This window comes from Rhinoderma darwinii, chromosome 2, assembly GCF_050947455.1.
Source record: "Rhinoderma darwinii isolate aRhiDar2 chromosome 2, aRhiDar2.hap1, whole genome shotgun sequence".
Lineage (NCBI taxonomy): Eukaryota > Metazoa > Chordata > Amphibia > Anura > Rhinodermatidae > Rhinoderma > Rhinoderma darwinii.
The window spans coordinates 430,412,640-430,700,997 of NC_134688.1; the positions used below are offsets into that span (position 1 = coordinate 430,412,640).

Genomic DNA, 288,358 nt, shown 5'->3' on the forward strand with positions numbered 1-288,358 from the left:
TTTCTTGAAAATATGAGAAATTGCTGCTAAAGTTCTAAGCCTTGTAACGTCCTAGAAAAATAAAAGTACGTGAAAAAAAATGATGCAAACATAAAGTAGACATATGGGGGATGTTAACTAGTAACTATTTTGTGTGGTATTACTATCTGTTTTACAAGCAAACACATTTAAATTTAGAAAAATGGTAATTTTTGCAAATTTTTGCTAAAATTTTAAGTTTTTCACAAATAAATATTGAATTTATCGACCAAATTTTTTCACTAACATAAAGTACAACATGTCACGAGAAAACAATCTCAGAATCGCTTGGATAGGTAAAAGCGTTCCGGAGTTATTACCACATAAAGTGACACATGTCAGATTTGAAAAAATCTTCTGTGTCCACAAGGCCAAAACAGGCTGCGTCCTAAAGGGGTTAATATTATATCATGAATGTTGGTGTTCAGCTTGTACCTTCACCTGGCGGCAGACCCAGGTAAGTGGACATTTGCCAAAAGTATTTGAATACCCTTGCTCTATGTTAATTTTAGACGGCAAACTAGACCAGATCAGACCCCTAAATTAATTTAAGACACCAGACCAGCCCCCCTAAATATAGTCCGACCCCCTACATTAAAATCAGACCCCAGACCAGACCTCTATCTTAATTTAGACCCCAGAAAGTGGGTGATTTTATTTTGTCCATTCTTGGATGTGGCAACTGGGTAAAAACCATGTATGACTGGGTGAGGAAGGCTAAAAATAGGGTCGACATGCCTGAATTTGTAGGTGCATGAAGCAGCATGTACATAGGCTATGTTATAAGACCCCCCCATAGGCTAGTATTATAGGTGATATCGCTGCATCCAAAATCACACTGGAGCTACAAATAGAGATACAAAGGCAAAAAGTGTTTTTTTGTTTTATTTTACTATTTTTACAGCATTAGAGCTAAAGGACTATTTTTATAAAAATAGCTGGAAAATACTGAACGGACAAAAAATAGAGACACAAAACATTTGGTTAGCCTATATATTAAAAAAAAGTATAAAACTAATGTATAGGTGGTAAACAGCACATGCCACACGTGAAGGCCCAAAAATCCTAAAAAAAAGTATTACAATTACATTTATGACTAAAAACCATGCTTCCCCAGAAACTACATATCCCAGCATCCCACATAAATATGGAACGCTATAGTACCGTGCCCTTAGTAAGTATGGCCGCCCGAGAGTCAGCAGGTTGGGGTGATTACCCAGCAGACGCCGCGCTCCCCGGAAGACTGTGCTGTTGACAATATGGCGGGGGCTGGAGTCGCGGCTGGAGGAAGGAGGAGGAAGTGTCATTCATGCTAGGGCTGCAGGGACGGGGGCTCCTCAGAACCACAGAGCTCAGTCAGCGGCGTCCCCGGCGTCCCGCGTGCTGGGTGAAGGGAGCCGGGGCGCCCCAGTATGTGCTGAGTGAGCCGGTCACGTCCAGGGAGCCGGCGGCGCCATGTCCTTCTTCCGCAGGAAAGGTAAGAGGTGCCGGTGACAGCCGGGTATACGGGAGAGGTCAGTGACGGGTGTGCAGTGCCCGAAGAACCCTGGTGACACATATGGGGGATGGGCTCGCCGGGGGCATGCTTCTAGTTGGGTGTGACAACCAGGATGTGCGATGTACCAGTGCGGCTCTTAAAGGGCTCATCCACTTGTAGTTTTCTCCTTTCACCAGTGATCCAGAACGGTTGTCACCAGTGGAGAATCCAGAATAGTACTAATAGGGGGTGAATTTACTTCTCACCAGTTCTCTGCAGAATCCCTGCGGCCCCAACCCATAGACTCCAAACCAAGTGCCCCATTCGGTTGATGACTTTAGATGGCCAGTTGTATGCCTATGATTTCATGGCGCCTGGCACGCGAGGTTGTATGGTGGTCGTCATGGTCTTTCATAGCAGCAGCCAAGGTGGCAATAGACCCCTAATAGTAGTTTATGACTGTAGTTTCCGTGATGTAATATAAAGTTGTGTGACCGCTGTGCTGTGGTAAAAATCAAAGGGAAAACTTCTGATATTTACATTGATTTCTGTTGATCATGTGACTAACACAGCACGACCACATGTCTCTATTGTGCCACGCAACCACACCGCACAGGCTGGCCCTCATCTGTGGGTAGCGTTACACAGCGCAGGCTGTCCCTCATCTGTGGGTAGCGTTACACAGCGCAGGCTGTCCCTCATCTGTGGGTAGCGTTGCACAGCGCAGGCTGGCCCTCATCTGCGGGTAGCGTTACACAGCGCAGGCTGGCCCTCATCTGCGGGTAGCGTTACACAGCGCAGGCTGGCCCTCATCTGCGGGTAGCGTTACACAGCGCAGGCTGTCCCTCATCTGTGGGTAGCGTTACACAGCGCAGGCTGTCCCTCATCTGCGGGTAGCGTTACACAGCGCAGGCTGTCCCTCATCTGCGGGTAGCGTTACACAGCGCAGGCTGGCCCTCATCTGCGGGTAGCGTTACACAGCGCAGGCTGTCCCTCATCTGCGGGTAGCGTTACACAGCGCAGGCTGGCCCTCATCTGCGGGTAGCGTTACACAGCGCAGGCTGTCCCTCATCTGCGGGTAGCGTTACACAGCGCAGGCTGGCCCTCATCTGCGGGTAGCGTTGCACAGCGCAGGCTGTCCCTCATCTGCGGGTAGCGTTACACAGCGCAGGCTGTCCCTCATCTGCGGGTAGCGTTACACAGCTGCTTATGTCAGGTGCCAAGATGTTCATGCTACGGCTTTCTCCCATAGAAATCAATGGAGATGGTTGATGGCAGTGTCTCCCCATTAGATCACCCTGGTGTCAGATCAGTCAAATTTTGGCACATGGTGTTGCCTTATAAGTCACGCCCTTTCTGCTAGACCACCCCCCGTTTCCTGATACGTCATGCTGCCTTGAGCGTGCCAACGGGATCCAAAGATGTAAATTGGGCACCGGTCTATTGACAGCCTCCCATTAAATAACTGGTGTTTTCTTGAGTCCTGCATAGATGTTATGTCCCCCTCATACCTTTAGATTTTACAGATGCTGAAAAATTGTACTAACCCGACATCTGAACTCTAAGCCGATTTATACCCAAAATCCAAGTTTGCCGCTTGTCCATTACCTGCTTTTAGAGCCTATAGAGAGAATAGGGGGTCCTGCTGTTGGGAACTGTGTCATGTAGCTGGCGTGAACTTGTCTGCTGTTGTGGTCCCTTACTTTGGAGGATCGCCGATATCTGTGTGTTCAGTAGAGTGAATTTTGAAGGCTACCATGTAATGTTTCATCCAACAGGGGAAATTCTCACGATGGCCTATACAGGGGGGTCCCATCAACAGGAACCCCACACTAAATCTATTTTCACACTCGGCGGATATGCTGTGTAAAAGCATGCAGTGTATGGGTATGTTCACACGGCAGCCTCCGTTACGGCTGAAATTACGGAGCTGTTTTCAGGAGAAAACAGCTCCGGCATTTCAGCCGTAATGGCATGTGCAGGCGTTTTTCGCAGCGTCCATTACGGACGTAATTGGAGCTGTTTTTCCATGGTGTCCATGGAAAACGGCTCCAATTACGTCTCAAGAAGTGACAGACACTTTTTTTACGCGCCGTCTTGACAGCGGCGCGTAAAAAAAATGACTGTCGGCACAGAACATCGTAAAGCCCATTCAAAGGAATGGGCAGATGTTTGCTGACGCTTTGGTGCCGTATTTTCGGATGTAATTCGAGGTTAAAACGCCCGAATTACGTCCGTAAATAGGGTGTGTGAACCCAGCCTATCAGTCCTAAAGCCCGCAGGGAATTCTGGACAAAAAAATGCTCCAAATTGTGGTGTCGATTTTCGAGTGGAATCTCCGCTGCGGAAAACACAGTTGGCACAAAAAAACAAGCCAATACTTACTCTCTCGGCATTGCCACAGTGGCGCAGTCCCGCCTCTTATGATGATTCCGCCCGTGTGACTAGCTGCAGCCTCTGACTAGCTGCAGCAGTTACATGGGATGAAATGTCATCCCATGAGGCCGGGCTGCACGGAGAACAGAGGGACGCGCCGCTGTGGCAATGCCCAAAGTGTAAGTATTGGCTGTTTGTTTTTTGTGCCAGCTGTGTACTCAATGGGGAAAAAGTGCAGCGAATATGCAGCATAAATTGACATGCTGTGGATTTAAAAAATGCACCGCAGGTCAATTTCTGAACGTTTTCTGAGCCGATTAATTTTTTCCTCTGCAGTGTGTGCATGAGATTTGTTCAAGTCTCATCCACTCCGCTGCTACTGTAATACGCTGTGGGTTTTCCGCAATAAAATGCGTTGCTAGTCCGCCCTGTGTGAACATGCCCTTGTAGTTATATTGCAGGGATGTAGTCATTACGAACAGCGTCACCACTCATGGATGTAGTCTGGGATCATGACGCAGTTTGGTTCATCCAGCCTGCTCGGTCTTTCCGCTGGTCTGTGAGTGCCTTTTCTTCACTCCTGTGTGGATAGAAGAGGGAAGTGGCAGAAAGTGGTGCCCACATTTTGCCGCCTTCCCTTTGCAGCCGTTCCCGAAACTGCAGTGTTACCTTGTGTGACATTCATACTGTGTGATCTGCTCCATGTTTCATAACGTAGATTACAAGCTTCCTGACCCAGATATGTAGCTTTTCAATCTAATTTCTACATGAACAGCATTTGTCTGAATTTAGCCCTTTCACTGCCAGGACAATTTTCACACTTTTAATATATAAAAACAAACGTTTTAACAAAAAAATAAAAGTTAAAGACGTGTCGTTTAGATATGTCTCTTTGTTGGTCTACGTGCACATATCTTCTCAGAATCCCTAGAACTGAAAATATCAATCTCTGTGATCCAGATGCTTTTATATCCTGTACCAGGCAAGCGTTTAAAGTCATGCCAGATCATACATGTCCTTGGCCGTGAAAGCGTTAATAACACCTGTTCTGTTATAACAAATACTCCTAATATACATGATGTTGGGTCATGGATTTGCTATTTTTGCCACTTCTTAGTTGTATGTTCTTAAGGTGGCCATATACACTGGATGAAAGTCTGACAATCCCACTGATTTAGACAGGACGGGTCCACAATCTGTGTATGGGTGTCTCCCGAATATCCCTCGATGGCAGACGTTGAGGAATAGAAATCCAGCATGCCCTATGCTTCAACATGCCTGATCCTTTGCTTTCGCGGGAGATGAGCTGTTGCCAGAGAGGGTCTAAAGGGGGGTTTACACTGGGCGATTATCGGGCAGACAAGTGTTCATAGAACGCTAGTTCCTGATAATTGATCTGTGTAAACAGATCAGCAGATGAACGAGCAAACGCTCGTTCTTCTGCTGATCATATAGTTTTAAAAAAGCAAAATATTATCTTTGTCGGCAGCGCGTCTCCCGATTTACACAGGGACATGCGCTGCCAACATGAATATGTATGGGGATGAGCGATCGGAGTAATGACCACTCGTCCCCATATATAGCTCCTTGTGACAGGAGCAGATCAGCGCCGATCTACTTGCTCTCTCGTTGATCGGCGTCGGCCTGTGTAATAGGGCCTTTGGTCCCCTTTCGACAATGAATTAAACATGCATGCTCGGCCGACCATTGATATTTATGGTGTAGTCGGGAGACATAACTGTAATAACCAGCTTTTTAATGTGTATGGCCTCCTATACTTTCCTAACCGTAAATGAATGTGATCTTTATGGGACAGTGAGGAGCGGGTGGATAATCCGGGAGTTGTTCATTTCCTCAGACTCTCCAGCTAAAGACCCTTTGTTGCCTGAGGGACAGCGCGAGGGATTCCTCTTATTTTCCCTCAATACTTTGGAAGAAGTGAATAGTAAACTCTTTATTTAAAGTGAAGCTGCAATTTTATTTCTCCTCTGCCTCGTGTTGTAATGATTTTGGGGAGTTATTTGTAGTTCAGTTCCCTAATATATGGTTAAGTGGATCTGAACTCTGAGTTTGTCCTTAAAGGGTCAGTGTTGCTTTCCTCAACCACTGACTGGAACTTGTGATTGGTGATCTGCTGCGTTCTATGCCCCATGAGCTTGTCTATGTTCCTTGGCTCTCCTTGGAGAGATGACTGCTGGTAAGGCTCAGTTCACACCTGCATTCAGAGCTTTTGATTCAGATTCCATCATACTTGTTAGCACTGCATACAGCACTATTTTCCCTAATTTTTTTTTTTCATCAAACTTATGAACACAACACCGGGATGGAGATGGAGCCTTTTTTTTTTTGTCTGGGATCCATATACTCTAAATCGGCAACAGGGCCATGGAATGGGGCAGGAGCTTCTGGCTTATGTCTACCAGGGAACTGTGCCCAGCGAGAAGTACCCTTATTTCTTATGCCCCAGGCATATGCTTTTGTGAATCTGCTCAGCTATTCAGTGCTGGCCCCAGTCTCCTCAGCGGAGCTCGTACAACAGGTGCCCCCACTCTCCCTGACTACGTCGCAGAATCGGTAGCCACCCTTTCTGGATACAGAAACCCCAAAGCAACATGCAGGCAGGGCAGAAGTAAAGTATAAAAAACCTATTGATGGGGAATTCTGATTGAGCCCCAAAGGGGACAGTAAGTAAGGACAACCTCTGTACAGCACTGCGGAATATGTTGGCGCTATATAAGTAACAGAAATAAATAGATAAAACACAAATGGATAAGGTAAAAGATCTATATTGCAAAAATTATATTTGTTCAATGATCTACCAAAATATATAAAGTTAATTCAGATTACAGCCACACTTTTTAATCCAACCAATACTCTGCTCACCAAAGGCCTTGTTCACACTGCGTTTTTTTGCATGGAAAAATCAGCTCCGGTTTTTTTAAGTGGTTTTGCACCACAGGCATTTTTTTGCCAAAAATGTGTAAAAAAAATAAATAAAAAATAGCGCCCAAAAAACACACTTTTTTTTCCGTCTACCATTGATTTCAATAGGGTTTTTAAGGTGGGGGGCATGTAACTTCTTTTTCCCATGAGCTTTTTTTTTTTTTGCTCACGGGGGGGAAAAAAAAAACCACCCTCCACCTCCCATTGAAATCAATAAGAGGCTATTTTTCAATCCAAGATAGTTCGTGACCGATAGAAACAGATGTTGAAGATGGGGAGAATTGGCCGTGTATGTGCTCTGCCTTCTCTAATTGTGTTTATGGGACCTCTAAGCCATGTAGCATAAAGCTGGGCTCTGATTAACTCGGTAAAATGGCAATTACAAGGAACAATTTTTAAAGCCACCAACGAGAAAATCTGCGACTGATTTATTTTTTTTATTTTAGATGGATATGCTCTATTATGATTGTCTTTTTGTTGTGAAGGAGGGAGACGCTGCACCCTGACCACATAGGAGTTCTGTTCTCGGATGATTCATGCCGGCTCTTCGGAGCATAGTCATTCCAGTTTGACAGGGTAAGAGTTCCACCTGCCCCTCGTTGTCGGTATAGGAGAGGTTGAACCGTCCTTGCTGCAGGACATCGCACCAGCTGATGTATCTATGCACATAGATGCATTCTTTAGCTTTACGATGTAATGTCTGGTCAATATTTAACAGGGTCTCCAGAAGGAAAATGGGACTGACTGCTCTGTTAAAAAGAAGTCATCGCTACTACTACATACACTTGCTGGGAGTCTGCCTTTGAAATAGTACCACACAGGTTGAGTGCTGTCTTGTACCACAATTGGCATGAAACACTATGGGGAATGTAAGAATGGCTACTTTTTTCTGGTGTTTTACGCCACCTCTGCCACTTTTTGAAAAATCGAGCTGGCTTAGCGCAATAGGGCAGGACTGTCCGTAGCCTGACAAAATCACGAATTTATACCATAAACTGGCATTAAGTATGAAACGCCCGTCTTAGTAAATCTGCCCTGTGGTCCCTTTTAGGGTCAGTCCACACAGTTTTTTGGAGCTGATTTTGATGCGGAAACCGCATCGGAATCCGTGCCAAGAATATTAAGGGGATATATATTTTATTCAATGAGCCTGATATAGTTACTGATGTTTTTTTTTCATCAGAGGAAGGGTGTGTTCACACCACGTTTCGTTTGCACGTTGAGCATATGCGCCAGTAGATACTCCCAGGACATGCGCCAAACTGGTCCATAGATTCTTGGAGAACTCACCGTTTAAAAAAAGTGTCCTTTTGGGTTTCATCCTTGCATGGAGACCTATGGGTGACGTATGCCACTGTATAGTATGCATTGTGCTGCAGTGGCATACATCTGGGCTTTATGTTCGGTGCCTATACCGGTAGGTTTTGAATACTACGTAATCCATGATTACACCCCCCCAATGCGCAAAAAAACTAAATTGCACTTTTTTTTAATATTTTTTATTTATTGACTGTACAGGAAAGCTCCTCAGGCAGCAAGCTTTCATTACCGGGGGTGTGCACTTAGTTATCGCCCTAACCACATCTCTGCGTAGGGTCTAATGTAGCAGTAATACTAGTAGTAGTAGCCTGTCCTGTAGTGCTAGTAGCATGTCCCAGAACTGATTTTTCTAGACCTGCTGGAGAATTCATGGTGTTGCGGTCTACCAACCACGTTGCGTATCTCACGATATGTAATGCTTTCTTGTAGCGGTCGGTGTGAGTGAGTAAGGACACCGAATACATAGCGGTGGGCCTCTAGTCATTTATTCTGCTGGTTTCTTTACAATGAGTCTTCCTTCTTTTTTTTTTTTTTTTTTTTACAAAAGTTTATAAATACATTGTTTGCTTACACTTTTCACCACCTGCACCTTTCTCTACTGGATTGTCTTCAGGTTTGTTTTAGATCAGGGGAATATCTACCTTATTCATCTGAAATATATGCACCTGGAACAGAATCGGTGTGCAAACAGATGTCTTTCAAATGAGGACATCAAGCTAGTTGCAGACTATCGCACCTAATGAACCCCCCCCCCGGCTTTCAATGGGTATTGTAAAGCCGGTCAAGTGATTCATCTCGGCGAATCGGACAAGGAGGATTTCCTATTACACATGTAGCATGCACTTTCTTGCAGGCCCCTGATTGCAATTTTAGGAGTTCAGCTGGACATGTATTAGGGGTTTTAGATGGCCGTTTTGTGAAGGTTGTCATCTTGGATGACAATTCCATAAGTAAATACAAAAAATTGCTGATTAATATCGGTCTTGTGACCTGGTCTACGCTTCTATTGATGGGATGCAAATCTGTGGTTCGGCATAAACTACTTTACAACTACTAAATCCGACATTGACTGACAAAATGCAACGCAGCAGATCAACTTTTCCACAGAGATGCGCCGACTGAAGACCGATGTCCTGCTTGTTGGTGTTATGAAAAGGCGCCGATGGTCTCCCGATCAAACATTGATGTAAACTGTGGCTGGCGCTGCTGGTAGTGTGCGGGTAGCTGGCATGTGATGCGTTTTTTTTTTTATGTAGAGACACTCCATAGTCCTGTTCTAGAGAATAAGCACAATCTGGCTTTAATTTGAGGTTGTTGTTTTCTTAAGACACATAATGGTCCGTCTAATAACAGATTGTTAATCTGGGTGCAGCCGTGTGTCCCAAGGTCTTTCGCTGGAAAGAAAAAAGCCCTGAAAGAGGAGTGTGTATGTATAAGAGGCAGAAACACTGTCCCCTTTGTTCTTGTTACTAGCAGATTAGTAGAGCCAGGCATCACGTGCGAGCGTCCAGCAGCCAGACACGTTATCGCACTCATTGTAAGGCTAAGTAAGCAAAATCACTGGAGACGGTAACTGACTCAGGAGGGGCCTTGATCGAACTGATGCCCATCCAGGGTGCCCTAGAAGACCGCTTCTACAGTAGGGATGGATGGCACGCTAAGTTGAGCCTCATCGATGCTTCACATGGGAGCCACAAAGCAGATTAAAAAAAAAAAGTCTTAGCCAGAATATATAATTATAGTAAGTTTTCCCTGTCACTACAAAGTAGAAATGGGAGATAGGGTTCCCCAGGAGTGGAACCATTTTCCATTGGTTCGCCATGATAATAAGATTGGCATCGCCTAATAACTAGAAGGCACAAATAAGCCCACAAAACAACCCGCTGAAGTGGCATCGGGGACTGGGAAGTGCCTTACCACTTATGCCCCTTGTCTCCGTGGATCCTTTCTTCAGAGCAAAGAGGGCTCCCATTGACACAGCTTCTAATGACAGAGGGAGGGGAATCTCTCCCCCCCCCCCCCCCATATTTTATCACTGCTTTACAGTGTCACATGCACATGGTCAGACTACCTCTATGTACAACCCTGAGTTTGCACAGAACCTTATAGGGTGTGCATAGACTTCTATGGTGCTGTACTGGAGATATAAGGATTTCTGTATAAAAAAAAAAGACTGCATTCTCCATTTGATGTCATTTTGCCCACGGCGCTCAATGGCCGCAGGCGAAAATTGGCATGCAGGCAGAGCAAAATCTGCCTCAAAATTGCAAACAGTTTTTAGCAGGAAGAAAATCTGCCTCAAAATTCCCTGTGTGAACCTACCCCTAGGGTTTTGGCATGATTTGTGGCGTTTTGTTTTTAAATAGTGCTTTTTAAAAATACAGCCATGTTTTTGCTATTTTTCCACAAAATATTTTTGCTGTGAATATTTACTGCGATGATGCCAGCAAAAAAAGCCACAAAACCTGCTTGTGTGACTACACTCTTAACACTAAGGCTACATCCACACGTAGCAGATTTGCTGCAGGAAAATGTTAGCAGCAAATTCTCTAAGGCCTCATACACACGACCGTAGCCATGTGCACGGCCGTGATTTCGAGTCGACCGGCAGGGGACTGTCAGCCACGAGCCGCCCGCAAATCTCAGGCTGTGCACATGGCCATTATTTTCAATGAGCCCGGAACGCAGAACACGGCCGTAATAATGCTTGCCCATTCTTTCTGCGACGTGGGCTCCTGGGCCATGCACGGACCGTGGAAACCAGGGTTGTATGAATGGGCCCCATAGGAATGAATGGGGCTGCAATTCTCCCGTGGATTTTCCGGGGGATTGCGGCTGCAAAAGCACGTTCATGTGCATGGGGCCTAACAGTCACAGGGAAATCTACAATAGGTCTTGTGGGTATTATTGTGGATTTCCCTGCAGCAAGTGCCTAAAAAAACCAAAACACTATATTCCCCTGGCGCTCCCGTGGCAACGCTTTCCTCAGATTCTCTGCACCCGGCCTCCCTCCAGCAATGATGTATTCTCACCGCTGCATCGGCCGTGTATTGACACGTCATCGCTGGAAGCTGGGTATACCGAGACTGCCACGAGACCAAGGAAGCGTTTCCAAGGCGAGCGCTAGGGGAGGTAAGTAGCTATTTTTTTAAACTACAGTGAAGGAAATAAGTATTTGATCCCTTGCTGATTTTGTAAGTTTGCCCACTGTCAAAGACATGAACAGTCTAGAATTTTTAGGCTAGGTTAATTTTACCAGTGAGAGATAGATTATATAAAAAAAAACAAAAAAACAGAAGATCACATTGTCAAAATTATATATATTTATTTGCATTGTGCACAGAGAAATAAGTATTTGATCCCCTACCAACCATTAAGAGATCAGCCTCCTCCAGACCAGTTACACGCTCCAAATCAACTTGGTGCCTGCATTAAAGACAGCTGTCTTACATGGGCACCTGTATAAAAGACTCCTGTCCACAGACTCAATTAATCAGTCTGACTCTAACCTCTACAACATGGGCAAGACCAAAGAGCTTTCTAAGGATGTCAGGGACAAGATCATAGACCTGCACAAGGCTGGAATGGGCTACAAAACCATAAGTAAGGCGCTGGGTGAGAAGGAGACAACTGTTGGTGCAATAGTAAGAAAATGGAAGACATACAAAATGACTGTCAATCGACATCGATCTGGGGCTCCATGCAAAATCTCACCTCGTGGGGTATCCTTGATCCTGAGGAAGGTGAGAGCTCAGCCGAAAACTACAAGGGGGGAACTTGTTAATGATCTCAAGGCAGCTGGGACCACAGTCACCAAGAAAACCATTGGTAACACATTACGCCGTAATTGATTAAAATCCTGCAGTGCCCGCAAAGTCCCCCTGCTCAAGAAGGCACATGTACAGGCCCGTCTGAAGTTTGCAAATGAACATCTGGATGATTCTGAGAGTGATTGGGAGAAGGTGCTGTGGTCAGATGAGACTAAAATTGAGCTCTTTGGCATTAACTCAACTCGCTGTGTTTGGAGGAAGAGAAATGCTGCCTATGACCCAAAGAACACCGTCCCCACTGTCAAGCATGGAGGTGGAAACATTATGTTTTGGGGGTGTTTCTCTGCTAAGGGCACAGGACTACTTCACCGCATCAATGGGAGAATGGATGGGGCCATGTACCATCAAATCCTGAGTGACAACCTCCTTCCCTCCACCAGGACATTAAAAATGGCTCGTGGCTGGGTCTTCCAGCATGACAATGACCCGAAACATACAGCCAAGGCAACAACGGAGTTGCTCAAAAAGAAGCACATTAAGGTCATGGAGTGGCCTAGCCAGTCTCCAGACCTTAATCCCATCGAAAACTTATGGAGGGAGCTGAAGTTTCGAGTTGCCAAACGACAGCCTCGAAATCTTAATGATTTACAGATGATCTGCAAAGAGGAGTGGGCCAAAATTCCATCGAACATGTGTGCAAACCTCATCGTCAACTACAAAAAACATCTGACTGCTGTGCTTGCCAACAAGGGTTTTGCCACCAAGTATTAAGTCTTGTTTGCCAAAGGGATCAAATACTTATTTCTCTGTGCACAATGCAAATAAATATATATATATATATATATATATATATATATATATATATATATATATAATGTGATTTTTCATTTTTTATATAATCTATCTCTCACTGGTAAAATTAACCTAGCCTAAAAATTCTAGACTGTTCATGTCTTTGACAGTGGGCAAACTTACAAAATCAGCAAGGGATCAAATACTTATTTCCTTCACTGTATGAACTTGGAATTTTTGCTGCGGATCCACAGTTTTATTTGTCATTAATTTTTATTTTTTTTAAATCTATTTATTTTATTTTATTTCTTTTTGGTGTCTGGCAGATGCTCATCTCTTCCTGCTTTATACCATGTAATGGTTAATCTTCGGAGCTCAACAAGCAGCATGGGACATCAAGGATACAACTGCCCACATAATGATCTCCTTTTCTGAAAAGCCCAGGAAACCTTTTATATACACATTGGCATCTCTTTATAAGCTTTGCCTTTATATATAAGGGTAAAACATTAGTTTCATGGTTCCTAGCAATTTAATACATCTTGTAGTTTCAATAAAGGGGTTGGCCCACAAAAAACCTTTTATCATCTACCCACAGGATAGATGAAAAATGTATATTGGCTGGTGGTCCCAACACTAGGACCCCCACCGTTCACAAGAACAAGGGTCCCGTGTCTTACATTTGCCTGGAGTATCCTGTGGTAATAATTTTTTTTAGTTGGCCAACCCTTTTAATGAATTTCTGCAAATTTTAAAGGCTATGGACATGTTTGAACTCATCTAAGCCCCATCCTGGTCAAATCAAAGTTCATCGACTTTAACAACTGGTTTTCTTTCTCGCAGTGAAAGGAAAAGAGCAAGACAAGCCGGATGTGAAAATATTTAGAGGTAACCATTTTTAATTCAATTATTCATAGAATAAGGCTGGGTTCACACACCGTTTTTTGCAGGCAGAAAATCAGTTTGGAATTTTGAGGCAGATTTTGCTCTGCCTGCACACCGTGGACAAAAAAATGCAGTGAAATACGCTTTCTCTGCCTTCCATTGATGTCAATGGGAGGTCAGAGGTGTAAACGCCCAAAGATAGGGCATGTCCCTTCTTTTTCCCGTGAGACGGTTTTTCCGCTCACGGGGAAACGCCTCCATCTCTCATTGAAATCAATGGGAGGCATTTTCGGCCATTTTTTGGTGCATTTTCCGATACTGTTTCTGCATCCTAAAAACTCTGTGTGAACGCCCCCTAAAGGGATTTCTGGGAATTGAAACAAAACCTGTATTCTAATTCTGCACCTGCCTGCTGCTGTCCAAATGCTGTGTAAACACGAACAGTGGCCTGACATTCTGTCCTTGTCACATCGATACTATCACGTAACCTCATCGTCTCTGCATTGGCAAATGTCTTGCTGACAGGTGGTGGCGTTAGTGTATTTATTAACTATTTGTTAGGAACTGCAAAGAAAATTCATTAAGGGCTATACACACACCTTTTGAAAACAATATTTTTTTTTAAATATGTGTCGGTGCTGAGACCTGATTCCGTCAGGTCAGCGGAACTGACTGGTTCAGTGTCCGTGGGTCCTGCGTGTCTCTGACCTTTGATCTATACCCGTCGGATTCTGCATGTCAGACACGCAGGACCCGCTCACACTAAGGCCTTATTCACACGAACGTGTTATACGTCCATGTGACGGGTGTTGAAACAGCGACCGTCTCACGGACCTATGTAATTCAATGGGGCTGTTCCCATGGCCGTTGTTTCAGCAGACCGTGTGAAGGGTCTGGGAGAAAATAGGACATGTCCTATTTTTTTTTTTTTTTCTTTTGCGCTTCACGCATCCCTTCATAGATCCTAGTCTATAAGGGATGCGTGACAACGCATCCCGCAGGGAGAAGCACGGATGCACCTCGGATGTGAAAAACTGCAGTTTTTCATATCCGAGATGCGCGACGCTCGTGTGAATCTAGCCCAAACCAGTACGTAACTTCGAATAACGTCTGCTATGAACTGTGATCAATAACCGCTCGATCCTGCCTGGACCCACTGACCCTTTACCCATCAGTCCTGCTGACCAGACGGATGCGGGTTTCAGTGCTAGATACGGCTGCTCTGTATACAGGATACAAAGCATCTATAAGTATCAAGTACAAGTATCTAAAAAAAAAAGTAAAAATATTTTTGAATAAAAATTATTTAGACCGTTGCACAAAACACACTGAGATAGATATCAATCAATGTATATGTCTTAAGTTTTCAAATCTGTACATGGCTTTCTAACACATATTAACCCTTTTCCATCGTTAATATGCCTATTTGTTGGGAAAGGGTTTTTAAAAATGGCACCTGCTCAGAAGCCGGGCGGGTGCCATAGCAGCCGGGTTTCTGCTCTGAGTCTTTGCTGTGTTGCACAGCAAATACTCAGCAGCAATTCTTGCAATCAGAAAAATTTCTGATCGCAAGCATTTAACTCCTTGGATGCTGGTGTCAGATGTTACCACCAGCATCTAAGGAGTTGTTACTGCCCTCTTCACTTCAGGGGCCGGTCACTGGCTCCCGCGCGGCGAGATTGCGGAAGCCGGTGTATTCCTATAGCAGCTGGGAGCCTTGTGAAGGCTCCCAGCCCTGCTATAGGAAGATTGCTATAGAGACCGGCCTGTAGCAGGTCTCAAAAGCAATGCATTAATTTTGCCATAGACTGCAATACTGTGATATTGCAGTCTATGGCGTAAGCAATCTAATGATCACAGGTTCAAGCCCCCTAGTGGAGCTGAATAAAAGTTAAAAATGTAAAGAAAAAAAAATATAAAGATCCAAATCACCCCCTTTCCCTAGATCACATATAAAAATAAACATTAACACTTTCGGTATCCCCTGAAAATGGCTGAACTATAAAAATATTTATTGAATACGGTGAATGTTGTAGCCGGGATAAAAGCTCCAAATGGCCGAATACGTGTTTTTGCCACTTCAACCCCCACAAGAAATTAAATAAAAAGTGATCAAAATGCCAGACATTCCCCCAAATGTTATTAATAAAAGCTACATCTTTCCACGTACAAAAAGACGCCTCACACCGCTGTGTACACAGAAATATAAAAAAGTTATGGGGGTCACAATATGGCGATGAATAAAAATGTGTTTCTTGCAAACTATTTTTATTTTATTTAAAGGTACTAAAACCTAACAAAAACGATAAAAATTCGGTATCGCCGTGATCGTACTGACCCGCAGAATAAATATTTTCTCCGTACATAAGAAAAAGTACGTAAAAAAGAAACCCATAAGAAAATGTCTAAACTGACAACTTTCCAATTCCACCCCATTCTGAATTTTTTTTTTCCAGCTTCCCCGTACATCGCACATAATAAATAGTACCATTAGAAAGTACAACTTGTCCCGTAAAAATTAAAGCCCTCATATGGCTGTGTCGATGAAAAAATAAAGATTTATGACTTTTTGAGGGCTGGGAGGAAAAAACAAAAGCATAAAAAAATTTAAAATGATTCTGGTCTATTAAAGTAGAGCTGACATACTATAGCAGTGTCAAGCATTTGTTTAGCATACTTTTTGTTTTGTTTTCTCTTATTTTGTTTTTTATTTTATTACTTTTACAAGAATAAAGTGTATTTATTGTTTTTGATTCGCTTGATTGACTTTTGATGAGACTAAATAAAATTCACTTTTTTTGCTTGTAGATATTACACCTGCACCAGTACATTCCCCATCAAGAAGTCCCAAAAATAATGCCTTGCTGGAGGCTGCTGGACCAAGCCATGTGGCTATCAATGCCATATCAGCCAATATGGACTCTTACTCAAGCAGTAGGACGGCTGCGCTCAAAAAGCAACCAACTCACATGGAAGCTACACATTTTGGAGACCTTGGTAAGAGACGGCTCCTAGTTTGGCTATATTGTGCTGAGAGTAGACCTAATAGATTATGTAAATGCCCCTAGGTGCACTTGCCTCTGTGTATCCTTGCAGTCTAGCTTCAATTACAGTTGGGTTGCATTATTAAAGAGTACCTAAACCTTTTTTTTTTTTTAAACTTTTTACCTGTCAGAAGCTTTAGTTGGTGGGGGTCCGAGCACAGACTCCCAGCTGTAATGTGCCGCTTTGTTTCTGCAAGCGGTGTACGAACTCATAGCCTGTACAGCGCTCCAAGAAAAGCAGATCAGAAGCAATGCGGCAGCACACTCACCCGAGCACTTCTGCCCCTTTGTTTTATCAGTCAGTGGGGGTCTCGGTGCTTTGATCCCCACCGATCAAAACTTCTGACATGCCGAAAGTTTTTTGTTTTTTTTTTTTTAAGTTTAGTTACACTTTAAATACTTGTCCAACGCTGAACATTTGTGTAAATGTGATTCCCAAATGTTCTTTTTAAACTGTGTGTGTGTTTTTTTGTTATGTTTAACGCCTTTTTTTCTTTTGTATTCTCTTGCAGGCCGATCATGTCTGAACTCTGAGTCCCAGGATGCAAAGTCAAGTCTTTCAAAAACTCTTGAACACGTTCTACAAGATAATGTGGCTCTCCCTTATTTTATTCAGTTTATGGTGCTCCGCAGGATGGAACATTTAGCGAAGTTCTGGCTGGAGGCTAAAAGTTTTAACTCCACTACCTGGTCCCGAATCCGAGCATACAGTTTGAATACAGTCAAGCACAGCACTTTGGCAGAACCTGTGTCACCGTCTCCTAGGCGGACAGATCAGTCAGTAACATCCCCTCCTGCATCAGTAAATCAGCACGCCCAAGATTGCTCTAAAGTCCCACAACATACGTCAAGGTTAAAAGCATTAGGTTCTGCAGCAAATCAACGCAGTGCTTCACATCTATCACAGACTAAACAGACCGTAGGAAGCACGCCGACTATTCTGCTAGAACGGTCTACGGATGAGACTTTACTCCCCTACGAGCAGTCTTCCATGCTTAACGCATCAAACAGGAACAGCCCGATACACGAAGGGCTGGCTGACGTGTCGCAGAAATTAATGAAGAGTAAGTTCACTACTTCCAGACATGCAAATTGTTCCAACACTTGATAGAATGTGACTTCATGTAATATACATCATGCAGTTAGCAGCCATCCTAATGGTAGTTTCGGTACTTTGATATGTTATTGGTAGCAAAAGAGGAATGTTGGCCGCTTGTACACAAATATAACAATACATTAGCTGTTCACAGAGTCTTATTGCTGTAATGGTGAATGACCTATTTGCATTTATGGTCACTAGATGCTTTGCATGCTTTCCAGTTGATTTCAGAGTATGAAAAAGGGGATATATTATGACATATAGAGACTACAGATGGATAATGAGGCTCATTTTTTTAAAAAAAACGTTCTACCAAAATGTCAGTTTTGCCCTGAGCATTCAATCACTTATTTAATTTCCAGCTCGGCCCTGAAGAGAACAAAGCATGAATCTGGTGGTTTACTAAGGGATACGCTGATCTATGTTCTAGGAGAGTTTATATTTACGAGGGCCTGGTCTCGCTCTACTTCCTTAAATCAACCTCCGTTACTTCCTGTTGTACTGCAATAGATAAGGGTGTAGTTATGTTTCACACACAGATCTGCAGCAGACAGCACATTATAGGCCATTTACACAGCACGTTTATCTGAATGAGAAGTTGTCACAATAATTGATAGCAGATGAACAAGTGGTTTATCCATAAAGACGTTGTCTGCTGGAACATAAGAACTCCCTTTCCTTTCCCCATTAGCCAAAATGAAGAGCCGTTTCTAAAAGCGGCTTTACTTCTGATGGAATGAATGTCCAAGTATTACACAGACAGCCCACTGCTATCCGTGGGCATCAAGTAAAGCTTTCGCCAGGGGCAACACCTAGTCGTGGGGGGTCCTGTCAGTGTGACCACTGCGATCAGCCCCTCATCGAGGAACGTTTCATGCCAAGAGTGGCTCCTGCTACAAGCAACTTTTACTATCTTACGATGTTTACTAGACAAGTCTTTGCAATGTAGTCCATTACAGGTCCATGCCTCCTTTTAGGTAATAGTCCGTGCTGGACACCCCGTTACAGGGCTGCAGTTTTAGGGTATGTGCACACACACTAATTACGTCCGTAATTGACGGACGTATTTCGGCCGCAAGTAGTGGACCGAACACACTGCAGGGAGCCGGGCTCCTAGCATCATACTTATGTACGATGCTAGGAGTCCCTGCCTCGCTGCAGGACAACTGTCCCGTACTGAAAACATGATTACAGTACGGGACAGTTGTCCTGCAGAGAGGCAGGGACTCCTAGCATCGTATATAAGTATGATGCTAGGAGCCCGGCTCCCTGCACTGTGTTCGGTCCACTACTTGCGGCCGAAATACGTCCGTCAATTACGGACGTAATTAGTGTGTGTGCACATACCCTTAGGAAGAACGAGGCTGGGTGGGTCTCTCCTAGGGACCCGTTCTTAGGAAACTGCTGCTCAGCTCCCAGTCTCCTACAAGCTGCAGCCATACAACGGGGATGTCCACTGCTGATTTATTACAGAAAGTAGGCATGGATCTATAATGGACTGTATAGCAAAGACGCTTGTCTTTGTGGTTGCCATGACAAAGTAAATGTTGTTTGTAGCTGGAGGTATGGAAACATGAGTAGGGCTATTCACTGTAACTCCATGCCTGTTTACTGACCAATAAGGAACTATACTTAGGTGGTTGAATAAATATACCTGGGTGCTCCTCTCTTCTTGGGTCTCCTGTAACCATAATTTGCACACATTTATACATTTTCCCTAGAAGTACCCATTGCAGCTATTGAACGCGGCATCTGGAGGGTTAACGGAGTAGTTGTGCTGTAGCCGTACTCCAGGTTCTTCCCTGTGACTGGTTCTGTATAGTAACAGTGCGGCCAAAGGGATCTGCAGCGCCAACGGATAGTTAGAGCAGCTGCCATTTATATATAGTGGCTCACGGTAACTGCCTTCTGTTGCAACATATATAGTCTTTCAGCAGTAGGGAAGTGGTTTTCCAGCCACTAAAAGTTTATTTGAATTGGAATTGAAAGCTGAAGGGTGGTGGTCCGATTTTCGGGACCCCTGCCGATCAGTTGTTTTGAAGAGGCTGCAGCACTCATAGGACTGCTGCTTCCCCTTCATTTCTTCTTGCTCACTGTGAGTGATCGACACGTTTAGTGGTGATTCACAGGTATTGCAGCCTTTTCTTCCACTCGCTTCAATGTAGAAGATTCACTGTGAGCAAGAGGAAATGAAGGGTAAGCAGCGCTCATACGAGCGCTGCGGCCACTTCAAAACAGCTGAACGGCGGGGGTCCTGAAAGTTGGACCCCCACTCAGCTATTGATGGCATATTCTGAGGACAGGTCATCAATATTTAGTGGCTGGAAAACCCCTCTAACCACTTCCAATAGTGAGTGGATTAATGTTGCTTTTAGTTGCACCCGTTTTGGGAGTTGAGGAGAAATTTCTATGTAAAGTTGTATGGAATTGTAGATGACTAAAAGAGGCAGCCGCTCATCTCAGGTTTTTCTGGTTCTGTTGCATCTGGAGTTTATTTATATTCATTGTCTGTTTTTACTCCCCAAATAATGTTCAGTGACTCACGAGTCTTAAAATGTCAGTGTTTTCTTCAGTCACTCTGGAGACTTCAAAAGGGTTGTCTCGTGAAGACCACTCCTCAGTAAATAGAAGCTGGCCTAGCGTCTCTAACCTCCGGTGATCAGCTTTTTTACGTTTCCCCTGTATATAGTATTGCACAACTACCATGCGAAGGAATGGCTGACAATGTCGAACATGGACAGGCTGGAGCGAAAGATGCTCTCTGGTCTAGCCCCATCCCCTTATGACCTCTATATGCTGTAAATTAGGCATAAGGAAAGGGTCTATCCTCATGAGACAACCCCTTTTAAAGTTTGTGTGCGTGGGAAGACTCCATCTATGTCATTGCAGAGTCCGACATACAAGCTCAGAGACGCAAAACATAGCCATAAAGACAAACCGTCATTCTTCTGGCCTAGCTCAAAAAGAGAAATAAACATAAATTATGCAGATGTGTACAAGGGTGACCTTTTTAAAAATACCACCTGCCAGACATGCGGAGAATGCTACAAATATCCTACCTTGCGCTTTTTTTCCGAGGGATACTTTGTTATGGGTCACTTGCAGCACATTCAAGACCCGGTCTATTCTATCTTGGTTGTTATATATCTTCTATTCCGGGTGCTTGCGTTCAGCATACTGCGGATTGGGTTACTGATTATTGGGAGGGGCTGGTGGAGACCCAGTGGTCATAGTCCACATTGGCACCAATGATGTAGGTTAAAGGTCCTCTGAAAAATTATTTCACGGACCAGGGTAGTAATCTCAGGGCAATAGGTATTTGTAAACCATCTGGATTCACTAATCCAATCAACAAATCTCAGCTGCAGTATTAATATTCTCACTGGAATGTGCAGAGTGCTAAAATATAGCCTTTTGGATGTATGCCGTATACTGTATTCCAGTGGTTCATGTGGATTTGTGTGTATATTAAAGGAACGGATCCCACTTTTGTTCTAAAAAGAGCGTCCCTATAAGGGAAAGTATCCCTAGTATACCCCTATTTGGCCCCTTCTTCCTGATGTGTTTCCACCTGGTTTAGCCCAGGATTTTACAGGGGAGAGGATTAGACATTAATTAGAACCTATAATACCTTTTGGGCACCGGTATAAAAGCAAGACATACTTCAAACATAAATAAACCAATATTTGTCCAATCGGAAACATTCTTTATTAGTCCATAGACATGGACAACCCTCCCACACAAATATATACAAAAGCTTAAAACTTAATTAAAACAGACTCCAATGAGATCATCAAATCTACCAGTCACGGTAGTTAAATGGTCTATTGCATAATGGCTCACAAATGTACAGGGAAAAGTGTCTAGATCACAGTCCCAACCAAACTGCAAGACCAGAAATATATATATATTTTCAGACGTTTGGATTGGTGGGGCTCCGAGCACGGAGACCCCCACCAATCGCTAGAACGAAACAGCTGAAGCACTCGTGTGAGCGCTCAGCTGCTTCGTGTCTGTACGGCCTTTTACGGAAATAAATATATCGGTGTACGGACTCAATAGAAAGTCTATGAGCCTGTGCTCCGATACATCGGCTTTCTGGAAAAAGCTGAACCGAAACTAAGCACTTGAGTGCTTCAGCTGCTTTCTTCTAGCTTCGTTCTAGCGATTGGTGGGGGTCTCCATGGTTGGACCCCCACCAATCCAAACTTCTTTTTTTTTTTTTTCTCTCTTTAACCTCTATTGTGGGTAAAATGTTTTGAAGGTTTTTTAAAATATCATTTCAGTATTTGCAGATGATGCGAAGCTCTGTAAAATAATAAACAGAGGAGGATAATGTGATATTAGGTGTGGTCTACTTACAATGTACAAATATATAATTGGACAGTACTGAGATCTTTCTAATCTTTTTCCACTTAGGCCTGTAACCAAGACAAGGAGGCATCCTCTACGTCTATAGGAAAAAAGGTTAAACCATCTTCACAGACGGGGATTCTTTAGGCCGACTTCAGACGAACGTGGGGAAACTCTGACGTGAAAAACGTCACTTTTACATGTCCGAGCTGCCCCTGTTTTCACGGATCTCCATAGACTTGTCTATCGAGGGATCCGTAGGACGTGTTCTATTCTTCAAAGGAACCCTTCACACGGTCCGTTGAAACCACAACTGCCGTCACACTGACCTATACAACGGTTATCTGAATTCGGCCTTCCTGTGAGAACTGTGGGACTCTGATACCCTCTGCCACAGGATGTTGATTCATTGAACTAGTTCAGTAGTGCCCTTGATGCCTTTCTTGAAAAATATAATACAGGTTATGAGTACTAGATTCTGGAGATGGAACGTTGAAAGCAAAAAACGCACGGCGCCACATAGTGCAGATCACCAAACAAAATGCAATAAAACCGGAAAGTCATTTGCGCTCACGTCTTGGCGTTGTGCTAGCACAGGCACAACGCTGTTGTAGACTTATAATCCAATAGGTATTACTAGACCGCTGCAGCCAGGTCCCATCCGGTAACTGGAGGTGGTTACCTCTGTAAAGTATTTGCAGGAAGAAAAAATTGGTGGACCATAAACAGCGCTGCTGATAAAAAAGGTAGAAGCAGTTCCAGTGTTTTGAAATACAAAAATAAATAATTTATTGCAAAAGGCTACGCGTTTCAACGCTGAACCAGCGTCTTCATCAGGCAAAGCGTTCTACCTTTATTACCAGCAGCACCGTTTATGATCCACCAATTTTTTTCTTCCTGCAAATATTTTTACTTAGAGATTAATTTTTTTCTCCTTTTTAACCCCTTAATGACCAAGCCATTTTTTTACGTTTTTCCATCGTCTCATTCCAAGAGCTATAACTTTTTTATTTTTGCGTCGACATAGCTGTATAAGGTCTTGTTTTTTTGCGGGACAAGATGTATTTTTTAATGGCACCATTTCGAGGTACATATTATTTATTGATTAACTTTTATTAACTTTTTTTTGGGGGGGAATAGAAAAAAACTGAGATTTCGCCACTCTTTTTCGCGTCCCAAATCTACGCCGTTTACCGTGTGGTATAGATAACACTAACTTTATTCAGCGGGTTGTTACGATTGCAACGCTACCAAATTTGTATAGATTTTGTATGTTTTACTACTTTGACACAGTAAAAACGCTCTTTTTTTTCAAAATTATTTGTTTTTGTGTCTCCATATTTGAAGAGCCATAACTTTTTTTTATTGTTACGCCGATGCAGTTGTATGAGGGCTTTTTTTTTTTTTGCGCAAAGACTTGTGGTTTTTTATTGGTACTATTTTGGAGTAGATGTGACTTTTTGATCACTTTTTATCAAAAATTTTTTAAGTCAGGATTCACAGAAAAAAGCAATTTTTCCATAGTTTTTTTATTTAATTTTTTACGGCGTTCACCGTGCGGGTTAAATAATGTAATAGATTTATAGTCTGGGTTGTTACGGACGCGGCGATACCAAATATGTATAACTTTTTTTAACTTTTATTTTGTTTTTTTAATAGTAAAGCAGTTTGTAAGGGGGAAAAAGTGGGGTTTTCATTTTTTTTTCACTTTTTTTTTTTATTTTTTAATTAACTTTATTAAACTTTTTTACTAGACCTACTAGGAGACTTTAATATGCGATCATCCGATCGCTATTATAATACATTGCAATACTTTTGTATTGCAGTGTATTACTGCCTGTCAGTTTTAAAACGGACAGGCATCTGCTAGGACATGCCTTTGGCATGACCTAGCAGGCATTCACTACAGGCAGACCTGGGGGCCTTTATTAGGCCCCCGGCTGCCGTCGGAGACACAGACACTCAGCGATCTTCCTTCCCTCTCTCCAAAACCACTCAGATGTGGCGCTCGCTATTGAGCACCACATCTGGAGGGTTAAACGGGTGAGATCGATACTGATATCGATCTCACACGTTCGAGCAGGGATGTCCCCAGCCCTCAGCCACATCTGGCAGCTGAGAGCAGGGAGATTTGACGGCTCCCTGCTCTGTTTATTTATCCTGATGCAGCGCCGTAAAAAGGCTTATACATCAGAATAAAGCCCATTAGTGACTGACGTGAAAAGGCGTATTGGCGGTCACTAACGGGTTAATGGGCAGTTGATATCCGCATCATGGGGGGTTTTTGCCTTCCTCTGGATCAGGTAGAATTATAGGTTGGACTTGATGAACCTGTGTCTTTTTTTCAAACTTCTTAACTATGTAACTATTGCAGGTATAGAACGGGATGCCGTAAACACTTTCACCAAATACATTTCTCCGGATGCTGCTAAACCTATACCCATCAGTGAGGAAATCAGGAGTGATATTGTAGGTAAGTGGTCCTTGATTATTATTTATTTTATTAAAATGCAATAAAGAAAAAAAAGAACTTGCCGTGGTCAGAAATGTTGCTGTTGCATCCAGCATGGAGCCGCTGTCCAGAGTGTATAACATTTACGTTATTTATGGAAACACTCAACAGTTCCGGGTCTGTTTTAATAACCTGCAGGGCTGTAGGGAATTTCCTAATCCCTGCAGCATCTTATAAAGGTGACAATCTTTCATAAAAAAAGCCTGTATTGCCGCTGGAGAAACTATAAGGTGACTGCCTTTGGGCCTCCAAGCTGGCCCTTGCGGTGGGAGAGCCGATTTTGCAGTGGCTCTGCTCCGGCTAAAGAGGGAAGGGGTTTCCCCAATCTGGAATTGCTGCCTATTACATCTTTATATCGTATTGGGGCATATGGGTAAGGACCATCGTTGGGCTAGACCATCAATATTTGATCTGAGGGTCTGACCTCCAGGACCCCTACCAATCGGCACAATGAAGAGGCTATACGGCTTCTGTGACCACCGCATTCCTTTCATAGTTTACACACTCCTAGCGGCTTGACTATACGGGTGGCTGCTCCTGCGACTGCGGTGTAGTCCACTCCAAGTGAAGGAGAGGCCATCGGTAGTCGAGTCCTGCAAAAGCCATTTAACATGTTTAGTTGAAACATGAAAAACTGATTACATCACTAACTGTATGTGTCCGTATTTGCAGCAAAGATCTGTGGAGAGGATGGCCAAGTGGACCCGAACTGCTTTGTTATTGCACAGTCCATAGTATTTAATGCTATGGAACAAGAGTAAGTTATTGAAGTGTTTTTCTTAATTTCTTTTTTTAACCATTAACCCCTTTCCTTGCTGCAGGAGATTGAGGGTGGACAGCAACAGGAAAAACTTTTCCAAAGTTGGTTAAAACAAGAAAACGCCACCAGTGGGGGAAAAAAAGTCTAAATACTGGGCCTCATCTAGGGCTTATTTAGATGACTGACTGGCGATTTTGAATCCGTTCTTTTTTTTTTTTTTTTTTTTTTTTTTTTTCCTGCTATTGCCTTCAGTTTGTCAGCTGTTTCCATCGGGATTGCATCAATGTGTCATATGTTTTTCACATCCGTGAAAAAAAAAAACCTCAATGTCCTCAATTGTCCCAACTTACTGATAAGCACCGCAGGATGGTCACATGACTGCAGAAACACCATTTTCTATTGCTTATAGCATAGAGAACATTGTAAAATATTTCTCATGCATATTTTTGGCTTGTCTTCTACGCAGGGCCACACCACCCCGGCTCTACGTTCTGGTTTTCACTTGTCAACCATCCGTGAAAAACTGAACAAAACGTATGGCATCCGCGTGGCCTCAGTTTTTCACACCCCTATTGACTTCTATGGGGCATTCCTGCCTACAAAATGGACGAAGATAGAGCATGCTACGATTCTTTTCTCAAAACATGGACAGCATCTAGATAGGAAAATCGTTTGACTAAATGAGTTTTTATAAAACTGGCCCTGATTCCATTTTTTTAAACTACTCTTAAAATTAAAGCTGCGTTGTGGTTGGTTGCTACGGAAAAGAAGGCTGAATAGTCTATTAACCAGTTCGATAAGTGAGACCTAGTATGTCACTGAGTTGTGAGCTATATTATTTTTTTTGCTCCATAAATCATCACGTGTTCATATTCTAGTTGTACTTCTTGGGCTGAGTTCACACTAGCGTTCGTATACGTTTCCCTCTCTTCCGTCCGAGGAAGAGAGGATCGCAAGATTAAACGTAAAGCAACGGTTCCATTAGAATTACCATTGATTTCAATGGTAATTCTTTTGTTTCAGTTGCTTTCCGTTTGTGTCGGTTCCCTAGACTCCGTGTTTTTTTCACGGAAACAAAAGTTCTGCAGACTGCAATTTTGCTTCTGTCAAAAAACGGAAACCTAGGGAACCGACACAAACGGAAAGCAACTGAAACAAAAGAATTACCATTGAAATCAATGGTAATTCTAATGGAACCGTTGCTTTACGTTTAATCTTGCGATCCTCTCTTCCTCGGACGAAAGAGAAGTAAACATATACTAACGCTAGTGTGAATGAAGCCTTAGCCCAGTGGTCTGTAGGACCCGGTCAGTGGTTCTCTGGCAGGAAGCTTTACTTTAAATGCAGGTCATTTTGGATCTTCAGCATCAAGTCTAAGCCATTGAATCCTTCTGTTTACACAGTCACGTTGACCGATCATGCCGAAATAACTTCAATGCACACTGTGCTAAATTTTGGCCACTGTTCTGTTATACAGCAGAAAAGGAGGGACTGCGAGAAGTGTGTGCGTAGTCCATGCAATGGGGTTCGGTGTGCGTGTTTCCAGTCTCATAAGTGGGATCCATGTTCGTATGGGTTCCTTAGTATAAATGTTTTCAATGCTTCCCTCGTTTTAAGAAGGTTGGGAATCACTCGCTGTGTTAACACCGCGTCATGGGTCCTGTTTTTTAATGGATCCACCATGGAAATGACCGATCCCAAACGTAGCAGAGCTGAATTTGTCATATGGAGTGAATTGTCCGCACACTGATGTAACTCCCTCTGTTAATAACATGTTCGTACTACCTGTAGTCCTATGTAACGCCACAGTTAACACATGTTAAGAACATGATGGGTTGTACGCGATGACCAGCTCAACTCTGCTTCATCTGTATAAACCATTATGTAAGTGTAAATTTATATTTTTTACCCATTTTTGCAGGCACTTTTCTGAATTTTTGCGAAGTCATTATTTCTGTAAATACCAGATTGAGGTGCTGACCAGTGGAACCGTTTACCTGTCAGATATTTTGTTCTGCGAATCGGCGCTCTTTTATTTCTCAGAGGTGAGTTCACAATGATGGTTTCATTTCATGCCTCCTATTCGGTTAGAAGGAAGTGTGCCATTTATGTGCTTTTACTGCACGCCCGCTCACGTCCGAGTATACATTGTTCTTTACTATTACACTATCATTTATTTTTCTGTTGTTGCACATAGTTGTCTAAAAGTTGGATAGCCCTTTAAAGCTAATAGAACGTGCAACCAATGAAAAATACGCTAAAGAATCTAATCATAACCGACACTCATTTAAAGGGATATTACAGTTTCAGCAAACGAAGGTTATTCTTTGTAGAAGTTCTACAATTTTGCTCTATCAATTCCTCATGGTTTTCACGATCTTGCTTCCAGTCATTCAATAAGAACTTTTATGGTTTACTTCCGGGATATAATCTGTTCTGGTTATGTGATGGATACAGGACCGTTATCAGAGCGGTGTCTTGTAACATGTCCTGCAACTGCACGTCCATCACATGACTAGGTCGGATTTTTAATAACTTGAATGTAAACATTGAAGGTTCCTATCGAATGGCTGTTAGCAGAGATCTTGAAAAGCGTGAGGGATTAATACAGAAAGTTGTTGAAATTCTCATTATACAAAAATTTTAATTTATTTGTTGAAACTGTAATACCCCTTTTTAATGTTCTCCTTTTTTGTTTTTATCATACCTGTTTGATTTGTTGAACATTTTAGGGGTCCGCTCTTAACTCAACATGGCTATACTTGTGGCAGTCTTGAGCTTAGTAAATAAGTTTTTTTTTCATTACATTAATTGTGCTTTCCATATTTTATTATGTTGACTAAGATTACGTATGAAATAATTACATTTTTTTTACCTTCCTATTCCTGTGAATAACAGTACATGGAGAAGGAAGATGCAGTGAATATATTACAATTCTGGTTGGCTGCTGACAACTTCCAGTCTCAGCTTGCAGCCAAGAATGGACAATACGATGGACAGGAGGCCCAGAACGATGCAATGATCCTGTATGACAAGTAAGCAGCGGACCACTCCCAGGATCTTTCAACTCATTTAGTTAAAGGATCACATTTATGAATGGTTCCACTGGGTATGCGATAAATGTCAGATAAGTGGGGGGTGGGGGGGTCACACGCATGTATGCAGCCCGGAGAGCAGTGCACATGTGCTGCCTCTCCATCTATTCTCTGCCGGAATGCAGAGGCCGCTTTACCTTGTGAAGATGGACTCTGTGGACCCCCCATTCTTGTGATAGGTGGCTGTCCCACCTCTAGGTACTCCACTTATCAGACATTAATGGCAATTTTTAAGGTGGTATACTCTTATTGATACAATAATACTGTTAAAAAAGAGTCAGAAGTGTCAGGATTCTGAGTACACATGACGTCCAGGCTGGATTTCATGTGTATTCATTATCAGGACACTAGTAATGTTAGGGTTTGTGTATGTAGCTGCACATAGTGAAATATCTATATCGCTAGTGCAGTGTAAATGAATGGAGAGGAGTGCATGATGCCGATTGGTCAGCGTCATGCACTCCTCTGTACAACGCCCACTTGGTCGAAAGTAAAAGTACGCCCACTTGGGCATTAAGAAAGCTCAACGTTGTGAAAAAGATCGTTTTTTTAAATAAAAAGCATTACTGTCACCTACATTATAGCGCCGATCTCCTTATGTAGGAGACAGGGCACTTATAATGTGGTGACAGAGTCTCTTTAAACCAAAAATCACAAATGTCATCGTCTAGTTATTCGTAACAGAAAAGATTGCGGTTTTTCTCTGATCACTTATTAGCTCGGCTTCCCTAATATAGCATTGCTGGCCGAAGACTGAACACCACTATGTAGGATTGTATGGTTCACAGCACTATGTATGTCTCGTGTTTTTAGGTATTTTTCCTTACAAGCAACACAACCATTAGGCTTTGATGACTTTGTGCGGCTGGAAATTGAGTCAAACATATGTCGGGAAGGAGGCCCACTCTCCAACTGCTTCACCACTCCGTTACGTCAGGCTTGGACTACCATGGAGAAGGTGAGGTCATGTCAGAGACAAGTGTTCTCTTTCTGCTGACTGGAGCATAACAGATCTTTACGCTTGGTTATTTCTGTAACACTTTCACCGAAAAATAAATGAAACCCGATGCTCTATGTTTTATCATTTATTTCCCTTGGTTATAGCCTGTGAACATCTGCGGTTACCTCAACATTTTATCTAAGGCTTCCCATACACTTAAAGGGGTTTTTAGGGCATTTGATATTGATGGCCTATCCCCATCGATCACCTGACTGAAGGGGACACGGCGTTTGATTCCGTGGCCTCTTCAGTGTTTAACAGGCACAACACCGTACACATAGTACAGTTGTGTGCAGTCCTGCGCCTGTAAACTGTGAAAAGGCGTCCGCCTCCTCAATCAGCTGATTGGTGGTTTGCCGGGAGTCTGATCACCACCGATCTGATATTGATGACCTTTGCTAAAGATAGGCCATCATTATAAAATGCCCAGAGAACCCCTATAAGACAACTGCCATTTTAAAATTGTACAGCTGCCAATTTTCAACTCCTTCCTCCTTTAACATTCACTTTTTAGCTGGAACTTTATCTCTTTGGAAGTGCGGTGAGTTTACTAGATACTGGACACCATCAGCACCACTTATTGCAAGAGGATTGGGCAAAGATCAAACGTGGCCTCTTTATCTGAGAAAGGACAGGGACCTGCCAGCACGTTAGATGTCATTTGACTAATTGCACTGGTGGGATTGTGAGGAAACCCAGCAGCAAGTGTTTAATTTCCTTGCAGCACCACCACAGGCGAAATGAAGCATTACACCGTGCTCATTGAAATGAATAAACGGTCTGTGTGTGGTGCATGGACATGCTGGCTAATCCTGCAGGAGAGACATTGTGGCTGATTGTTAAGTGTCTTGAGCAGGGGAAACCTCCATTAACTCAGAATTCTCTAATAGGGGAACGTCTTTTAAGGTACAAACTATTTTGGCAGAAATGTCATGTTCTGTCTTGCTTGTGTATTGTATGAAGTTACATAGATTCAATTCAACAGTCAGATTGAAGATATGGGAATGATACCGATCTTCATCCAGCTGGATTTATTAATCCTGAGTAAATTTTTCCACACTGTAAAATCCTGAATTCCTGCTCTTATGCGGCTCATATCTTAAAGGGATATTCCAGTCATTAGAAATGATTATGGCATATCACTAGGATACGCCATCACTTCAGGATGGGTGGGGGTCCAAACCTCTGGGACTCCTGCCAATTGCCTGAACTAAGGCACAGAAGACTTTCTGCTCTTTCCCTGATCAGGAAGGTATGGCGTATTCTGGTGATTTTTCCATCACTTTACATGGTGGGGAAAACTTATTTTTGTGCTCCCAGTACAGGACTGACCAATTACTAAACTGTTTATTTGTATTCCACTTTTTGAATGAGATGCATTGAATATTATTTCAGGTCTTCTTGCCTGGCTACCTCTCCAGCAATCTGTATTACAAGTACTTGAATGACCTGATTCACTCAGTGAAAGGTGATGACTATAGTTGGACCGGAGCTGGGAATCCCAGCCAAGGAAATCCAGGCACTCCTAAGCATGAGCCCTATGCTGGGGCATCGGACATCTCCACCTCTCAGGTAAAGCTCTAATAAAAGGTCTGCAAACCACACGGCTGTTACAGGTCCCGCAGTTGTTGTCATATCTTTTTGAGATTTTTGGACACAAATCTGCCTAGTATTGCAGTGATACAACTCCCACTCGCACATCCTTTATGTAGGGATGTCACGATACCAGGATTTGGACTTCGATACCAATACTTCGTTTAGTATTGCAATTTCGATACCAAAACGATACTTTGCCAACAGTAATAAAAAAAAAAAAAAAAAAGTTCTTACATTTTCTGATGTGAGGCGCGAGGTGTGATTACTATTAATGTGAGGCACATTCAAAATTCATTAACCCCATCATGTTTCTCCGTCATAATGGGTTAATGTGTAAGGTACATGATGGGGTTAATTACTATTAATGTGGGGCACATGGGGGTTAAATTCATCACACCTCGTGCCCCACAATAAGTGAAAGAAAGCAGTTTTTATTTTATTTTTTTACAGCGTACACATCATAAATGATGCAAAAAAATTGTTGTGACGGTTATTACGGCCGAGCCAATATCCAATATGTGAATATTTTATGTATTGAGACTTATTTTAATGTTTATTGAAGAAAAGGTGTATGTTTTAATTTAACATTACTTTGTTTTTACTTTATTTTTAAACTAACGACAGGAAATATGGTAGGAAAGCCCTGGGGTCTTTCAATGGACCCTGGGCTGTCTGCCCATATATGGTATGTCTCTCAATCACGTCACAGGAATTCCCTGTGATGCGATCCAAAGGGCATCCCCCCTTCTCACTTCCTCTTGAATGCTGCAGTCAGCTTTGATCGCAGCATTCAGGAGAATAGCGGTGGAGATGAGAGGTTTCCCTGATCTCCGTTGTTTTAGAGCGGGGCTGCGGTTGTGTAATACAGCCATTGCCGTGCTCCTGACAGGAAGTGCGCGCGGTCAGCATGAGATGATGCGGCCGGCGCTGCACTAATGAGCAGCGGCACAGGCACTGAAGACAGTACACGGGGGTGATTTGCAGCGCGCCCGCCATGTTCTGTCTTCAGTGCCGCCGCTCATTAGTGCAGCGCCGCCCACATCACATCATTCTGACCCCGCCCACTTGTCAGGAGCGGGGCAATGACTGTATTACACACCCGCAGCCACGCTCTCATATATTCATGTGTTACTATACTGAGCTGTGCAGCCACACAGTATCGAAATACATGAAATAACGGTATCGAACCGTTTGGGGATGAACAGTATTGAAGTTTCGATGCATCGTGCTTCCCTACCTTTATGGATACTTGGGCTGATTTTCTGCTCGGAATACTGGTAAAGCTGGGTGGCAACACTTGTTTAATATGGGAGCTGTAATAGCAGTCTTATTGGTCACACAGCTTTACCATAAAGATATAAATAAGTGTCATTATTAACAAATCTACAGAAGAGGACTGCTTACACACGTGTGCAGGTGCCTGAATTTTTTTTAAATTTTAGGGGGGGGGGGGGGTGAAATTGGTAAATTTAAAGGGGTTTACCGGTACTATGATATTGATGACCTATCCTTATGATAGGTCATCAGTATCAAATCAGTGGGGGCTGGACTCCCTGCACCCCTACCAATCAACTGATTGAAGGGGCCTCCATGTTCTGAGGAGTGCTGCGGCTTCTTCATTGAGGCACATCTTGGTGCATTTGTTCAGTACAGTTGGTACTGGCAGCTCCATTCCATTTACTTGAACTGGTCTGAGCTGCGGTACCAGGCATAGCCGCTAACAAATATACGAAACTGCCTGGTAAGTACTAAAAAAAAGCGCTATGTGAGCTTCGGCCCCTTTAATCAGCTGTTTTTTTTCTTTTTTTTTCTTAGGGTGACGAGAGTCTGACTGCCACTTATCTAATATTGATGACCTATCCTAAGCAATAGGTCCTGGAAAACACCTTTAACAGAGAAATCCAAAACATTTAGTGTAAACTTTGGAGTCTGCTGTTGGAATACATTATCATTTAATAGCACGTCTGCATATATTCCCTAGTAGGTCTTGGTGCTTTGTTGCTACTTTACAGGGCTGTATATTCCAAACCTATTGCTTATCGTCATCATTATCCTCCTCCTGTGATTTCCGGAGGAGGTTCATGACACAGGATATGAAATTTTAGCTTTGAAAAACTTCTATCTGTTATATCCCAATAAAAAGCTGAGTTAGTGGGCACTAAACGGTCTCCTATTGAAGAAAGTGGGGGATGAGCAACAACATTGTACTTCCTATATCCTCCATAGTGGGGAAGTGCTGCAGTGTGAGGGCACCATTTCTAGTTTAGTCAGGCATGGGTTAATACAGTAAAAACCGGGCTTGTTGTACTATAACGTAGCAGACTCTATCTAGCATGTAGGTCGTAGGTGGTTCCCCTTTATCTTTTTTTATCTTTTTTTTTTAACATTGATCTTTCAATCTGGTCCTAAGCATGTTACACAGCATCAGGCTTTTCCCTGCTCAGCCTAGGTAGCTGCCATCACTTCTTTTTTTATTTTGTAATCCTTTAATGGATTTTATTTTTTAACTTTATTATCGTTTATAAATGGCTAATCCGGTAAAAATCTTCTCATATGTCATGATTACATGTGAAAAGATCAAATTGATGAAGTTTCAATTTTTAGCATTTTTGAAGAGAAAAAAATAGCAAGTTGCAAACCGCACACCCAAAGAAGCAAAAATTCACCATGCGTCCAAAAATCCCAAATTCAAACTATAACTTACCAAAATTGAAGAGAATGTGACTTTTTTTTTTTATTCATGCAGGAAAAAAAAATGGCTTTTATTCACCCATCCAGCACATGAAAAAAATGCAATGTTTCAAAGCATATGAGCATCTTTGTCAAGCAATAAGTACACCGTGAGAATAACGCCTATTTATCTGACTCATAATGAAGTTATAACCAATCAACATCATTGAAATAAAGTGGCTCCACCTCCCACGTAATCCGCATTAGCAGTTTTATGTATCTAATAATTCTTTAAAGTTTAAGCATACGTGGCATATAGAGATCTACTCCATAATCACTGGTGAAATGTACAGAAAAGACTATAAAAAAAACAAATCTACTCTATTCCGGATCTGAGCCACGGATTACAAAGAACTGCACATGCACCCAATTACAACTATGTATACATGGTCTCCAGGGGAACCACGCTGTCAAAAAGGATCGGGTGATGCGTAGCTACTCATCAAGTAACGTGCTAGTGTGTAGCGGCAACAGAATAGTGAGGAACTAACAGTCTTATCGTGGTCACGCCAAACGGCTTCTCCACCGGATTCTCTCTGTATGGCACATGGGTGCAAAGGCATACGATCTATCTATGACAAACATAGAAACCGATACTTTGTGGAGAAATACCGGAGATTGTTAATAACTATCAAATATTCTTTATAAATCACAATGTGTCTGGATGTCGCCACAGGGAGGAATAAACGAACATAGTCCTTATCAAATATATATTGCTGATTTATATAGAGTCTGAGTACATGGCAAAAACATACATATAGGATTATTATATACCCCACACGACGTATACCTAAAAATGCAGTAGTTTAAATACTTTAATATGACTTAGGAGCCCCATATCTAACAAGTAGTCAACCTATATAAACATGCTAGTAGTGGTGGAGCTTCTTGGGGTGAGACGGGTGGTCAGTAATGACTTGATCCTTGAAATGTCTTTTGACTTAAGTACTAAGTTTCTGATAAGCGAATATCCAGAGACCCTGGTTAAACGGCATCGAGAGAAGATCACTTCGAGGGCCGTCCCTTTGCCCAGCGAACCATTTTGTTTCTTGTGATGGGCACACATAGTGGATAGTCCAAGTTCTGAAGAAAAATTGCAATCTGGTGCAGCAAATTCATTGACTATTCAAAATCGCAGTTTTCTTATAATGTTTAGAACATAAAGCTCTGAGCAGTGCCAGAAGGGTTTGAGTTCTCTACAGTGATTTTTCTTCAGTGATTGTCCAAGATCAAACCCTTCACCAATGTGATGGCCTCACGTGTGTATGATGTATATAAGAAGATCATACTCATTTGGTTTTCCTCTACAGAGTACCGGCTGTTTATAGTATATCAATCTAATGTTCATGATCTCCATCTTTCAGCCTAACATCAAAAAGAGCAATGTCAAAATTCTGAAAAACTTTGATGAAGCAATAATTGTTGATGCTGCAAGCCTAGATCCTGAGTCGCTCTATCAACGGACATATGCTGGGTAAGAAGTAGTCGTTCTTTTGTTTGCATCTTTTAAGTTCCTTTTATGGGAGTAAATTAAGTTTCCTTGTAGCTCTGGGTAGATCCTTTTTGAGCCGTGTTCACACCTTTTTTTGGGCTATATGATCAGTTGAGACAAAGTCGTGTGTGTGTGTGTGTGTGTGTGTATGTATGTATATGTATGTATATATGTGTGTATATGTATATATGTGTGTGTGTGTGTGTGTGTGTATATATATATATATATGAGATATATAATTCATTAGTGGTGACCTCCTTGGGCCCTCCAGCAAATGCTTTTTGCTCCCATACACTGTGAAGAGCAAAAGATTTTCATGGTTCAATCCTGGTCCTATGACTAGGAAATACTCTTGGAGGGGACAGTTTTGCATATGGAGGCAGATCTGGTCTGCATACTATTAGCCGCTTTCTACAATTGACATAGAACAGATATGGGCAGGAATTTTCTACCTTCAAAGGTAAACTCGAGTAATAATGGAGCTACTCTTTAAGGAGTTGTCCTCTTGATGACGCCTGTCCATATGTCCTATTGGGGGAGGGTCTCCCCGCTGTGAGAGCAGCGGCTATTGCCTTGGCAACTTTCTATTATACTTAGTTTTACTTTGATTAACATTTTTAGGATCTCTGCTTGCTGTGAGTGCAAACATTCTTATTTAGATCCAGAGGCTGAGAACTGGTCTTAAAAAATAGTCATGCATGGAAATACAAAGCTTATTAGAAAGTTACATAACGCTTCCTTAGACAGTGATTGTTTCCCTTTTTTATTTTTTACTAACATTTTTGTTTCTTTAATCTCCTGACAGGAAAATGACTTTCGGGACAGTAAGTGATTTAGGTCAGTTTATCAGAGAGTCTGAGCCTGAGCCAGATGTAAAGAAATCAAAAGGTGAAATTTCTGAATCCTTGTGTAGATGTGGCGAGATGTGGAAGCCGTTACAGATGAGCTCTGCTCTGATTCAATCATATGAATAACCAGTTTCTTGTCATTTACATTTAGGATCAATGTTCTCACAAGCCATGAAGAAATGGGTCCAGGGTAACACAGATGAGGTAAATCTCTCCATCTATAATGATCATCCACTTCTCCGAGGCCTTGGCTTATTCTACATTCAGTAAAATACATCCTGGTGGTTCTCTAGGCGATAATCTCCTCTCTGAACAAGTCTCTATTGAATCAAAACTGATTACACCCTGTATAATGTACCCCCATTATCCATAGGTTACAGATGTCTTTTAACCCCTACCCGCACCAGGACGTAACTGTACGTCGTTGCGGGAAGTTACTTCCCGCACGAGGACGTACAGTTACTGAGTTAATCCCAGTGCACACTGTCGGCGACAGTGTGCACCGGGAACCAGGAGGTCAGCTGTCGCCGACAGCTGACACTCCCCTCTTGCCGGCCAGCGGTCCTTTGCCGCTGATTTCGGCGCATTAACCCCTTAAATTCGGCGATCGGGTGCAATCGCCGAATTTTAGGGGTTTCTAACATATCGGCAGACCCCCGTCCGAAATCGCGGGGTCTGCCGATAGTTAGTATGGCAAACGGAAGCCAAACAATGGCTTCCGGGTCTGCCACGGACAGAAGCCCATCAGGACCAACCTTCGGCTGGTCCTGATAGGCTTCCTGTCAGAGTGACAGAAAGTCACTGTGCCGTTCCCGATGCACACTGTCGGCGACAGTGTGCATCGGGAACTTGGAGATCAGCTGTCCCCGACAGCTGACACTCACCAGTGTTGCCGATCAGCGGCTCATCGCCGCTGATTTCGGCAATTAACCCGTTACATGCGGGGCTCGATTGCGATCTCCGCATGTAGCGGGTTTGTAGCGCATCAGCAGCCCCCATGCAATCGTGGGGGCTTCTGATGCTTGTGATGGCACCCGGGGGCCAGACAACGGCCCCCAAGTCTGCCATGTATGTCAGCCTATGAGGATCAGCCTCTGCTGATCCTCGTAGACCAACTGTCAGAGTGACTGTGACGTCACACTGACAGTTGGAATACATTACACTACCTAGGTAGTGAAATGTATTCCAGCAGCGATCAGAGCTGCAGGTCAAAAAAAGAAAGTGTAAAAAGTAATAGAAAAGTTAATAAACAAAAATATAAAGTGTAAAAAGTAAAAAAAAGTTAATAAAAATGTTTTATAAAAGTGTAAAAATAAAAGGTTTTGTTTTCCTATAATAAGTCATTTATTATAGGGAAAAAATGAAAACGTTAAAAAAAAGTACACATATTTGGTATTGCCGCGTTCGTAACGACCCAATCTATGAAACTATAATGTTAATTTTTCCGCACGGTGAACGCCGCAAACAAAATAAACGGAAAACTGTCAGCATCGCTATTTTTTGGTCACCACCCCTCCCAAGATATAGAATAAAAAGTGATCAAAAAGTCGCATTTACCCCAAAATAGTACCAATAAAAACTACAACCCGTCCCGCAAAAAACAAGACCTCCCTCAGCTTTTTTGACGAAAAAATAAAAAAGTTACGGCTCAGAATAGCGTGTCCCAGAAAATAAATTATTTTATAGAAACTTAATTTTATTGTGCAAAACGTAAAAAAAACTATACACATATGGTATCGGCGTAATCGTACCGACCGGCAGAATAAATTAAAACGTAATTTATTGCGCACGGTGAACGCTGTAATAAATAAAGAATTTAAAGCGCCAAAATCGCTGTTTTTTGGTCACCCTAGCTCTAAAAAAGATCCTGAGGGGCCAAAATGATCACTATACCACTAGAAAAATTCCTTGAGGGGTGTAGATTCCAAAATGGGGTCACTTTTGGCGGGTTTCCACTGTTTTGGTCCCTCCGGGGCGTTGCAAACCCGACATGGCACTGAAAACCAATCCAGCAAAATCTGCGCTCCAAAATCCAAAAGGCTCTCCCTCCCTCCTGAGCCTTGCTGTGGGTCCAAACATCAGTTTACGACCACATATGGGGTATTGCCGTAATCGGGAGAAATTGCTTTACAAATTTTGGGGTGCTTTTTCTCCTTTATTCCTTGTAAAAATGAAAAAATTCTATGTTTCCACAGAAAAATAGGTGATTTTCATCTTCACAGACTAATTCCACTAAATTCTGCAAAAAAACTGTGGGGTCAAAATTCTAACTATACCCCTAGAAAAATGCCTTGAGGGGTGTAGTTTCCAAAATGGGGTCACTTTGGGGGGGTTTCGGCTGTTTAGGTACCACAAGACCTCCTCAAACCTGACATAGTGCCTAAAATACATTCCTAAAAAAAGGAGGCCCCGAAATCCACTAGCTGCTCCTTTGCTTCTGCGGCCTGTGTTTCAGTCCATTAGGACACTAGGGCCACATGTTGGATATTTCTAAAATCTGCAGAATCTGGGCAATAAATATTGAGCTGCGTTTCTCTGGTAAAACCTTCTGTGTTACAGATTTTTTTTTATTACAAATGAATTTCGGCAAAAAAAATGAAATTTGTAAATTTCACCTCTACTTTGCCTTAATTCCTGTGAAACGCCTAAAGGGTTAAAATATTTTCTGAATGTGGTTTTGAATACCTTGAGGGGTACAGTTTTCAAAATGGGGGGATTTATGGGGACTTTCTAATATATAAGGCCCTCAAAGCCACTTCAGAACTGAACTGGTCCCTGAAAAAATGGCCTATTGAAATTTTATTGAAAATATGAGAAATTGCTGCTAAAGTTCTAAGCCTCGTAACGTCCTAGAAAAATAAAAGTACGTGAAAAAAAATGATGCAAACATAAAGTAGACATATAGGGGATGTTAACTAGTAACTATTTTGTGTGGTATTACTATCTGTTTCACAAGCAAATACATTTACATTTAGAAAAATGCTAATTTTTGCAAATTTTTGCTAAAATTTGAAGTTTTTCACAAATAAATATTGAATTTATCGACCAAATGTTTTCACTAACATAAAGTACAATATGTCACGAGAAAACAATCTCAGAATCGCTTGGATAGGTAAAAACATTCCGGAGTTATTACCACATAAAGTGACACATGTCAGATTTGAAAAAATAGGCTGTGTTCACAAGGCCAAAACAGGCTGTGTCCTAAAGGGGTTAAAGAGGATTTATCAGCAGACAGACCTCCTTAAAGGGGTATACTCCTCTCAGACACTATTGACATCCTCAGGATATGCCACAAATGTCCGATTGATGAGTCACACCTCTGGGACCCGCATCTATCTGTAGAGCGGGGGCCCCCTAAACCCCATGCTACCTTTTTTCTGCTTTTGCTGGGCTCTGTGGATGGGTTTTCTGGGAATAGCTGATGACGTTTTGCTACGCTGTTTCCAGCACTTTCATAGAAGTGAATGGGCGTTACGGAAACAACGTCGCTCAGCGAGGCTGGCTGTTTCCATACTCCTGGACACTTTGTAACTCCGTGGCCACAGCCCAGCAACAGTGCGAAAAGGTGGGCCGGGGATCAGGGGGCCCCCATTCTAGAGATAGGAGTGGGGCCTGCATCTATCTGATGTTTATGGCGTATCCTCTGGATATGCCATAAATGTTCAAGATGGAAAAACCCCTTTAAATTGGGACATCTTATATAGGAGCAATGAATGAACCAGGGTGTATGATCACTCAGCTGAGCGGTGGGTGTACTAGGTGCTGTAATAGCACCGTCTACTTTAAATGTGTGTGTAATTTGTTAAATAGGTCTCACTAGATACAAACCGTTGAAGGAAGAGAATTTATAAAATGTTGTTCTTTAATTGCATCCGCAGATGCTGCTAGGAGCTCCGTTTTTAATTAGCCATTTGAGGCCCGTGTTCTAAGCAAGTTAATGTGCACATGGGCCAATTGGGCCACCACATGGTTGCAGCCATGGCACGTTAGTGCCTAAATAAGTCAGTCTATCATGTGGTGCCATCTGGCCAATCAAGCAGAAAGACGTTCATTTACATAAAGTGTGCTGATTGGCAGTAGTCCCGCGGACTCGGACCTCTAAAAAATAGCATCTTTCTTATGGTTTTCTGTCTGGTGACTGAATCCCTTTTATTTATGCGAGGTGATGATGAAGAGGGACCTAATAAAAGAGGGTTCTAATATGGCACCCAGTGTACCAACTGTGCAGTCTGCCAACCACCCACAGATCTGATAGATGCTCTTATAAGCATTAAGTTGACCTTACTCAGTCACTATTTCACGTCCTCTGTTTGGTGGCAGGGCATCTTTCCAATACATCGGTGACAGCCTTGTTCTTGTACTGGAACAGGGGGCTGAAATCACCTAAAACTGCCTATTCCTGCTGCCAGTCTTGATGTTACAGTGTATGACGGCGCTGGTGTCACAAGCTGCTGGTTTTTTTTTGTTTTTTTTTTTAGGCTCAGGAGGAAATGGCTTGGAAGATCGCAAAGATGATTGTTAATGATGTGATGCAACAGGCGCAGTGGAATCCTCCACCGGACCGATCTACGAAGGTCGGTGCGTCTGTATGGACTATGCTCTTATAATGTCCTGTGTCCGCTGCTGTGACATGAGCCATTATTGTATTCCATGATAATTTGCGGTTTTCTACTTAGTGAGGCGTGGCTCAATCATTTTCTATTATGTCACGTTTTCCATAGCGTAATTATCTATTGCTTTTTGTTGGCTTACGTTTTTCATCTGTAAACTGGCATGATTTTTCCTGGCAACATTCTGGTTTTCTTGCCGTAAAACGTGCTAGATGGCACTTTACTTGCAACAATAGAAATTACTTCATGCTATTTCTTGTCATATAATGTTACCAACTTTGCATTAAAGGGGTCTTCCATCTCCGTCATTTATGGCATATCCACAGAATATGCTATAAATGTCTAATACCTCTTGTATGCTCGACTATTGGTTGAATAGAGAAGTTGGAAGTTTTGCTTGCTTCTTTTTTTTACTCCCCAAGACCGCCCATGTGCGAGGCTCTCCGGTTTAGGTTACCTCTACATTCGGTCTGCAGGTGCCCCGTCTGGCAGAACAGCGGTCAAGGCACATGCAAGATTTAAAAACTCCTTAAATGACTGACTTTGTTCGGGTCTTATAAATGCGCTGATAAATTTCTACTTTTTTCCTAGATGCAAGAACAGTGATTCCCGGCTTCACACCGCTTTCTGTCTGACATGACATTGAATCGTCTGTTGCACTTCGGGATGATGTGTTCAAGCAATTGTGCGGAACAATACAAAGTTCTAGTGGCAGAACGAAAGAAGAAAAAGATTTTAAGTTTAATATATTCCTGTCCCTTTATAATATCTAGTACTTTAAAGATGTGCGCAGGGCACTTGTAAAGGTGACAATGAAGGTGAATCACATATGACGTGTGAATACAGATTGCCGGGTTCAGAGACGCTGCACATGCCGGATACAGTTTCAGTCTCGGAGTTCCAATGTTTAACAATTCAGGACGATTGTGGTCACTGTGTTCATCTACACTGGACATATCACTTGGATGACATCACTGTAGTGTTCCTGTAGAAGGCTGATGACTTGAGGCTGATCAAGGAACATTCATAATAACTTTTATAGAGCTTATTTTCTTTCCTTTTCTATCTGCCTAAATCAGTCAATTCTCTATCTGCTAAGATTACAGTGCGTCTCATGCCAAGACCCCCAGAACTTTATTAAAGCCGGCCCGGCCGTGGATTTTGTTTTCGCATGCATACTACATTTATCCATACACACCATGTCCTATTGCTGCAGTGCCAGTTTCTCTTCCTTCAGGATTTTTAGGTAAAGTTTAGCTTTTTTTTTTTTAACGTTTTCCAGGTGGTATAAAGGTTGTCCCTCTTACTAGAGAGATATTGTGCAACTACTTCATGTATGAAATACGACATTCCAAGTTTCAAACTTGGAGCCATATTGTTACGACTAAAACATACCCGTAACCTAACTTATGTTTCTATGCTTCATGTTCCATAGCAATAAACATTAATGCATGACACCGGGGGGCTCAAAGCTTCAGATCCCTGGCCATTATGTCCTCCACATTAACTTCATGAAGTTCCTATAAAACATACATTAGCCTGTTTTAAAGAATGAGAAGAATACCTTATTCCTCTGCCAAGTTATCACCAATGGAAGTTACAGGCTGTCTGTGAGAAGATCTTATGTCCCTATGACAACACTTCTTGCCTTGTAACGCAGAGGTTCGGAATTGACATTGGCTAGTGGGGCTCATTTATTATTCATCTTGCATTAGGAAATGTAGGACGTGTGTTCCATGTTCATGAATTGCAGCATTTTGCCCTATATTTTATGTAGAACTTGCAGTGCATTAATACGATACTTAAAGTGCCCATACACTATAAATTATCCTTTGGCCGACCGCTATCCTTTGCTATTCCACATTAATGTGCATACTCGGCTCAGATGAACATGCAGGTTTATTTAGTTGGGGAGAAAGGCCTGATCTCCCAGGGGAATTGTTAAAATCCATACACATTTTTTAGTAGGCTGGTGCTGCCGAAATCAGGCCAGATTTTATTTAATGTGTATGGGCACTTTAATTTTTCTTAAAGGAGAAGTACAGTAATTGATCAGCACATGAATGACAAACCCAATTGTACAAGGTACAACATGGTGGCAGAGCTTCCTATATAGATTATTATATCTATATCATGCAAGCTTCTATAGGAGGTGGGGAATGTCTTACCACTTAGACATCAATGTTCAGAGCATATGAGTAGTTATTCCTTGTTCTTCATACTATATTAATTCCTGAAGCCTTCAATATAAACTGAAACAAACAATTCACTGCAAACCTAAAAGGAGGTCAAATTTATTTTTTTAAAGGTAAAAGTTGCATGTATCAATGAATTTAAGTTCTCTTAAGGTGGAAACAACCTTGTAGCATTGTGGAAATGGTTTGACAGAATGACAATATAACTTGCTTATTCCTTTGTTGTTATGAGCCTTGTACTGTAGGGATGGGAATGTAAAACCAATATGGACGGTTGCTGGTGGATCCGCGTCCACACTGAGAAACTGGCACTTTTTATAGCTATGCTGAAATTTCATTTTGGGACACAAATGCAAGTCTGTTGTCTCGAAGCACCCGTTGATCTTTACATATGATTGCTGCAGAACAATGACCGTTTGGATCCAGCTTTTAAGAACCTGGGACATACAAGTATTGTAATGGATCAGTCACTAGTTCTGGGAGTACACAGCACATCGTTGGGCTTCATTACATTTCGGGGCATAACCATTGCTCTAAATGCAACACTCCGTTACACTGCTGTGGTTTTAGTAGTGAGAATATTCTCTGTTCGGCAGTTTGATCCTTGTTTGTATGTTTTTTTTATGTTTTCCTTTTCTTTCTTTTTTTTTTTTCCGTAAACCTAAAAAAATATATATATAAATCACAATATGTTGCGTTTCCAGTCTTGGGAACAGCGTTGATTCTCTTGGTAACCTATTTCAGTTGTTAAATTTACCCTGTGTATTGTCTGGTAATATACAAAAGGAGGCTGTGTGTAGCGTTTTTGGTACTATGTACCTCTTCCATGACCTTCTCATACCCAAGTATTCCTGTACTTAATCACTCATCTATTTAAATGTGTTAAATTGAGAATATATCAGAGAAATATTAAAAGTGTTGTCTATCCTTTTCATTGTGTGTGATCTTTGATTGATTCCCAAACTGGTAATGAAATGGAATGTACAGATGACTGGATAAAGGTGTCCGAATTGTAAATGGGGATTAATACTCAAATTTGAAGGCACTATCCAGGAAGTTACTTATTTTTTTTTTCCTTTGGGACTGCAAATGAAATATAAGGGTGGTGCCAGAGGCAGGAATAGAGGTCGTGGTAGGGCCTCTACTATCAGTGGCAGTAATTTTTTTTTATCCAACAATCCCCCGATCTCCCGCTACATGCGGAGGGGACAAAAGGATTTGTAAAGGGAAGAGGGAAGGATAAATTACAAATTATTAATATACCAGATCATAGTTTAAAGGCATCAGAGATCATGCTCTTGGAGAAGGGGCTTTAATTTGTCCCCACAGCGAGATTTGATTTGTTTACCTGGGTGAAGGATTTATACCTTTTTGCTCGAAAATTAAAATGGATAGTTTTTTTAAGCATCACAATCTAAGGAAAGGTCAAGAAATGGGTTTAGAGGAGTCTGATTTGGAAGGCTTAGATTTTTTGGAGGCGCTATGGGAGGAATCCAATAGGACTCAAGGACAAGACCCGTTTACTAGCCTGAAAACAAGAAGTAGGAAACTGCCGCCAGTTGGGGATTTCACCAATGTTGATCTATTTGTTTAGTTGGTGGGAGATGAGCTGAGGATGTTGGATCAGGATATGAGTAGTATGCAAAATAATCTGTCCCCCTCTGAAGGTGAGGCCCTTACTACTTTGGAAAATAAACAAAATATAGTTCTAAAAGCATCCGATAAGGGTGGGAACATTGTAGTTATGAATAGGGAGGATTAAAAAAATGTGAGGATATACTGCTTAATCCTGATTGTTATACAATCCTCAAGAAGTATCCCACCATAAGCTTCAAGAGGGAACTTTTAGATATCCTTCAGGATGCAAAAAGTAGAGCACTCAGTTCTAGTGAATTCAATTTTCTGCTCCCACAATTTCCAACTGGCATGTTTTTATAGTCTACCAAAAATCCATAAGGCTTACCCTCCCTTACGTGGTAGACCAATTGTATGAGGCATTAATAATCTAACTCAAAATGTGAGCACATATATAGATGTAGTTTTGCGTCCATTTGTTCTCAGCTTGACATCTTAAGTCCGTGACACCATGGACGTATTGAAACAAATTGATGGTATCACACTGAAACGGGGTGCAATGTTGGCAAGTCTTGATGTAGAGGCGTTGTATTCCTCTATACCACATGAGCTTGGCTGCCAAGCAGTGGGTTATTTCCTTAGGTCACAAGGTACCCAATATTTGGCTCACAATGAATTTCTGTTGCAACTGTTACATTTTGTACTTGAAAGGAATATGTTGGTCTTCGAGGACTGCATTTTCCATCAGCAGCAAGGTACGGCAAAGGGGAGTCCAACTGCCCCCACCTATGCCAATTTGTACCTTGGTTGGTGGGATGAGACTGGTCTTCGGAGACCAATTCTCTAAATGGACATAATCAGTGGGTCTTTGGATAAGATACATTGATGATGTGTTGTTACTCTGGAATTCCAGAGTAACGAGTTCAATGCCTTTGGCAGCTCTAAATCAGAACGATTTTGGACAGGTTCACTAGTGATATTAGTGACCACTCTATAATTTTTAGATCTTAAAATTACAAAAACGAGGGAAGGCACCATTTGAACTCAAGTGTACCGTAAGGAGACCGCTACAAATAGATTTTTGCACTGGGACAGTTGCCACCCTTATCCTCTTAAACGAGGCATCTCTAGGGGCCAGTTAATTGTAGTTCCCTAGAAGATTTTGAACTACAATCACAGCATCTTGGAAATAGATTGAGGGAGAGAGGATTCCCCAAAGAGGTAGTGAAAAAGGCTTATGAGCTGGCAAGAGACTCAGATAGAACTAGCCTTTTGGTCCCAAGAGAGAAAAGAGGAAAACATCACAAGACTTCTAGACACTTTCGACTCTAAACAACCAGAAGTAATGAAAATACTTAAGAGATACTGGCATATTCTCAGTGCAGATATGGATTTAGCGGATAGAATCACTAGCCAACCATCTGTCACATTCCGAAGGCGAAAGCATATAAGGGACAGAGTGATGCACAGCTGCTTCGATCCAATACGGCAAAAGGAGAGAAAGATTCCGGGTACATACAAATGTTGCAGAGTTTGCAACTTTATCCGGAATGGGAGGAAATTCAAAAGTGTCACCACCGAAATCGAATATGATATTGTAGATTTTGTGAACTGCAGAACAGCAGGGGTGGTTTACCTGATTACATGGCCATGCCCACTGAACTATGTGGGTAAGACTATCCGTCAATTTAGTCGCCGAATTGGAGAACATGTAGGGGATGTGACAAATATAAGGGATACTCCCATATCAAAATACATGAGAAACCTCTAGGAAGAGCGGAATGTTTACGTTTCCAGGCGATTGAACTGGTCCGTCCACCAAAATGAGGAAGGGACTGGGACAATTTGATCCTGAGAAAAGAGGCCCAGTGGAGCTATAGGTTGGCATGTATCCAACCAGATGGCTTGAATGAGCAGACACATTATACATGCTTTATTTAAACATCAATCTATTAAGGTCCAGTCATTAACTAAATTTAATTCTCCAAATTGGTACTAGTGTCCCACTTAAATATGTATTGTGGGTCACCTTGTACTACATTGTACATTAACGCTTCGATAATCTACTTCCTATAGTGTGGGACCAGAGGGCATGTTAGACTATTGGTTGCCAGGTTGCAGTGTTGAGCTGGACAGCGTTCTTGATTCCCATGACGACAGGTCACTCCCCCAGATGGAAAGTGCTAGAGGCTATAACGAGATGCGCTTCGCTGCCTCTCTATGCGCATGCGCGTTTGGTTAGGCGATGGCTGTGATCTCCGGGCTTCTCATCTGATACGCCGGGTGTCACATGACCACACGTCGCGAATGACGTTTGCGATACTGATTGGCCAGCATAAGGGCTTGGCCTCAGCCTAAGGCTGGATTCACACGAGCACATTACGTCCGTAATGGACGGATGTATTTCGGCCGGAAGTCCCGGACCGAACACACTGCAGGGAGCCAGGCTCCTAGCATCATACTTTTGTACAATGCTAGGAGTCCCTGCCTCTCCATGGAACTACTGTCCCGTATTGAAAACATGATTACAGTACGGGACAGTGTCCGGCAGCAAGGCAGGGACTCCTAGCGTCGTACATAAGTATGATGCTAGGAACCCGGCTCCCTGCAGTGTGTTCGGTCCGGGACTACCGGCCGAAATACGTCCGTCCATTACGGACGTAATGTGCTCGTGTGAATCCAGCCTAAGGGGTGGAGTATAAGTTATATATACTCCGAGTCCTGAGTGAAGCATGCCGCTGATATCAATGCGAGCATGCTTCCATGTGTGTAGCTGAAACAGAATATCTGTACACAATTCAATATTGCTGGTGTATTAGCCAGCTTTATAATGAACAGACCCCTGATGAAATAATTATACAGAAACGCGGAGGGTCAGATATGAGAGGGGGATATATAGCGTGGGCTTTTGTCACGGTGGTGATTGTACCCCTAAGATTGGCGAGTTATTTAATAAAAATTTACAAATTTTACTCCGTCACAATCAGTGAATGGGCTGCAAATGAAATAAACAAAAAAGCAATACTTCGCTATCCTTGTCCCTGGCGATCCAGCGCTGTGATTCCGTCGGCAGTCCCGGTGGTTGTTTACTATGTTGTATTTTTGACATTATGGTACAAATACGATCGTCACCAGATCCTCTGATTCGCTGTAGTGGTGACATACGTGCATGTAAACATCCACCAGAACTGCCGCTGAAGCGACCGTGCTGGATTGCCAGGGGCAAGGATAGCTAAGTATTGCTTTTTTGTTTAATTGAATTTACAGCCACGGTAGGGCTGGGCAGGATAAGGGAGGTCATCTTGCACTTTTTTTTTTTTTTTCTTCCTTACCCCGGTTTCAACTGTATTCTATAGTAGAATAGGGAGTTGTCAGTTCCCTGTTCTACTATTCCCTGTTACGCCGGCTGCTCACAGCTCAGCGCAGACAGGTGCAATGATGTCACCGCCTCGCGCCTGTCTGCGGTGGACTTCTGGCACATACCGATGCCTCAGGCATTCTATTGGTCCACAGAGTCCTCAATGACCGTGCGCCACGGTGCGTTGGCAGTGCTCACCCCAATGTTATATATTTACACGGATGATGGTGGTTATATACAGGGATTAAGGGGTCCCTGTATATTACCCCCTTCCCTTTATATAACAACCATCAATCCTGTATACAGGGATGAAGGGGGTTATATACAGAGATGATAGCTGTCTAGTGTATATACAGGGATGATGCGGATTACATACAGAAATGGTGGCTGACTGGTATATACAGGGATGATGGGGGTTATGTACAGGGGCTTCGATCATCCCCATATATACCAGCTCGCCATCATTCTGTATAACCCCCATTATCCTCGTATATACCAGCACCCAATCATCTGTGTGTGTGTGTGTATATATATATATATATATATATATATATATATATATATATATATATATAGCGCATTAGGGAAGGGCAGGGGCTGCTCGCTGTGGCATTGAGGCTAAACAAGATGTAAATGGGGTGGACGTTGAGAACACCGTGGACCAATAGGATGCGGGTATAAGGCAGAAGTGCAGTGGAATCTGAAAATCCGTGCCTCGCCGTACAGGCACTATTTGGGCTATATGGGGGTATTATACTGTGTGGGGGCATCTATAGGGACATTATACTGTGTGTGGGGGCAGTGTCTGTGGTATATTATATACAGTAGTATGTATATGACTACTATACGTTTGTCCCCTACTATCAGGAGAGCGAGACCATAATTAAGTTCACCTTGCAGAATGGTGGTCAGGGGACTCCTGTTCACCCAATAAAGTGGTGGGACCCCCACCCATTGGACATTTATGAAGACTTCAGTCATACGTATCCTCTGATGGCATCAAATCCTGCCTTTGGCACAAACCACAAGGTGCCCGAGGGGATAGTTTATATGGCCCGTGTCCGTATTCACATGTCCCTGTTGTCGTTCCACATGTTTTCTGCTAAAAATTTGAGCGAAAAAGCAAGAAAAACCTTTTCTTTGGGAATCCGATTCATTCCAATAACAGTTGTCACTTGGTCTATTTATACAGAGGATAAGAGATCAGACAAAAAGGACCACCGGCGCTGCTATAAATGTTGTCGAGGCAGAGAGAATAATTAATGAATGTTTATTTAAGAAGGAAGGGCTACGCGTTTCGACGCCGAACCGGCGTCTTCATCAGGCCAATCAACATTTATAGCAGCGCCGGTGGTCCTTTTTGTCTGATCTCTTATCCTCTACTTGACAGCAAAATCATTTTGCATGTGCACGGACCTGGCTGCAGCTTCTTGCTATTGTGATACCTATTGGTATCCATTACTCAAGGTGAGCAATTTCCCTGTCATATACTGTTCACAATACCCTCTCGCTTTATTGCACTATGTGGCGCCGTGTCTTTTTTTATCTTTATTATTAGTATTTATACAGAGGTCTGAATATTGAATATAGCTGGCTATAGACGTAATATACAGTCGTGTTCAAAAAAAATAGCAGTGCATTTAAAAAAGCAAATAAAGCGCAAAATCATAACTTATTTGCCTAAATGCAAATGCCCTGGAAAAACTACATATTCCGTTCCAAATCAAAACCATAACCACATTTATCCAGTTTGTGTTAATCCTTTACAGAAAGTAAAGAAAAAGGAATATTAGGCTGTTCCAAAAAATAGCAGTGCCAGCATTTTTCTTTAAAAACTCAAAAATTGTATGTTTAAACTGAAAAATGTTTCAGATTTTACTGAACTAATATTTAGGGACTTAACCATTGTTTCTGAGAAGTGCTTGACATCTGTGTTGCATGGAGTCGACCAACTTCTGGCACCTCTGAGCAGGTATTCCAGTCCAGGGAGATTCCACTACATTTTGCCTCATGCATTTTTGATGTCACCCCACAAGTTTTCTATGGAATTGAGGTCAGGGGATTGGGCTGGCCACTCCATTACCTCAATCCTGTTTGTAACCAAGATGTTCGCTTACTGGTGTGTTGGGTCATTCTTGTGTTGAAACATCCATTTCAAGGGCATTTCTTCTTCGGCACAGGGCAACATGATCTCAAGTATTTTGGTATATTCAAACTGATCCATGATCCCTTGTATGCGATAAGTAGGCCCAGCACCATGGTATGAGGAACATCCCCAGATCATGTAGGAATTCACCAATTTAACTCCTCACTGCTATTATTTTGAACAAGCTGCTTTCAAGAAATGATTCAATTCTTCAGAATGAGCGGCATTCATGTTCTAAGTGTTGGCTCTGGTTTTTTTCTACTACACTTACAAGTAAATTATTTGCTATGTTTTCTACCAAAAACATTGATTTATCAGGTTAATGATGTTGGACTGCTATTGTTTTTTTAACAATACTGTATCTTTTAATCTTCCCTAATGGTAGGGAGATAAATCGCTACCAGACAAGATCTGACATAATCTCATGCCTATATCAAGCTTAAAGGAGCACTCCTATTGGACCCTCCATTTGGACATTGGTGTTTCAGTGGGGTGCTGTGTGCAAAAATATTTACGGATCCTGGCATCTTGTATTTTTCGTGTCCAGCGCCGCTCACGTGATCTTCCCTCTGACTTGACTGGAGTCACTGTGCTTTTGAATAAACCGGAAGTCAGGCTCTCAATGCATTCCTATGGGAGCCAGAACAAGGCCACAACGAGGCTCCATAGGAATGCATTGAGAGCCTGACTTCCAGTTTTCTGAAAAGCAGTGATTCCAGACCAGGTCAGAATGAAGATCACGTGAGAGGCGCTGGACCCGAAAAACGACAAGATGCGGGAATCGGTAAGTATTTTTGCACACGGCACCCCGCAAACACCAAAAAAATAAAGTGGAGTGTTGATAAATGCTATATAGGTGGGAACCACCGTAGACTTTGAATGGAGCGGCACCACACATGCCTGGCAGATGCTTTATTCGGGCTCCTCCCAGCTACTGTCTTGCGGCTGAGAGGACCGGGGACCCCGTTCTGGTGTTCGGTTGGAGTCCCAGGAAACCGCCGATCTAGCGTTGATCACCTATCCAGTGAATAAGTTAAAAATCCTTTCGGCTAGAATACCTCTTTGAAGGGCTGGTCCCAACTTCCTTTTATTTTGTAGCTCCCTGGACAGAAGATGCTGCAGTCTGTGTTCTGAACATATTGACAGGGGTTTTCTTGATGGGACATCCCACTTTAAGGCCCCATGCACACGACCGTATTTTTTCCCTCCTGTAAATACTGGCCGTAAATACGAGTCCGTTGTCACAAGTTTTTAACCCGTATTTACAGACCTGTGCCCAAAAATACGGGTCCGTTGTCATCCGTATTCCACCCGTATTTACGGATCTGTAAAAAAAGGAGGCTGGAAATGATGTCACATGATCGCTCAGACGACATTTTCGCTGCTTCTCTTTATTCAAAAATTTAAATCCCCTGACGTCGCCTAGTAACGCTCCCGTAATTACGGGTGCACACGCGTAGCCACCTGTAATTACGGGAGCCCCATAGACTTCTATGGGCCTGCCCGTGCCGTAATTACGGCCTGAAATAGGACATCTATATTTTTAAATTGCCCGGGCACCTTCCCGTACGCAAACGGTAAGGTACCCGTGGCCAATAGAAGTCTATGGGCCCGTAATTACGGGCGTTTTTACGGTCGTTTGCATGGGGCCTAACCGTGACGTTTTGCTGCAGGCCTGTCAAAAATCCTAAAACTATTGAAAAAGCACAATTCCTACTTATTCTTTACTTCTACTTAGTTTTTACTTGGTTTATTAATTTTACAATTTTGATCAGACAGTTCAGAAGAAGCACAAACATTAGGCTACATTCATGTGTGGGTTATAAATTGCAGATTGTGCGTGCGATTGGACGTCAGCCCCTACAATGTATTAAATGATCTGTGAATGCCGTACAGCAGTCGTGTGACCTTGCCTTGTCTCATGGTTAGTAGATCTGATGCTGTATGTATATATACGGGCTCACCTGTAGGCGCAATGTCTACATTAGAACACAGGTATTCAGGAGTGAAGGCCCTGAGCGGTAACGGAACAGATTTTTAATACAGTGCGATTGATAGGTGGACAAATCTTTTTCACGGTAAGCATGATTCATAGAAGAGTATAAACAAAAAAAAGGAAAAACAGAGATTCCACAATTCTCAGGATCCTCCCAGTGCACCCGATCAACAGAACGTGTCAATATTGGAAAACCACGACGCATTGCTGGATACTTCGCACCCTGGAGACTAAGGGTATGTTCACACGGCCTATTTTCAGCCGTTTTTCAGGCCGTAAACACCCCGAAAAACTGCTGAAAATACGGGGGCTGAACGCCTCCAGGCATCTGCCCATTAATTTCAATGGGAAAAACGGCGTTCCGTTCCCACAATGTGTTTTATACGCGCCGTTTTTAAAAAAAATGCATGTCACTTCTTGACTCAATAGAAAAGCACCGCTAAAAACGCAAGTTGCTTAAAAAACAGCTGAAAATCAGAGGTTGTTTTCCCTTGAAAACCGCTCCGTATTTTCAGCCGGTTTTTGTTAAGCGTGTGAACATAGCCTAAGGCTCATGCACACGACCGTTATGTACTTCTCTATCCTATCCATTGTTTTGCGGATAGCATACTGAACCATTTATTTCTATGGAGTAATGCACACATCCTTTTTTTGCGGATTCGTGCATCCATTCCGCAAATTATAGAACATGTTCTTTTCCGTATTTGCGGTCCGCCTCACCCATTCTATTCTATTGGGTCAGCAAAAACAATGGACAGCACACGTAAACCGGTATGAGCCGTTTTGTGTTCTGTAAAACGGAAACGGTTGTGTGAATGATGTCTTATTGTGAGCTCCGTTGGGTTCTGTAGGGGTGTTCGTCATTTTGGCAGGAAGATTAGTGTTACATGCGCTATTTTTTCTGTCAAATCTGACGTATTTTGCGAATAGAGCATCCAATGCAGATGTGAACATAGCCTTAGGAGGTTCACGGATTAATCGGGATTGATGGGGGGGGGGGGGGCAGTCTCGAATATAACAAACTGGTCTCATGGAGGCATAAAGAAAAGGAAAACGGGTGTTCTGATGCCTGGGCAACCCCGAGCAGAGCAGATAATCCCATGCATTGAACTTTTCCAAGTTTACAGTGATAATCACCACAGCCAGATCACTCATCTCGTTCTCTATATAATATTTGCCACATATTGTACTAGTACTGAGCTTTATTATTTGTATTATAAATGCTAAACCTTCAACACTATAAAACATAACATTGCAGAAGACAAGTTACAGGTTGCACTCGTTTTTGTAAACTGTATTATGTTTCTATACCAATAAAGCACTTACAAAAAAAACAAGAAAAAAAAAAAAAAAATACACATGCTACAGTTGCTTGCTTGCGACGCTTGCCGAGGAATCGTTCGCCACCTAGCGGCTCAGTGTGATAATCACTTATCCTGTCAATCCAACGTGCTGTTCCTGAAGGTGTCTTGGGCCCCTTAGTCCGCAGTAAACAGGCATAGGACTGGTCAGATGACTCTCGCGGACCCCGCTATACAGGTGACAGGACGTCGTGTCTTCTGTGTGTACGACATTAGGAAGCAGCAGTGTGCCCAAACTTCTGATCCTCTGCTGGTCGGATCGTTTAAAGGGCAGTCTGTAATATAGCGACTAAGTGTAGATACGGCGACTAGAATATCATCAGCGGCCATACAGCAGGTTTATACGTGAATACAGGGTCAGGACATAAGTCTGCAATGAGAGGTCCTGTGTGGTGCTGGTAAAGGAAGGGTTAAGTTTTAGTGACAGGGGGCGTGGCTTACTAGTTAACTCCTCCTATGTGTGAGTAGGTTTTCTCCGCCATTATTTTCTGTAGCACTTCATAATATGGGATGGGTGCAATTGCAGCGGGTATCGCGTGCCATATTCATAACCAATTTTCTGATGGCACCAACGTTGTTCTCTTTTTGGCATTAGAAAGGAGCACAGTTATATAGACACAAAATGGGCATGACCTAGGGTCATAAAGAGCGCACCTGCTATACCCATAGTTCCTGCCCCTTACCCATCAATAAATAAAACACGTGACGCTGGTAATCCGACAAAATATGCTGCATTTGATAATCCAGAAATTCTGGTAATCCGGCACTTCTTTCCAGCACAGAACTGTTTGATAACTATAAATTAAAAAAACATCAGATCCAGAAGCAGGTACAGGCAGGTAAACTAGTAGACACTTCGGCCGTATTCAGACGACCGCAGTATACGTCCGTGTGACAGCTGTTAAAATAACGACCATCACACGGACACATGTATTTCAATGGGGTCATTCACTCGGCCGTTGTTTCAACATGTCCTATTTTCTTCCATTTTCACGGATCCCTCGATAGACTCAAGTCTATGGGGATCCGTGAAAACGGGGGCAACGCTGACGTGAAAAACAGTCATTTTTCACCTCCGAGTTTCCCCTGATTCATCTGAATTCGTCCTTAGTGCGCCGAGTAAAAAAATGCCCGCGAAAAATAAGTGCATGTCACTTCTTGAGCCGTTTTTGGAGCCGTTTTTCATTGACTATAGAAAAACAGCTCTGAAAAGGGCCGTGAAAAACGCGAGTCACTTAAAAAACGGCTGAAAATCAGGAAAACAGCTCCGTATTTTCAGATGTTTTTTTTAGTAAGCGTGTGAACATACCCTTATAATTAATCTATATAAGCATGCAGCATTACTCGTGTAGATTTGTTTTGTGGGTACTGATGATGTCATGGTAAAGGGGTTCTCAAGTTGTCTCAGGCTTCACAGACATATGATCGATCCGTGTGAGAGCGTATGCCTAATGCCAAGAAATGGGACCACCTTTCCTGAAAACAGGGCTTGTTCGCAGGGATTTATTTTCGATCCATCTGTGGACCATCGTTTTCCTTCCTTTAATATGGCTTCCCTACGAGCCTCACATTTTTGCAGTAAATATACAGAACTACAATAAGGAATTCTTAAAGGCGTTATCCCAAAATCATAAAGGATCACCTATCCACAGGATAGATGATACTTTTATGATCGCTGGGGTGCCCACCGATTGAGGGAATTGGGTCCCGCACCCCCAAATTTCTCCTCACTGCACTCCCCACAGTGAAGAGGAGCTTAAATGGAGCGGCAGTCGAGCATGCGCCCTTTGCTCCATTCAATGTCTATGAGAATAACGAAGGCAGCCGGGCGCCATACTCGGCTGTTTCTGTCCTTCCATAAACATTGAATGGAGCAGCAGCGCGCATGCTCGACCACAGCTTTATAAAGTGTCCTCTTCACCGCAGTCCAGCAGTGAGGAGGATCTGGGGGTTTGCGACCCCTGTTCTCATAATCGGTGGGGGTTCCAGTGGTGGGACTCCCATCGATCATAAGATGATCACCTATCCTGTGGATAATTTATGATTTTGGGAATAACCCTTTAATGTAGCTTTAGGCTATGTTCACACATCGTGATTTGTTGCATATTTTGATGTCAATTTTTGAGGCAAAGCCAGAAGTGGATTCAAAAGGAATGGGAAATTTAAAAAAAAAAACTTAAACTTCTCCTTGATCCACTTCTGGCTTTGGTTTAAAAATCTGCACAAAATCACAATATATGAACATGTCCTGAGGCTTATTGTGCACAGCAGTAAATTCCGTAAAGCATCTTGTCACACAGACCGGCCATACAACTGTGAGTGACGCCTAAGACCAGGACTACACTGAGACTTTTTGTAGCGCTACTCATTAATTTTAACTATTAAGCTACAGATAAATATATTGAGTTTCATGCAATCTTGTGGACTGCAGCTGTCACTCAATAGTTAAACTCAGTCAGAAGCTCTACAAAGTCCTGGCCTTAGGGCTTATTCAGATGAGCGTGTTCCGCGTCCGTGTGCTGTCCGTTGAAATAACTGACTGCACTCAGACCTATTCAAGTCAATATTCATGCGTGAAAGAAATGCGTGCTTACGAGCCTTCGCTGGAATGGTTTCTTTTGTAGACCCCTCCCCCATTGACACAGGACAAGTGCATTCACTTTTTGGGATTTAAACCAGCAGAATGATGAATTGTCACAAAGTGCACTGTTTGTTTATCTGTCATGACACACGTTGAAGATCCTTGAAAGATTTAGGCCGGGTTCACACAGAGTTTTTTGCAGGCGGAAAATCTGCCTCAAAATTCCGTTTGGAAGTTTGAGGCAGATTTTCCTCTGCCTGCACGTCGACTTTCGTGGCGAATTTCGCCCGCGGCCATTGAGCGCCGCGGGCATAAAACGCAGCGAAATACGTTTTCTCTGCCTCCCATTGATGTCAATGGGAGGTCAGAGGCGTAACCGCGCGAAGATAGGCCATGTCCCTTCTTTCTCCCACGAGTCGGTTTTACCGCTCGCGGGAGAAAACCGCCTCTGCCTCCCATTGAAATCAATAGGAGGCATTTTCGGCCGGTTTTTGGCGAGTTTTGCGGCGCAGTTTCCGCATCAAAAACTCTGTGTGAACCCAGCCTTAGGGTGCATAGAGCATCAGCCGCATGTGGCCAAAACCGTGCCCACATGTGGTGGTGAATGGCTGCACGATATTGCTGGTAATATTACAGTTTTACTGGCAAATCATTTGCCACTGCATGTGGGCATGATTTCGGCGGTTGCCATTCCGCGTGTTCTCACCCATCAGTTGTGAGCAATGCGCTTACACTCAACACATTCCCCAAGCTTTACATGGAGGGTTTGCTCTTAATTGATGATGTAGTGTGATGTAGAATCACTGCCCACCTCCCGGCCATTAGCCAAGCAGAAACACCAAGAGGGCACACTGCTACAGGTCAATGTGAGGCACGGTCATCCTCAAGCTCTGCCACCTTGACTGGTTCTTGAGTAAGTAAATGCCATGGGAAACCCTCTGAATTGGCAGGCCTGGGGCTGTGTTGAGGGTACACATAGTTTGGACATTGTTCAGATTTACGCTAATTGAAAATGAATTCATCACCATTTTTTATTTGTTTTATTGGAATTAATTTCAAAATCTTCTTTGCCTTTGTTGCTTTTCAGTGTGGAGATTAACTTTCTAATGATCTGGAAAAAAGCTGCGCAATATATTGCATGTGGAAAAAGGTAATATCACATTTTTAAGTTATAATGTGAGAAGGGCAACAGGGCAATTGTTTGCAGTTGTTTGTGTTCCGTTCCCACAGGACGGGTTTTTACGCGACCGTTAAAAGAAGTGCATGTCACTTCTTGAGCCGTTTTTGGAGCCGTTTTTCATTGGGTCAATAGAAAAACAGCTCTAAAAACGTCCGTAAAGAACGCTTGATGCTTCAAGAACGGCTGAAAACGAAAACAGCTCCATATTTTACAGCCGTTTTTGTTTGCCGTGTGAACATACCCTTACTCTTTCCCAGTCCTCAGCTCAATGTCGGTTGAGCCTTAGGCTGAAAACTTGCTTAAGCTGGGACAGACTAGTTGCTAGGGGCATGCTGCCTGACAACCCCATGTAAAAAGCTGCAGTTGTTAGGCAATTTATCCATAGCAACCAGACTGTCCCAAATGACTCCGCTGAAATCTGGATTGGCACAGTGCTGACATCCAGGGAAGTACGTACAGTATAGGAGGTGCAGAGGTTGAGGCCAAACCTAAGCCTCTTGAGCCCAAAAGGTCTCGTCATAGCTGTGCCCTATGTCAGCTTCAAGTTAACCCTCTGCTGACAGGGGAGAAGAGGAACAGCAGATTAGCAATTGTCATGTCATGCGTTCCCCTTTACTACTTACTTTATCACATAAGTAGATTTTTCATATATACATTTTTTTTTTAGAAAACCTGCACAGATTATTTTGGTGTTTTTGAGTTCAGACGGCAATAAAAAAAAATACCTAAAAAAACAGAATCAGATTTGACAATCTCATGTAAAAACCGTTTACCTCAATAATTTGACGTCTATGCACGCGCTATGCAAAACCATGAAATCCAAGGCTTATAAATAGCAGCGCATCCTGGAGAGGAAATAAAGGGCCACCGGAAAGGAGAGTGTTCAGTGCTGAACGTCAGGACCCGTTCATTCAGAGCACCTGTGGGTATTCGCGAGGACCAACAAAAATGAACCAGCACTTTAATGTTAGAAGCATATTTTAATTTCCATGTTCATCCACGTGGACCCAATCACTTGAAAATAATTTATCACTAATTTGTAGTCTTTGTACATTTCAGAAAACAATAAAAATAATATGACTTGTTATATTTCAGGAATCTCTTTCGGCGCCTGAGTACGGTACGTAGAGAACCAATGAAGTACATACTGGTGACCGGTGGTGTCATCTCTGGCATCGGAAAAGGCATCATCGCCAGCAGCATCGGTACCATCCTGAAGTCTTGTGGGCTTCGAGTGACTGCTATTAAAATTGACCCGTACATTAATATTGATGCCGGGACGTTTTCACCTTATGAGCATGGTACGTTATATGTTATGATCTTATGTGTACCTTCGTATTCAGTAATAATAATGTTAGGCCTCATTCACATCTACGTTGGAGGCTCGGCTTGGGGTCTCAGTCACAGATCCGGTCAAAACTGGTGCACAAAATAGCGCAGCATGCTGCGCTGTTTTGTCTGGTAAAACGACGGCCAGCATGGCGGAAACCTGAAAAGTCAATTGGCTCCGTCAAGTGCTGATGGTGCCTGTCGTGCAACGGATCCAGTGCTTCCGGTACATTGAACTCATGTAAACGAGGCCTGAGGCTCTGTTCACATGGGGTATTTTGCAGGCAGAAAAAATCGGGAATTTTGAGGTTCACTCTTTTAGTCACAGAGTCACCCAGTCCCGTTCTCTCCAGCCTCCCCTGCCTACCTTCTGTGCTTATGCCCACTCAGTTTTATAGAATTGACAGGAGATGTACTTTAATGAAATTACTTGGGGATGTTTCGGCAGACTAGATTTCTAGACGTGTAGATTAGAGTCATGTGCTGAGAGTACGATCTCTTTAGAAGTTGTGACAGCACATATGAGAAGGATATGAAGATAGCTATCACCAGGTCCCTCAGCTATTTATGATTATGGTGGATGATCATGTTGAGACATTATGCATGTGTGGATTTCCCAAGATGCACTGGGATTTATAGTCTCTTTAGAGCTCAGGTTGTTGCCATTATTGTGTGTTTGCACAGCAGAATTACATGTAAAACTTCAGCAGTGAAGCAATACAAATGTAATAAAAGTTAAGCCAAGTAAAAAATTTTTGTGTCATTTAAAAAAAAACAAAAAAGAAACACAACAGTGTTAAGGTGTTAGCTGGGAGGGAATAGGAACATGTAATTTTCCATTTACACTCATCTTTTCGTGTTTTGGACATGCTGCGTATTTTATCATACTCTTGTCACCTGAAATCACAGCATGCTACGGAGATGTTCGTTTTCTTATTTACTTTGATTTCAAAGGTGAAACAGCTCTAGGAACATTTCCAGCCAAAGAGATAAATGATAAAATTCTGGCAGCCTACAGCCACCACTAGGGGGAGCTGACTGAAGACTGATTTTTACAGCTCACATTGAACTCATTAATACATCTGTTGGCAATAAGTTCAGTGGTGGCTGCTCGTAGAAAAAGAAGCAGGGAATTGGGAGGTTAACCCCTTTAATTATATATTATGAAATTATTGGCACAGAATCATGAACCTATTTAGACTAAAAAAAAACAATAATTGGAAAGCATTATGAAAGATGCGGCATGGAGCCGACATTAATAGACAGAAATAGCTCTGATAATCAGAAAACATGACAAATCAACTAATATCTTCGATGTTGGTATGATAACTGATAATATATTTCTCGGATATTATCTTTTTGCAGGTGAAGTGTTTGTCCTGGATGACGGAGGGGAGGTAGACTTAGATTTGGGAAATTATGAGAGATTCCTGGATATCAGTCTGTATAAGGACAATAATATCACTACAGGGAAGATCTATCAGCACGTGATTAACAAGGAGCGACGAGGAGACTACCTGGGGAAAACCGTACAAGGTCAGTCACTGTATCTATCAAATTAGAGGTGATCGATATTAGGTGGATCCTGTGAGTCAGAGACACGCCGGACCCGCTCTCAGCTGATCCGTCCGTTCAGCTGAACTGACGGATTCGGCTGAGAGAGAACGATACAGCTTTTATGTATACAGAATACATAGAAGCAATATCGTGAAAAGTAAAATGATTTTTTTTTATGAAAGTCAATTCTAAAAAATATAAAAATTACAAAAAATATTGATTTAATAAAAAAGAACACAAAGGTTTCCATAGCCTTTAAGCCAATCACTTTTTTTTCCTTCTTATTATGCATTTATTTTATATAACTATCTTAAATAAAATTAAAAATGAAAAATATACATTTTTGAAATCTTTGACTCAAAATACAGAAAATTTAGACATTTCAGCCACCAAACTAGGTACTAAACTTAAAACAAGAATTTGCTTCTAATGGATTAACAGGCTTACCTGTATATACAGTGTGTGTCTGCAGAAGCGCTCGGGTATGGGCTGAGCCGCTTAGTTTTTTATTGAGAAAGTCTATGGGCCCGTACACCAACTGCACGGCTTTCCAAAAAAAGCAGATCAGACACGAAGCGGCTCAACACTCACCCGAGTGCTTCTTTCCCGCTTCATTTTAGTGGTCGGTGGGGTCTCAGTGCCTGGACACCCACCGATCAAAACTTCTGACATGTCACTATAACATGTCAGAAGATTTTTGGACGTTTAGTTACACTTTAATGGACCAAACGAGCGTCGATTAACATGCTTTTTTTCATCAATCGGCACTTGTTACCAGGCAGAATACCCGCCCATGTAAAATCACTAAAATTGGCTTTGTACTAGTAATGTTAATAAAACCTTGTGTTGGTAAAAAGTTTGCAGGGATTAATGTTTGGTGTCGTCTGTTTTTAGTGGTCCCGCATATTACTGATGCCATTCAGGAATGGGTAATGAATCAAGCAACAGTTCCAGTTGACAAGGATCATCAGGAGCCTCAGATATGTGTCATTGAGGCAAGTGCAGATAAATTATACCCGTAGCTCGTATCACCCTAACCTGCAGCAGCTGTATTCTGACACATCACCGAGTTTTCGTTAGACGCACTGATTATTTTATGTCGCTTATGACACACGGCCTTCCTTTCCCCATCGCAACTTTGTCACCCGTATGACTTTTATCTGTTAGTTATAAAGCAATCATCATGGTCTGCAGCTCTGTATGTCTCACATTGGTCCTTGTTGTCAGCGGTACTCACATTCTCCTATACCTATTTACCACTGCCCAAATACACGCGCCATTTTAGTAATGAATTGTGGTATTTCGTTTTGTATTGTGGTTTTGTGTATCTAAATATCGGCTGGTTTCAGTGTATGTCCGTCTTGTGAGTCCGCAACCCTCTATATTCCTCCTTGTGAAAATCAAAGCTATCCCCTTTAGGCTGGGTTCACACGAGCATGTTACGTCCGTAATGGACGGAATGTATTTCGGCCGCAAGTCCCGGACCGAACACACTGCAGGGAGCCGGGCTCCTAGCATCATAGTTATGTACGACGCTAGGAGTCCCTGCCTCGCTGCTGGACAACTGTCCCGTACTGAAAACATGATTACAGTACGGGACAGTAGTTCCACGGAGAGGCAGGGACTCCTAGCATCGTACATAACAATGATGCTAGGAGCCCAGCTCCCTGCACTGTGTTCGGTCAGGGACTTGCGGCCAAAATATGTTCCGTCCATTACGGACGTAACATGCTCGTGTGAACCCAGCCTTATCCTGGGTGGTGTTGGGCATATTACCCATAAGCTGCTGAATTCCAGCTAACCATTTTTACTGGCACTGCCTGCAACTTTGTCATTTTGTCTCCTCACACATCCCCTCCCATGCCGTTCCAGCTGTGACATGATTTGAGTCATTGTCTTATTGGGGTTCAGGGCAAAGGGGTAAAGTCTCTTCTATATACTCATAACTTTTTTATTTTCACGTGGACATGGCTGTATGAGGACTTGTTTTTGCGGGATGAGTTGTATTTTTCAATGGCATAGTTTTGGGGTATATATAATTTTTTTATTAACTTTTATTAACTTTTTTTTGAGGGGGGATATAAAAAAACAGCAATTTAGCCATTGTTCTATGAATTTTACATTTACGTCGTTTACCATGCAGCGTAAATAACATGCTACCTTTATTCTATGGTCGGTACCAAATATGCATAGTTTTTTATGTTTTACTACTTATGCACAATAAAAACACTATAATTTTATTTTGCATCGCCGCTTTCCAGGAGCTATAACTTTTTTTTTATTTTTCCGTCAATGTCGCCATATGAGGGCTTGTTTTTTGCGGGACTTCATTGATTCCATTTTGGGGTACATGGGACTTATTGATTAACCTTTTATTATTATTTTTGGGGGGAATGGAAAAAAAGAGTAATTTTGCTGTTGTTTTTTTCATGTTTTTTTTATAGCGTTCACCTTGTGGTTTAAATAATACGGTAACTTTTTTTTTTTTGGATCATTGTGATTGCGGGATACCATATATGTGTAGTTTTTATTTTATTTTTACACTTTTACTAAATAAAACCATTTTTTATGGGAAAAAAATGGTTTTATTATTTTTATGTGCACCTTTTATTCATTTTTATTTCACATTTAATTATATTTTCAGTCCCACTAGGGGACTTCACTATGCGATCTCTAGATCGCAGATATAATGCTTTGGTATACTTAGTATGGCATGGTCTAATAGCCCGGCTGCCATGGCACCCCATTGGATGCCTGCAATTGCGCTCCCTCCCTCTGTAAACTACTCAAATGCAGCGGTCGTTAATGACCACGTCATTTCAGGGGTTAAACGGTCGCGATTGAAGTAAACTTCGATTGCTACCGTCGGAGCAGGAGCCCGGCTGTCATCTGACAGCCAAGCCCCTGCTCTAGGCTGCTCTAGGCTGCACGGGACACCCGTGCAGGACGTTGATTAGACCACCGTGAAGGCGGCGGCCTAGAATAAAGCTCCTTAATGAACACCGTAAAAAGGCGTATCGGCGGTCATTAAGGGGTTAAATACCCATTCTCTCTTTATCTTGTGGTCATCTCTGCTCCATTACTTTTCTATTCCTTTGTTTTTATCCTACAACGATAATGGGATATATGATATTATTGGCGATCAGATGTGTTCACCCTTACCTTTGCTTGAATTTGGTTAAGGACTCCAATATCTCATGAAACCATTTCAATACAATATCGCGACATGCTAGCAAAACCTTTGGCAGGCCTCAAGTCACATCACAACTATTTGTTCGGTACTCATTTATTACTGGTCGCTAATGCAGATCAGCATTCTTTGGTTTTCTAACTCACATAATATAATCTAAGTCTGAATAACTCTTTCTTCCATGCATCTGCATTATGACACAGCTACAGGCAGTTGTTCTATTTTGTGTGGTGTTCCTACATTAACCACTAGATGGCACTGTTGTCGTATGTTTTATATTGTGTCACATATAATGGGTACAATATATTTTGTTTACGGCTCCCGCTATCTAACTACCTATATCTTAATAATTCTCTCAGGAGTGAAGAAACTAGCCATCATTGGTTCTGGGTCATTACTTACAGCCTTGTGTAGGAAACATTATCATACCGACTTTCCGAAGATTTTATTTCAATATATTAAGTTACAGGCTTGGCAGTAAATAACAATTTACGATGAAAGTACATATTCGCCGCTTTTATAGATTTTAAGATTACACCTGTTTATCTATTCCATAAATGTAGTATAACTTAGTCTTGGATTTACTGCCTTTCAAGGAAGTTTTACAATCAAAATTGCAATCTACTAAAGGCGTGATGCATTCGGGTAAAAAGAGAGAAGGAGAGAAAGGATAAAATGTCACCGGTGTCACTCCGTAATGTACAAATTTCAAACATCTTCAAGTCCTGCCATCTTCGGCCTTGGTTGGAGATCTTCACTCCTTTTCTCTTCTGTTGGGGGAAGGGAATGCTTGAACCATTTGAACACCAGTAAGGGAGCGCTCACACGCGGCGTTCTTGCATTGTAAACCTACGCTTCGGAAAATTTTACAGTGTATGCCTGTGGGAAAAATATTCTGCGACACAAGAACCAGGGAATTGTAGTTTTCCCGCAGGGTATTATAACGCTGTGGAAATGCAATGCAAGTGCGCCATGTGTGCCTGCACCCTAAGAGGTTCTTAGGGGAATTGGATATTTTTGGTGCCTTCAGTCACCTGTCCAGGTCCAGGAATAAGACAGGATGATAAAAGTGATCAAATTGCAGTAAAAACGAATGCACCTAAATACACCCAAAAAGGGTTATTCCCATCTAAGATGTTGATGGCGTATCCACAGGATATGCCATAAATGTTTGATAGATGCATGTTCCAGCTCGGAGACCCGCGCCTGCCTCCTGAATGAGGGTCACTCGACTCCCGTCCCGCCTGATGAGGCAGCTGCCGCATCCAGGTAAAGAATGAATGGAGGGGTGCTTGCGCACATTCTTGCTTGAATGTTTCCATAACACCCTCAGGAATCAATGGAGAGAGCCGCGTGCACCTCTGCATTCATTCCTCAGATGGATGCAGCGGCTGGCGGCTTTCTCATCAGGCGGGAACGGGGTTGAGTGACCCTCATTCTGGAAATAAATGTGTGAGTCCCATAGCATCTATCAGACATTTATGGCATATTCCATGAAGAGGCCATCAATGTCTTAGATGACAATACCCCTTTTAGTGATATTTGTTGCAGATTTTGCGGCAGATTTTTGAACCAAAGCCAGAAGTAGTTAAAAAGGAATGGGAATATAAAGGAAGAACTTATACTTCTCCTTCCTCCTGGATCCACTTCTGGCTCTGGCTTAAAAATCTGCAGCAAACACATGATATGGGAATCCAGCCTACGGGTACGTTCACACAGGTCAGATTTGTTGCAGGATTATGGTCATTATCATTACATGGTAGTGTCCCGCTATTATTTTCGGATGTTAGCAATCATGCTTTTGGCTTGTTACAGAAAATTTGTGCACTACTCCAGTTATGAGATTACACTTTCTGATTTCTGATCCCTACAAATACTAGGTCATATTCTTGATATAGAGATCATGTTTGTCCAGAGTGACAGCATCAGAACACTGGGTTTGCTGTGGATTTTCAGACTTTTCTTACGGCTTCATAATCAGATGATTATGGTTTTGCCAGGTCAGACGTATATACACTATAGTACATATGTGAGCTCATGAGTAACCGCATACAGTGATATGGAAAAGTATTTGCCCCCTTACAGATGGGACATATTATTGCATGTTTAACACACTGGAAGCTTTCTGAACTGCAAGTAAAATGTAATATTAGGGTATGTTCACACGGCTTATTTTCAGGCTGATTTTGGAGCAGTTTTACGCTCCAAAATACACTTGAAATAAGCCTGCAAACAGTTTCCCATTGAATTTGATGAGAATTGAATTCAGGAATTGAGTTCATATGAGGCATATTTTTACGCTGCTGAATTAAAAAAATGCCTTGTAAAAAGAAGTAGAAGTAGTAAAAAGAAATAGCATAGTCAATTCTTGAGGCGTTGAAAGATGCCTCAAAAATAGCCTCCATATAAGCTTCAAAAAATGGCTTAAAGAGAACCTTTCACCTCCCCATACAGGTGCAGCTGAGTGCAGCATGTAATGGGCAGTGCTGCACAAACCCTGGGGCACTTTAAAAAAAAAATTCTACCTCCCTCCGTTATTTAGATATTGGTTCCGTTTTATTTGATGCCCGATATTTAAATAACCCCCTGAACAGTCAACGGGGCGTGTACTGACAAGGGGGCGTGTTACTATGGCTGTGACACTGTCCAATCAGATATGGACAGTGTTACAGCAAGAGCGAGGAGAGAGTGTGTGCGTTTGCAGTCTTTTCACCCGAACTGGCAAGGGGTCATGTCACTGCTACGGACATTGTAAAAGCTGGGGAGCGCTTGCACTGTCCGTAGCAGAGACACGGCCCTTTGCCAGTTTGGCAGACAATACAAGACTGATCTCTCACAAGAGCTGGAAAGTGAGATCGTGTGCGTGCGCGTGCACACTCTCTCTTCTCGCTAAATACCGGAGGGAGGTAGAAAAAAAAATGTAAAGTGCCCCAGGGTTTGTGCAGCCCTCCCCATTACATGCTGCATTCAGCTGCACATGTATGGGGAGGTGAAAGGTTCTCTTTAAAGTCAGAGGCTGCTTTCCTTTGAAAAGAGCTCCGTCATTTAGATGAAAGTGAAGCTGAGTAATGATGTAAGTCTGGTCAGAGTTATTACTGAATTTATTTGAAGTGTAAAGTTATATATGTCAAGAAAGCATTTAGGACATAATGTTGAGTCATTTGTCAGTATCTTTAATCAGGGGCCGGTTGTCTGTCTCTTCGGTGCTGGTCCCTGTCCTCTACTGCCCCTTAAACTTTTACTTCAGAATGTTGGTCCCACTAAGGCCCCATGCACACGACCGTAGATTTATTCCGTAATTACGGACCCATTCATTTCTATGGCCAACGGACACCTTCCCTGTATATCTACTGGAAGGTGTCTGTGCCGTAGAAACCTTTCGTAAAAAATAGCACATGTACTATTTTTTTCTTTTACGGACCTTGCTCCCATACTTTATTATGGGAGCACGGCCTGCAAATGCGGACGGCTCTCCGGGGCCGGCCGTGCTCCCATAATCACGGACCATGATTACGGGCACGGTCATGTGCATGGGGCCTAAAGCAGCAGTTCACAAACTTTTCTGGCCCGAGAGCCATATTGTCAGATTGTACCACTCCCATGGGCCACAATAATATTTAAAGGGGTATACACATGTAAAACATTGATGGCATATTGACAGTATATACCATAAATGTCTGATAGGTTGGGCTCCACTGCTGCGACTCCACTTTTGTAATCGCTGTTCGGCCACACATGCCTGCAGCGATGTCCACTGTAGTTTATTTTTCACAACTCTTGATGATACATGTATGGGCATTGTGTCCTTCTCAGACATTTATGGTGTGTCCTTTTTAAAGGAGGAATCTGGGTAAAACGTGTCTTACTGAACCATCAGGACATAGACAAGCATGACTATGTCCTGATGGTTGAGGGCCGCACAGAACTGCATGATGGCCCCTGTGATGCAGGTTGTGCACCCCTGCACTAAAGCGTACCTCCAATTACATAAAACTTCTAAAATGTCACAGGCACAGTAGAAGTTTTCATTGATGGGATCTGGACTCTGAGACGCCCACCACGGACTGAAACAGCAGCTTCAGCGCTCATGAGACAGTGGCACTTTAAAAACAGCTATACAATGCCTATGAGCTGCCCCCTGCTGTAAAGTCACCAATAAGTGGAACTCGGAGTGCTGCTCGCCTCTTCCACAGCCCCAGTGAAAAGAAAATGCAGGTGAATCTTGAGGAGGAGAACCCGGTCAGTCATCTGCTCTCCTCCTGTCAGCGGTGATGATCATTTAGGCTGTGCCCCCAGTCCTGACCTCTCACATGTTATAGACATCTTGTCTCATCACAGTCGCAAGTTGTCAAGGATTAAAAAGAAAACAAGAAGAAAGCAGTGACTTTTTTTTCTAGAAACTACACTACGCTTGTCCATAGGTTGTGCGTGGTATTGCAGCTAACTATATTCACTTGAATAAGGCTGAGCTGCAGTACCAGACACAACCTAAGGAGAAGTATGGAGCAGTTACTGGAGAAGTTTTCCTATTCCAAACAACCCCTTTAATTAAAGGGATTGTCCACTACCGGACAACTGATGACCTATTCACTGGATAGGTCATCAGTATATGATTGGTGGGGGTCCGACACCCTGACCCCGCACCGATCAGCTTCTCCAGCTGCCTCCGGGCACCGGACGTCCATGCCGGAAGCAGATAGCTCCGGCCATGGAATAGCGGCTGAGCTGCAGTACTGCAGCTCGGCTCCTGTTCAAGTGGATAAGAGCAGAGCTGCAGTTCGGCAGCACGGCCGCTATGCAATGTACGGAGCCTAGTGCTTCCGGGCCTGTACATTGCATACTGTGCAATGAATTCCGGTGCCCACAGGCAGAAAAAGCAGCTGATCGGTACGGGTTCCGATGTCGGACCCACACCGATCATATACTGATGACCTATCCGGCAGATAGGTCATCAATTGTCCGGTAGTGGACAACCCCTTTAAGTTCTGTTTTTTGTTGCTTTTCTCTAAAACTGAATAATTATATACAATACAGAAAAAGCTGGGGATGTAGTCGTTCTAAATATATAAAAGAAAAGGCAACAAAGGAATATGGGATAAACTTTATGCCAAAAAATAGTTGTGCAAACAAAACTCAAGTGGATGCTGTGTATAACCTGGTGAGAAACCCTTTTTGTCTGTGAATCGACTTTTTAGGACAGGGGTAGGCAACCTTTTTTTGTATGGCGTGCCGATTTAAAAAAATATCAATGATGAAGTACTGTGAAGTCAGTGTGTCATGCAAACATGAAGTCATATAAGACAAACTGTTACCACGTATGTGACATAAAACAATCAGTTAATAAAACGTACATTTCAGTGTGACCCTTGTCCCTGAATTTCTTTACAAAGATGATCTATCTGTTGTGCATACGAGACTTCTTAACACCAGCTGCGGGGGTGCACATAGGTAAGACCACGGCTACCGAACACCAAATGGGGGCGCTAAACACAGGAGAGAGCGACTACTGAATACCAGCTGAGGGGGGGGGGTGCACATAGCAGAGAGAGCGTTTACCTTTACACCAGCTGGGGGGGGGTGGTGTGCACATAGGAGAGAGAGCGACTACTGAACACCAGCTTTGGGGGGGGGGGTGCACACAGGAGAGAGCTGCCAACCTCATTATGCACTTGGCGGCGCTGATCACCAGAAGAGAGAGCTGCCAACTTTTGCTAACATTTTCTTTTACAGAGCGGTTACTGAACTCTTTACTTGCAGTGCTGCATTGTGCGCTTGCCAAGTGTTCAGCAGTGACAAAGACAATGAAGCGCTGCTCTCTCCCCTGGTGATCAGCGGCACAAGGATGGAGTTCAGTAACCGCTCTGTAAAAGAAAATGTTAGCAAAAGTTGGCAGCTCTCTCTTCTGGTGATCAGCGCCGCCAAGTGCATAATGAAGTGCTGATCTCTCTCCTTGTGCCAATACCCCTGAGGATGCTATATATATATATATATATATATATATATATGAAAGGAAGATAACTGGAGTAGCGCTGTGTCAAGGAGCCTTGCGGCCGGTGCAGAGCTTCAAGAGGATTGACCTCTCCTCAGGATCAATATCAATAAATGGATGAAGAAAATGCCCTCAATGTCAGGGTGAAACGTAGTACCGAGATGTGGTGGTGAATAAACCTGTTTGATATTTTTGGAGTGCTGCTTCTTCCGCCACTTCTTTGTATATATATATATATATATATATATATATATATATATGGCGAAACATGGTGAGGGGGGCTTTCTAGCAATATTTAAATCAATGTATCAATCTTATGGCTCTGCGCTGACTATGTAGCGGACTGCGCACACTAGTAAAAATACCATTCAGCATGGTTATTTCATAGACACTGCAGCAGTTGTTAGTAAACTCAGACGCATCGACCACTGATCAGCATCAGATTGCATTGGACTTTTAAATGTGTGCGGTGGCTTATAATTCATACTCAATAAAAGTTCTGTTTTATTAATGTACTTAATAAATATACAATTAAGTTATCTGGGAAAAAGCGTTCATTTGCCTTTTAGCAATTAGGTGTTTTTGCCAAGCACACAACAGCACTGGACACCGGGAGAGGGAAGTGTGCCAGCAAACCATGCCCTGCGTGCCCACTGTGGCACCTGTGTGATAGGTTGCTGACCTCTGGTTAGGGAAATACTGCTTCTGCTCAACAATAAGAATGAATTAAGAGGAAACCACGTTTATATAATGCTTACAATACTAATACATGCCCCCCCCCCCACAACTACAATGTGCCATTTATTATACTGGTGATGTATTAGAGGGTCCTCGGAGCCTCCAATATCTACACCTATATCTGTACGTTTGCATTAATAGAGAATGACATATATATATATCATGTACATATCATGCACAGTGCTATCTAAAATATTCCTTAGGGACATGTAAAGCTTCTGTATTTTGTCTTTGTAGCTTGGTGGAACCATTGGAGACATTGAGGGAATGGCTTTCATAGAAGCTTTTAGGCAGTTCCAGTTTAAAGCTAAGAGGGAGAACTTCTGTAACATCCATGTCAGCCTCGTGCCTCAGGTAAGTACACTTTTACTCTAGATGTATATGGTCTTGTTTATAGTCACTAGAGAAACTGCTAAATGAACATTGGTGGACAGTCATTTGTTTATATATTGAATAATATTCTGTAATGTACGTTAAAGGGGTTGTCTGGTTTAGAAAACTGATTTTCATACACCCTATTAGGCAATTCTGAGTTAATAGGGGGGGGGGGGGGGTTCTCTGTTCAGGATCCTCATCTCTTAGCCAGAGTAGAGAGCGGTCACATAGAGCGTCTTTCGCTCGGAGAATCTGTCCTGTATTACACAGACAACATATAGGCACTGTGTAATGCTTTGTTTCCCCTGTGGTGGCACTGTAGGAAAATTCTGCCATGTTTACCCCACAGATTACTTCTGATTGCTGGGGCTTCCAGGAGTGGGGACACTTTGGGATAAATTTATTGTCGAGACCCTTTTAACAAGTAGTGATTGTCCAAAGTGGAAAACCCCTCTTAAAAATCCCCAGTCAGAATTGATAGCAGATGTACAGGTACTATATTTATGCATAGCCAAATCCTTTTACAAAAATTCCCAGTAAAGCGTAAATATAGACAAGCATTTCAAAAGCATGGCGTCCGGTGGAGTATAAGGGTATGTGCACACACAAAATAAACAACATCTGAAAATACAGAGCTCTTTTCAAGGGAAAACAGCTCCTGATTTTCAGACGTTTTTATTAGCAACTCGCGTTTTTCGCTGCGTTTTTTACAGCCGTTTTTGGAGCTGTTTTTCTATAGAGCCAATGGAAAATGGCTCAAGAAGTGACATGCACTTGTTTTTCGCGGCCGTTTTGAAAAACGGCAGCATAAAAAACACCCCGTCGGAACAGAACGCCGTATTTCCCATTGAAATCAATGGGCAGATGTTTGGAGGCGTTCTGCTTCCATTGCTTCAGCCATTTTCCGGGCCGTTCATGGCCAAAAAAATGGCTGAAAATAACCCGTGTGAACATACCCTAACCCTGTAACCCAGCACTGCGTGGAGCACTATTTGTTGTGTGCATGAAGCCTTATACTGTATGTAAAAGTCACAACAAACTGAAACACACATTTTTTGCTGGTTATAAATAAGCGCATACCAGGTATTATATCCGGATAGATGGCCTCTATATGTGTACTGTATATGTTGGATGCTGTCACTTTTTATAAAACATGCTTTTATAAAGCGTTGTGATCCTTCTTGTGGCATCTGTAATTTACTGCAATCTATAGCTTTTGTCTCTGTTAAAAATAATGTTAAAGCTACAGGGAAAAAGAGACCTCTTAAGTATAGTGTACGGCAAGAGAGTGTCGAGGGACGAGTCAACAGAGTGCAAGATTAAAGTAAAGACCGAGTCTGGAGATGTATCACACATAATGTGAAGTGTCTGATCTGCGCGCCTTGTCAATAATTTGCCATCTTCACTTATTTATTGGAAGGAAGAACAAGCTGTTTACTACTCCACTGCCACATTAACTGACGTCCAGACCGATGGAAAATTCTATTTCTCCGAGACTGGGTCTCTTATATAAAATCTCAAGCACAAAACCCGATTAACTTCAAATGTAAGCTTCACATATTAAAGACACGTAATCCTAAAACTTGAAAGGTAAAAGGCTCTTGAGTCTGAGGGTTTATTGATCTCATAGTCAAAAAGAGAAGAAGTCAAGTCTTTAGAGGATTAAAAAAATTCAGAAATAACAATCAGATGAATGCCAATTTATTCCCATTCAGCGACACCACTAATCATGCCCGTGTATCTGTGAATAGCTGACAACGAAACGCACGTGGGGGTACTGAGGTGGTGGTCTCTAGTGGTGCATTACAATTTTATGTCCTAACAGGGGTTAGTAGTTTACGGCCGTACCATGAATTGCTAATGTGGCTATACTAGTCTTCTTTGTATATCTTTTTTTGTGTATAACAGCTTATATTACTATTGTGTATATACTAACTTGTGTTATTTTTGTGCCTAGCTCAGGTTGAGGTCCAACCTATATATCGTACCATTGGGGGCATTAGTACTATATTGTTATTATTGTTTTTTTAGTATACATGTTAAAGGGAACCTGTCACCAGCATTTCACCTATTGAACTTTACTTATCCCTCACTGGCTGCTGCTATAAAAAGTTCATTGCCGTTATCCCCTCTCCTAAACTCCTCTTCCGACTGTAAATAATGGTCTGCAAACGTTTTGCGCCTTTTATCGGAATTATACGGTGTCCCTTTGTGTGCACACCCCAGAGGAGGACATCAATGCACAAGCGCGGGATGTTGTGTGCTGGGGGAAGGCGAGGAGCTGTCAATCAAACGTAAGGAGGCGGGGAAAACTTGGAAAGACTTGAGGAATGAAGATATGACTGTTTCCAAACGAAGATTTGACTCTTTTCAAATGAAGATCTGACTCTTTTCTTCTCATTAGCATACGGTGTGGGAACACTAAAAAGCTAAATACTAAAGCTACAGAGCCGACTAAGAGGATAATTCTAGGTTATATAGAAATGATTTTTCACCCACTACCACCAGGTATTGCTGGTTTAATAGGTGAAATGCTGGTGACAGGTTCCCTTTAAGGACTTGATGACTGCACCTTATAACCATCGATTTTGTATTGTATGTACTGTACTATTATTACTTGTGACCACCACCTCATATTTTGTTACTATGAATTAGTCTAATATATTGTATCAAATATGTGTTGGATTACTATAAGGTATTGTGGTGTACATCTATACGTATTGACTTTGTGTGGTATGCCACAGTCCACACTAAGGTAGAGGACGATAGTCTTTCTGAATTTGGTTGCACATTTTAGAAGAAATAATATTTTGATGCCATAATTGAAATGGCTACATACTTTTGTCATGGCATAAAAACATTTTTAACGTGCCTGTAGACCTGGAGGAGTTGCACTATGCAGGGGCGTAACTAGGAATTACTGGGACCCATAGCAAACTTTTGACTGGGCTGCCCTGGGTGCCACACACAGCCCCCTCTTGTAGATTGTGCCATATATCGCCCTGTAGATAGTGCCCTACATCCCCCCTGTAGATAGTGCCATACAGCCCCCTGTAGATAGCGCTATACAGCCCCCTGTAGATAGCGCCATACAGCCCCCTGTAGATAGCGCCATACAGCCCCCTGTAGATAGCGCCATACAGCCCCCTGTAAATTGAGCCATACAGCCCCCCGTAGATTATGCAATACAGCCCCCTGTAGACAGTGCCATAAATCCCCCTGTAGATAGTGTCACACTCCCCTTGTATAGTGCCATACAACCCCCCTGTAGATGGTGCCCCCACCTCCCCCTTGTAGATAGTGCCATGCAGCCCCCTGTAGCTGGTGCCCCCACCTCCCCTTGGAGATAGTGCTATACAGCCCCCCTGTTGATAGTGACCCCCACCCCGCTGTAGATAGTTACCCCACCTCCCTTGTAGTAGCACCCCCATGTCCACCTTGTAGATAGTGCCATACAGCCCCCCTTGTAGATAGCGTCCACAAAACAAATAATCAAAATAAATGATACTCCCCTACGCCCCGTTCCTGCGACAAACAGAGCTTCTCCACAGCATCCTCAACTCCGACGGGAACCTGGGGTAGGGCGGCGTGATCCAGTGATGTCATCACGCCGGCCTGCGCAGGGATCCTGTCCCTGCGCGTGATAGGCTGCAGGCCGAACCTGGCCTGAAGCCTAGTAAATGTCAAAGCAGGGAGATACCTCCCTGCTCTGCCATAGTGTTAAATAGTATCTGCGTCCTAAGGACGCAGATACTATTGAATGTGGTGTCGGCCCCGCTGTAGCAATCCTAGCAACTGCTAGCGGCGCCACCGTGTATGGGGGGCCCGGGCCGGTGGGTGGCACGGACCCCCTCAAGCAACGGGCCCTGTAATAGCCGCTATGGCTGCTACGGCGGTAGTTACGCCACTGGCACTATTCAGTTGGCTGATTTCCTTTTTGTGTCTTTTAGTTTTAAGTCCTGTTTTCTCACACCTGCTTGCTTGTGGAGCTGCAAGTTCAGAGCCCAGGAGCAAGCTGTGTGTCTCCCTCTCTCTTCTCTCACTCTTGCTCTAGCCTATGTCTCCACCCCTACTCTCCAACATTGACATGGCTGTCAAATTGGAATTTTGGTGAGAAAATGCCTCAACCACTAAAGTTCTCCAGAGTAGGTTCCCAAGAAGCGGGGGAATAATAAATGACTGCAGGATCAGACTATGCACATGGATTGTTTGTAGTATGTGATGGTGAAGCAGCAGCTACATCAACCTGGTGCAGATAGGTCTTTATTGAAGTTGTACACAAAAATGGTACGATAGATTTAATCAAGACTATTTGTAAAAGTTGCTTGTTTTTTTTATTTTAGATTCTATAAATCAACTGGTTGTAAATGTGTACATGCCCTTTAAAGAGAAGCTGTCAGAATTGGCCATAAAATAACTGATGCTGTAGCATCTTTTCTTAGATCTCTCCATGGCACCATTCCTCTGTTATTGCTCTTGGAAATATGTTAATAAATTAATAACTGGGTGCTAAAATTCCCCTTGTTATTGGGAAGTGTAGGGACACACCATGTTGAAATTGTGACATCCAGTGGTCAATTTATTCATACACTTCCAGGGGGAATAACAATAGAACATCACAATGTAGAGTTCTAAGAAAAATTGTATCAGAAAAGTTATTTTATAGGGAATACAATTATTTTCTAAAACAGACATGTCAGGAGAAGTGGCTCTTTAACCCCTTCCCTCCTCAGCCATTTTTCGGATTTTCACTTTTGTTTTTTCCTCCCCACCTTCCAAAAGCTATAATTGTTTTATTTTTCCGTCTAAATAGCCATATGAGGGCTTGTTTTTTGTGGGACAAGTTGTAGTTTTTCATGGCACCATTTATTCTACCGCATAATGTACTGGGAAGCTGTAAAAAAAATATTTGTGGGGTGAAATGGGCAAAAAAACACGATTACGCCTTTTTTTGGGGGTTTTGTTTTTACGGCGTCCATCAGGCGGTAAAAACGACATATTCACCTTATTCTACAGGTTGATACGATTACGGCGATACAAAATTTATATGTTATGTTTTAGCACTTTTAAATATTATTTTCCCATCAATTTAGCCATGTGAGGATTAAATTTTGCGGGGCGAGCTGCGGTTTTCACTGATACCATTTTGGGTTATTTGCGACTTTTTGATTACTTTTTATTTTATATTTTTTGAGCACTAAGGTGACTAAAAACCAGCAATTTGCGTGTTTTATATATATTTTTTTTTACAGCATTCACCGAGCGGGTTAAACAACGCTACATTGTGATAGTTCGGACTTTTACGGACGCGGTGATACCAGTTATGTTTTTTAAATTGATTTAGGGAAAAAAATTGAAATTTTTTTTTTTACTTTTGATACTTTCTTTATTTAACAGTTTTTTTTACTTTTTTTATTAGTCCCCCCTAGGAGACTTGAAGCAGTGATCGTTGGATCGCTTGCATGATATACTGTAATACTAATGTATTGCAGTATATCGTAATTCTGACAGTCTCCTTTGACGCCCTGCCGGAGGCAGAGCTTCAAAGTGTTACAAAGATGGCAGACCTGGGGGCCTTTGTTAGGCCCCTAGGCTGCCATAGCAACTGTTGTTACCGGTCAATCTCGCTGCGGAGGGGGCTGGATGGCGTGTTTGAGGAGGCGCCCCCCTAATTCTAACATTTTAAATGCCGCGGTCACGATTGCAGGGAGGTGTTGACTGCGTGTAACAGCCGTCACCCGCTGTGTATGGAGCGAGCTCAGCCCGTGAGCTCGCTCCATACTTTCCCTTAACCCTCATCACGTACAGTTACGTGATTTTGCGTTAAGGGGTTAACCCCTTAACGACCACCTTATAGTGTTTTTACAGTGGCTGCTCAGGATAGTTGTTCTGAAGTGCCGCCTTTTCATGGTGGGACTTCAGAAGTTGTTTACCCCGTATCCGGCGCTCTGCTCCTGATGCCCAGGCTGTTGCTACTAGCCTCAGGCTTGAGAGCAAAGATCAGAGACCAATAGCTGTGGTCTCCGGTCATGTGAGCCCGTTTAACCCCTGAGAAGCGGCGGTCAATAGCGACCTCGACATGTCAGTGGTTTTAGAGGGAGGGGGCTTGCCGATCATGATTGCGGAGTGCCGATGGTTTTTATGGCAGCCGGGGGGGCCTAACAAAGACTCCCAGGTCTGCCTTTAGTGAATGCCTGTTAGGCCATGCCAGAGGCATATCATTTATTGACATTAGTCAATAAATTATACGTACCTCAAAAATGTGCTATTAAAAAATACAACTTGTGCCACAAAAAAGTCCTTATACAGCTATGTCGATGGAAAAATAAAAATTTTATAGCTCTTTGAATGCTACGATGGAAAAACTTAAATAATTGCCTGGTCATTAAGGTTTAAAATACCTTTGGTATTAAGGGGTTAAATACACTATAATAACATGTTACTATTGGGTATCACTGCTCTTTTTGTAAACAATAGAATACCCACCACATTGTTGCAAGGAACGTAAAGTTAAACCCTATCACCCATTGTCATGAAAAGCTGAACATCTAGAAAATGTTGTTGTGATTTTAACAGTAAGGGTCAGTTCACACATAGCGTAAATACTGTGTAATTCACAGCAGAGTGGATGAGATTTTAACAAATCTCACCCACACACTGCGTAAATCATAAGCGGAAAAAAAAAAGTTTGTCAATTGTATTTGCGTAATCGCTGTTTTTTTGTTGCAGGTTTTCCCCATTAAATTCATTGTGTAGGTAAAACCCACAACAAAAAGCAGATGTTGCGGTTTTTTTGCGGCGGAAAAGCTTCAAATCCACCTAAAAAATGCAACTCAGGAAAAAAAAATATCTTATACTTACCCAGAATTCTGTGCTTCTTTAACCAGGCCGGCCTCCTGGGATGACGTTTCATCCCATGTAACCGCTGCAGCCAATCACAGGCTGAAGCGGTCACATGGGATAAAAGTAATCACAGGAGGCCGGTCTGCAGGACGTCAGAGGATAAGTATGGACTATTTATTTTTTTCTATACGTGCAGTTTTCCGCAGCAGATGTTCTGGCCGAAAAACCGCACCCCATCTTGGTGTGGTTTTTTGGTCGCTATTCCCTGCGGCTCCCAGGTGTGCTTTTATGGAGCGTATCCGCCCTCTGTGAACCTAGCCTAGAAAAGTAAAACATATATTTACTATTATTAACTTTCGATACCACTAGAGGGCACCCTTGCTTCTTGATGCTGCACACTATGGACAAGAAAATGGTTTTATAGTAATTGTATAAAGCAAAAAAATAAATAATTTGATATATATATTTATTATATCTTTCACTGAATTTGAATTCCCACTATCAGATGAAACACTAGTAGTTACAGCACAGACTGACAAATGATATTTTTTTTGTTTAGACATATTTATCTAAGAGCATGCATTGACACATAAGTGTTTGTGTATAGATCTGTGTAATTGTGGGTGATTATTATGTATTTCCTGACCCCAGCATGTAAAGATTCACATGAGGTGATGCAGTAGCCTCCAGGATAATATTCATTGCTGTATTCTTAGGGCTTGTCCACACGTAACGGAATTACAGTAGCCGCAATGTGGTTGTGAATGAACAAATGTCATCCGCACTCTTTCTGTCCAGAAATTCATCTGCGGTGCGTATTTTTAGTTCCGCAGCATGTCAATTACTGCTGCGGAAGGCGGACTGTATTCCTGCGTTTTTCAGAGGAGATATAACCATACACTGGCTTTCTACTTTCTGCAGCAAATTGGTTACGTGTGGACAAGCCCTTAGGCCCCATGCATACGACCGTAGATTTCGTCCGTAATTACAGATCCATTTATTTCTATGGCCGACGGACACTTTCCCGTATATTTATGGGAAGGTGTCCGTGCCGTAGAAACCTTCCGTAAAAAAATAGCACATGTCCTTTTTTTTATTTTACGGTCCGTGCTCCCATACTTTATAATGGGAGCACGGTTCACAAATGCGGATGACCGTCCGCAGCCCGCCGTGCCTGTAATCACGAACCGTGATATATTAATATATTAGGCAATTGCCTGAACAATGATATACGCTTAGAATTTGCGTCTTTTACTAAGAAGAATAATGTGATAAGAAGCTCCGGACTCATCGGGTAGTTCCCACCATTATCCTGCGAATCTGTCAGCAGAATGCAGGCTGCAGCTTACAGCATCTGTCCACGGAGCAGCAGGCACAAGCGTTCAAAATGCAGCCTGTGTCTGCTGATGGACTGACACGAAAGCAGCAGATGAACGTGACTCTCCTGCTCTGCAATGTAATGTTTCTACACAAAAGTGAAGCTAAATATTAAGGACTTATTAACGCAAGCGTGTCCAATTTGCATCGCTAAAAAAACGGATTGTTTCTCATTCATATGACTGTCCTTGTTCCGTCTGTGTGGTCTCTTTCATCCGTTTTTCTTGTCTTTTTCATTCTGCATTTCTTTAGCAACTGATCCGTGAAAAACGAACAGCACACGAGTTGGTCCGTCTGCTGTCCGTTTATTTCTCGCTTCTATAACCTTCAATGGGCGAGTCTGGTCCGTAAAAATGGACTAGAATAGGACATGCTGTGAATTTTTCACAACGGACACATGCTCTGTTGAAAAAACGGATGTGTGAATAGCCCCATTGACTTGTTGTAAAACTGTCAGCACATTGGCGAAAAAAAATCAGTCGTGCGAATAAGGCCTAATAGCAACAGTGTTCTTTTGCTTGAGGTGCAGTGTGGTCAAAGTGATTTTTTTTGCCTGAATATGTCATAAAAACTTCAACAATTAACGTCTATCTTTTATTTAGCCAACAGCTACAGGAGAACAAAAGACCAAACCAACGCAGAACAGCGTCCGTGCACTCAGGGGTCTGGGCTTATCTCCGGACTTGGTATGTTGTATAAATCTTATATAGGAGATTTCCTACACATTTCAGTTATTTGGATATTTAGGTTTTATTACAGTATAAGGGTCAGTTCACTCGGAGGTTTTTGACACGTTTTTTTGACGCCGAAACCTCGTCGGAAAAAGCGCCAAAAAATGGCCGAAAATGCCTCCTATTGATTTCAATGGGAGGCGGAGGCGATTTTTTCCCGCGAGCGGAAAAAACAGCTCGCGAGAAAAAACAGGGACATGCGCTATCTTCGGGAGTTTACGTCTCTGACCTCCCATTGACATCAATGGGAGGCAGAGAAAGCGTATTTCATGGCGTTTTTTTCCCGCGGCGCTCACTGGCCACAGGCGAAAATCGTCGTGCAGGCATAGCAAAATCTGCCTCAAAATTCCAAACTGAATTTTGAGGCATATTTTCTGCCTGCAAAAAACTCTGTGTGAACCCGGCCTAATGGTTCAGGGTATCGGCTTTCATGTTCTTTGATGGCTGCATTTGTGAGTTGTATCGTGAAGAAAACCTCAGACATTTGGCCGCCTACCGTCTACAGTCTCCCAACCTGAAGAGTGAAATAAAAAAAGCTGTATCTATTAACGGCTGTAGTGCTGCGGCAGGCGCCTATCATCAGCTGCAAAATATGGGGAAGCAAATGTGATATGTCGTTTTGATTGTCGATTGAAAATAATTGCAGAAAGACATTATAAAAATGATTATGATTGTAATGATTGGTAATTGAAATTAGTTCAATTGCGATTATTAATGTGTAGCACCTTGTGATGTCACTAGAAATAATATCACTGCAGTCCCAGATTATCCTTTGGAGATAAGCTTTGGATAGCACAACATGTGTATTTTTAATATAAGACTCTGTTCACATGTTAGTTATTTTCCATCAGGTTTCCGTCGCTTTTTAAAAGTCCGACTAGCGCTAAGTTGTCCAGTAAAAAAGAACGATATCTGAAGGAAACCTGACGGACCTATTATGAATCAATGGTAGTAAATAAAACACAGATTATGAAGGATCAAAACGGATCGGTTATATCTGTCCTGGAAAAATGGAAAACATGACACCAGTGTGAACAGAGCCTAAAGCTCAGGAGTCTCCATCCCACATACGGTGCAAAGTACTGGAATAAATAGCTCAGCATTCTGCAGTATTTTTTCCGGTAAAACGACGGGCACCATGGTGGAAGCAAGATAGAACCCTATAAAGTCTATATGCTCTGTCGATGAGACTTATACAGGTGTCAGGGAAGGGTTATTATATGGACAAATGAGGAGCTCACACTGTTAACAATCATCTCTTGACAGATTGTGTGTAGGAGTACCAAACCCATTGAGATGGCTGTGAAACAGAAAATTTCAATGTTCTGTCATGTGGAACCAGAACAGGTCAGTTATTTAATGATTATCTCCCATTATGTTTGTTTCCTACGGGTTCTCCAGATTCCTCACACACTTCAAAAATATACATGTCCCCTACTGAACTCCATTTTTTTGTGTACTCTAAATTGCCTCAAAAATCTGTGCTGATGAATTTCTCAATATATCTTTATAGTGATCGGAGGTCAGTTTTTCTGATACAGAGTTCCAAATCCCCTGCACTGACCTAGATTTAGACATGCTACATACCGGTATCCAGCACTAGAGGGCGCATGGCAGTTAAATAATGTTATACAATGACCTCAATAATAACACAGTATGCAGTAAACTCCTAAGCTCCCTCTAGTGGTGCCTGCTGGCAGCCTGTATGTTATCTTTTAATTGTATTCATACAAGAAATTTAGAGCTCTGTAACAGAAAACGTTAATTTCTATGAAGATATATTAAGAAATAAATTAATAAATCATTTTTAACCCAAAAGCAACCTTGTATTAAAAGGTGGAGACTTACTTTAAACCTGCAATATTCTTTACATTTTTCACATAATTCAACTTTATTAAATGTACAATATTTTGCTTGTTTAAAAGATTTGCAGGCTTTACAATATTTTTTTCTTTGTGCAGCTTCCAAGTGTTTTTATATGCTTTCTGTGGTTTGACATAATCTTTCCATAATCTGTATAGCAGTGGAGTGATGAGCAGTCCCCTAACCGTGAACACTGGATTTTCTTCTATTTTACTGTATAGCGCTTTGTCTTCTATTCCTTTCTCATTATTCAGATTCCTATTGATCCGCTGTCTATTCACAAGAACGCCTCTCTAAGTACATAGGCTAGTATACTGCCATCTGACCATATAAATGCCCCATTTGCTGTGCATTGCTAGTATGGTAGAGGCTCCATGGCTAATTTTAATTTATCTCGCTTTAAGACGTTTTTAGAAGAGAAAATATTGCATTAGACTTGATTAAAATGATCCTATCGTTAAGCGTATACAGCGCCTATGCAGACCTATGTGTCTCCATTTTTTACAGATTCTAAACAAACCTTGAAGAAAGAGCATCTACTGGATGTTCCTTAAAGGGGCCTGTCTAGTTTCAGACTCCTATTAAGTATAGTGGATATATTAATTAGCATTAACATATGAGAGGAAGCAGTAATACTATCTAGAGCTACACTTTCTAGTCTCGGATATCCGCTCTAGACCTTCCATCATTCCATACTACATGTTGCTATAGAGAATATACCCACATATATATTATCATATGTCTCATTAATGTATAATGTCTTTTTCAGGTCATATTCATTCATGATGTGTCTTCTACATACCGTGTACCCATTTTATTAGAGGAACAAGGAATTATTACATATTTTAAACATAGACTGGACCTTCCTGTGGATGATAAACCCACTGTGCAGCTTCTGAAATGGAAGAGAATGGCTGACAGGTATAGTAGGCCACACTGTCCTCTCCTGTATCATTCTCCTGTGTGCATACCAGCACATAGCTTCACTACTGTTGAGCACAGAACTTCATTTTCAGTGTAAGATGAATGGTGGACTGAATAGTAGTTATGAAAACAGCATAGCTCGCATGCTACGCTGCTTTCGTAAGTGTCATTCACTACTATGGGAGTTACAGAAACAGCGTAGCTCAGCGAGCTACGCTGTTTTCGTACCTCCATGACTCCTGACCATATAGTCATGAAGTGGCCGGGAGGCAAAGGGAGCTGAAAAAGGTAGAACGGGGTTTAGGGGGGCCCGTTCTAGACATAGGTGTGGGTCCCAGAGGTGTCTATCTGACATTTATTACAAATCCTGTGGATATGTCATAAATGTCTCTGATGGGAAAACCCCTTTAACCCCTTCCCGCTTTGGCCACTTTTGACCTTCCTGACAGAGCCTCATTTTTCAAATCTGACATGTTTCACTTTATGTGGTAATAACTTCGGAATGCTTTTACCTATCCAAGCGATTCTGAGATTGTTTTCTTGTGACACATTGGACTTTATATTACTGGCAAAATTTGCTAGATACATTCAGTATTTAATTATGAAAAAAACACCAAAATGTAGCGAAAAATTGCAAAAATTAGCATTTTTCTCAATTTAAATGTATTTGATTGTAAGACAGGCAGTTATACCACACAAAATTGTTGCTAACATCCCCCATATGTCTACTTTAGATTGGCATCGTTTTTGAACATCCTTTTATTTTTCTAAGACGTTACAAGGCTTTGAACTTTAGCAGCAATTTCTCACATTTTCAAGAAAATTTCAAAAGGCTATTTTTACAGGGGCCAGTTCAGTTGTGAAGTGGCTTTGAGGGCCTTATATATTAGAAACCCCCAAAAATTCACCCCATTTAAAAAACTTCACCCCTCAAAGTATTCAAAACAGCATTTAGAAAATGTCTTAACCCTTTAGACATTTCACAGGAATTAAAGAAAAGTAGAGGTGAAATTTACAAATTTCATATTTTTTTGCAGAAATTCATTTTTAATTCATTTTTTTTTTAACACAGAAAGTTTTACCAGAGAAACGCAACTCAATATTTTTTGCGATAAATAAGCTCTAAGCATATGTTGGTTACAGGCTAGGTAAAGTTTGGAGAACCAACTTCCCCCCATATTATATCAAATAGACTGCTCCATAATTATAGAACCATACCGAAGAAAAAGAGCTATAGCGTCTAAGTATGCAAGAATATATAAATTTTATTAATAGAAAATAACATACATTTAAAAACACATCATAAAAAGACTCTAGTACTAATACCGTGGTATACAATACAGCACAGGACAGAATTAAACAACAGAGTGGTGTATTAGGGCAGACCCATATTCACTACCCATACAATAAGGTATATAGAGTACCACATCCAAATGGGTCATATACTGATAGTTCTCAAAGTCCTAATGTTTATGTGGCAACAATGGATAAATACCTGGCCAAAATATAGTGACATAGGGAAAAACAGTAATTGTATGGTGAGCAATTATAGTGATGCTGTCTTACCCATTAAAAAGTGAGAGTCTCACGATATGTCCGTGCTGAGAGGTCCACAGTACAACCCCAACGCGCGTTTCGCTATCTTTGGTTGCTTCCTCAGGGGGTACAAAGATAGCGAAACGCGCGTTGGGGTTGTACTGTGGACCTCTCAGCACGGACATATCGTGAGACTCTCACTTTTTAATGGGTAAGACAGCATCACTATAATTGCTCACCATACAATTACTGTTTTTCCCTATGTCACTATATTTTGGCCAGGTATTTATCCATTGTTGCCACATAAACATTAGGACTTTGAGAACTATCAGTATATGACCCATTTGGATGTGGTACTCTATATACCTTATTGTATGGGTAGTGAATATGGGTCTGCCCTAATACACCACTCTGTTGTTTAATTCTGTCCTGTGCTGTATTGTATACCACGGTATTAGTACTAGAGTCTTTTTATGATGTGTTTTTAAATGTATGTTATTTTCTATTAATAAAATTTATATATTCTTGCATACTTAGACGCTATAGCTCTTTTTCTTCGGTATGGTTCAATATTTTTTGCCCAGGTTCTGCAGTTTTAGGAAATGTACCACATGTGGCCCTAGTGTGCTAATGGACTGAAGCACCGGCCTCAGAAGCAAAGGAGCACCTAGTTTATTTTGGGGCCTTATTTTTATTAGAATATATTTTAGGCACCATGTCAGGTGTGAAAGGCTCTTGCGGTGCCAAAACAGTGGAAATCCCCCAAAAGTGACCCCATTTGGGAAACTACACACCTCAAGGAAATTATCTAGGCGTATAGTGAGCATTTTGACAAGTTTTTTTACAGAAATTATTGTAATTAGGCCGTGAAAATGAAAATCAATATTTTTTCAAAGAAAATGTAGGTTTAGCGATTTTTTTTTTCTCATTTCCACAAGGACTAAAGGAGAAAAAGCACCGCAGAATTTGTAAAGCTATTTCTCCCGAGTAAAACAATACCCCACGTGTGGTCATAGACGGCCGTTTGGACACACGGCAGGGCTTAGAAGGGAATGAGTGCTATTTGGCTTTTGGAGCTCAAATTTAGCAGGAATGGTTTGCAGAGGCCATGTCGCATTTACAAAGCCCTTGAGGGGACAAAACAGTGGAAACCCCCCAAAAGTGACCCTATTTTGGAAACTACACCCATTGAGGAAATTATGTAGGGGTATAGTGAGCATTTTAACCCCACAGTTGTTTTGCAGAAATTTTTGGAATTAGGCCCTGAAAATGAAATTTTTTTTCAAAGAAAATGTAGGTTTACCTATTTTTTTATAATTTCCACAAGGACTGAAGGAGAAAATGCAGATCACATTTAGCAGGAATGGTTTGCGGAGGCCATGTCACATTTGCAAATCACCTGAGGGGACAAATCAATGAAAACGCCCAAAAAGTAACTCCATTTAGGAAACTACACCCCTTGAGGAATTCATCTAGGGGTGTAGTGAGCATTTTGACAGGTGTTTCATAGAATTTATTAGAATTGGGCAGTGAAAATAAAAACAATCCTTTTTTTTTTTTTTTTTGACCAAGAATTTTATTTGAGGATAAAACAGAGCATATAAAACATCTCACAAAATGTCAAAAGTTTGCACGCAGTGCAATAAATTCAAATTGTAGAAAATGTTACATAGACATACGAACAATGGTAGCCTCCCAAACATCCAAATCAAAAGGAAGTAAATAATAAAATCTAATGGTAAATAACAGTACCATAACCACAGCAAAAGTAGTGCAATATTTAGGGAAAAAAGTCCCAGAAACGAGAAGTAATGACCTGTTTAAGTGTGAATTCAACACAAAGTTACATAAAGACAAGACAACAAAGGGAAACACAAACGGACAAAAGCACACAAAATTGGCGAAATGAGCGTTCAAAAGAGGCCATCCAACCAGAGAGGCAAGTCAGCACCACCCCGGAATCCGGACCATACTGACCACGTTTGAACAAAGATCTCGGATTTACTCCGATGAGCAGACATCAACTCCTCCATTCTCATAATCATATTCATTTCCGTTACCCATTCCTGTAAAGAAGGCACCGTACTAGACTTCCAATGACGTGGGATTACAGTACTAGCTGAAGTCAGAAAATGCCTAAAGACACCCTTTTTGAGGTGTGGGAGTGATACAGGAATCATGGAAAGCAATCCAATAGAAGGCGAGGTAAGAACGACAGTGTCAAAAAGCTTATTCCCAAGATCAAAAAAAAATTCCCAAAAGGGACGGAGTTTAGGGCAATCCCACCAAATGTGCAACATAGTTCCAGGAGCCTCCCCACACCTCCAACAATCGGCAGACACATCAGGAAATATCCTATGTAAAAAGGAAGGACTGCGGTACCATCTGGTAATTATTTTATAGTTTTTCTCCTGAGCAAAACAAGAAGTCGGTAACTTATGAGCCAAGAAGAAAGAAGTCCCCCAATCCTCCTCAGAGTGTCGAACCCCCATGTCCTCATCCCAAGCTGTGGTGAATGTCAACTGAGAATAAGCGTATCCAGGGTGGAGGATCCCATGTAAATAGGACAGCACATGAGAAGGAGCAGAAGTCAAAGACAGATAATGTTCCAAAGGAGTCTTATCCTGAAACAGCACCAGACAATCACCCATGGAAGAGAGATAGGAACGCAACTGAAAATAGGACCACCATATTGATCGTCTCCCCGGGCAGGCCTCAGAGACAGCAGTAAGCTACAAAATTGCACCATCAGGTGTAAGGCTCTGAGCCAAATATTAGCCGTCCTGTCTCCCCCATCAGAGGAATGTGTCCACACCCACTGCCGGAGGGAAGGAAGGGTTATCAAAAAGAGGAGTCAAAGGACCCGGACGATGAGCAAGATCCAGAGTACCAATGATCCGTTCCCAAACTACAAGAAATTGACGTGTGAAGAAAGGCAGAGAAGATGTAGGTCACTGGGAGCCAGTCAACCAAGGCAAAGAGGACAATGCAAGGGAAGACATACCCTTCTCAATGCGCACCCATTGCTTACCCGCATCCGAGCGGAACCAGTCCACCAATCTCATGAGGATCTCAGCTTGATCGTAACGTTTAAAGTCCGGCAACCCCGCGCCCCCCTCCACTTTTGGACGGCTAAGGACAGGAAATCAAAAACGTATCTTTAGCTCAAAATTTTTCATTTTCTCAATGTAAAAAGGAAAAAAAGAACCCAACATTTGTAAAGCAATTTCTCCAGAGTACGGCAATACCCTATATGTGGTCATAAACTGCAGTTTGGGCACACAGTAGGGCTCAGAAGGGAAGGAGTGCCATTTGACTTTTGGAGTGCAGATTTTGCTGGATTGGTTTCTGGGCGCCTGTGGGACCAAAACAGTGGAAACCCCCCAGAAAGTGACCACCATTTGGAAACTATTGGAAACTATACCCCCCCAATGCATTCACCTAGGGGTGTAGCGAGCATGTTAACCCCGCAGGTGTTTTGTAAAAATTTGTGTGCACTCGATGTTGCAGAGTGAAAATGGGATCTTTTTTCCATAGATATGCCAATAAGTGGTGCCCAGCTTGTGCCACCATAACAAGACAGCTCTCTAATTATTATGCTGTTTCCCGGTTTTAGAAACACCCTGTTTCATGTGGCCCTAATTTTTTTCCTGGACATTCGACCAGGCTCAGGAGTGAAAGAGTACCATGTAAAATTGAGGCCTAATTTGGAGATTTACAAAGTAATGGTTGACAATTGCAGGGCTCTGATGTGAAATAATAAACAGAAAGTGACCCCATTTTGGAAACTACATCCCTCAAGGCATTTATTAAGGGGTGTAGTGAGCATTTTTACCCCACAGGTCTTTTCCATAAATGAATGTGCTGCGGATGGTGCAAATTCAAAATTAATATTTTTCCCTAGATATGCCATTTCAGTGGCAAATATGTTGTGCCCAGCTTGTGCAGCTGGAGACCCACACCCCAAAAATTGTTAAAAGGGTTCTCCCGGGTATGGCTATGCCATATATGTGGAAGTAAACTGGTGTTTGGGCACAGTGTAGGGTTCAGAGGGGAGGGAGCACCATTTGGCTTTTGGAGGGCGGATTTTGCTTGGTCGTAGCTTTGTTTGAGTATTGCTGGTGTTTCCGTTTATAATGTGGGAGCATATGTACGCTGGGCAAAGTATATCAGGGGCATAGTCAGGTGGTATAATAATGGGGAAAAAAAACAATTAAATAATCCATAATCGCACTGATAAATGTCCTTCCTTATTCCCCTTTTGGTCCACATTCCGCACCATTGCAGTTTGGGGAATTTTGCTGGGAAGTGTTGTCCTGGTATAATAAGGGCACAGTCGCTTCCAGCAGATATGTTTGAGTCCTCCCCTTCCTGGTTCCCTAATTTTAGGGGCCTTGATAAATCGCCTCTTGAAACAGAAGAAATGTTCCCCTCGGACCTGCACAACTGCATATTTTGTATTTCCTGACTTATTGGAGCCTTAACTAATTTTATTTTTTCATAGACGTAGTGGTATGAGGGCTGTTTTTTGTGAGACGAGCTGTAGTTATTATTGGTAGCATTTTGGGGTACATGCGACTTTTTGATCACTATTATCCTATTTTTTGGGAGGCCAGGTAACCAAAAAACCAAATTTCTGTAATAGTTTTTTTTTTTTTATACAGCGTTCACCACGCGTTATAAATTACATGTTAAATTTATTCTGCGGGTCAGTCCGATTCCGGCGATTCCTAATTTATAGCACTTTTTTTATGTTTTAAAACTTTTTGCATAATAAAATTACTTTTGTAAAAAGAATATTTTTTTCTGTCGCCATGTTGTGAGAACCATAACTTTTAAAACATTTTTGTCTACGGAGGTGTATGAGCACTTGTTTTTTGCGAGACGAGCTATAGTTTTTATAGGGACCATTTTTGGATATGTCTGACTTTTTGATCACTTTTTAGTCCAATATTTGTAGGGCAAAGTGACCAAAAAAATAAAAATTTTGGTAAAGGTTTTTACGTTTTTGTTTACGCTGTTCACCCCGTGCAATAAATAATATAATATTTTTATAACGGTCGCGGCGATACCAAATACGTATGGTTTATTTTATTTTTTTCACTAATAAAGGACTTGATAAGGGAACAGGGCAATTGTGTTTTATTTTATTACTTGAAACTTTTATTATGTTTTCAAACCTATTTTTTTTCACTTTTTTATATTGTTTTTGCACTTTTTTTCAAGTCTCACTAGGGGACTTGAAGGTCCAACTATCTGTTTTGTTTTTTTCTCTAATACATTGCACTACCTATGTAGTGCAATGTATTAGATCTGTCAGTTATTCACTGAGAGCAAGCCGATTTGGCTTCGCCTCCCAGCGGGGCCTAATCGTCCTCCGTAATGGCAGAGCAGGAGGCCATTGTATCTCCTGTTGCCATAGCAGCAGTCGGCAGCCCTTATTATGCTTATTATAATCCTGAATATTATTTTACTTATTATTGAATGGAATGAATTGATGCCTCCATAAGAATGTTTTTCGCACCAAAAATTTTCAGCAAATTACAGTACTGTTCAAGTAAATGGGGTGTACAAAACCAGATTCACAGACTATGGGAAAAATCTGCACAGATGTAAGTGCTTGCTGCCGATTCCAAATCCGCTGCGTTCTCTATTCTGCTGCAGAAAGGTGGAAAAGGTAACCAAGGATTTCATCCTTGCCATAACACACCGGGCAGCCTGCTGCCATATCCACATCAAAATTCTTTGAGACATCTATCAGATTCCCTGATAACGTTAAGCTGGTGGGTGAAGGTTGAGTTTAAATCTGCGTCATCAATTGCGTTTTCTGTTCCGTCATAGAAAATAAAGAAAATTGACGGATTGTCAGATTGGTCACGATCAGGTTTTGTTGTGGTGTTTGTCATTTGATAGGAACAATAGTGCGGCTTGCATCACTACTCTTCAGCTCAGATATGATGGAATCAGTGACGAAGCCTAAAGTTGTGAACACAGCTTAAAGCTGGCCATGCACTATAGATAGCTGTCAGCCAAACGATCGTTCGACTGACAGTTGTTCTCCCCAACTCCCCAATACACATTCATGCACGGCTTGACCATTCATGCATGTGTTTTTAATTGGGAGAAGGTAGAAAGCCAATGTCACATTATGGCAATGGCTTATTTTCTAACAAACAAAAGGATAGGGCAAGTATAATTTCAGCAGCCCGATTCTTCTCTCCCCAGACATCTGCCATCGGGGGGAGAGTCGGGATGCCGCCATACACATTAGATGGTCGGCCAGTCCCATTGAAATCTGCAGGTTCGGCCAACATATATCTAATGTGTATGCCCAGCTTAACACACTCAGAACCCCATCAAAATGTCAGAATTCCTGTAATGACGGGGGTAAGGAAACAGACAAGTGAGCCCTAATCTACCCGCCACTCAGTCCCTGCCTACTTGCAACGACCCGCCCTAGGCGACGGGGTACAACTGGGCGACAGTCCCTACGCTCAATAAGTGCACGACAGACAAACAGACAAGGGTACACAGAAGCAAGGGAAAAGGGGCAGTTGCCCACGGCAACACAGAGAGCAACAAGAGTGGTGAACTAGCCGAGTCAAACCAGGAGTGTACGAGGTACCAAACGCAGAGCAGGAGAGTAGTGAGCAAGTCGAGTCAAACCAGGAGTGTACGAGGTACCAAACGCAGAGCAGGAGAGTAGTCAGTAAGCCAGGGTCAATATGAAGCAGGGTAAAATAGATCAAGAAGCTGCAGCAGGGCCAGGAAACCAAATGAGAAGAATCACAAGCAAGGAGGAACAGGAAAGGCAGGTATAAATAGACAGAGGGCGGGAGCTAGCTCCGTCTGGCCAGGCTATGATAGGCTCTCCCGCTCCTAAGCCTGCCATCCTGAGTGGTGGAAGATGGAGTCAGTCTCCCAGACATAGAAGCAGCTGCAGACTGATTACCTATGGGCGTGGATACAGAAGCTGTGCCTGGCAGATCCTTAACAATTCCTTTAGAAGAAATGGTCTGTGACTGATTTCTGGTCTGGTGATCACTCTTGACCAATCAGTAGTGAGGGGGTGTTCTGGGGGCCATTCAGTGGGTGCTCTTAGATTACTCATTGCTGAAATTATTGGGAATTATTATGCTGAATACTATTATGTAATATTTCACACACTTCTCCCCACTCTGTATTTTACAGTTTTATTTTAATTGGTAATTCTCTGAGCGATCACTGGTAAAAAGTTTAATAACGCTTTCAAGTTTTCTACATTCACAAACGCAAAATTTGTTTTCTCTGCTTCATTATGGCGATATATTGGACAATCAAGTGATGCTCAGGCTAACTTTCTCTGTTAACAGATTTTAGTTTTATTTTATTTCTAGAACTTTTTTGCTTTTATAAGTTTACATAACAAGAACTAAATTGAATCTAAGTACAAATTAACTGAATTGTAGATGAAAATCGAAAAGTAGTTTTTAATTATAATATGGGTTATAAGAGTGATGTCCTGTCATTGACCGATAAATGAGGACTTTTATGACTTTGTTTAAAAAAAAAAAAAATTTTGCAGGTAAAATGGGTTTATTTATGTGTTTTTAGATGCAGATTTCAAATTTTTATGCAGAAACAGGCGTGGATTATCTGATGCAGATTTTCATACTTTTCTTTATAATCTTGTCAGATACAATTGTGAGAAGACTTAAAATCTATTTACTTTGCTGGTACTCTATTACTCTATTATGCCACAGGAAAATCCACACGGCTAATTGTAAATCACTATTGTAAAGGATTTGCCAGACACAGCTTCTGTGTCGACGCCCGTGGGCAATCAGTCTGCACCTGCTCCTATGTCTGTGAGACTGACTCCATCTTCCACCACTCAGGATGGCAGGCTTAGGAGTGGGAGAGCCTATCACAGCCTGGCCAGACGGAGCTATCTCCCACCCACTGTCTATTTATACCTGCCTTTCCTGTTCCTCCTTTGCCTGTGATTCTTCTATGCTTTTTTCCTGGCTTGCTGCTGCTGCTTGTACTACTCATCCTCTGCTTTTTATTGATCTTGGCTTTCTGACCACTCTCCTGCTCAGCGTTTTGTACCTCGCTCTCTCCTGGTTTGACTCTGCTCGTTCACTACTCTTGTTGCTCACGGTGTCTCCGTGGGCAGCTGCCCTTTTCCCTAGCTTCTGTGTACCCTTGTCTGTTTGTCTGTCTTGCACTTACTGAGCGTAGGGACCGTCGCCCAGTTGTACCCCGTCGCTTAGGACGGGTCGTTGCAAGTAGGCAGGGACTGAGTGGCGGGTAGATTAGGGCTCACCTGTCTGTCTCCCTACCCTGTCATTACAACTATTATTCCACATTGATCCATCGATGAGAGATATGTCTATAATAATCTAAGTGCATATCTATTGTACATGGACCATTTATAGGTAAACAAACATTCCTATAGTCATCTATGTACGTTCTGTATCCCTCATCCATAGATCAGATGTAGATAAACAGATATCTATGTCGTCCTGGAGAACCCATTGAATATATTATGTAAGGCTGAGACCCTTAACCTGTTTACTCTGTACAGTCGTGATTGCTCCAGCAAGTAATAGCTGTAAACATATGTGTATGTTGCGGACGGCTGATATTGATTTCTACAAGGCCAGACTGTCATTCTCTCAGTAGGAGACGGATATTATTTCCAGCTGTTCCTGATAATATTTTTAAATGAGACATATGGCTTTGAATGTTAAAGAATTCACGGAGAAAAATAAAACCGGAGTAACATCGTCTTCCAAAAATGCTGCTGCCTTCATGAGGACATCTTGTCCTTTTTTACGTTTCTTATGTCATAGTACCAGGCACAACCGCTCGTGTGGATATGCCGCGGTGCTCATGTAAACAAAAATAGGGAAGCGACACTTGCCGGAGGAGGCACTTCATTGTGTTGATTGCCGGGGGGTCTCGTTGTCGAACCCCTGCTGATCAAACATTGATGTGGCCATAGTCTTATAGGAAGAACTGCTAATATATAATCTATATGTGAGAGAAAGAAGTGATCATGGGGGGGCAGACATTTTTCTGTTTTTCCCATAGTCACCAATACCAAAATGTCGGCTCTCAAACAGCAATAAATCACATTCAACTGCACATTAAATAGATATAATATAGACTTAAGATTTAATAGGTAACACAATGTGCATATAGTAATTGATAACGTTAGTTTAGATTAGGATTGGGATTTACATATGTCTGAGAAGGATTTAAAGAGGCTCTGTCACCACATTATAAGTGGCCTATATTGTACATGATGTGATCGGCGCTGTAATGTAGATAACAGCAGTGTTTTTTATTTAGAAAAACAATAATTTTTGACGAAGTTATGACCTATATTAGCTTTATGCTAATGAGTTTCTTAATGACCAACTGGGCGTGTTTTACTTTTTGACCAAGTGGGCGTTGTACAGAGGAGTGTATTAGGCTGCCCAATCAGTGACCAATCAGCGTCATACACTTCTCCCCATTCATTTACACGGCACATAGTGATCTTATTAGATCACTATGTACAGCCACATACACACACACACTAATGTTACTCAAGTGTACTGAGACTTAATAGACATCACTGCCAACCAGGACGTGATGTCTATTCAGAATCCTGACACTTCGCTAATGTTTGTGTGAGATTTACAGCAAGGCAAGCATAATCTCGTTTTAAATTACAGTTTACAGCGTAATTACTTGAATGGGAGAAGGCTGTAATACTGTAAACCGCCGCTACAAGTCTGTCAGCGATTCACAGTACGAGCAGGTAAGGAATGAAGGGCGAAGCAGCACCCGCATAAGCACTGCGGTCCCTTCAAAGCAGCTGATTGGCAGAGGTTTCCTGAAATTGGACCCCGACCGATCGATGATCAGATTTTGATGATAGGCCATCAATTTCTTATGACTGGAAAACCCCTTTAAGCCCAGAGTTAACATGGACTTAAATCAATACATTACTCGTTATCCTGTATCTTTTCGCACATAACTATATATAAATCTACTGAGCTCCTTCTGTTCTATAGCATTCTGCCCACTGATCGGGATGCATGTTTGGCAGGACACGTTCCCTTTAAGGCCCATGGTTTTGGAAGGTGATGTCTGACAAGCTCATACAGGTGTGATGGTCAGGTGCCCACATACTTTTGACCATATAGTGTATGCAAAGCTTAATCATACTCTGAATTCATATTATAAATTTTAAAAAAAGGATTAAACTTTTCGTTGTTTCAGTCACACCGCAATAGAAATCAGGCAACAACGTCACATGTCTACTTTGGCTGCTATTCACTTCTATCGATGTGTGGCTGTTGAAAGTTGAAGCCAAATCCAAGTTCTGTGGATATATTGAGAGCATCCACATGTATTCCTATAGATGTGTCTGGTATGGCCTTCCTTCTAAAATAAAAATCCCAGCGGAAGCTGTAATGGTGTTCATTTTCTGTCACAAGAGAGAAAAAAACAAGTATTACTAATAAAGTAATGAGTAGAAGTTTTGTTTCAACTTGACAGAAATTGATGTAGATTTAGCTCTTTAAAGGAAGACAGAGCAAGTAAAACTCGCACCGCGTGATGTGTAAAAACCCTGGTGTGAGGACAGTTGAAATCTTTAATACTAATCCACTTTCTATTTCATGAAAATGAGACAGTCCTGACATTATTATTGCTATCACTTAGTACTGTAAATGTCCTGACCGTCATGGCTTTACAGTGTTTAGGAACTGATGACATCACTGAAACATGAAATAAAAAGTTGGTGATGTTAGGGTACCGACCCCTGAGACAGAAAGATGCCTTTAAGCTAGGCGCCCATCCCCCAAACCCAGGTTCTGAATACTACAACATGGCAGCACATCTTGGGGAGAGCACTGTCCAATTCAGCAGGATCACAGTAGTGTTGTAGGGCAGCCCCAAACTCCAGCTTGAGAAGGCTCTTCAGTGGGCTCTCGATCTGCCCACTGGCTTAATGGGAATCTTGTCAGCAGTTTTTAGACCTAAAAACTGCTGACAGAGTGATATAAAAGAGGGGGGGGGGCATTGTAACGGTTCTAACGGCTTTTTGGCTCGGTGCCATGCTTGCAAGTGCCACTGAGGTGGGCACTTGAGTAGCAAGTGCTTCTTCACTCTCCTCACTGCACTCTGCCAGGCCCGCCCCTCTGCTTTGAGTGACGTCTCTAGCGGTCTCCTGATTGGCCGCTAGAGATGTCACGCAGAGCAGAGAGTGGCACTAAGGCCTTATTCACACGAACGGGTTATACGTCCGTGCTACGCGCGTGATTTTCACGCGCGTCGCATGGACCTATGTTAATGAATGGGGCCGTTCAGAATGTCATTGAATTTCACGCAGCGTATGTGCGCTGAGTAAAACTCACGACATGTCCTATATTTGGCTGTGTTTCGCGCAGCACGCACCCATTGAAGTAAAAAAACATATGCTGATGCCACACTGACCTTTTGCGCGCGCAATATGGACAGGTCCGTGTCAATAAGGCCTTTCAAACACGGCATGTTGGTTTCTCGGTTTGCATGACCAACGCAATGGGTATCATTACAATGCCCTCCCCCACTACTATATACTGCTGTCAGGTTCCCTTTAACCTTTTATGGACATCTTAAAACATCACTGCCCCATGACATTGACATGTAAAGTCCTCCTGCACACACACACATTTTCTGGAGTTTTAAACTGCATCAAAAAAGCTTCTAAAGTGTAAATGGAACATGCGTTTTTTTATGAGATTTTTGTGGCAATTTTAGTTTAGTGTAATTTTGTACATGCGTTTTTTTATGGCGTTTTTAAAGTTTTATAGAGAAACCTATGGGAAAAATGCCATACCCAGACCATGCTTCGTTTCGAAATAAAACGCCACTGACAACAAAATTGCCTTAAAAATTACACAAACCAAAACTCAATTGTATGTAGTGCATTTGATATTTTACTATAGACTTTAACCCCTTAAGGACGCAGCCTAGTTTGGGCCTTAAGGCTCAGAGCCCATTTTTCAAATCTGACATATTTCACTTTATGTGGTAATAACGTCGGAATGCTTAAACCTATCCAAGCGATTCTGAGATTGTTTTCTCGTGAAACTTTGGGCTTCATGTTCGTGGTAAAATTTGGTCGATATATTCAGTGTTTATTGGTGAAAAATTGCAAAATTTAGAGAAAATTTTGAAAAAATTGCATTTTTCAGAATTGAAATGCATCTGCTTGTAAAACAGAAGTTTATACCACCCAAAATAGTTACTAGTTCACATTTCCCATATGTCTACTTTAGATTGGCATCGTTTTTTGAACATTATTTTATTTTTCTTGGACGTTACAAGGCTTAGAACATAAACAGCAATTTCTCATATTTTTAAGAAAATTTCAAAAGCCTTTTTTTTAAGGTACCTCTTGAGTTCTGAAGTGGCTTTGTGGGGCCTATGTATTAGAAACCCTGATAAAACACCCCATTTTAAAAACTAGACCCCTCAAAGTATTCAAAACAGCATTTAGAAAGTTTTTTAACCCTTCAGGCATTTCACAGGAATTAAAGCAAAGTGGAGGTGAAATTTGCAAATTTCATTTTTCTTGCTGAATTTCAATTTTATTCATTTTTTTTTCTGTTTCACAAAAGGTTTTACCAGAGAAACACTACTAAATATGTATTGTCCAGATTCTGCAGTTTTTAGAAATGTCCCACATGTGGCCCTACTGCGCTCGTGGACTAAAACACAAGCCCTAGAAGCAAAGAAGCACCTAGTGCATTTTGAGGCCTCTTTTTTTTATTAGAATATATTTTAGGTAGCATGCCAGGTTTGAAGAGGTGTTGAGGTGCCAAAACAGTAGGAATCCCCCAATAGTGACCCCATTTTGGAAACTACACCCCTCAAGGAATTCATTTATGGTTGTTGTTACCATTTTGACCGCACAGTTTTTTCACAGCACCTATTTGAATTGGGCTGTGAAATGAAAAAAAATTTCATTTTTTTCCAATAAAATGTCATTTGTGATCAAAATTTCTTATTTTCACAGGGAACAAAATACCCCATTTTGTTGCCCAATTTGTCCTTAGTGCGGCAATACCCCATTTGTGGTGATAAACTGCCGTTTGGGCCCATGGGAGGGCTCAGAAGGAAAGGAGCGCTATATGTTTGTTGGAGTCCAGATTTTGCTGGATTGGTTTTCGGGTGCCATGTCGCATTTGCAGAGCCTCAGAGGTATCAAAGCAATGGAAACCCACCAAAAGTGACCCCATTTTGGAAACTACACCCCACAAGGAATTAATTTATGGTTGTTGTTAGCATTTTGACCACACAGTTTTTTCACAGCACCTATTTCAATTGGGCTGTGACATTAAAAAAATGAAATTTTTTCCAATAAGATGTAATTTTTTATCAAAATTTCTTATTTTCACAGGGAACAAAATACTCAATTTTGTTGCCCAATTTCTCCTGAGTGCAGCAATACCCCATTTGTGGCAATAAATTGCCGTTTGGGCCCATGGGAGGCCTCAGAAGGGAAGGAGCGCTATGTGTTCTTTGGAGTACAGATTTTGCTGGTTTGGTTTTCGGGTGCCATGTCGCATTTGCAGAGCCCCAGAGGTATCAAAGCAATAGAAACCAACCACAATGACCCCATTTTGGAAACTACACCCCTCAAGGAATTCATTTATGGGTGTTATGACCATTTTGACCCCATAGTTTTTTCACAGAACTTATTTGAATTGGGCTGGGAATGAAAACAAAATTATTTTTTTTAAATAATATGTCGTTTTGGCTGAAAATTTCTTATTTTCACAAGAAACAAAATACCCCATTCTGTTGCGCAATTTGTTCTGAGTGCCGCAATACCCCATTTGTTGTGATAAACTGCCGTTTGGGCCCATGGGAGGGCTCAGAAGGAAAGGACCACCATTTGGCCTACTGGGAATTTTCTAGTGCGAAGTCATGTATGCAGAAGCACCTGAGGTACCAGTACAGTTGAAACCTGCAAGAAGTGACCCCGTTTTAATAACTACACCCTTAAGGCATTCATCTAGAGGTGTAGTGAGCATTTTGACCATAGACCTACACCCCATAAACTGTAATGTGGGTTCTACCGGGTATGGCAATACCCTACATGTGGCTGTTATCAGCTGCCTGGACACACAGCAGGGCTCAGAGGGGAAAGACGAGGGGGGATAAGCTGTGCGGAGTGCATCAGGGTAAGTAAAATTGGGGTAAATTATAAACCAAGGGATGTATGATAAATTTGAAAACTGACTTTCATACAGAGCTCTGGTTATTCGGGACACGTGTCACATTGATATATTGTGTCATCCCTTATCGCCCTCTTATAGCAGACTTTGCACCTCTTTTGACTTTTTCCCTTCTTGCCAGTTTGGGGAACTTCTCCTGGAAAGTGTTGCCGCCTTGGTACGATGCGTGTGGCCCCGCTTCCAGAAGTACTGGGTGCCCCCCCTTCTTGGTCCCTAAAGATTAGGTTCTTGATAATCACCTCTTGAAATTCCAGGAAAGTTCCCGTCTGGCCTGCACATCGACGTAGCACGTACGCATTGTACAAAGCCATCTGTATGATGTGCACGGCCAGCTTCTTATACCACACCGCATGGTGCTGTAGGGCTTCAGGATTTGATCTGACAAGTCCACACCTCCCATGTACCTATTGTAGTCCAGGATGCAGTCTGGTTTGGGGGTGGCCTTTCCTTCATATAGCCTAAACCTGTAGGTATACCCGAATGCACTCTCGCAGCTTATACATCTTCACGCCATACCTTGCCCTCTTACCCGGCAGGTACTCCCGGAATTGAACCCTCCCTTTAAAATGTACCAGGGACTCATCAATAGAAATACACTTCTCGGGGGTGAATGCTTGGGAAAACCGGGCACTGAAACGGTCTAATAGGGGTCTCCGTTTATACAAACGGTCAAAACTGGGGTCATCTCGGGGTGGGCACGGCTCATTATCAGTATAATGTAAGAAGCGAAGTATTGCCTCATTTATTTATTTTTTTTAGGTTCCTGTTCAGTTCTGAAGTTGCTTTGAGGGGCCCATATATTAGAAACCCCTATCAAATACCCCATTTTAGAAACTAGACCCCTCAAAGTATTCACAACAGCATTTAGAAAGTTTATGAACCCTTTAGGTGTTTCACAGAAATTTAGAGCAAAGTAGAGGTGAAATTTAAATATTTTTTTTGTCAGAAAATCCTCTTTATACCATTTTTTTTATAACAGAAAAGGATTTATCAGAGAAACGCAACTTAATACGTATTGCCCAGATTCTGCAGTTTTGAGAAATATCCCACATGTGGCCCTAGTGCGGTAATGGACTGAAGCACCGGCCTCCGAAGCAAAGGAGCACCTAGTGGATTTTGAGGCCTCTTTTTTATTAGGCACCATGTCCGGTTTGAAGAGGTCTTGTGGTGCCAAAACATTGGGAACCCCCCAAAAGTGACCCCAATTTGGAAACTAGACCCCTTGAGGAATGCATTGTAGTTTTCTTGGGGTTCATGCGGCTTTTTGATCAGTTTTTATTCTATTTTTAGGTGGCGTGGTGACTAAAAAACAGCAATTCTAGTATTGTTTTTTTATTCTTTTTTTTTTACTGCGTTCACCGTGCGCTATAAATGACATATTCACTTTATTCTGCGTGGCGATACGATTACGGCGATACCAGATGTTTATAGTTTTTTTTTATGTCTTATGGCGTTTGCACAATAAAATACGTTTTGTAAACAATCATTCACTTTTTGTGTTACCTTATTCTAAGAGCCAGAACTTTTTCATTTTTCAATCAATAAAGCCGTGCGAGGACTTATTTTTTGCGTAACGAACTGTAGTTTCGATCAGTACCATTTTTCGGTACATGCGACTTTTTGATCTCTTTTTATTCCATTTTTTGGGAGGTGAAGTGACCAAACAATTGTGATTGTGGTTCGGTTTATTATTATTTTCTTTTACGGCGTTCACCGTGCTGGATAAATAATGAAATAATTTTGTAGTTCAGGCCGTTACGGACGCGGCGATACCAATTATGTATAGTTTATTTGTTTGTTTATATATTTTTATTAATAATAAATGACTGATAATGGAAAAAGGGGGATTTTTACTTTTAATACTTTTAAAACTTTTATTTTCTTATTTTTACACAACTTCTTTTAACTTTTTTTTTACTGTATTACTTTGTCCCACTAGGGGACTTGAGGGCAGGAGGCCCTGATGGCAATTCTAATACACTGCACTACATGCGTAGTGCAGTGTATTAGAACTGTCAGCTACTCACTGACAGCAAGCATAGTGGGTCCTGACGTTGTCAGGACCCACTAGGCTTCCGTCTATGGCATAGCCGGACGCCATTGTTTGGTGTCCGGTTGCCATAGTCCCCATCGCCGGCCGCTATCGCGTAGCAGGCCGGCGATGGCAGCTTAACCCCTAAAAAGCCGCGATCTCTATAGAACGCGGCTTTTAAGGGGTTAATCAGTGGGGACACAGCGATCGGTCCCCGCTGTAGGAGCTGTGACAGCTGCTGAACAAGACAGCAGCTGTCACAGCTCCTGTATGTGTCGGGAGGACGGCCGAAACGGCCGTTACTCCCGAGACGTACTATTAGGTCATGGAGCGCGAACGATACAGCTGCCATGACGTAATAGTACGTCCAGGAGCGGGAAGGGGTTAATGTAACATATGGTCGCATAAAAATATGCTATTAAAAACACCACGAAAAATGCAGCAAAACGCTGTGCGTGAATCCAGTGGAGTTTTTCCAGTATTCTAAAATAATTTGTGTTTCAATTCCTCACCATTTTCAAGATCTCTGTTTGCTGAATGGGAACATCCTTGTTGACATCCAGAGGCTGAGAACATGTAAGGTAGTCCTGCTCTCAGCAGAGAAGTGGATACAACTGTATTCAGTCTAGGCAATGCTCTGTGAAATAAATACATCCGCAGCTCCTGCACACATCTCTCTGGTAGTTTGCTACAATGTATTAGTCTGGAGTTCTTCCTGTTAAAGGGGTTGTCCACGACCGGACAACTGATGACCTATCCACCGGATAGGTCATCAGTACATGATCTGTGGGGGTCCGACACCTGGATTTAGGATTGATCAGCCGCTTCGGCTGCCTCGGGCACCAGGCGCCCACCGGACGTCCATGCTGGAAGCAGTTGGCTACGGTCATGGAATAGCGGCCAAGCTGCTGTACTGCAGCTCGGCTCCTATTCAAGTGAATAGAAGCAGAGCTGAGGTTCGGCAGCACGGCCGCTATGCAATGTACGGAGCAAACTGCTTACGTCTCCGTACATTGCATACTGTGCAATAACATCCGATGCCCGCAAGCAACCGGAGCAGCTGATCAGTGTGGGGTCCAGGTGTCGGACCCGCACCGATGATATACTGTGGATAGGTCATCAGTTGTCTGGTAGTGGACAACTCCTTTAAAGAGGCTCTGTCACCAGATTTTGCAACCCCTATCTGCTATTGCAGCAGATAGGCGCTGCAATGTAGATTACAGTAACGTTTTTATTTTTAAAAAACGAGCATTTTTGGCCAAGTTATGACCATTTTTGTATTTATGCAAATGAGGCTTGCAAAAGTACAACTGGGCGTGTTGAAAAGTAAAAGTACAACTGGGCGTGTATTATGTGCGTACATCGGGGCGTGTTTACTACTTTTACTAGCTGGGCGTTCTGATGAGAAGTATCATCCACTTCTCTTCACAACGCCCAGCTTCTGGCAGTGCAGCACTGTGACGTCACTCACAGGTCCTGCATCGTGTCGGCACCAGAGGCTACAGATGATTCTGCAGCAGCATCGGCGTTTGCAGGTAAGTCGATGTAGCTACTTACCTGCAAATGCTGATGCTGCTGCAGAATCAAGTGTAGCCTCTGGTGCCGACACGATGCAGGACCTGTGAGTGACGTCACAGTGCTGCACTGCCAGAAGCTGGGCGTTGTGAAGAGAAGTGGATGATACTTCTCATCAGAACGCCCAGCTAGTAAAAGTAGTAAACACGCCCCGATGTACGCACATAATACACGCCCAGTTGTACTTTTACTTTTCAACACTCCCAGTTGTACTTTTGCAAGCCTCATTTGCATAAATACGAAAATGGTCATAACTTGGCCAAAAATGCTCGTTTTTTTAAAAATAAAAACGTTACTGTAATCTACATTGCAGCGCCGATCTGCTGCAATAGCAGATAGGGGCTGCAAAATCTGGTGACAGAGCCTCTTTAAGCTTCACGGAGAATTGTCTAGACTGAATGCAATTGTACCTACTTCTCTGCTGTAGACAGGACTAGGTCTGTATGGGTGTCCAGCCTCTATATGTACACAAGAGTGAACAATTCTCATCCACACACTGCACAAATGCTGAGCGGAAAAAAACGCTTAGAAATTGTTTTTTGTTGTTGCGGATTTTCCTCATTGAATTCAATGGGGAGGGAAAACCTGCGACAAATAGCAGATGTTGCGATTTTAGCGGCAGAAAAGCTGCGACTTCCGCAAAAATCACAACTCAGAAAAAAAAATCTTATACAGAATTCTCGGCTTCTTCGTCCAGGCCGCCCTCCTGGGATAACGTTTCATCCCATGTGACCGCTGCAGCCTGTGACTGTCATGTGGGATGAAACAATCCCAGGACTGCAGATAGTCAGTACGTCAGAGGGACGTGTCGCCATGGTGACTATATCCAGTTGTTTTTTTCATTGCAGGATTTCCGCAGCGCACATTCCAGCCGAAAAACTGCGCCACAATTTGATGCGTTTTTTTCAGCTGGAATTACCTGCACTGACCAGGATAGATACAGTGTGTGCTTTTACGCAGTGTATATACCCTGTGTGAACATACCCCTAGAGTGCAATATTGGATAGAACCAACCAAGTGGAAGACAATATCATGACACGAGTTACTAGAATTTAGATTTTTCTTTCTTTTGGTCTTTTTTTTTTAAATTTTAATAATGATGGCAAGTCCTGAGGTCCCTGGTAAACTAATGCCATTTGTTGTATCTGGGCTTTTTGACAACTGGACATTTATTATTTGGCCTTTATTACGTTCTCCTAAGTTCGGACTTTCAACAACATTTTGTAGGTAACATTGTTGAATTGTATTTCTAGAATGGTCTGAACTGCTTTGTTACATTCACATTAAGGTAATTCTATGTTTTCCACTACGTTTAGGCTGTCATATTCCAGTGACAGAATCAATAGAAATTAGATATTCTACTTTTGTGTGGGAGCTTTTTTGATTTTAAAGCCTAAAACCGAAGAGACATCCAAATACAATTCACTTTTCTGTCTCCTCATACAATCGATCAGATCTAAGCTTACGATTACAATAGTCACAGTGATTGACATATTTTTTCTGAGAGCTCAAAAGATGGATGGATGAACATGTGGGACCTGCCCATGGCCCAAACCGAGTATGCGCCATTTAAGATGCACTTAAGATGTCCTTCAATCTGTGCCTGTATCACGTACATGCAAATAAGTGGGTCATTGGCATTGATGGATAATGGATTATTCAGTGATACATGTAGCGGGGGATTAGATATAATTTAATTATACCCTATAATACTACTGATGCCTGCATTATAAACGTCCCGGATTCGGTCCCTTTCATATACCTTGCGAAACGTCTCCTCATGAATATTTGATATTCTGTCACCTCATCTGTCAGTCGACAATAGCAGATCAGGTCACTTCTAGCAGGTACTGCATCTTTTACAGCAGTTCTCTATGAATGCTTGCCGTATATTAGTTCCCAATGTATTACCATTTACAGGCACTTTGAAGTAAGGATCTATAAGTTACATTCCGTAGAAGCAAAATATAAATGTAATAATAACATATCTAAGGTCACTAGCCAAAAGGTGTATACAATGTAGTAATAGCCTTTTTCTATTGTAATGCCATATTCACCTTGAAGAGGACCTGTCACCTCTCCGGACATGTCTGTTCCAGTAAATAATTGTATTCCCTATGAAATGACGAGTCTGGAGAATTTTTTCCATTGATATGACAGTAAACAACACAATGTAAACATAAAACATAGCACAATCTTAGTAAAAATATATGAAATAAAAGGATGAACAATACATTTTGCTTCGACGTATTGACTCCTCTTGCTTGTTCCTCAGTTGATCCTCTGGGAAATAGTTATTATATACACGCAAACATATATATATTATTCTTTTTTTTCGGTACATTGGATTCCTCCTCTAGTCTCCCTGCTGTCCAATATATTAGACAAATTGATCTCAATAATATTTGACTTTATCTTAATGGTGTATGGTGCTCTGACCATATGTGACTACCAACCTATGGATTAGGTGCCATCACTACGAGCAGGCTGTGATCACAAAACACTTTACAAACCCCTTTTTTAAATACTATATAGGTGTCTTCACACACAGCAATTTTAGGAAAATTTCCCTTTTTTTGTGGTGCTTTTCCTGGCATTTCTTTTCTGCAAAAAAAAAAAAGTTGCCAACAGATGTTACCTAGAAGTCAATAAATAAACATTAAACACACTACATGCAGCACATTTTTTGATGTGGTATTTTTTTCTTATCTTGCTTTTTTGGGTCAGTGGCGTTTTTTGCAATCACGTCATAGGGTTGGTTTAGTGTTTTTTCAGCCAATTAGTGGCATGTTTCTCCCATTGACCTCCATTGTTTTATTTTGCATGATCCGAAAAACTCATGTGCCAATGTGTGTTTTGTTTTTTATGACCTTTTCCCTGTATAAATTGTGTATTACAAAGAGAAATCTTTGAATCACATGATCTTTAAATAACATCTCTCTCTGGAGGACCAGGAATGTCTGTGCATTACATGGACATAGTCACTTCAATCAATAGGGACTATCATTACCACAGATGGAGCCCCCACCAATTTATACAACAATTACAGATGTCCAATCCCTTGAATACCAAACAGGCAATCACTTAAAGAGGCTCTGTCACCAGATTATAAGTGCCCCTTCTCCTACATAATGTGATCGGCGCTGTAATGTAGATAACAGCAGTGGTTTTTATTTTGAGAAACGATCATGTTTGAGCAAGTTATGAGCAATTTTAGATTTATGCTAATTAGTTTCTTAAATACTAACTGGGCGTGTTTTTACTGTTTATCAACTGGGTGTTGTAAAGAAGTGTATGACGCTGACCAATCAGTGACCAATCAGTGTCGTACACTTCTCATTGTTCCAGCCCAGCTTCTTTCACTGCACAATCACACTGTGCTGTGGATCATGCTGGACTGGAACAATGAGAAGTGTATGACGCTGATTGATCACTGATTGGTCAGCGTCATACACTCCTCTGTACAACACCCAGTTGGTAAAAAGTAAAAAGACGCCCAGTTGTCTATTAAGAAACTAATTAGCATAAATCTAAAATTGCTCATAACTTGCTCAAAAATGATCGTTTCCCCAAATAAAAAACCACTGTTGTTATCTACATTACAGCGCCGATCAGATTATGTAGGAGAAGGGGCACTTATAATCTGGTGACAGAGCCTCTTTAAAGAGAACCTGTCGCTTGGACATATAAATTTAACTGGTTTACTGACCTGAATAGCACTGTTTTCCTGATTCCAGCACTGTTTTTTTTTCCTGGACCCCCATTCAAGAGATATGGCCCACTGTTGTGTTGGCCCTATATGCTAATTTGCTGTAGTTAGCCAACTGGGTGCAGCTAGTTTCCCTGCCTCTGATGCTGACCAATCAGCACGAGGAAGCTTGAGGGTAGTTTATGCCCTGTTGGCTAACTACAGAAAAATAGTGTAGAGGGAGCGAACACAACAGTGGGACATATCCCTAAAACGGGGGGTCTAGGAAGAAAGCAACCAGCCCCGGTATCAGGGAAACAGCGCTATTCAGGTCAGTAAACCAGTTAAATTTATATGTCCAAGCGACAGGTTCTCTTTAAAGAGGCTCTGTCACCAGATTATAAGTGCCCCTTCTCCTACATAATCTGATCGGCGCTGTAATGTAGATAACCAGTTCAATTTATATGACTTAGTGACAGGTTCTCTTTAAGCTGTAGACATAATTAGCAAAAAGGTATAAAATTGCTAGTGAGCATTTTAATAATAAATATAACAGATATTAGTCCGTCGTTCTCCAGCTTGCTGCTTCGAGCAGTCCTTTGCCTTCAATTGTGCAGCGGACTTCACACCAAGTAGCTTGTTGCAATCAATCGCTGTGATTGGCAGACTCCAGCAAACAATAGCTTTTTCTTCTTTCAATCCATATTCGTCCCAGCATATATATGTGTTGCGCCTCACTATAAAGTAGTCTGATTTCACAGCTGTCCGGTAAATATCCACTTCAAATAATACGATGCATATCTAGGCTGTGTAATATCTTCACCTGTGTTAGAGCAGCAACAAACACCTGACGTGTCGGGGGTATCCCGTCCAATTTTTCAAACCTTACACGGACATCCTATTCATTTCAATGGGCACTGTAATGCTTCATATTCCTTGTTGTGGCGCTGCCGGTAACTCAACACTTGCTATTGGGATCCCACTGATCAGCTTATCGTCTGGGGACCCTTCTAAAATAACGGATTGTTCATTACGTCCATTTATCAGTAAAGTGATTTTTTTTTTGCCATTAAAATATCTTTGACTGAACATTATTACATTTTTCAGAGAACTAAAACACATTAAATTGTCAACTAGTCATTTTGATCATTTCTACCAGGTATGAACGACTTCTGCAGACCTGCTCCATAGCTCTGGTTGGAAAATATACTAAACTGAGCGATTGTTACACATCTGTCTTCAAGGCTCTAGAGCACTCTGCCCTGGCCATCAACCATAAGCTGAATTTAATGGTAAGTCATCGTTTTTCCCGGTTGGGGTATTTTAGCCGGTGTTATTAGCCTGGTCTGCAGCCGGTGGCTCTCCAGCTGCTGGGAGTTGTAGTTTTGCAACAGTTTGAGATCCACAGATTGGAGAGCATTGTTCTGAGTAGTATATATAGTATAGTAGATGTCCTAGTGGTAGGGGCCAGTATAAGACCTGGGAGGAAGTTTTCTAGGGACCAGCTGCCTCCACTCCTAGGGGCATCATATGTATAAGTTTATAAAGTTGTGGTTTTGACTTTAGTGTTCTATAATACGTATAGAAGAAGGATTGATGGCTGCAGTATATACAGAATGTATCTTCTACTATTAATACATGTTTTATGTCATCTTAGTACATAGACTCGGCTGAGCTAGAACCTTCTACCAAAACTGAAGACCCTGTTAAATACCATAAGGCCTGGGAAAAGCTGTGCAAAGCTCAGTAAGTCCTGTATTTGTACTGACAGTATATAGTAATGTTATATGACTTGCTGTGTCTGGTATTCCCGCTCACCCCCTTTAAAACAGGTGCATTAAGCTGGCCAAAGACACGCGATAACTGTGGGTCCACCAAAGGGGAACCTACACTAGAACTTTAGGGAGCTGCTATTGTTGATACATCTATTATCGGATTTGCTGAGCGGGGGCAGACTTACAATAGAGTTAGGGATCTGCAGGCAAAGACAAATTATCTGCAGTTTCCCTAAAGGCCACGAGAAGGTGCTAGCTTTGTTATGACAGCTACGTCCTAGGAAGAATACAGGCTGTAAATTGTGGCCTGTATTCTGCTAACATATTCAAGTGCATCGGTGGGAAATTTGGTCTCCTGAGCACTGAGCGGTTTAAGGATGTAGTTACATATGTTCTACCAGTGAAGGTAAAAAAACACAATGAAAAACACATGATTCTCCACAATTTTAATTGTGTTTGTCAGGCAGGAAACTGTCCGTTAGAAATAATTAGGTATCCATTAGGATTTACACACTGCAGCGGGTGAGATCTCCCATCCTGGCACTATTATTATTAGCATGCTGCTGATACTGGGATTTTCTATACAATAGTAAGACCCCCAAAAAAATATCTCTGTTATTGATTCCGCAGTCTATGTATCTGAGATTCAGGTCTATTCTATAACATGTATAATCTAATTTTTATTTTTTTAATAAGTAAAAAAAAAAATAGAAGTTCTAACATGAACCTAAAAAACAAATTCAACCCATTATTTATATACATATAATTTTAGATTCAGGTTTTATGTTGTCAATTAATTTGTACAAAAATAATTACGGAGAAGTTCTTGATAATTAAATCCAGTGAGTGCAGAACAGCAAAAATATGCCCCATGGTGCCACTCCTTTCAAAGTCTATGGGACTGACAGAGACCGTCGAGTACATTGCTGGGCTGTTTCCGTCAGTCCCATAAACATTGAATGGAGTGGCAGTGCGCAGTGAGGTGGAACGCAGAGTTAGTGATCGGTGGGAGTCCCAGTTGTGGAGCCCCCAGTGATCAAACATTTTTAAATGACAATTTTGGGAATACCCCAAAGAGAAAATATATTGCAATGTTAGACCTGAAAGGTCCTAGCATTGTTTTATTCCTCAGCGATCACCCGAGCGCTTCTGCCGCTTCGTTTTAGTGGTCGGTGGGGTCTCAGTTCTCTGACCCCCACCTATCAAAACTTCTGACATGTCACTATGACATGTCAGAAGTTTCCTGAAAGTTTAGTTACCCTTTAAAATTCTGCTCACATACCTTTCTTATATCAGTTCAGTTGTCTCTGTCTAAAAAATAAATAAATGGAATAGCCCACCGATTAGTCCGTAGAAATGCATCCATAGGATAACTAAATGGACTAAAGATGGCGGCAGTCATGTGACCCACATCATGTGACCCCTGGCATTCAGGTAACACTATCCAGGTATATAACAGGTTAATAATAGATTATTGAGGAGCAGAAGTTATAAAGTATTTCTACCTCCAGCAACATCTCATCATCATGTCTGCCATGTCTGTGAGGAGCAGCTCTTAGGCGGGATTCACACGACAGGGTTTCCCGGCCGGGTGCCGGCCGTTCATAAATCGGCCGGCACCCGGCTGCATTAGGAATAATAGACCCCTAATGGGGCTATTCACACGACCGATTTTTTGACGGGCCGGGAAAACCGGCCGTCAAAAAATGGGACATGCCCTATTTTCGGCCGGGTACCCGGCCGCCCGGCTCCCATAGAAGTCTATGGGGCCGGGTAATACACGGCCATCACCGTAATGTGTCCCGAGTGATGGACGGGTCTACCTTCGCTCGCGCTCTCTCTCCTCCTCACAGCACAGAGTGCATGTGAGGAGGAGGAGTTGATGCCATTCGGACGAATGGCTACGCTGGAGATACTGTGTGGCAGGGCCGGGGTGTACAGCAGGTGGAAGGGAGCGCTGCGCTGGCTCCCTTCCCCTGTTTGTTACGGTTCCCGACCGCTGGCTGTGTTTTTACGGCCAGCGGTCAGGGTTCTTAAAACCCGAGCCATAGACTTTTTACGGCTCGGGTTTTAACTTGCTGACCGAGCGATCAGGCAGCTGAATGTCGGGTCTCCGGCTGTCAGTGACTGCCGGGGACCCTGAGGAGAGGATAGAAGCAGCTTTCGCTGCTTCTGTCTTCTCCGATGTCTTTTTACACAGCGCTCAATGAACGCTGTGTATAGGAATAGAGACAGCAGCAGCGGCGCTGTCTCTATTCCTCCCGGTGATCATGTGACTGGTCACATGATCGCCGGGTGCCGTTCGTGACAGACTGCTGCTGGGTCTAACTAGACCCAGCACAGCCCTATTAGTGACAATCGTCACTATGAGAGGGCTGATTTCCCCTGTAACTGGGGCTGCTGTGCAGCTCCAGTTACAGTGGAAAAACATGGTGTAAAAGAAAGAAAAAAAATATTAAAAGTTCCAAAAATTTCTTTTTTGACCTTTGAGGGACAGACCATAATAATAAAAAAATAAGTAAAGTGCAAAAAATTCATCCAATTAAAAAACGGTCAGGGAAAAAACCGGATGCAAATCGGCCGTTAAAAACGGCAACACGGCCCGGAACGCAATCGGAACGGATGCAAACCGGCCAAAAACTGCCGATTTTCACAACCGACACTCGGACCCTGTCGTGTGAATGAGGCCTTACATTCTTCTCCCTGTCTCCTCTGTGTGTTGTGTTTTTTTTTAAATATTTAACTTTATTGATAACATGACATCACCTAGAGACAGGCAGCCATTTTATAAATTATCTAGAAACCGTGAATAAACGCACAGTGAAGTAGTTGTTTATCATTATTCCACCTTTAGGCCCTGGTCACATGGCAGAATTTTTGCGGTAGAACCCGCCGCGGATTCCGCCGCAAAATTCCGCCTCCCATTCATTTCAATGGGAGTCGGGCGCTTTTTCAGCTAGCGGGAATAAGAAGCGTCCTGCCCGATCTTCAGGCTGATTATGCCCGAACCTCCCATTGCAGTCAATAGGAGGAGGAATCTCCCTGGCAACAGCGAGAATAATTCCGCTGCAGATTTTGAGGCGGGTTCCTTACTCCTATTCACTTAGCCCATGTATGTGTCCTCTATGGGGCCTCATGCACTATAAGAAAGATAAGTGAGCAGAATTTCTAATACATGTATATTAGAAAACTGTATGATTTCCTGTTCTACAAATAAATAAAAAAACAAATAAAAACTGGACAACCCCTTCAAGGATAAAATTGTGTGCTTATTCATTTTCATAGCATATCTTAATAACCTGCTGACCGTAAAACAACCATAAACTTAAGGAATTTTCCGACCAAAGGCATGGATATGCCATAAATGTCTGATAGTTGGGTGTCCCGCTTCTTGGACCCCCACCTATCCACAGAATGGGGATCTCATGACCTTGATTTAAAATGAAAGTGGCTATTGGCGACTGCAAATAGGATGGGAATCGGGATAGAGCTTGCCACTCTCTCTCTTTTGAAGTCTATGGAAATGACAGAAACAGCTGAGCAAGCCAATCAGCCTCAAATACCCCTCTAAATGATCCAATTCTATCTGCCTGCATCCACCACTAGAGGGAGCTTATGAGCTTTCTGGAAAGACAACCTCTTGTCAAGAAAATTTCCACTTTTTAACCACTTTTCCAAAATTCTGTGATAGTTAACTTCATAGCAAATCTTTATGGGGGTTCGGCTTTGTTTTTTTTTCATTACAGAGCTCCAAATCCACTGCTTCCATTTACACAGCCAAGACCTTGGTCACCCAACCTGTATACAAGTATTCTTCCTGCCCCCTTCCTTTCTACATGTCATGTATATGTTACTTTCCTAGTTAGTGGATGGTTTTCCTGCACTCAGATATAAATGCCAATATTAATTTAATACTACTCCTACTCGTAAGGTTTTCATTCATTGCAAAATGAAAGTCAGAGCCTGGCAAAATAATTCAACTTTTAAATTAAAAAAATGTTGAATTTTGAACAGATAACTGGAAATGCGTTTTACACTCCCTTCCCCCATATTTTTGCAAGGACTGCAGGATTCGCACGCCCTGAAATTTGACTGTTCTCACATTATTCTATATTTATCTTCACATTATAATATATGAAAAGCAGCTGCAACGTGAAATAAGCTTCCTATATGGTTGTGTAATAGAAGTCATTTGGACTTAATAAGTGCGACATTAACATCAACCAGAGTCCTGAGAATGTATGATGGGAGAAATAAATAAAATATAACTGGAGCTTCATTTAGAGACACTTTCTTTTCTCTATACATACTGTACATTTAATATTTGTATGCAGGGGGTCTGTGGACTTAAACTTGTACCCTGCTGGCATGCTACCACCAAGCAGTGAATAGTGACAACCGTCAGACTAATCTCTATCACAGTGGGTGACATGTCCTTCTCAATTACAGTACCGCATCTTATGTTCTTTGATGTTTAAAAACCATTTTCATTTATTATTACTAGTTCTCGGATGCAGTCACAGTAGTCGGTATATATATATTTCTCAGAAAGTACATGAAAGCATTAGTAAGATCTGAAACTTTCTGCACAGACTTACACATTTTTAGGTGATCAAGGTAGGATGCACAAGTTTCTTCAGACAGCTATTTTAATTCATGCTCTTCCAGAAGTATGCAGGTCAACATCATATTCATCGGGTGTATGGGTATTAAAGAACAAAATTTCGTATACAAAGTGCATCATTCAAAAAGAAGAAGCCACATAATAAGAGGTGTTTTTTTTATTAGTGTTTTTAAAGCCTATGTGTTCTACTCTTCTGTTGAGTCCCACTGAGAGTACATTGTGTGTTTAGTATGGAAAAGAACCGCGGCCGTAGAGCTGAAGCCTGTCGGGTGATAACGCCCACTCTCCTCAAGGTCAAAGGAAACTGTACTCGGCTCTGTTCATCTGTGATGTTTAAAGAATGTCGTTGTTCACAAAATGTAACATGTTAGGCTAAATTCACAACATGTTTGTGGTATACTGTGAGGTTATATGCTGGAAAAAAAGCTCCTGATGTATTTGTCACTGTTCTTATTGTTAGGCCTAATTCTGACGAGCGTGTTCGGTCCGTGATATACGGTCCGTGTGTCGGCCGCATTTCCCGGACCGAACACACTGCAGGGAGCCGGGCTCCTAGCATCATAGTTATCTATGACGCTAGGTGTCACTGCCTCGCTGCGGGACAACGGTCCCGTACTGTAATCATGTTTTCAGTACGGGACAGTAGTTCCACGGAGAGGCAGGGACACCTAGCGTCATAGTTAACTACGATACTAGGAGCTCGGCTCCCTGCAGTGTGTTCGGTTCGGGAAATGCGGCCGACACACGGACCGTATATCACGGGCCAAACATGCTCGTCTGAATTAGGCCTTGTTATTTCTTTATATAACTCCATACAATTTTGGTAACGATTTACATTGCACAATATGCAGGTAATACATTGTAAACGTTACAAAAGACAGTGTTGTACACACAAATTGAGTAATTATTTACAAGACACATTAGGTAGGATTCCTGTCCATACAAGCTTATAATATATGAGTAATGGGTAATAGCTACAAGAAGTCATGGAATGGAGTAAGCAGCTCTACACGTCAGGTGGAGAGTGTGGGAATACTGGTAGGGGGGACTCTTAAGACTAGGTTATGTGCTTGTTGGAAGGGGTACGTTTTCTGATAGCTGGAAAGAGGGAGGAAGTTTTAGAAGTCAGGGGAGGCACAAGTGAAGTCTTGTATGCAAGAGTGTGAGGATGTGATTAGAGTGGTAGAGAGAAGGTTGGCAGAGTGGAGTTTACATGTGAAGTTGTATCTGAATTAGAAAACAAATGTAGGACAAAGCAGAATTAGATAGGACTTTCTAGGTTACAGTGAGTATTTTAGAATGCATTCATTCTGTAATGGGCAGCCAGTAGAGGGACTGGCATAGGGTTTTCATTTGAGGAACGATAAAATAGATTGGAGAGCTATTAGACTGTATTGTTGGCAGGCCACAAAGGAGGGCGTTACAATAGTCTAGCCGGGATATAATAAACGCAATTAACTAATACTTTGGTACTGTCCTGTATATGAAAAGGACGGATAAAATAATTGTTTTTGAGTTGCAGACGGCAGGAGGTAGTGAGAGTGTGAATGCAAGGCTTAAAATCTATGAATATCTTTGTACTGATTTTTTTTATTCTATTGCTTTCTGAATGCAAAGTTAAGCATCTTTCTAAATTGATTTAAATAAAAAATGTCCTACCATTTTGCTGCTGTAGAGTTTGTGCAGCTCCTGTAGATAACTATCTGTGCTGTTGCTTCTAACTCCAATCTGTCAGTCCACTGCTCTTGATGGGCTAATGTAATCTGTACTTGGCAGATCAGAAAATCGAGAGGGGGAACAGCTTCCAAGTCTTTAGGAAAGCCAGATTACACAGGCTGTCAGCATCAGAGTGTAGATAGGGAGGAGATCAGAGGGCAAATCACACAGGCTATCAATGTAGAGAGAAAGCTGTGCTGATACATGAGAACTAGTGAAGGCTGCAGCATCCTGGGCACACAGAACTCACATACAGCATGCATTACAGGGGGGACTCTTCCACAGGAGAAAAGTCTGAAACTATAGCAGGTTGCGAACTAAATATCAGTCGGTCTAAAAATGGATGAACCATAAGCATATAAAAAAAATCTATATATTACTTTATGTTAAAGGGGTTTCCAGTCCCTAAAAATTGATGGCCTATCCTCAAGATAGGCCATTATTAGCTGATTGCTCGGGTTCCGACTCCCGGGAACCCTGCCGATCAGCTGTTTTGGAGTGGGTGCAGCACTCATACGAGCCCTGCTTCCCCTTACTTTCTTCTTGCTCACTGTAAACCATCGACACAGATGTAGCGATGATTCACAGTATTGTAACCTTCCATTGAATTGAATGGGAGAAGACTGCAATACTGTGAATTGCTGCTACATCTGTGTCGACGATTCATAGTGATCAAGTAGAAATGAAGGGGAAGCAGCCCTCGTATGAGTGCTGCACCCCCTTCAAAACAGCTAATCGGCGGGGATCCAAGCGATCACATATTGATGGCCTACAGGATAGGGTAAAGAAAAGAAGCTCCTATATGGGGTGCTCCCATCGCTGATATAAGCACTTGACGGTAGTTAGAAATAATTTTTTTCTGTTTATTCGGGACCACTCACAATAAAACAAACACTGAATATAATGAGGTGCTATGCATTTCGACGTAGTTCCTAGATCTTCATCAGGCTTATCTTATTACGGATAAAATACGGATGCACTACGGACCGTTTTTGCGGAACCCGTCCGTATATACGGATAATTTACGAATGACTACGGAACCGTATTTACGGACAGTGTTTACGGGTAGATGAAAATGCGGTTTAAGTGCGTGCTGAAAAAAGGTGGTGACAGATGCTCTTTAATTATGATGTTTTGAGCATGTTCTATCATAAATACATGCAATAGTGTAGTATAAGTAGAGGTGTCTGCATTCTGTATCTTAGTGGGGATTAGTATAGCGTTCTAATAAATGTATTCATCAAACATCTAATCTGTCATCTGCTGAGTGAAGTAGTCATCCAAATGATATCTGAATAAGGCATTATATGCCTTTTTTACATTTGAGTGTTGATACAGTCCGTCACACGGCTGCATGTATTTCTATGGGCCTATTCATAAGGTCCGTTTTTTTAGCGAACCATGTGAAGGGCCCGTGAAAAAATAGGATATGTCCTATTTTTGTCTGTTTTCACAGATTACTCAAGTTTATGAGGGATTCGTCAAAACGGGTCCCACACGGGTGCAAATCGGCCATGAAAAACGGCAGTATTTCACAGCCGGTTTGACACGCTTATCCGAATAAGGCTTAGTTTACATCTGCTTTCCATCAGAACGGAACCCTGACTGAAGCAAATGGAAACCATAGGTTTCCGTTTGCATCATCATTGATTTCAGTAGTGATGGATCCGGTGCAAATGGTTTCTGTTTATCTCCGTTGTGCAAGGGTTCCGTCGTTTTGACAGACACAATACCTTAGTCGACTGCGCTAAAACGACGGAACCCTTGCACAACTGGGACAAACGGAAATCATTTGCACCGGATCCGTCACCACTGAAATCAATGGTGATGCAAACCAATGGTTTCCGTGTTTTTCACTCAGGGTCCCGTTCTGACGGAAAGCTCCGATGGAACGCCAGAACAGAGCCATGACGCAGATGAGAACGAAGCCTTAGAGTTTAAAAACTGATATAGACTAATGTTTGTTTTATGTTTTTTTATAACTTATTTTTTTAAATAAATGAAATGTAGGTAGTAAGATGAAATGTAACTAATAATAACCTCCAATTCACCTGCCTCCCTATAACAATCCATCTGTTAAAACCCGCATACAGCAATATCATTTTTTACAGCTTATGTTTCACAATGAAATGCAGAGATTATTTTTTTTCTAGGGGTATATTAGTTCCTGGTGGATTTGGATCACGAGGAACTGAAGGAAAACTTCAAGCAATCACCTGGGCCAGAGAAAGAAAGATTCCTTTCCTAGGTACAGCAGTTATTTATTTTTTTCAACTTACATTTTTATTACGTTTCCAATATAACAAAGGGGAAAAGGAAACACATTTGCATTACATAATCCATTCCAATAAAACAATTCCATACATTGTCTGCAAGTTAGCATACAATCTTGATGAATTATAGTACAAACTCAACAGAAATAACAAACGGACAAATCTCAGCTTCTTCGGCTGTAACGTAATAAGTTTAATGAAGACCGCCATGTTACCTTCTTCCAAAACATGTAAAGTCTAAACCAGAGGTTGTGCCCTCCCATATCTATCCCACAAACCGTCAGAAGACCTCAGTGAGAATTTTTTCTTTTATAGGACTATTCAAAAGTATAAGACGTCAAATCAGAAGATAGGAAGATAAATCTATAGCCTCGAACGTACCACCCAAAGCTACCAACGCCCATGTCACAAGGGAAGGGGGGGGGGGGAGGCAGTCCCGGACAACCTATATTCAGACCATAAGGCCCATTGCACGCGAAAACTATTGAATGTATTTAGACGTACAGGTACCATCTTCTCCATAACATAGTCAAATTGCACTAAATTATTTAACTCCGTTGTTGTAATCGGATCTGAGGACTTCCAAGACCTAGCTATCAATAATCTGGCAGCCAGAATTACATGGCCAACAACCCACCAAAACTCTGTAGGAATGTCAACAAGGCCAATGAAACATAGTGCCAGAGCAGGGGATGGAGAGACCTTAAACTGTACAATAAAAGAGATAACTGTGAAAGTTGCTAGAGGGCAAGTCCGCCATGCATGCATATAACTATCATACCGCAACCCCTCCAACATGACAGAGAGTAAGTAACATTAAATTTAGCAATTTGCAGAGGGGTTCTATACCACCTAAGTAATATCTTTTGCGCTGTTTCTCTATGACCAGCTCCCCTTGAAATTCTGGAGACCCAATGTATAGCAGAATACCATTCAATTAGTGAAATTTCCAATTTTAAATCTATTTCCCAATGCAACAGATACCCTGGCTTGACTAATGACTGAGATCGGGAAACCTCAGAATAAAACAAAGAGTTCCCTTTGGGTTTGGGCAATGCTAGAACAAGTATCTTATATGCACTAATAGGGAATACTGGGGTATCCAGAAAACTCGACTGTAAGATATGGCGGATTTGAAAGTATTTAAATGTTTTTAAATGTATTTAAAAGTATTTTCATGTTTGGGAATGTGGTATCTATGTACCAAATTATGAAAAGGTATTAATGCATCTCCATCATACAGTGAACCTATATCACATATCCCAGCCTTTACCCAGGTCCTTATATTGATTTCTGGCACAAAGGAAGATAGATAGCAGAGGGGCAGTAGCTTCAAGGATATACACTCCGACACAGGCGTAACTGAAGTAAGATATCTCCAGGAGGATACAGAAGCAACAATATAAAGTAAAGGTTTACACAGTACTGGGCGTTTAGACCCTTTTATTGACAGAAGGGAGACCAGAGGAAACCCCACCATGGACCTCTCAATCTCCACCCATCTAGGATCCGAATTACTATGCCACCAATGATACATATGGGTAAGAACAGTAGAGTGAAAGTATTTTTTAACATCCGGAACTCCCATCCCCCCAGAAGGCCAAGGTCTAACCATCGTGGAAAACCGTATTCTCGGTTTCCTTCCAGCCCATATGAAATCCTTAAGTAATTTCTGGAGTTTGGAAAGGTAAACATTAGAAACCGGGATAATTACCATACGAAACATATATAATATTACAGGTAATACCATCATTTTAACTATAGCTATCTTCCCCGCCCAGGAGATAATAGGTTTTGAATATTTTTTCAATAATTTAGAGACTTTAGAAAGTAATGGGATGTAGTTCTTCGTAAAGAGAGCTGAACTAGGGTTAGTAATAGACACTCCCAGGTATGTAATCTGATCTTTTTTCATTCATAGGGAAATTGCGCACTTAAAGCAGCTTTAATGGTGGGATCTATACCTATACTCAATATTTGGGACTTAGCCGGGTTAACTTTATAGTATGATACTCTACCGAACTCTAAAATAGCATTCTGAACCGAAGTTAAAGAATGTAGAGGATCCGTAATTGCAAGAAGAACATCATCGGCATAAAGACCAATTTTATGGAACCCAGGACCAATTCTAATACCCCCAATATTCGGATCATTGCGTATCAACTCTGCCAATGGTTCCATGGCTAAGGCAAATATGATGGTATCTTAAATGAGTTGGACAAAAACCCAGGGGAAAGAACTCTATAGAGGATTTTATAAAACCTCTAATGCCAAAATGCTCCAAAAGGTGAGATAAATAATTCCAATGCACTCGATCAAACGCCTTCTCTGCATCCAAAGCTAAAAGCAGAGAAGGCCTTTGAGATACTTCCGCACACTGCCCTAGGTTTATAAACCTACGAGTTCTGTCCTGAGTCTGTCGTCCTGCCACAAACCCTACTTGATCTGATTTAACTAATTCGGGGACAATTTTGAAAAGTCTGTTTGTAAGAATTTTTGCATAAATTTTAATATCCGAATTCAAAAGGGAGATTGGGCGGAAGTTAGCTGGAGATATAGGGATATATGGTCTTTTCCGAGCTTTGGAATGGTGACTATGGTAGCAGATAGCATTTCCTCCGGGAAATTACCATCTGTTGCAGCCTTATTAAAGACTTGCAGAAGGTGAGGGGCTAAAATTGTGGCATACACTTTATAATAATTATTTGTGAGCCTTAAATAATTTAAGGGAAGATATGGCTTTAATTGTCTCAGACAAATGGAGCCAAAAGGTCTAATAACTGGGGTTGGGAAACCTGTGGCAACGGGACAGAATTGAAAAAGTCCGTAATATCAGACACTGTAGGTTGATAGGTGTCATTATCTCCATGTAGGTTATACAAAGCACTGTAATAAGCTTGAAATTTCTCAGCAATTAATCTAGGATCCAGGACTTTATACCCCTTTTCATCTATAAGATGAGCAATGCGAGAGTGCGGCGCTGCTTGTTTTAGTTTCTTAGCCAAAAATGCCCCAGCTTTGTTATTATGCATATAAGTATGCATTTGCATGCGTTTGAGATACAAATCCTGCTGGGAAGCAAGTAAAGATTGTACATTTAAACATAAGGAGCGCAATTCAGTCGCATAACTTATTGTGGGGCCTATTTTATTTTTCAGTTCCAGACTCAAAAAGTTCATGGTTAAAGAGGCTCTGTCACCAGATTTTGCAACCCCTGTCTGCTATTGCAGCAGATAGGCGCTGCAATGTAGATTACAGTAAAGTTTTTATTTTTAAAAAATGAGCATTTTTGGCCAAGTTATGACCATTTTTGTATTTATGCAAATGAGGCTTGCAAAAGTACAACTGGGCGTGTTTAAAGTAAAAGTCCAACTGGGCGTGTATTATGTGTTACATCTGGGCGTGTTTACTTCTTTTACTAGCTGGGCGTTGTGTATAGAAGTATCATCCACTTCTCTTCACAACGCCCAGCTTCTGGCAGTGTAGACACAGCGTGTTCTCGAGAGATCACGCTGTGACATCACTCACTTCCTGCCCCAGGTCCTGCATCGTGTCGGACGAGCGAGGACACATCGGCACCAGAGGCTACAGTTGATTCTGCAGCAGCATCGGCGTTTGCAGGTAAGTAGATGTAGCTACTTACCTGCAAACGCTGATGCTGCTGCAGAATCAACTGTAGCCTCTGGTGCCGATGTGTCCTCACTCGTTTGACACGATGCAGGACCTGGGGCAGGAAGTGAGTGATGTCACAGCGTGATCTCTCGAGAACACGCTGTGTCTGCACTGCCAGAAGCTGGGCGTTCTGAAGAGAAGTGGATGATACTTCTCGTCAGAACGCCCAGCTAGTAAAAGAAGTAAACACGCCCAGATGTAACACACATAATACACGCCCAGTTGTACTTTTACTGTAAACACGCCCAGTTGTACTTTTGCAAGCCTCATTTGCATAAATACAAAAATGGTCATAACTTGGCCAAAAATGCTCATTTTTTAAAAATAAAAACGTTACTGTAATCTACATTGCAGCGCCTATCTGCTGCAATACCAGATAGGGGTTGCAAAATCTGGTGACAGAGCCTCTTTAAATCCGATATCTCCTTTTCCCTTTTCCTCTTAGCCCGTGAACAAGCTTTTATCAGCATCCCTCTCATATATGCCTTATGAGAATTCCATAATACGTGTGGACAGGAAACTGAGCCCACATTAGTAGAAAAATACTGTGTCAGTTCATCTATCAATTTTAGTTTTATGATCAGAGTGGTGGAGAATATAGTCGTTTAACCGCCATTGGAAAGTGCTAAGAGAGGAAAATTTTTCCGCTAAAGAAAGAGAAACCCGGGCATGATCTGACCAGGTAATCTGTCCAATATCAGTGGACTGAGATTGCAGGAGTCCCTGATTATTTACTAAAAATAAATCAATTCTAGAATATGAGACAATGGGGGGAGAGAAATCTTCATCCACAGAAATTGCCCCATCAGCATGTAATGAAAGGCTAGGAATGACTGTATCTTCAGACATCTGGGTGAGCAAGTCAGCCGCGGAGAGCCCTCATCCTGCGGCATACAGAGTTTGCAAAGTATTCTGTAAGCTTCCTAGGAACGGTTTTGCCCCTACGTTTAGTCATAGTAGATTATTATATAAGCTGTATATGTACAGTCAGAGGTATCCCAGGAAAAAAGGTAACAAAATAAACGACCCTATAGTAATAGTGAATACAATAAGGGTGCTAAAAATCCAAATCCCAGCAGTTATCTCTACTGTTGCATCCGATACAGAGATGCTGCAATACAATGTATTCAAATGATACTGAGGAGCAAACTTAGTCCACTGTTTCAAAGCTCCAATTCACATGAAAGGTATCAGCCTCTCACAGGCAATTATATCCACTTTGGTATCCTCAAATACTTAACCTCTGTTTGTTCGTATATGGCCAATGCTGACTACCACTGTCAAGTCCGGTGCTGCAAAGCTGAACAGGGTCTCAGACAAGCAGGCCAATAATCAATGTGTGCAACAACCACGCCAGTACTCAACTTGTCTTCTGCGCAGCTCGCTTGTAGCAAGGAGAAACCACGATGCCGGATGGTAATAGTTATTTATGCCGGATGGTAATAGTTATTTATGGCGCCAGGTGCAGCATGCGGCCGCTCAAGCCGAGTCCCCGGCCCACTTCCGATACAGGGATCTCATCCCCAAGGGTATGTAACATAGAACTAGGGTTTTGCACAATAATATTGCAACTTTTTGGTTTTACCACCCCACACTAAAGCCCCACGCACACGATCGTAGATTTCGTCCGTAATTACGGACCCATACATTTCTATGGCCGATGGACACCTTCCCGTACATTTACGGGAAGGTGTCTGGGCCATAGGAATATTCCCTAAAAAATAGGACATGTCCTATTTTTATATTTTACGGCCCATTCTCCCATACTTTATAATGGGAGCACGGTCCGCTAATGCGGATGACTTTCTGCGGCTGTCCGTGCCTGTAATCACGGATCGTGGTTACGGGCATGGTCGTGTGCATGGGGCCCAAGTGGTCGGAACGTGACGGAGTTTATGGCGGAAATGTATTCTGTGTTATTTTATTTTTTTTAACCATTTTTACTTTATATTTCAGGAGTTTGCTTAGGGATGCAGTTGGCTGTAGTGGAATTTGCAAGAAATTGCTTGAACTGGAAAGGTGGGTATTCTTATTATTTGACTGTGAATCTAAGGACATGAATCCTTCTGTTAATTTTACAAAGCGTTGCGTTAAAGTTTTTAACAATATACTTGTATTACAGCTGCGTTGAAAGGAGAAAATGTTAGATAATTATAGCAATCTCAAAAAATTTTTAATGAAAAATGCTTCACTGCTTGTGAATCCAAACCTCTCCTCACCACGAACGTGCTGGTGAGAAAGACCAGGGGCCCTTGTACTAGTGAGTATTGGGGGTCTAAGAGGTGTAGTCCACAGCGATCTAGCATTTATCACATTTCCTTTTGATAGTTAATAAATGTTATTTGTGGGGGGGGGGGGGTAACTAATTTTAAAACATAAAGCAAAAAAAAATGTTATTTACTTTTGCTGATTTAATAATCTTTTATCCGATTTTTTTGACTTGCGCAGATGCAAACTCTACAGAATTTGACCCAAACACTAAAAATCCAGTGGTGAGTAACTAAGCAATTCACATTTACTGTTATTTCACTGATGACTTATCCAAATTATATTAAATGGGTTTTAAGATATAAGATAAATATAAAGGATACAAGATCGATGGCACAAGTTGTAAATGTGTGATCTGTGGGGGTCTAACAATGGGACCCCTGCTAAATCGGGACACACATCCTGCTCTCCTATCTCTATCTCTAACCTATATGTAGAAGCAGCATGGAAGAGATTATACAGCAGTAGACCAGTCTAGCTGAGAATCCAGCATTGGGGTCACAAAGAAATCTTACCAGCAGCCTACGTTTCTCACTCTGCTCATGTTTCCTCCCCCTGCTCACCCCTCTTCTCTCCATAGACTTGTATAGACAGACAGTGTAGAGACACACTTTCTCCTTCTTCAGTCTGTCAATTCTGCTCTGTAAGGCCCCACGCAGACAACCGTAGCCATAATCCCGGTCCGTGATTACAGCTACGGCCGGCCACGGACAGTCGTCCGCATTTGCGGGCCGTGTTCCCATTATAAGGTATGGGAGCACGGGCCGTAAAATAAAAAAATAGGACATGTTCTATTGAAATCTACGGTCGTGTGCATGGTGCATAACCCGGGGCAGACTTTGCTGGACAACAGGGGTTGGACAGTAGATTACAGAAAGGGAGACACCTAGTGCCAGTAACTTCACACATAAATTGCATGGATAAAACAACAAAATTTTAATAGTAAGTATATTACAAAGTTGTTTTATATGAGGTATACTGATTAGATCAGGTGTTTGAAAAATTAGGGGCTGAGGGAATGTCCTTCAGACTCCATCAGACCCAGAACTGAGCGTATCTGTGTATTGTCTCAGATAGCCGTCAACCTTTCACAATTGGAAACACAGGGTGAACTGATTTGATAGCATTTGCCTATCACCTAACCTTTGGATTACTCTGACAATGTCCATTTAATATGTTTGCCTGCAAACAGAACTCTTCAGAACCAGATCGGTCAGGTTCGTGGAGTTGGATCATAACATGGAAAAAGATACATTTCACCTCCCAGCCGGGACAAAAGGGTCGTATATTGTCTGAGTACCACACTACACACTCACGTGATATATATATGTACACACAGTACTATATACGTGACGGATCCTGTTGATTCCCATACGGGTTATCGAAGTACAATGCAAAGGGAAGCCCATAAATTATCATTTAAATCTGTGTCCATACAAATTTGCATCAAAGTATATTGGTGACCAGTGTTCTGTGTCCTGGTTGTTGGAGTCCGTCCACTTGTAGCGTGTTTTATTTAGTTTTAGGAATAAATGTTCTATGTGTATTAGTATACATACAAGATGTTCTCAGCTGTTGTTTACTATGTTTATACGCCAGTTATTTTTTGGCCAAAACACTTTATACTCTATGACTAAACGCCAACGTTTCTCTCCATAAGGTCTGCTTAGCCCAAATATAGTTTTCTGTACACGCTTGCTGAAGTCTTTGGGATGTTCACAGTTTGCGAGCACAAATTGAGCAGATTAGCACTGATGCAGAGATTAAACACATTGGCTAAACTGGTAAATCTCCTGTTGACGATGTAAAGCACTGCAATAGTATAATAAAGGAAATGCTCGCTATAGAGAAGAGAATTGAAAGCGTAAAATTGTAGATTTAGGGATTATGTGTCCATGAAATATGGAAATATTAGGCTTAGTAAATTGCTCAGGCTGCTCTTAGAATAATATTATACAAAATGATTTGTGAAATTTTATTTAATTCTATTATATTTTGGACAATCTTATGTCTTTAAGGATTCTTATCCTGAGTATGGTTTTGTAACCCCATTGTTATAAATATTAAGGTGTACCCCCAGGTGCATTATTTAATATTGCCTCATCAGTGATTCTCTTACATATTTTACATAGCAGAATGCTTGTGCTGTATTTTGTTTTTGTGCTGATTTTCGGCCATCCATCAACAGCCTACTATTTTGCCACTTGGGCACATGATAGACCACTGTACGCAGCCATCTATAATTTGCTATTTAAGGACGCCTTCAGGGAATGGTTTGTCCGCTGGCTGCCCTTCTCTACTTTTACTGTTCTGCTCGTGAAAGTATATTATGGGGAGCTATTGATTCCCTGAAATATTAATCTGCGTACCAACAATATTGTCTTGACTATTTACATACATTATGTATACGGGATCTCAGGTCAACTGAGAGTATAATAAGAAATTCGAGCTGGTCTAGTGCTAGGTTATCTGAGCTATATTTATGTATTCCTGTATTCTTTTAAAGTCTATTTAACCGCCCACCTTCCTTTAGTTCCTTTGGATATGCAAGCTTTAGTTATAACTGGACATGGCCACTGCGCCTACTTACGCCACCCACGTCCGTCTTCTATTCTCACTACAACTGCCGTACATTTCACGCATCCAATGACATCTTAAGGGGACAAGCACATGTTAACTGGTCGGTGCTCAGTCTGTAACTTATCACCTCTGATTATTTAACCTGCTCAGAACTTTGCCTGAGTATCAAGGTTGTTTGGATCCCGTCCATTTGTTAAAGTGTTTGTTGTTTTGGATTTGACCCAGACTGTTTCCCGACTCTACCTTTTTGGGCTTGCCCTGACCTGTATCTGTCTTATCATAGCACTCTTCGGATATATCTACTGCTAGCCATCATTGTGTGCTTTTAGAGACTTCTCCTGGGAATCCCTTTGCCCCTGTGAGGGGAATTTTAAGGTGAGAAATCACAGTGCCGCTCCCCGGTTGAGTTCTAGGCAAAATCTAATATTAACACAGTGAGTCCACGCACCTGTCCAGAATTGACCGTGACACTGGGTTACCCTGTTTTAAGTAAGCAAGCATAGGTAAAGCTGGCCATGCACTAGTGATTTTAGATGGCCGTATGGTGAATGACTTTTTATTAATAGTTGGTGTAAATTTTTTTGTAGTTTTTAACGTTATGACCTCATTTAAGAGAGCCGCTACTGTAATATTAAAGGGATAGTACAGGTTTAGAAAAGCATGGCTGCTTTATTTCAGAAAGAGCACCATACCTGCCACCAGGTTGTGTGTGGTATTGCAGCTCAGCTTCATTCACTTCAATACCACACACAACCACACACAACCCGTGGACAGGTGTGGCAGTGTTTATGGAAGAAAGCAGCAATTTTTTTATAATCCTGGTTATATGCAGAGCCACACAGTGAATAATGACATTGCAACACAGCAACTGCAGGAGATAGCACAGTCCAATAGCACAGCTGCTGGTTGTCTCATGATGAAATATTAAATTTCTCTGTAAGTTCAAGCAAAACAACAATTTTCAAATTGAGTTATTAAAATAGATTTCTCCTTTGTCTATATATTGTGATTTCATACAGTAGTGTTCAAAAAAATAGCAGTCCAACATCATTAACTTGATAAATCAATGTTTTTGGTAGAAGTGATATCTCTACATAGCAAATAATTTACTTGTAAGTGTAGTAGAGTAGTAGAAAAAAAACAGAGCCAACATTTAGGACATGAATGCCGCTCATTCTGAAGAATCATTAATTTAAAGCAGCTTGTTCAAAATAATAGCAGTGAGGGGTTAAATTGGGGAAACACTTCATTCTGTGGAATAACAGGTGTCAATTGTGGCCTTTATTTAAGGTGGCAAATGTTACACATGTTGGTTATAGTGCATTTCCTTTTGAAATACTGGGGAAAATGGGTCTTACCACAGACATTGTTCTGATGAAAAACGTACTTTGATTAAAGTTGATTGGAGAGGGAAAAACATAGAGAAGTGCAGCAAATTATAGGCTGCTCAGCTAAAATGATCTCAAATGCCTTGAAGTGGCAACCAAAAGACACGGAAGGAAGCGGGAAACTACTCTTCGAATGGATCGAAGAATAGGCAAAATGTCTGTCACGAAGCGGGGTGTGGACCCACTGGGCCGTGCCGCGTAGCGGGATGGCAGCTTGCCAAACAGGTAAAGAACAGAGTACAATAGTTCGGTGAGGATACCTGATGCAACGTAGACAGTGGTGAGGCAGGCACGTCCAGGACCAGGTGGCGGGAAGACGTCAGGTGAGGTGTAGCAAAGCAAGTGTAGACTGTAGCACAGCGCGGCAACAGCTCAGCACAGCACTAGAACAGGATAGCACGGAAACAGGATACGGGATACAGGAACAAGGTACACTGGGAAACTGGAAGACACTGGGAGACCATTAGCATGCCAAACTATGGGTAACAAACCACGCTCTGTCAAAGAGCAAGAGGGCAGAGCCCTTTTTATAGCCCAGGGCATCCTGGGCTAGAATGCAGACTCCCTGCAAAATGCGCACACCTGTCCTTTAAGACAGTGCACGCGCAGGCATGCGCGCCCTCCGGAGACAGTCTCGAAGTCCGGAATTGAGTGCTGGCGCCTCACAGGAGGACGACGCTGCACAGAGGTAAGATGTCCATGGCTACAGCCGTCGAGGTTTAAGTCAGAACGACAAGCCATGGCCCTAGACGTTACAATGGCAAAGGCTCAGCCAATTATCACCTCCAGAAAGATGAAAGAAGATGTGGAGTTACCAGTGAGTACTGCTACATCAGAAGACTATTAAGTGTAGCCTAGTTACCAGCAAGAACTCCCCGCAAAGTCCCATTGTTGGAAAAAAAACATGACCTGTATAGGTTAAAATTTGCCAAGGAAAACGTTGAAATGGTGCAACATTTTCTGGACTGATGAAGCAAAATTGTTCTTTTTGGGTTTAGTGACCGCAGACAGTATGTCAGACCACGCCTGAGCACTGGATACAAGCCACAGTACACTGTGAAGAAGGTAAAGCATGGTGCTCAAAAATCATGATCTAGGGATGTTTCTCATACCATGGTGTTGGGCCTATTTATCGCATACAAGGGATCATGGATCAGTTTGAATATATCAAAATACTTGAGATCACGTTGCCCTGTGCCGAAGAAGAAATGCCCTTGAAATGGGTGTTTCAACACGACATTGACGCAAAACACACAACTAAGCGAACAACATCTTGGTTACAGACAAACAGGATTGAGGTAATGGAGTGGCCAGCCCAATCCCCTGATCTCAATCCCATAGAGAACTTGTGGGGTGACATAAAAATGTGGTTTATGAGGCAAAACCCAAAAATGCAGAAGAACTTTGGAATGTCGCCCAATCTTCCTGGACTGGAATACCTGTTCAGAGGTGCCAGAAGTTGGTCGACTCCAAGCAACACAGATGTCAAGCAGTTCTCAGAAACAATGGTTATGCCACTAAATCATAGTAAAGTGAAGTCTGAAACATTTTTTCCGTTTTATACATTACATTTTTATGTTTTTAAAGAAAAATGCTGGCACTTCTATTTTTTGGTACAACCTAATATTAATTTTTCTTTACTTTCTGTAAAGGATTAAGGGTATGTGCACACACAAAATCAAAAATATCTGAAAATTCATGGGAAAACGGCTGAGGTTCATAGTGCATGTAAGTCACCAAGGCACTGCTGACTCAATAACTGCAGAGTTACAAACCTCCTCTGGCATTAACATCCGCCCAAAATCTGTGCTTACAGCTTCACGACATGGGTTTCCATGGCTGAGCAGCTGCATGCAAGGCTTACGTCACTATGCACAATGCCTATCGTCTGATGGAGTGATGTAAAGAACGCCGCCACTGGACTCTGGAACAGTGGAAACGTGTTCTGTGGAGTCATGAATTACACTTCTCAAACTGGCAGTCTGATTGACGAGTCTGTGTTTGGCAAATGCCAGGACAACATTTCCTGTCTGACTGCATTGTGCCAACTGTAAAGTTTAGTGGAGGAGGATAATGCTATGGGGTTGTTTTTCAGGGTTTGGCCTCGGCCCCTTAATTTCAGAAAATAGGAATGCTTTAGCATACCAAGACATTTTGGACAATAGTATGCTTCCAATTTTGTGGGAACAGTTTGGGAAAGACCCATGTCTGTTCCAGCATGACTGTGCCCCAGTGCACAAAGCAAGGTCCATAAAGCAATGTTTGGTGTGGAAGAACATGACCGGCCCGCACAGAGCCCTGACCTCAACCCCATGAAGCACCTTTGGGATGAACCAGAACGGAGATTGTGAGCTAGGCACTATCGTCCAACATCAGTGTCTGACCTCACAAATGCTCTTCTGGATAAATGAGCAAAAATTTCCCAGATGCACTCCGAAATCTTGTAGAAAGTTTTCCCAGAAGAGTGGAAGCTATTTTAGCTGCAAAAGGGCAACCCAATCCATATTAAAATTGATGACCTATCTTTAGGATAGGCCAATAATAGCTGATTGGTCCGGGTCCGACTCCCAGGACCCCCGCCAATCAGCTGTTTAGAAGTGGGTGCAGCGCTCGTACGAGCGCTGCTCGCCCTTCATTTCTACTTGCTCACTGAATCGTCGACACTGATGTTGCGGCAGAAGATGGGTGAAGAAGGCTGCAATACCTGTGCATTGATGGCCTGAGGACTGGAAAACCCCTTTAATATCTACTATTTATGAATGGGATGTCATAAAAGCTCCTGTAGGTGAAATATGTAGGTGTCCCAATACTTTTGTCCATATAGTGAAAAAATAAGTATATATATATATATATATAAAATTTCAGAAACACGGGTTTTCTTTACTTTATATCTGATTGCTGAGAAAAGTTTTCTCAATATTATTGGTATTTTCTTTTTGCAGTGGATTTTCTATAAATAAAATCTGAAATGTTTTTTTCTATCTATTATTTATTGATTAGCCAGTAGCAGATCTAGAGGTTAATGCTGTGAATTGTATTGTACATAGTTGTAAGTTACTCAGATGTATCCAATATTATGTCTCTGCCTTCGGGATATTGAAAATTTTAACTGAAACGTACTTGTCTTTGTCAGTCATGATTGTTATTTTGAAGACTCCCAAGATAATAGCCATAAGACATTCACAGCTTTAAAAAAAAAGGTATAAAAGCTATATTCCAACCAAACAAATTCATAAATTGTCAGCCACTCTCCATTATGGAGATTGACTTAAGAAAATGTGTCTCTATCTCCCGAAATTTGGAAGGAAAGGGAAAAAGAAATGGAGAGCAAATGTCAATTTAGCTTTGTGATACCACGAACTGGTCTCCTTATTTTCTGAAATTTGGCTTTGTTGTTTAACCCGGACATCCAAATGTTCCCACAAGCACCACAACTGTATGCACAAAAGTACGGCTGTGATTAACAATCGCACTCCCTGGGTAACGGCCTGGATGACAGAAAGCTCCGATCCTGGCCTAACCCTCTCGGCACTGCGATCAGTAATTATTGCAGCACTTATTGAAAATAAAGGTAGGGGATCCCTTTAATGTGTCTCCGTCAGCTATGGCCAGCCCAGCATCTAGCAAACAGTAGAAGGGCTGTCTGATTAGAATGCCTGTTATGGCTATGCCTTAGATCTGTCCAAACAAATATGTGTGGGTTTTTTTCTGCATAGGCAGTATTGCATTGGAATACATATGTTCTCTGATGCACTATAGTTCACATATTAGAATTAAAAAATTATAAAGCAAAAAAAGGAATAACATTATTTTTCCAATAATTTTTTTATAGAGATAAGAAAAAAATAATCCTGTGGATATTCCATTAAAGAGGGAATACCCCTTTAATAGAGGGGGGCTTGTTCATAATGTATATCTTTAAACCAGAGTGGAGAAAGTAAGGGCAAGGCTTATATAGAAAGGAAGAAGCTGGAGCTAAACAGGTCTTATACTGTTTGCCTATCTATTAGAGATGAGAAAATCAAATTTGGTCCGAATTTCCCAAAAGTTTCCGGATTTGTCAGAATCCAAAAGTTTTGGGGTCTGTGGAATATGAACTGTGGCAAATTGCGCATTTTTCAGATTTAAAAAAAAGATCACATGACCTCGGACAGGCTTTTTTATAATGCTTTGAAGGCAGCCTTCCCAAAATGTACTGCGGGTATTCACCCATACACATATATGTTGCTTTCACTTTGACATTACTAATACTGGTTTTGCCTTAAAGACATTGGAAGGGGTTGGATACAGTCCTAGAAGACATCAGAGAGTCAGACACGCGTTTTCAGTGCGATCGGAGCACTTGAGATCTGCGGCAAATTTTACTGCCAATTTGATTCATTTGGACCTGTGAAAAATTTTGGGAAATCTATCTATCTATCTATCTATCTATCTATCTATCTATCTATCTATCTATCTATCTATCTATCTATCTATCTATCTATCTATCTATCTATCGTAAGACAGCCCTGGGGTCCTTCAATGGACCCTGGGCTGTCTGCCCATATATGGTATCTCTCTCAATCGCGTCACAGAGATTCCCGCGATGCGATTCAAGGGGCATCCCCGCTTCTCATTTTCCCCTGAATGCTGCAGTCAGCTTTGATCGCAGCATTCAGGAGAATAGCGGCGGAGATGAGAGGTTTCCCTGATCTTCGTCTTTTTAGAGCGGGGCTGCGGTTGTGTAATACAGCCATTGCCCCGCTCCTGACAGTAAGTGCGCGCGGTCAGCATGAGGTGATGCGGCCGGCGCTGCACTAATGAGTGGAGGAGCAGGCTTTGAAGACAGAACATGGGGGTGTTTTGCAGCACGCCCGCCATGTTCTGTCTTCAGTGCCCCCGCTCATTAGTGCAGCGCTGGCCGCATTGCATCATCCTGACGGTGCGCACTTGTCAGGACTCAGGAGCGGGGCGATGGCTGTATTACACAGCCGGAGCCCCGCTCTCATACATTCATGTGTTACAATGCTAAGCTGTGCGGCCGAACAGCTTAGTATCGAAATACATGAAATAACGGTATCAAACTGTTTAGAGGTGCACAATATCGAAACAATATCGAAGTTTCGATGCATCGTGCATCCCTAGTGCCTAGACATTCCCATTTGTAGCCCCACTACACTCTATCAAAAATACAGTTCCAGGGAGCTCCCCCAGTCTATGCGATAAGCTTAGATTATAGTATTATTAAAACCAGGTAAAGATTTATATGCAGTAGAATCATATAGACTAAAATTTGCTAAGGCGATAATTTCATTAACTAATTAATTAATCCAGATCAAACCGAGTTCATGCCTGGGAAATCTATCAGCTATAATATTAGAAGATTGTCCAGTAACCTACAGCTAAACTTAGAGGATTAAGAAAACAAAGCAGTATTAGTGGATGATCAATTTCCCTGTACATACTGTATATAATATTTACCCATTATATATGAAGATCTCCACCTTTCTTTTCCTTCATTGATTAGTTTAGTGGTTTTCAGATCTTTAATAAATTGTGTGCAAATGGTTTAACTGTAATAAGATTAGTCACTTACTAATGTACTTTCTGTAGCTAAAATGTTTCTGTAATGACCTGTTCACATCACCGTTCATTTCCGCAGAGGGGTACCGTCGGATTAACCCGAATCGACTGTGCTATTGATTCCGTCAAAACGACGGAACCCTGTCACAACGGTGACAGACGGAAACCATTAGCTAGGTTTCCGCCACCATTGAGTTCAATGGCGAGGGAAACGGAAGCGGAGGTTTCCGTTTGACTTTCCGCTGAAGGGTTAAGCCTACGGAACCCCTCAGCGGAAACGAACGGTGATGTGAACACACCCTAAGTCAGTCTCAAATGCAGTTTGATGACCGTCTCCTGGTGTTTCTCTTACTTGTGTGACGTACTGAACACTGGTTTTCCCCCCTTTCTCCCTTCCCTGAAGTACAGGACATAACACATCACAAGCCTCCTGTCTCCACTGCTCCCTGCTCATCCCGCTCCCTGCCTGCTTCTGGAGGGATCATGTTTCTCATGCTGGGCGAAAGATAGTGTAGATCCTTGCAGCAGAACAGCAGAGCTGTGTCTCAGCCGCAGACAGTGGGTAATTACAGCACTACCAAACACCTTGTAATAGAGGAGTATGTAGGCAGCTGTAAATAGAGGCAATGTCTGTGAGAGGAGAGAGGAATCATGGGGACTTTAGTCCTTTACATGGTAATCCCGCAGAAAGAGACCTTTGACAAAATCAAAACAAAAGGTTTTATATAGAGTTGGGTAAGATAATGAAATTAAAAAATAATTACTTCTGAGTTATTGTGGCATCAGCTGGTGATCATTCAAACATATAACTACTTTTTGTATTTTTTTCATGAACTCGAATCCCTCCACCTCAGTCGCTTTACATTTAATGTAGGCATCATTTCATGCCAATGGGGGTCACAGACATTTGAAACCACAAGTTTGGCCATGCATGAAACCCTATCTAAACAGCACTGGTTGTATAATTTTTTTTTATATTAAAAGTTAACTTTTGAATTAGAAAAAATGAAAATGTGATTTTTTTTTATAATAATGTTCATTATTCTTTTACAATAAGGTAATTTTTTCTGGTTTGTTACGTTTACTATTATTTTGCCATTCTGCTGTACTTGCGGATTCTTTAAAATCGTTCTATTTCTTCACGTCTCATCTCTGATACATCCTGTCCCTTGGTTATCGCACTCGGGAGCCTATTTTTATGTCAGAACATTGTGCTTTTGTTATCCTGTCAGTGTGACATGTTAGATCTGCTCATTTACTGTAAAAGGGTCAGCCTATAGGAAGCCGTTGTAAAACTGTTCCTGACCACAGACTTAATGTTTTACTGACTTATATTGTTTCCCTGTTCAAAAATCACACAATTCATAAATTCTGATAAAAGTGCATGATAAAGCCCCTAATCCATATCAGAGGGCAAAAATCCAAAGCATAGATCCAATTCCCACGATTACTTTGTATTCAGCGACACTGGCTGTACACCGGGAAAGTATTCTGCTCAGATATTGAGTTAGATAAAGCAATGATAAATGATGTCTTTAATATTGGATAGTTAAGCAGTATAATAAACAGGTGTGTAGACTTAAAAACTGATGTCCAACACTTTATTCATTTCTAAACCCTCCCCCTACAGAGCGACACACCATACAATTTTTTTTATATAGCCTTAATTTTTACGTATTCTCGATCAACTGATCTGTGTCCATCTTTGTTATGAGTGTGGAGATCTACAACATACACATTATTGTAAGATAAATTCACATCTGTGCTAGGTTTTCGATCGTTCTGTTCCCACTCCTGCTGGGACATATATTTACATCCATTTGCAGGAAGGGGTTACTGTTCTGTTCACATCTTTATTAAAGCTGCCGTTTCTGATGGATCTATTTTTAATAGATCTACGCAGAATCATAGGCATGTAATCAGGGGTGAACCTGGCCCCTCTGCTGCCTGAGGGGAACTATAAAAAGCCGCCCCCCCATCTATCCGTTTTCGCATTACTAGCTTTACACAACAAACACGCAATATATAACAAAAAATGTAAACAGGAAAACATTTGTTGTGCTGTTTGAAGTATAGAAAAGATTTAAAGAATTCTTCTTACTGTATTACTTTAGTATCATAGATCAGCAATGCAGCATTAACACTGAAAATGGTTTAACACATCTTCTTGCCAGGTGAAACTTCAAGGTCTTTGGTCAAACTCTTAAATAACTACAATCGGCACAAAAAGAAAATCAACAAATAAAAATCATTGCAATGCATATTTAAAATGAATACATCATCCTACTTCCTAAAAGCTTTTATCTTCGACTCTTGAATGGGTTCTCAGTTTTGGACACTGTACACACGCGGGTGTTCTACACAGGCTGGCTCCTGCTGCAACTGCCGGAATCGAAGCGCGCTCCGATTCCTGCAGTTTAGCCCATTAAATGCTGCTGTCAATAGTGACAGCGGCATCTAATGTGTTTGACAGAGGGAGCTCCCTCTGTCACCCGATCGGCGCCCCCGCAAACAAATCGCTTGTCGCCGTCGGGTTTCCATGACAGCCGGGGGTCTAACAAAGACCCACAGGTCTGTCTTCAGCAACTGCCTGTTAGGCGATGCCGGAGGCATGACCTAACAGATTGCCTGTCAGTTTTAGGGTATGTTCACACGGCCTATTTACGGACGTAATTCGGGCATTTTTGCCCCGAATTACGTCTGAAAATAGCGCCTCAATAGCGCTGACAAACATCTGCCCATTGAAAGCAATGGGCAGACGTTTGTCTGTTCACACGAGGCGTATATTTACGCGCCGCTGTCAAATGACGGCGCGTAAATAGACGCCCGCGTCAAAGAAGTGACCTGTCACTTCTTTGGCCGTAATTGGAGCCGTTATTCATTGACTCCAATGAATAGCTGCGCTAATTACGGCCGTAATTGACGCGGCGTTCAAGCGCCTGCACATGCCGGTACGGCTGAAATTACGGGGATGTTTTCAGGCTGAAACATCCTCGTAATTTCAGCCGTAACGGACGCCCTCGTGTGAACATACCCTTACACTGACAGGCAATAATGCTTTGGTATACGAAGTATACCAAAGCATAATATATGCGATCGGCACATCGCATAGTAAAGTCCCCTAGTGGGACTTTAAAAAAAAAATTCAATCAGTTAAATAAAGTTTGTGGAAAAAAATAAAAATAAATTACAGTCAAAATCAAATAAAACTACCTTTTTTGCCCAAAAAGTGGTTTTATTCAGTAAAAGTGTCAAAACAAATCACACATACACATATATGGTATCCCAGCGATCGTAACAACTTGACCAATAAAATGAACACATTAATTAAACCGCCGGATGAACGGCGTCCAAAAAAAACGCAAAAACAACGGCAAAATTCTCTCTTTTCTCCCATTCCCCCCATAAAAAATAAAATAAAAGTTAATCTATAAGTCCTATGTACCCCAAAATAGTACTAATGAAAACTACACATTGATCCGCAAAAATCAAGCCCACATACGGCCACAAAATTACGGCTCTTGGAACGCGGCGATAGAAAAAGTAATTTTTTTCTAAAAGGGTTTTTATTGTGCAAACGTAGGAAAACATATAAAACCTTTACATATTTGGTATCCCCGTAATCGTACCGACCCATAGAATAAAGTTAACATGTTATTTACGCTGCATAGTAAACGGCGTAAATTTATAACGTGAAAATTAATGCTGGAATAGCTGCTTATTTTCAATTCTCTCCTAAAATAAAGTTAATAAAAGTTAATCAATATATTGTAAGCATCTAAAAATGGTACAATTACAAAATACAACTCGTCCCGCAAAAAACAAGCCCTTAGACGGCTATGTCGACGGAATAAAAAAAAAGTTACGACTCTTGGAATGCGACCGTGAAAAAACAAACAATAATCCTTGGTCATTAACGTGCAAAATGGCCCTGTCATTAAGGGGTTAAAGAGAACCTTTCACCTGCCAATACATGTGCTGCTGAGGGCAGCATGAAATGGGCAGGGCTGCACAAACTGTGCAGCACCTTAAATTTTTTTCCTATCCTCCTTTGTTATTTAGATATCGGCGCCGTAATATTTGGCGCCTGATATTTAAATAACCCCCTGAACTGCCAATGGGGCGGTAATTGGCAATGGGGCATGTAACATCAATGTGACACTGTCCAATCAGCTACGGACAGTGTCACAGCAAGAGCTGGAGACAGGAGAGCATGTGCGCACGCGAGCGTGCAGCTCCACTGCCACTACGGAACAGAAGAGGAGAAGAAGAATGTGAATTCTTCTTCTTCTGTTCCATGGCATCGGAGCTGTGCGTGCACGCTTGCGGGCGCGCGTGCGCACTCTTGCTCTCACTCTTTAGCTGTCGGCAGACAAGGAGGACAAGACTGATCTCTCGTGAGAGATCACACAGTCTTGTCCTTGTCTGCCAAGAGCTGAAGAGTGCGAGCGTGCACGCGCACACAATCTCCTCTTTCCAGCTCTTTCTGTTGACACTGTCCGTAGCTGATTGGACAGTGTCACAGCGATGTTACACGCCTAGTTGCCAATTACCGCCCCATTGACAGTTCAGGGGGTTATATATATATTGCGCGCCAAATATTGCGGCACCGATATCTAAATAACGAGGGAGGCTAGGAAAAAAATGTAAAGTACCCCAGAGTTTGTGCACCCCTTCCCATTACATGCTGCACTCAGCTGCACATGTATGGGCAGGGGAAAGGTTCTCTTTAAAGTGTAACAACATTTGACATGTCAGAAGTTTTGATCAATTTTTGAAGCACTGAGACCCCCACTAGTCGCTAAAACGAAGCAGCAGAAGTGCTCGGGTGAGTGGTGTGCCGCTTCGATTCTGTTTGGCTTTCCTTGGAGCAGTGTTCGGGCTCAATAAAAAGTCTATGAGTCTGTACACCGCTCACTTGGCCCAAAGTCGATCATAAATGCAGCGGCACAGCGCTCACCCGAGCACTTCTGCTGCTTTGTTTTAGCGATCGGTGGGGGTCTCAGTGCTCGTTCCCCACCGATGAAAACTTCTGACATGTCAGTATAACATGATAAAAGTTTAGTTACAGTTTAAAGGCTATGTACACCTTTAAAAACGTATTTCATATACTGCAAGGTTAGGGGGGTCTGAGCATCTGACTGACTGCTCTAAAGGGGGGGGGCAGAATCCCCCCCTATAGAGCCCTCTGCAGTAAGTCAGACGCTCAGACCGCCACCCCCCGTCCCCTCTATCCTTGGATTATAGTGACTTGATGGCTCTATGGAGTGGATTATTCCCCCCCCCCCCATAGAGCCCTTGGATGTCAGTAAAATGCCCAGACCCCCGTTGCAGAATAGTCCCGGGTCCCGGTCCCCCACGCTTCTGCCTTCACTAATTTAAAAGGGGTCAAAGGTAGAAGCGTGAGTTCTGTAAGTGGCGTTCAGTTTTTAATACAGGCCACCTCTCACCTCGTGCTTCTCGCCACTTCTCTTCTTACTTGAGGAGGGAGCGCTCGACCGCTCCTCCTGCAGACCTTCTCCTCTCTGGCGGCGTGTGCTGCGTACAGGGTCAGAGAGGAGGAGGAGGAGTGTTCTTACAGACAGACGTGCCCATCATGCGGCACGTCTGCTAATTAAAATAAGGCATGATCCCTCCCCCCGGTCCAGTCCGCCCCTGGCTCAAAATGCCCCCCCCTTTTCTGCTAGGTGGTGCCGCCTGAGGCTGTCAGCTCACCTCGCCTCGTGGCAGGTGCAACACTGCATGTAATTAATTTGTTTTTTGTTTTTTTTTGCTGAGTGAAATAGTGTTGTGTAACTTACAGAAGTTGCCATCATAAAAAATAAACATTGAAATTAATTGGTACTTACTGTAAATGGAAACAGAATACCTCCATATATACAGCATCCGGTGAAATATACCACAATCATTTTTCTGATGAATTGGGAAGTATGAAATGGAAGGCATGTGGTGGTTTAGTAAAGGCCCCATGCATCGCTATGAGTGTCCTGTAATGGCTCTCTGCAAAACTGAGCCGTGTCCAATTGTTTTATCGTTACAATATAAAAATTGTAGACTTAGATGTTAGATGTCATAATTCTCTGAAGATAACAGTGGCGTATTCCATCAAGATCCTGGGGATGGGGTGAAATGGACTGTGCATAGAAGAAACCCCTCAAACATCACACAGCTTAAAAAATCTCTATAGAGGATTGTGAAAAATTGAGAGACTGGTGAACAGCTGTAAGAAACTCCTGCTGAAGGTTGTTTATGCCAAGCAGGTTTTGGAGCACGGAGGGAAATGGCATATCTATGAATTTCTCTTTTTCTGATTCTGCTCTGCATAGAAATAAAAAAATTCCATTCCAAACTCTGAGCCTCTATTATGTATGGAAAAAACTCCAGTGACTACCAGCTCTGCAGTATAACGCAATGCCAAACAGTGCCCAATATCTCAGCTTCCTGCACGTGGTGAGTGTTTCGGGGGTAAGGAAGAATAATGGGGTTAACACTAATCACAGCTGAATGTTCAGGTTTGGAGAGTGGTGTTGGCTTTACACACAATTATTTTTATCAACCGCAGATGTGAACAAGGCCTAAAACATGTTTTATTTACAATATAACCACATAAAAAGTTACTTAGTTTACATAGCAGAAACAGATGGTATTTATCACAGGGAAACAAAAATATAGAAACGTACTTTCTGGCATCAAGTGTCAGTCTTCCCCCATCACAGGATAGAAGCATCCGGGGCATTTAAATTAACCTGTGATCCATAAAACTAGCACTGCTACCCAACACGACTTATGAAGAATAAAGTGCACAGTATTTATGGTCTGAGGCCTCGACGTTTATATGGTTGGAGACATATTTATTCCTCCTGCCACTTTAGATGTGACATGAATGGGACATTGCAGGATTCCTGCACCAAAGGGATAGTTGTAAGAAACATATTTGTCTGACACATGTTAGGTAGATCTGTCTTCCCCTTTTGAGGGAGAGAAGCATCTCCTTGACTTTATAGTTATTTGTATACAGCAGAGACACTACTTACTGCAAACGGCTGGATATGAGAACATATGAGAGATAAATACATTTACTTAACCAGTGTCATGGGTCCATGACTCAAGAAAAGGCCATAAATAAAACATAAAGATGGATATGTATTGATGAGACTGCAGGTACAAGTTATTAGGATGCAAAATGTATAACTCCTATCTATATCTATCTGTCTGTCTGTGGGTCTCGGTCTCTGTCTCTCTACCACTTAAAAAGCAAATACTATAGCTATGCTCGTACCTGTTAGAGGTATGATATTTAATGGGAGTTTTACAAGTGTATTGGTGTCCATGGCAGGAATGGCAACATTCCTCTCCTTCCTCGTCCACGCCGCGATTTTACTGTACTTCATGTGCCATATCACACATGTTTACATAGAACGGTTTAGGGGTTAGTGGTAGAATATGTCGACATAAAAAATGTATGACATTTGGAAGGCGGGGAGGAAAAAACGAAAAAGAATGTTTGGTCATTAAGGCCAAAATAGGCCTGGTCCTTAAGGGGTTAAACCAACATAATCTATATGATCACACAGAATGGTTACTTGCTTATAGAATCTGCACAAAAAAAAAAATATCCCACCAATTCCTCCCTTAGGCTGGGTTCACACAGAGTTTTTTGCAGGAGGAAAATCTGCCTCAAAATTACATTTGGAATTTTCAGGAAGATTTTCCTCTGCCTTCACGCCGATTTTCGCTGTGTTTTTCGGCCGTGGCCATTGAGTGCTGTGGGCATAAAACGCCACGAAATACGCTTTCTTTACCTCCCATTGATGTCACTGGGAGGTCAGAGGCGTAAACAGCCGAAGACAGGGCATGTCCCTCCTCTTTCCCGCGAGCCCGTTTTTCCGGGAAAGGCATTTTAGACCGTTTTTTGGCACGTTTTTCAGTGCGGTTTCCGCGTCAAAAAGTAGTAAAAAAAACTCAGTGTGAACTCCCCCTTAGGTGAATTTGGAATTTGGCGGCAGATTTTGGTCTGCCTGCACGCCGTTTGCCGCGTTTTTCGCTGCTTTTTTCGCCCACGGCTATTGAGTGCCAATGGCCAAAAACGCTGCTAAATACGCTTTCTCTGCCTCCCATTGATGTCAATGGGAGGTCAGAGACGTAAACGCCTGAAGATAGTCGCTTATTTTCCCCGCGAGGCGGTTTTTCCCCTCGTGGGAAAAAAACGCCTCCGCCTACAATTGAAATCAATGGGAGGCATTTTCGGCAGTTTTTTGCCGCGTTTTCCGATGCGGTTTCCGCGTCAAAAATTGTATAAAAGAAACTCAGTGTGAACTGACCCTAAATGTCCTGCTTTCATTTGATCCTATTTTGTCTTATATTGCAATTTATACTGAGAGATATGTAAAGAATTATTATATATGTGTTCCAGGAGATCAGTCATTTTCCCTCTTCCTCGTCATAATCCTCTGTCTGGCTGTAAGGCCGGATTCAGATGAGCGTGTGCGTTTTGCGCATGCAAAAAAACGCTGCGTTTTGTGTGCGCAAAAGGCACTTAACAGCTCCGTGTGTCATCAGCGTATGATGCGCGGCTGCGTGATTTTCGCGCAGCCGCCATCATTATGACACTCCGTTTGGATGTTTGTAAACAGAAAAGCACGTGGTGCTTTTATGGTTACATTCAGAGTTTGACAGCTGTTGCGTGAATCACGCAGTTCGCACGGAAGTGCTTCCGTGTGACATGCGTGGTTTTCACGCACCCATTGACTTCAATGGGTGCATGTAATGCGCAAAAAACGCCTAAATATAGAATATGTCGTGCGTTTTACGCAGCGGACTAAAGCTGCGCAAAACTCACGGACTGGCTGCACTGCCCCATAGACTTGTATTGGTTCGCGCGAGCCGCGTGAAAACCACGCGGGCTGCATGGACGCAAAACACGTTCGTCTGAATCCGGCCTAAGACAACTTGGCTGCAGCAGGAGCCTCCCCACTCTGCTCTGTTTGCAGTAGAACACATAGACCTTTAACCCTTTCACGACCAAGGACGAAAATGCACGTCCTGGTCGGCTGCTAGTTCCCGCACCAGGACGTGCATTTTCGTCCGCATTTCAAACTGTCACTCTGTGTAAACACAAAGTGACAGACCCGCGCTGACAGCTGTCCTAGACAGCTGAGACATCAGTCTCGCCGGACAGCGGACCATCGCCGCTGCTTTCGGCAGTTAACCCCTTAAGTGCGGCGACGGATTGCCGTCGCCGCATTTAAGTGGTTTGAAGCACATCGGCAGCCCCCAAGAAGTGATCGTGGGGGCTACCGATGCTTGTCACGGCAATCGGAGGTCAGATAATGACCTCCGGGTTGCCATGTACGGAAGCCTCGGAGGAACAGCCTCCGGCCGTTCCTCCTCTGCTTCCTGTCAGTGTGACAGTCACGTCACAATGACAGTTAGAGTACATCACACTACGTGTGTAGTGTAATGTACTCTAGCAGCGATCAAAGCTGCAAGACTAAGTGTCCCCTAGTGGGACAAGTTAAAAAAGTAAAAAAAAGTAATAAAAATGTTTTAAAAAAAGTGTAAAAATAAAAGTTAGAAGTGATATAAACATGAACTGCTTTTTTTCCTATAATAAAACTTTTATTATAGAACAAAAATGAACACGTTAAAAAAGTACACATATTTTGTATCACCGCGTTCGTAACGACCCCAACTATAAAACTGTAATGTTATTTTCCCCGCACGATGAACACCCCCAAAAAAATCAATAAAAAACGACGACAGAATCACAATTTTTTTGGTCACCACCCCTCCCAAAATAAAGAATAAAAAGTGATAAAAAAGTCGCATGTTCCCAAAAATAGTACCAATAAAAACTTCTATCCGTCCCGCAAAAAACAAGCCCTTACACAGCTAAAAAGGACCAAACCTATAAATATATGGTATCGCCGTAATCGTACCAACCCGCAGAATAAAGTAAAAATGTCATTTATAGCGTACGGTGAGCGCCGCAAAAAGAAAACCTAAAAAACAGTGTCAGAATTCCTGGTTTTTGCTCAGGATTGCAAAAAAATTGAACAAAAAGTGATAAAAAAAAAAAAAATCGCATGTACCCCAAAATGGTACCAATGAAAACTACAGATTGTCCCGCAACAAATAAGCCCTCACACGGCTCCGGTGGAGAAAAAATAAAAAAGTTCTGGCTTTCAGAATACGGCGATGCAAAATGTGCAGTGTCCAAAAGCGGCTAAGATCGGGCGCCATTTATCAGTGCAACACCGGGCACATATCTATGAATTATTATTTATTTACCCCATTATTATACCCTCTTATTATGCCCTGATGTACCCCGCACAGATTACACATACCCTGATGTACTCCGCACAGATTACATATGCCCCCCACATTATAAACTGAAATACCAGCGAAACCCAAAACAGAAAAGCTACCAAGCAAAATCTGCGCTCCAAAAGCAAAATGGCGTCCCTCCCTTCTGAGCCCTGCAGTGTGCCCAATCAACAATTTGCGCCCACACATACGGCGTCGCCATACCCGAGAGAACCCGCTTAACGTTTTATGAGGTATTTGTCTTCTGTGGCACAAACTGGGCACAACATATTATGCACTAAAATGGCATATCAGTGGAAAATTGCAATTTTCACTTTGAACCATCCGCTGTGCACTAACCCCTTTGCGCACTATGACTTAATTGCCCATCATGGTGCGGCGGTTGATGTATGGAGCCGGCTCACGTTCTGAGCCCGCTCCATACGCTGCGGGTGTCGGCTGTGTATTACAGCAGGTCCCCTCGGTACTAACGGACAGGTACAGCGATCCCTCTGTTACAGAAGCCTGTAAGAATAACAATATACTGCAATACATTAGTATTGCAGTGTATTGTACCAGCGATCCAATGATCGCTGGATCAAGTCCCCTAAGGGGATTGATTAATAAAATGTGTAGAAGAATTATAGTTATTAGTAGTGAGAATTATTTTTTTTAAAGTTAAAAAAACAAAACACCTGTAAAGGATCTGCCAGGCACTGCTGGGTTAACTCCCAGAACTAATCAGTCAGCACCTGAGAATACATCCCTGAGACTGACTCCTGCTTCCACCATTCAGGCTGGCAGGCTTAGGAGTGGGAGAGCCTATCGTAACCTGGCCAGACTCAGCTAGCTCCCGCCCTCGGTCTATTTAAGCCTGCACTTCCTGTCCCTCGGTGCTTGTTATTGCTTTGGTTTCCTTCCTTGTGGTTCCTGGCCCCGCTACAGCTCCTGCTATTTTTGATCCTGCTCCATACCGACCCTGGCTTACCGACTACTCTTCTGCTGTTCGTTTTGTACCTCGCACACTCCTGGCTTGACTCGGCTCGTTCACCACTCTGGTTGCTCACGGTGTTGCCGTGGGCAACGGCCCCTTTTCCTTGCTTGTGTTCCTTGTATGTTTGTCGTGTTTGTCGTGCACTTACTGAGCGCAGGGACCGCCGCCCAGTTGTACCCCGTCGCCTAGGGCGGGTCGTTGCAAGTAGGCAGGGACAGAGTGGCGGGTAGATTAGGGCTCACTTGTCCGTCTCCCTACCCCCTGCCGTTACATAATAACAAGCCCATACCTAGTCTACCCCTGGTCCCTGACACCACTATGGATCCCCGTGAGACCCTGGCTCAGCAAATGCAGGGTCTCTCCCTACAGGTCCAGGCCCTGGCTCAGAGGGTCAACCAGCCTGATGCTACCCTGGTAGTTCCCCGCACCGCACCTCTTGAACCCCACCTCAAGTTGCCCGACCGGTTCTCAGGGGACCGGAGGACTTTTCTCTCCTTTCGGGAGAGTTGTAGGCTTTACTTTCGTTTAAAGCCTCATTCCTCAGGTTCTGAGAGCCAGCGGGTGGGTATAATTATGTCCCGGCTCCAGGAAGGGCCCCAAGAGTGGGCCTTCTCCTTGGCTCCTGACGCCCCTGAACTTTCCTCCGTTGATTGTTTCTTTTCTGCTCTCGGACTTATTTATGACGAGACTGACAGGACTGCCTTTGCCGAGAGTCAGCTGGTGACCTTAAGTCAGGGTAAGAGACCTGTTGAGGAGTATTGCTCTGACTTTCGGAAGTGGTGCGTAGCTTCTCGGTGGAATGACCCTGCCTTAAGGTGCCAGTTTAGGTTGGGTCTGTCGAATGCCCTGAAAGACCTGCTAGTTAGCTATCCCTCTTGTGACTCCCTAGACCAGGTTATGGCTTTAGCGATACGACTTGACCGACGTCTCAGGGAACGACAACGTGAACGTTTATGTGTTTTCTCCTCCGACTCCCCCATGATGCCTCCCGAAGCTCCGTTGCTTCGTTCCTCCCCGAAAGATTCAGAGATACCTATGCAACTCGGGGCCTCCGTGTCCCCCCAACAACGTAGAGAATTCCGCAGGAAGAATGGTCTCTGCTTCTACTGTGGGGACGACAAGCATCAAGTGAACAACTGTCCTAAGCGTAAGGTTGCAGCCAGAGAACTTCCGCGTCTAAGTGATCATCGGGGAGGTCACTTGGGCGCACAGGTATTTCCCGTAAATATGAAACGTACTAAGATCTTGCTTCCCTTTCAGGTCTCTTTTGGTGGTAGGTCTGCTACCGGCAGTGCTTTCGTGGATTCAGGGTCCTCTACTAATATCATGTCTGTGGAATTTGCTATGTCCCTTGCTATGCCTCTTATTGATTTGCCTAAACCTGTCCCGGTAGTGGGTATCGACGCCACTCCTCTTGCTAATGGTTATTTTACACAGCATACCCCTGTTTTTGAACTCCTTGTTGGCTCCATGCATTTGGAGCAATGCTCTGTACTGTTGATGCAGGGATTATCGTACGATTTGGTGCTAGGTCTTCCCTGGTTGCAGTTGCATAATCCTACGTTTGACTGGAATACTGGGGAGCTAACCAAATGGGGTAATGAATGTTGTACGTCATGTTTTTCTGTTAATTCTATTTCTCCCCCTAAGGAGGCGAATACGCTACCCGAGTTTGTTCAGGACTTCGCTGATGTTTTCTCTAGGGAGGCCTCCGAAGTGTTACCTCCTCATAGAGAATACGATTGCGCTATCGAATTGGTACCAGGAGCTAAGCTTCCTAAGGGTAGGATATTTAATCTTTCTTGTCCCGAACGTGAAGCTATGAGAGTGTATATCCAGGAATCCCTGGCCAAGGGTTACATTCGTCCCTCTTCTTCTCCGGTAGGTGCTGGCTTCTTCTTCGTGGGGAAGAAGGATGGTGGTCTTAGGCCATGCATTGACTACCGTAGCCTGAATAAGGTCACGGTAAGGAACCAGTATCCCCTTCCTTTGATTCCTGATCTCTTTAATCAGGTTCAGGGGGCCCAATGGTTTTCTAAATTGGATCTACGGGGGGCGTATAACCTTATTCGCATCAAAGAGGGGGATGAGTGGAAGACTGCGTTTAACACGCCCGAAGGCCATTTCGAATACCTCGTCATGCCCTTTGGGTTGTGTAATGCCCCTGCGGTCTTCCAGAATTTCATAAATGAGATTTTGAGAAATTACCTGGGGATTTTTCTGGTAGTGTACCTTGATGACATACTGGTGTTTTCCAAGGACTGGTCCTCCCACGTGGAGCATGTCAGGAAGGTGCTCCAGGTCCTTCGGGAAAATAAACTGTTTGCCAAAACCGAAAAATGTGTGTTTGGGGTACAGGAGATTCCATTTTTGGGTCAAATCCTCACTCCTCATGAATTCCGCATGGACCCCGCCAAGGTTCAGGCTGTGGCGGAATGGGTCCAACCTGCCTCCCTGAAGGCGTTACAGTGTTTTTTGGGATTTGCTAATTATTACAGGAGATTTATTGCTAACTTCTCGGTCATCGCTAAGCCCCTTACGGACCTCACTCGCAAAGGTGCTGATCTCCTCCACTGGCCTCCTGAGGCTGTCCAGGCTTTTGAGGTCCTTAAGAAGTGCTTTGTCTCGGCCCCGGTGCTGGTTCAGCCCAACCAAATGGAGCCATTTATCGTGGAAGTTGACGCATCTGAGGTGGGAGTGGGGGCTGTCTTGTCCCAGGGTACCAGGTCCCTCACCCATCTCCGCCCCTGTGCCTACTTCTCCAGGAAGTTTTCGCCAACTGAAAGTAACTATGATATTGGCAACCGCGAACTCTTAGCCATTAAATGGGCATTTGAAGAGTGGCGCCACTTCCTGGAGGGGGCTAGGCACCAGGTAACGGTCCTTACCGACCACAAGAATCTGGTGTTCCTAGAATCTGCCCGGAGGCTAAACCCGAGACAAGCTCGATGGGCGTTATTTTTTACCAGATTCAATTTTTTGGTTACCTATAGGGCTGGGTCTAAAAATATTAAGGCTGATGCACTGTCGCGTAGCTTCATGGCCAGCCCTCCTTCGGAGGAAGATCCTGCTTGTATTTTGCCTCCAGGTATAATCATTTCCTCGATCGATTCTGATTTAGTTTCTGAAATTGCTGCTGATCAAGGTGCAGCTCCCGGGAACCTTCCTGAGAACAAGCTGTTTGTTCCCCTGCAATTCCGGCTAAGAGTACTTAGGGAAAATCATGACTCCGCACTATCTGGCCATCCAGGCATCCTGGGTACCAAACACCTCATTACCAGAAATTATTGGTGGCCTGGGTTGCCTAAAGACGTTAAGGCCTACGTCGCCGCTTGTGAGGTTTGTGCTAGGTCCAAGACTCCCAGGTCCCGACCAGCGGGCTTACTGCGTTCGTTGCCCATTCCCCAGAGACCTTGGACACATATCTCCATGGATTTTATCACCGATTTGCCTCCATCCCAAGGCAAGTCGGTGGTGTGGGTGGTGGTGGACCGCTTCAGTAAGATGTGCCACTTTGTGCCCCTCAAGAAACTACCCAACGCCAAAACGTTGGCTACCTTGTTTGTCAAACACATCCTGCGTCTCCATGGGGTCCCTGTCAATATTGTTTCGGACAGAGGGGTACAATTTGTTTCATTGTTTTGGAGAGCCTTCTGTATGAAGTTGGGGATTGATCTGTCCTTCTCCTCTGCCTTCCATCCTGAAACCAATGGCCAAACGGAGAGGACTAATCAGTCCCTAGAACAATACTTAAGGTGTTTTGTCTCTGACTGTCAATTTGATTGGGTCTCTTTCATTCCCCTCGCCGAATTTTCCCTTAATAACCGGGTCAGTAACTCGTCTGGGGTCTCTCCTTTTTTTTGTAATTTTGGGTTTAATCCACGGTTCTCCTCCGTTTCACCTGGTAGTTCCAACAATCCTGAGGTAGAGGTCGTTCATCGGGAACTGTGCACAGTCTGGGCCCAGGTTCAGAAAAACCTAGAGGTGTCCCAGAGCGTACAAAAAACTCAGGCTGATAAAAAACGTTCTGCTAACCCCCTGTTTATGGTCGGGGATCTGGTGTGGTTGTCGTCTAGGAACTTGCGTCTCAAGGTTCCGTCCAAGAAGTTTGCTCCCCGGTTTATTGGGCCGTATAAGGTCATTGAGGTCCTCAATCCTGTCTCCTTCCGGCTGGAGTTACCCCCGTCTTTTCGGATACACGACGTGTTTCATGCCTCCCTCCTCAAACGCTGCTCCCCGTCCTTGGCTCCCTCGAGGAGACCTCCTGTTCCCATCCTCACCCCTGAGGGGGTGGAATTCGAGGTGGCCAGGATTGTGGACAGCAAGATGGTCCAAGGCTCCCTCCAGTACCTGGTCCATTGGAGAGGATACGGGCCCGAGGAGAGGACTTGGGTACCCGCCCGGGATGTTCACGCTGGGGTATTGGTCAGGAGGTTCCACCTGCGTTTCCCCAGTAAGCCAGGTCCACTTAGAAAGGGTCCGGTGGCCCCTCATAAAAGGGGGGGTACTGTAAAGGATCTGCCAGGCACTGCTGGGTTAACTCCCAGAACTAATCAGTCAGCACCTGAGAATACATCCCTGAGACTGACTCCTGCTTCCACCATTCAGGCTGGCAGGCTTAGGAGTGGGAGAGCCTATCGTAACCTGGCCAGACTCAGCTAGCTCCCGCCCTCGGTCTATTTAAGCCTGCACTTCCTGTCCCTCGGTGCTTGTTATTGCTTTGGTTTCCTTCCTTGTGGTTCCTGGCCCCGCTACAGCTCCTGCTATTTTTGATCCTGCTCCATACCGACCCTGGCTTACCGACTACTCTTCTGCTGTTCGTTTTGTACCTCGCACACTCCTGGCTTGACTCGGCTCGTTCACCACTCTGGTTGCTCACGGTGTTGCCGTGGGCAACGGCCCCTTTTCCTTGCTTGTGTTCCTTGTATGTTTGTCGTGTTTGTCGTGCACTTACTGAGCGCAGGGACCGCCGCCCAGTTGTACCCCGTCGCCTAGGGCGGGTCGTTGCAAGTAGGCAGGGACAGAGTGGCGGGTAGATTAGGGCTCACTTGTCCGTCTCCCTACCCCCTGCCGTTACAACACCTTTTCGCATTTTTCTTCTAAAGTAATGTAAAAAAATGAACAAAATTGGTATCGCTACGTCCGTAAAAGTCCGAACTATTACAATATACCAATATTTAATTTGCACAGTGCAAACCTTTAAAAAATGTAATCATTTAAACCGCCAAAATCGCAGTTTTGTTTTTTTTGTCACCTTCGCTCTAAAAAAAAAATGTAATACAACTTTTGAATCACTTTTTATGTACCAAAAAATGGTACCAATAAAAACTGCAGCTCCTCCCGCAAGAAATAAGCCCTCACACCGCTCTATTGATGGAAAAATAAAAAAGTTATGGCTCTTGGAAAGCGGGGAGTGAAAATCTAAAATATGAAAGCAAAAAATGGATCAGTCCTGAAAGGGTTAATTCATTTCTAATGAAAAAACGTATGACCACATGTGCGGTATTTCCGTACTCGGGAGAAATTGCTTTATAAAAAATGGTTGTTTTTTTCCTCCTTTATCCCTTGTGAAAATGAGAAAATTCAACATTTTAGTGGAAAAAATTTTGATATTAATTTTCGCGCCCTAATTCTAATAAACTCTGCAAAAGACCCGTGGGGTGTAAATGCTCACTATACCCCTAGAAAAATTCCTTGAAGGTTTTTCCAAAATGGGGTCTCTTTTGGGGGAGTTTCCACTGTTTTGGTCCCTCCAGTGCATTGCAAATGCGACATGGCACCGAAAACCATTCCAGCAAAATCATAAATCCAAATGGCGCTCCTTCCCTTCTGAGCCCTGCTGTGGGTCCAAACAGCAGTTTATTACCACATATGGGGTATTGTCGTAATCGGGAGACATTGCTTTACAAATGTTGGGGTGCATTTTCTTCGTTATTCCTTGTAAATAATAAAAATGTCTATGTTGTTTCAGAAAAAAAGTACATTTTAATTTTTACAGACTAATTCCAATATATTTAGCGAAAAACCTGTGTGGTCAAAATGCTAACTATACCCCTAGATAAATACCTTAAGGGGTCTAGTTTTTGAAATGGGGTCGTTTATGGGCAGTTTCTATCGGTCTGGCAGCTCAAAGCTTCTCCAAATGTACAGTGGGGCCTAAAACATTTTCAAGCAAAATATGAGTCCTGAAAGCCTCCGGGTGTTCCCTTCCTTTGGGGCCCTGCCGTGTGTCCAAACAACGCATTAGGGCCACAATGTGGGTATTTTTGAAAACAGGAGAAAGAGGGTGATAGATTTTGGGGTGTGTTTCTTCATTTTCATGTTCGCTTTACAAAGAAATCGGTCTTCAAACAAATACTTTTATGAAAAAAGTGAAATTCTTTTTTTTTTCACCTGATATGCATTAAATTTAGCAAAGAACTGTGGGGTCAAAATAATTACTATATACCTAAATAATTACGTTATGGGGTCTAGTTTTCTAAATGGGGTCGTTTATGGGGAGTTTCTATCGTTCTGGCAGCTCAAAGCCTCTCCAAATGTACAGTGGGGCCTAAAACATTTTCAAGCAAAATATGAGTCCTGAAAGCCTCCGGGTGTTCCCTCCCTTTCGGGCCCTGTCGTGTGTCCAAGCAATGCATTAGGGTCACAATGGGGGCATTTTTGAAAACAGGAGAAACAGGGTGATATATTTTGGGGTGTGTTTCTTCATTCTCATGGTCGCTTTACACAGAAATCGGTCTTCAAAGTGATACTTTTATGAAAAAAGTGTTTTTTGTTTTTTTTTCACCTGCTATGCATTAAATTTAGCAAAAAACTGTGGGGTCAAAGTACGCACTACACCCCTAGATAAATACCTTAAAGGGTCTAGTTTTCTAAATGGGGTCGTTTATGGGGAGATTCTATCGCTCTGGTAGCTTAAAACCTCTCCAAATATACAGTAGGGCCTAAAACATTTTCAAGCAAAATATGAGTCCTGAAAGCCTCCGGGTGCTCCCTCCCTTTCGGGCCCTGTCGTGTGTCAAAGCAATGCATTAGGGTCACAATGGGGGCATTTTTGAAAACAGGAGAAACAGGGTGATATATTTTGGGGTGTGTTTCTTCATTCTCATGGTCACTTTACACAGAAATCGGTCTTCAAAGTGATACTTTTATGAAAAAAGTGAAATTATATTTTTTTACGCCTGCTTTGCATGAATTCTTACAAAAAAACTGTGGGGTCAAAATACTTACAACACCCCTTAATAAATACCTTAAGGGGTGTAGTTTTCAAAATGTGGTCACTTGTGGGGGTTTCCACCATTCTGACACCTATGAGCCTCTGAAAACCTGGCTTGGTGCAGGAAAACAAAATGTACTTCAAAATGTATAAAATGATTACTAAACTTGTAAGTCTTCCAAATTGCTGAAAAAAAATATTTTTTTTTCAAAAGTGCTGCCAAAATAGAGTAAAGAGATGGAAATATATATTTAATTAAAAAAATTGTGCAGTATGTATGTACATATGTGACATATTGCAGTTAAAAATAGGGAAAAATGATAATTTTTACAAAATTTCTTCAATTTCTCTATTTTTTTATTAATTTCCGCAAATCGTATCAGTCTACTTTTACCACTAAAATAAAGTACAACATGTGACGAAAAAACAATGTCAGAATTACTTGGATATTCAAAACTTTCACAGAGTTATTCTCTGATAAATTCAGACATACCAGATTTGACAAATCTGGCTTGGTCATTAAGGTACAAACATGCCCGGTCATTAAGGAGTTAAGCCCCATTCCCTTACTAAGTCCTTTCAGCCATTCACCAGTCAAAAAATGGAAAAGAGATCAGCAGGAAATTAACCCCTGTGTTCTCCTCAGGTTTACTACAAGACTTTTTGTATCTGGAACACTCAGAAGATCCTGCAGACTGACAATCAGTGTGGGAAGTTTATTTCCTGTTTACGTTTATCATTAATTTCTAGGTTTGGTTTTCCTTTAACTGGCAAGATATATAATGTGTTCATTAAGGACTGCCTTTTGGGGATATTTTTGCAAAAACCACAACAATTGTTTTCAAATATATATGAGGAACTCTGCTACTGATCATTTAAATCTAATCTGCTTATTTTTTTTAGATTGTTAAAAATACATTTTCTAAATAAACACAATATTCCCCAAAATGTTATTATAATGTGTGTTATTTAGACAACTGTAGTAGTGATGCCAGGTATTTAATAATTCCTATATATATTATTCCCTGGAATATGGTTACAGCTCCGAAAGGGATTGTCACCAAGAGTTCCCAGACTCCCAGAATCTGCACAGTTTTGGAGGAATTTGTGTATAGCTAATCAGATATGCCATTCAAGAGTCTGGCAAAGCTTGGTGACAACCTCCATGGGAACATACTTATGTACAGAAGATACATATACAGTTAGGTTCAGAATTATTTGGACAGTGACACAGTCTTCATGATTTGGGCTCTGCATGCCACCACATTGTATTTGAAATGAAACAACTGAGATGCAATTGAAGTGTAGACTTTCAGGTTTAATTCAAGGGGTTGAAGAAAAATATCCTGTCAAACATTTAGGAATTGCAACCATTTTTCTACACAGCCGCCTCATTTCAGGGGCTCAAAAGTAATTTGACAAATTAACATTGCCATAAATAAAATGTTTTTTTTTAAATACTTTGTAGAGAATCCTTTGCAGGCAATGACTGCCTGAAGTCTGGAACCCACGGACATCACCAAACCCTGGGTTTCCTCCTTTGTGCTGCTTTGCCAGGCCTTTACTGCAGCCGTCTTCAGTTTTTGTTTATTTGTGGGTCTTTCTGCCTTAAATTTTGTCTTAAACAAGTGAAATGCGTGCTCGATCGGGTTGACTTCTGGTGATTGACTTGGCCATTGCAGAATATTCCACTTCTTTGCCTTGAAAAACTCCTGGGTTGTTTCGCAGTATGTTTTGGGTCATTGTTCATCTGCCCTGTGAAGCGACGTCCAATCAACCTTGCTGAATTTGGTTGAATCTGAGCAGAAAGTAAATCCCTGAACACTTCAGAATTCATCCGGCTGCTTCCGTCTTCAGTCACATCATCAATAAACACTAGTGACCCCGTGCCTTTGGCAGCCATGCATGCCCATGCCATCACACTGCCTCCGCCATGTTTTACAGAGGATGTGGTGGCTTTGGATCATGAGCCGTTCCAAGCCTTCTCCATACTTTCTTCCTCCCATCATTCTGGTACAGGTTGATCTTAGTTTCATGCTGTTCCAGAACTGGGCTGTCTTCTTTAGATGGTGTTTGGCAAAGTCTAATCTGGTCTTTCTATTTTTGAGGCTGATTAATGGTTTGCACCTCCTGGTGAACCCTCTGTATTTGCTCTCATGAAGTCTTCTCTTTATGGTAGACTTAGATACTGATACACCTACTTCCAGGAGAGTGTTCTTCACTTGGGTAGATGTTGTGAAGGGGTTTTTCTTCACCATGGAAAGGATTCTGTGATCATCCACCACTGTTGTCCTCCGTGGGCGTCCAGGCCTTTTGGAGATCACCAATGCGCTTTTTTTTTTTTTTTTTTTTCAAGTATGTACAAAATTGTTGATTTGGCCACTCCTAACATTTGTGCTATCTCTCTGATGGATTTCTTAATTTTTTTCAGCCTAACGATGGTCTGTTTCACTTGCATTGAGAGCTCCTTTGACCTCATGTTGTGGGTTCACAGCAACAGCTTCCAAATGCAAATGCCACACCTGGAATCAACTCCTGACCTTTTACCTGCTTAATTGATGATGAATTAGGGTATGTTCACATGACAGCGTCCGTAACGACTGAAATTACGGGGATGTTTTCAGGAGGAAACATCCCCGTAATTTCAGCCGTAACGGCATGTGCAGGCGCTTGAACGCCGCATCAGTTATGGACGTAATTGGCGCTGCTATTCATTGGAGTCAATGAATAACGGCTCCAATTACGCCCCAAGAAGTGACAGGTCACTTCTTTGACACGGGCGTCTATTTGCGCTCCGTGATTTGACAGCGGCGTGTAAATATACGCCTCGTGTGAACAGACAAACGTCAGCCCATTGCTTTCAATGGGCAGATGTTTGTCAGCGCTATCGAGGCGCTTTTTTCGGACGTAATTCGGGGCAAAAACGCCCGAATTACGTCCGTAATTAGTGTGTGTGCACATATCCTTAACGAGGGAATAGCCCACGCAGCCCATTAAATAGCTTTTGAGATACTTGTTCAATTACCTTTTGGTCCCTTGAGAAAGAGGCAGCTACATATTAAAGAGCTGTAATTCCTGAACCCCTCTTCAAATTAGGATGTGAATACCCTGAAATTAAAGCTAAGAGTCTGCTCTTTAAGCCCATATTGATTATATAACTGCATATTCAATATGTGTTGGTAAACAGCTAAAATGCCAAAAGTTGTGTCACTGTCCAAATTATTCTGGACCTAACTTTATAGCTAAGAATGCACTTTATAGAATTTTATTTATTTTACCCTAATATTCTTGGTTTTGTTACATCATATTTTATATAAAAGTAACTTTTTTCTTGCAGGTAATTGATATGCCTGAACACAACCCAGGAAACATGGGGGGAACAATGCGACTGGGGAAAAGGAAGACCGTATTTACAACAAATGGCTCCACCCTTCGTATGTATACACATTAGACTTGCTTGACATAACTGCATCAGTCTATCTACTATTTGGGTCAGTCCTATCAAGTTAGGTTGGAATTAAAGGCTATGTACACCCTTGAAATAGTTTTTTTTGTTTTTCTTTTAATTAAAAATGTCTATCAGTGTTTGTTGCAACTTTCTAAATACTTTTTATTAAAAACATTTTTTACTTTTTGAGATACAGCTGCTTTGTATCCTGTATAAAGAGCAGCAGTATCTTATGCTTAGACCTGAATCCGTCATGTCTACGGCACTGACGGGTTCAATGGCAGCAGGATCCACCTGTTATCGATCACAGCTAAGTTATGAACTTGGTTGTGATTGATAACAGCTCGATCCCACTGTCACTGAACCCATTAGTGCTACTGACCTGACGGATACAGGTTTCAGTGCTAGATACAGCTGCTCTGTATACAGGATACAAAGCAGCTGCATCTCAAAAAGTAAAAATTATTTTTTATAAAAAGTATTTAGAAAGTTGCACTAAACACACTGATAGACGTTTATTATGGCTGAACGAAAAATGACAATATATTTGCATGTAGAATAAACACAATTCTTAAACCGTGGCGGCTGATCTAACTTATAATTTACTAATATATCACCCATTATACTCTTTATATTTAATAAATGGCAGCAAATCTCAGTTTTACAACAGGAGTGAGAGAATCAATCCTCAAACGTATGCATATTATATATCAGGTATTACCGTAAAAATTTGTACAGGATTCCACGATGCTATAAGATTTAAAGGGGACAAAACACATTCTTTTCATATGTCTCATTAGGGCATATTGAAGTCATAGAAGGGATCCACCACTGGAAATCCCCTTTTCTCAGCCAAAATGGAGAGATGATCTATGAGAGCGGTTGTCGTTCTGATGGATCCCCCCTGCATTACATAGTTGGCCATTCTGCTGTATTTCCCCTACAGCGCAGAGCAGCTGCTTCCATGATCATGTAAAGAATTTAGAAAGAAAGTTTCCCTTTCAGGGGGCTTCTCTGCAGATTTAACATTCATGGTATAAGACTTAACAGGACAGAGCAGGGAAACGCCATGGTTATGGCACAATACTGTATCCTGATCACCTTTTTTTTTTTGTGGGTTTCAATAACTACAGGTTTTTTATTATACAGAAATAAGTTATGTCCCCGCCATGATCAGCAATGTATGTGATGTTACAAAATGAATCTTGTGATTTCCTTATTATTCTACTAACGTATATACCAGGCGAGAGGGGGGATTTGCATAAGGACTGTTTGATATCATATTTTGCTCGGCCACCTTTCTTTATAGGATTGTTTTGATCCTTTTAAGCTATTTAGTGACAATCCTCTGTACTGCAGCTGTATAAGAGGACAATGAATCTTCAGAGTGTATTTCAATTAAACTAAAAATAGTTTTATCTTCCTTTTCAACGCACTTAAAGCTTTAATTGCTTGAAGAAACTGATTGAATTAATAAATACATCTGGACGTTTATAGCAGACAGTTTTATTGTAACGCTATGTCCCTGCCACTTGAAATCTTAGTATGATTAATTACATTTTCTGTCTTGAGTGGTGCAGTCAAGTAATGTGACATCACACTGAACGTCACAATGTCTGCTGTTTTTTTATTTTTAGAGCTACTTTTGCAGTAATGACAGGAAGTGCAGTAATATCGGTTTTCACTTTTGTGACAACCAATATGGATGCACTTTTTGTTGTCATTTTGGAAAACTGGTCAATACAACTGAATAAAAAACTTCCAATATCTCTGTAGGTAAAAAATAAAATAAAAATACATGGCTATAGATCTAACTTATGTATCAATAAATTGCTTAATTATTTTGCTTTGGGTGAAAATCTTCATTATGAGAAATGCTTAAGAGCTGTAAATGGGACAATATGATTCTTTGCATCCAATAGCAAACACTCTCTATTTTGAGTGGATACGCTGACTGCTGTCACTGGGCTTCTAGTTGGACATTGCTGGTGAATCATTATAAAAATATGGGATGAATGGTCTGGCACATGGGAGAGCTGGGAAGGAGTTTTCTGGCACATAGGAGGAATGGTCTGGCACAAAGGAAGGCTGGAATGGAAGTGGTCTACCACATAGGAGAGCTGGAAAAGAGTGGTCTGCCATATAGGAGAGCTGGGAATAAGTTGTCGGGACATAGGAGAGCTGGGGAGGAGTGATCTGGCAAATAGGAGAGCTGAAATGGGAGTGGTCTAGCACATAGACTTGGGGAGGAGTTGTCTGACTGATGGGAGAGCTGGGGAGGAATGGTCTGACACATGGGAGAGCTGGGTAGGAGTGGTCTGTCACAAAGGAGAGCTGTAATGGGAGTGGTCTTGCACATTGGAGAGCTGGAATGGGAGTGGTCCTGCACATAGGAGAGCTGGAATGGGCGTAGTCTAGCACATAGAGTTGGGAAGGAGTGGTCTGCCACATAGGAGAGCTGGGAAGAAGTTGTCGGCACATAGGAGAGCTGGAGAGGAGTGGTCTGGCACATGGGAGAGCTGGGGAGGAGTGGTCTGGCACATATGAGAGCTGGAATGGGAGTGGTCTAGCACATAGGAGAGTTGGGAAAGAGTGGTCTGCCACATAGGAGAGCTGGAGAGGAGTTGTCTGCCACATAGGAGAGCTGTAGAGGAGTGATCTGGCACATAGGAGAGCTGTAGAGGAGTGATCTGGCTCATAGGATAGCTGGAGAGGAGTTGTCTGCCACATAGGAGAGCTGGGAAGGAGTTGTCTAGCAAATAGGAGAGCTGTGGAGAATATAGTCTCACATATTATAGACATGTCAGAAGATAGTACCAATGAATTGTCCGCATGCTGAGTTCACTACTGATCAAGTGTCATGTCTCTTTGTCTCCCATCAGCTTCCCTTAGCTTCTTCATTATAGTGATTGGAGGGGTCTCATCAGTGGACCGCTCTGATACTATCCACTAATATGTCTCTATGCCATTAAAGAGATAGACTTTTGTGAACAAACGTGCATACATAAATCTAAGTACTGTTTTACTTATATGCTAAGATTATAGTTAATGTTACAGAATCAAGTATTTTGGATAATCATTGTTTTTCAGAAAAGCTCTATGAAAATGTGGATTTTGTGGAAGAGCGCCATCGACACCGCTATGAGGTAAGTAAACTTATTATCAAAATTTACTTTTTCTGAAGTAATTTATGTGGACGAAACAAAGAATATACATTATCCTGTATAGATCAAATACAGCATAAAAAAAGATATTTGTACTGAATACAATATTGTGCATTATTTTTATTATACTAAAGCTGCAGAGTTATTAAGACTGTTTCCAACACTGAATCAGAGCTTTTGTGGTGGATTCCCTGGAGTAGCTTATTTAGCAACTGGCTATATGGTATATGCAGTAACATAGCACTTTAATAATGACAAAGTCAAATGCACATTTCATCTTCTTCACCTGGAGTTTGCTCCATATTCTATTTTCACTCTTTACACGGCTAGACCTATACTAGAATAGATCACATCGAATACAGCAGACATGACACCCACTCACTATTTTGGAACAGTAAAGTGATATTAGACTTAGTGGATGTATCAGTTATGCAGAACAGTAAGGGTATGTGCACACACACTAATTACGTCCGTAATTGACGGACGTATTTCGGCCACAAGTCCCGGACCGAACACAGTGCAGGGAGCCGGGCTCCTAGCATCATACTTATGTACGATGCTAGGAGTCCCTGCCTCGCTGCAGGACAACTGTCCCGTACTGTAATCATGTTTTCAGTACGGGACAGTAGTTCCACGGAGAGGCAGGGACTCCTAGCATCGTACATAACTATGATGCTAGGAGCCCGGCTCCCTGCACTGTGTTCGGTCCACTACTTGCGGCCGAAATACGTCCGTCAATTACGGACGTAATTAGTGTGTGTGCACATACCCTAACTCTGTAAAATACAGAGCCCCTTACAAGATGTAAACTGCAGAATCCTTTACTTATTAGACACAAGCAAGTTCTTTTTGGGTTTTTAGTAGTAAAAAATGGGGCTGGACTGAAAGATAGAAATGAGCCTCAGTTGCCTCCTTTGGAGCTTAGTACACAGATTAAAATTGAGGCTCTTTATATTCCTTAAAGGGAACTTGTCACCAGAATTTCAGCTATTAAACCAACAATAGGTGGGTGAAAAATCATTTTTATGTAAACTATAATTATCTTCTAAGTAGGCTCTGTGCCTTTTTATTATTCTGTATTTTAGTGTTCCCGTGCCGTATGCTATTGAGAATAAAAGAGTCATATCTTCATTCCTCTAGCCTTTCCGAGTTAACCCCGCCTCCGTGCTTTTGATTGACAGCTCCTCGCCTCCCCCATCACACACGAAATCCAGCGCTTGCGCATCGATGTCCTGAACGAGACTGACGGATTATTACCATAAAAGGCGCAAAATGTTTGCAGACTGTTATTTACGGTCGGAGGAGGAGTTTAGGAGAGGGGATAACGGCAATAAGCTTTTGACAGAAGCGGCCAGTAAGGGGTGAGTGGAGTTCAATAGGTGAAATGCTGGTGACAGGTTCCCTTTAAGTATATTGTGGTACAACTAAAAAGCATCTGTCACTACCGTTTAATAGCACTCACAGAGGGCAGCATCAGGAAGTGACAGAGATGTTGATTTCAGTGTTATGAACGTTATGTCTTTGTGTGCTGTAGTTTTTGTAAAACGTACAGTTTAATCGTTGCATAGCTCGCATTGCGCTGTGAGGAAGAGTCTGATGTATGCGCTGGTGCTAATCCTGCACTCTCGCCGCTGATTGACAGTTTTTTCCCGATTACTGTGCATAGGGAGAAACTGTCAATCAGCGGTGGGATGGCGGAGTAGGCGGCAGCTCATGAATGCCTAGGACCCTTCCTCACAGCGCCATGCGAGCTCTGAAAAGATGAAACTGTGTTTTACGAAAACTACAGCACACGGAGACATAAGAATTGTGATGCTGAAATCAGCGTCTCTGTCACTACCTTATTCTGCCCTCAGTGAGTGCTGTTAATAAAGGGGGTGATTGATGGTCCTTAATTTACCAAATCAGATTGATATACCTGTGTTTTTTTTAACTGTCTATTGGATCCAGTACGCGTGATCGGTTACACGATTGCTGGATTACTTCTACATTCCACATACTATACATTTTATATATTAAAACAACTAAAATAAAATGGTGAACCCAATTTAGCACTTTGTGTTAGTCTGAAATTAAAGTTAGAAAATTATAATTTTTTTACTTTTTGCACAATTTACCCCTTTGGAAACTAAAAAAAGAAAAATGCATTATAAAATGTACTATAAAAAATGTTACAAAATAATGATACAACAATTATTTGGATAGCTCAACTATTAAAAAAGTTCTGGTTGTTAAACCACCACAAAAATTGTCTGGTCATTAAAGGTGTTGTTTTATCTTACATCCCCTTTTCATGTGCCCTATTAGGGTATATACACATCATAAAGAGGGTTCCCCAAACAGGACTCCCCTCTATGAGCTTCTAACAAGCAATGTCTCTCGATTTGGCAGACTAAGGCTACATGCCCACGTTGCGTATTTTGCTGCGGAAAATACGCACCAAAACCGCAGGAAAAACCACTGAGAAATTGACCTGCGGTGCAGAATTTGTCCCGTGTGAACTCAGCCTAAGTTTTTTCATAGATGGACATCTATCTTATTGCTTCGTGTAGTACTCCATTCAAGGGGTTGTCCGAAATTGTTTTTAAATTAGCTAAAAGAAGGAACGTTGATAAATAAAAAACAAAACAAAGCAATACTCATCTGTTGAATCCCCGGCCGCTCTAGTGCCGCCGCTCTGGTGGTTCCCGACAGTACTTGTTTCCTTCCCTGTATTGATGATGTTTCATGCATGCACATGACCTCTGCAGCCATTCATAGGCCTCAGCAGTAATGCTAGCATATACGGATGAGACCTCTGAAGTCAGTGATTGGCTGCAGTGGTCTTATGGCCCGTCATCACAGTCTGGCAGGAGCCACCAGAGCGGCGGCGCTATAGCTTTGAGGATTGAACAGGTGAGTATTATTTTTTTGCCTTTTATTTTTAACCACTTTCCTACTCTCCGCTTTTTTGGGGTGGAAATCCCAGACAACTCCTTAAATCCTGAAGCAGCCACTGCAAGGAAATGAGGAGTTAATGGCAACTTCCCTGGCCAAAGCAGCTCTTTGCTGGGGATCTCATGGTGATAATGAAGCAATCAGAGCCAAGACAAAATTGGTCAATAAAATTCTATTCCCTTTCTATTGGTATTGAAGTCCCCCATAATTTCTTTTAATGTACGTATGCAATGTTTTAGAAGCAGTTTTTGCCACAAGAAGGAGTTAATCTCTTCTTTGGATGCTTCAGAGTAGTGGATTTCTTGACATTTTTATATGTCTATGAGCAATAGCATAAAAATACATTCTTGACATGAGGTCAGTCCGCTGGGGACTGTTAAAATAATGATGAAAGGGGTACACTTGATTATTGCTTAAGCTCTGCCTGCGGCACCTCACCTCTGCTGTTAACAGCATTGGGAATCCACCAGATGATTTTTATATGCATTGACATCAAATGTGAACAGGGAATTCTTTCCCTTGGTATGTAAAAATATATGTTGCTGTCAATTAATATCAATAACTATGAATAAACCTTTATATAATAATTCCCTTTTTTTATATAAACATATGGTATATACCACTTCTTCTATACTGTGTGGAGGCTGGCATGTTCCGCACCAGTATATAGCTCATCAGATCATTCGAAGTTACAGTAGAGATAGTTCAGAAAGCTTCTTTCCATTTTCCCTATTAGTTCTCTATACTTTGTTTTATTATTTAAATGATACATTCAGTCCAGAAACAAGCGAAATAATGACAACAGAAAAAAACAAAACACTGCGATAATAAATACAAATATGTGCTATACATACAGATGTAGCCAAGTTTATCTTGACTCATAACTTGCTGCAGCATGATATCACACAACAAAAGCCATTGAAAAAGTCAAGTTAAATTTTCTTGACACTGTGTATTCATAGAGGCTCTGTCCCCGGTTTCCTACTTCCCTATCTCCTACCTAATCTAATAGGCGCTGTGTTGTAGATAACTACTGTGTTGTTTTTTTTTTGTTTTTTTTAAAATGTTTATTAGTGACAAAGTTATGAGCATTTTAACATTTATGCAAATTTGGCGTTTTTTTTAAAACTTTAAACAAGTGGGCGTTGTAAAGAAAAGTGTATGACGCTGACCAATCAAAGTCATACACTTCTCTTCATTCATGTCCAGCTTTAGTCACAGCGGGATCACACTGTGCAGTCACTTACTCCCGCAGTGCTCCAGTGAAGGACCCACAGGATGAAGTGACGGCACAGAGCTGTGCTGTGACTAAAGCTGGACATGAATGGAGAGAAGTCTATGACGCTGATTGGTCAGCGTCATACACTTTCCTTTGCAACGCCCGCTTAGTTAAAGTAAAAAAAAAACGCCCAGTTGGGCTTTTAAAAAAAAAACAAAAAAACATAAATGTTAAAATGCTCATAACTATGTCATTAATAAAGTTTTTTTTAAAAATCCAACACAGTAGTTATCTACAACACAGCGCCTAGATTAGAATTACATTAGGTAGGAGATAGGGAAGTATGAAACTGGTGACACAGCCTCTTTAATGCGTTAAAAGTCAAGATAAAGATGGCTAATTCTATATATTATTCTGACATAAAAATGTCATGTCCTCATGTCCGACCTACTTTTTTTAACTAGAGAGGAAAAGAAAAGAGAAGAAAAAATAAACTGGAAAAAAAGACATAATATTGTTGTATCATTTGTCCAAGTTTGTCATTTATTTTGTAGGTGCCCCCCCCCCTTCCCTCCTCCATGCATGTTTCAAAAAGATAATATTAATTTTCCTTTGATATAACCCTCTCTCACCTTGGCATATGCTCTGATTTCTTGCGAGAGGTCACTCCCGATCTAGCTCTAGTAAAGCCCCTACTAATGATCCACCTATTTAGTAGGGCCAGTTCCGGTAAGGGAGAAATATCTCTATGGCATATCCTAGAAATGAGCCTGAAAATATCTTGCCAAAAAAACCCCCACTTTTTTTGGGACACTTCCAAAATATATGTAACGGATTACCTTTGAAATTACATCTACGCCAGCATAAATCAGAATAGCCTGGGTAGGATTTGACCAATCCGTCAGGTACCAACTCAATTGTAGCTTCCGGATAGACTCCAGATGATTTATACATTATGTAAATTCACCAGAAAATTTCAGCACCCGATACCAGCCTTGTAAGGAATGTCTTTTTCAAGTCCTGTTCCTATCTGGTCATATAATTTAATTTGCGTCTACACTAAAGGCCCTTTTACGCGGGCGAATTATTATATGAACGCTCATTCCCAATCGTTGCCCTGTGTAAATAGGGCAACAATCAGCCGATGAACGAGCAAACGCTCGTTCATCGGATGATCGTATAGTTTATTCAACATTAAATATTATCGTTGTCTATAGCACATCTCCCTGTGTAAACCGACATGCTGCTGCCGACATGATGGAAATGTATGGGGACGAGCGATCGTAGCAACAATTGATCGTCCCTGTAAATAACCAAGCATTGCTCCTTATGAAAGGAGCACATGAGCGCCGATCATCTAACTGTTCATAATACAAAAAAATCTTGCTTCAAACTTTGAGAGACCTTAGTAACCCCCAGTTTTAGAATTAGATTTATAAAACATAATAGATGATATATAAAGAGTCCCTATAAGGAAGTGGTGCTAGTTCTATTTGGGCCCACCTAACCTGTGTCTGTTCCAGCCGACATCCCTTTATTGGCTGAAGCAAGGCCGCTATTTAGTATGTGCTTAAGTTGGGGACTACCCATTCCTCCTAGACTGGATAGGTTAAGGTTATCTTAACAATTCTAGTCCGTTTGAAGACCCATATGATGTATGCGTTAAATATCAAAAATGTTTACCTAGGTTTAACATATACGCCTGGATAAGCTCCCTACGTATATGTTAAACGTAGGCTGTGAAGAATGCCTAATAGTGGCATCTGTCACCCATAAGCTTTTATGGAATCTGTTTAATGTATCTGTCTTTAAAAGGTCATGAGAGTTCATTACATATACTATATGTAAACCATATCCCATAATAGTCTGGGTGATGAAAGCCACTGTTAGGCATCCGTCACAGCCCACAATTAACATATACATAGGGAAATTTTCCAGGCGTATATGTTAAATGTAGGCCAAAAATGTGATGTGAATTGGGACTTATAGACACATCTGTCGCCACCACAAGTGGCAGTATTTATTATATAAGCTACATTACTTGGCGGCACCCTGGTACCACCAGGCATCAGTCACCCTTTTGCCAATATACCTCTAGAAATCAGACACTGTTTTGCCACTGTACCACCAGATATTAGATGATGTCATGGTAGTCTACCGCCAGTGAATCAGTCACTCGTATATCACTGTACCACCAGACACCAATCATTCTTAAACATTAATCACTCTTTTACCACTGTACCGCTGGAAATCAGACACTTTTTTACCAGTGTACCACCAAGATTCAAAGATTGTTTTACCACTGCACCACTTGACATCAGTCACTTTTTTACCACTGCACCACCTGACATCAGTCACCCTTTTACCACTGCACCACTTGACATCAGTCACTTTTTTACCACTACACCACTTGACATCAGTCACCCTTTTACCGCATTAACACCTGACATGAGTCACTCTTTTAAAAACGGTGCCACCTGACAACAGTCACTCTTTTGTTTACCGCTGTATCACTAGATATCAGACACTCTTTTACCACTGTACCACTTGACATCAGTCACACTTTTTACCACTGTACCACCAGAAGTCAGTCACTTGTTTACCACTGTACCAGTTATAGATACTATTTTACAACCATACCACCAGATATCAGTCTTTTACCACTGTATGACAGAAATAAGACACTCTTTTACCACTGTACCATCAGACACTAGGGCAGATTTACTACTGTGTATGGTTATGGAAAGTGTTGCGAAATGCACCAAATTTTGGCGGAAATTGGCACAATTTTGATGAAAAGGGGGGCATGACATGTGGGAAGGGGGTGTGACTTGCCAGAAAGGGGTGTGGCTTAAAATATCCCAATGTGCTCCAAAAATGCTCCAAACAAACTGCTGCAATATAAGCCAAAACAAAAGCGATATAAGGAAAAGAAAAGTGTCTTAAAGGTCATTCAAGATGTGCCAAAATTATCATTCAGCATGCGCCACTGTGATATTATGGCGTATTTTGTGCCTGCGCTTTCGAACTATTAGACAGCATTAGTAAATGTGGGCCCCGGTTTTCACCATTGTACCTTGAAGAGATCAGATGTTTTAACCACTCCACCATCTAGGAGTAACAGATTGAAAATGAGGTTAAATTGTATTTTCTGATAAAGAAGCTAGTTCAAGCTTGCCGCTTTGTAAAGTAGGGTGCAGTGTTGAATGACTCACAATTTTTCTACCAGATCAAATATGACTCTACAGATGTTCACATAAATTTAGGCGAATCACAACCTGTTGCTGAAACCATCTACATCACAACCGTAATTCACGGTCCAATGTTTCATAGGATGATTAATGAATTATTTTTTTTCATAGGATGAATTATTATTTTTCATAGGATGATTAATGATTTTTTTTTTTGTATGATATTTAATTGCTTTTTGGAGTGGTGTACTTCATTTTTAGTTTTTGTGTCATACAGAATTTATGTAATGCATCAACTTGATATAACTTAATACAACTTTTTCTAATACATACATAATACATTATCGTAATTGTCCACCTTGTCAAAGGCCATCTCTTTTTTAATGACACTTGTATGATTTTAATGCCATTCTGAACTATGGTAGTTGGGAGGTTTCTGACAGCTACTTATTTATAGTACACTTAGGATGACACATTTTTTTTCAAACACTGATTATGAACCTTTTTTTATATCATTGCAATTTATTTAGTATCATATGTCTGTAAAATGCACTCAAAAAGGGATTGATCATGGAAAGCTTTGTCTATTAAAGGGTTTGTCCCACGACTAGATATTCAATTTCTCTGTTAGATCTCGTAAAACTCAATAAGTGCTGTGTAGATAGTGGCAGTGGCACTGCTGATACCTCTCTATTGGTCTCACTTTGGGTCATGTAAGTGATCACGACCCAGACAATTGTCATTATACCAGGGCTGATTTCCCCTCTACAGTGGAAAAGTATAATATTAAAATAAATAATAATAAAGTCCACCAATGTTCTTTTCTTACCTTTGTGGGACAGACTCTAAAAATAGAAGTAAAAAAGCAAAAATAAATTAAATTAAAAAAATACACATAAAATTAACACTCCCTGCTATTGTTGCCGTATTGCTACCTTCGACCTAATTACCCTAAAATGGGCATGTAATATATCAAAATTAGCGGTTGACGATGACATACCAGAATAGAAAGTCTATTTTAGGGTAACGCTGTATGATTACTTGAAAGATTCACTAAAATGTAAAACATTTTTTTTTGTCACTATTTTTTCAAACTATAAGCATAATAAAATAAAATAGATATAGCCGTTAACCTAATGAATATTAAAAACTAACAGACAGGCAGTGCTCGTATGTTGTATGCACTGCCCCTAACAACGTCCTGTGCTGCTTTGTGTCAGGAGCTTGTGTCTCAGGCCCCCTTGACTGCCATGACTTCTATAGTGGTAGTTACGCCACTGCTTCAATGAAAATATCTACAAAGTTTAACACTATATAAGGGGAAAACTTTTTTCCCCAGATTGTGAAGAATAGAAGAAATTCATTGTGGAATAGAGAAATACAAACTTATAGAATTGATTTGTAAAGGAGCCTTCAGCAAGGCTAAATCTATTAAGCCTAGATCCGCGGTAAAGCTCGGAGACCGGGATAATGCCTTCAAAAATAAGTGTACAGAAACTAAAAAGGATATTTTTTTAAAATCTGAATAAGATTCATATCATAGATACATACATTATGGAAATAAGACAGAGAGAAAAGGAAACCAATAAATGTTAAAGTAAAAAACCTTGAGACAGATAGTAGATTGTAAAAGAAAGTTAAACTAAAAATATATTTTACAAGTGTTTTAAGTTTTTCTCTTACTTGACTTTCAAAACTGGCCTCTCAAAAATAACTATATGGTTGAGGATGATGATGGAAAAGATAATCTTTCTACGGTTTTTATGCCGTTTATATATAAGACACTCTACAGTAATGTGATGTGGAAAAAACAAACTCTTCCACTGTATTATAGGGGCTCCACTAAGCTGCTAGAGGTGTGTCTGGCAACAAGCTTGGTGACGGTTTCCAATGACAACCAAAAGAATAGTCAATGCAGCTGTGGAAAGATAACACAATGTAACTCCGGACCAGTTAGCGAAAAGTAATGCAATGTAATTGCAGAGCTACACAAGTCTTTGTGCAGATAACATTTATATATAAACCGTAAAATGCTTAAATGCATAAATATATGAAATAAATACAAATATCTACATATCTGATCTTTTAATACCCAGGTCTGTAGCCATTAACAGGGGTATTCACAACGTCTTGAGATAAAAAGTTTCCACAATTATGACAGGAAAGTTTCCAGTGAGTCTGTAGAAATCTCAACCATGGATTATTAGACTGGTCCTGATAGACTTGTGTCTTTTTTTAACCTTATTGATTATGTGACTATTCAATATGATATTATTAGTTTTTTCATATTGTTGCATGTTACTTATAGACAGAAGTTTACTGTAGTATAAAACTTGATGTCTCGCTGTTTGTAACTCTACACAGGTAAATCCAGAACTAATTCCACAGTTTGAAGAAAAAGGTTTAAAGTTTGTTGGACATGACACAGAAGGACAGAGAATGGAGATCATCGAGCTTGAAGGTTATTAGCTGGTTTCTACATTAAAGTCAAATAAATACATGTTTGAAATAAAAGAGTAGGGCCCATTCCATGTTATCTCGTGTATATGTACGGTACTTGAATCAGCATATACGAATGTAGCCAAGTTTATCTATACTTTGTTTTATTATTTAAATGATACATTCAGTCCAGAAACAAGCGAAATAATGACAACAGAAAAAAACAAAACACTGCGATAATAAATACAAATATGTGCTATACATACAGATGTAGCCAAGTTTATCTTGACTGATAACTTGCTGCAGCGTGATATCACACAACAAAAGCCATTGAAAAGTAATTAAAAAAGTCAAGTTAAAGTTTCTTGCCACTGTGTATTTAATGCGTTAAGAGTCAAGATAATGATGGCTACATCTGTATGTCACCTGAATACTATATATTTTTTTTAAAGTCTCAAAAAAGGCTTTTCCACTCAGGAAAACCTATTTTCATAGGTCCTATTACAGCATATACAGTTAGGTACAGAATTGTTTGGACAGTGACACAAGTTTTGGCATTTTAGCTGTTTACCAAAACATATTGAATATACAGTTATATAATCAATATGGGTTTAAAGTGCAGAATCTCCGCTTTAATTTGAGGGTATTCACATCCTAATTTGAGGAAGGGTTTAGGAATTACAGCTCTTTTTTATGTAGCTGCCTCTTTTTCAAGGGGCCAAAGGTAATTGGACAATTATCTCAAAAGCTATTTAATGGGCTGCCTGGGCTATTCCCTCGTTAATCCATCATCAATTAAGCAGGTAAAAGGTCTGGAGTTGATTCCAGGTGTGGCATTTGCATTTGAAAGCTGTTGCTGTGAACCCACAACATGAGGTCAAAGGAGCTCTCAATGCAAGTGAAACAGACCATCGTTAGGCTGAAAAAAATTAAGAAATGCTTCAGAGAGATAGCACAAATGTTAGTGGCCAAATCAACAGTTTGGTACATTCTTGAAAGAAAAGAGCGCACTGGTGATCTCGTGAACTCCAAAAGGCCTGGACGTCCACGGAAGACAACAGTGGTGGTTGATCGCAGAATCCTTTCCATGGTGAAGAAAAACCCCTTCACAACATCTACCCAAGTGAATAACACTCTCCTGGAAGTAGGTTTTCAGTATATAAGTCTACCATAAAGAGAAGACTACATGAGAGCAAATACAGAGGGTTCACCACAAGATCTCAAAAATAGAAAGGCCAGATTAGACTTTGCCAAACAACATCTAAAGTAGCCGCCCACTTCTGGAACAGCATGAAACTAAGATCAACCTGTACCAGAATGATGAGATGAAGAAAGTATGGAGAAGTCTTGGAACGGCTCATGATCCAAAGCACACCACATCCTCTGTAAAACATGGTGGAGGCAGTGCGATGGCATAGGCATGCATGGCTGCGAAAGGCACTGGGTCACTAGTGTTTATTGATGATGTGACTGAAGACAGAAGCAGCCGGATGAATTCTGAAGTGTTCAGGGATTTACTTTCTGCTTAGATTCAACCAAATGCAGCAAGGTTAATTGGAGGTCACTTCACAGTACAGATGGACAATGACCCAAAACATATTGCGAAAGCAACCCAGGAGTTTTTTAAGGCAAAGAAGTGGAATATTCTGCAATGGCCAAGTCAATCACCAGAAGTCAACCCGGTCGAGCTGCATTTCACTTGCTTAAGACAAAACTTAGGGCAGAAAGACCCACAAACAACTGAAGACAGCTGCAGTAAAGGCCGGGCAAAGCATCAGAAAGGAGGAAACCGAGCATTTGGTGATGTCCATGGGTTCCAGATTTCGGGCAGTCATTGCCTGCTAAGGATTTTCTACAAAGTATTTGTAATGCCGGGGTAGGTAGACAGACAGGTGAGCCCTAATCTACCCGCAACTCAGTCCCTGCCTACTTGCACGGCCCGTCCTAGGCGACGGCATACAACTGGGCGACGGTCCCTACGCTCAATATGTGCACGACAGACAAACAGACACGGGTACACAGAAGCTAAGGGAAATGGGGCAGTTGCCCACGGCAACACCGTGAGCAACAAGCGTAGAGAACGAGCCGAGTCAAACCAGGAGTGTACGAGGTACCAAACGCAGAGCAGGAGCGTAGTCCGTAAAGCCAGGGTCAAAATGAAGCAAGGTCAATAATAATAGCAGGTGCAGCAGAGCCAGGAAACAGGAAAGAATCACAGGCAAAGAAAAGCAGGAAATGAAGGTATAAATAGACCGAGGGCGGGAGCTAGAACCGTCTGGCCAGGCTGTGATGGGTTCTCCCACTCCTGAGCCTACCAGCCTGAGTGGTAGCAGATCGAGTCACTCTATCAGACCTAGGAGCAGGTGCAAACTGATTAACCACGGGCGTCGACACATAAGCAGTGTCTGGCAGATCCTTTACAGTATTACATTTTTTTTATTTTATTTATGGTAATGTTAATTTATCCAATTACTTTTGAGCCCCTAAAATGAGGAGACTGTGTAGAAAAATGGTTGCAATTCCTAAACGTTTCACAGGATATTTTTTTTCAACCCCTTGAATTAAACCTGAAAGTCTACACTTCAATTGCATCAGTTTCAAATACAATGTGGTGGCATGCAGAGCCCAAATCATGAAGATTGTGTCACTGTGCAAATTATTCTGGACCTAACTGTAAATGTCATAGAGGGGGTCCCCGCAATAGTGGATTGTTCTACTTAGTCACCCAATGACTTTAGTGGACACAGTGCAAATCCACATTTACTCCTCGAAATGTGCCTGTGGAAAGAAGTTTTTTCTAGTTGGACAACTCCTTTAAAGACCCTTTTACACGGACCAATTATCGGGCAAACAAGCGTTCACATGAGCTCTCGTTCCCGATCATTGTCCTGTGTAAACAGGGCAACAATCAGCCGATAAACGAGCAAACGCTATTTCATCTGCTGATTGGATTGTTCATACAGCAGAAAATATTATCCTTGTCTGCAGCACATTTCCTTGTGTTAACATGGAGACGTGCATCTGACATGATAGAAATGTATCGGGATGAGGGATTGTAGTAACTAGCGCTCGTCCCCATACATAACCAATCATTGCTCTGTGTGAAAAGAAGCAAACGAGCACCATTTAACGAGCTATCTTGTTGATTGGCACTCATTTTCACTACCTATATCGGACCGTGTAATAGGACCCTTAATCTTATTTTAAACATCATGTCATTACTTGGTAACATAAACAAACTCCCTTAGCGCTTATTTGAACATTTCTGTAACTTGGAGTACCACACATCTGTGGATGAGAAAATCCATTGATTTTAGAGGCAACTTACTTTACATTGTTTGAGGCCCTCAGGACTCCTTCATTCTAGACATCAATCGTGGTCCACGTACCTCCAGTGGTGATATTTTCTTACATCTCCATATAATTTTAGAAGATTTTATAAACAGGAATTTGCCTGGATTGATTCTGAATTAGGTGATTATATACCTTCTTCACTGATCACATTAGAGCGGGCTTTTTACGTAGTGTCCATAGAATAATGGATGACAAAAGCAGGATTTTTATGAGATCAGTGGAATACTCTAAAATGCTCTGTAAAAGTGAATCCATTTTTTTTAAAATTTTATTTTTACAAATATTTGGGGGTATTTTATATACTATCTGTGTGACCCAAAAGCCTTGTTATTTTTCCGTATGTGAGAACTCTATTTCATTGTCATTTTTTCCAACTCTAAAATAGCCACATTGTAATTCTATAGCTCATGGTGTAGGTATTTTCATGTACTTCTGTTAGTATATAAATGTAAATATATAGAGGTATTGATCCAAATGGTGTCATTGAACACCATTATGGTGTAATCAACAATATTTGGCAAAAGGTATAAGACAAAAGGAATAGACAGCTTGACAAAAGCTTAAAGGGGAACTCCCACAATTTCTGTATAAAAAACCTTTTCACTTTTTTCAAAAATCTGAATATAATTTGAATTTATATATTTGATTTAATTCATATATAATTTTTCTAGGCCAAGTTACCACAGTTTAAACTTACAGGCATTCTGTAATAAGAGCTTCTGTTTTGTATGGCTGCACGACAACATTACTTTCTCTATGCTCTGGTTGCTCAATGTTATTGTAGGGAAACATGAGCCGAACCCAATGTTTGCACCTCGCTAGACACTTTGTAAAAGTGTTCTGGAAAAGGACAGTATTTAACTGCATCAATGTGTGCCAGAAATGTGAGAAAAAAACTGGCACAAAATTCTGGTGCAAAATAAGCCAAATCAAAAGTGTTATAAGGAAGAAAAAAGTGTCTAACAGATCATGCAATTTCCCTACAGCGCCACCCCAGGAGAAATTAAGCATTACACAGTGCCTATTGAAATCAATGGGTTTTCTGTATAATACAGGACAGGTCCTCCAGAGCGAGCGCCGCTCTTTGTAACTGAACTCCACTGTGACCAAGAGATGAGGCTCCTGAACAAGGGGTATCCCTCTATTAACTCACAATTCCCTAATTGGGTATATGAAAATAAAAACTAGAGGGAACCCCTTTTAAGTTTGATGTCTTGTAAATAATTGCAGCTCCTTCTTCCCAATATAAAAACTGGGTATTTAGAATTTAGATGCAAGTTGTCATTCATCATTCACAAGCTTTTCCCATATAGTACATGGGAAGTATATGCTTTGTTTTTTTTTGCTGATTCTGAGTCTTCTGTCTGCAGATCATCCATACTTTACTGGTGTGCAGTTTCATCCAGAATTCTCATCTAGACCTATGAAACCTTCTCCTCCTTATCTTGGGCTAATGTTGGCTGCCTCTGGTAAACTATCTACATACATACAGAATGGCTGTAAACTATCTCCCAGGTAAGGAATATATGTTTAAATGAGATTTGTGTATTTACCATATTACTTACTGACTCAGATCCAGATAGCCTACTTGTAGATTAATCCATTATAATATCTTATTGAATCGTATTTGCTCTTACAGCCCTTTTATTTCTCATTAAAGGGGATCTCCACCTAGATCTAATTATTATTACATGAAACTATGATTTTTTTTTGAACTGCTTAACCTCCATGTCCCCTCTCTACCATCAGTAATCTTTTTAGCACAATCCCATTTTCATCTTCCAGAGTGCTCCACTTAATCTTTTAAAGGTGTGACAATCCTTTGAATATAACTGCAGTATGGTCTACTGGGAAGACATCATTGGGTGTGAAGAATTTATTAGTTAAGAGACATTTCATCATTTTAGGGAATTCATAGGGAATTAATAGTGGGAGGTCAGCCGTTCAGGAACCTTATCTATTAGTTGGAGGGGAGAGCGGCTACAAAGAGCATTTCTTTCTCTGGAGGACCTGGCACGTGTGAGCATTAGAGAGAGCCTAAAGAAAAAATAGTCATAGAAGACATATTTCTGTCTTAATATAGAAGTCTGCCTCCCTGTTATCATGAAGCCAACCTTCAGTCCTGCAAATCTGTAAGATATATTTCCAGATTTGTTGGTGACTTGCATACAAATATTCCTACCCTCTTGAAACTGACATATAAAACACTAAAAAGTAACCGTAGTTTGCATGACAACTCTAATATAGGAGAGCGAAGGACAGTCACAAAAAATTGTGTAGCAAGATAACCTAATCATAATCATAGGGGTACAAAAAGTTAGGGGCCGGCTATCATCTAAACACTCACGTTATTCAAATCATAGTCTGTACGGAATTTGGTCCGATTGCTCCAAGTTGACAACAACTTAGGTCTCGAGTCTGCTTCCCAAGCTAGTAAATCTTCCAGACGGTGCAGTTGCTCAATTTGCTCTCACCACTGCCTAATATAAGGTGGGACAGAGAAACACCAGTGTATGGGTATTGGCAGTTTAGCCACTGTCAACAGCCACGTTGGGAGGTCAATGGTGTGGGAGAACATAGTAAAGTGCCACAGATGTCTTTAATTTTCTGCCTAACCTGGCGCCAAAACCCATCCATTTTGGAGCAAAGGAACCAAATATGAGACATGGAGCCCGCTGCAGAGGTATCTCTAACATTCATCAGTAGGAGAGATGTTGGCCCTATGTAAAAACACTGGGGGTCTTGCACCATCGGGTCAATGTCTTAAAAGAGTTCTCCTGTACTCGTATACAATTTGAGAAACCATGGGAATGTGAAAGAATGAAAAGAGCAACCTCTACAGATAAATGACAAACCAGTACCGATTCCCAGCCTTGGGGAATACATTTCTTGTAAAATGTTTTTTTTCATTTTTTTAATGTAACAATCCAAATGAAAAAAAAGTCCAAGTTTTCAAAGTGGCCACTGAGCTCTTATGATATGCTGACACTTGCTGTCATTTTTCAGGAGGCAGGGTCAGCAGTCATCTCATTATCATCAGGATTAAAATTAAAGGTAACATATCTATTATAAAGCTGGAGGCAAATAACACAGGATCACATCATTGACAATAGGGTATGGGAACAGTTCCTCCTCCCCCCTCCATGCACAGAGACCTCTGCACAGGTCACAGAGGATGCCCAGTTGTAGAGAAAATCTCTTAATCTTCACAGCCCAGAGTAGAAACTCAGGCAAGATCGTTGGTCTCAGAATCTTCATTTCTTCCAACTAAAAAGGCTATGAAAAAACAATGATCAACTTAGATTTGATCAGTATTTAGGCCTTATTCACACGGACGTGTCCGTTCTGCGCGTGCAAAAAAACGCTGCGTTTTGCGCGCGCAAAAGGTCCATGTGTCAGCAGCGTATGATGCGTGGCTGCTTGATTTTCACGCAGCCGGCATCATTATGACACTCTGTTTTTATGTTTGCAAACAGAAAAGCATGTGGTGCTTTTCTGTTTTCATTCATAGTTTTGACTACTGTTGCGCGAATCACGCACGGCACCCAGAAGTGCTTCCGTGTGCCGAGTGCGATTTGCACGCACCCATTGACTTCAATGAGTGGGTGCAGCGCGAAACACGGCCAAAGATAGGACATGTCGTGCGTTTCACGCAGCGGACATATGCTGCGTGAAATTCACAGACAGTCTGAACGGCCCCATTCAGTAACATAGGTCCGTGCGACGCGCGTGATTTTCACGCGCGTAGCACGGACGCATTATACGTTCGTGTGAATAAGCCCTTAAGGGTAAGATTGTGTGTCAGAGGCAAACAGGAGCCACTGTCATCAGTCCAGCTCACTAGAGCTATCCGCTTGCTGCAGCATTTTGCAGCTTCTATGTAAAGTGGATACATAGAAGCTGCAGCACTAAAATGTTAAAACATTTTAATAAAAAAACATAAAAATAGATTCATAAACAAAATAGCATTAATGGTTTTCATAGTTTTTAATTTCAAGTACATCTTATAGTCTAAAAAATATGCTACATACATTCTACCCTCAGTCCTAAAATTGTCATAATAATTTCAGTTTGCTTTTATTTCTGGTTATTTGTCAACATTTCATGCCAGGCATTTCAATGAGGGCAACAATTTTAGCACATGGCAATCTTTTGTTGGTCAACTGAAAATATTTTACAATAGAGATAAACATTAGTATTTGGTTTGAAAAGTAGGCAACATCTTATCGTTCCCCAATAGTATTGTATAATCTCGTAATTTATAAATGAGGGCTTCACCGCATGGACCTTTCTTAGAGCTTTTTATTTTATTTTAACACAACATAGTAAAAGCTCCCACTGCTCCCTATACACCTTCATATACTGATTTATGTTTCCAAGACAAAGCTGCTGAGTAAGACTTTTACAGCACTTGTATTAGTAACAGCAGAATATTCTTTGGTTCGTGAGATAATCTTCAGAATTTGATGTCAGTTCTTTTGAATTTACAAAAAGTTTAGTTTCATAGATAGAGTGCCCGGGGGTCAGAATTAATAGCATTGCTGTAATGCATTCCTATAAGTTGTTTGCAGTTCTATTATGTGCAGAGTTTCAGTAGATTCTATTAAAATATTTTGAATGCACATTATTTTATTAGAAAGATAATGGATTTTATAGTTTTAAGAAAATATAATGTTACATATGATCCCTTTATTGGTTATATAAAAGAGACTGAAATAATGTGTAAATTGATGTTATGTTGTTCAAAGTTATTCTTTTGTAATACAGATCTCCAAGTACATTATTGGACATATCCTGTCTATGAACCGCTAAAAATCACATGGGGGCACATTTGTTAATGGAGCACCCACAACTGCGCCATATTAATATCATCTGGTAGCCTGTTTTTGCAAGTTTCCTCACATCACTTTTTTTCCCCGCACTTTTTTTTTTAGTTTAGAGTGTGCGCCAAATTTAATAAAGGGATTGCCACTTCACAAACAACACCGGCACCTGAGGCCCCCACACAACTGATTTTGCAGAAAGCTGGGACATGGAAGACTAGATGACCGCGCAAGTTTGCCAGAGGGGGAGCCGCTGCTGGACAGTGTCTTTCCGCTCTGGTTCAGAGAGGCGGGTCCCGAGTGCCCCTAATAGGGACTATGGACAGGGGTTGTCCCATCAGGATGCATGTGCAACATCTTTAACAGCAAAAAAGTCAGACATTTTGTACAATTTTGTGACATTTCAGGGTTGGGCCACGATGCAGCCAAAGACCACGATATAATGTGGTTTTACCTCAAGTCTGTGCAATTTTTAAATTGATTGTTGATGGCCACACAGTTTTGTGGGTAAAACGGCTGTTTAGCTGCAAATTGTGCAGCCATTAACAATAAATCTGAAAATAGGCGGGAATCTGGAAAACTTTTAGGATCCGGATCTCCAGGAATAAGTGACAAATCATTAAATGCAGGGGAGAATGCAGAACCCTTCTATGTTAAAGAGTCTACGGAAAATTATATCAAAGCATTCGCCAAGGCGGTGTATGAAGAGCTATTACCCTCTATTTCCACCATGATGGAGCAGTTACTGCAAACTAAATGAAGCCAGATTTTTTATGAAAATAATCAACATCGATAGACAATTAATCAGTTAGAGGAAACGGTTACCATTATGTAGGATGAACTGGAGGCTGTTCATATTAATCTCCAAGAAACTGTTAAGATTCAAGAGGAACTAACTGATAAAATTGACGACTTGGAGAATCGAAGCAGAAGAAATAATGTTAGAATAATAGGCATAACAGAAATTTATCCAGCTTATATATTAAGGGATTTGACCTCTACTAAAATCCCACAATTAATGGGGCGAAGAGAATCTTTCTACGTGGAAAGAGCCCATAGACTGGGCACACCTCGTGATACACAAGGAAAACCCTTGTCATAGCCAAATTCATGGGCTTTAACGATTAAATACAACTTCTGAAGGCATCAGAAAAATGCTCAGCTCGATGGGAATAAAACAATACTTCTGTCAGATTATTCCGCAAAAGTTTCTAGTTTAAGAAGAACATTTAGTGAAATTTGTTCTACTTTAATTTAAAAAAAAATTATGCTTCATGCTACTGTATCCGGCCCAGCTGAAAAGTTTTCCACAAGAAGGCGCCGCTTTGATTTTTACAAAGCCATAAGCAGCCAGGAGATATTTTCAGGAACACTATGCAAATGAATAAGGGGGGGGGGGTAGAGGGAGAAGGTAGGGGGATATGGGAGAGGAAATGTTTAATTTTTAAAAAAAATGTCATTAGTTAAAATGAACGTAAATCACTAGGGTTATTGAATAAGATCCGTGCTATATGATATTTACACGTTTTGGGACCGAAAGATCACCAACATATGTAATAGTATTATGGACACACTTTTGAGCAACATGAATGTAAGTCACAATGGTTAATGAAAGATGAAAGCCACCCTGGAAATGAGAACTGATATCCAGGATCGTGTGTTGATATATAAAATATATATATATTATTTTTTTTTGTATAAACATAAAAGATAGTCACAAGTGTTAATAAATGGTCCGTGGTATATGATTTATTCAGCTAGCGCCTCGTTAGGGTAATATGGGTTTATTTTAGAGGTCAGTGGTGTATGGGTGTTTTTTTTTTGTTATTTTTCTTCTTTCCTCTTCTTTTTTTTGTCTTGCTGGGAAAGGAAAGGAATTAGGGATAAGCTAGGGCAAGTAAATGGAAGACATTAGGGAAAAAGGGAAGTCCTACAACAGAAAGATAGGGGAATAGGGAGGGGTTATGGTCTCCTAAGTAGAAAACAGAAAAATAAAATAAACTGGAGGATATTAGAATAGTTTCTTGGAATGTAAGGGGAATTTCGAGTCCTATGAGAAGGGATACGATTTTAAGACATCTAGGATGTTTGGAGGCTAATATTGCCCTTCTCCAAGAATCATTTCTCAAAGATAAAGAAATTAAAAAATTAGAAGGACTCTGGGTAGGGAAGATCCTAGGTATTAATGAACAGGAAAGAAGGGGAGGGGTTTTCATCTGGTTTCATAAAAATTGTAATTATGAAATTATTTTAACAGAAAAAAGGCCAGATACTAAAGTACTATGTGTTATTAAAGTGGCAAACTCTCTCATTAGTATTTACAATTTGTATCTTCCGAAGGACCCTACCTTCTAATATTTCTCAGAAATAGGAGATTTGGTAAATCAAGACAATACAGTTTTTAAAATTTTAGGTGGAGATTTTTATTCTGTCATCAATGCACGTATTTACAGATCAAAACTAGGTATAAGAACAAGGAATATAATAAGGATTTAAAAAATTTCCTACAAAATACAGACATGCTTGATGCGTGGAGAACATATAACCCTAGTGAACGTGAGTACACACATATATCTAGTAGACATGGGAGTTTCTCCAGAATTGATTAGATATTAATTTCTTGAACAGAATTGTCAAAGGTTGAACAAACAACTATTCACAACATTATAATTTCGGGTCATGCTCCTATTCGTATTGACATTAATAATCTAGCAAAAAACAAACATTTTAGCTGGAAATTTTCTCTATCTTAAAAATGAGGTGTACTTTTGCACATTTTTGAAGCAGGAATGCGCTAGGGTCAGAGAGAATAATTTGGATGCAAGGGATAGACCAGTGTTTTTTTGGGAGACGGCAAAAGCTGTAATCAGAGGCCGTATAATATCCTATACATCGAATTATAAAAAAAAATGCATGAGCCTTCAATTTATAAAAACAAGCGAAAAGTATAAGAATAGATATATTAAATATAAAATTAACCCTACTATTGTATACAAGATCGCCTGGCAGGAATTGAAACAAATTTATAAGAAGGAACAGATATATAGGATGGCACAAGAGAATAAACTATGTACACTGGAGAATAAATCTGGCAAATTGCTTGTTAATCTGCTAAAAACTAAACATAAAAATAGACAAATTTCTCTAATAGTGTCTGAAACGGGAGAGGAGATTCGGGACCTGGATAATATATGCACAGCCTTAATGGAATATTATGCAAATTTATATAAGGGAGAAGATATAGATATATAAATGCCTAAGGCATTTCTTGATAATTTGCATATTGGGTACAAATGGAGGTTATTCAAGCTCCGATCTCCAAAAGAGAAATTATTGAAGTTATTGACAAGATGGTTCTTGGTAAAGCTCCAGGACCAGATGGATACACTGCCGCATTTTTTAAAATCTCTAAATATTTTATGGCTGAGGATTTAGAGAGACTATTTAATGATGTTTATTTAAAGGGAGCTTTGTTTCCAACTGCCAAAAGGGCAAATATAGTAGTATTCCCGAAAAAGGATAAAGATCCAACTAGATTGGAGTCATATCGCCCTATCTCCCTTATGAACCACAATATAAAACATTTTTAAAAAAATACTAGCTAATAGATTGTCACAATTCCTACCGGAATTGGTCTCGGATGATCAAGCTCGTCAAGGGCAGATCCAGGGGTGAGAAATATACGTAAGACCTTTGCAGTCCTGGATTGGACCGGTCTCAGAACACATCAATATAAGAATGCAGCTATGATCTCCTTTGATGCGAAGAAAGCATTTGATCATGTGTCCTGGGACTCGTTATTCCTTGTACTGCAGAGAGTGGGATTATCTGGAAATGGTTTAAATTTTTTGAAGGGTATGTATATGGGTTCAATGGCTGGATTAAACGTAGGTAGCAAACTGGGATCTTTCGAATTAACAAGTGGTACCAAACTGGGATGTCCCTTTTTGCCCCTTTTGTTTGATCTGGCTATAGAACTGCTTGTATTAAATTTTAAAAAACAATAAAAATATCAAGGGGATTAAAATAGGCTCTCAGGAAGTCAAATTATCATTATTTGCCAATGACCTTCTGATCTACTTGCAAGATATAGAGGAAGATATTGAGGAGATCTTGAGAATTCTAATCCAATTTGGTAAAATCTCAGGGTGTAAGGGAAACAAAACTAAGACTGAAGTATTAAAGCTTAATAAAAATTCTAACTTAGAATGGAATAAAGACATAAATATGCAAATAGCTCAACATGAAATAAAATACCTAGGAATAAAACTCCACAGAGATCCTCATAAAATATATCGCTCAAACTACGACCCAATTATTAGTAATAATTAAAAATGAACTAATTAGATGGAAGGATATTCCCTTGAGCATAAACGGAAGAATTCAACTACTGAAAGTGGTCAGCATTGCTAGGATCATGTATCCTATGCAAGTCTTGCCTTTATTAATCAAACATAGCAATATAATTCTTCTCGAGCGTTAGATGTCGAGATTTATATGGAGGAATAGGAACCTCGAGTCAGATTAAAAATTTTACAGGAAGCAAAACATAGAGGCGGTATGGCCCTTTCCAATATAAGACACTATAATTTATCATGCCTGAGAAGATACATTATGGAGTGTAGAACTCAGAAGTTTTATTGTGTTAACCCAAATATTGAATGAATCATGATATATCCAACATCTTTGGGAGGACTAGTTTTAAGAGGGGGGGGACGGACGACATTTAAGAAATAAAATAACCTGGAGAAAATGTTACTCTTCAGGGATACTTTAGTAATTTGGAAACTAATAAAAAAGAAATATGATCTGCCTATTTATTTTGATCAGGATATTAATATAGGGGCCCACCCAGATGTTAATCTTATTATTGATAAATCCCTACAAAATACATGAATGGAAAAGGGAATAAAATTCCCAAATGATATTATGAACAATACAGGCAAATTTCTGTCCTTCATAGAGATGCAGAATACATGTGATCTACCCATAGCCCAGCACTTACAATATATAAGGGTTTGCAAAACTTTGAAAAAACTGGCACAACCGAAAGATAGAATCAAGGAAGGGTCGGAGTTTATGGACTTGATGACAATAGGGGGGAATAGAAATAAAATCTCTGACATATATGCAATATTGAACGAAGTTATGTCTAAATCTAATATAGAAGACTCTATTTTGAGAAAATGGACCAGGAGTCTTGGAGCAACAAACATGAATAATATCTATGGACGTATAATAAAGGGATATAAGAAAAATAAGAACTGTAATTCTATCTGAAACCTGGAGGTAACAAGCTTGGAAAATCAGATTCGCTATGCTTTTAATATACCTCTAGAGAATATGTCCAGGACTTCTCATTGCATTGTCCAAAATGTGATTTATTTAAAGCCGATTACTATCATTGTATCTTGGAATGCCCACTTATAAGGAACTTCTGGCAAGATACATGTAACCTGATTAATAAAATATGTGGGCTAAATCTGATAGGGAATCCCTAGGTGTTCATTCTTCATACTAATCGAACTCAGAATAGTAATATTGAAAATGTGTTTTTTAATTATGTAAATTTACATCTAATATTAATGGCAGCGAAGAAGGCAATCATGAATCAATGGATATAAAAAGCTCCCTCGACATATTCCCACTTAAAAAATAATAAATATTCTGAGAAAAATAATGGTGGTGGAATATGTTTCTGAAAAAAAAATCTCAAAGTCGTAGAGAGAGATTCCTTAGGAAATGGAAGGAGTTGTTAAAAGAGATGTTCTCCACGGAAGAAATCAATACTATTTTTATGTCTCGGTATTAAAAGAACAGTAATTAGGTAGACCTGAAGGAGACCGGGGGGAGGGTTAGGGTAGTTTTTTTTTATTTAATTGTATAATTAAATACATTTGGAGAGTAGGGAGTCTGAAGAAGAAACCGTGTAATGTCATATAAAAGTGGTATTTTGTGATATCCGTTCTTGATTTGTTTGTACGATCTATCGCCATGTATTTATGTTGAAAACTGAATAAAATATATTTTTAAAAAAATAATGAATTTACAAATCATGCCGATAACGGTAAAAATTGCAGGCCGGCACATATTTTGTTTTCAATTTACATACATCTGTACGAAAATGTATGAATTTGGCAGACGTCTGATACATTTTTTAAATAATTTTAATGAAAAAAAACTGCCCAAAGACACTTTTTATAAATGTGCCATATTGGGTTATTTGTTTAGGTCATCTCGAAGCAATGCATTACTTGCTCCAAGTGTCTCATGACTAAAATATGTGTTATTACCAGCATTCTTGTCTTCCAAATCCATAACATTGGGTTAAATCTTAGTTGGCTAGGATTACCTACTTGTTGTTAGGAAAGGCAATGTGAATATATCTAAAAAGAGTTATTGAAATTGTAACAATAGCCTTTATTCTAACACAGACACTAAAATCTACTTCACAGTTGATAGGAAAATAGTTTGTTTCTATTGTGTAAATTGATTGGAAGCACTCAGACCAAAAAGCCACCAATTTGTTGTAGATAGGATTTAAAAATCCGATTTATTCCATTAAGGAACTGAAAAGAACAATGCTGGAGAATTATAAGTAACATTGTACATATCCATCAGTTCAGTGTATAGGACCTTAAGGGTTTTTTGTCTTCCCTTTTATCCTGTATTGTACTTATAAATGTGTTTTCCACATTCACGTATTGATTTTGTTATTCGATTTTCAATTTCTGCACTTTTTACTATTGTTACATTTATTATTTATTGTATCAATTTCCAAAGGAAGTAGAGAAGTGTTTGAAATTACAATATCCCTTTGAGCTATTTACAAAAACAAATTGAGATTTCCTGGATAAACACATCTAAGGAGGCAAATTGTGTCATTCATATTGATAACAGTTGTTGCATTGTAATGGGCCTTATTCCTATTCTGACCTGCCTAATATACTGTTACTTATATTTTAATGCTTCCATTGATTTCATCTGAAGAAAGTAAGTATTACAATGCACTTGTGTGTTTATATCGCATGCTTTAATGACAGGATATGAAAGTGTTCTTAATCTCCGTGCATCCTCCACAACATGTTAGGCTTATATATGGCTTATAAATATGCAGAGGTACAACACATTTAAAGTGGATTTCTATCTAAAATGTAAAAAATGGCCATAAACGAGTAAATCAGAAGTTAATTTGATTAATAAAGTTGGTTGTTGTGGTTGTGCTTATTTTACTTACAGAGATATTGGCCTTCTTCTGTTTTGTTGCATCGGCAATTTTTGCAACAGTACAGAAAGTGCAGCCTTATTGGTGGTCACATTTGAGTTAGCTTTTCAGGAATAAAAAGTCAACTGACTTTTTTTCAGCACTGTGACAATTTACCGTCAGTTACTGAGAAGCTATTTCAAAAGTAACAATCAATATGCAATATTTGCAAAAATTGCAGCTACCACTAAAAAAATTGCAGCTACCACTAAAACAAATGTGGCCAATATCCCTGTAAGTAAAAATAACATTATTATCAAACTTTGGGTGTCACTCTCACTTCTGAGGAGCTAATTTGTGCCTATTTTTACGTTTTGGGTGGAAATCCTTTATAAAGTAGGGTTCTTTAGTATTGTCTCTGCCAGCTACAATTTTGAACTTAGGGTCAGAATAAGTAAGAGAATTAATTGGTATCTTCCCCATCACTGGTCTATTCCTAACATACTCCATAGGATATATTTAGTGGGGACACAGTTGTTCAGATTAGGTAAAGGTCTGGGAGCTACAAGAATGAAGAATCCCTTTCATTTTGCACAAATTCAATTGGTTGAGCATGCCTGAACTTACATCTATGAAAAATACTTGCAGTGGAACAGTAGAAGAGTTGACCATTGTAACTATTCAAGTTGCTGTTTGTGTTCTAACCTACTTTTTAAAGATCTGTAAGTTACAAAAGTTTAACTTTAGTTGGCCATTTCCATGATGATTGTTAAAACTCTGACAGTAAAAGATGAATATTAATAATATTACATCTATAGTAATGTATAGTAAAGTATAGGACCTGTCTCAAAATGTTCTTGTTCGGTACTGATTAAATGTTACAATTGTATTATTTAGTCTACTTTTCTGCATCCAGATGTGTTGTAGTGTATGTTTGCATGTCCCTTTAACAACCACCAACCTAATAAGTAAACATTTTCGAACTGTAGTTGGATCGGGGGCAGATCTTCCCGTGTATTGTCAGTTTTACTTGGAGTCTGCAGATGTTAAGATCAGAAGGACTTTCTTTTACCTGTAGTGCTTTCTCTGTCCCCCAGAAATGACAAAAAATTTGTTCTCAGTCAACCTCCATGTCACTTGCTGCATACAGAAACATTGCCTCGGCAAGGTAGATAGGCAGATACGTATAGAAGGGAGCGGCCCATTGTAAAGTCAGATACTGGATCACTCAGAGAACGAATTTAACACTTTGGGGAGATACTACAATATTTGGCAACTGGCCCCCTCTACCTCGCAGAGACCCTAGTAATGGAGTGGTCTACTCATATGTCACATTTGGAAATCACTGAAAATTATTTTTTTTCAATTAAGTTTTTTTAATATTTTTTTTTTACTACAGACCACCAAATAAACATAAAAGCTTTTAGTGTATCTTATGCGTTTATTGGCGTTTTATTTTAAAAGGCTATGTTATCCTTTCCAATAATTTTTGTTATTAATTCAATGGATATAAAATAAAAAAAATTATATGTATATATACTTCTCCATGGTTACAAACTACAAGCTTTGTGTAGCCTAAGCCTGTATTCAATATTTCCTTCCATATTTTCCCTATTTCTTGATAATTTACATTTGATAGGTTAGCAAGAAGTTGAAGAGAGTATGGCCACAGTTGGCAGTCCTGTTACCATGGGCCAGAGGTCCTAGTGAATGCAAAACTTTAGAGGTGAAGATGTAAATGTTTTTGCCATATAACCTGCCACTTATAACCTACAGTATCTAAGCAGAAGTATTTTAAGAAAATCATCAGCAGATGTATCTAAGAGAACATAGGATCAGTGATATTGTGTTAAGGTATTGTAGACAGTCAAATAAAAAAATGAAGGAATAAGAATGAAATAATAGGAAGGCAATTAATACAGGAAAGAATGGGGGAAGCATTAGTATTTAAAGGGGTATTCCGGTGTTCGGAAAATAAATTTGAAAGAAGGCTGCAGTGTCCTTACATACAGATCAACAGTATAAGACTCATACTACATCCTAAACATTTATAATGACCTTCTTTTGTCTCATTGTTGCTTCCTATCTGTTCCTTCTCAGTGCAGCAAAAGTGGGCTTGGGTTCAGCAGGAGCCCATGTGGATAGCAGACTACAGTTCCCATCTTGCAGCTCTCCTGACATGTATGTTTTAGTATTTTCCATAAAATAATGATTTTGGGGCATCTTTTCTTAGATCTCTGTATTGTGCCGTTCCTGTTATTCCTCATACGAGTTTATGAAGTTAGGGGTGTGTCCCTACAAAGTCTGGCACTGTCCAATCAGTGCTTTCAGTCTCAGACTGTGTAGGGACACGCCCCATTCACGGGATGAATGGTAACACCCAGTTGTCAATTTATTCATAAATTTCTAGGAGGAATAGCAGAGGAACGGCACATTGCAGTTCTAAGAGAAAATGCTCCAGAATTGTGATTTCATGAGAAATTAAAGTATTTACTAAAACAGGAGAGCTGACAGGTACTTTTTAAATGTACACTTAAAGAAGTGCTATAATTTTATGTAAGTAAAGATTAAGGAGGACCTATTAGTTGTGAAAAAACAGAAAAGTGAGAGTAGACTAAATATTATTATTACATATCATTAGCAGAATAGCAGATTTCCCTCGGTATTACAAGACAAAGCTTTTACTTTAACATCAGCAGAGTAAGGTCCAAAACTCATGAGATTCTCTGATTCCCTGGGAGATACCAGCTGATTCTATACAGCATCTGAATGGTGAAGTCTTGTGCTTAGATCTGGTTAGGATTAGGGTATGGCCATAAATGCTTAATAAGGGAACAAGCCTTTTACATGAGCATTTCGTTTTTATTCAGCTGGATGTATCATAAAACAAATTCTGTTTTACCTTAGCAGGGCCAGCTATTGCCAGCTTTATAAATTATATTCTTTCATCTCCATTATTTATACTCGGTGGGTAGTTGATTTCTTATATTGTGCTAAAGGCAATATCCTTTTATCAGTTCCTTTCATCAACTTCAGTTTCTAAATCCAAGGCTGCTGTAGAGTGGATGTAACCTGTTTATCATCCACTTCCCTTTGGTAAAAATGCCAGTATCTTACCTTACCCAAGTTTACATTAAAGGGGTTGTCCAGGCACGGACAACTGATGAACTATCCACAGGATAGGTTATCAGTATATTATCGGTGGGGGTCTGGCAACCAGACCCCGCACCGATCAGCTACCTCTGGGCATCGGATGTCCACGCCGGAAGCAGATGGCTCCGGTCACGGAATAGTGGCCGTACTGCAGCTCTGCTCCTATTCAAGTGAATAGGGGCAGAGTTGCTGTTCTGCAGCACGACCGTTATGCAGTGGTCGGAGCCATCTGCTTCCAGCTCCAAATACTGCATACCCTGCATGATATCCGGCGCCCAGAGGCAGCTGAATCATCTGATCGGCGCGGGACACTACTTTTCAATTTTACTTTTTGTATCTTCACACCTTAAAGGGTATGCTGGATATGCTATAAATGTCTGAAAGATGCTATAAATGTCCCAGCTGGAGCCCAGTGCTGGATCAAATATCCCACTACACCAGTGTCACACTCATAAGCATTCACAAAGCTGAGATATACGTGTATGGATTGCATTTTTACTCCTTTAAGTGTACTTCCAGTTATATATATTTAAATTACTATATTGCACCAGATTAAATCTTTCCATAATATAGTGGAGGATATCCCACTTTCCTTTGATACTGCAGCTTTGGCACAAAATATTTAGTTAGGATATGCAATCACGTTATAATCGGGAGTCTGGCCTCTGGGACCCCCACCGATCCTGAAAATGAAGGAGCCGCAGGGCTGATTGTATGTTTCATTTTTTTATTTTTTGTACACCACTGAAAACTTTATTGAACTATTTGAAATTATTTTTTTACTAGTCCCCCTAGGGGATTTGAACCAGCGATTGTTAGTGTATTGCAGTATATTGTCATTTTTACAGGCTCCTGTTAAGCCCTGCCAGAGAGAAAGAAGGCAGACCTGGGGTCTTCATTAGGCTTCCGTGCTGCCATGACAACCATCGTCACCTGCAATAGAGTCATGGGTGAGGGGGGGCGATGGGCTGTCGGAGGGGGCCGCCCGCCCCTTTTTAACATCTTAGATGCCGCAATCGCTATTGACCGTGTCATCTAAATGGTTAGAAGGCCAGGATCAAAACTATCTCTGACCGATAATGCAAGGTGTCAGCTGTAATACACAGCTGACACCCGCAGCGTATGGAGCGCGCTCATCGTTTGAGTCCGCTTTATACTTCATACTTCAACCCCCGCACCAAGACGTGCAGTTATGTCCAGGTGCGTGAAGGGGTTAAGGGCTCATGCACACTACCGTGTCCTCAGTGTACTATCTGTTTTTATTGCAGAATGAATACTGAACCATTAATTTGGGGCCACGCACACATTCTTTTTTTTGTGGATCTGTGTTTCCGCCAATTATAAAACAGGTCCTTTTTTTGTCTGTATTTGCGGTCCGTCTTGCGCTTCTTTGTGTATGGGTCCGCAAAAAGATGGACAGCACATGGATACCACTAGAATCCGTGTTTTGCTGTCTGCAAAATGGAAATGGTTGTGTGCATGAGCCCTAAGGAGTACAACTGCCGTTTACGATCCACACTGGGCCCTAGCCCCCTTTCTTCCCGCTGACTGATGGCCACTGTGTATAAATTCAGATACACGTAAACTGTAAGTCATTGGTGAGGGGGGGGGGGCGGTGGAGCGCTCTCCTCTTGAATACAGCAGACTCATACTGTAGCTATGGGTCTGCTGTATACTGTGTTAGGCCCCATGCACACGACAGCAAAGAACCTCCGTTTTTGCGGACCGCAATTGCGGTCCGCAAAAATGGAGCCATTCACTTTCATTGAACACTGACACCTTTCCGTAGCACTACGGAAGGGTGTCAGTGCCGTGGAAATGTTCCGGGAATTATGGGAGCACGGCCCGAAAATGCGGCTGTCAGTCAGCGGCCGGCCGTACCCACGATCGCGGGCCGTGATTGCGGGCACGGCCGTGTGCATGGGGCCTTAGGCTGTATTAATATTTTTTTTGGACATTTGGGTTAATAGTAAAGCAGGCCTGTCCTTAAAGGGAACCTGTCACCAGCATTTTACATGTTGAACTCTACTCACCCCTCGCTGGCCACTGCTGTCAAAAGTTCATTGCCGTTATCTAAACTCCTCCGAACATAAATAACGGTCTGCAAACATTTTGCGCCTTTTATTGTTATAATCAGACAGTCTTATTCGTTCCTCTTCTTATGACCGCCCACTGCCGAAAACTGGCCCGCCGTGAATGCAGAAATCTCTGGTTAGCTAGCGCGCACGCGCCCATCATGAATGGTCTGATACACTTCCCTGCTTCGTCCGGGCCTCTATCTAGTTGCTGCGCATGGACCGCTATGGTGTCCCATTGTGCGCACGCAACAGAACAGGATATCGATGAGCAAGCACAGGATTTCATGTGTGCTGGGGGGAGGCGAGGAGCTGTCTATCAAAAGTAAGTAGGCAGCATTAACTCGGAAAGGCTTGAGGAATGAAGATAGATATGACTCTTTTCAAACAAAGATATGACTCATTTATGCTCATTAGCATACGGCACGGGAACACTAAAAAACAGAATACTAAAAGTACAGAGCCTACTTAGAAGATAATTATAGGTTACATAAAAATGATTTTTCACCCAATTCCACCAGTTATTGCTGGTTTAATATGTAAAATGCTGGTGACAGGGCAGCACATTCAAGTGACAATTCCACTTTATGGAGCCAGGAACTGCATTCACCCCTCTTCAGCAGAAGAATGATGGGCCTATACAGTACCTCTGTATGCCTCGGAGTACATATAGACATACATAGGTTTTCACTCACAGATTCATATGAAATTAGTGGCATGTTCCAATGTAGGCTGTAATATGGAGGTATTCTCATATTCTATATACAGACACATGGAATGCCTATGGCTCTGTAATATGTCTGCCAACGTAAAGGCTCCTTTCATACAGCTTCAGCATTTGCATGTGCACCGAGCTTTATGTATCGTGACTGCTCTAATAGTTATATGTCGCATGGCAGCTACAAACCATAAGAACACACTGAGCCACATGCAATGTTCCCTGAGATTTACATGTGACTATTGAGCAACAAATATATCAATAAGAAGGACATGGGGTAAAAAAAAGGTGTCATGAAAGTCACATGCAAGTCTCACTTTAAGCTGTTGTACAAAAAATGTCAATGTAGTTTCAGGCTCAACGAGCATTTGCCCCATGGAGACTGTAGCAACCCATTTAACGGAGTGACAGGAATATTCGCATATATGCAATGTTTTATTTCTAGAATATCAAACTCGTTGGATACATCATACACATGTAGTCACCATTAAGGAATTGTGTGTACTGAATAAATGCATTTAAATTACTATTTTTTATTGTTTTTTATTTTAAAGGGACAGTTACAGTGACGTCAGTGAAGAAAGTTGCTCAGATAATTAACTGCATTCAGTAAATCGTGAGGCTTAAATATAAGGTAACTGAATTTGTTATAATTCTAATTACTTTTAATTTGCTAATAGCATTCATTGAAATGTTATTTTCAGAACAATTATCATAATTGTATGTTAACAGGTGCAGTATTCCACAGAGTTAAAATAAAGAAAGCTATGAATCATCGAAGGTTAATTCTAACCATAAATACAAAGAATAGAAATGGAAAATTCTGCAATAAAATATTATACAGAGGGTACATAATGCTATTATTTACAAAGATATATGTAAAACATCTGGTGTAGAAAATGCACTACAGCCAGAAAAACATTACCATACATATAACAAAAAACAGAAAACGTAAGTAGGTTCGCCGTTGATGAACTTACACCGATTAAAGGAACAGTCCGAGCAAACCTGATACTCTCTGTTATACTCGGTACAGGACCTAAGGGGCAGTGCATGACACAGGGTTTCAAATAACACCAAAGAAAATCCAAGTGTCATGCACTCCCCCCTCAGGCTATGCACTCGGTCTAACACAGTGTATTAGTTTTGTAGCGAGTTTACTTTAGCCCCTGGGAAAGTGCAGCCAGTTTTAACCTTCCTGACAGAGCCTCATTTTTCAAATCTGACATGTCACTTCATGTGGTAATAACTTGGGAATGCTTTTACCTATCCAATCGATTCTAAGATTGTTTTTTCGTGACACATTGTACTTTATGTTAGTTGTAAAGTTTGGTAGATACATTCAGTATTTAATGGTGAAAAACACCAAAATGTATTTTTATAAATTTAAATGTATCTGCTTATAAGGCAGATAGTAATACCACACAATATAGTGTAGAAGCTTTATGTTGGCATTGTTTTTTGCACATCCTTTTATTTTTCTAGGACGTTACAAGGCTTATAACTTTAGCAGAAATTTCTCACATTTTCAAGACTATTTCAAGAGGCAATTTTTTCAGGGACCAGTTCAGTTCTAAAGTGGCTTTGAGGTGGCCATACTTTACAAGCCCCCATAAATCACCCCATTTTAAAAACCGAACCCCTCAAAGTATTCAAACCCACATTTAGACCGTTTCTTAACCCTTTAGGCGTTTCACAGGAATTAAAGCAAAGTAGAGGGGAAATTTACAAATTTCATTTTTTTTGCAGAAATAAATTCCATTTTTGTCTGTTAGGGTATGTGCACACGACCTCTTTTCAGACGTAATGGAGGCGTTTTACGCCTCGAATTGTGCCTGAAAAGATGGCTCCAATCTGTCGGCAAACATCTGTCCATTGCTTGCAATGGGTCTTACGATGTTCTGTGCAGAAGACGGCACGTAAAATTACGGCCGCGTCAAAGAAGTGCAGGACACTTCTTGGGACGTAATTGGAGCTGTTTTTCATTGACTCCAATGAAAACCAGCTCCAATTACGTCCGTAAAAGTCGCCACAAAAAACACGTGCACTTGTAAAAACGTTTGAAATTCTGGAGCTGTTTTCTCCTGAAAACAGCTCTGTAATTTCAGACGTATTTGCCGTTCTCGTGTGCACATACCCTAACACAGACGGTTTTACCAGAGAAATACAACTAAAAATGTATTACCTAGATTCTGCAGTTTTTAGAAATATACTACATGTGGCCCTAGTCTGCTAATGGACTGAAACACAGGCCATAAAAACAAAGGAACAGCTAGTGGAATTTGCGGCCTACTTTTTATTAGATTATATTTTAGGCACCATGTCAGGTTTGAAGAGGTCTTGTGGTACCAAAACAAAGGAAACAACACAAAAAAAACATTATTTTGGAACTACACCCCGCAAGGAATTTATCTAGGGGTGTAGTGAGCATTTTGACCCCACAGTTGTTTCATAGATTCTATTAGAATTGGGCTGAGAAAATGAAAAATTTAATTTTTTCCAAAAAAACATAGATTTTTTTTTATTTCTATAAGGACTAAAGGAGAAAAAACATCTCTACATTTGTAAAACAATTTCTCCCGAGTACAGCAATACCCCATATGTGGTCACAGATGACTGTTTGGACACAGCAGGGCTCAGAAGGGAAGGCGTGCCATTTGGCTTTTGGAGCTCAAATTTAGCTGGAATGGTTTGCGGATGCCATGTCGCATTTTCAAAGCACCTGAGGGGTTAGAATGGTAGAAACCCCCCACAAATGAACCCATTTGAGAAACTACACCCTCAAGGAAATGATCTAGGGGTATATTGAGCATTTTGACCCCACAGCGTTTTTGCAGAAATTATTGGAAGTAGGCAGTGAAAATGAAAATCTATTTTTTTTCCAATAAAATGAAGGTTTAACAAATATTTTTTATTTCCACAAAAACTAAAAGAGAAATAGCACCCCAACATTTTAAAGAAATTTCTCCTGAGTACGGCAATACCCCATATGTGGTCATAAACTGCTGTTTGGACACATGGTAGGGCTCAGAAGAGAAGGTGCGCCATTTGGCTTTTGGAATGGTTTCTGGGCGCTATGTCGCATTTGCAGAGCCCCTGTTGTAATTGTACAGTGGAAACACCCCAAAAGTGACTCCATTTGGGAAACTACACCCTTGAGAAATCATCTAGGGGTATAGTGAGAATTTTGACCCCAAAGATTTTTTTTGCTGAATTAAGACGTAAACTGCTGTTTGGGCACACTGTAGGGCTAAGAAGGGAAGGACCGCCATTTGGAGCGTGGATTTTGCTTTGTAGTAGTTTTTGTTTGGGGTATTACTTGTATTTCAGTTTATAATGTGGGGGCATATGTAATCTGTGGGAATGGACACCAGGGCATAATAAGAGGGTATAATAATGGGGTAAATAATACAATTATCCATAGATGTGTGGTATGCTGTGAAGCAATCCGTTATGCACAGGTCAGTGTCGGACTGATAAACAGTATCCTTACTTATCCCCCTTTTGTAACACTCTGCATCTTCTGGGGACTTTTCCTCCTTTGTAGTTTGTGAAATTTTGCTGGGAAAGTGTTTCCCTGTTATAATACGGCCCTAGCTTCAAGCAGATGTGCTACAGTATGTTCCTTCCCTTTTAGTTCCTAAATACTAGAGCCTTGATAATCACTTCTTGAAACTGAAGGAATGTTCCCCTCCGGCCTTCACATCAGGATATTTTTTCATCACTGCAATACTAGTGCCATAACTTTTCTATTTTTCGGTTGATGGAGCTGTGTTCAGGCTTGTTTTTTTTGCGAGACAAGCTGTAGATTTATTGGTACCATTTTAGGACACATACGACTTTTTAATCACTTTTTATTTCATGTTTTGGAAGAGTAAATGACCAAAAACAAGCAATTCTCAAATAAGTTTTTTTTTTCCAGCATTCACCGTGTGCCATAAATTACATGTTAACTTTATTCTACAGGTGGAGACGATTACGGCGATACCAAATTTATATAGTTTTTTTCATGTATTGCAGTTTTTGCACAATAAAATCACTTTTTTTAAAAAAAATATTTGTTTTCTGTGTCACCATATTCTAAGACCCATAACTTTTGGTGGACAAAACTGTGTCAGGGATTTTTTTTTGCAGGACGGTTTGTGATTTTTAATGGTACTATTTTGAGGTAAATGTGACTTTTTGATAATTTTTTATTCCATTTTTTTGGGAGGAGTAGTTTTTCCTATATATTTTTTACGGTGTTCACCGTACGTGATAAATTACGTAATCGTTTCATAGCTTGGGTCGTTACGGACGCGTCGATACTAATTATGTATATATATATATATATATATTTTTTTTTTAGCTTTTTTCAATAATAAAAGACTTATGGGAAAAAAGTCAATTTTTTGTTTTTTAACTTGAAACTTTAATGTATTTATTTTTTGACACCATTTTTATTTACTTTTTTTTAACCTTTTATTTTTTTTTGGACCCACTAGGGGACTTTGAAGGCCTTCAACACTGATCGCTATTCTAATACACTTCACTACCTTTGTAGTGCAGTGTATTAGAGCTGACGGCAAGCCAATGAGAACTTGCCGGAGGCAGGTCCTCACAGGACTTTCATACAAGGCAGACACGGAAGCCATAGTTAGGCTTCCGGTTGCTATACCAACCATCGGCTCCCCAGCGATTGTGTCGGCTTAGAAAACCTCAGATGCTGCGATCGCTATTGAGCGCAGCATCTGAGGGGTTAATCGGCCAGACCGTAGATTAGCTCCGGTCCTGGCCGTTACAGCAGGGTGTCAGCTGTAATATACAGCTGACATCCGGGGGTGATGGTGTGGGCTCAGCCCGTAACTGTACTGTGGTTTGCGAGAGCCACTTCCCGACAGTGCTATATGAAAACTTTGCATGTTGGGAAGGGGTTAAAAGCGATTTTAGGATAGGCCATCAATATTTGATTGCTGGGTGTACCACCTCTCCAATCACCAGAGTGAAGGGGCCTGAGAAGCCGCAAAAACACTTCATTATTTACACAGGCACAGAGCCGTACTTACAAGTGCGGCTGTACTAGTTCTGCGGCTCAGTCTCAACTCGACTCAAATGCGGTACCATGCACGTGCGCCCATACAGAAAAGCCGATGTGCCTGTGTAAACAATGAAGTTTACTATTTTTACTAAACTATTTTTTGGCGGTGGACATTATTTATCAAACTTTATTTCACTTTTCTTTTATTAGTCCCAGTAGGGGACTTCAATCTGCGATCAATTGATGGTATGCCAAAGCATTATTGCCAGTTAGTAATACGTTGACTCTGGCATTGCCTAATAGATATGTACCAATGGCAGACCTGGGTGCCTTTGTTAGGCCCCATGCACACGACAGTATTTTTCATCAGTAATTACTGACAGTAAGGCCTTATTTACACGAACGTGTGCGTTTTGCGCGCGTTTCAGTTCCATGTGTCATCAGTGTTTGGTGCGTGTCTGCGTTATTTTCCCGCATATGCCATCCATATGTCACGTGGTTTTGACGTTTACAAAATGAAATGAAGGAGGTGGTTTTCTTTTTCCCATAATTTCTGGAGCAACTGTTGCGTTAATCACGCACAGCACACGGACTTCAATGGGGGCGTGATGCGCTAAAAGCGCTCAAGTATAGGACATGCAGTGAGTTTCACGCAGCGGACACATGCTGCGTGAAAAACACGGAATGTCTGAATGGCCCCATTGCATAGGTCCGTGCGTCGTGCATGATTTTCACGCGCGTATCACAGACGTGAAATGCGCTTGTGTATATAAGGCCTTAATACTGACAGTAATTACAGACCCATTCATATCTATTGGCCACGGACACCTTTCAGTATTTTTACTGATGGGTGTCCGTGCTGAAAAAGTCATAGAACCTGTCCTATTCGTGTCAGTAAGGCATCATGCATCGCCGGCCGCGGGCAGCCGGACGTTTTTACGGGCCGTGCTCCCATTATAAAGTATAGGAGCACGGTCCGTAAAATAAGAAAATAGGACATGTCCTATTTTTTTCGGCCAGTTTCTACGGCACGGACACCCTCCCGTTGGCATACGGGAAGGTGTCCATCGGCCATAGAAATTAATGGGCCCGTAATTACGGGCGATTTTACGGTGGTGTAAATGGAGCCTAATTACGGCAAGGACTCCCCCATAGAAGTCTATGGGAGCTTCCGTAAATACGGACTGCTACTGATGTCCATCCGTATACTGTCCGTATTTAATAAAGCATTGCTAGGCAACATGTTGATGACATAATTTGCAACCTCCTTCTTTTTGTAAGGATTCGTATTGAATACGGATGCAATACGGACCGTATTTACTGACAGTATTTCGGGATAGATGAAAATACTGTCGTGTGCATGGGGCCTTAGGCATGAGGTTTACACTTAGGGTATGTGCACACACAAAATCAAAAACATCTGAAAATACAGAGTTCGTTTCAAGGGAAAACAGCTCCTGATTTTCAGAAGTTTTTCAAGCCACTCGCAATTTTCGTGGCTTTTTTTACGTCCGTTTTTTTTAGCTGTTTTTCCATAGAGTCAATGAAAAACGGCTCCAAAAACGTCCCAAGAAGTGACATGCACTTCCTTTTTGCGGACGTCTTTTTACGTGCCGTTTTTGAAAAATGGCCATGTAAAAAACGCCCTGTCAGAACAGAATGCCGTATTTCCTATTGAAATCAATGGGCAGATGTTTGTAGGCGTTCTGTTTCCGATTTTTCAGCTGTTTTTCAGGACGTTTACGGCCCGAAAAACGGCTGAAAACACTACGTGTGCACATTCCCTTACTCTATCTAGCACCCAGCGAGACAGGCTCCATGCTGTGATACTTTGGATAATGTGATGGTCTGAGGATGATCCTATGACTGAAAACGTTTGGATTGTCCAATGTATATTGAAAAAAATGTCTTGCATTATATTCTATGTATACATCTGATAGGGTTTGGTAACCTACTCCGAGTACCTCCAACATCCCAGTGTGCCGTGAATATCTTGCTATTTGTTAGGGCCTAGAGCGCCTCAGTAGCCCATCGGCACTTCTTGATTTTGTCTCGGGGCAGCGATGGGCTCACAGAAAGAGCTCCCTCCCTTTGTCATAGATCCTGGATTGAAGTTATAATACATCCAAGACCCCCAAGTGATGACACGTGCACAGCTAATGTGCCAGCACCATTACTGTAGCACAACATGATAGCGGTTTGCATTAATGACCGGCCCATGGTGAAAAGGAGTTAGAAGAGCTATCTCATAAAGACAACCTGTGTTCATATGCCCTTTCCTTGCTCGAAGCCCCCGCTATGAACCTGCCGGTCCCAGGGCATCCATGTTACATGCACAGCAATTAATTTCAATGGTTGCCATGTAATGTTACATTTCCCCTGCAGTGGCCACTGCAAGGGAAATAAATGGGCAGAAACTTCTCGTAATGCTGGACCTGCAGCTCTCAGCTGAATAACTCGCTTTGTTCTAAAAAGGATCTTTATGCCTGTTCTTTTATTGTAATCTAATCGAATATTGACACATATCATGTATCCAGGATGATTCCAGTTATAACTTTAAAACAGATTTGTGCTGTTACTTGTCATACATATTACTAAGCAGGTAAAGTCAAGCAACATGCTGATTTTCACTCCCTAATCGTCTTGTAGTGGCCTATAACACTGCTGTAATACAACCTAGCCAATGCAACAAGTTGTTCACCTTCTGTGCGTTTTATATCTATCTTAGACTTTGTTTACCTTTGGGATCTACATTAGGCGGATGCACTGGGAAAGCCCCCCAGCGTATCCATAGGGCACCATTCTCCTGGGCGTATGTCCAAAAAGGCATGCAACTATATTACTGTCAATTGAGTTGAAGAGAGCAGTATGCTTGTGGAAAGGCTATGGAGGTCGATACCGAGACTGTCACATTAACAACTGTTTTCTACTTCATTTCTTGCCTTATAGGTACTGTTTCTCTTTATGGAAAACCAGCTGGTAGGTAGCCTAAAGGACAGTGCTCTGTTGGAAAAGTATGCAAAATAGCTCTCCTTTAGAAGGGAGAAAATTGTCTCTTTAGTGCCCTCTATAGGTGACTACCATATAAGATCCCTTTATAGAACCTTGAAACATGATTCGCATGAATAGCCAAACCAGAGACACCCATCTGTAGACAGCACTATTTCGCAGTTTTTGCTCCTCATCAGATCTGATCTGATCATAGTGTAGGCATATTTGTTTATTATTACCACCTCCCCATTAGTCAGAATGGCACTACCTGAGTACTCACGTTGCTTTGATGGCTATGCATATTACTGACTATATAGAAGATAGTCCTGGCCAATTAATAGCTGAAGTACTCTGAAGACACTTTCTTTGGTGGATTCCACTCTATTGTGATGGGATATACGGTAAAATAATCTACTTGTGTGACATAGCTCTAATGGAGCAAATATGTTTAGTCAAGACCTTATTGAAATTATATATAAATAATGAAGTCATTGAATACCAAATCTGTGTCACATTGTCCCTAGACTAAAAGTAAATGTGAAGTTACAAATATTCTATAAGGGGAACTGAAGTGACTTTGGATTCTTGTTTTTTTCTGTAAAAGCTATAAAATCAGCAACGTTCTTCACGAAAAGCAAGATACAATTTACTCCTGTAGGCCCCTACTCTATTAACTAAGGTGTGAAGGCACATTTTTTATATATATATATATATATATATATATATATATATATATATATATATATATATACACTACCGTTCAAAAGTTTGGGGTCTTTCAGACAATTTTGTGTTTTCCATGGAAACTCACACTTATATTTATCAAATGAGTTGCAAAATGACTAGAAAATATAGTCATGGCATTGACAAGGTTAGAAATAATGATTTTTATTTGAAATAATAATTTTCTCCTTCAAACTTTGCTTTCGTCAAAGAATACTCCATTTGCAGCAATTACAGCATTGCAGACGTTTGGAATTCTAACTGTTAATTTGCTGAGGTAAATCGGGAGAAATTTCACCCCATGCTTCCAGAAGCCCCTCCCACAAGTTGGATTGGCTTGATGGGCACTTCTTGCGTACCATACAGTCAAGCTGCTCCCACAACAGCTCTATGGGGTTGAGATCTGGTAACTGCGCTGGCCACTCCATTACAGATAGAATACCAGCTGCCTGCTTCTTCCCTAAATAGTTCTTGCATAATTTGGAGGTGTGCTTTGGGTCATTGTCCTGTTGTAGGATGAAATTGGCTCCAATCAAGCGCTGTCCACAGGGTATGGCATGGCGTTGCAAAATGGAGTTATAGCCTTCCTTATTCAAAATCCCTTTTACCTTGTACAAATCTCCCACTTTACCAGCACCAAAGCAACCCCAGACCATCACATTACCTCCACCATGCTTGACAGATGGCGTCAGGCACTCTTCCATCATCTTTTCAGTTCTGCGTCTCACAAATGTTCTTCTGTATGATCCAAACACCTCAAACGTCGATTCGTCTGTCCATAACACTTTTTTCCAATCTTCCTCTGTCCAATGTCTGTGTGCTTTTGCCCATATTAAGCTTTTCCTTTTATTAGCCAGTCTCAGATATGGCTTTTTCTTTGCCGCTCTGCCCTGAAGGCCAGCATCCCGGAGTCGCCTCTTCACTGTAGAGGTTGACACTGGCGTTTTGCGGGTACTATTTAATGAAGCTGCCAGTTGAGGACCTGTGAGGCGTCTATTTCTCAAACTAGAGACTCTAATGTACTTGTCTTGTTGCTCAGTTGTGCAGCGGGGCCTCCCACTTCTCTTTCTACTCTGGTTAGAGCCTGTTTGTGCTGTCCTCTGAAGGGAGTAGTACACACCGTTGTAGGAAATCTTCAGTTTCTTGGCAATTTCTCGCATGGAATAGCCTTCATTTCTAAAAACAAGAATAGACTGTCGAGTTTCACATGAAAGCTCTCTTTTTCTAGCCATTTTGAGAGTTTAATCGAACCCACAAATGTAATGCTCCAGATTCTCAACTAGCTCAAAGGAAGGTCAGTTTTATAGCTCCTCTAAACAGCAAAACTGTTTACAGCGGTGCTAACATAATTGCACAAGGGTTTTCAAGTGTTTTCTAATCATCCATTAGCCTTCTAATACAGTTAGAAAACACAATGTACCATTAGAACACTGGAGTGATGGTTGCTGGAAATGGGCCTCTATACACCTATGTAGATATTGCATTAAAAACCAGACATTTGCAGCTAGAATAGTCATTTAGCACATTAACAATGTATAGAGTGTATTTCTGATTAATTTAATGTTATCTTCATTGAAAAAAACTGTGCTTTTCTTTCAAAAATAAGGAAATTTCTAAGTGACCCTAAACTTTTGAACGGTAGTGTATGTATGTGTATATATATATAGACAGAAGTACCACCTACGAGAAAGAGGCTTGCACTAGCTTCAAAAAGGAAAACAGGTTTTGTCTAAATATTAAATACCTCCAACGCTCACCAAATAATTATAAATTCAATAAAAAAACTTTATTGTTACACATAAATAGATGAAAATACATGAAAATTTAAGCATACCCATGGTGAAGGATTAACCCCAAGGTCCAAAGTCAATCAGATACAGTACATATAGAAAATGGAAAGTGCAAATGCTACAATCAATGTAAGCTACATAAGTATATTAGGACTGGAGTTAAAGAGAACCTTTCACCTGCCCATAAATGTCTAGCTCTTGCACTGTCCGTAGCAGTGACACGCCCCCTTGCCAGTTCGGCAAACAAGTACAAGACTGTGATCTCTCGCAAGAGATCACTGTCTTGTCCTTGTCTGCCAAGAGCTGAAGTGTGAGAGCGTGCACGCGCAAATTCTCTCGTGCTGTGACACTGTCCGTAGCTGATTGGATAGTGTCACAGCCATGTTACACGCCCCCTTGCCATTACACGCCCAATTGACTGTTCAGGGGGTTATTTAAATATAACAGCACCGATATCTAAATAACGGAGCATGGTAGAAAAAAATGTAAAGAGACCCAGGGATTGTGCAGCCCTGCCCATTACATGCTGCACTTAGCTGCACATGTATGGGCAAGTGAAAAGTTCTCTTTGAGTATAAAGTGCAAAATGCATACAATAAGCCAATAAAAATCCTTGATACAGGAGAAGTGGAACATACAGACCAAGAGGCAACACACACCCCAACACGTGTTTCACCATGCTTCTTCTGGGGGTCCCATGGATATGCCATAAATGTCTCAGGTGGGAATAACCCTTTTTGTGAGATTTTTCACAAATTCTCTGCACCTTATAGATGTGATATAAGGGATCAGCTGTTTTTAGGCATGGTGCCCACAGATCAGGACACCTGTGCTAAAAACATTCATAAGTGCCATGGCAGACTTTTGTAGAAAAGCTTACTTGAATTTTTGTACAGTGATAAAAACCCTTCTTTCAGTTTAGTTTGGAATTTTCTCTTTTTTATTTTTTTATTTATATTTTTATTATTTGCAAAACATAACATATGCTTAATCAAAGGTGGACTATCACATCAGCACACTAATCATGACATTGTCATACACTATATTACAGACAAATATTTCGTGCAATAGTACACAGGATATAGTGAAGGCATTAAATGAAAATTATAAAGGAAGACAAACAAACATAAACTTCTCAGAAATCAAGAATCATTTTTGGCTGCGGCATACTACGGAAGTGGCCATCAAGAGTATATCAAGTGTCCTTAGTATCCACACCCCAGTTAATTCCTAGAAGGACTTTATTATTACTACCATACCTTACCCTAGTGCCCGGATGACAGCAGATTATCATTGATTCCCAGTGTTTATAAAACTAAGAGGGAAGTGTTCTAGAAGCTTTATAATCTGCCCATAGTACCCAATTATCTAAGAATTTGCCATATGTGTTAGAACGTACCGCTACGATTTTTTTCAATGATATAGTCAAATTGAACGAGATTACTTAATTCAGAAATAGTAAGAGGATCTAAAGATTTCCAAGACCTGGCTATCAGCAACCTAGCAGCTAAGATGACATGCCCCGTTATGCACCTGAATTCCCTAGGAACATCAGCAATTCCAACAAAACACAATGCTAATGCAGGGGAGGGGGATATTAAATAATGTAAAATAGAGGACAGAAATACAAAGGTATTTTCCCAGAAATTAAAAACTAGTGGGCAATTCCACCAAACATGCATGTAATTACCCGGCATACCACAATTCCTCCAGCACAGAGGAAATCAACTCTGGGGTTCTATACCATCTAAGCAATATTTTATGCGCTATTTCCCTATGACTATCACCTTTGGAAATCCTGGATGCCCAATTCATTGCCGAGTACCATTCTGGCAAGGAAATGACCACATTTAGTTCTCTCTCCCATTTAAGCAAATAACCTGGTTTAAATGAGGTCTGAGATCTGTAAACAGTAGAATAAAACATAGAAATGCTCTTCGCTGAAGAGTTGAAGGCCACAAATGCACTACTCTGGAATATCGGCCCATCCAAGTCCCTGGAACTCAAAATATGATGCATCTGAAAATATTTATACATGTCCTGGGTAGGTATACCATATTTTTGTACCACTTTATTAAAGGATAACAATACCTTAGATTCATAAAGATTGCCAATACTTTCAATCTCGGCTGCTTCCCACTTAGACACATTTAACTCTGGTAAAAAGAAGGAGAGGTAGCGAAGGGATTGACATTCAGACTTGGGAGTGTGGGCAACCAGGTATTGCCAGGACGCTATAGAGGCAGCAATGGAAAGCATGTTTTTGCTCCCTCGAACGGTTTGAAACTATCAATTGGCAAAAGAGAAATAAAAGGAGCCCCCACTGCAACCCTCTCAATTTCCACCCATTTAAGGTCAGTGTATCTGCCCCACCAGTAATAAATCTGAGATAGAACAGTGGAATGAAAATACCTCCATACATCAGGAACTCCCATCCCCCCTGATACCCGAGGGCGAGCCATGGTAGAGAGCCGTATCCTTGGTTTCCTACCAGCCCATATAAACTACCGTAGCCAAGAGCATTTCCATAGGAAAAGCACCATCCTGTGCTGCTTGGTTAAATATCTGCACTAAATGAGGGGCTAAAATCTGTGCATACTCTTTATAATAATTATTCGTATAACCATCCGGGCCCGGGGTTTTAAAAAGTTTAAGTGATGCTATAGCTTTAAAGAGGCTCTGTCACCACATTATAAGTGCCCTATCTCTTACATAAGGAGATCGGCGCTATAATGTAGGTGGCAGCAGTGCTTTTTATTTAGAAAAAACATCTATTTTCACCATGTTATGAGCGATTTTTATCTTTATGCTAATTAGTTTCTTAATGCCCAAGTGGGCGTGTTTTTTTACTTTAGACCAAGTGGGCATTGTACAGAGGAGTGTATGACGCTGACCAATCAGCGTCATACACTTCTCCCCATTCATTTACACTGCAGACAGCGATATAGCTATATCGCTATGTGCAGCCACATAAACACTATAACGTTACTGCAGTGTCCTGACAATGAATATACATTACCTCCAGCCAGGACGTGATGTGTATTCAGAATCCTGACACTTCTGAATCTTTTCTGTGAGATTTCCAGCAAGGCAAACGTAATCTCGCGAGATTACGCTGCAAACTGTCATTTAAAACGAAATTACGTTTTCCTTGCTGGAAATCTCACAGAAAAGATTCAGAAGTGTCAGGATTCTGAATACACATCGCGCCCTGGCTGGAGGTAATGTATATTCATTGTCAGGACACTGCAGTAACGTTATAGTGTGTTTATGTGGCTGCACATAGCGATATAGCTATATCGCTATCTGCTGTGTAAATGAATGGGGAGAAGTGCATGACGCTGATTGGTCACTGATTGGTCAGCGTCATACACTCCTCTGTACAACGCTCACTTGGTCTAAAGTAAAAACACGCCCACTTGGGCATTAAGAAACTAATTAGCATAAAGCTAAAAAATCACTCATAAAGTGGTAAAAATAGATCGTTTTTCTAAATAAAAAACACTGCTATCACCTACATTACAACGCCGATCTCCTTATGTAGCAGATAGGCCACTTATAATGTGGTGACAGAGTCTCTTTAAGTATCTCGGGTTCGGTAAAAGGAGCCGATAGAACTGGGATACCTGTGGCAAAGGGACTGAGTGGAGAAGATCAGTAATTTCGGGCTGTAAATGCTGGTAAGTATTATGGTCCTTATGTATGTTATAGAGGGCACTATAATAAGATTTGAACTGCTCAGCCCAGGGTCTATTACTTTATTACCCTGACTATCCAGGAGGTACGCGATGCTAGTGCGTGCCGAGGACTGCTTAATTTCTTTGGTCAAGAAAGCACCAGCTCTATTATTATGTACATAGGTAGTCATTTGCATACGTTTAAGATAAATGTCATACTGAGACGCAAGCAATGACTGCAATGTCAAACGCAAGGACCTCAACTCTGAAGAGTAAGCAGGTGTGCGCGTGGCTTTATTTTTTACGTCTATATCTGCTATCTGATTAGTGATATTAAAAATCTATTTTTCCCTGTTTCTCTTGGCCTGAGAACAGGCTTTAATCCGCATCCCTCTCATAAATGCTTTATGCGCATTCCACAAGATATAGGGACATGAAACGGAACCCACATTGTCTGAAAAATAGTAGGTCAATTCTTTTAATAAAATTGAGGCATGATCAGGGTGATGGAGTATGTAATCATTCAAACGCCATTGTGAAGGGAGAGAAGACATTTTCAAATTTATGGAAAACGAGATAGGTGCGTGATCAGACCAAGTTATCTGTCCAATTACAGAAAATTGAGACTGTAGGAGTACCCTATTATTTACCAGAAACAAATCAATCCTAGAATAAGACACATGAGGGGCAGAAAAGAAGGTATAGTCCCTCTCACCCCCATGTTGGCATCTCCACACGTCAAACAGACCTTCCTCTAACAAAGTCGATGCAAAAGGACAAGACTGTCTAGTTCTAGCAGTGGAATCTATATCTGGGTCAATAGTCATATTAAAGTCTCCACCTACAATTAACATACCTTACGTTAAAGCCTTAATTTTCGGAAGTAAGGAATTCAGGTAATGGTATTGGCGTTTATTGGGAAAATACACATTAAAGATAGTATACAATATATTATTAATCTCGCACACTAATCCCAAGTATTTTCCTTGAGGGTCACTAATAAGGGATTTAAGAGTGAAAGCTACCGAGTTTTTAATAGCGATCATAACCCCCTTACGTTTAGCCGAACATGAGGAGGTATAAATATGTGGGAAAAATTTGTTGGAAAATTTAGGCGTTTTCTCCACATGGAAGTTTGTTTCCTGCACCAATAAAACGTCACATTTTTTAACTTTGGCCTCACGCCACAGCAATCTTCTTTTAATAGGACTATTAAGTCCCCTGACATTAAAGGAAGAAAAACTCTGTAACATACCTAGGAATCAAAGGGCAGATGCCAGTGAGCATGTGGAAATACCAACATGACAGTAATAATACGAGCGTAAAACCCGTCCTTCTATACAAAGCCTTGATAGCCAACAAATTCTGAGATAAGAAATTTAGAGCAGCCAAATTACATAATAAACAAACTATACAAAAGAAAAAAATACATTAAACCAGGAGAACAAAAAAAAAATAAAAAATTGAGAACCATCATATTGCGTTCCTCGCACTGCATTCTCTAGGTGAAAAAGAGCAAATACAATGCAAAATTGCTCATTAATAGTATTAGATTTTAGTTAACCAGATATAGAATATAGAATACAAGAACTTCAATAAATTTAGCAAGTGGACAACATATACTAAAGATAATCAAGTCACGTGGTTGCGAATGTTCACTGTCTTCCAATCCATGGCAAGTGAGGGAGGCGCTCGGGCTTTCCCAGATTTATGGGGAATGCCAGATGTAAGAATGTTCCATTTTCGTAATAACGATAAACCTTCCTCGACAGAGGTAGCAATAGCAAGTGTTCCGTTATAAGTTATCAGCAATTTCGTAGGGAAGCCCCACTTGTACTTGATGCCAAAATCGCGTAAGGTTTTCGTAACTTGGAGAAATTCTCTGCGAGCTTGGAGAGTGGCAGCTGAGAGGTTCGGGAACAGTGAAATGGCGGTGTAAGGAGTCGGAAGCGTACCTATTCTTATGGCCTCGAACATCAGTCTCTCTTTCACATGAAAAAAATTATTCTGGACAACGTGTCACGAGGCTCTTTTTCTGGAGTTGCTTTTGATTTAGGTAATCTATGAACCCGGTCTATTTTCAAATTCAGCTCCAAAAACGACGGTACCATTGCAAGGAATAAACTCCTCAGATATCCAGCTAATTCCGTAGGAGGCACCTCCTCTGATATACCCCGGATTTTAATATTATTACGCCTTGAATGGTCCTCAAGGTCTATGACCTTGTGTTTAAGCCAAATAACATAATCTTCCAGTGTATTATGAGCATCCACAAGTTCATTATGTCCTAAGTGGTCCGTGCGCTCCCCAATGCGTTAACATTAGATTGTAATTTACTGACCAGAGCTGACACACTTTTTTATGCCATTTTGGAGTAGGACTAGCATTCCTTTGAGTATCCACTGTAATGGGTGCATCAGAGGAAGTGAACTGGGAAATATCACAAGGTTCATCTGACAAAATTTGAGACAACATAACATCATCCGTTTGCAACGTATTTTTGCAGGCAGGACCCTTACTTGCCGGTGAGGCCATAGGTGAAAATGTGCCACCACGTATAGCACTATCCCTGCTGGGTGCTGCAGCAGAGTTGGAAGCTATATCCACTGATAATACTCCATCCTGGGTTTGTGGGGAACCACGGGGGGACAGATTTACCCCATCATGCTGATACAGAGTAGTAGCTGACAGAGAGTCATCTTCCTGAGAAAGAGCCGGATTAGCAAAGTATTCTGTCAACTTCCTTGGAGCTGCTCTTTCCTTACGTTTGGTCATGTTAACTGCTCCGTCAGATATCCACAAATCAAAGTATATATAGTCACAGCTAGTATATGTAAGTGAGAAATGGATGCACCCCCTGGAGTGAAATTACAATGAAGGCTGCCAGCTGGCAATATGGATTCTGCACTGTAGCTCACCTATACAATGACCCACTACGAAACAAACGGAACTCACAAGATCAACACTGCAGCTAGAGCAGTGAACTAACACGTAACTCCGGCTATGAAGAGGACTGAGTGCCCAGAGCAGTTTGCCGTCATCCACCAGGACCTTTGGACCCTCCGGTACAGGTAAGGATAGGTAAGTACAACAGGGTAAGTTTATACTACCAGATAACGAAGATCCCCTCCAGAGGAAAGAAGCACGCAACCGTGTCAGATGTCCCTCCATGGAAGCCGGGATGTAGCAGCTACGGCAGCACAGATTTCCGGCAGACGTCTGGACGCTTAATATCGGTCCTAAATTGGAAGGGTCAATACCCGGCAAGATTACTGGAGACTTCCACATGCATGATAGCCAATTCGGGAGGTTAACTCTGTATTGAGCCGCTATGAGCAGACGTTATAGCAGGTGCAAGTTTTTCATTCAGCCATCCACCTCAACAGCTAGGCTCCACCCCCATCTGGTTAGTTTGGAATTTTCTACTGCATCCACAGTATTTATGTATCTGTGTCCAGGGTTGTAACTGTGCAAAGGTTGCAGGTGCACCTGGGCCTTGGGGCCTGAAGGAGCCCAACGGCCAAATTACCACATTAATTCCAGTGTTTGTTATCTGTTCTATTGTGCTGTGACATCATACTTGTGTTGCGTGACATCACTGTGTGCGTTATACTTGTATTTTGATGTAGTATTTATTATCCCGTTGTGACATCACTGTGTGCATTATTACCATACCGTGATATCACTACTTCCAATAACCCTTTCCAAAGACTTCCCAGTGATGATTATATGTGCTGTGACATCACATGTTTTATTATCCCTGTCCTGTGACATTACCGTGTGCATTATTTCCATACTGTGACATCATTGCATGCAATAACTCTTTCCAATTACTTCACAGTGTTTATTATCCTTGCCCTTCACAAATAAGAAATTACACTAACAGCTACAGTAATATGCTCATTTCATTTGTATTACACCAGATGACCAGTTCTCCATTGATCTGTTGATACTTAAAGTGGTGTAAGCTTAGCAGGCAAGGTGTTTTTGACAGATCTTTATTATTTTTTTCTAAATATGGCATGCATGGCAATACACCCTGCAGTTCAGCAGCATTAACACATATGCATTCACATGATCTAATTATCATATAAATAGAAGTATAACTTGATGTTCCTGGGCCGTAATGCAAAATCTGTAAATGGGCCCCCCACCTACCATGTACCATTTATAATACTTATATGGGGTGTTTGAGCCTCATCAGGCACCAGCGCTCGAGTGCAGTTGCAACCTCTGTACTCCCCTACAGCTATGCACCTGCATATGAAAATCTATTACTTGCACTTCTTCATTAATGAACAGGCCATACCTGTTGCAGGGGTTGTTTGCTATCCAAAATCTTGTAGCATAATGAAAACGCCTCTGAGGATCTTTCCTTATTCCCAACCTTTTTTCCCTCTGCTGAATACATCTGTGTATGTTATTGAAACAGATCTTGATGATTACTAGGAATGACACTCAATGTCTTTCCGGACAGGTTGCCAGGTAAGTTCTAGTTTTAGGCCTAGTTCAAACAGAGTTTTTTGGCGCTGTTTTTGACATGGAAACCGCGTTGGAAACTGAGCCGAAATCGCCTACTATTGATTTTAATGGGATGCGGAGGCATGTTTTTCTCACAAGCTTTTCCATCTCTGACCTGAAGGTTTAGTCGGGAGAGGCCAAGGTTTAGTCGGGAGAAGCCAAGGTTTAGTCGGGAGAAGCCAAGGTTTAGTCGGGAGAAGCCAAGGTTTAGTCGGGAGAAGCCAAGGTTTAGTCAGGGGAAGCCAAGGTTTAGTCAGGAGAAGCCAAGCAAGCAGCATCAGACTTTTCAACGAAAAGATAGCAGGATAAGTCAGAAATAAAGTACCGGAAGTCGAAATGTCAATACAAAGCAGAACTAGAAAAGGTCAGATAAAGCAAAAAAGACTTAAACTAGGGCAAAGAATTCAGAGAAACACTTGAAACATACTATGAATCAGTTCTAAAGATTGACTGAGGATTGCAAGTCTCAGCAAAACTGAAATAGCACACCAGCTGGTACCATAGCAAAACGTTATCTCTGTGGGGAGTGCAAAGGAAGGCAGACCTAGCCTGCACAGCATAAAAAAAGATATATGCTACAGTACTTTTTTTGAACAATGAGCAAAGGAAATCCTCAAAAACGAAAAATCCTACCATTGCAACCTTTTTTTTTTATTTACTATATTCTATTTTGTCCATTGTATGTCCCAAGTTTTTCAGTTTAGACTTTGAATTTTCCAATTTTACATTTCATGCTTCCTTGCCCATGTATTATAACTGTTAACAGAAATCCAAGCACTGAATTAAAGCCGTGGACAATTAATCGGCTTACATGTAAGAATACAGTGGAGTAATAGATATGAGTCCGCTGTATTCATGAGCGGCCCTCTCTCCCCCCACCTCACCCTGCCTCTCTCACCAGTGACTGACAGCTAATAGTGCAGCGGACTTGTCCCTGTATTAAGCTTCCTTTAAACGGGATTGCAATCTATGGTGACAGATCTGCTATAAAAGGAGCATTAATTCATTGCGTCAGTTTCCATTTGCAATAAAAAGCCCCATAATACTACACTGTGAAAATTAATTATAGGAACATGAAATGTGCGGCCTTAGTTTTGCCAATTTTTATACTTATGCTAACATTTAATAATCCAGTAACAGCATGAATTGTTCATTTTTGTTAGCTGACTGGAAAAATAAGATTTTGATATTTTGCCATTTTTAAGAAAAAGCAATTAATTTTCTAAGTTGTATATATCAAATATATCAAGAGTAGCAATCTGATTCAATAAAAATATCCTCCCACTATATTGATTCTGGCACCAAGCATAGGCTGATGACATTGTGTCTGTTCTTTAAAGGTGTATTCCAAGAATAGACAATTATCACCTATCCAGAGTAAAGGTGATATTTGTCTGATCGCTGGGGGCCCCCATCGATTGCTATGTGAGGGACCCCAAGCATGCACCTTCCGCTCCATTCAATGCTGCATCCGCTCGTTATATTCAACGCTACATTTATTGTACTCGGCTGTTTCTGCCATTCCCATAGACTCTGAATGGAGCGGAGCGGTATGCTCGACCGCGGTTCCCTCCAATATCCTCTTAGCTGCTTGACCACAGGGGGTTCGGGAGACTTGTTCTAGCGATCGGTGGGGGTCTCAGTGATCAGAAAATTAGCACCTATGCTGTGGATAGGTGATCATCTTAGATTCTGGGAATATCCCTTTAGCTTTCATTCATATTGATTGACTATTTCCCCTCATGAACCAGGCTATGTGGTGCCATAATAAGGGATTTATAGGGTGATGCAGTGCGGAGCTTCCCATTTTATGCTTGTTAGGGCACTAAGACAATCATGTTATAAAGGTAAAGACCACTTTTTGAAAATAGTAATATTAGAGCTGTCCAGAATGCAAATATGGGGGAACCCGAGTTATATACCTTATCTCTGTATATACAATAGAAGATAGAGCAGCTAATGTAGGCGCTGCGAGTGCTGTTAATACATCAATTAATATACTGAATTGGCTGAATGTAGATATGGTCCAAGCTAAGTTAAATAAAATAAATGTGCACAAGGCCCCGGGACCAGATGGGTTACACCCTAGAGTTCTTAAAGAGCTTAGTTCAGTTATTTATGTCCCCCTCTTCGTAATATTTAGATATTCTCTAGTGACTGGTATAGTGCCAAGGGACTGTCGCAGGGCAAATGTGGTGCCTCTTTATAAAAAGGACTCTAGGTCTTCCCCGGGTAATTATAGACCAGTTAGCTTCAAATCAATCGTGGGAAAAATATTTGAGGGGCTATTGAGGGACTATATACAGGATTATGTGACAAAAAATAGCATTATAAGTGACAGCCAGCACAGATTTACTAAAGACAGAAGTTGTCAAACCAACCTGATTTGTTTTTATGAAGAGGTGAGCAGAAGCCTAGACAGAGGGGTCACTGTGGATATAGTGTTTTTGGACTTTGCAAAGGCATTTGACACTGTCCCTCATAGACGTCTAATGGGTAAATTAAGGACTATAGGTTTAGATAGTATAGTTTGTAATTGGATTGGGAATTGGCTCAAGGACCGTATCCAGAGAGTTGTGGTCAATGATTCCTACTCTGAATAGTACCCAGTTATAAGTGGTGATCCCCAGGGTTCAGTGCTTGGACCATTATTATTCAACTTATTTATTAATGATATCGGATGGGATTAATAGCACTATTTCTATTTTTGCAGATGACACCAAGCTATGTAATATAGTTCAGTCTATGGAAAATTACAAGCTGATTTGGACGCACTGAGTATTTGGTCATTCACTTGGCAAATGAGGTTTAATGTAGATAAATGTAAAGTTATGCATCTGGGTACCAACAATCTGCATGCATCATATGTCCTAGGGGAGCTACACTGGGAGAGTCACTTGTTGAGAAGGAGCTGGGTGTACTTGTAAATCATAAACTAAATAAGAGCATGCAGTGTCAATCAGCTGCTTCAAAGGCCAGCAAGAAATTGTCGTGTATTAAAGAGGCATGGACTTGCGGGACAGGGATGTAATATTACCACTTTACAAAGCATTAGTGAGACCTCCTCTAGAATATGCAGTTCAGTTCTGGGCTCAAGTTTATAAAAATGATGCCCTGGAGTTAGAAAAAATACAAAGAAGAGCAACGAAGCTAAGAAGGGGCATGGAGCGTCTAAGTTGTGAGGAAAGATTAAAAGAATTAAACCTATTTAGCCTTGAAAAGAGGCGACTAATGGGGGACATAATTCATTTGTATAAATATATGAATGGCACATAGAAAAAATATAGTGAAATCCTGTTCCATGTAAAACCCCCTCAAAAAACAAGGGTCCCTCACTCCATCTGGAGAAAAAAAAGGTTCAATCTCCAGAGACGACAATCCTTCTTTACTGTGAGAACTGTGAATCTATGGAATAGTCACCGCAGGAGCCGGTCACAGCAAGGACAGTAGATGGCTACAAAAAAGGCTTAGATAATTTCCTAGAACGAAAAAACATCTGCTCCTATGTCAATGTGTAGAAATTTTTCCCTTCCCTTTTCCCATCCATTGGTTGAACTTGATGGACATGTGTCTTTTATGAACCGTACTAACTATGTAACCCACAACTGCTTTGCTATCTTCTACTATTACATCGGCCCTGGTTATATGAGTCCCAACAAGTTCTGCAGCAATGAATGGCCAGCTACATTACCACTGTAAAAATATTGGATATCTTACATTAACCCTTGTCATACTACATGACTTTCTGTGTCTCCACATGGCTCAAACAAAGTCTTTATCTCTAAGCTATATAATGAATAACTGTGACCCGCCATCATCAGTGACCAACGAAAGTAGCTGCTGTATATATGATTTTATGGTTTATAGAATATTGATGGCCACTGTGATCCTGCACATGTCTCTCCATATCTATAGTCAAAGCAGTGTTATCAGTGCAGTTAATGGCACACACCCTTCTGCCTAACAAGAGATGGGAAGGGGGTGGGAAGACCAATTGGTGCCTGATCTCCGATCACTATGAAGATATATTATGAAATTAATCGGTTCAGATTTTTGCTTACCTATTTACATAAAAAAGGTGTATGTTTATTTTAATGGCGAATGCTTTAGCTAAGGGTGTTTAATGTTTCTGGTGCAGAATTATTTTTTAATGAAACAGTATTATTACACGGATCTGGCCAATGATTCCTCATGTTTTGTTACAGTGTGGTAAAACTTTTGAAATAATTATGTGAGTCAGGGATTTGTCCGTCTTGTTAAATTCCTGAAGTAATACTCCACTTTAATTGGTTAATCTGGGACATGTAAACTGAGGATGAACTCATTGACTTTATTATCACTCATTGTATGTTTGTGAGGCAATCGTCCTTGAATGTTTTCCTTATTGGTTTTTAAAATAAGTCTTATTTAAAATATTGCTAGATGTGTTTATTGCCTAGCGAGGCCAACCTTGGATTGGAATGGCAATTTTTTTTAAATATTAGGAAATAGTTTTTATTGCAATGTCCTTATATACTTCTATTAGCATATGTGCTCCGTTACACTGGCAGCTGTGGAGATTCACAAATTCCTGGAGATGAACAGCCACTCCCAGTGAAGGCTGCCATAAAAGCGGCAGTCTATGTAGTTAGAGCTGGGAGATAGTTGGGGCTATTTTGTATTTTTGCAGCTGCCAGCTCAGTAGTAGTGGATAGCATCGTAAAGCCCTACATAACATTATAGTCTTCTGTCGGAGGTAAACGTCGGAAGGACTACCGATGTATACCTCCAAAATAAGGTATTTAATTGTTTAGGTATACAGTGGGACACGTCGCTCAAACACCCCGGACAGATCGCTACCTGAAATGCTGTACCCAGGGAAAGTCCTGATGTACTGTCCATATATGGACAGTGACCTCAGGGGCGGTCCAATGCCGGTGTTGCCAGGCAGGTTATTGCAAGAGCTCTGGCCGGGGATTCCGGCCTTGGGGAAGCACTTGACATCACGTTCCATACAAAGACAGTGCTGTCAAGAGCTTTACGATGCTGGAGTCCCCTGCCAGAGCATCAGCAACACTCTGGCTGAGAATTCTGCCCCTGAGGTCACTCTCCATATATGGCCAGTGATGTCAGGAGCTTCCCTAGGGCTAAAATCCACAGGCAGAGTTTTTCCCATGCTCTGCCCGGAGACTCCGGCATTGCAACGCTCCTGACATCACTGTCCATATATGGACAGTGATGTTGGGAGCTACCTGACGTATACTTTTAACTTATACCTGAGACGAATGCCACACAGTGGCATCCGTCACTCATTCTAATGGCATGTTTTTCTTTGGCTACCTGTAGCTGCCACCAGGGCCGGCCTTAGAGGTGTGCGACCTATGCGATGGCACAGGGCGCATCACTCCAGCAGCTGGAAGAGGGCGCTATGCTGGCTCCGTTCCCCTGCTTGTTTCAGAAGCGCACGGCCCGGCGACTCAGCAGCTGTCTTTCCGCCCGGGCGCTTCTTCTCTCAGTGGCGTCGCTACCGCTGTAGCAGCCATAGCGGCTGCTAGCGGCGACACCTGGCATGAGGGCACCCGTGCCGCCCGTCGAGACGGGCTCCCGTCCCCCCAGGGCCGGCTGCGCCGCTAGCTGCGACGCCACTATAATAGAGCAGGGAGGTATCTTCGTGCTCTGCTATCTACCAGTGCCAGGACATATATGGGCAGAGATATCAAGCATGGCACTCCAGGAGCAGAATCCCCAGCCACAGGGGGATTCCGTTCCTTAAGGCCCTGTTCACACCGAGTTTTTTTACACACGTTTTTTGACACTTTTTTTGCTGCTGCAAAAAACTGCCAAAATTGCTTCCCATTGATTTCAATGGGAGGTGGAGGCGTTTTTTCCAGCGAGCAGAAAAAAACGCTTGCGGGAAAAAGCGACATGCCCTTTCTTGAGGTGTTTTCCGCCTCAAAAACCCAATTGAAATCAATGGGAGACGGAAAAAACATTTTTTAACGTGTTTTTTGGCAAAAAACGCTCGCGGTTTTTTCCTTTGCCTATTGAAGAAATGGGTATAAGAAAAAATACAGCAAGAAAACGCGGCACATACCGTGTCAAAAAACACAAAACCACTTCCAAAAAAACTGGAGCTGCCTGCAAAAAAACTCTGTGTGAACATTCCCTTAGGGAGCTACAGTGGCGCTTTCTACAGGAAGGGGGGGGGGGTTTCTATGTGCAAGCGGGCTGTGTCGCACTACCTACAAGGGGGCTGTGTGGCACTATCCCTATAAGGGGCCTGTGTGGCACTACCTACAACAGGGCTGTGTGGCTCTACCTACAAGGGGGCTGTGTGGCACTACCTACCAGGGAGTTTTGTGGTACTACCTACAAGGGGGCTGTGTGACACTACCTACAGGGTGCTGTGTCGCACTACCTACAAGGAGCTGTGTGGCACTACCTACAAGGGGCTGTGTGGCACTACCTACAAGGGGCTGTGTGACATTATCTACAGGGGGCTGTGTGGCACTACCTACAAGGGGCTCTGTGGCACTACCTGCCAGGGGATTGTGTGGCACTACGTACAAGGGGCTTTTACTGTGAGTGGGGGGCTGATGGTAATTTTTTCTGTGAGTCAAACAACGCTGTCAATTCAAAATCTAAATGTGAAGGAGTTTTGAGGCTGATTTTTTTGCCTTACAAAAACGCTGTGTGAACATACGCTACGAGTGTAGTGCTTGGGTTTTCAGCCGTTTTCTGTCTTTCTCAAAACAATTTTTGGTAGGTGTGCACTGAGGACATTTTATTTTTTCAGTGTATAGAGGTACTACAGGAGGCAATATACTGTGTGTGGCATTTGGGGGCATATTACTGTGTGGGCACAATTAGAGGACAAAATACTGTGTCCTTGAAGGAGTTATATATTATATTATCAAATATTATTACACTGTATGGGGGGCACTAAAGGGGCATTGAACTGTGTGGGAGCACTATATAGGACATTATACTGTGGGGGACATTAGTATTTTTATGGGGCGTTTTTTTTATGATGGGGTGGGGCACCGAAAGATAATTTTGCACAGGGCGCCATCTCTTCTAAGGCCGGCCCTGGCTGCCACTAAGCTGCATACTTTTTTACTATTGAGTTCAATGTATACAGTAAACCCTAAGCTCCCCCTAGTGGGGGCTGCAGACATTCAGAATAATTTAACTTTATGCCTATGTGTATCAGAAAAGCAGTTCTCCACTCACTACAGAGATATATTATAAGACAAATCAGCACAGAATTTCTGGATAGAATTTAAACTAAAAGCCAAAATCATGTTTAAAGGTGGACATTTACTTTACATACCTATGGTCTGATTTTAGGGGGCTAAAAACATCACGTTTTTGTGTAAACATAGCTTCACGTGGTAGCTGTCATTCATTAATTATATGTATTTTTAATATTGCATAAAAATAAAATGTTTGCCTCCTACAGATGCCATCAGTCTTCTCTAGACTCCCATGTGAAAATCATGTACGTTTAATGCATAAGTTTCTTACTGGATGGCTGTGATGGATGCCATCCATTGGCCATCCGCCACCCATAGACTTCCATGTTAAGAAAACATGTACATTAACGTATACTGATTTTTACTGAATGACGTGAGATTGTATCGAATTGGTATCATGAGAAATTGCATAACTTAACACAACCCAAGAAAAGTTGAGGGGGGACACTTCTGTGCTTACAGCTGGTAGCTAACTGGAGCACTCTGCTTAGCTCATGCAGTTTTTATCTCTGTAGAACCTGCCTTTTAATGGTTAGTAACTGCTTATACCGAATTTAATTAGTATTACATTCCGTTACAGAATCTCTTTTCTGTATCTACTGAAAGCTGTGGTACTACAGGTTGCCTAGCAACCACTAGTCTCTCATCTGGGTGACCACAACTTGCGCACATTAATAGAAGTGGTCACTTATACAATTCACAGGCTTGTATTATACCTTCTGCTATGTTATTTTGGCAGAGAAAAATAAGTATTGTATAAAAAAAAGAGAATAAAGCTGCCATAAAACAGGTGTTGTCTCTTCGCTCAGTGATGTTTAGCTTGCCCATATGCAAACACTACTCTATCTTTGGAAACATGATGATGCAGACTGTAGGTCATTGCTGCTTTTTCGCAATGTCAGTCATTTGTCTTAACATGATTTTTTGGCATTGCTATATATCAACATGTATCACAATGAGTGATTTACATGGATTATGTGCCAGACTTCAGGTAATTTTTGTATTATTAAGAGATATGACAGAAGACATTCTTGTAGTGACATTCATATTTTAACCAGTCCCTCATTTCTGCAATTTAATTTTTTGTATTTTTTATTAAATTACTGTATATCTGTCTCATTGCATGCAACCTTTTCAGATGTACGTAGTTATGGAGATTCTTCACAGTTTGGGACAGTATTCTATGTTTTCGGTTTAGGCCTTGTTCACACGGCGCTAAAAAACCTGACTTATAAACACGTCAAAAACGTTAGCATTTTTGCAAATTTTAAAATACAAGCTTTTTTTAGGCGTTTTTTTGGGCGCGTAATTAGGACTCCCATTGACTATCGGAATTAGGCGAATTTTCGCCGCGTTTGACACGCCAAGAATTGACCTGAGGCTTCTTTTTTTACACTACACGTTTTTTAAACACGCGAGCATAAAAAAAACACGTCGTATGCACTGCAATGCATTTTCCCATTGATGTCAATGGGAAGCTTAAAGCATGCGTTTTTGACGCATTTTTCGGCGAGTGTCAAGTTCACACCTAAGGAGCAAATCCATTTAGATTTTTATTTTACCATGGCATAATCTGCACCACAAGTAGCAGTAGACTAAGCAGGACTGCTTTTCAACTGCTGTAATACGGCCGCATTTTAGTGTTTGTAATATAGGCATAAAATCTGGAACCCACACGGATGTACTGATCGGCACTTAGATCCCCTGTTTAGCAGAACTGTGTGGGGGGGACTGGGGTCCGAATCTAAATGCAGCGGTATTTCACCCGTCTGAAACCAGTCTAACAAACGCTGTTTCAAAAGTAATTCAATTTAAATAAAAAATGTTAAGACCAAATCTAACTGCAGTGATGTTTTACTTTTACATGTAGCAGCCTCTTAGAGTTATTTGAACCCCCACAAGTCCACTCCTTCATTGGCAGCATCACTTTCTCTAATACTCACCATGGTGCATAGTGTTCTTGTAGTCAGTGCAGGTAGATGGTAGACATATGGTAGCTGTCTATATAATCTATGTAATGTATATGACCACCTCAACAGACTCGTCTCGTCCTGCCAAATCTAAAATTTTGTATAAACATTTTCCGCGATAATGTAACCATACTATGTAACAATTACACGATAATGATTTACAAACTATAATAATGATGATGACATATACACTACCGTTCAAAAGTTTGGGGTCACCCAGACAATTTTGTGTTTTCCATGAAAACTCACACTTATATTTATCAAATGAGTTGCAAAATGACTAGAAAATATAGTCAAGACATTGACAAGGTTAGAAATAATGATTTTTTTTATTTCAAATAATAATTTTCTCCTTCAAACGTTGCTTTCGTCAAAGAATGCTCCATTTGCAGCAATTACAGCATTGCAGACCTTTGGCATTCTAGCTGTTAATTTGCTGAGGTAATCGGGAGAAATTTCACCCCATGCTTCCAGAAGCCCCTCCCACAAGGTGGATTGGCTTGATGGGCACTTCTTGCGTACCATACGGTCAAGCTGCTCCCACAACAGCTCTATGGGGTTGAGATCTGGTGACTGCGCTGGCCACTCCATTACAGATAGAATACCAGCTGCCTGCTTCTTCCCTAAATAGTTCTTGCATAATTTGGAGGTGTGCTTTGGGTCATTGTCCTGTTGTAGGATGAAATTGGCTCCAATCAAGCGCTGTCCACAGGGTATGGCATGGCGTTGCAAAATGGAGTGATAGCCTTCCTTATTCAAAATCCCTTTTACCTTGTACAAATCTCCCACTTTACCAGCACCAAAGCAACCCCAGACCATCACATTACCTCCACCATGCTTGACAGATGGCATCAGGCACTCTTCCAGCATCTTTTCAGTTGTTCTGCGTCTCACAAATGTTCTTCTGTGTGATCCAAACACCTCAAACTTCGATTCGTCTGTCCAGAACACTTTTTTCCAATCTTCCTCTATCCAATGTCTGTGTGCTTTTGCCCATATTAATCTTTTCCTTTTATTAGCCAGTCTCAGATATGGCTTTTTCTTTGCCACTCTGCCCTGAAGGCCAGCATCCCGGAGACTGTAGACGTTGACACTGGCGTTTTGCGGGTACTATTTAATGAAGCTGCCAGTTGAGGACCTGTGAGGCGTCTATTTCTCAAACTAGGGACTCTAATGTACTTGTCTTGTTGCTTAGTTGTGCAGCAGGGGGCCTCCCACTTCTCTTTCTACTCTGGTTAGAGCCTGTTTGTGCTGTCCTCTGAAGGGAGTAGTACACACCGTTGTAGGAAATCTTCAGTTTCTTGGCAATTTCTCGCATGGAATAGCCTTCATTTCTAAGAACAAGAATAGACTGTCGAGTTTCACATGAAAGCTCTCTTTTTCTAGCCATTTTGAGAGTTTAATCGAACCCACAAATGTAATGCTCCAGATTCTCAACTAGCTCAAAGGAAGGTCAGTTTTATAGCTCCTCTAAACAGCAAAACTGTTTGCAGCTAGAATAGTCATTTAGCACATTAACAATGTATAGAGTGTATTTCTGATTAATTTAATATTATCTTCATTGAAAAAACTGTGCTTTTCTTGCAAAAATAAGGACATTTCTAAGTGACCCTAAACTTTTGAACGGTAGTGTATACTATAAATAAAGGTGCCATCTAAGTATGGCCAGTATCTTTTCTTGTGTACCACTACTTGTATTGTGCTGGTATTTTATGCTACATTATTTAGTTATCCAAAAAACCTAACGTGTATTTTTTTGTTTCATACTAGATGACAGAAATAATCCTTCACCAGAACTGAACCAGCAGAGAAATTGAGGTCCATTTCTCAACTTAAAGGAAAAGATCTAACGAAGGAATCAGAATAATGAATATCCAAATGTTTGTGTTATGAGAAACAGTTTTAGGCCTCATGCACACGACTTTATTATGTCTCAGTACAACCCAGAACTTGTACGGAGAACTAATATGCTTGTGTGCATGAGATCTAACACTTTTCATAGACATTAATGGACGTTTTACAAAGAGGATAAAAGTAGCTGCATAATCATACAATCATGTGAAAAATTATGTAGGATCACATTGTCTCCGCATATTACAGACGTAATGCAGATGAAAAATATGTATGTGTGAATGTGCCTGATCCGGGTACCAGCTGTTCCTGTGCAGCGACCACAAAAGAACTGAGGGCAGAACTCTGGCGGTGACTTTCGCTCTATAGTTAACTGCTACATTTGTTGAAAGTTGATACTTAGATACTTAGTTGTTCTTTTAAAGGAATTTTCATTTAATTTCAGTTTTATGGTCCGTAAGTAAGAAGGCTTCAAGAAATAGGAGTTTTGCCTGGACTCAGTGCTTACGCTACCCCTGAGTTACTACGTGGCACAGTGGCTCCTCCCTGAAATGTGGTAATATGTGAGAGAAGGGAGAGATTTTCAGCCTTGCCTGTAATATTCACTAAATATATTTTTTTATGAATATTTCCTTTTAAAAAACTCACCAGGGAATATCTTTGACTTGTTCTCTGTTGTAAAATTGTTAACATTTTCAATGATTTCTTAGTCATTTCTGTTTCTGGGAAAAGTGGATGACAAACCAGTATCCAATAGAGATGTGGAAATTCAGCACTTGTATTAAAATAGCTTCTTTATTATTCCTTAATTCTTAAAGCATTAAATCATGTCGCAATAAAAGTCCATGAATAACATGTTTCCTCCCGCTTACTCGTTTCGAACACTACAGTCCATGGTCACGGCATGATTCGCACACGTGTGTGTTTTAAAACCGTCGTGGACTTATTATAAATCCGGTGAGTGTTCAAGCAACCCAACATCCCATTAACCACGTTATTGCTGGAACCAGCATACAAAACGGTATATAATTACATTATAATCTATTGTGTGGCCAAGCACCGTAGTGTTTGAAAACGCGTAAGCGGGAGGAAACTTGTAAATTATGGACTTTTATTGCGACATGATTTAATGCATTATGAATTAAGGAATAATAAACCGCTTTTAATACAAGTGCTGGATTTTCATGGTTTTATTTGGATCCTATGGACTTTACTACTAGCCCGCAGGTATTCGTGCATTTGTGGATAGACTCGGATACTAATAACTGGATGTTATAAGCTGTGAGCCATTTTTCTGTTTTTGTTTATTCTATGATAAATCAGTATGCCTAGATAAGAAAGAGAAGAACAGAGCTTTAAATAAGTAGAGAAGGTCCAAAGCATCAAAAGACTCCATCCAAGTCTTGCCACAATAGTAGAAATGGGAGATGGAGGCTGCACCTAAGATCCACGATCAAATGCGTGAATAAACCAATATGCCTGTAATTTCAGCTCAAGAGATGTTGTCACTGCGCATTCCCTGCACAGAACTGAGTAGATTAGCTGTTTAAGAGTATTGGAAACTGGGTAAAACCCCTGTGGGCAGGTTCGGATTTACTTACAGTATCAGTAGGCCTGTACCTCAGGCGAAAGACACCTACTGAAGGGGAAAACGTACATATCAATATACCGAGCGCTGTATATGTGAATCAAAGAAGGACTCCCGGGGAAGGGACAAGAGGAAGGCTGCAGGGGGTGCTAGATGGTGTGAGAAGTGCACTGTAAAGTTCTGCTATATTTTGTAAGACCAGACAAAATATTAAAGGCATATATGACAAGGTGTGGCCGATCTGATGGGCGGAGTCTAAGCTTTCCTAGGAACAGGTGTATGGAAGAATGGCTGCTTAGACTTTTAACAACTTAGCAGAAGAGAACAAATCAATTACTTTTATTTCTTTTTTTTAAATATTATTATAAAAAAAAACTCTTTAATTCCCTGCACACAGCAAAAGCAATATATATTTCACTTATGTGTTGTTGTAAATGACTTGCCATATATATATATAGAACAGTATATTGTCTTCATAAGGGCCCGGTGGGAAAATACTATGTTATCTGTTATGTAAGAGTAGTATGTGTAGCAGAGCTGAGCTTGTCATTTAGTGAAACTATTGGTGGTTTCATTGTAGTCAGTGGTTTTATATTCTGGTAAACCTACTGCATTATCTTGACGTTATTATAATGCATAAACTAAACACTTAAATTATAAATTCATCTTTGCTACATCTGTGCAATTTCATTTAAGCCTTTTTCTCCATATATTATATGGTGTCCGCAGGTAATTCCTGCTCTAATGTGTCAGGTACCCAGAGTTTACATTGTTTGGTTGCTGAATAGCAATTTTGTTGGTAGTTGAAATTCTGATGTAAAATGGCCTTAAAGAGGCTCTTTCACCAGATTTTGCAACCCCTATCTGCTATTGCAGCAGATCGGCGCTGCAATGTAGATTACAGTAACGTTTTTATTTTTAAAAAACGAGCATTTTTGGCCAAGTTATGACCATTTTTGTAGTTATGCAAATGAGGCTTGCAAAAGTCCAAGTGGGTGTGTTTAAAAGTAAAAGTCCAAGTGGGCGTGTATTATGTGCGTACATCGGGGCGTTTTTACTACTTTTACTAGCTGGGCGTTCTGATGAGAAGTATCATCCACTTCTCTTCACAACGCCCAGCTTCTGGCAGTGCAGATCTGTGACGTCACTCACAGGTCCTGCATCGTATCGGCACCAGAGGCTACAGTTGATTCTGCAGCAGCATCAGTGTTTGCAGGTAAGTAGCTACATCGACTTACCTGCAAACGCCGATGCTGCTGCAGAATCAACTGAAGCCTCTGGTGCCGATGTGTCCAACACGATGCAGGACCTGTGAGTGACGTCACAGATCTGCACTGCCAGAAGCTGGGCGTTCTGAAGAGAAGTGGATGATACTTCTCTTCAGAGCGCCCAGCTAGTAAAAGTATTAAAAACGCCCCGATGTACGCACATAATACACGCCCACTTGGACTTTTACTTTTAAACACACCCACTTGGACTTTTGCAAGCCTCATTTGCATAACTACAAAAATGGTCATAACTTGGCCAAAAATGCTCGTTTTTTAAAAATAAAAACGTTACTGTAATCTACATTGCAGCGCCTATCTGCTGCAATAGCAGATAGGGGTTGCAAAATCTGGTGACAGAGCCTCTTTAACATTGCTTGAAGATGCCAAAGTTTCACCAAAGTCACAAGCCATACATTCAGCTTTAAAGGGAACCTTTCACCAGGACAAGACTAATCTTTGATGAGTTGATGTTGACCGTAGTATATTATCCCTGTCCGCTTTAAAACTTTATATATTGTCACATGCTCTCGTTATAGCGTATGTGCTGTGTCATTTCTTTATACATCGCAACTACATGTAGTTCAGATGCCATTGTCCAAATCCATCAGTCCTGGTGACCGGTATCTTGTGTCTCATGTCAATGCATCATATAGCGAAATTCAGTCATGTAGTTACAAGACCTTTTACTATGAGTGATGTTTTAAAGAAGAATCTGTTATCAGTCTTTACATTAGTAATAAACAAACGGTAATGTACAAAAGCTAAAATTAAAGATAATCGTCACATATTATTTTTGTTTTATGTTTTGCAACTTGTTAGAACAAGCACTATTCATAAAGTTTGCAGCCATGGGCATCTGGGGTATAGCTTTAGGGGGTAGAGGACCTTTGTGTTTTAGGGTGCCCACAGAGATCACACAGTCTTGTCCTTGTCTGCCGAGAGCTGAAGAGTGAGTGAGAGCGTGCGTTTCTTTTTTTGTGTCTTATAGACTAAAAGATTATGCTATGCAGGACCTTAAAAACCAAGGTATTCAGATATAAAGCTATGTTCTCATCACGTACCTTTCCCTACATTTAACGTATACCCTAGGAAAATTTCCCAACGTACATGTAAAATGTAGGGTATGTCGGAGCCTTTAATAGTGGCGTCTATTATAATAGAGTTTAATGGTATCCGTTAAACATATACATCACCAACTCTCATGACCCTGTTCATGACGTATACATTAAATGTATACCATTAGGCCTTATTCACACGAACGTGTCCGTTTTGCGCGCTCAAAAAATGCTGCTTTTTGCGAGCGCAAAAGTTCCATGTGACATGTGAATATGGTGCGTGACTGCGTGATTTTCACGCAGCCGGCATCATTATGACACTCCCTTTTTATGTGACGACACAGTAAAGAAGAAGGGGATTTTATGTTTCTCTTCTTTACCAGCTGTTGCGCGAATCACGCGCGTCACCCGGATGAGCTTCCGTGTGCCGTGCGAGATTTGCATGCACCCATTGACTTCAATCGGTGCGTGCTGCGCGAAACACGGGCAAGTATAGGACATGTCGTGAGTTTTACGCAGCGCACATACGCTGCGTGAAAATCACTGACCGTCTGAATGGCTCCATTCACTAACTTAAGACCGTGCGACGCTGGTGAAAATCATGTGCGTATCACGGACATATAGCACGTTCGTGTGAATAAGGCCTTATAGTCTAGGGGTGACAGATGCCACTGTTAGACATTCGTTTAACTGATCAATATCATACATTATAATGCTATTTAAAGTATACGTCGTAAACTTTCATTTTTTTTGGGGAGTATCCCCCACAATGGAAAAGTGTAGTTATTATACTATTTCATCCTCATTAAAAAAAATAAAAAAAAGATGTATACCAGCCCGACGGAGACCAAAAAGACACTCTTTTGGCCTTTGTCAGGCTATCAGAGCCCTATGGAAAGGTTTAGCATGCACGTCGGGAGCTTTCCCTGACGTACACGGTAAACAGGGCCAAAACGTAGTGTGCACAGAGCCTGAACCTTTCAAAGTTACACTTTTGCTGTACATTAATCCTATACAAACCTATGGGGATGTTACAGTATACAAGTTCACACTTTTTTTTATAGTCTATGTCAGTATGGGCCAAACATGATCTAAACAGAGCCTGTATATAAATGTTTTTTGTAAGGGTTCTCATATATTACTGTGAACGGGTTCTGAGATGAAAATCCCACATGTTTTACCTCAATGTTCATACTGGTACTTCTAATGGAATATTTAATTTAACAAGGTCTTCTGGAACTCAATCCTGTTTTCGTGTTTGTTTATTGTGACAGCAATATAGTAATATATTATTTATTCGTGCTACAAAGTCGGCAGAAGCCGCAACAGATGTCACTGCACTGTTTCTTGCATTTCATTGTCTGTAGGAATAAAGTCTATTTGTGAGTGTCATTTGCTGTGTCATAAGCCGTGTACAATATGCAGAGCGATTGTGTGAAATCTATAGCAATGTATCTCTTAGAGGATTTATACTTCTGTGCTAACTCTACCACAGCCTATCAATGAATAAACAATTCTATCAAATGAATGGTTATTATACTAATACAGTTATTTTCTCTTCTTTATGTATCTGTTAGAAGCCATTGAATGACGTTTTAAATCAGATTCCCTAAAAAAATATTCCAGCGCTACTGGGCTATCTTTGTAATTCCTGGCTGTAAGGTGCGTCATTGTGCAATCCAATACAGACTCCACCTCACCACTGCTGTGCGGTTGAGGGGATAGGGACCAGGGTCCTCGTTCTAGCGATCGATCAGAATCCCAGTTATCTAATATCTATCATATACATGACTCGAATACCACTTTAATGGAACATCTGTGTCACGGGTGCTTTAATGGTTCTTGATTTGTATTAATACTCCTTCCTAGTAGGGTATCTGTGATATGCACTATTTATCCTGAACTAGTTAAAGGTCCACATCATTCTTTGCTCAGTATCCACGTTCTAATATAGCAGAGAGTGTTTCATTACATTTAGTATTCGTAGTTGATCAAATGGATTATTTAGCACTTTACTTAATGAAGTGAATACCCAGGCTAAACATATTATTAATTTACAACCAAATACTAATAAAAACAATTGAACCAAGAAAGAACAGAGAAGATAGTGGATCCCATAGCAAACATCAAAATTTGCCCCCTCCCCATAGTCATGCCAGGTTTTGCTATCCAGGACAGTAGACCCTGGTGTTTGTTTTACCCTCCACACTTTTCCCATATCCCTTGGGCCAATTCCTGACCCTCTTGATGGTTATCAGTGTAGATACCCTGGAGGTCCTGCACAGTAGCAATGGGGAGGGGGACCAACTAGGACTGAGTCCCCACTCTCTAAGGGCCCAATAGAAGCCACATGGTTTGCCTTTATGGTATGTACGCTATTCTTAGCCTGGTGTTAATAATATTTTTCGCTTATAATAGTATAATCTACCACATCCAACGGGTTAGAAAGCCACATATGGATCCTGGGCCACTGGTTAAAGAACACTAACACAAAAATGGCCAAATATTAAAAGAAACTGATTTTGTCCTTCGGTGCAGACAATCTGCATACTTGCAGAGATACATCATTAGAGGTAGCATCTATATATCATCCCTAAATGTAACTTTGGGAGCATTAGACTAGCTTGTAGAGAAACAAATTGACAATGCCTATATGTGCAATTGGGGCTTATTAGGTTCAGCTTTAAGCCCCTTGTTGTTTTCTGATACAACTAATTCACCTCTTGATCTGCTCTTCATTGCAGAGAAATGTTGTTCCTGCAGATAGGATGCCCCATTGTTCTATGACATGGTATTGATCCTTATCTTATACCTGGCCGCAGCTTCCTGGTCGCCCCACCTTTTGACTTTGACTACCATGTGCAGCCATGGTAACATGACATTTTGCCTCTAACCCCTCTGAATGAAGTCTGTAGAGCCTCTCTTTACATTGAGCTTGCCTTTCCTTTCTTTGTCTTATTGTCCCTGTTTTTTTCCAACCTCCAGAATGATTTTTTTTGTATTATCCTGTTCCTGGTAAGCCGACCTCTGACATCGTTCTGACATGGTTATTATCTTCTTTCTTCCACCCCAGGTTAAATTGCTCTACTGGCTTCATCTCCTGACTCTGTCTCTAGATCCACACCTCAGTACTGACATTTTTAGATTCCAGTTTTAACCCAGCTATTTTCCCACTCTGCCGTGTACCCGTTACCTATCAAAAACTACACTAAACGCGTTAACCTGGGGATTTCCGTGCAGAGGAATGCAAATCCCCCTGATGGGATCAAGAATAAAAACAAAGGGATCCCTTAGTGGTTTGGGGGGTTCCGTCTGTATTTACAGTAGCGCAGTCCACTGCACTATTCTTACTGTTTTAGATGCCAGAACCTGACAGACCCCATTAAAGCCAATAAAACAGATCTGTCACAGCATCATGGCTTCTGTTTTAAACTCTCAGTGACATTACCCAAAGATGATGTTTGGAAACCTCTAGATGCTGTGTTAAGCTTTATTCACATTTGCCTTTAGTCTTTCCATTGTTCTGCTCCGTCATAGGAGAAAAACAATGAAAATACCGGAAGCGCTGGATATATATACACTACCGTTCAAAAGTTTAGGGTCACTTACAAATTTCCTTATTTTTGAAAGAAAAGCACAGTTTTTTTCAATGAAGATAACATTAAATTAATCAGAAATACACTCTATGCATTGTTAATGTGCTAAATGACTATTCTAGCTGCAAACGTCTGGTTTTTAATGCAATATCTACATAGGTGTATAGAGGCCCATTTCCAGCAACTATCACTCAAGTGTTCTAATGGTACATTGTGTTTGCTAACTGTGTTAGAAGGCTAATGGATGATTAGAAAACACTTGAAAACCCTTGTGCAATTATGTTAGCACCGCTGTAAACAGTTTTGCTGTTTAGAGGAGCTATACAACTGACCTTCCTTTGAGCTAGTTGAGAATCTGGAGCATTACATTTGTGGGTTCGATTAAACTCTCAAAATGGCTAGAAAAAGAGAGCTGTCATGTGAAACTCGACAGTCTATTCTTGTTCTTAGAAATGAAGGCTATTCCATGCGAGAAATTGCCAAGAAACTGAAGATTTCCTACAACGGTGTGTACTACTCCCTTCAGAGGACAGCACACACAGGCTCTAACCAGAGTAGAAAGAGAAGTGGGAGGCCCCGCTGCACAACTGAGCAACAAGACAAGTACATAAGAGTCTCTAGTTTGAGAAATAGACGCCTCACAGGTCCTCAACTGGCAGCTTCATTAAATAGTACCCGCAAAACGCCAGTGTCAACGTCTACAGTGAAGTGGCGACTCCGGAATGCTGGCCTTCAGGGCAGAGTGGCAAAGAAAAAGCCATATCTGAGACTGGCTAATAAAAGGAAAAGATTAATATGGGCAAAAGCACACAGACATTGGACAGAGGAAGATTGGAAAAAAGTGTTATGGACAGACAAATCTAAGTTTGAGGTGTTTGGATCACACAGAAGAACATTTGTGAGACGCAGAACAACTGAAAAGATGCTGGAAAAGTGCCTGACGCCATCTGTCAAGTATGGTAGCGGTAATGTGATGGTCTGGGGTTGCTTTGGTGCTGGTAAAGTGGGAGATTTGTACAAGGTAAAAGGGATTTTGAATAAGGAAGGCTATCACTCCATTTTGCAACGCCATGCCATACCATACCCTGTGGACAGCGCTTGATTGGAGCCAATTTCATCCTACAACAGGACAATGACCCAAAGCACACCTCCAAATTATGCAAGAACTATTTAGGAAAGAAGCAGGCAGCTGGTATTCTATCTGTAATGGAGTGGCCAGCGCAGTCACCAGATCTCAACCCCATAGAGCTGTTGTGGGAGCAGCTTGACCGTATGGTACGCAAGAAGTGCCCATCAAGCCAATCCAACTTGTGGGAGGGCCTTCTGGAAGCATGGGGTGAAATTTCTCCCGATTACCTCAGCAAATTAACAGCTAGAATGCCAAAGGTCTGCAATGCTGTAATTGCTGTCCAAATGGAGCATTCTTTGACGAAAGCAAAGTTTGAAGGAGAAAATTATTATTTCAAATAAAAATCATTATTTCTAACCTTGTCAATGCCTTGACTATATTTTCTAGTCATTTTGCAACTCATTTGATAAATATAAGTGTGAGTTTTCATGGAAAACACAAAATTGTCTGCGTGACCCCAAACTTTTGAACGGTAGTGTATATATATATATATATATATATATATATATATACACATACGCCCATGTCACAATTTATGTCTGCTTGTAAGGGCCTGTTCACATCTGTTCAGGGTTCCATCGGGACTTTCCGTCAGAGCAACTCCTCGTTGGAAAGGCAAACGGAAACCATAAGTTCGAGGCAGTCGACTGTGCTATTGATTCCGTTAAATAAACAGAAAACTACACAACGGTGACAAACAGAAACCATAAGCAACGGGAGCATTACCAATGAAATCAATGGCAATGGTAATCAATGGAACCTATGGTTTCCATTTGCCTTTCCGTTGAGGGGTCCCTCCGACAGAAAGGTCTGACGGAACCCCGAAACGGAAACCAACGCTGATGTAAACACAGCCTAAGAATGAACATCAAGCCTGCGATGACACATGGCATTGTATCAATTATGTAAGTAAAAATGGCTCCATCTCTACAAGACACTTAATGTATTCATATTCTGTAGGATTCTTGTATTTAGCATGACCACAATGAACTCTTAGGCCTCATGCACACGACCGTAGCCGTGTGCACGGTCTGTGAATACGGCCTGAGGAGTGTCATCCACGGGCCATCCACAATCACGGATCGTGCACACATAAGATGTGCATTGACTTTTAGAAGCCCGGACCGCACATGCGGTCCGTAAAATGACTTGTCCCTTTTTTTTGCGCTCCAGGCTCCCGGACAAAGTACGGTCCATGGAGAACACGGTCGTGTGCATTGGCCCATAGGATAGAATGTGTCCTATATTATAACTGCGGATAGTATGCGGCCGCAAAACTATGGTCATGTTCATGATGCCTTATCTGTATTATATTTCAGATTTTTTTCCTAGTTTTGACAACATTTATTTGTTGGGTAACACCCACCCCATATGTTCCAGAATCCCAGGGGGCAATACAATAAAGAGAAGAGAGTAGTGCTGAATAATATAATATAACGGTGATCTGGAAACATGATAACCATTATTGAAATATCTATTATTCATGAAAACAAACACTTTAGCAGGATTTTAGTAATGGCGCCAATATTGCATTTCCATGTAGAAAAATCAAAGTTTCCAAGCGCTTGCCTCAATGTCTGCCTCGCAAGTCACTCTCACTGGAAATATACAGTTTACTTTGCCATAGATTACTTTGCGTGGATGCAGATTGTTAGATTGAGTCTTGTTTATACAGAATGTCTCAGCAAGAGGTCAATTTAAAATAAACAGAATGAAAGGATTAAGCATTAAAGTAAAACAAGAAAAGTAAAGAACATTAACTGTGAGCTGCCGCCACAATCATAGAAAACTAGGGCTCAGAATACATTAAGGATCAAGCTGCCATCCAGGGAGTACACTAAACATCTACTGCTGAAAAAGTGCAATCAATAATTTTCTTTAAAGGGTATGATGGATATTTCATTTTCAAAGAACTAACATGTTTCCTTAAAAAAAAAAAGAAAAGAAAATCAAAATAAAGTTAATTTAGTAATTTTCTGATACGCCAAGGCATCGGTCTGCTTTAAGAAGCCTTGCTTGTAATGCACAAGGCAGACGTAGGAGAATAAATTAAACTAAGCCATGATCAGGCTTCAAAAAACTTGCTGGTCCCCGATTGATGGTGGGGGGGTCCCTTTGTTGGAAGACCCTTTAATCAGCTGTTATCATTAGGAAAAATCATTGCACGGTAAATCTCCGTTCAGGGATTGCAAAGGATGTCTGTTTAACCCCTTAATGTCCGGGCCTGAAAAGACCTTAATGACCAAGCCAGATTTGTTAAATCTGGTATGTCTGACTTTATCAGAGAATAAGTCTGCGAAAGTTTTGAATATCCAAGTAATTCTGACATTGTTTTTTCGTCACATGTTGTACTTTATTTTAGTGGTAAAAGTAGACTGATACGATTTGCGGAAATTAATTAAAAAATAGAAAAATGGAAGAAATTTTGTAAAAATTATCATTTTTCCCTATTTTTTAACTGCAATATGTCACATATGTACATACATACAGTACAATTTTTTTTATTAAATATATATTTCCATCTCTTTACTCTATTTTGGCAGCACTTTTGAAAAAAAAATTATTTTTTTTGAGCAATTTAGAAGACTTACATGTTTAGTAATAATTTTATACATTTTGAAGTACATTTTGTTTTCCTGCACCAAGCCAGGTTTTCAGAGGCTCATTGGTGTCAGAATGGTGGAAACCCCCACAAGTGACACCATTTTGAAAACTACACCCCTTAAGGTATTTATTAAGGGGTGTTGTAAGTATTTTGACCCCACAGTTTTTTTGTAAGAATTCATGCAAAGCAGGTGTAAAAAAAATATAATTTCACTTTTTTCATAAAAGTATCACTTTGAAGACCGATTTCTTTGTAAAGCGACCATGAGAATGAAGAAACACACCCCAAAATATATCACCCTGTTTCTCCTGTTTTCAAAAATGCCCCCATTGTGACCCTAATGCGTTGCCTGGACACATGGCAGGGCCCGAAAGGAAGGGAGCAACCGGAGAGGCATTCAGGTCTCATATTTTGCTTGAAAATGTTTTAGGCCCCACTGTACATTTGGAGAGGTTTTGAACTACCAGACCGAAAGAAAGTCCCCATAAACGACCCCATTTAGAAAACTAGACCCCTTAAGGTATTTATCTAGGGGTGTTGTGAGTATTTTGACCCCACAGTTTTTTGCTAAATTTAATGCATAGCAGGTGAAATAAAAAAATACAAAACACTTTTTATATAAAAGTATCACTTTGAAGACCGATTTCTTTGTAAAGCGACCATGAGAATGAAGAAAAACACCCCAAAATCTATCACCCTTTTTCTCCTGTTTTCAAAAATGCCCCCATTGTGACCCTAACGCGTTGCCTGGACACACGGCAGGGCCCGAAAGGGAGGGAGCACCCGGAGGCTTTCAGGACACACGTTTTGCTTGAAAATGTTTCAGGTCCCATTACACATTTATAGAGGCACTGAGCTGCCAAAAAGATAGAAACTCCCAATAAATGACCCAATTTTGAAAACTAGACCCCTTAAGGTATTCATCTAGGTGTGCACTAAGTATTTTGACCCCACAGTTTTCGCAGGAAGTAATGCAAAGCAGGTGGAAAGAAAATTTTATTTAACTATTTTTCACAAATGTGTCATTTTAAGGTCAGATTTCTTGTACAGAGGACATGAGAATAAGGAAATGCACCACAAAATGTATCACCCTGTTTCTCCTGTGTTCAAAAATATCCCCATTGTGGCCCTAATGTGTTTCCTGGACACACGGCAGGACCCAAAAGGAAGGGAGCACCCGGAGGCTTTCAGGACACACATTTTGCTTGAAAATGGGAGGATTCTACTTTTCTAGATTGAGAAATAGATGTCCCTAACAGTTTCTACACCCTATGACTATGTCGTGCTAAGAAAGTAGCTGTCCTGAAATCATGTCAGTCCATAGACATTATGTATATCAACCCGCACTGATATATAGTAAGTTAGAGTGGGAAAATTTATTAAACTGTTGGCGGAAAAAGGCAATATATCCCAAAAAAAAGGAGGAAGAATGTATCCAGCTATGTGGAAAACTAGAGCATGTTCACAGGATGAAAGAAAATTTGTAGGGCTGTAATGACTTTATTATTCAAAGTGACTGGTCATACGACGTCTCTTTAGCTCCAAGTGCCAAGTGACGCGGTACACCATAACAAGCCCCTGCCCGGCAAGGTAGGAACCGCCATGTGCACAAAACAACCAATCACCTGTAGAATATATAAAGGGGCAGTGTCCCACACCGTATGTATAGATACAGTAAAGGACCACTACTCCCCAAATTAATGTCGCTATTTCTAGAAGTATTGTCGGGTGTAAGAGGTCCACCAAAAACCCGAACAAAACTGTAATAAAGCCCATAGTGTATTGATAAGGACAAAACAGGGACTTATGCATAGACCAGGGTTGGAAGGACAAGCGGAACAATAATATCGTGACTCCCTTCGCTGTCCTCGTTTGCTGCAGACCCGACACCGTTTTTTGGGGTATTTTTGGTTAGATGTTGAAGGGATGGGGTGTAAAAAATGTTTTTCAACAAGTCGTGTACATCCTCTGACTCATGGACTACTCTCTGGTCTGCAGATTGAAATAGGAGATCTTCAATCACTTTCTCCTGAAATTCAAAGAATGTCGCCCTGCCCGCTGATTTTTTGTACAGGACAAATGCGTTCTGCATCGCAACCTGAATTTGTTATAGCCGATGACACACACAGGCTTTTGTCTATCTGCAGAGGCCCCACGTTCTCTAATAGTTGCTGTTGCACTTGAATGGACAGTGCTGATCATGTAGACGTCCTTGCGGTCACGAAATTTTAAAGCCAGCATCTTCTCAATTTGAAAAGTGCATGACTCCCCCTTTCGTAGTTTTTTATCCACAAGTTGACGTGGGAAACTTTTGCGATTCCTGCGTATTGTGCCACAGGCTCCGGTGTTGGCACAATGAAGGGCGCTAAACAATGGCACACTGGTATAAAAACTGTCCGTGTATACATGATACCCCTTGTGTAGGAAAGGGCCAATTAAATCCCACACAATCTTACCAGTGGTACCAATATTTGGAGGGCACCCTGGTGGATTAAATTCACTGTCTTTACCCTCGTAGATCTTAAATGCACATGTGTAGCCAGTAGTGCTTTCACATAACTTGTAGATCTTTACCCCGTATTTTGCACTTTTTGAGGGTATGAATTGACGGAATGAGAGACGCCCTTTGAAATTTGTGTGATTTCACAACCTGGCATTAGGTGACGAAGGCTTATTGGCAATGGACTGCCTGGCATACAAATTTGTTTCCTGCACAAAATGTTCCAAAACTTGGTCCGTAATAAAAATATTAAAATAATTTAGTGGTGAAAAATTACTGACGTTGGGACTTATGCCAGGAGTAGCAATAAAGTCATTTATGGTGGGAGAAAATAAACTCATGGGTTCCCACACTAAATCGGTTTGGTGGGGTTCTGCAATTTCAGGGGCTGCACTTTGAACGGACGTTGTGGCAACTGCGCCGTCTCCCATATCACTGGTGCTGGGTCTCATATCCATAGAATCCCTTGAAGCGACACTTTCACTGTCACTTTCAAGTAAGGCTGGGTTCACACGACCTATTTTCAGACGTAAATGAGGCGTATTATGCCTCGTTTTACGTCTGAAAATAGGGCTACAATACGTCGGCAAACATCTGCCCATTCATTTGAATGGGTTTGCCGACGTACTGTGCAGACAACCTGTCATTTACGCGTCGTCGTTTGACAGCTGTCAAACGACGACGCGTAAAAATACAGCCTCATCAAAAGAAGTGCAGGACACTTCTTTGGACGTTTTTGGAGCCGTTTTCTCATAGACTCCAATGAAAACAGCTCCAAAAACGGACGTAAAAAACGCAGCGAAAACCGTGAGTTGCTCAAAAAACGTCTGAAAATCAGGGTCTGTTTTCCCTTGAAAACAGCTCCGTATTTTCAGACGTTTTTGGTCACTACGTGTGCACATACCCTAAAAGCTCAACTTCAGATGCAGAATCCGTATCTGAGCATAGCATCTGATAGGCTTCCTCAACGCTGTATCTTCTGGCAGCCATAATGATAATACAGTCTAAACCGCAAATAATAAATGGAACTAGCGGTTTCAATTTTTTTTTTATCAACTAAGAACACTAAAAGAATTAAACTTTTTTTTTTCTTTTTTTTATTGTTTTTTTTTTTTTCAAACCTAAACCTAAACCCTACGCCTAACACAAACCGTAAACCCAAGCCCAGAACAGCACCCTACGCCGTCTAAGGCCCCATGCACACGAACGTGTTTTTGCGGCCGCAATTCCCCCGAAAATCCACGGGAGAATTGCGGCCCCATTCTTTTCTATGGGGCCATGCACACGACCGTAGTTTTTGCGGTCCTTGCACGGCCCGGGAGCCCGGGCTCATTGAAAACAATGGTGGCGGCCATGTGCATGTCCCGCGATTTGCGTGCGGCCTGCGGCTGACAGCCCGCAGCCGGCCGACCCGAAAATCACGGCCGTGCACACGGCTACGGTCGTGTGCATGAGGCCTAACAGCGTACACGCCGTCTAACAGCGTACCCTAAAAAGAAAGTAGTTTATAGTACGATTCTTAGTATATACAGTAAATATATTTATATATATATATGTATATACTATAAAATACTGAAAAAAATGTTTTTTTTTTAAAATAAACTGTGTGTGAGGAACAAGTGATTTTGTGTGGGGACACTGACACACTTGTATCTGTTTCTCTCCACAGCTAGAACAGTGAGGAGAAACAGATACATGTTTTTACTTTTATTTTACAGTAGTGATCACTATGATTGGATCTCATAGTGATCACAAAAGATCAGGAACCAATACTATTGGCTCCTGATCACTGCTCTAAGAACAGAGCTGCTAGCAACAGCTCGTTCTTAGAGCAGGAGCTGTCATTTAGACACTCCCGGCGGCTCTGTACTCAGTAACAGCATGTGACCGCTGTGATTGGCTGTCACAGCGGTCACATGCTGTTACGACGAAATCGGCAGGTCCTGATGGCTGCACTAAGAACCGGACCTGTTACTTACAGCCGGTTTTTAGTGCAGATTTCACCAGGGTGCCGTTAAACCCCCTCTACTACAGCGATGCCAAAAGGCGTCGCTGTAGACTGAGTACCTGCATCGCCTGACGTCAAAAGACGGTGGGCGGTCGTTAAGGGGTTAAAGGACCAAAGCAGATATATAGCCTGTTCAGCTGCACAAGGCCTCAGACGTAGAAGGGGGTATACTGTGGCCACAGGAATTTGTCAAACAAGTATCCTGCTTTCTCTGTCCCCCTTCCCCTGCTCACACGCTCCACAGGGATGTTATTATTAACCCTTTCACTCAGGGCCGGCTTCAGGTTATGTGGGCTCTTGGGCTACACAGATTTAGTGGGCTCCTTTGCGGGGGATCTCACGGCAGCAATAAAATGGCACAAACCTCAAGTTTGTTTCCCCATATAGAAGTTAGGCAACCAGTTTGTGCCCACATATAAAAATTAGGCCCCTAGTTTGTGCCCCCATATATGCAGTGCCCTCTGTAGATAATGCCACAGTGCCCTCTGTAAAATATGCCACAGTGCCTTCTGTAGATAGTGCCACACAGCCTCCTGTAAATAGTACCACACACCCCCTTGTAGATAGTGACACACACAGACCCCTTGTAGATAGTGACCTCAGGGGCTTCTCCAGGAGCATAATCCCCAGCCAGAGCGTCAGCAATGCTCTGGATTTGGATTCCGCTCGAGGAGGAGCCCCTGACGGTGCTGACCATATGTGGATAGTGACGTCAGGGGCTTCTCCAGGAGCGGAATTCCCGACCAGAGCATCAGCAAGGCTCTAGTTGGGGATTCCGCTCCTGGAGGAGCCATGATAGCAGCGTAAGCATCTGGTGGCCGAGTGGGCCCCCCCAAGGATAGCGTGCCCCTGGCACTTGCCTGGAATCACAGGGTGCTGATGCCGGCCCTGGTTTCACTGCTCTTCTTAGCCAGGGATGTTATCATTAAAGGGGAATCACTTAAATATTTTTGACATATCCTGTGGGTATGCCATAAATGTTTAAGTTGGAAATACCCCTTTACTTCACTGCCCTAGCCCACCAGGTATGTTACCATTAATTACTTCATGACCATAGACCATTAGGTATATTATTATTGACCCCTTTTCTACCCTAGACTACCAGGGATGTTACCATTAATCACTTTACTTCCATAGACCACTAGGGATATTATTATTAACCCCATTACTATTAGACTGCAGAGATGTTACACATTGCTGCAGGTGAAATTAAGAGAATTAACAGCAAAAAAATAATCTTCTACAGTCATTATTCATTTTAGGTATTAGAAGATGTAACTTGCAGGTAGAAGTGGGTCCACACAATGTTTTTGCACAGTTGTCTGTGTCTGGCCCCTGATTTAAAACTTGTCCTCTATATTAGACAGCCCCTTTAATTATTATAATAATGTAGTATTTACCTAGCCCAGCTCCAGTGCCATCCTTGAGACCAAGCTGCAGCCACCAGCCTTGCATATGTACAGTGGATATAAAAAGTCTACACACCCCTGTTAAAATGCCAGGTTTTTGTGACGTTACAAAATAAATCCAAGATGAATAATTTCAGAACTTTTTCCACCTTTAATCGCACCTATAATCTGTACAATTGTATTGAAAAACAAACTGAAATCTTTTAGGGTGGAGAAAGAACAAAAATAATGTGGTTGCATAAATATACACACCCTTAAACTAATATTTTGTTGAATTACCCTTTGACTTTATGACAGCATTCAGTCTTTTTGGGTAGTAGTCTATCAGCATGGCACATCTTGACTTGGCAATTTTTGCCCATTCTTCCTTGCAAAAGCGCTCCAAATCTGTCAGATTGTGAGGGCATCTTCTGTGTACAGCCCTCTTCAGGTCACCCCACAGATTTTCAATGGGATTCAGGTCTCGGCTCTGGCTGGGCCATTCAAAAACTTTGATCTTCTGGTGAAGCCATTCTTTTGTTGATTTGGAGTTATGCTTTGGGTCATTGTCGTGCTAAAAGGTGAAAAACCTCTTCATCTTCAACTTTTTAGCAGAGGCTTGCAGGTTTTGTGCCAATATTGACTGATATTTGGAACTGTTCAATAATTGCCTCCACCTTGACTAAAGTTCCAGCTCCAGCTTCAGAAAAACAGCCCCAAAGCATAATGCTGCCTCCACCATGCCTCACTGTGGGTATGATGGTCCTTGCAAAACATAGCCTGCTTGGATGTTTTTCTTTGTTAGAAAAGCCTTCTGTCTTGCCACCCTACCACACAGCCCAGAATACGGGATATTGTTGTCCCATGCACTACACAACAAGTACCTGCCAGAAAGTTCTACAGCTCCTTTAATGTTGCTGTAGGCCTCTTGGTAGCAATTTTCGTCTTGTCTTTTCATCAAATTTTGAGGGACGTCCAGTTCTTGGTAATGTCACTGTTGTGGCAAATGTAATCCACTTCTTGATGACTGTCTTCACTGTGTTACATGGTATATCTAATGCCTTGGAAATTCTTTGGTACTCTTCTCCTGACTGATGTCTTTCAACAATCAGATCCCTTTGTGTTGTAAGCTCTTTACGGACCATGGCTTTTGCCGTCACATGCAACAAAGAAAATGTCAGGAAAATCCTAATAGAACAGCTGAACTTTATATGGGGTTACTCAGAATCACTTTAAATAATGGCAGCTGTGTACTGACTACTATTTAACATGAGTTTATATGTGATTGGCTAATTCTGAGCACAACCACATCCTCAAAAATAAAAGGGTGTTCACACTTATGCAACCACATTATTGTAGTTTTGTTATTTTTATTTTTCCCCTCTAAATAATTTCAGTTTGTTTTTCAATGGAATTGTACAGATTATGGGTCACATTAATGGTGGAAAAAGTTCTGAAACTATTCATCTTGTACTGATTTTTTGACATGACAAAAACTGGCATTTTAACAGGGGTGTGTAGACTTTTTATATCCACTGTAGCAGTACAAAGACTCCCACAGTCAACATGGTGCTAAAAGTGTCGTTATGATTTAGGTGGGTACACCAAGTGGCGGGTGTTAACACCCATCACTCATCAGTCTTTTGCTAAAATTCCATTTAGCTTGTCTGATTGCCGCCACCACTAAGGTATTATATATCTATATGCCATTAGTTCCCTCTAGTGACAGATGTAATTTTTAGCTGTGCTGGCGCTCTTGCAAATGCGTGACATTCTGCTGAGACTATTGTGTACCAAGGGCACTCAGCTGGCACTGTGCAGTATGACATTTACACTATATAGTGACTCTCTTCACTTTATAATGAGGGCACTGATTATATCTACTAAGTGCATGTTCATCTACAGTATTTGCATGTGCTTGTGCACTTTATATTCATAGTTCTACTCGTAACCCCCACCTGAGTACGCCTCTTTTTCATTACATTTATTATTATTACAGAAATGAATACCTCACTGATTAATTTAATTCCATATTGTAACAGGGTCCCAATTTTGTTTAATTTATACAGAGATAATTTCTATGCATACAGATTTTTTTTAACCCTTTCACGTTGACAATCTGTATATTTATGCCCTAAATAATTAATGTTCTGTGCAGCTAGGTTGTTAATATATGTCCATTATTGTCAAATTATACTGTAAAATGTGCTGTCATCAAAGAAATCGAGTTTAAACTCTGTCAGTCCCATCTTATTGAGGTGATTGGGAGCGGAATAGATGAGTTCTTAGTCTCAAAAAGTGCTAAACACAGAACTCAAATTGGGAGAATACAGGAAGGAAACTTCGACGGTCATGTTTTTGTTAAATAAATCTATGATATTGTGATGATATCATGCGTCTTCAGCTGTCATATGGGGGGTGGGATGCTGGGAAGAGGGGATCTGTGTCTTTGCAGCATTCCTCTGTACGTAGAACACTACCAATAATGGCCATCAGTCGTTAAATCACTATTATGTGTGACCTGTACAGAGAAGAATGCTTACAGGACACATATTATGTCTTCCCAACTTCCTCCAGCCCATGGTTCTGTTTTAGTAAAAAATAGCGTAGTTAGTAGAGCTGTAAAAAAACAAAACAAAAAAACCTGAAACTAATATAAACACTTAAAGGGTAACTAAAATTTTAAAAAACTTTTGACATGTCATAGTGACATGTTAGAAGTTTTGATCGGTGGGGGCTCAAGTACTGAGACCCCACCGATCGCTAAAAACGAAGTGGCAGAAGTGCTCGGGTGAGCACTATGCCGCTTAGTTTCTGATCGACTTTGCTCGAAAAGCTGAGCGAGCAGTATACCATTCCGAGGAAAGCCGATCAGAAACGAAGTGGCGCAGTGCTCATCTGAGTGCTACTGCCCCTACGTTTTAGCGATCATTGGGGGTTTCAGTGCTCGGACTCCCACTGATCAAAACTTCTGACAGGTCACTATGACAAAAGTTTTTTAAAAGTTTATTTACACTTTAATTAACTTTGCATTGATATCTCCCAAGATGCATGTGGGAATTCCAACCCCACTGCAGGAGTACCTTCCCCTTGCGGACTATTTGCTGAATGCATAAGATGGAGAGAGATGGGCACAGGAGAAGTGTATGAACCAGATGAGAGCAGTGACGTATTTGTGCAAAATTGTATGGCACCAGGTGGCCAAAGCTAGTTCTTCATCCCCTCCAATATGACAGAGACTTACTGTCCCTGGTTACAACAGGGAACAACAGCTCAGGAGCATAAACTACCACCGTAACAAGTAAAATAATGAGCAGACTAAGTGAAGATGAACATTTATGAACCTTTGTACTATAAGTTATATTATGTGAGTGGAGGTATAATTTAATATTTTTGTCCTTTTCACTTGTCTCATTGTTATTACAAATTTCAAGAGATTACCAATAATAATATAATTCTCTGCTTTTTTTATGGAAATGAAAAATGCATCTCCTGTATAAAACAACACTTAAAGAGACTCTGTCACCACATTATAAGTGCCCTAGCTTCTACATAAGGAGATGGGCGCTATAATGTAGGTGACAGCAGTGCTTTTTATTTAGAAAATCGTTCTATTTTTACCACGTTAGGAGCGATTTTTAGCTTTATGCTAATTTGTTTCTTAATGCCCAAGTGGGCGTGTTTTTACTTTAGACCAAGTGGGCGTTGTACAGAGGAGTGTATGATGCTGACCAATCAGCGTCATGCACTTCTCTCCATTCATTTACACAGCACTAGCGATATAGCTATATCGCTATGTGCAGCCACATACACACACATACTAACGTTACTGCAGTGTCCTGACAACGAATAGACATTACCTCCAGCCTGGACGTGATGTTTATTCAGAATCCTGATACTTCTGAATCTTTTCTGTGAGATTTCCAGCAAGGCAAGCGTAATCTCGCGAGATTACGCTGTAAACTGTTATTTAAAACGAGATTACGTTTGCTTTGCTGGAAATCTCACAGAAAAGATTCAGAAGTCTCAGGATTCTGAATACACATCACGTCCTGGCTGGAGGTAATGTATATTTACTGTCAGGACACTGCAGTAACGTTAGTCTTTGTGTATGTGGGTGCACATAGCGATATAGCTATATCTCTATCTGCAGTGTAAATGAATGGAGAGAAGTGTATGATGCTGATTGGTCAGCGTCATACACTCCTCTGTACAACGCCCACTTGGTCTAAAGTAAAAACACGCCCACTTGGGCATTAAGATACTAATTAGCATAAAGCTAAAATTCGCTCATAAAGTGGTAAAAATAGATCGTTTTTCTAAATAAAAAGCACTGCTGTCACCTACATTATAGCGCCAATCTCCTTATGTAGGAGATAGGGCACTTATAATGTGGTGACAGAGCCTCATTAAATGAATCAGCAACAACTGATCCAAATACATAAAACTAATGAAAGAATAATCATAGCTTATGATTCATAGTTTGTAAATTTTTCACAGAGCTTTTAATGCCCAGTAGTATTACTGACATTTATCAGGAGCCATGCAGCCTCTTCATCGTTACGTCTCATACATTGTTCAAAGTAATAATAGCTTTTATTTTGTGCCAGAACTTGTTCTTGCAGCAGTACTGATAAGTTCGCCCTGACGTGTGTATATATACATAGGCAGCACTCAAAAAGTTGTAGCAAAATTAGAAAAGGTGCTTTATTCCATCAATCCAATACAGCAATGTTTCAGCTCTTCAGTAGAGCCTTTTTCAAGCTTTATATATATATATATATATATATATATATATGCTCTGTAACCAGACGGTATACATTTGGAGAAGTTAAAACCTTTAAGGTTTCCGAAAAAAAGTTACATTGTTTTCTTTAATTTGTTAATTGTGAACGGATAAATCTATACTTCTTCATTTACAAGTTATCTGGATAGGAATCTATGTATGTATCCCTCAGTCAATGGATTGGACGTGAATAAACAAACTTGCCACCTGCAGGAGCCACACAGCAGTTACATAAACTGTACTGTGCTAAAGTTTTAGGCAGTTGTGGAAAAATGCTGCAAAGTAAGAATGCTTTCAAAAATAGAAGCGTTAATAGCTGCTTTCTTTTCTTTATCAATTAGCAAAATACAAAGTGAATGAACAGAAGAGAAATCAAATCAATATTTGATGTGACCACCCTTTGCCTTTAAAAAAGTATCAATTCTTCTAGGTACACTTGACACAGTTTTTGAAGGAACTCGGCAGGGACATTGTTCCAAACATCTTGGAGAACTAACCACAGATCTTCTGTGGATGTAGACTTCCTCAAATCCTTCTGTCTCTTCATGTAATCCAAGACTCGATGATGTTGAGATCAAGGCTCTGCGTGGGCCATATCATCACTTCCAGGGCTCCTTGTTCTTCTTTACGCTGAAGATTGTTCTTAGTAACATTGGCTGGATATTTGGAATCGTTGTCCTGCAGCAGAATAAATTTGGAGGTAGTCAAACGCCTCCCTGATGATATTGCATGATGGATAGGTATCTGCCTGTATTTCTCAGCACTGAGGACAGCATTAATCCTGACCTATTACAAGCAGATTACAAGCAGATAATTACCATATTTCTGCGAGGAAACATTTTTTTTAATTAACAATACTTTACAAAGTTAATAAAAAATGTATATTGAGTTTATATATTGCCATTTCTATTGATGACACAACCCCTTTAATGAGCAACTTTTCATTCAGAGGTCTTCATTACATTTCAGAAGAGACTATAAGCTTTTTCATGTCCACTTATAAAACTAGTGATAAAGAATGAAACGTAATTAATATATATAAAAAAATACAGAGGTGCAAACATTTCCACCTTTAAATTTTTGTTTCCAAGCAACAGACAACGGACTGATTTCTGCTTTGATTGATAATAGACTGAAGCACAGGTTCATAAATAATGCTTTCATATTGTGTTTATAGTATTCAAGTGGTCATGTCTTAGTCACATCATTATCTTCAAAATAATGACAATAGTCCGATCATGTTCCCGAAGAGCAGACACAATGTGATGTGCTCTGGGTGTCCGTACGGAACACATTGATGAAGTGACATTATGTGATATCAATCGTATAATTTCCAATTTTAGTAGAGGTTATCTATGGCACGCAGCTATTTGTGCTTGTTTGCTGATTTGATCCACTTTATGGACAACTTTATTTTTATTGAAGACCCTTTAGTAAAATTACCTAGAGAAATTTGCCATCAAATATTTGTAAAAAGTCAGTCATAAGTTTACAGGATAATTTGTTTATTGGGTAAGCAGTGATAAAAGACTGGGGTTGAGACAGGACTAATGTCAGGATCGAAAGAATTAATAAACATTGCAAACCTAGCGGGAAGATGAATAAACCATAAATAACACCAACAACTAAAATTTCCCTACCAGTAAAATATAGAATCTCCAATATAGAACTTGGATGAGTTTCTAATCTTAAAGAGGTTTTTTGGGGATTATAAAATCGATTGCTTATCCTTAGGATAGGCCATCAATATTCTATCGATGGAGGTCCAAACTCCCTCTGATCAGGATAGTGAAGAGGCTGTGGGTTCTTGCGAGTGCATCCTTCATTTTTCCCATATGCACATTGGCTTGTAGGGTCCGCAGCTCATCCAATTCACGTACAGTTGAGCTGCAAATGTGAATATTGAAGGGGATATGGTTTTCGGAGAAGCGCTGCAGCCCCTTTATTTACTGAACAGCGGGTCCTGGAGGTCGGACCTCCAGCAATCAAACATTAATGGCCTATTTTAAGGATAGGCTATCAATGTTATAATCCTGGAGAACACCTTTATTGTACAGAGGTGTAAGAAGCAATCATGAGGCCCACAGCAAAATTTGGAATGGGGCGCATAACATTATCAGCAGGGAGCCAAACAGTAAGGCTGTAGTTATATCCGTGTGTCCTATCTGTACAACCCCTACATAAAATCAAGCCACTTGGCTGTGTGTGCGCCTTCTTCAACCTTTAGGCTGGATTCACACGAGCATGTTACGTCCATAATGGACGGAACGTATTTCGGCTGGAAGTCCCGGATCGAACACAGTGCAGGGAGCCAGGCTCCTAGCATCATAGTTATGTACGATGCTAGGAGTCCCTGCCTCGCTGCGGGACAACTGTCCCGTACTGTAATCATGTTTTCAGTACTGGACAGTAGTTCCACGGAGAGGCAGGGACACCTAGCGTCGTTCATAACTATGATTCTAGGAGCCAGGCTCCCTGCACTGTGTTCAGTCCGGGACTTGCGGCCGAAATACGTTCCGTCCATTACGGACGTAACATGCTCGTGTGAATCCAGCCTTATTGTTTAGCTATTATCGCATATCAAGTCAAATATAGTTTTAAATTGAAATGAATAAGTGACCTAATAATTAATTGTTGCGTTGAGACCATGAGAGCAGGAACTGATCTTTGCAGCAGATCTCGGCTCTGGCTCATACAGGCGGTACTGTGCAGGGACCCCCTTTATGACATCCATATTCCCTAATAGGTCCTTCAATCAACCTAAAATGACATAAATCCACATACATTCCTGTTTTGCGTATGTCAACTGTTATGGGTTTGTTTTCCTAGACTCTTCTTTCTTTCTAACATCTGAGATTTCCTTTCAATAACAATACTTTCATGTCCTTGATGTAGTTGATATGGTACAGAAATAATTTGCAATAGGTACTTCTGTCTTTTTGTCCTATTGTATGATGATGCATTTATTATGATATTATGAACATGTGTTAGGCTGGATTCACATGACCATGTTACGTCCGTAATGGACGGAACGTATTTCGGCCGCAAGTCCCGGACTGCACACACTGCAGGGAGCCGGGCTCCTAGCATCATTGTTATGTACGATGCTAGGAGTCCCTGCCTCTCTGTGGAACTACTGTCTCGTACTGAAAACATGATTACAGTACGGGACAGTTGTCCGGCAGCGAGGCAGGGACTCCTAGCATCGTACATAACAATGATGCTAGGAGCCCGGCTCCCTTCAGTGTGTGCAGTCCATACGTTCCGTCCATTACGGACATAACATGGTCGTGTGAATCCAGCCTTACATCTTTTCTCAGTGCAGACAAATGTTTCTGCTTAGATAGGAGAGGACACTGGGTTTCAGAGAAAGATGATTTATTTTTTTCAGATTCGGGGTCTTCCTATAACACAGAAGAAAGGAGGGGGTGTCATGAAAGATTGCTATTAAACAGATGACTTTGTGAAATTTTGCATAATGCTTCTTACAGTTCTTTACAGGTCCCCTTAATATCTCAAAATGTTTTCTAGTTCTGCTTGTATTGGAGGAATTCACATCTATCTATTGCTCTTAAATCTATTGATTTAAAAATGTCCTCTGCTTTCCTCTGTCAGATTGGAACAAATGCAGTTTAACGACTGTGGGATATTTTTATGTTTTTTGCTGTGGGCACCGTTCTTTCTAAGATATGTTGGGTGGTCAACTGGCTTCTGGTACAGCAATGGCTCTATTCTAATACTCTATATTTTTTTTGATGGTATCCATGAAGTTTATTTGTGGAATGTCTTTAACTGTTCAGACTCCATAAGATAAAAATATCCCACATGTATCAGTAGTAGTTTAAAGGCCCTAAGAAAAAGGAGTAAAAAAAAAAAATCTGTTCTTTTTAATAAAGAGATTTGCATACTGTGGTGCTATTTTACTTTGCATTACTGGTCCAATCCATTGTAGTCTGTAGATACATAGTCACGAAACAGAAAATTATTTTGTACATTTCAGCAGACTCTGTAGTTTTCACCATTCCAAAAACATCTGGCAGTCTTTTAGAACATCTTGCTGTGTGATTTTATGATGCAAAGCTTCCATATCTTTATTGACTCGAATGGTACTTACAAGCGGGGGACCAATTGCCGATCATTTACTCAATAGAAGTGTACAGTCAGAGCTAGGCTTTCCTTCACACAAGGCAAAGATCCAGGCAGAATGGTTTTTAGGTGCTTCCCTGGCACACAGGATCCATGGCTTATGTCCTGCCAACTACTCCTTGCTATGACTCAAAAAGTGTACCAGTAGATGCCAGGTAGCTAAGGGTAAAGTTGATGTAACTGGTGTTTGTGTAATATAGGGAAGGTGTGGAAAGATGTAATGGAGACCAGGGTTGATGGCAAAAGAAAGTCACTTCATTAGGCTGGCATTCCTCTCACACATGGCAAAAAAGCAAACATCAGCACAACACTTCTCAGATTGAATGAGAGGCACAGTTTCTTAAACTGCGGTACAAAATAGTTTCAACTTAGGTGCAACTTGGTTCAGGCAATGATAGTTGGCTCATCACCAGCTGTAGGACACAGAGTATTTGCACTCCTCCTTGATGCAGGGGCACGTCTTTTTTTTAACTTCAGGGCCTTCACTAGACCTCCGGCTTGCAGCCTATCCAAATCTGCGGGGAGGCTTCTGCCCATCCACACGCCAAACACACATTGTCTCTCATGGGGATTCTGCCACTTCACCCTACACGCGCGGGGAACTCCTGCCCATCAACCCCCGATGCTCCGGACCCACTCTGATTCTCAAGGCTCCCACTTGTGCCCTCTGGCACTAACAGCACTTGTGCCACACTAGTGCTTAAGCAATACCTATCTCTCAATGGGCCATAGCTTACGCACTAAACCGTTAAGTGGAAACAGCCACTTTGTAGAGACAAAGCACCAGCCCCAGTGTTAGGCATGCAGCATTGCCACACTTGCAAAACCTGACAAAATTGCTAGAACCAAAACTAAGTTAGAACACATTACAGTATAAATGACAGTACAAATGTTACGACAGCAACAACATGTCTTCCTTCAGCACCTGCAACCCTTGGAGGAAAGGCATGTTAGAAACAGTAAAATACACTTAAAGAAACATTACTATTGTACTTATACCACATCCTGTCACAATATATACCGCAACTCTGCATAAAATAAATATACAATGTAATTTAAATAAAACTGGTGACCGTTTAAGAATGAGGGGGACTTCCACATTCCCAGATCTCCTGGAAATGGGAGGTCACTCCTTTTGATAGGGAACATAACCCACACAACTGGAACCTCTGCTTCAATAGGTTGGACTGAGTGCAGACAACAGGCTGGGCGTTTAGCAGCACAGTTACAGGAATATGGACTGGCACATTAAAACAGTAGTCCACAAGGATACAGTTCCCCATATCCTGTGGTTGGACGTCTCACACCAAAATACTGACCTCACAATGCAGTCCTTCTCCCAGGAACCAAAGCAGCAGCTCCCTCATTCTCTGACTCCCACTGGGCCACTAAAGGAGAAGGAGTCCTCCACCAAGTGAAGGGACTGGCTCAGGTGGCATGGTTGATCATTTTCCTGGGCATTGTAATGCATGCGGCCCACATACCCTTGGGTCAAGGTGAATTCTGCTTGACCCTGCTTCGTTGAAGAGTCTCCAAACTTTCTGCCATTCCAGAGTCTACGTTGGATGAAGACCTCCTCCTTGGTGTCAGTGGAGAATCCAAATCCCCTCTTGCTGCTGAACATGCTGATGCCATGACTGTGGCCTAGCCTGGGTCTCCACACAAACTCCCACGAATTCTCTCTGCGACGGTTGCACAGCCGCACTCTCTCTCAGACCCACCTCGGCAGCCCCACTCGGGTTCATCTTCTCTCTCACCATTTATCTGTTTTCCTCCCGACCACCAGGCCTCCTATAGTGTCCTCAAGATGGAGCAACTTCTACCCTTTGCCATGGGGAAGGTCCTTCCTCCCAAACTTGAGATCCTAGTGCTCAAATACAGAGAATAGCCTATCACCATTTAAATATGCGATATAGTAAACTTTTGCCTGTGTAAATAACTAAATGCTAACCATACACTGCATTCGGCTTGATATCAGTGTGGTTTTCTGAGTTAACCATTATAATGCCAGTTGTTCCAATATCATACTGATAGAAATGGCTCCTCTGGCTGGTATGAGAGGGGTGGGAGAGGGGCTAGTCCCCTATTTGCATAGTTTGTATAAACTCGCACAGGGATATTCCACAAGGACAAAGGGCCATTTTTGCTCCAAAGAGCTGGGAACGAATGGGAGGAACAATACATCTGGACCTGGAGGTAAATGTTATGCTGTACATGGCTGATATTATCTCTACTCATGTTTTTTAAAACCCCATATTTGGAGCTAGCTATATCTATCACAGACCGTAATGAAGAATGATTGAGAGTCACTGTCAAGACCATTGAAGAAATTAGTTTAGCAAGATCTTGCAACATAATCACTTTATGATAGACATGTTTTCTTATCATATTTGAAGAGACCTGATATTAAACACATATATCTTCAATGTTATTTTATGACAGCTTGTAATATATCAAAATATATTGAGTATTTTTATATTAAGTACTTTTTCTAACTAAACTTTCAGGCAAAATCTAAAAAGCACTTACAAGTATATTAGACTGAAATTGCTGCAAGAATGTCTTATTACTGTCTAGAGTCTTTTTTCCAATCAATATGACGTGAATTTAGAAAAGATGTAAAAAACATGTACATTACAACCAGCGTTAAAGTGCTTTTCCTGTTTCTCATAAATACATCTTGATAGGCGTGAATCAAAATGTTTTTGAACTTTCTAATATGATGTCTGTTTAAAATATACAGCATTTGCAGAGTCTGATTGCCAATCCAGATGAAAATAAATAGGGGGCCTCATATATGACATGTATTGCAGACAAGAACTGGAGTTATTACCCATATCCACCAATTGGGTCACTGCTTTCATTTTCATACCTGATTTGAAAAAATACAAGCTGACATCTGATTGGTTGTTATGGGCCATACCTCTACTTTTTGTCTGCACTAGTTGTTATACATGAGCCATGTAATCTAATGTGTATGGTGCCTGCCTGGCTGTCCACCCAGACATAAGGATCAGGTATATTGGATTTCAACATGCTCAATCCTTTGTTCCTCCAGGAAATAAGTTCTGTGAGAGATCAGGATTATACTCCTTTTTCTTTTGTCGATAAAACATGCACACTTGGCTGATCCAAGTTAATGGGGAAGTCATGGGACATAGCTGTCATTACCACCTATGTGGTAATGGGGAGAAAAAGGGAGCAACCTCTCTCTGTTTTGATCGTTTAGATGCCATGTTTCCCAACCGCAGCATCTAAGGGGTTAATTGGAGTTATTTTCTATCTCAGTCATTGCTCTGGGTGATGGCTGGGGCACAATATTCATTCAAAAGCAGGCTTCCAGCACTGTAATTGTATGGCACCAAGGCGTTAAAGAGGATCACTCACAATGCAACAACTTTTTTAGTGGTTTTACTTCTGCTCACACTAACGCTTTACCCACAATCATCATGTTATTTACCATGACACTGATAGTTCCTGAATGCTTTCACATTCACCTTCTTATAACTTCCAAGCATCTGACATCAGCAATACTTGCGTCATAACTACAGTGCATAAATTGTCCTATTGGTCATTATAAACTGGTGGGACTGGTGGCACTTGAAATATATCTGTAATTGTTTAGACATGATTTCTAAAGAATCTCTCATTCTTTATCCTCATCTCTTAGGCTTCGTTCACATCTGCCTCAGGGTTCCGTTCTGACGTTCCGTCGGAGCTTCCCGTCACAACGGAACCCTGCCTGAAACAAACGGAAACCATAGGTTTCCGTTTGCATCACCATTGATTTCAATGGTGACAGATCCGGTGCAAATGGTTTCCGTTTGTCTCAGTTGTGCAAGAGTTTTGTTGTTTTGGCGGAATGAATAGCGCAGTCGACTACAGAACTCTGACGCAGATGTGAACGAAGCCTTAGCTAGAGCAGAGAATGACTAAACAAAGATTGTCTCTCTCTCTCTGGAAGACCCAACATGTCCGTACATTATATGGACAGCCTTTTGCATTCAAGAGGCAACATGTAATGCTTCAATTTTCCTGTGGAGGCACTGCAGGGGATATGAACATCAGCTGCGAGTTTCCACCACAAACTACAGCTGATAGCTACGGTTCTCAATAGTGAGGCAAACTACAATCATTTGGGGATTGTAAAGAGTGGACAACCCTTTTAATAATATCTGAAAACAAGTATATTTTTACCATAAATCAAGACTCATTTGTCCTTTGCCGGTTGGAACAGGATTTATCTGACTTCAGAAAATGCTTTTCATTTAATAAACTTTTTCTTGAAGAGGTCTTTGGTTCTAAATTACTTTTATAACGCGTTTCCTATTTATCTGCTAGCATTAGCAGATAAATGTTATCTTTTAAATATATTTCCATGAAAGGAATTTGTAAGTCTGTATAAAAAAAAAATAACAACAGTTCTGACCACTATAAAGATACATTAAGAAATGAATCTGCACAGAATTACAAGCCTAAGGCTACATTCAGACGAGCGTGTCCGATTTTGCAGCCTTTTTCCTACATTACATGTCCGTGTGCATTGCGTATTGGCATCAGTGTGTTTTGCGTGTGGCATTCGTTTTTCACATCCGTGCATGCACTTCATTTTTTTCTACATTTATTTCTCTGCTTTTCAATGTATTTGATGTCGTCCGTGTGCTGTCCATGGTTTTCACACACCCATAGACTTCAATGGGCGCGTAGGTGCATGAAAATACACCAATATAGGACATGCAGTGAGTTTCACGCAACGGACACTCGCTGTGTGAAAAACAATGTATGTGTGAATGGCCCCATTGAATTGCATGGGTCCGTGTCCTGTGACTGATTTCAACGAACAGCACATGGACGAATATCACGCTCATCTGAATGAGCCCTTAAAAATAACATGATGGTAACAGGTGTAGATTCATTTTAAAGCCTGATTGGCGCCATACGTGGCATGCAAGTTCCCATCTAACCCTGATATGTTATTCATATTTTAAGAAAAATATACTTTAAAGTGTAACTAAACATTTGAGAAACATCTGACATGTCATAGAGACATTAACAACCAAAAAGAGAACAGGAATAACCACAAAAGCACTGTATGTAAGAAAATACTACATTTTTATCTTTATTAAATACATATAATACAAGTATGATATAAAATAATGAGAGAGAGACTACTGGTGAGACCACAGAGATGGAAAAAGTATTGTTTTGGCGGCATCAATGGCGCACTTGACTACGCTATTGATTCCGTGGAAAAAACAGAAACCTTACGGAGTTGAGACAAACGGAAACCATTAGCAACAGAAGCGTTAGCATTGAAATCAATGGTAATGCAAATGAAAATCTATGGTTTCTGTTTGGTTTCCGTTCATGGGTTCCCCTGACGGAAAGGTCTGACGGAACCTATGAACGGAAGCCCATCGCAGATGTGAACGAGGCCTAAAGCACATTCAGTATATGTATTTAGACAGTTGAAGTCAATATCACCTGTTGTACAACAAATTAGATATCCTTCTGTTGATCCCGAATTTGTAGCATATTTATGAAAATCTTGTAGGACGCTTTATGAAGCCGCTCTAACAGATCTAGTCTGTCATATAAGTACATTCAGTATAAAACATTTGTAATACATTGAATTGAGCACAAAGTGGCCACCAATTCATTCATTGTGACGTTTATAGAATTTGCTATGTGTTTAAACAGATATATAACCGTATAGTAAAGAAAAGCATTATTGTGACCAGGGGCGTTGCTATAGTCTTAAAAGATCAGGGACACAAGACCCAAGACATGTATTTATCCTCCAGCCCCTGAAAAATGTATATATTTTTTACATATATTTCGGAGATAGCATATCTATACTGCCTGATTCACACGAGCGCTGCGCATCTCGGAGGTGCATCCGTGCTCAGCGCTGCGGGATGCGATGTCACGCATCCACCAGAGTTGAGAGTCTATGGAGGGATGCGTGACAAGTTAGGACATGTCCTATTTTCCCACGGACCCTTCACGCGGTCTGTTGAAACAACGGCTGTTTGAACGGCCACATTGAATTACATAGGTCCGTGCGACGGCCGCAGTTTCAACGGCCGTCCCACGCAGGGGCGTAACTAGGAAAGGCTGGGCCCCATAGCAAACTTTTGACTGGGGCCCCCCTCCGCTGGGTATCACATAACCCCCCCCTTGTAGATAGTGCCTCCCTATAGATTACACCACACAGCGCCCCCTATAGATAGCACCATACACAGCCCCCTGTAGATAGCGCCATACACAGCCCCCTGTAGATAATGCCTTACAGCCCCCTGTAGATAACGTCTTACTGCCCCAAATCCCCCTGTAGATAACACCATACAGCCCCCTGTAGATAACGTCTTACTGCCCCAAATCCCCCTGTAGATAACACCATACAGCCCCCCTGTAGATAACGTCTTACAGCCCCAAATCCCCCTGTAGATAACGCCATACAGCCCCCTGTAGATAATGCCATACAGACCCCCTGTAGATAATGCCATACAGACCCCCCTGTAGATAACGCCATACAGAGTCCCCCCTGTAGATAACGTCATACAGAGCCCCCTGTAGATAACGCCACACAGACCCCCCTGTAGATAATGCCATACAGACCCCCCTGTAGATAACGCCATATAGCCCCCCCAAAAAAAGAACGGCCTATAGTTTGTCCTACAAAAGACATGCATCCCCACAGGATAGGGGATACATGTGTGATCACTGGCAGCAATAAGGAGAACGGGGGACCGAAAGTCCCCCGTAGTTCTCCATGACAAACCTCTGACTTCCGGCGTCTGCGCAGTTCAATAAAAATGAAAGGAGCGCTGGTCACGCATGCGCACAAGCGCAACCGGTTTCGGAAGTCATTTATATGGAGCAGCAGACAGACCCCGGAAGTCCGAGGTTTGTCATGGAAAACTTCGGGGGACTTTCGGTCCCCCGTTCTCCTTATCGCTGGGCGTCCCAGCGATCCCACATGTATCCCCTATCCTGTGGATAGGGGATGCATGTCTTTTGTAGGAACAACCCCTTCAGTGGCGTCGCACTGTAGCAGCCGTAGCGACTGCTAGCGGAGCCTCCAACCATGGGGGGGCCGTGCCGGCGGGTGGCACCGGCCCCCTCATGCTGCGGGCCCCATAGCAGCCGCTACGGCTGCTATAGCGGTAGTTACGCCACTGGTTCCACGGCCGTTTAACACGTTCGTGTGAATCAGGCCTAAGACTAAGGCAGACCGCATCCTACATGATAGGCTTAGATACAGGGCCCCAGCAGACAGTATCACACATGATAGGCTTAGGGCTCATTCAGATGAGCGTGAATTTTGTCCGTGGGCTGTGCGTTGAAATAACGCACAGCACACGGACCAATTGATTTCAATGGGGCTATTCACACATGCGTGAGTTATCATACAGCCAGTGTCCGTGGCATGAAACTTACTGCATGTCCTATATTGGTGCGTTTCCACGCACCTAGTCGCCCATTGAAGTCAATTGTTTTGTGAAAACCACGGACAGCACACGGACAACATCCGTGTGCTGTCCGTGTTTCACGCATCAATTACATTGAATAAAAAAAGTGCTTGCAAGTGCGTGAAAAATATATGCCACGCGCAAAGCACACTGATGCAAAACGCACACGACCAGATGTACGCGCATTTTTTTACGCACGTAAATCTGTCACGCTTATGAGAATTTAGCCTTAGATACAGGGCTCTAGCAGTAAGTATTCTTGTACTAACCCTCAGGGGATAATTTGGCATTTCTGAGGCCCCAAGCAAAGTTATGTCTCGGGGCTCTAATCAAAGACACCTGTAGAGTGTTCCCCACATAATGTCCCCTGTATATATTGTCACAAACCCAACTGTATGGTTCCACACACAGTCCCCCTGCCATACATGCCCCTTTTAGACAGTGCCATGCAGTACCCTAAAGGTAGTCCCACATACCCTCCTTGTCTCAGCAGATAATAACATACATGATAGGCTTAGATACATAGCCCAGCAGACAGTATCACACCTGATAGACTTAGATACAGTGCCCCAGCAGTCAGTATCGCACACACGATAGACTTAGATACATGGCCCCAGCAGTAAGTATCCTTGTACTAACATATGTCCACCCCCCAAAAAAAGTGTGTGTGCGTGTATGTATATATGTGTGTGTGTGTGTGTGTGTGTGTGTGTGTATAAATGAGACAGCATATCTTTAGCACTCTGACCCTATAACTATGGATAGGATTAGATACAGTGGCTCAGCAGAAGAGTATCACACATGATTGGATTAGATACAGTGGCTCAGCAGACAGTATCACACATGATAGGATTAGATATAGGGCCCAGCTCGCTGACATTGCGGCCCCAGTGCTGGATCCAGGAAAGGTAAGAATAATAATTGTTTTGCTTTTTTATGTGTTACTAATTTTTTTTTGTGTGTTTGTGTTTTTTTACAGGTTCGGTCATTGGACTACTTCAATGACGACTTTTTTTATTCTCAATAAAATGGTTAATGAAGGTTGTGTGTTTTTTTTTATTTCAATAAAATATTTAATTTATGTCCTTGTATTTTTATCAACTTTATTACTACTGCCTTATTAATAGTTGCTGGCTGATTGACAGCGTCCATTACTAAGGCGGGGCTTAGTGTTAGCCGTTGTAGAGGCTAACACTAACCCTCAGTATTACCCCGGTACCCAACGCCACCAGGGGTGCCAGGAAGAGCTGGGTATGATCCAGTACCTGATCATCTGTAGGGATGGTCGGGCAATGGGGTGGCCGCAGACTGGTGCTACTAGGCTGGGAAAGGCCAAAAACAGTGGCCCTTCCCACCCTGGTTAAGCTAGGCTGCTGCTGCTATGTTGTATCTGGCTGGTTATGAAAAATGGGGAGGGGGCCATGTCGTTTTTTCCAATTATTTATTTAAAAAAAAAAAAAAAATGACTTGGGGTTCCCCCAATTTTCATAACCAGCCAGATACAACACAGCAGCAGCAGCAGCAGCAGCAGGCTGTCATTACCAGGGTGGGAAGGGCCACTGTTTCCCAGCCTAGTAATACCAGCCTGCGGCCGCCTCAGTAGCCGGCCATCATTACAGATGGTCAGGTACTGGACCGTGTCCGTCTCTTCCCAGTACCCCTGGTGGTGGTGGGTACCGGGGTAATAATGGGGGTTAGTGTTAGCCTCTGCACTGGCTAACACTAAGCTCCGCCTTAGTATTGGACACTGTCAGTCAGCGAAAATAAAAAAGCGGTCATCTAAGTAGTCCTCGAATCTGACGTAGTCCAACGACCGAACTTGTAAAAAAAACGCAAACACAAAAAAAAAACCATTAGTAACACATGTGGTAGGCTTAGATACAGGGACAATGTGTCTGTTAGACCATGTATCTAAGCCTACCACATCTAATCTTACTGTATACGATTACGGTCTGCTGGGGCCCAGTATCTAAGCCTACTATGTGGTAAGCTTAGATATAGGGCCCATCAGGCATGGGCCATGTATCTAAGAATATCATGTGGTAGGCTTGGATACAGGGTCCATGTGTGACACGGTCTGGTAGACCCTGTATCTAAGCCTACCACAAGCAGAAACTAATTTTTTACTGTATAAGATTACTGTCTGCTGGGGCCCTGTATCTAAGCCTACCATGTGGTAGGCTTATATATAAGGTTCATGTGGGACACTGTCTGCAAGATCCTGTATCTAAGCCTACCGCAAGGTAGGCTTAGATACAGGACCCCAGCAGACCATAACGTTACACTTACCCTCCTCTTCGGCTCCGGGTGCAGCGGATGTTCCGACACCATCTAGCGTCATGACATCATATACGGCGCATAGCGTCATGACGTCATGGCGCGAGAAGACGTCAGGACTTCCGCTGTGCTCCGGAAAGGAAGATGGGTCAGTATGTGTTGTTACTATAGTAACAGGGGCCTGTGGATTTTATTACATAGGCTCCAGTTAATATAGTAACTTTTATACATGCGGTGCATGCGACAACAGCCCGGTCGCAATTATGACCGCTGCGACCCGAATGTGGCAGTCACCGGGGATCCAGGGCACCGGGCCAAAGAACCGGGGCTTGGGCCCCCGAAGGGCTGGTGCTAGCGACACCCCTGATTGTGACAACTACAGATCGGTGGTCTTGTTATCTGCTGTGTGTTTTTGTTTTCTAACAGTATACAATAGGCAGACTAGTCATATACTAAAATGACCTCTGCCATCAGTTTCATTAACTTCCTTCTCGGAGGATTGATTAACCGTTGAAATTCTCCGGATGTATAATGATTTTCTATAGATTTCAGTTTTTTTCAGAATAAAATTTTAATGTAGAACATACACACAAGGTTACATTAAGAATACATTTACATTATTAACAAAGCTTCGGCTTTAAAATTCAAACTGTGTCATAGAAAAATAATCTTCCCATAGAAAGTGGTTGGATTATGACCCATTTTAACTGCCCAATACTCAGAATTTATTTTATCTTATTTTATTTTATTTTTTTAAAATTTTAATCACATGTAAAAGCAAGTTACAGTACATTTCGGATAAAGTAAATAAATGTGATACAGTATCAGACTGACATAATCCTTTACATGCTACCATACATTGTAGATTATATCAAAGCGGGCACCCTGGTTTATCTTCCTAAATGAGGATGAACAAGCCTAAGCCCTGAATGATACCTAAATGTATTTAAAGGTTTTTCCAGGGGGGAGGGGGTTCGTGGGTTTATTAGGGTGTATATATATATATATATATATATATATATATATATTTCTTTTTTGCAGCCTTTTTTTTGTGTTGTTAGTATGTCCTTTTTTTGATTGTGCTGTAAGATTGTATATCTAAATAAATAAATAAAAAAATTACCCCCCCCCAAAAAAAGATGTCTAACAAATAAACCGTAAACTGGTGACAATACATAGAAAATGAATCAATCCTATCAAGATGAGATACACTCCATTGATTGTAGTTTGGATAAGGCCATTTTCATTATTCATTCAGGTCTTAAATCAAGAAGAGCCTTTTATTATATGAAGATTTTAGCCATATGATGTCCCAACTACTGTAATATTGGAGCAATTTGTTATGACTAGAACCCATGATTTGTTTCAGATAGGCAGTGTAAATATATTATACCAATAATTTCCACCATAGTAGTAGGATCAGGGTTATTCAGTATTTTGCTATCTTGGTTCTTGTTGCTATTAGAGTATGTATTATCACTGTTTTATGTTTGAAGGGAAAGCAGTCTAAGGCCTCGTTCACATCTGATTCGGTATTTACGTTCTGCTTCATCAGAGGAGCAGAACAACCAAAATATTGGAAATGCCGGCTCCATTGTACAATGGACATCATCGGCCTCTGAGGGAACCCGTTACATCGGGTTTCTGTCAGGGTGTCCGTGGTTTTAATGGAAACAATAGCATAGTATGCTGCGTTATTGTTTCCGGTATTTTTGCCACTATCTGTGACTGGGGCCTCTAACGGAGCCTCCAACGCAAGATGTGAACTGGGAGCTATTCCAATGAATGTAACATATTACCACCTTCTACCTGACATTGGCAAATATTTACCAAGATGATTCTAATAAATGTTGGCAATCTGTAGGGGGGTCAGGTCACATCTGTAGAGAACATTACTGCCATTTTCCAAATGGTTAAAACATTTGGAATGTTTCGGTACCATTGAAAAAGCCTATTACAATCGTTGTGGGGATATTGATAGTCCCAATATAGGGGAGTGGGGGGGCATTGTAAACATAGCTTTTGTCTCGATCATGCAACTAGGTCATACATGGTCATGAAGAATCCAGAAATAGAGTTTTGTGGATACAGCATCATGCATCCTTCTGAAACCAAAATCAATTTTCAAATCCAGACAAGAAATAGATTGCCAGCGGTGGAGCCATTTAGAAAAGGATTTAGTGAGCTCATACTAGCATCTACCAGCATGTGCTCAACATATTTGAGACCAGTATAAAAAACATTTGATTATCCCGATGCAATGGTCGCAAGTGCCACTCTCTGCTCTAAGTGATGGCTCTACCTGCGAATCAGGAGACCACTAGAGCCATCGCTAAGAGCAGAGAGGCAGAGCTAGAAGCATAAAGTTCAGGTGCACTCGGGCATCATGTGTCCGCCTCAGTGGCACTTGCAATCACAGCTCCGGGGAAATTAAACATAGTTTTCTCGGTCATGCAAATTGCAAGACAGAGACAAAAAGTGTGTTTATAATGCTCTCCCCTTCTCCAATATTGCTTGTGAACAGTTTTGAGGCCTCAAAACTGCAGACAAATTCCCTCTAATGGTACCTTCCATTTAGCAATAGCATGTCCTATTTGAATGTATTTAAATAAATTGTTACATGGAATATTATAATTATGTCTTAGGGACATAACGGGTAGTAGACTAGAATTGCCAAACAAATCATTAATATTCTTTATCCCTAATGATATCCAAGAAGATAGATCTACATTCAGGATGCCAATTTCAAAGATTTGAAGTGGTATGTCTGGAAGTGAAATATTGATTAATGATTCTTTTGTAGTCAGCAGTTTCCACAGTTCAAGAACAGCTTTGATTATACATGGAATTTGAATCTACCTAATCTCAATAATAGAGGTAAACTATATAAAGGCATTAGATACTTTAACAAAATGGGACTCCATTGAGACCTAATATTTGGTAGTGTCATAAATTCATAGATATCAAAGTTGATTGAAAATACTTGCTCTATAGTATTGAACTATCAAGGGGAATTCCAAATTTCCTTTGGAAATAGGTTAGAACATAATATCTGCTTGTACACAAGGTTTTCTTTTAAAAAAAATGCCCATATAAGAGAATGTACAGTGCATTCGGAAAGTATTCAGACCCTTTCACTTTTTTCACATTTTATATGTCGAGGCCTTGTGCTAAAATAAAATTACTTCAAGTTATTCCCCATCATACTGCACTCAATACCCCATAATGACAAAGTGAAAACAGAATTTTATGCAAATTTATTAGCAATGAAAAACTCAAATTTCGCATGGACATAAGTATTCAGACCCTGTGCTATGACACTTGAAATGTAGCTTTCGGGGCCTTCCATTTCTTTAGATCATCTTTGAAATGTTTCTACACCTTGATTGGAGTTCACCCGTGTTAAATTAATTTGATTGAACATAATTTGGAAAGACACAACCCTATCTATATAAGGTCTCACAGCTGACAATGCATATCAGAGCAAAAACCAAGCCATGAGGAGTAAAGCACTGACTGTAAAGCTCAGAGATGGGATTGTGTGGAGACACAGATCTGTAGAAGGGTACGAAAAACTTTCTGCTGCGCTGAAAATTCTCAGGAGCACAGTGGCCTCTATACTTCTTAAATGGAAGAAGTTTGGAACAACCAAGACTCTTCCTAGAGCTGGCTGCCCCACCAAACTAAGTAATTGGGGGAGAAGGGCCTTGGTAAGAGAGGTGACCAAGAAACCAATGGTCACTCTGGCTGAGCTTTGAAGATCCTGTGTGCAGTTAGGAGAAACTTCCAGAAGGTTAACTAATCACTGCAGTACCCCACCAATCTGGGGTTTATGGCAGAGGGGCCAGAAATGTGGCTCAGTAAAAGACACATGAAAGCCCACCTGGAGTTTGCAAAAAAACACCTAAAGGACCTCAGACCTTGAGAAACAAGCTTATGTGGTCTTATGAAACTAAGATTGAACATTTTGGGCTCAATTCTAAGTGCCATGTTTGGAGGAAACCACACTCTGCACATCACCTGCCCAATACCATCTCGACAGTGAAGAATGGTGGTGGCAGCATCATACTGTGGGGATGTTTTTCAGCAGCTGGGACAGGACGACTGGTTAGGGTTGAGGGAGAGATGAATAGAGCAAATTAAAGAGATATTATTAATGCAAACCTGATCCAGAGTGGTGTTATGCCATAGGTGCTTCAACTAAGTACTGAGTAAAGGGTCTAAATACTTATGTCAATGCAATATTTTAGTTTTTCCTTTTCAATAAATTAGCAGATTACTAACATTCTGTTTTCACTTGGTCATTATGGAGTATTGAGTGCAGGAAGTGGGGGAAAAAGGTGAAATTTTTATTTTAGCACAAGCCTTCAACATAACAAAATATGAAAAAATGTAAAGGGTCTGAAGAGTTTCCGAATACATTGTATATCTTTTAAACATTTCATAGGGATTAGAATGGATAAATTGGGGAACACATAATATATGTGGAATAAACATTCTTGATTTTTTTTCAATATTGTGTAATAGTTATTTGTCAAAAGATCCGTGGAAGGAAAGGTAAGTTGTATACTCAATTATATGAAGGACCTAATATCCCATTGAAAGAGAAATTTTGAATGTATTGTGTTTAAAGATTTAGATACATTCAATTTATAGTACAAGATATGACTAAAATAATTCATAATTTGCTTACCCTTAGGAAGAGATTTATTCGGGTTGGTGAGAATGAGGATAATGTCACCTGAGAACAATCCAATTTTATGTTCAATTTGAGCTAATTTAAAACCTGAGATTAAATGGGAATTATTGATATATTCTGCAAAGGGGCTCTACAGGCATAACAAAAATTAGTAAGGACAAAGGACAGCTCTGATGTGTATATGTGTATTATTAGTAATAATTAAAGAGGCTCTGTCACGACATTATAAGTGCCCTATCTCCTATATAAGGAGATCGGCGCTATAATGTAGGTGACAGTGATGCTTTTTATTTAGAAAAACGATCTATTTTAAACCACTTTATGAGCGATTTTTAGCTTTATGCTAATGAGTTTCTTAATGCCCAAGTGGGCGTGTTTTTACTTTCGACCAAGTGGGCGTTGTACAGAGGAGTGTATGACGCTGACCAATCAGCGTCATGCACTCCTCTCCATTCATTTACACAGCAGCATCGCGTTCTTACTAGAACACGATGTGCAGCCACATACACAGACATTAAAGTTAATCAAGTGTCCTGATAATGAATATACATTACCTCCAGCCTGGACGTCATGTGTATTCAGAATCCTGACACTTTTGAATCTTTTCTGTGAGATTTCCAGCAAGGGAAACTAAATCTCGTTTACATCGTGTACTCGCGAGATTACGCGTGACTTGCTGGAATCTCACAGAAAAGATTCAGAAGTGTCAGGATTTTGAATACACATGACATCCAGGCTGGAGGTAATGTATATTCATTATCAGGACACTTGATTAACGTTAATGTGTGTGTATGTGGCTGCACATCGTGTTCTAGTAAGAACGCGATGCTGCTGTGTAAATAAATGGAGAGGAGTGTATGACGCTGACTGGTCACTTATTGGTCAGCATCATACACTCCTCTATACAATGCCCACTTGGTCGAAAGTAAAAACACGCCCACTTGGGCATTAAGAAACTCATTAGCATAAAGCTAAAAATCGCTAATAAAGTGGTTTAAAATAGATAATTTTTCTAAATGAAAAGCATTACTGTCACCTACATTATAGCGCCCATCTCCTTATGTAGGAGATAGGGCACTTATAATGTGGTGACAGAGCCTCTTTAAATCCTTGGACAAGAAATCTGAAATGTAAACCCGTTCAGAAAGGAATGATCACAATACTGAGTTTACTTTCAATATATAACGGTCCAAAGAAAGAAGCATAAAATGCGTTTCCACGAGACTAGATGATTCTATTTGTGCCATCCATGGTCTGTCTATTTTTGCCAAATCCCACCTGATCTTTATATATCAGCATATGTATGATTGTAGTTAATTTATTTGCGAATAATTTCGAATATATATTTTAAGATCAGAATTCAAAAGTGAAATCGGGTGAAAGTTTTAAGAAGTCTACCCAGATTTGGGCGATGTAATTATAAGGGCTTGAAGCATATTTTTAGAAAGGTTTACAAAATCTCTTATAGTTTTGAATGACTTCAACATGCGTGGAGCCAATATGTTAATATAGTTGGTATAGAAGTTCCTCAAGATGGTTATAAATTAATTTAATGGGTTTATCTTTATGTTGATTTTCTAAAGAAGCTATCTTAGAGGTAAGAAATTGAGTGTGTCATTCTAGTTTTTATTATCTTTAGCCACTAATTGAAAAAAGACCTCTAATATTTGCTTTTATAGGCGCACCGCACCATTAGAGGTGACATCTCTGGGGTAAAGTTTAAATAGAAGAATTCAATAAGTGATAATTCTATTGATTTTTTAGATGAAATAATAATTTAATCTCCATAGGGAGTGTGGAGATTCATTAACTTGTTCATAAATCTGAAGATACCATTACATTCCTTATTTACATAGGGCTATCTATATAATCAATAGATGTAATAAAGATACAAATAATTGAAGTAATATCCAGTTTTTGTCAATACTGTGAGGTAATCAGATAATATAGATAGGCTGCAGGTATAATCTGTAATTTGCGTGAATTTAAATACATCATATTTAAAATTGTAAAGCACTGTGGAATAGGTTGGTGCTTTTTAAATAAAAATTAGTAATATTATTGTATTTTCAGGGGCGTGACTTGGGCATGGCGGCGTGAGGCTGCATTTTCTAAGAGCTCCGGACATCTCCCGTTGATCAAGACGTTATTCCATCTCTTACCTGCCCGTGGAGACATGCCAAGGGGCAAATCCAAGCCCGGAACACCCAGAGCCTCTCGTGACCCATCTCTGGCCCGTTTCCTGCAACCCGCGCCATCTCAGCAGTGGGAGAAAGACGGCCGACCGCCTGCAGCAGGAATGGCGTCTCCCTCTGCTCCGGCCACGTGCGTCCTGAATGAGCTGGCACAGGATATTCCGGCGGTTTTTCAGCCTGTATCACCCTCGTATAGTGTGTCCTCCTTGGGGCAATCAGCCACAACTACGCAGGTAAATCGCACTCTCACTGGGCTTTGGGAGATGGTGAGAGCTCTCCCCACGCGGGCCGACATGGACGCGCATATGACACGCCCAGAGGAGAAGCAGGCCAAAGCACTGCAAGTGGTCTCCCTGACTGTCCGCTCGTTGGATGAACGAGTCACTCGTCTAGAGAGCCATAACCTGTCTCTGGTTACAGACCTAACAAAGCTCATCACAACGGTGAGTACACAGGCCATGCGTATGAAAGACTTTGCCTTCCATTTGGACGATATTGAGAATAGAGGGCAGCGTAATAACCTTAAGTTGCGGGGTGTCCCTGAATCAGTGCCTCCAGAGGACTTGCACGAAGTGGTGTCCACCATCTTTAATACAATGTTGAATCATGCACCTGAGGCACCCCTTGAATTGGACAGGTCCTAAACTCAGAGATCTAGAACGCCCTAGAGATGTGATATGTAGAGTCCACTTCTACAAGCAAAAGGAGGATATTTAGCATAATGCTTGGGACCGTGGTTCGGTTCCCTACCATGGAGCTGACTTCCTGATTTTTCCTGATGTGTCTCGGCTAACGCTCTATATGAGGCATATTGTTAAACCTCTATTGGAAGCTACCAAATGAGCAGGAGCCTCGTACCGTTGGGGTTACCCTTTTCATATAATCCTACGGAAGGCTGGTCATACATTTGCTGTTAAAACCCCATTGGATCTTCCGGATGCCTTTAGATTCCTGGAATCAGACATGGTCCCGTTCCCGGATTGGACCCTACCCCCCTTTATTACCACCCAGAAGAGAAATGGGGGCACGTCCGACCAGGCCAGAACTTCTTGGAGAAGGTTCCATTCGTCCGGTCCGCAGTCCCGGCGGTGGGAACAGTGTCTGAGGGGACTGTTTGTACTTTTTTCTACCAGCCATTTGGCTAATTTCTTCAGATTTGTAGGTGTCTTTTGCTGAACACTTAGAGGTCTGTTTTATATAATGTCTTTTGACGGTTTCCTCTAGGCTGGCTTTCTCCCTCGACATTAGGTTCTGAGAGACGACAATATTTCTAGACTTGCGGGAGTTGGGGGCCATGTTCTCTATATTCTTGCATATACCCTAAAATTATAACTAATGGTCTCCAAAAGCAAAAGAGTTATTGGGCTAGGTATTGTTCCAAGGAACATCCTCCCGAATATATTGGTAGGGCAACTCTATAATATATATATATAGACATAGAAGAAACAGAGTCTGTAGCCAATATATTATCAGAAAATGTCAATACAAAACTTTATTTAAATATACAAAGTGACAAAACATTTAAAAAGGTATGTATATCAGGAGAAACTCAATAAAAAATGACATAGAGACACATCAGGAGAGCCAAAGTTTATGTATTAAGCCCTTATTGTATAGGTTTACAGTAGGACTAACACTGGTATAACATATGGTAGTTTAGTCTTAATGCATATAGTGATACTGTTAAGGGACATAAATGGTCCAGAGAAAAAAGCATCAAGTAATGAAAGAAGTGTATCTAAACCATACCCTGAAATACAGGAATAGCCAGGATAGTCTATCCCATAGAGAGTCCTTGGCTGGGTCCCGATGGCAATTCCAAACCATGGGTCAAGTTGAAGCAATCCTTTTTCTCTTTTCCTATTGCTGCAGCCACATGGTTGTTCGATCAGATCCTGCCATCTGCGAGATCTCATTCCCTTATCGGTCCTACTCTTCGAGTTGTGACACTGGTATTGAAGCATTTCCTCATCTCACCTTCCCCGTCACCATTGTACCCCATCTTGGACAATCCCACCTTTCAGCCGGGTTACGAATCTTGTCCTTTCTCTCACAAACGCCTCGCTAGCGAGACTCAGGCCCGTCATTACATTGTTAACGACAGCTGGAAGACGTCATCTCAACTAACTGATGGTGCGGACCCGGGACGCCTACCTTTCTGGCAGGCTTCCCAATTACATCACTTTCTTTTATCTCTCTCCCCCCGCAACCGAATTTTCCCATTCGTTAACCGCCTTTGAAACTATATGCACAACGTCGGGTCATCATCGCCACACCCTTTCGGTTACGTATAGTTTGTTAAATTCCCCAATGGCAGACTCGCATCCACCTTATTTGGCTAAATGGGCAACTGATCTTGACATAACTATTACAGCGGATGTACGTACTCGGCTGTATACCATGACTCATCAATCTTCTATATCGAGTAGAATTCAGGAACCAGGATTTTAGATCCTGACGAGATGGTACAGGGTACCCTCCAGACTTCACAAATTTTACCCTGGGGTGTCCCCCATGTGTTGGAGGTGTGGTGTGGGGGTGGGTGAACTTTTGTATACCTTTTGGGACTGTCAGCGATTAACTGCCTTCTGGGATAAGGTTTGGAGTGTAGCTTCTAGGTTCACTGACTATACACTGCCCAGATCCCCGGGCTTCTTCCTGCTTCATCTGTGTAACATCCCGATCTCCACATACAAGAAGTCAATAGTTCGACATCTGATCAGCACGGCTCGTGCTTGCATTCCGGCTATGTGGAAACAGGTCGAGCCACCCACAATGCGCCTTTGGTTTCAGAAGATCCAAGAAGTGAAACATATGGAGGAGCTTACGGCTTCCGTACAGGACACTCATGATAAGTTTATGCGCTCTTGGTCAACCTGGGTAAGCTTTGAGAATTCTGCGGAGTATATCGCTATGTTGTCCTAATAGTCTGTAGCTATGTATACTTATATTTCTTATGAGACGTTTGCTTATGGGATGGACGCTGTGGATACATCCCCCTTATACCCCTCTTCTTCTTCCTCTTCCCTTCCCCTTTCTGGTTCTTTCTTTCCCCTCGTATTCTTCTTCACTGTCTTATCTTTCTAACCTTCCTTATGGGTGATGTCTCTTACATCAGCTTAGTTGCACTTTTGGGCTGCTAGGGGTCACCCTTGGTCCTGCCTTCTTTGTTTTTTGTTTTTTTTCTGTGCTCACATATTACAATTGTATATCATCGAGTCGGGATATGTTGTATGTTTCTGACGCAAACTTGTGATAAATAAATAAAAGCGGAATTTAAAAAAAAATATTATTGTATTTTCATGTGTATTTGTCTGTGTATTATTTTATTATTTCTACATTTTTGGCTGTATAACTATTATTTGATCTGTTTATAGCACTTAACCATTTTATGTATAAAAATGTTTAAAAAATACTTGACTTATTTTGTGCTGAATTAAAGCTATATTGTAGCCCATTTACCTCAAGGGTTGCATTCACAGTTCTACAAGCTCTTAGTCACATGCTGCTTGTTCAATGTTGGTATTGAGAAAATCTTGTGAATTACACTTTGGGAGTTGTAGTCTTTAAACCATGAAGCAGTGATACCGGATGTAGGAAAAATACAATCTGCAGTATATGTTAGGGCCTAGTGGTGTAACTACCGCTGCAGCATGCCTAGTGGCGCACCTAGCAGCCGTTATAGCTGCTACAGCGGTAGAGATGCCACTACGGGGCCCGCGCCGCCCGGCCCCTAACATTTATGGGCTGGGCAGCATGGGCCCCCTCATGCCCGTTGACGTCACTACAAATTAATACTGTAGGCTTCAGGCCACACTAGGCCTGCAGCCTATAAGGCGCTGGGAAGACTCCCTGCGCAGGCTGGCATGATGATGTTGTTGCATCACGCTGGTGTGCGCATGTGTCCCGCTCGGAGGATGTGCAATGCTCTGTCCGTTGCGGGAACGGGGCAAGGTAAGTACAAAATAAATTTTTTTGGGGGGGTTGTGCCACTATATACAAGGGGGGGAGCAGGGTGGCACTATATACAAGGGGGGAGCAGGGTGGCACTATGAACAAGGGGGAGCAGGGTTTTACTATATACAAGGGGGGAGAAGGGTGGCACTATATACAAGTGGGAGCAGGGTGGCACTATATACAAGGGGGGCTATGTAGCACTATATACAAGGGGGAGCAGGGTGACACTATATACAAGGGAGGCAGCAGAGTGGCACTATATACAATGGGGGAGCTGTGTAGCACTATCTACAAGGGAGGGCTGTGTGGCACTATATACAAGAGGGGGCTATGTGGAACTATATACAAGGGGGGGGCTGTGTTGCACTACATACAAGAGGGGGATGTATGGCACTATTTCACTGTTTACAAGGGGGTGGTCTGTGTCGCGCAGTATACAGGGTGCAGTGTGTCGAGCAATCTACAGGGGGCTGTGTCTGGCACTATCTACAGGGGGCTGTGTCGCACTATCTACAAGGGAGGGCTGTATGGCACTATCTACAAGGGAGGCTGTGGCACTATATACAAGAGGGGGCTGTGGCACTATATACAAGAGGGGGCTGTATGGCACTATATATAAGGGGGTCTGTGTGGCACTAGATACAAGAGGGGGCTGGGTGGCACTATATACAAGGGGGAGCTGTGTGGCACTATCTATTAGGGGGGCTATGTGTGGCAGAATCTACAGGGGTTTGTGTGCGGAGCTATCTACAGGGGGCTGTGTGGCACTATCTACTAAGGGGGGCTGTGTGGCACTATATACAAGGGAGGGGGTTGTGTGGCACTTTATACAAGGGAGGGGGGCTGTGTGGCACTATATACAGGGGGAGCTCTGTGCACTATATACAGGGGGGCTTTATGGTGATATCTACAGGGGGTAGGTGGGGGTGCTATTTACAAGTGGGATGTGACACTGTCTACAGGGGGGCTGTATAGCACTGTCTACAGGGGGCTGTATGGCACAATCTACAGGGGGTAGTATATACAGGGGGCACTATCTATAAGGGCTGCGTGTGGCACCTAGGGGGGCCCGGTCAAAAGTTTGCTATGGGGCCCAGTCTTTCCTAGTTATGCCCCTGTTAGGGCCATTGCGTTATATGTTAGGGGCATGTCACTAGTACAACTGTGCAGTTGTAGCTAGGCTTTACTTTACCTGAAACAATGATTTAGTTCACTGTCCTAACCCTGTATATGAATACCATGGCCAAGACAGAGTGGCCTGTTGGCATCTACTTCCCTGACACACAACACAATGGGGCACATGCCCCACGAGTTTCTCCTAGCTATGTTGCTGCAGCTGGGAAACAGTACTAAAACATGCGGCCACTCAGCACCAGTAAGAAATTAGCAAAGCTAAATATTTAAAATTTTATTTATATAAATTATATCTATATACTCTATAAGCTTGGAAATTATGTTCCAATGTGAACCTCCACTTATATGAATTGTATTCTTTTTTTACACTGAGGAAAAATGTATAGCAATTTAGGGACCTAAACCTCATTTTAGCAAATACAATAGCACCAGATTTTCATCGCAGTTAAAGTGTGACCCCTATTACAGTGTGATTCTCAAAGGTATAATTGACTATTGCTTCTTATTGCTTGCCTAACATTTTCATCTTAGCTCTTCTGTGTATGTCTTGTGGAACTACAGTTATCAAGTTACTGTATGATTATTTTTTTTTATCTTCATTCAGGAACTCCTCTTCTTCCGTTATTATAAGGTTTACTCATTAAGTACTAGGGTATGTGCACACGAGAAGTGCCTTTTACGTCTGAAAAGACAGACTGTTTTCAGGAGAAAACAGCTGCGTCGTTTCAGACGTAAAAGCTCCTCCTCGCATTATGCGAGGCGTCTGTGACGCTCGTAAATCTTGAGCTGCTCTTCATTGACTTCAATGAAGAACGGCTCAAATTACGTTGCAAAGAAGTGTCCTGCACTTCTTTGACGAGGCAGTCAATTTACGCGTCGTCGTTTGACAGCTGTCAAACGACGACGCGTAAATTATTGGTCGTCTGCACAGTACGTCGGCAAACCCATTCAAATGAATGGGCAGATGTTTGCCGACGTATTGTAGCCCTATTTTCAGACGTAAAACGAGGCATAATATGCCTCGTTTATGTCTGAAAATAGGTCGTGTGAACCCAGCCCTACACCTACAAGTATTGTTTATTCACTAAAACAGCTGTGATACTCTGTTATTTCATGAGGCTATTGCTCGAACACAGATAAAGGAAACATTAAATGAGTATTCTCAACCTACCGTTATGGCATATCGCTGTTGAACAGGCTCTGCCAGGTGTTGTGTGTACAGAGAGATTCTTCCCTAGAAGCAATGCTAATAGGGGAGAATACCTCCATACATACGGCATTGTGATGGAGGATGCCACGATTCTTTCAAACCTCTATGTACCCGTGTGAGAGGCGGTGGGGGTTGGCTTCCGAACAAACATCTTTAATTTTCTACTGTTCCATTTATAAATACCAGTCCAGTACAAATGTACCACATGCGTTCTTAGTTTTATTCTGCTGTACAACATGAAGGTCATTTGTGCAGAACTTACATTTACTGATTACCAGGAAGATGGCAAAGGGCATTGTCTGACACTAGAGAAAGAAGTATATGGAACCTAAAGATGTATTCTGAAATAAATGGCGATTCCTGCATGTAGAAGTAATTTTTGGGTGAAACATATCTGAGTGGGCCCCATCCCAGTGGGCCTCCCCAACGCATGTTTCAACTGAAGAGGCACATTTTAATTATAGTAGTTATCATTCTGAATGACCAAAGGTGCTGTATATGCTGCTATATTTCCCATTCTTACTAAAGTTTAATCTTTTCTCTGACAGAGGAGTTTGCATTAGAAAGTGTTGCAGACCTCTCTGAAAGTAAATGAAAGAATATATACCCCCCATTATCCCTGTGTACACCAGTCATCACCCCTGTATATAACCCCCATCATCCCTGTATATAACCCCCATCATCCCTGTATACAGGGCCGGCCTTAGGGGTGTGTGACCTGTGCCATTACACAGTGCGCATCACTCCAGCAGGTGGAAGGGAGCGCTGCACTGGCCTGCCTCCCCTGCTTGTCTCACAAGCACCCGGGCCCGGCAACTCAGCAGCTGCCTTTCCGCCTGGGTGCTTCTTATCTCAGTGGAGTCACTACCGCTGTAGCACCATAGTAGCTGCTAGCAGCGACAGTGGGCATGAGGGCAACCGTGCCGCCTGTCGGGACAGGTCCGCCCGTGGCTGAATGTAGCGACGCCACATTCAATAGTATCTGCTTCCTTAGGACGCAGGTACTATTGAATACTATAGCAGAGCAGGGAGGTATCTCCCTGCTCTGCTATCTACTAGTGCCACTGTAGCTTCTTGTAGGAGCGGAATCCATGTGTGGCCGGGAATTACGCTCCTGGAGAGAGCACTTGATGTCTCTGTCCATATATGGACAGTGACATCAGGGGCAACTCCTGAAGCGGAATATCCATCCACAGCATTGCCGATGCTGTGACCGAAGAGAAGCCCTTGACGTCACTGTCCATAAATGGACAGAGACGTCAGGGGCTTCTCCTGGAGTGGAATCCCTGGTCACAGCATCGGCAACGCTGTGGACGGGGATTCCACAACAGGAGTTGCCCCTGATGTCACTGTCCATATATGGACAGAGACATCAAGCGCTCTGACCAGGAGCAGAATCCCCAGCCACAGGGGGATTCCGCTTCTCCAGGGAGCTACAATAGCGCTATCTACAGGAAGGGGGTGCTTTCCTCAAGGGGGCTGTGTGGCACTACCGACAAGGGGGCTGTGTGGCACTACCGACAAGGGGGCTGTGTGGCAGTACCTACAAGGGGGCTGTGTGGCAGTACCTACAAGGGGGCTGTGTGGCACTACCTACAAGGGGGCTGTGTGGCACTACCTACAAGGGGGCTGTGTGCCACTACCTACAAGGGGGCTGTGTGCCACTACCTACAAGGGGGCTGTGTGGCACTACCTACAAGGGGTAATAACTACCTACAAAACCTGTCAATTAATGCTGTTAATTAAAAAATCTGCCTTACAAAAAATGCTGTGTGAATGTACCCTAAGAGTGTAGTGCTTGTTTTTAGCCGCTTTCTGCCTTATACTTACCCAGTAAGCATAATTCTGTGTAAGTATAAAAATTTTAATCAGAATTCGGCGTTTCTTCGTCCAGGCTGGCCCAGTTACAGGCTGCAGCGGTCACATGAGATGAAACAGAGGGATGTGTCGTCATGGCTACGTTTTGTTTTTTTCTACGTGTAGTTTTCCACAGCGGACATTCCGGACGAAAAACTGCACCATAATTTAATGTGGTTTTTCGGCCCTAATTCCCTGCGGTGCACAAGGCGGATATGGTGTATGCTTTTACGCAACATATTCGCCCTGTGTGAACATAACTTTATAGAGTGTATTTGCTATCATGTTCTGGACCAGAGCTCCCTAACTACAAACCTTCCTGCTGTAGTAAATTAGATTAACTTCACACAGAACATCTTTTTATTAACAACATGATGCAACATTTAAGTGGCGGAGATTAATAATTAAAACTGAATTAGGAAACCCATGAAAAGGACTAAAAATATTTAATTGACTTGCAGTATTTGAAATTATCCTATGGGAACAAATCCCTTGCTTGGGACTTTGCCAATTTATAGCAACAATTTTCTCTTTTGTTTAAGAATTTTGATTTACTTATTAGCATTTTAATACATCTGGTAGAAATAAACTGATACTAAAATTAACTGGGAATGGACTAATAATAATAAAAAAGGTTTTTCTTTGGACTATAAGTACTATGGAGTGGAGGATAAGTCATGTTGGGGGCATGTATGGAATTATCGTCCAGATTGGCTCTATTTGGTCTGGAAGACAAAAATGTCCAAAAATTTACCGTATTGGTAAATAATGTAGCAAGGTACCAGTATCAAGGACAAGTACATGTAGTGTTCAGAGGCCTCTACTGCTAATTTTTGCATGCCCCTTTTTCAGAAGCTCCTGTGTCCCCATAAGGCCTTATTCACACCAGGGTATTTCTCGTCCGTGTGCTGTCCGTTTTTTTCTCAGACACCACACGGACCTATAAAAATCAATGGGGCTATTCAGACATGTGTTGTTTTTCATGCAGCGTGTGTCCGTTGCGTGAAACTCACTGCATGTACTATTTTGGTGTGTTTTTGTGTACAACGTAGCCCATTGAAGTCAATGGGTGCGTGAAAAACACGGACAGCACATGGACGTCATCCGTGTGCTGTCCGTGCTTTTCACGCACCAGTTGCTAAAGAAATGATGAGGAAAAAATAAAACACCTCCTTCAGTTTTTTTTTGCTGATGTAAAAAACGCATAAAAATATGGATGACATACGCGCGTAATAAACACAGACGCGCACCGTACACAGATGCCACACAGAACTGCAATGCACAGGAAATATGCTGTGTTTTTCATGTGCGCAAAATGGACACGCTCAGGTTAATCTAGCCTAACAGTAATAGCAGCCACACTTAGTTACTTATTACGTAACTATGTTTTCTTCACACATGACCATGCTGCTTCTCTTATCTGTCCAGCTCTGTGCTAGGGTGTGTATTAGCTGTGTCATATTGGTAGCCGATATTCACAAGTTGCTATATTATTTGCCAATGAGGAACCATATAGAAAAGGCGATACATGAAGCTATCAGGAGGCAGTTTTCCCACTTCTGTGTTGAAGCCATCAATTTAACAGACTGTTGGCCAAACAACTACTGGTCCCCACAATGTGTTCTTATCACAGAATCTGTAAAATCCGTATGAATTTAGAGTACAATGCACGGTGATCGGATTTTGTATACAGGTGATGGAAAAAAAAACTGCGTAGTATTCAGGGCATGTTGTGGATTTTAAATTCCACAGCATTTAAAAATGTTGTTTTCACTGCATATTTAATCTTTGTTATTCCAAAAGGTAAAATCCACTTTAAATATGCAGCAAAATTTGCCTTACCCTAAGAGACTTTATTCTGCAGCACTGTTAAGAATAGCAGGCTGGGTGCCTAGAGGTCGAGGAAAGCTAGACACCTAGGAGAGAAGGCAGAAATGTTTTTTATCTTTAAATATACGTCACTCATAAGCACTGTGGACTATATACAATAGAGGAATGGGCAGTGAAACAGGTCTTACTAGACCAAGCACTACTCGGACTGGGACACTTGCACAACCTAAAAAAAAACTCTCTAAACAAAGTATGTAAGGGCTCTTCATCTACATGCGACAACCTACAATAGCATCCCAAAAAGAAGGATAGAATGCCCAGGTAATAGTATAAGGGTATGTTCACACGACCTATTTTCAGACGTAATTTGGGCATTTTACGCCTCGAATTACGCCTGAAAAACCGGCTCCATTACGCCTACAAACATATGCCCTTTGCCTGCAATGGGTTTTACAAAGTTCTGTGCAGACGAGGTGTAATTTTACGCATCGCTGTCAAAAGATGGCGCGTAAAATGACGGCTCGTCAAAAGAAGTGCAGGACACTTCTTGGGACGTTTTTGGAGCTGTTTTTCATAGACTCTATTGAAAACAGCTCCAAAAACGGCCGTAAAAACGCTGCGAAAAACGCTCAAAAAAGTCTGAAAATCAGGAGCTGTTTTCCCTTGAAAACTGCTCCATATTTTTAGACGTTTTTTGTTAAGCGTGTGAACATACCCTAAGGGTATGTTCACACGCAGAGTAAAAAACTTGTCAAATACGGAGCTGTTTTCAAGAGAAAACAGCTCCTGATTTTCAGACGTTTTTTTGTGCCACTCGTGTTTTTTGCGGTGTTTTCGCTGCGTTTTTCACGGCGTTTTTTTTAGCTTTTTTCAATAGAGTCTATGGAAAACGGCTCCAAAAAAAAACAAAAAGTGTCCTCCGTAAAGAAACGCAGCGAAAAAATGGAACAGAGCGCCGTTTTCCCATTGAAATCAATGGGCAGATGTTTGGAGGCGTTCTGCTTCCGACTTTTCGGCCATTTTTGGGCGTTTACGGCCCGAAAAATGGCCGAAAATAGGCCGTGTGAACATACCCTAAATCTAAATTTATATTGAAATATCAAATACAATAAATAGCAAAAGCAGTAAAAGATGAGAGAACAAAGTATAAAAGACACAGAAAAAAGGTGCCAATACAATATTCCAGTACAAAATGACAAAAAGCAGTAGTGCCTGTACATACGAAGATCAAAGACAATGGATAATGACCATCGAAAAAATGCCTCAGGACTCAACGTGTCGAAAAAGAATGTCAATAAAAATAGGTGAATAATAGACGTGGAAAAAAGATGCCAAACAGGCTGCCAGACTAATATACTAAAAAGAACATCCATCAAATAATAATAAAAAAATATAAACGTAACAGTGAAAGACGTTATAATAGGTGTCAAACAGTATTTATCAGGTACCAAAGTATATAAAGACATATTTGTATTAAACAAAACACATACATCTAAAAAATATATAATTAGGATACAATATATAGATCAAAAAATAAAATACAATAGTAATGGCAATATTGCTAGTAGTTCTTCTTAAAGAGGCTCTGTCACCACATCTCGCGAGATTACGAAGTAACCTGTCATTTCAAACGAGATTACCTTTGCCTTGCTGTAATCTCACAGAAAAGATGCAGAAGTGTCAGGATTCTGAATACACATCACGTCCTGGCTGGAGGTAATGTATGTTCATTGTCAGGACACTGCAGTAATGTTAAAGTGTGTTTATGTGGCTGCACATAACGATATAGCTATATCGCTAATTGCAGTGTAAATGAATGGAGAGAAGTGTATGACAGTGATTGGTCACTGATTGGTCAGCGTCATACACTCCTCTGTACAACGCCCATTTGGTCTAAAGTAAAAACACGCCCACTTGGGCATTAAGAAACTCATTAGCATAAAGCTAAAAATCGCTCATAAAGTGGTAGAAATAGATCGTTTTTCTAAATAAAAAGCACTGCTGTTACCTACATTACAGCGCCGATCTCCATATGATAGGAGATAGGGAACTTATAATGTAGTGACAGCGCCTCTTTAATGGTCCCAATCTAGTCATGCTCCACAGATGTTCTCAGCCACACTCTTACCCAATGAAAGTAACTAAACTGAAGAAAAATAGTAAGAAAGAACAAATAAGAAAAAAGAATACACAAAAAAAAACCCTGGAAGAAATATAAATTTCATTCAAAATAAATTACAGAAAGGGAATAAAACTAACAGCTTCATTTGAACTAAAAGGTGAGATGGTGTAAGCAAGATAATCCACTTATTTTTCCTTTTCAACAGAGCCTGTCGGATATCGCCTCCTCTCCACCCTGGGTTGACCTTATCAATGCCCTGGACTCTGAATCCAGCCGTATTACAGGAGTGACAGTCACGAAGATTGTGTGGAATGGGCTGTAATTTTTCTAAATCTTTAACATTAGCTGCTGCCGCGGTCCTACTCACGTGTTCCAAAACACGTATTTTAAAAGGCCTAGTTGTCATGCCAACATAGATAAGATCACAGGGGCACGTAGAAAAGAGACTCTGTTTTACACTAAATATGGTGGACTATCTTGTAATTTGGTCTCTGGCTGAATTCCAGAATTCTGAGGTACTCAGAATGTACCTACAGGCCACACAGTTACCACAGTTAAATGAGCCCCAGGGAGGGCCGCGACTACCAAAAGATTGGGTTCTCTCATAATGGCTAGAGGTCAGAATATCCCTCAAATTCCTAGATCTGCGCCAGGTGATGGAGGGGGGACTTAGGTAAACACTTAAGCAGGTCCTTGTCGGTCAGTAAAACATACCTATGTCTTCTAAAAATATCACATACCTCAATCCAATTACAACTAAATGGAGTGATGAACCGCACAATATCATGAGATGTTTTGTATCTCGTTTTACTTAGCAATAGATCTTTCCGTGACTAATATTTCGCTCTCCTATAACCTTGTCTGATGATTTTGCGATTGTACCCTCGGTTAAGAAACCTTTGTGTGAGATCGGCAGCCTGTTTATCAAAACGTAACTCATTGGAGCAGATCCTTCGCATGCGCAGAAACTGATAATCAGCTAGCAGGAAAATGAAGCGTACGACTCCCATTGAAATGAATGGGAAGCAGAATTTTGCCGCGGAATCCACGGTGAATTCCGCCACAAAATTTCTCCGTGTGAACATACACGTAGGCCCCATGCAGACGACCGTAAAAAAATCTCTGTAATTGCGGACCGTAATACGGTCCGCAATTACAGACCCATTCAGTTCCATTGGCCGGGGACACCTTTCCCTATCGCTATGGATAGGTGTCCGTGCCGTAGAACTGTGCCGGGAATTATTGAGCATGTCCTATTTTTCGTATTTTACGGGCCGTGCTCACATACTTTGTATGGGAGAACGGGCCGAAAATGTGGGCTGCGGCCCGCGGCTTTTGGCGGCCGGCCGTTCCCACAATTGCGGGTCGTGATTACAGTCACGGCCGTGTACATGAGGCCTTAGAGGGAAATATGTAGTGCAAAACATTAATAATAATAATAATACAGAAGGTATTTTATAACTATTTGGGGGCAAGTAATAAAACAAATAATAATAAAATAATAAAAACCCCCTATCATCTGTATCCAAAGCCCTAGTCCAGATGCAATTCCCTAACTAGGCCATGTTATATAAAGGGTAGACAATAGCAAACACAAATCTAAATCCATTTAAGGGATTTACACGAGCGTGTGCATGCGCAAAAGGCACTTAACAGCTCCGTGTCATCACATAGGATGTGCGGCTGCGTGATTTTCGCACTCTGTTTGGATGTTTGTAAACAGAAAAGCACGTGGTGCTTTTCTGTTTGCAAACATACTTTTGACTGCTGTTGCGCGAATCACGTGTGGTGCGCGTGATTTTCACGCACCCATTGGCTTCAATGGGTGTGTGATGCGTGAAAAACGCCGAAATATAGGAACTGTAGTGAGTTTTACGCAGCGGACTCACGCTGCGCAAAAATCACTGACAGTCTGCACTGCCCCATAGACTAGCATAGGTCCGTGCGACGCGCGTGAAAAGCACGCACATTGCACGGACATATTACACGTTCGTGTAAATCCGCCCTCAGTGTTTCTCTGTGTTTGTCACACAGTAAAAAGCACACTCTTTCCAAAAGATAAAACAATTACTTTAATATCCTACAAAATTTGAAAATCAAAGCAGTTTAACCAGCACAAGAGGAAAATTGTTAAAAAGTTTCTGGTCATTAACCCCTTAATACCGAAGGTGTTTTAAATCTTAGTGACCAGAGCAATTTTCGCAGTTTTGCTATTCACAGATGTAACGCAGTATAAGGGTATGTGCACACACACTAATTATGTCCGTAATTGACGGACGTATTTCGGCCGCAAGTACCGGACCGAACACAGTGCAGGGAGCCGGGCTCCCAGCATCATACTTATGTACGATGCTAGGAGTCCCTGCCTCGCTGCAGGACAACTGTCCCGTACTGTAATCATGTTTTCAATACGGGACAGTCGTCCTGCAGAGAGGCAGGGACTCCTAGCATCGTACATAACTATGATGCTAGGAGCCCGGCTCCCTGCACTGAGTTCGGTCCGGTACTTGCGGCCGAAATACGTCCGTCGGTTACGGACGTAATTAGTGTGTGTGCACATACCCTAACTCTGTATGTGTTTTATGTATCGATGTGAATTTTGCACTGTTTTCTTGGGACATGTAGTGCTTCCTTTTTGTGGTATATATATATATATATATATATATATATACACCGTGTTCCAAATTATTATGCACATTGGATTTAAGTGTCATAAACATTTAATTATTCGTTTTTCAATTAAACTCATGGATGGTATTGTGTCTTAGGGCTCTTTGGATCATTGTAATCAATCTCAGACACCTGTGATAATTAGTTTTCCAGGTGTGCCCAATCAAAGGAAAACTACTTAAGAAGAACGTTCCACATTATTAAGCAGGCCACAGGTTTCAAGCAATATGGGAAAGAAAAAGGATCTCTCTGCTGCCGAAAAGCGTGAAATAGTGCAATACCTTGGACAAGGTATGAAAACATTGGATATTTCAAGAAAACTTAAGCGTGATCATCGTACTGTGAAAAGATTTGTGGCTGATTCAGAGCACAGACGGGTTCGTTCAGATAAAGGCATAATGAGGAAGGTTTCTGCCAGACAAATTAATAGGATTAGGAGAGCAGCTGCTAAAATGCCATTGCAAAGCAGCAAACAGGTATTTGAAGCCGCTGGTGCCTCTGGAGTCCCGCGAACCTCAAGGTGTAGGATCCTCCAGAGGTTTGCAAGTGTGCATAAAGCTATTATTTGGCCACCCCTAAACAATTCTCACAAGCAGAAACGGTTGCAGTGGGCTCAGAAATACATGAAGACTAATTTTCAAACCGTGCTGTTTACTGATGAGTGCCGTGCAACCCTGGATGGTCCAGAAGGATGGAGTAGTGGATGGTTGGTGAATGGCCACCATGTCCCAACAAGGCTGCAACGTCAGTAAGAAGGTGGCGGAGTCATGTTTTGGGCTGGAATCATGGGGAGAGAGCTGGTAGGCCCCTTTAGGGTCCCTGTCGGTGTGAAAATGACCTCTGCAAAGTACGTAGAGTTTATGACTGACCACTTTCTTCCATGGTACAAAAAGAAGAACCGTGCCTTCCGTAGCAAAATTATCTTCATGCATGACAATGCACCATCTCATGCTGCAAAGAATACCTCTGTGTCATTGGCTGCTATGGGCATAAAAGGAGTGAAACTCATGGTGTGGCTCCCATGTTCCCCTGACCGCAACCCTATTGAGAACCTTTGGAGCATCCTCAAGCAAAATATCTATGAGGGTGGGAGACAGTTCACATCAAAACAGAAGCTCTGGGAGGCTATTCTGACATCCTGCAAAGATATTCAAGCAGAAACTGTCTAAATACTCACAAATTCAAAGGATTCTTATGGCCTCTTGCACACGGCCGTGCCTGTAATCACGGTCCGTTATTACGGGCACAGGCCGCCGCTAGCGGCCACCGGACAGCCACCCGCATTTTCGGCCCGTGCTCCCATATAAAGTATGATAGCACGGTCCGTAAAAAGCTAAAGATAGGACATGTCCTATCTTTTGTGGAGGCTTTCTACGGCCCGGACACCTTCCCACAGAAATTATGAAACTGGCCAAATACTCACAAATTCAATGGATGCAAGAATTGTGAAGGTGATATAAAAGGAGGGGTCCTATGTTAACATGTTACTTGGCCTGTTAAGTTTTTTTTGATTGAAAGAGCTTTTGATTTCTGTAAATATGACCTACTGATGCTGCAAATTCAACAAATTACCATTTTATTTCTCTTTACAACCTTTAAAATGTTTTGATCTCTGTTGTGCATAATAATGTGAAACAGTGCATTTTGAGTTTTTTACTTCTAAAAAAAAATCTGTTATCATTAGGATATTTGTTCTATAAAATTTGCATTATACTCCAACGGTTGATGGCTTGAAGATTATACTGACTGTCATTTGCATCGACTATTTAGGAAAAGCAGCGAAAAATATCATTTGCATAATAATTTGGAATGCGGTGTATAGGTAACATTTTTGTTACTTTTTTTATAGCCGTGGAAAGACAGAAAAAAAAGAAAAATTTTGATTTTTCATCATTTAAAATGTAACAGCTTAAAAATAAAAGTAATTGTATCATACAAATGTATTGAAATATATGTTTTCATTTATCCTGATCATAAGGACACCTGATTTTGAGGTCATCCCTGCTGTAGCTGCATTTCAAAAAGCTGAAACTTGTATTTTATGGTATATAACTCTGCTTTCCTGTCTTGCTATATAGTCTAATGTTATCTCAAAGTTTTGTCAAAGTGTTTGATCGTCGTTAAGTTTTATGATCATCCAGACCTGCTAGTTTGTTTGTTTATCTCTGCATAGCTTTTCACCTCATGTGTCTAGTTGATTTGATTAATAGCTGAACGAGCTTAATTAGGCCTAGATCTGAGCATCTACTCCCCTATAAATTTAGATGTAGCATATGGGGAAGGCACTCGTGCAGGGGGGCACGACGGCAGAAGTCATCTCTGTCTAAGTGTCATATTGTCAAAGTGTCCTGGCAGTTATACATGGCAGTTGGACAGGGTCAGTGACAGGTAAGCTGCATTACCAAACCAGACAAACTGGCCCACGCTCTCAATATTACATTTCTAACTATCTGTAAACAAACATGTTTGCCACCGCTCTCATCATTATAGCTGCTCTTGGTTTTCAATCCTATCAACCATTTAAGACTTGCCCAAAAACAGTCTACATCAGTCCCTCTCTCCTTGCCTCGCCCATGTACAGCTCCCATTCACTATTCACTTTCCTCAGTCAACTTAACCCATCTCATCCCACTGCCCAACATAAAAATCACTCTCATAAATCACATAACATATGCTGTCTCTCTGCATTCTCCTGCTACTAGCTGCAGGGGACATCTCTCCCAACCCTGGGCCTCCCTTTTCTTCTGCCAAGCTCAACCACTTACCTGCCACACATATAAACCCTGCAAATCTTCTTGCCATTCCTTGTATGTCTTCTCCTGTCTCTTTTAACTGTGCTCTCTGGAACTCTCGGTCCGTGTGCAACAAACTCACCTTTATTCATGACTTATTCCTTTCTAACTCTCTCAACCTTCTGGCTCTTACAGAAACATGGCTACACCTGTCTGACACTGCTTCCCCTGCTGCTCTATCTTATGGTGGTCTCCAGTTCTCTCATGCCCCCAGAACTGAGAACAGGCAGGGTGGAAGAGTAGGTATACTTCTTTCCCCACACTGCACTTTCCAGGTCATTCCCCCGGTCCCCTCACTCACATTTCCCTCTTTTGAAGTCCACACCCTCAGACTCTTTCACCCTTTTCCCCTCCGAGTGGCAGTTGTCTACCGCCCACCGGGCTCACCCCGCCAATTCCTGGATCATTTTGCTGCCTGGCTTCCACAATTTCTATCCTCTGAAACACCCACTCTCATCATGGGTGACTTCAACATCCCCATTGATAACCCAATCTCCTCATCTGCCTCCCAGTTTCTATCTTTAACCTCGTCCCTCGGTCTGTCACAACTTACTAACTCTCCTACACATGAAGACGGGCATTCACTTGACCTGGTCTTCTTCCGGCTCTGCTCAGTTTCTGACTTTATTAACTCTCCTCTCCCGCTTTCTGACCACAATCTTCTCTGCTTTACTATCAAATATTCTCTGCCTCCTCAGGTCATCCCTACGTATCAGACATACAGAAATCTACATGCCATTAACACTGTGAAACTCATAGACAGTCTACAGTCCTCATTGTCCCCTATCTCTTCCCTCTCCTGTCCCAATCTGGCTGCCAAACTTTATAATAACACTCTCAAAAATGCATTGGATGAAGCAGCCCCCACTACACTCCGAACCACCCGACAAAGACGACGACAACCCTGGCACACGCCTCAATCCCGCTTTCTTCACCGGTGCTTGAGATGTGCTGAACGACTGTGGAGAAAATCGCATTTGGATGCAGATTTCCTCCATTACAAATTTATGCTCAAAACTTACAACTCTGCCCTTCACCGCGCCAAACAAGTCTACTTCACTTCTCTCATCTCCACACTATCTAATAATCCAAAACGCCTCTTTGATACTTTTCACTCCCTCCTTAGTCCTAAAGTGCAGACGCCAATCACAGATCTCGGTGCTGAAGACCTGGCCAATTATTTTAAAGTTAAAATTGACAACATCCGGCATGATATTATCTCCCAGTCCCCTAGTAACATCGATCCCCTTCCCTCCCGCACTCCCTCTTCTTCACTCTCAGCATTTGACCCAATAACTGAAGAAGAAGTCTCGAGGCTCCTCTCTTCTTCTCGTCCTACTACCTGCCCTAGTGATCCTGTCCCCTCACACCTCCTCCAGTCCCTCTCCCCAGCTGTCACTAGTCACCTCACTAAAATATTTAACCTCTCTCTTTCCTCTGGTATCTTTCCCTCCGCTTTTAAACATGCCATTATAAACCCATTATTGAAAAAACCAACACTTGACCCATCCAGCGCTGCCAACTACCGACCAGTCTCTAATCTGCCCTTCATCTCCAAACTCCTGGAACGCTTGGTCTACTCTCGCCTTATCCGCTATCTCTCTGCTAACTCCATTCTTGACCCCTTACAATCTGGTTTCCGCACTCTACACTCCACAGAAACTGCCCTTACTAAAGTCTCAAATGATCTCTTGGCGGCTAAATCGGACGGTAAATCCTCTCTCCTGATTCTTTTGGATCTCTCTGCAGCCTTTGACACTGTAGACCACAAACTCCTACTTAACATGCTCCACTCTATTGGCCTCAAGGACGCGGCTCTCTCTTGGTTTTCCTCCTATCTCTCTGACCGCTCATTCAGTGTGTCATTTGCTGGTTCCACCTCTTCTCCTCTTCCCCTTGATATCGGGGTTCCTCAGGGATCAGTCCTAGGTCCGCTCCTCTTTTCTCTCTACACAGCTCCTATTGGACAAACCATCAGCAGATTTGGCTTCCAGTACCATCTCTACGCTGATGACACCCAATTATATACCTCTTCCCGTGACATCACCCCTGCTCTAATACAGAACACCAGTGATTGTCTGTCCGCTGTCTCTAACATCATGTCCTCTCTCTATCTGAAACTGAATCTTTCTAAAACTGAGCTCCTTGTGTTCCCACCATCTACTAACCTCCCTAAACCTGATGTCTCCATCTCTGTGTGTGGCACTATCATAACTCCTAAGCAGCACGCCCGCTGTCTCGGGGTTATTTTTGACTCAGATCTTTCCTTTACTCCTCACATACAATCACTTTCACGCTCCTGTCATTTTCACCTCAAAAACATCTCCAGAATCCGCTCTTTTCTTACGGAGGAAACTGCCAAAACTCTCATTGTTGCTCTGATTCACTCTCGTCTTGACTACTGTAACTCATTACTAGTCGGTCTTCCCCTCACTAAACTCTCCCCTCTCCAATCTATCCTCAATGCAGCAGCCAGGCTCATCTTTATGACCAACCGCTACACCAACGCCTCTAATCTGTGCCAGTCACTGCACTGGTTGCCCATCCCCTTCCGAATAAAATTCAAACTTATTACTCTCACCCACAAAGCTCTCCACAGTGCTGCACCTCCTTACATCTCCTCCCTCATCTCTGTCTACCACCCTACTCGGGCTCTACGTTCTGCCAACGACCTTAGATTAAAATCCTCCATAATCCGAACCTCCCACTACCGTCTCCAGGATTTCTCTCGTGCTGCACCCGTCCTCTGGAATGTGCTACCCCAGACAATCAGATTAATTCCCAATATCCACAGTTTTAAACGTGCCCTGAAAACACATCTATTTAGACAGGCCTATAACATTCCCTAATCTGACTCCTTTCCATGGCCCTCCATTTAGATTAGTCATCAGAATAAGATTCCCTCACACTCCTTCTCTTCATGTCCGTCATACACGGATAGTGGCTGGTGACCGGCTCATGCAGCTTTATGTTACCACCGCATGTGTATAAAAATGGCCGGACTATTGTGCAGAACAAACACTGTTACACTTTGTGTCTCCCTTATGTCCTCATAGATTGTAAGCTCTTGCGAGCAGGGTCCTCACTCCCCAGGTTTGAATTGTAAATGAACTTTGTCACTATGTAATGTCTGATATTGTTTGTTTCATGTTCCCTCTAAATTGTAAAGTGCTGCGTAATATGTTGGCGCTATATAAATAAAGATTATTATTATTATATTATTATTAATGTATGGGTAATGGACTTGAAGTCCAATAAATAATGGTAAAAAAACATTGTTTTCTACAAACGAGACACTCTAAAGTCTATTTCTAGAGGTTCAATTTCTGTTTTAACCCTTCACAGTACAGAATTTGTCCAAACTTGGGCCAAAAAAATGTAAATTGCATTTTTTTTTTACAAAAGTGTCTTTGGTGTCACAGTAAAATTCTCTCTCCGTCTCTTCTCATACAAAGTAACAAGTGTGAGGAGAGACAGAGAGACAGGTAGGAGAAACACTTCGTTTTTCATTTTGTGATCACTGTGAATGGTTCTCACAGTGATCACAGGAACGGAGAACACTGTTATTGGTCTCCGATCATCACTCTGAAGCCTTGGCTGTTGCTAACAGCCTTGGCTTCAGAGGCAGATTACCCGATGACCGGGAAAACCGCTCCAATGCGGCCCCCTCCCTCCCAAACCACTCAGATGTGGCGCTTGCTATTGAGCGCCACATCTGAGGGGTTAAAACTGATCAGAGACCACTGCTAGTGGTCTCCGATCATTGCCCTTAAGGCCGAGGCTGTTACCAGCAGCCCGGACTTCAGGAGATCGCCGCGAAAACCGCTGCGATGCGGTCCCCTCCCTCCCAAACCACTCAGATGCGGCCGGCACTTGCTATTGAGTGCCACATCTGAGGGGTTAAATACGATCGGAGATTACTGCTAGTGGTCTCCGATCGTTGCCCTGAAGCCCGAGGCTCTTACTAACTGCCCGGTCTTCAGGAGAGCCCCGCGAAAACCGTTCCGATGCGGCCCCCTCCCTCGCAAACCACTCAGATGCGGCACTTGCTATTGAGTGCCGCATCTGAGGGGTTAAATACGATCGGAGACCACTGCTAGCGATCTCCGATCGTTGCCCTGAAGCCCGAGGCTGTTACCAGCAGCCCGGTTTTCAGTAGCACCCCGCACGATGCGGGGAAAGTTCTTCTGAAGTGCCGACATGACAAGCCGACACTTCAGAAGAATTACCCTGAATGGCCGACGTAAAAACACTATATGCCGGTCGTTAAGGGATTAACATCCAGTATTAGTAGATTATTTTATTTACAAGCAATCAAAATTAGAGATAATAATATGCATTCAATAAAGCTTGTGTTATCTGTAGAAAATATAAGAATGCGTCCCCAGGCTATTACGATACCAAAGGCAAAGTTGAAAATTAAGTATCTTAAGTTTTCGTAGTGTATTAAAGTAACATCTGTCCAGACTAACAGCAGGGTGATAAATCTGATAAATCCTTTAACTGATATAAATAACGCATAAACAGATGACATAATAATTGAGATAATGACAAACATCTAACACTAATATTATTCAAACAATATCTATCTCTTCTTATCGAAAATCCCCTTAAAAAACAATGGGGCACTCCCTCCATCTGGACAAAAAAACGGCTCAATCTGCAGAGGTGACAAGCCTTCTTTATTGTGAGAACTGTGAATCTATGGAATCAGGAGCTGGTCACAGCAGGGACAGTAGATGGCTTTAACAAAGCTTACATAATTTCCTAGAACTAAAAAATATTAGCTCCTATGTCAATGTGTAGAATTCTTGTTTGAATGTTGATCCAGTCTGATCGCCACTAGGGACCAGGAGGGATTTTTTCCTTTTTAGGGAAGATTAGTTAATGCCTTATGGGTAATTTTTATATATATTTTTTTTTTACAAAGTTCAATAATTTCTCCCATCCCTTGGATGAACTTGATGGACCTGTGTATTTTTTCAAATGTACTATGTAACTACTCATCATCTACAGGGGCGTGGCTAGGGGTGGCAGGTGGGGCATGTGCCCCAGGCTCAACTAGGATCAAAACAGCTGATCACTGCTGATAGGTGCCCTGTATGCCGAACGGCTCTAGCAGCAATCTATGGTGGGGGGGGGGGGTGTGTGCGGTTCTACTGATCATCATCACTAGGCTACAGGCCACCTTAATTCTCCAGCCTATAAGACTGGGCAGGTCAATGGGATGACTTTACTGAATCACGTCGGCCTACGCAAGGGTCCCGCCTCCATGATGAATGGCTGTGTGGCATCATCTACAAGAGGGGCTATGTGGCACCACCTGCAACAGGGGCTGTGTGGCACCATCTACAAGAAGGGTGCTGTGTGGCCCCATCTACAAGGGGGGCTTTATGGCACCAACTACAAGTGGGGTTGTGTGGCGTCATCTACAAGGGGGGGCTGTGTGGCACCATATACAAGTGAGGCTGTGTGGCACCATCTACAAGGGGGAGGGCTGTGTGGCAGTTTCTACTGGGGGGGGGGGGGTCTGTGTGGCGCTAAACCTTAAAGAGGCTCTGTCTCCAGATTATAAATTCCCTATCTCCTACATAATGTGATCGGCGCTGTAATGTAGATAACAGCAGTGGTTTTTCAAAATAAAAACCACTGCTGTTATCTACATTACAGCGCCAATCACATTATGTAGGAGATAGGGAACTTATAATCTGGTGACAGAGACTCTTTAAGGTTGCAGTTCCCGCTGGAGGCGGTGATTCCGATTCCAATTCTGACAACGGAGTGCCCAAACTCTGACACCAGATCTCTCCCTGTAGAGGGTGCCTCCTACTGTCTTCTGAAGCTGGCAAACTATAACCTTTCCCGGGGTTGAAGATCATGCAGTGTGGCTATTGGCTTCCTCCGGGAAGACTTCTCGTACTGCTCCTTTATATCAGTTCATCCTGGATGTCTGCCCTCTACAATTCTTAGAAAGGAAGATCCTAGAGGAGGTCCCTACTCCTGGGAGAGGAACTAGAGTTTATTCTTCTGTAATTCTAGCTCCTAAGCCTCCATGCAAATGAAGGAAAAGTATCGACCTCCGATTCTTCAGGAAGAAGAAATTCATATAGGAGACAATAAGATCCATGAAAAGGAGCTTTCAAGAACCTCTCTGGTCTTGAAGGATGCATACCTTCACTTTCCCATTTTTCTGCCTCCCAGAAAGTATCTAGAAACAGGTGTGTAGCTAAGAGGCAGTGTCAAGCACCCTGCAATACACAGCTCTTCTGTTCAGGATCTCTTCAGGTCCTCACACCTTTTCTAAGGTGGTGTCCGCTATAGCTGCCTGTAAGTACACAGGGAATATCTGTGGTTTCATACCTGCACGATTCATCTGATGCTCCATTTTCAAACTACTGTCTAGTAACTCAAACGCTCTTGGATAATAAATTGGGGAAGGTCAGGCATTGTTCCATCAAGAACAAATGCATTCTTAGTCTTTGTCATAAATTCTCAGGAAATATTCTCTCCCTTCCTCCCGTTTGGGGGGAAAGAATCTTGGCAGCAGAGAGTCTTATGTTTCATGTCAGCAGCTACAGAGGCAGTTCTTGGGCCTTAGGGCACTTACGACCCTTCCAGAGAGAGATTCAGAATCTAAGGTAACCCCACCCGGAGTGATTGAACATTAGTTGCACCATCATTTTAAACTCATGAATCCATTAGATGTGGAAACATCTCAGAGACAGGAGGTCCTTGATCCAGTATCTTTGAATCTTGTTGACTACAGATGCATCTTAGCTAGGTTGGTAGTACACCTGGAGGAGTATACAGTCCGCCGCTCAAGGAGTCCTCTCTACAGGTCTATGTCCTTGATCCTGAAGGAACTCAAAGCCATATTATATACTCTGCAAGTCCAAGGGAAAGCAGTCCATGTAAAGTTGTACATCATAACGTCAGGCAGGGTGGCACCCGATCAGAACCCCTTCTTAGGGAAGTGGGAAAGGTCTTGTCATGGACAAAGTTGAACCTACCCACCTGGGTAGGGCTCGGTCAACATTATTGCCAACCATTATTGCCGACCAACTGAGTCAAAGTTTAGCAGTCCCGGGAGAAATGTCTCTGAATCTAGAGATCTTCAAGCAGATCACCAGGATGTTGGGAGTTCCAGAGAACGATCTCATGGCGAACAGGTTCAGCGCCAAGTTGGAAACATTTCTTTCCCTTTAGTTGGGGGACAATCCCTTGGAAGTGGATGACCTGTCCATTCCTAGGAGGTTCAGGCTGGCCTGCACTTTCTCTCTGGTTTCCTTGATACCCAGGGTATTGATGAAAATCAGGCAAGACCAAGCCACCGTAAAAGCCATCATGCCATTCTGGCCACAGAGATCATGGTATTCCCAACTCATTCAGATGAGTGGAGGCTGTTACTGGAGACTTTCTCCAGTGCAGAACTTGGTGTCTCAGAGCACTCAACTATGCCAGGACCTGAAGAGTTTCAACTTGACAGCCTGAAGGTTGACCAGCCCCTTTTATAATCTAAAGGGCTCTCCAATTAATTTATGAAGTCCTGCTCACGGTGTGGGGCTTATACAAGGGTCGAATGGATCTTTTCAGCTTAGTATTCCACTCAAGGAGTGTATAGTTCCAATCCATGGATTAACAACATCCTACACTGCCTGCAGGAAGGACTCGTAAAACGTCTTAGTCTATCAACCTTAAAGGTCTGAATTTAGTTCAGGTCTGACTTTTTGGGTAAGATCCTTGTCACAAAAGTCCTTGGTAAAAAGGTTTCTGAAACAATCTGAAAGATTTATACCTACCATCCTCAGTCCTGTGACAAAATGGGTCTTTGCTTTAGTCCTAAGAGGTTTATTCTCATCTAACGCTAAACCTCTGGAAGAGGTCCCACTTAATTACCTGTCCTGAAAGAATATTTCCTTCTTGTCATAATCAGGGGCGGATGCAGGCGGTGGAGAGCCCCCATGCAAGAGGGGTATATGGCCTCCCTATATATGAATAAAACCTGATCCAGCAGGATCAGAATTGCTGTGCAGCTTGGAGCTCGTACTTCATATTTATCAAACATTATAGGCTGAATTTTTGGTTCTCCAAGGAGACGGCTTTTGAGTAGTTAAATTTGAGTTCCACCAGACAAGAGGGCCCTCCCTATGGAGTTACTTCTTGTTAAATCCCTATTATAGTGCTGCTGGTAGGACGAAAAGGAAATGTAGATGTAATGGCAAGGGGTAGGGAGACGGACAAGTGAGCCCTAATCTACCCGCCACTCTGTCCCTGCCTACTTGCAACGACCCGCCCTAGGCGACGGGGTACAACTGGGCGGCGGTCCCTGCGCTCAGTAAGTGCACGACAAACACGACAAACATACAAAGGAACACAAGCAAGGAAAAGGGGCCGTTGCCCACGGCAATACCGTGAGCAACCAGAGTGGTGAACGAGCCGAGTCAAGCCAGGAGTGTGCGAGGTACAAAACGAAAAGCAGAAGAGTAGTCGGTAAGCCAGTGTCTGTATGGAGCAGGATCAAAAATAGCAGGAGCTGTAGCTGGGCCAGGAAACCACAAGGAAAGAATCACAAGCACCGAGGGACAGGAAGTGCAGGCTTAAATAGACTGAGGGCGGGAGCTAGCTGAGTCTGGCCAGGTTACGATAGGCTCTCCCACTCCTAAGCCTGCCAGCCTGAATGGTGTAAGCAGGAGTCAGTCTCAGGGATGTATTCTCAGGTGCTGACTGATTAGTTCTGGGAGTTAACCCCGAAGCTGTGCCTGGCAGATCCTTTACAGTACCCCCCCTTTTATGAGGGGCCACCGGACCCTTTCTAAGTGGACCTGGCTTACTGGGGAAACGCAGGTGGAACCTCCTGACCAATATCCCAGCGTGAACATCCCGGGCGGGTACCCAAGTCCTCTCCTCGGGCCCGTATCCTCTCCAATGGACCAGGTACTGGAGGGAGCCTTGGACCATCTTGCTGTCCACAATCCTGGCCACCTCGAATTCCACCCCCTCAGGGGTGAGGATGGGAACAGGAGGTCTCCTCGAGGGAGCCAAGGACGGGGAGCAGCGTTTGAGGAGGGAGGCATGAAACACGTCGTGTATCCGAAAAGACGGGGGTAACTCCAGCCGGAAGGAGACAGGATTGAGGACCTCAATGACCTTATACGGCCCAATAAACCGGGGAGCAAACTTCTTGGACGGAACCTTGAGACGCAAGTTCCTAGACGACAACCACACCAGATCCCCGACCATAAACAGGGGGTTATCAGAAAGTTTTTTATCAGCCTGAGTTTTTTGTACGCTCTGGGACACCTCTAGGTTTTTCTGAACCTGGGCCCAGACTGTGCACAATTCCCGATGAACGACCTCTACCTCGGGATTGTTGGAACTACCAGCTGAAACGGAGGAGAGCCGTGGATTAAACCGAAAATTACAAAAAAAAGGAGAGACCCCTGACGAGTTATTGACCCGGTTATTAAGGGAAAATTCGGCGAGGGGAATGAAAGAGACCCAATCATATTGACAGTCAGAGACAAAACACCTTAAGTATTGTTCTAGAGATTGATTAGTCCTCTCCGTTTGGCCATTCGTTTCAGGATGGAAGGCAGAGGAGAAGGACAGATCAATTCCTAACTTCATACAGAAGGCTCTCCAAAACAATGAAACAAATTGTACCCCTCTGTCCGAAACAATATTGACAGGGACCCCATGGAGACGCAGGATGTGTTTGACAAACAAGGTAGCCAACGTCTTGGCGTTGAGTAGTTTCTTGAGGGGCACAAAGTGGCACATTTTACTGAAGCGGTCCACCACCACCCACACCACCGACTTGCCTTGGGATGGAGGCAAATCGGTGATAAAATCCATGGAGATATGTGTCCAAGGTCTCTGGGGAATGGGCAACGAACGCAGTAAGCCCGCTGGTCGGGACCTGGGAGTCTTGGACCTAGCACAAACCTCACAAGCGGCGACGTAGGCCTTAACGTCTTTAGGCAACCCAGGCCACCAATAATTTCTGGAAATGAGGTGTTTGGTACCCAGGATGCCTGGATGGCCAGATAGTGCGGAGTCATGATTTTCCCTAAGTACCCTTAGCCGGAATTGCAGGGGAACAAACAGCTTGTTCTCAGGAAGGTTCCCGGGAGCTGCACCTTGATCAGCAGCAATATCAGAGACTAAATCAGAATCGATCGAGGAAATGATTATACCTGGAGGCAAAATACAAGCAGGATCTTCCTCCGAAGGAGGGCTGGCCATGAAGCTACGCGACAGTGCATCAGCCTTAATATTTTTAGACCCAGCCCTATAGGTAACCAAAAAATTGAATCTGGTAAAAAATAACGCCCATTGAGGTTGTCTCGGGTTTAGCCTCCGGGCAGATTCTAGGAAAACCAGATTCTTGTGGTCGGTAAGGACCGTTACCTGGTGCCTAGCCCCCTCCAGGAAGTGGCGCCACTCTTCAAATGCCCATTTAATGGCTAAGAGTTCGCGGTTGCCAATATCATAGTTACTTTCAGTTGGCGAAAACTTCCTGGAGAAGTAGGCACAGGGGCGGAGATGGGTGAGGGACCTGGTACCCTGGGACAAGACAGCCCCCACTCCCACCTCAGATGCGTCAACTTCCACGATAAATGGCTCCATTTGGTTGGGCTGAACCAGCACCGGGGCCGAGACAAAGCACTTCTTAAGGACCTCAAAAGCCTGGACAGCCTCAGGAGGCCAGTGGAGGAGATCAGCACCTTTGCGAGTGAGGTCCGTAAGGGGCTTAGCGATGACCGAGAAGTTAGCAATAAATCTCCTGTAATAATTAGCGAACCCCAAAAAACACTGTAACGCCTTCAGGGAGGCAGGTTGGACCCATTCTGCCACAGCCTGAACCTTGGCGGGGTCCATGCGGAATTCATGAGGAGTGAGGATTTGACCCAAAAATGGAATCTCCTGTACCCCAAACACACATTTTTCGGTTTTGGCAAACAGTTTGTTTTCCCGAAGGACCTGGAGCACCTTCCTGACATGCTCAATGTGGGAGGACCAGTCCTTGGAAAACACCAGTATGTCATCAAGGTACACTACCAGAAAAA

The 288,358-nt window shown here is 41.7% G+C and overlaps 2 protein-coding genes across 9 annotated transcripts; both read left to right on the forward strand.

Annotated features, from left to right (window-relative positions):
- Positions 1-332: 332 nt before the first annotated feature.
- AKAP10 (A-kinase anchoring protein 10) lies at positions 333-43,852 on the forward strand. Of its 6 annotated transcripts, none has more exons than XM_075854404.1 (15): positions 333-475; positions 13,540-13,584; positions 16,390-16,578; positions 17,138-17,689; positions 24,452-24,550; positions 25,262-25,346; positions 27,271-27,394; positions 28,248-28,384; positions 29,258-29,402; positions 30,840-31,016; positions 35,135-35,244; positions 36,068-36,099; positions 36,262-36,314; positions 40,592-40,691; positions 41,315-43,852. In XM_075854404.1, the coding sequence occupies exons 1-15, from the start codon at positions 433-435 to the stop codon at positions 41,356-41,358; spliced, it is 1,935 nt and encodes a 644-aa protein (XP_075710519.1). In that variant the 5' UTR covers positions 333-432; the 3' UTR covers positions 41,359-43,852. The 6 variants fall into 6 exon arrangements, with proteins under 6 accessions (XP_075710519.1, XP_075710521.1, XP_075710515.1 ...); XM_075854400.1 differs by having other exon boundaries at positions 334-475; positions 36,068-36,150; XM_075854402.1 differs by having other exon boundaries at positions 335-475; positions 36,068-36,150; positions 40,592-40,687.
- Positions 43,853-53,356: 9,504 nt separating this feature from the next.
- CTPS2 (CTP synthase 2) lies at positions 53,357-217,827 on the forward strand. Of its 3 annotated transcripts, none has more exons than XM_075854407.1 (20): positions 53,357-53,532; positions 57,023-57,085; positions 58,211-58,416; positions 59,810-59,980; positions 60,896-60,996; positions 70,156-70,272; positions 79,116-79,199; positions 80,511-80,591; positions 81,877-82,028; positions 106,289-106,421; positions 106,787-106,875; positions 115,398-115,492; positions 121,146-121,208; positions 121,638-121,681; positions 152,840-152,936; positions 156,041-156,096; positions 165,826-165,922; positions 170,625-170,769; positions 187,782-187,861; positions 216,922-217,827. In XM_075854407.1, exons 2-19 carry the CDS (start codon positions 57,042-57,044, stop codon positions 187,825-187,827), a joined length of 1,821 nt encoding a protein of 606 aa, XP_075710522.1. In that variant the 5' UTR covers positions 53,357-53,532; positions 57,023-57,041; the 3' UTR covers positions 187,828-187,861; positions 216,922-217,827. The 3 variants fall into 3 exon arrangements, 2 of the variants coding, with proteins under 2 accessions (XP_075710522.1, XP_075710523.1); XM_075854408.1 differs by having other exon boundaries at positions 58,211-58,235; positions 59,915-59,980; XR_012881580.1 differs by lacking the exons at positions 170,625-170,769; positions 187,782-187,861; positions 216,922-217,827 and adding an exon at positions 157,296-157,475 and having other exon boundaries at positions 165,826-165,912.
- The last annotated feature ends 70,531 nt before the right edge of the window (positions 217,828-288,358 follow it).

Excerpts from the sequence above, each read along its gene's own strand:
- AKAP10 (XM_075854400.1), top strand. The coding sequence starts at position 433 with ATGTTGGTGTTCAGCTTGTACCTTCACCTGGCGGCAGACCCAG. Across the intron at positions 31,017-35,134 it reads CGGACATCTCCACCTCTCAG|CCTAACATCAAAAAGAGCAA; the intron begins GTAAAGCTCTAA and ends TCCATCTTTCAG. Across the intron at positions 35,245-36,067 it reads TATCAACGGACATATGCTGG|GAAAATGACTTTCGGGACAG; the intron begins GTAAGAAGTAGT and ends ATCTCCTGACAG.
- CTPS2 (XM_075854407.1), top strand. The coding sequence starts at position 57,042 with ATGATCTGGAAAAAAGCTGCGCAATATATTGCATGTGGAAAAAG. Across the intron at positions 82,029-106,288 it reads TGGAAGAGAATGGCTGACAG|GTATGAACGACTTCTGCAGA; the intron begins GTATAGTAGGCC and ends CATTTCTACCAG. Across the intron at positions 106,422-106,786 it reads ACCATAAGCTGAATTTAATG|TACATAGACTCGGCTGAGCT; the intron begins GTAAGTCATCGT and ends ATGTCATCTTAG.